This window comes from Chelon labrosus, assembly GCF_963514085.1.
Source record: "Chelon labrosus genome assembly, chromosome: 9".
In the NCBI taxonomy this organism is placed as follows: domain Eukaryota; kingdom Metazoa; phylum Chordata; class Actinopteri; order Mugiliformes; family Mugilidae; genus Chelon; species Chelon labrosus.
The window spans coordinates 11,782,791-12,007,905 of NC_140359.1; the positions used below are offsets into that span (position 1 = coordinate 11,782,791).

At 41.1% G+C, this 225,115-nt stretch overlaps 13 protein-coding genes across 18 annotated transcripts; 6 read left to right on the forward strand and 7 right to left on the reverse strand.

Moving 5' to 3' along the window:
• Positions 1-2,843: 2,843 nt before the first annotated feature.
• On the reverse strand, positions 2,844-50,496 carry pebp4 (phosphatidylethanolamine binding protein 4). Of its 2 annotated transcripts, XM_084551584.1 has the most exons (8): positions 50,370-50,496; positions 48,503-48,597; positions 48,170-48,296; positions 29,521-29,619; positions 9,534-9,579; positions 9,282-9,317; positions 8,903-9,019; positions 2,844-3,163 (listed from the first exon to the last, which is right to left on the reverse strand). In XM_084551584.1, the coding sequence occupies exons 1-8, from the start codon at positions 50,370-50,372 to the stop codon at positions 3,072-3,074; spliced, it is 615 nt and encodes a 204-aa protein (XP_084407710.1). In that variant the 5' UTR covers positions 50,373-50,496; the 3' UTR covers positions 2,844-3,071. The 2 variants fall into 2 exon arrangements, with proteins under 2 accessions (XP_084407710.1, XP_084407711.1); XM_084551585.1 differs by lacking the exon at positions 9,282-9,317.
• A 2,028-nt stretch (positions 50,497-52,524) lies between these two features.
• On the reverse strand, positions 52,525-60,998 carry rhobtb2a (Rho related BTB domain containing 2a). Its single transcript, XM_084552215.1, has 10 exons — positions 60,544-60,998; positions 58,764-58,965; positions 58,517-58,620; positions 58,242-58,427; positions 57,172-58,112; positions 56,953-57,071; positions 56,205-56,355; positions 56,014-56,102; positions 55,188-55,293; positions 52,525-54,420 (listed from the first exon to the last, which is right to left on the reverse strand). Exons 1-10 carry the CDS (start codon positions 60,603-60,605, stop codon positions 54,215-54,217), a joined length of 2,166 nt encoding a protein of 721 aa, XP_084408341.1. The 5' UTR covers positions 60,606-60,998; the 3' UTR covers positions 52,525-54,214.
• A 1,986-nt stretch (positions 60,999-62,984) lies between these two features.
• Positions 62,985-65,841, forward strand: ido1 (indoleamine 2,3-dioxygenase 1; the record flags this gene model as incomplete). The annotated part of the gene is made up of 10 exons (XM_084551822.1): positions 62,985-63,458; positions 63,920-64,015; positions 64,095-64,214; positions 64,328-64,446; positions 64,552-64,566; positions 64,663-64,762; positions 64,868-64,985; positions 65,064-65,115; positions 65,201-65,349; positions 65,444-65,841. The coding sequence occupies exons 1-10, from the start codon at positions 63,366-63,368 to the stop codon at positions 65,839-65,841; spliced, it is 1,260 nt and encodes a 419-aa protein (XP_084407948.1). The 5' UTR covers positions 62,985-63,365.
• A 34,411-nt stretch (positions 65,842-100,252) lies between these two features.
• On the forward strand, positions 100,253-108,491 carry stc1 (stanniocalcin 1). Its single transcript, XM_084551872.1, has 4 exons — positions 100,253-100,837; positions 102,583-102,725; positions 102,852-103,063; positions 103,625-108,491. The coding sequence occupies exons 1-4, from the start codon at positions 100,657-100,659 to the stop codon at positions 103,923-103,925; spliced, it is 837 nt and encodes a 278-aa protein (XP_084407998.1). The 5' UTR covers positions 100,253-100,656; the 3' UTR covers positions 103,926-108,491.
• Positions 108,492-117,305: 8,814 nt separating this feature from the next.
• nkx2.7 (NK2 transcription factor related 7) lies at positions 117,306-119,158 on the forward strand. The gene is made up of 2 exons (XM_084551745.1): positions 117,306-117,746; positions 118,333-119,158. Exons 1-2 carry the CDS (start codon positions 117,500-117,502, stop codon positions 118,887-118,889), a joined length of 804 nt encoding a protein of 267 aa, XP_084407871.1. The 5' UTR covers positions 117,306-117,499; the 3' UTR covers positions 118,890-119,158.
• A 4,403-nt stretch (positions 119,159-123,561) lies between these two features.
• Positions 123,562-124,577, forward strand: nkx3-1 (NK3 homeobox 1; the record flags this gene model as incomplete). The annotated part of the gene is made up of 2 exons (XM_084552332.1): positions 123,562-123,754; positions 123,982-124,577. The coding sequence occupies 2 exons, from the start codon at positions 123,562-123,564 to the stop codon at positions 124,380-124,382; spliced, it is 594 nt and encodes a 197-aa protein (XP_084408458.1). The 3' UTR covers positions 124,383-124,577.
• Positions 124,578-130,503: 5,926 nt separating this feature from the next.
• slc25a37 (solute carrier family 25 member 37) lies at positions 130,504-138,073 on the reverse strand. The gene is made up of 4 exons (XM_084552028.1): positions 137,630-138,073; positions 134,269-134,497; positions 133,942-133,998; positions 130,504-133,394 (listed from the first exon to the last, which is right to left on the reverse strand). Exons 1-4 carry the CDS (start codon positions 137,825-137,827, stop codon positions 132,865-132,867), a joined length of 1,014 nt encoding a protein of 337 aa, XP_084408154.1. The 5' UTR covers positions 137,828-138,073; the 3' UTR covers positions 130,504-132,864.
• Positions 138,074-140,117: 2,044 nt separating this feature from the next.
• On the reverse strand, positions 140,118-147,158 carry entpd4 (ectonucleoside triphosphate diphosphohydrolase 4). 2 transcript variants are annotated; one of them, XM_084550692.1, is made up of 13 exons: positions 146,871-147,158; positions 146,396-146,496; positions 146,108-146,305; positions 145,823-146,028; positions 145,490-145,640; positions 145,223-145,326; positions 144,302-144,361; positions 144,062-144,201; positions 143,318-143,484; positions 142,909-143,233; positions 142,165-142,250; positions 141,882-142,043; positions 140,118-141,286 (listed from the first exon to the last, which is right to left on the reverse strand). In XM_084550692.1, exons 2-13 carry the CDS (start codon positions 146,401-146,403, stop codon positions 141,052-141,054), a joined length of 1,842 nt encoding a protein of 613 aa, XP_084406818.1. In that variant the 5' UTR covers positions 146,404-146,496; positions 146,871-147,158; the 3' UTR covers positions 140,118-141,051. The 2 variants fall into 2 exon arrangements, with proteins under 2 accessions (XP_084406818.1, XP_084406817.1); XM_084550691.1 differs by having other exon boundaries at positions 144,038-144,201.
• Positions 147,159-147,341: 183 nt separating this feature from the next.
• Positions 147,342-152,802, reverse strand: LOC311493475 (uncharacterized protein). Of its 3 annotated transcripts, none has more exons than XM_084552160.1 (5): positions 152,777-152,802; positions 152,010-152,280; positions 150,908-151,074; positions 149,469-150,715; positions 147,342-148,507 (listed from the first exon to the last, which is right to left on the reverse strand). In XM_084552160.1, the coding sequence occupies exons 2-5, from the start codon at positions 152,257-152,259 to the stop codon at positions 148,099-148,101; spliced, it is 2,073 nt and encodes a 690-aa protein (XP_084408286.1). In that variant the 5' UTR covers positions 152,260-152,280; positions 152,777-152,802; the 3' UTR covers positions 147,342-148,098. The 3 variants fall into 3 exon arrangements, with proteins under 3 accessions (XP_084408286.1, XP_084408285.1, XP_084408287.1); XM_084552159.1 differs by having other exon boundaries at positions 152,690-152,780; XM_084552161.1 differs by lacking the exon at positions 152,777-152,802 and having other exon boundaries at positions 152,089-152,135.
• A 1,371-nt stretch (positions 152,803-154,173) lies between these two features.
• Positions 154,174-166,169, reverse strand: gda (guanine deaminase). 2 transcript variants are annotated; one of them, XM_084551188.1, is made up of 14 exons: positions 165,967-166,169; positions 165,254-165,342; positions 164,853-165,024; positions 164,601-164,688; positions 159,067-159,172; positions 158,538-158,565; positions 158,322-158,429; positions 157,983-158,090; positions 157,770-157,867; positions 157,398-157,465; positions 156,987-157,133; positions 156,629-156,747; positions 156,518-156,545; positions 156,204-156,420 (listed from the first exon to the last, which is right to left on the reverse strand). In XM_084551188.1, exons 1-14 carry the CDS (start codon positions 166,093-166,095, stop codon positions 156,344-156,346), a joined length of 1,365 nt encoding a protein of 454 aa, XP_084407314.1. In that variant the 5' UTR covers positions 166,096-166,169; the 3' UTR covers positions 156,204-156,343. The 2 variants fall into 2 exon arrangements, with proteins under 2 accessions (XP_084407313.1, XP_084407314.1); XM_084551187.1 differs by having other exon boundaries at positions 154,174-156,545.
• Positions 166,170-168,894: 2,725 nt separating this feature from the next.
• cUnh9orf85 (chromosome Un C9orf85 homolog) lies at positions 168,895-174,179 on the reverse strand. Its single transcript, XM_084550782.1, has 4 exons — positions 173,987-174,179; positions 173,543-173,649; positions 171,950-172,063; positions 168,895-171,178 (listed from the first exon to the last, which is right to left on the reverse strand). The coding sequence occupies exons 1-4, from the start codon at positions 174,086-174,088 to the stop codon at positions 170,911-170,913; spliced, it is 591 nt and encodes a 196-aa protein (XP_084406908.1). The 5' UTR covers positions 174,089-174,179; the 3' UTR covers positions 168,895-170,910.
• A 280-nt stretch (positions 174,180-174,459) lies between these two features.
• On the forward strand, positions 174,460-190,486 carry abhd17b (abhydrolase domain containing 17B, depalmitoylase). Its single transcript, XM_084551873.1, has 4 exons — positions 174,460-175,053; positions 177,135-177,611; positions 187,431-187,610; positions 187,926-190,486. Exons 2-4 carry the CDS (start codon positions 177,145-177,147, stop codon positions 188,143-188,145), a joined length of 867 nt encoding a protein of 288 aa, XP_084407999.1. The 5' UTR covers positions 174,460-175,053; positions 177,135-177,144; the 3' UTR covers positions 188,146-190,486.
• Positions 190,487-193,421: 2,935 nt separating this feature from the next.
• cemip2 (cell migration inducing hyaluronidase 2) lies at positions 193,422-216,860 on the forward strand. Its single transcript, XM_084551306.1, has 24 exons — positions 193,422-193,636; positions 197,369-197,708; positions 197,794-197,934; positions 198,074-198,641; positions 201,506-201,675; positions 201,967-202,158; positions 204,053-204,222; positions 205,163-205,375; positions 206,644-206,849; positions 207,492-207,561; positions 208,089-208,217; positions 208,994-209,082; positions 210,220-210,351; positions 210,806-210,841; positions 211,014-211,169; positions 211,990-212,167; positions 212,895-213,110; positions 213,205-213,416; positions 213,582-213,764; positions 213,914-214,133; positions 214,212-214,310; positions 214,398-214,543; positions 214,972-215,078; positions 215,175-216,860. Exons 2-24 carry the CDS (start codon positions 197,387-197,389, stop codon positions 215,372-215,374), a joined length of 4,155 nt encoding a protein of 1,384 aa, XP_084407432.1. The 5' UTR covers positions 193,422-193,636; positions 197,369-197,386; the 3' UTR covers positions 215,375-216,860.
• The last annotated feature ends 8,255 nt before the right edge of the window (positions 216,861-225,115 follow it).

Sequence of the window (225,115 nt, forward strand, 5' to 3'; positions counted from 1 at the left end):
GCTAAGGGAAACCCATGGAAAACACTGCCTAACTGTCACGCATTCTGGATGCAAACCAAAGAGAGAATCCCCTCAGGTGTGGTGGAGGACTTACTGTAGGACAGTGTCTTTCCTTGGGGGAAGTGTTTGTGTGGCTCTGTGGTTGGAAAGTTGGCCAGTCCAGCTGGAACACCTACCTGTCGCGGGCTTATTTCCTCGACTGTGAGCTGGGTCACGTGGTGGCAGGCCTGCAGTGTTTATCAATGGCTTGTGGCGTTAGCTCTCTTTGACTGCAGTGTCCTGGCTCTTTTGCATACAGGGATTCCATGGAAGCACAGGCTTGTTTTAAGGCACGATGGAAACTGTCCCAGGAGCTGTGGATGCATAGTCAAATTAGTTTAGTGTTTTTCCAAGCTTCATGGGGAAGGCTTAAATTTCTGTTCCTTGATGTTAGTGAGGACACCGGAAACACCAACAGTGCCTTTATTATACTTTTAAAGCAAATGTCTTCTCTGTTATGCTGACTACAGCCTGAATTACTAACAACACATGAAAATAAATGTGATTACCAGAACACTGGCCTGGTCCAACACTGGTGAAGACCTTATATCCCCAAAGCAGTCTATTTAAAACACTAACAGCCATATATTGAGGCGGACCAGAATTACATTTCACTTTATTTAGCGCATAGTATATGATTCAAATCATGTTTAAGTTAAAATGACTCACTTTCAACAGAACAAACTTATAAAAAATACACATTGTGAATTTTCTGAGAAGCCAATAATAGATTTTTATAACATCATCTGTAAGGGCATTTCATTTAGCTTACCATTAAGTCCAGTATTTTGCAGTATTTCCATCTGAAGACCATTAAGCTCGCACTCAGTCTGTATTTAGTTTAGTTTTACACAGTAAAGAGGAGGGATGTAAGAAAAAAAGGTCAGCGCATACTGTATACCTTAGCAAAAATCATTAGAGGTCAAAAGGTGCTTTTTAGAATTTGTTGTTGGCGAATGTAGACAAGGGCTTATAAGTGCCTGAAAACGTGGATATTCATGTGAATCTTAGGCATGAGGCAACGCTCAAACCTCCAGGTAGACTGAGCAGCACTGCAGATAGATTTTCAGGGCCGTACCAGTCTGTTGAGATCAACAGCAAAATAAATACACGCGCAAAGTGGTCAGCCGCCCATATTATCCACATGCAGTGAACAAATGTCACACTCAAATACGGTGTGCCACTGTTGGAAACAAATGATAAACTGCAGGAATTCTCCCGCACTTCTTCAGCAGCAAAGAGACAAGAAGCACAGAGACTCGAGTCATCATGCATATTAGATCACTTAGAGCCGGTTAGGCAATTGATTATACAAATTCCCTTTAATGAATGTAAGTTTGAATACATTAAGAAAGTATTAAATGCCTTTCCCATATCATCAGGGGACGTGAAGAGCTATTTTTTCAGAGAAAGCAATATGCAGTGCAGTGCTGAACTACAGCTGTCAGTTTTTCTTAATCATAATATTTCAACTCCCCTGACATTTGGAGTAAAAATAAACACATTCAAGGAAGCTGAGTGGCAAAGCCCAGCTGTTTTGGCAGGATATCTACAAGATATAAAGGAGGGGAAAAAAATGCACAGTGTATTTGGAAGTACAAATCTTGGCATTTCAGTGGTGTACCGATGGATTCAAGTAGGTGGTTTTTGGAAGAATGCTCTCCCACTTGGCATGCTTCACAATGAGTGTGGAATTATATTCCACTTGCCAATTGTTAAAAATGTGATTTCATAAGTCAAATAAGATGGATGAATCAAGGTCAAGTGCAATATTCCAACTGACGGATACTTAACATTTGTTCAAAAGCAATGGATTCTCTGAGTATAGCTGTGTGCTTATGTGCATTGTTTTGGTTGTTTTGTTTGTGGACCCGGCTGCTTTGACTGCTAAGTCGGGGAGGCAAACAAAGCAAATGCAGGACAATTTGATCAATGATCTCCCAGAGTTCATATAGGGGGCACATAGGGGTTTACCAAGGCTGGCTTAACCACCAAAGGAACAAAAACCTCCATTACCTACTCCTGCCTAGCCCACTGATGAGACACCAAATTAGGGTCAATGAAACCACCAAGTAAAGATTGATCATCAGAACATCAAAGTCATTCATGTAAATCCAGCCTTTTTCAGACATCTGGGGTATTGATACGAGCCACTCCCAGAGGGGAGTTGCTGGTTAGAAACCAATATTCCTCATGGGGGGTACTCTGACCCACCCTCTACAAAGACCAGTCAAGTCTGAAAAGTATCTCATCGTGAAAGGGTTGAAAAGTTTATCCACACCATCCTCTACAGACCTGCCAGGTGAGGCTCTTATGCAACTGTTCAAAAGTTCAAAATGGGTTCATTGTCTCAAAGTTACACGCAAGGACAAATTTAGACAGAGCCGTTTAACTTTAGAAAAATCTGTCAAGGACCTGAAAGTAACTCAATGTTTCCAGTTGGGGTGAGAGTGGTCAATGGAAATATGATAAACAATTACACAAACAGCAAGTTCCCTTCACTCAGTGCATGACAGGGCCTGCAGCCCCTCCCCCTGTCCTGTCACTCTGTGGAGTATTTTGGTTGAAGTTCCACTGTGGCATCCGGCTGTGTTGCGGTCTCAGTTTCACCTCCCACTTCCTTTTTTTTGGCCCTGACGTGTTTCCGCCCCTGAATTAGAATCAGCTCTTTCCACACTGAGCTGTGATATCAGGCCGTCTTCCTTCTCTTGTCGACAGTGTTCGGAAACTAATAAGAAATCCCCCAGCGAAGTCGAACTCTATCTCCCAAATCCTTCGCTTCGGACCACGTGACACAGATACAGGGCAACATCAAAACCTAGCGGCTGGTGTAACACAAAGAGGAAATCTTTCTCTAACCCAATGATAAGATAGAGGCAAAAAGGGGCAGACTTTTGCAAGCTTTGAAGAATTTGTGCTGTTTAATTCAGAGAAAGAAGGTAAACAGTAAAAGTGGTAAGACAACATTTTATATCTGATTACATATATTTTACAAACAGATCCTTCTTCCATTTCAGGCATATGAGCATCCCTCAGTCTTTGTAGTTTTGGGTAAGAAACTGCAGTTGGGCCACAGGCTCACCCAGAGCAAACCTTGTGATGAAAGCCTGAAGATCCCATTTACCTGTGGGAGCAGGAAGACACACAAACACAGATATTTATTACTTTTTACAGATTTATGCAGGGGAAGTGTGCTAAAAGTCAATGTTTGTTTTCAGTTGGATACAAGACTGTTTTTTTTTCAGATAGATTAAAATAACATAAATCCCACAAGTTTACCGGACATATTTTAGCACTGTCCTAAATAAATGTGGTAGATTCAGAGAGCAGTCTCTGGTGCATTACCAGAGCATTTCTTATGACCGCTCGGTCTGTGTTTAAGGGATCTGAGGCCTAACTGAGCAGCACATGGCTCTGGGATGTGAGTCACTGAGAACAGCACTGCTGAAAATAAAACATGTTGCTGTAATGATGGAGGTGGGAACGCAAGGACGTATTGGCAAGAAGATATGATTCAATCGCCTGGACTGTTTTTTCTTCCCTCCCCTTTTAAACAAACACCAGACGGCCATCCGGCTGGTATGACAATATCACTTCTTAGATTTTGACAACCGCTGAATCCCTGCAGCTTCCCCTCCCTTTACAAAAAAAAAAAGACAACTTCACCATTATCATTCCAAGGAAAGAAACCCTGCTTGCTTTAAACTTGCAAATTTCAACATATCCTAGAAAGAAAGAGTGTCTGTGTGCATCTTCATATGTTTGTAAGACAATGCTTTGCCGCTTTGCTGCTTTGCTCTGTAATCCAGGGAATCACTGACATTCTGGTATTTCCGTATGTGGAGTAATTACATTAACAGCTGCTTGAGAATCGCATTGGAAAGTCAATCTTTTGAAAAGAAAGCCAACTATTGAAATGGTCCAATTCTGTGGAGAGAATGGACTCGCTGTCAGGGGTCAAATCTGACAATGCCTGGCTAGGAAAATTACAGCTTCTGACCTCTTAATGCAGCTGCTTTACACTCTGGATGTTTTTGCCATCAGTAAGCCACATTTTGCATCCTCCGCAAAGATATGGGAGCAGAAACGCACTATGCAAGTGTCACGCACATCATCCACATTCACCTCCAATCAATGAAAAATGTAGAAGAAGCGTTCATTTACATTTTCAGACAAAACATCCTAATCACAATTGTAATTTTCAGGCTTTTTTCTTTAATATAATATTGAATTAATGCTATAAAATCTCAAAGGGCTTTAAAAATAAAAATGACGCCGCTCTCAAATTACTACTGAACTATTTCCTGATCCTCTCTACATGTTTAGTTTATGAGACTGATACAGCAATGTGTCTGGCTTTGCCTTGAGTTCAGGTCAAGTTCTGAGCTCAGCTGGGGAAGATGATGAATAATAACTGGGAGATGAGCAGATGAGTACCCGAATCTTGCCAGGTCCTATCTTTGCGAATGAAGATTGCCGGCAGAAAGGCTTCCAATAATCGAGTGAGGGCAATGGAGTCAAGTGACCTGTCTGTATGATAGGGCACGGCCTCAGTGGCCCCTCTGGCCCCTCTGGCCTGTGCTTCGGCGGCAAATAATGCACCGCCTCTGCAGATCTCCAAACTCCCCTCAATGTCCAGAACAAGGTCTTTCACCCCTTCGAGGTACCACTTTAAAGAAAGCTGAGGGGTGAGGCAGCAAGGGGACAAACTTTACTCTGAATATAAGGATATAGTTGACGAGTCATGTGGCAGATCTGACTCTTTTGACAGTCACGCAAAAACCCTCATGCTTTCTCTTTCCCTTTTTATGCAGAAACCATATCTAGTGTATCGGGCAACATTTCATCTTATGGGGAACGCCATACTGAAGATCATTCTATTGTAGAATAACGATCAAACAGAGTCAAAATCAGGCGCTGCTTGTAAGGCTTTGCACACATAATCCCGTCTAAAGCTGTGCAATAATTGGGCGCGATCCAAAATGAGGCAAATTCACAATATCTGGAGCTATCGGATTGGCTGGTACCCTGCAAATGCCTAGACTTACAAGTGACCTTAAAATAGGCTGGTGTCTGTTTGTAGTGCAGAGACATGTTTCCGCCTCTCCCATCTGCCTGCTCATGGAAAGGACAGATAGTGTGGAACCTGAGGGCGATGTTAAAGTCTTCCTGCCTCTCCTTTTGTTTCCACCTTGCTTCTCTGTCTGGGTATGGCAGGAAGATCAGGACCGCTGTGAGGTGACACAGAACTGCTACATTTAGGGGTGTGGGCGGCGTCCCTGTTAAACCTCTTAGAGCGCCTCAGAAAATACTCAAAACCAAGTGATCCTGTTCATTGCAGCAGAGTCAGAGGAGCCATATCAGGGTAGCTGCTCCACATTAGATTCAAAGTAATAATAATAATACCAAATGCAAACATGATATCATGAGGGGACAATTCTTTGTGCCTGTCGGAGGTCAAAGGTCAGCCACAGAACAGTGTTGTGTCTCGCTCAGAGATGCTCCAACAGGACAGATCCTGCTTTGGATAGATCAAGGCCGAGTGCCGAGGAACAGATAGTCCCCCTGCTGTTGATCTCGGCTCACAGGCCTCTGTCAACAAGCAACGTAGCATATTCAGTCCTAGAAGGATATGTCACGTGTTGAATCAATTTAGCTTGGTATGCTAATGTGTCAAACATGTAGCATCTCAAGGAGGACAAATACTCCAACAGTATACTACAAATATATAAAACAGAAAAAAAAAAACAGCATTTCATCAAACCAGAAACTGGCATTTGCTTGATAAATGATGCTAACAAGTGATCAGAATAGCTGGTTTCAGTTAATCGACCAGTAGCACAATTATTTCGATTATGAACTGCTGTGTGATATTCTTAAAGGGAAACAACAAATCATCACAACTGAGAAGGAACTACAGAATATTTATTATCTACATGGTATTTCTCACAATCAGCCTTGCTTCAAGTATTGATTTCAGCTGGATATAATTAATCCTTTAAAGCTATTTATGGATGAGGGAAGTTAAGGAAAAATCCAGAAACTTTTAGCCTGAACCTATCGAGTCTCTATAAAAACACAACAACACATGCATGCACACACAGGCACGCACACACATACACGCAGCCAGCCAAATTTCAAAACGTCAAAGTGTTCCTTTAAGGCAGCCGACTCCTGGCTGAAACTCAGGCCTGCTGTAGCAACCAAATCCTGGCTCTCTTGACTCCACGCAGCTCTGATTAATGGTAGAGGCTGTGGGTGGGTGGTAGACATGGATCTGCCCATTACCACACTGCAACATTGCAAATGGCTTCAATTACTGTGGAGTGTGCTGAGCTGGCAGTAGGGGCTCTAGGAGGCAAGATGAGCAACGTGCACGATCCAGCAGCTAACTCCGCTGTGATCCATTCATTCACACATGATCGCCACATACATCTTTTCCCTTGCAATGTAGCACAGGAAAGAAAAATTAACAGTATAATGGCCGAAAAATATGATTGTGATCGAGCTTCAGCCAATATTTCTGATCTTGTTCGTCTTGTGCTCATCACAGTTTGTGCTTCTGAGCAATCTACAGTAGCTGCTGAGGATCAAGGCAGGAGACAGAGGGTAGGATGTGTGAACAGTGTATGTGCAAACTAACGTGTAGGCTGAAACAACACTAGATGGCCTCTGTCAAGGCCTCAGGGTTTCCCTCCCGGCTTTGTAACACTGTTTCCCTTGACAAACTGACTCGTCGGCACTAAACAGTAGCAGGACATATTAGGGGCTTGCCAAGTGGCTGACAAGTATCACGAGGGCCTGAGCGCCCACGCCTGCCCCCCCACCCTGGCACAGGGGCAGCCTCCAGTCAGGGACAGCCTTCCTGAGCCAGAGCAATGGGGATTCCCTATGATCACGCCCCTGTGCCCGGTGCCAAGAGCGCAGCCCCCCTGTAGATCCTTGTGTAATAAACCAGCTGTCTCCATCAGTTCACTGACCCACATTCATAACCTTAACACAGGAGGCAAAGCAGACTCCCACAGTTCCTCACAACAGCCCTGCTCCACCTCTAATTGTTCACCCTCTTTATTACTTAAGTGATGGTCAGAGATGAAAAGAAAAAAGACAACAAATTTGCGATAAAATTGAGTCAATGACTGGGCTACTGGAAGTGGAAAACGATCATTAGGAGTCTCCCACCCACGACTAAATGCTCTCCCTTTGCAAATCACATCAATTAATGTCATGGGCTATGATAAATGCTCTCTGTGTCATACCACATGGAGGGAGGACAGACGCTAATAAGTGAACATACTTAACGGAGGAGGTGGGGAGACATGGGATTCCCTCTGTTCCTCTTGCCTGTGCAGGAATACCGTGCTCACGGCCAAGTGGAGGCCAACAATATTAATAATAGTGCAGCAGGTACAACACTAAATTCAGCCAAACCACAAACAACGATAAAATCAAACACCAGATTTTTACTCTTTGCCTGTTACGCAGCATCTATTTCCATCAAGACAGTTATTCTCCCCAGAACTGACCCATCAAGTGAAACATTTGATTATCCAAGAGCGATTTTTTTTAATTTCATTTCCCTTGAATAGAGAGAACAGTTTAAAGGAGAGAGGAAGTGATACAACCGGAGTTAAACTCATCCAGTTGATTAAGGATGGGTGGATCTACTCAGTTCAATTGCCTCATAATGTGGGGGCAACTACTGTTTTGGAGTGAGTCGCAGAAAATGAGTATGCTTCAGTTTATTTTGCACAAAAATGTATTAAAATATTCAAAATAGCAAGCTATTATTCATGCTATAGTTTCTTCAGCTTAACGAGCAGTGACATAGTGAATAACCTAACAGTGTGATAGGAGATCATCTGAGCATCCCCAAATGTGAGTTGGATACGTCAAATACCACATCTCTTCTGACATTTCTTTTCGAGAGGTTTCAACATCAAACAGAGCTCAGTCTAATGTGTCTGAGTTGTTTGCTGACAAAGCCGTCAAAACTCCAAACATCAGAGACTGGCAGCTCCACTCATTCAGGGCCGCAGCTCTTGAAGTCTAAGACCGCCCTGATCTCCCCTCAAATCACTTGCTGTGACCCAAGTAGAACCGACAGACAGACACGCCTCCTTTGAGGTGCTGTGCTCTGCACCCAAGCGCTGTTTTGCCCACCTTCCCACAGACTTCAGGGGATGGAAAAGTAAGAAAACCCAAAGTATAAACAAAACAAAAACTCTGCAAGACAAAGAAGATTGACTTCTGAGGCTGACACACACACACAAATATATGATAACAATAAATATCAACAGGAATCAACTAAACCGGCTTTAGTCGAGCACTGATATGGGCAACGAGACGTGGCCAGGCACACTTGTGCAGGTGTGCGTGGGAGCCAATAATACTTGTCTTGACCCTGCAGGCAGTAACACTGCAGCAGACTCACTCGCTAACCTCATTAACATTTTCCTTGTTAAGTTCAAGCACTTAGAGAAAATTATCTACCTAAAGCAAATGCTTCGAATAAAACATCATAATTATAAATTATGCAATATGACATGTATATCCACATGAAACAAAGACTCAAAGTCAAACCTTGATTTTAAAGATCATGGTGCTATCTATAATAATAAATCAGAGGGCGATACATTTGTTCAAATCTAACGTGGAAACACAAAATCTGAAACCACAAAATCCTATAAGGTGGTTCATTTGAGGGGAAACGTTGAGTTGCAGTGCCAGGCAGCACTCTTTGTGTTGCTGACTCAACGACTAACTGTTGGCAGTATCGTTGACCACAGTTAGTACGTGATAGATGACGCTGCAGTGACCAGCAGTGTTGCAAACCGAAGACGCTGTTGAGTGGAGTCATTACCGCGAGACGACTTCTCCTGCTGGCTGAGTGACACTGGGGCATCTGGGGGCTGCTCGAACAACATGAACTGGTAGCGGTGAAAACCTGACTTCTGTGGTGGAGTTGGTGGATGGTACTCTGTATGGATAAAAAAAAAAACAAAGCATCAGAACGAGGTGGGCTCAGCGTGCTGACTGATATTATGGCATACACTATACAACTGTCACTGTGATAAAACCAAAACAAAACATGAGATAAATCTTTTTATCTTTTTAGTTACATTACAATAAACCAGTGGTGGTCTCAGATCTGTAAAGTGTGTAATCATGAATTTCTTCAGTCACACTGGACTGGACATATCTCTAATCATCACCAACAATCCAAGACATACAAAACATACCCGACTTCACAGTGGACAGTATTAGTACTGTTGGACCTTAAAATGTACAATAGTGGGTAGAATTTAGTAGGGAAAAAAGTAATCAAGGTGCAAAATACAAAATAAGAATACAAACAGCAATAATAATGTGTGTTAATAAAAGAAACACTTACGAATCCTGCATCGTTCCAAACTAATATTATGTAATTCTTTATCACACGCTAAAGCTTACACAACAAATAAACTGATATGTAATTGAAAACTCATTCTCACCAGTGAGGGTCTTTCCTTGTATTTGTCCTTTCTTGAGTTGATTGCCCTGGAAATTCAGAAAGAGAGTACATCAGGAAAATCACAAAGGACAGTGAGTTAAGTTTTAGGCCAAATTCTGTGGCAATTGTTTAAAATGGCCACAAAACAATACAAGCAACAACAAAAACGACAAAGGATGACACAAAGAGGCCATTACATTGCTAGACCGACACCATGCTGCCACTGTCCTCTTAGTTTTGTGTTGCCTCTGCAAACGTTTAGTGGTCAGTGATCATAATCAAAGAGAGACGGGACAGTCGTCTATATTCTCAAGTACATTTTATCAGCTAATTGAGCAAGAGATATTACTGAGTATCAATTGAATAAACACTGGAATTTAGATGATTGGGGAAAAGAAAATGACATGTTTATTTTATTTGTCAAAGTCAAACATATATGAAAATCTTTTCATATTAATATCAGGAGACAAGAGACAATTCCCAGACAAAAGACAGTTCCCAGGCAAATTAAACTGCTGGGAGGATTTCCAGTTTCCCATATTATTAATTGTATATTAACTTCCTGTTGCCTAGAAACAGACATCATGTAACCCGACGGAAAGCGCAGATATTTTTCATAAGTATCGTCTGCTGTATATTTGTCAGGTTAAACTCCCTCATCCCCAGGAAGCACACAGCAAATTGCACACAGGCATGTTTGTTTAATACACTTGGCTATTTACGGCAAGGCGGCTGCGTCCTTGAGTGGGAGGAAAAAAGACTAAATATGTTGTCTGTGAAATGGCCCAAAACCCACTTGAGGTAAGCATGGAAGTCCCCATCACAGACATAGAGTATGTGCTCTCAGCACCTACGTGTTTCTGTCCTCCTTTCTCCACACACAGGCTCCCCCCACAGGGTGATAGAGGTACTGTGTTACTAGACAGCAAACGGGGGCAGAAGACAAGTGGAACGAGGGACTTTTTTCCTCCTCACCTCTGACCTTTAAGCAGAAATTACAGTTTGTTTAAAGATAGAAGCAAATGAAATGCAGGCTGAAAAGGACCAGAGACATTAGCTCTGTTTCCAAATCAGAGCATAGTACAAACAGCATATTTCTGATAATATATTGTATGATCTTTATTTTTTTATTTTTTTAAGTGAACAGACACATTGCACAGTTGGAAAGACATCTTGATCCCCCTAATTCAGTAACCCAATTAATATCTTTAAATACCTTATGTACAAGGAAAGATGTATTTTGATTTCCAGTGAATACAAATGTATTTTTTATTTTATTTTCTTTAATACTGCGACTGTACCCTGGCAGCTGATGAAATGTTGTTCTGGGATGATCATGGTACATACAGTGGTGCCAAGAATAATGATAAAATGCCAAAATGACTGAGATGCACCTATAACTATGTAATAATGCATTTATTAATATCAGTTTTATCCTTTAGTGAGCATAAAAGTAGTAAGTAAAACGTGTGTTCTTCACTGTGCTTCATCCTTTCTGTCTTGTAACTGCTCTTTAGGACGTTTAGCAGCAAGTATTAGACTGTTTACACCGACTGATAAAATTCAGAAGATTAGTTTCAGCTGTGGGTATCTTCATCCACAGATCAGTGAGAAAACATGCTTTATTTAGAAATAGCAAGAGTCCTGCAGCCTGCAGGATCCAAACCCATTGCCATAGCAACAGGTAGTCAACATTTGAGCGTGCAACATTTTCCCACATCTTAATGCGCGGTCCTCGCTCATTCTCCACGGCACCCCTTGCCCTTTTAATTTCATTATAATACATTGAGTACAAACAGCAGCAAAATGAATACAATATTGAAACCCAGCCAAATAATAACAGACAAGTCATTATAATGCAGAACTTACATACTGACGCATATTCACAAAAAACGTTTAGTGATTATGGTGGTTTATCCATTCCAGAGAAGAGCTGGTATCACAGTAGTGGTGACAGGGCAGCGCAGCGTTGAGGTCGGTGACTCTTAACGTTCACTGGGGACTGATGGACTCACTCACACTAATCTACAGGACATTCTCACATGGTGGGCGGCCTCCCTCTGGGACCTTGCCGTGGGGGTGTGACACAGAGTGTGAAGAGTTCTGACCACTAAATGATTGACAGCCACTTGCTGTGTTAATTGTGTTTATTAAGAAAGGTTCGGCTTAAAGTACAGTTATTAGTATGAGCAGCTTTGTATTTCTGCAGTATTTAGAAATAAACCACTTTTTTTTTTTGGGACTAACATAAAATTCCACAATTGCAAATAAGAAATAAGGAGAACTGAAACAATGATTCAAATGAGTTGTCATCATAGTTCGTCCTAATAAAAATAAGTTACTTCCTCTCAATCCAGAATGATTATCTTGTAAACTCACCCATAAAAATCTGGGACTAAAGATCTAATTGATCTTTTTTTTGTTTTGTTTGTTGGTCCCACCAATACGCTGGCAAACAAGCAATCCCAGATGACCTTCATCAGTCTGATACGTGGCTTTGGTTTCTCCTTAGTAAGCTGTAACACATTTAGTATTTTCTGAAGCACAAACAACCATAATTGTAGGTCATCCTTCCTTAAACAATTCTATATTACTAATGTTACACTGAGCTAGAATGATACTCTGATACCAATGAACAATAGAATACTAGGAAAAAATAATGAAAGTTAACCTGATGGATGTCATGAGAAAGGTATAAAATAGACTAATAATAAATAATATGTTACAGATATATGGAAGTTAAAATATAGTTAAATGGCTGAGGATTGAATGAAAGACTAATGTGAAACAAATGTGCTGTTTCCTTGGTACTTCTTATAAAGTTAATTTGCCTTTGTAATGTATATGAGTGTATTAATATTATATATGTAACATATACAAAGAGAACTGGCAATTTTTCCTTGCCATCGTCGCCTTCAGGCTTGCTCTTGGGGTTTCAGGCCGGGTTTCAGACCAGATATTGTAAAGCAATTAAGAGTGTAATGTTTTTGCCATCCAATATGCATATTATGTAGTTTTGGATTACATTTCTTGACCTTGAGGCTGAAGATAAAAGTTATGTTTGATGATGCAGGTTCCATAGAAAACAACACATTAACTCCCAGACGATAGATTGTTCTGCAACAAGTTAGTAGAGGAGCTGCAGGACATTAAAAAGAGTATCTTTAGTGGAAAGCTACAGTAGAAACAGAGTACTTGCAGTTGCTGTGTCAATGTTTCAACTGCTGTAAATCTGTTATGTCATTTGAGCAGCTGAAAGATAAAAAAGACCGAATGGTAGCAGCTACAGAGGAACACATGGCAACAGTTTCTCTGTAAATATTTTCTCACCTGGACATTACATATTAAGCATATATGTTCATAAGTGTCAAACCTACATCATATCATCATTCACTGAACTGAACTGGGTGTATAGTTAAAGTATTTTACATCCTAACTTTGTGACCATAATTCACATATTGGATTGTTGTGTACACAAGTTAAAGCATTTGATACAGCATTTATACTGCTACACATCTGCTTACAATACAGAAGTATTTATTTGGATAAATGCACTCCACATCACTATTATGAACATTTTCTGCCCGACATTTGATAAAGTGGTATGTTATTTCAGCACTACAAAGTCTGTCCGTGTATTAATGTAACAATATTAAATTTATTACGGGTCAAATCAAGCCATTTCTTTCACACGCTAATTAAATAAACACATCATGGCATAAATTACCTGGACTGGGTTAATGCAAGAGTTACTCGAGCGTTGTTTAGTGAAACTAAATGTAACTACGCCTTGCATCCTCATGCTAGGGGAATACCCATTCTTGTGGCTGTGATAGTGAATCACACACTGAACAGTGTGGGAGCAGCAGCAACTGACAGAGAGATAAAAAGTGGATGCGTCAACACAATTTAAGCTGAAGCATAAGTGTGTTTAAATCCTTCAACTGGAGAGAACACTGATACAATACATATACAATAAGAGACTAAGAATGACTTCAGAAAAAAACAACAGGAGGAATTAAGCCACTTAAACTGGGCAGACCTAGTCTTTGTATATCTCTGAGGCTGACCTCCTTCTTCTCAGTTCCCCCTTATGTATCAAAGATACATGTAATTTCAATTAGCATCCCCAAAAATGTGGATATGGCACATTTATTGGCTGTATTTCAAACTAACCTAGACAATAAGTTGCACAGAAAAATCTGGTAGATAGGAGGCTCATCAGTTCAGCTAAATATGGTAAACTGCCTTGATGTTTATCGATATATTCATGACAGCAAGGGCACCACCTTTCAGATCGAGAGCCTGAGTTCAAGACTCTTCAACAAGAAACATGCCCTCGGATTTTGCCTTGAAAAGACAGAGTCCGTGCAAGCTGTTGTATGGCTGACCCTGACCTCTGAGCTGCCTATGGAGGCCATTCGCAGAGAACAGTGCAGTAGATACAAACTGAATGCGGAAATGATCATTAAATACATCATCCATTACTTGTTTTCTTCATGAGTCTTTGGCTTTGTTCATTTTAGGAGCCAGTTAGATGCCACATTTAACTTAATGCGTGTCCAGCTGTGCTGTTCCTGTTGTTCATCGTGGCAAAGCTTGCCTTTACTGACTATTTCACGCTCTGACTCAAACAAAGGCAGAAAGGATCCCAAGCAACCTACACATCATGAGCAATGAACAATTCTGAAAATCTAGAAAAAGCTACGTGGCAGAGCATTTCTGCTGTGGGTCACGTATTATCCTGACACTCCAACCACCACTGTTCACTGCACAAAATCTGTCTCTCTCTTTCAAGTGACGCACAGCCATTGCTCACCTGGAACACAAATCGTAACCCATAAAATGACTCACAATAACTTCAGTAGTTGTTAGAGTATTATTACCATCATTCTTAATTCTTAAACAATTGTAGACAAAGCATCAGTTTATCAGTGGCTATGAACATCTTCATCAATCAATAATCAGTAACTTCCATTATTTGTTGTTGTGGTAATTGTATTATTCATCATTCTGGTACAGAGTTCAACCTCAGGTGTCATCGAAGTGAAATAGCTGGCCGAAAGAAATTAGGCTTCATATTATACATGAACTGCTAACACCTCTCAACATTGGGGCAGAAGATGAGCAATGTGTTTGTATAATGTAGCTACATAACTTCCACTAGGAATCCTCTGACAAGAGCCAAAAGGTAGGAGTCCGCAAAGAGGTGGTGGGTGGGTGCAGGGGTGCGGTTTCAGCAGGAATACCCACTTGCCCAACAACCCTTCTCCTTCTCTGTGTGGGTGAGTGCTTCCCTTTGTCAGCAAGAGTTACTCATGCACCTCCGTGTATATCCACCACTTCCCCCTCCCTTGCACACCCTGTAAACCCACACCTACGACAATCAGCACCCACGTCCTTCTAATGCAGTTCTGAGAGCATCATTCTCCCTTTTACTTGCAGTCAGGCTAACAGACGGGGAGAGAGAGCATGACAGATGGTGTTCACAGCTCTATTTCTGAGGCTGGACTTGTACCGCCACAGCCACCCCTCCCCCCTCGCCTATTCCACTCAAGCCAAGTGCTTATGACTACCTCCTCATCTTCGTCTCAGTAATCAACCCATTCATTTGCAGGGTTATTGTGAATTAGAAGTCTGTGTCTCATAAGGAACCTCACGTTTTACAGGTTAAATGCTGCTTGTTTTTTCCAAAGAGGAACAGAGGCTCGTATCACTGTTCAACTATGGGACTTTGTTATCTTGATAAAGCAAAAAGCACATGGTTTGATAGCTGTTGCTAATGAGTGAGTTTACTAGAACCACATGCAACAATATACAGACAAACAACTTAGCAACTTCCATACTAGGTGAGAATACTTTGTGTCTCACGGTTTTGTTATCGTTCTGTCATGTCCCAACTGTGGACACCCTGGACAGGTTTATCACAATCTATCACGTCATGTTGTCACGTCAAGCTACTCCTACGTACATAGTTGTCTTTCACAGTATGGTCGGTATCTGGTGCAGGTGTTGCTTCTGAGTGCAAGTCCAAACTTGAGCAGCCCGTTTGTGTCCAACTCTAGTTGTGAAAGATATGGCTAAAAATCTTCTTACTGGTAACTCTGAGGTTCTCTGCTCTATCTGTTTTACTTACATTGCTCTTTTACATCTCTGTCCTGAGCAGTGATGCTGGATGATTTAGTCATACATTCCTGCTCTTTCAAATAATGTCTCTCGATGACAAGATCCTCAACGAGTGCTCCATTTTGTCAGGGCACAAAGTGGGAAGGCATGGCTATAATTTCAGTTTTCTTGATCTGTGCAGGGCACCAATGCATAGCAAAAACTGACAGTCAGCCAGCAGCTTGTCAGTTTGCCAGAGGTTGTTACTGCGCAATCCTTGCTGAACCTGTCCAGAGGCAAGGCCCCACTCCCTGCCACCGCTATATTCACAGCATGGTTACAGCACAGGGGCCACTCTCAGCTTGCAGAAGGTGAGTGTAATTCACCCTTGCCCTGATGGCAACCAAATATTCTGCAGCCTAGCCATATGGAGTCAATCACAGGTCACTACTGTATCCTGAAGACTGTACAACCAAAGTGACTGCTTATGTATTTCATAAGAAACTGTAGGGGTGTTTTTTTGAGTTGTCCCAACTGTTTTTGTGTGTGTGTCCATGTCAGGCTGCATCCTACTGGGGATGGCTGCTGCCATCAAAGAGTGTCATTGTTATGGAGTGGGGGTGCCTGGTCTGGTCTAGGTGTGTGGTACATGTACAAATAACATCCACACGAATGCCAGGTCCAAACATTTCCCCGCAGAACACTGTGCTGTCACAAGATGGTCAGTGGTATTTACTTCTCCCGGCAGTGGTTTTAATGTTGTGGCTGATGCTTGCCCGTGGCTGTCAGTGAGGGTTTTTCCACTTTCCTGTTATCACTACTGCCTCACAGCTTGTTCCAGTGCATTATCTTTGCAATCTGTGCTGCTGTGGTCTTGCTTGGTAACAGCTGAATAGCTGGAGTTTAGTTTTTACGTATGTCTGCGTCTAGATGTCTATGTCTCTATTTGTATTTTCACATTTCAACCTTTACTCTTTACTGGTCATTAAAGCCGTATTGGAGCTGATACTAACTATTGCTATTTCCTATTAAAACAGTTTGGATGATTTCAGATTATGGATATGCAGCCTGGCTCCACTGTATGGCTCTAAGGTATTGCTGGATTCTGTTACCATAGACCCTGCTAAAGAGTATGCTTCTTCTTAGCAGTATGCTTCTTTTTCTAATATGCTTCTTTTCAACTTCACTGCAAACCATTCATTCATTTTCTGTAACTGCTTGTCCTCTGGGGCCCGTCATTGGGCAAGAGGCAGGGTACACCCTCACAGGGCTAACACAGACAGACAGACAACCATTCACACTCACACCAATTAACCTAACGAGCATGTCTTTGGGCGGTGGGAGGAAACTTAAGTACCCGGAGAGAACCCACAAAGACGCAGGGAGAACATGTAAACTCCACACAGAAAGGCCCCAGTTGGACGATGGATTCGATTTAATGGATTCGAACTCAAAACCTTCTTGCTGTGAGGCATCAGTGCTAACCACCACACCACTGTGGCGCCCACTGCAAATCAAGGTACACCATATTCATATTGTGACTCAAGAAGCTAAAAGCTAGTCAGTAACCTGTGCAGGTCTACTTCAGCTGGGACTGGCTACCTTTTGCATCTCTGACCTGTTAATTTAATAATAAACAACCTATATATACCAACTGAACATGTGGTAGATGTCCATGACTGATGATCATATTAACATATAAAGCATCTAGAAGGTATGTTTTATTGTTGTGGTGTAGTTGCAGATCACTCAACTCCTCAAAATAGACAAAATATAAAAATGCTAAACAAAACTTAATAAATGAGATTAGTTAACACGTAAAATAAAACATACTACTGTCGTAAAACAAAACAAAAAAAAACTTAAAGGTGATCAGCTGAGCAGGGTGAATTGGCCTCAGCAAGGAGGGTGAAAGCCAGTGGGGGAGTCACCTATGATCTGCTTCAGTGCATCAACAAATTAATCCACTTAACAGTAGCTGGACTAATAGCTTCAGTATAGAAACTCATTTGGGTTTATTAATGAACCTAAATCTGAGTTGGAAACATAAACAGTCCAGTTATTAAGTGAACTCCAGCCATCACTGAGATCACCTGACACACTCTTGACATACTAAACCTACACTCCTTTGGTCATGCTCATTAGCATTGAGGGATACTATTACTCAAATCACTGGCTTAAGAAGCTAGCCACCAAAACTCATTATCACATCCATCTATTCAGTCCAATTTGCATACATTACACATAAGCCTTAACAAAGTGGCCGTGCTGGGTCGGCCATCTCACGCTCAGAGAGCAGATTGGGCCTAACAGGGCAGCGTACAGGCCAAAGTGAGACTGTTTTAATAAGCTAATTTCATCCAACCTGCGTGCTGCTGCCCTTACAGTGTGTGTGTTAGTGAGTATGGGTGCTGATGAGTCTGTACTTTAGTAATGTTGAGGGAAGCCCAAGCCTGAGTTCCCAAGGTAACAGTCAGTTTGAGTGGGGGCTGGCTGACTCATTTGAAGGGAATCCTGGAACCTGAACAAGGCTGCCCACTCGCCCCACCCCCAGCTTCATCAGCACAACAAGCAAACAAGGCGCTGACATGTCCCCATGTAGGGCTTCCCACTGACGGGGGTGGCACTGGAAAATCCCAGCCTGAGCTTGCCTACAAGTAGCATCAGTAGGCACTCCGCACAAGCACGAGGCCTCACCGCTCTATGGCTACAGAGGTTTCTGTCGGCATGACTAGAAATCCGTGGAGATAGATTATAATAGAGATGCGTGCCTACAAATACACCCAGACACGTGTTGGATTTTGATTAATACATCAAGGGACGGGGGAGAAGCAAGGGGGCAGGAGAGGAACTTTAAGCTTATTAAACAGTCGGTGGCATAGAATTAAAACAGTTTTTGAGGTGCGAACGGTGACACAAAATAAATGAGTATCAAAACCTCGTGGGCCTGTGCACGAAGTAGGAGGCGAAAAGGCAGTGAGAGGAAGAGGAGGAGGAGGATGATGGAGGAGTAGACGTAGGTGGACAAGAGAACGAACTCTTTGCCCACACAATTAATCCAATTACTAAGAAATTAAAAGAGATCAACAGGCGTGTAATTGACCGCTTAATTAGTTCAAGGTCAGTCAGTTCTTTTGACTTTGGAAGGGCGATGGGCCAGGGGGCGTCTAGATTGGTAAGCTTTGGTGAAATATCCTTCAATCTGCAATAATTAATAAACAAACAGTATTTCCACACAGTAGTGGCATAGTTTCTCGAATAATAATAATAGCTATGTGTACCATTAATCCATGTTATGTACGTTATTCATAGAAAACAAAGGCAACTCACCATTAAGAATAATCATTTTAGGAGCAGCAAATTCTGGCCATTAAAAACCACAAAACTGTACATGTAGAGTCAGTCATCCCTGCCGTTAAGAGTAGCCATTTGATTTGATTTTGTCCACAGTTACATCTGTTGATAACTCTCCAGTTCATTCAGTGTCTTTAGTCATTAACAACTGAGAGCTGGTACAAAGGGATTTAAGAGGCAGCATTACTGTTTTGAATCGCTGGATGTTTAATTCTTCTATTATAATTGAGGCAGGAGCGAGACAGAGGTTATGGTAACTGCTGGAAACCTGTCCCACTTCACAGAAAGGTTAATGAACCTTACAAGTCCTATGGGAGATGGAGTATGCTGTTAATTTGACAAACGTGGGAAATAAATGCTTTTATGCTTTTATTGACGGTGACCAATAGCGGCCTTTGCTGGAATGAAAGGTTTTAGTCTTTTAGGTGCTTTGCTATGAGGCAAAACAATAATGTGGAATGCATTTGTTGGAAGAAACTAAGTACATAATTGTTTGAATAGCAATTTCAGGCCAAAAAGCATCTTCATTATTAATTCCTACTTTTGGGGAACATATACTGGGCAGAATGTACAGTAACCTAATTCATGTTATGAAACAACTGCCTTTATTCTGAATACATTTCTGGGAATGAGGGACTTTTAGAAAAAGCTGTTTTAAAATCTACATATTTCCACATTTCATTTTATGCACCATTGGTCTGGGATTCATTTTAAAAGGGCACCAAGGGTGTAATACACTGACAGCTGGAGAGGATACAACAGTGCATCAGTGTCGGCGCCAACCTGAATTAGTCTGTGGGTTTGATGGAATCATAGCAAAAGGTGGCTATGATGCATCTGATCAGGACAGAGGTTTTAGGCACAGGACCAACCATGTATACAGTGTGCATGATTAAGAGATTAAATGGATAATCTCCTTCCTATTCAAAGACACCAACGGAGGCAGAGATCTGGCTTCACAGACCTTCACTTTGGTTTACATCTAACCAGCAGTCAGTTGGCAGATAGAAAATCCAAGTTCAAACTTCCTCGATCTTCAGTAGAACAAATCTGATGTAAATGGAACAACTCTATTCAGTTAAAAGGATTTAAATCCACCTCAACAATTAGGACACCATTCTACAACCATACATACAATTTTCTATTTATTTATCTGTAACTACTCTCTTTTCCAGTCGGGGACATTGTTAATTGACTTCGAATACAAACATTTGGCAATGAATGAATGTGTTCTGCTCAGCTGACACTATGTTTTAGACATGGATATACTTTTGCAATCTCTGTGTTTTACTTGACGACTGTAATTTTGTGCTGTGTTGTTTTACTTAACTCAAGGAATATGATCAGATATTCTGTGCTGTTACACACACTTTTAAACTAACCCTTTATAAGCTGAATGCCTTTAAGTACAGTAGTAATATGCATTTAATCTAATATACAGATTAAATCAACTGGTATGACAATTTATCATTTTTATTTAGATTGGTTTAAAGAGTGTGGTTATAAAGGAAAACCTGGTTTGACTGTTTGTAGGAGCACAATTTCAAGCATTTTTGAACTCTTCCTTTTAGCTCTTCATAGAGGAAGATTACACAACCAGTGCTGTCATTTTTCTAGAGAAGGCAGTGCCCATTTTCCAGCAGATGCAATTGCTTCTTGCTAAGCTTAATATTAGTCTATGATTATGTGCAGCTGTCTATCTGGTACCACAGCATTGGGGTAAGAGTGTATCTCTCCTAACCTTATAAACCAGTCTAACGTATCTTTATGAAACCAGCCCTGGTCTCGTTCTTTTCGATACCCCGTTCCCTACCGAGCCAGCTCACCCTCTCTGTCTCTCACTTTCTCCCAGCTATACTTTGGGCACTGATTCCTGTGCCTGTATGCACAATGTTTGCCAGAGGAACGCACAAGAATCCGAGCTCCACTCTCAATCCCTCTTAACCTCTGACCTTGGCTTATTGTTACCTGTGAGCAGCACTGTGGCAAACATGTAGCACAAGTACTGCGCAGCCCTGCAAGCTGTTTGTGTTCTGCAAGTATGGAGGGCAGGGGAGGAGGGAAGGAAGAGAGGGAGCTATTTAATCCCCCCCAAAGGAACTCCCCTCTCAACCCGTATCGTGAACTCGCAGGCAAATCGCGTTGCTGGAAGGCACACCACACACACACTGCTGTCTTTTTAATTTCATCAGCTGAAAGAAATCTATACAGTGCTTTGGAATCTGACTGAGCTGCGGAGAGAAGTGAACTATACAGCACCCTGGAATGTAAACAGGTTTCTCACCAAGTGTAGCATAAAAATACCACATCGTAACAAACCTCTTGGCTATGATAATGGTCAATAGTACAGATCAGAGGTCTTAGTAGATTTTATGGTTGTTAGTCCCACAGCATATCAATAAGAACAAGTTAACAAATCCGGAGAACAATTCAGAGGAAATGCAGCAGTCGTGCTCAAATTATTCAAGTGTAACACGGATAAAATATTGGCTACTGCTGAATGTATTGTACTGATGGCGGCTTTCTGCTTGCCATTACAAAAAGCATTATCTCCTGAGAATATTAGGAACGCTGTCATTAATTCCCTTGTAGTCAGCTGCTTGGTTGGGAAAAGATATGGGCAGTAATCTGCAAAGAATGGACTCATCTACTGGTACAATGTTAGCAATTGTTAAGTACTGGTAGCATTCACAGAAACCGGCACAATATTTATTTAATATCAGTAAAGCAGAGCCAGACTCTGTTCTAGGATTTCAGTCAAACCTCCATCCTTGATTTGTATTGTGTAATATTCATGGCAGATTGCAGGTGAACTCTTTCTGATATACGAGTGCACTTCATTTAATTGTACACAATGTACGCTGTTGTACCAACTGAAGTTATTCATCTCCTATTGAATATAGATCTTTGCACTATACTGTGATTTTCTATTTTTACAGTTTGATATAAACTTTGGAATTCAAACAAACATAATCAGTACGTAGAGTTAGACAGGCCACTATAATATCTGCCAACTTTGCATTCATAGCTGTCACACTTAATTATCACGCCAAAATACAAGAAAATACATTGGCGGCAGGAGGTCTTTTGTGAAGTCTTTGTTTTTGTGTACAATTAACTGGCAAGCATGCTATATACTTAAGTAAGGGCTATTTTAGGTGAGCATAATTGTTAGTGAGTTGTTTTTATCAGCATGCCTCACTCCCCTTCACCCTACCCTATCAGGAGACACCCCTAAGAGGAAGCGTTTTCCACAGCAACCCCCCACTAGCCCTGACATTTGTTCATTTAACCGCCCCTCTGGTTTCCGTGGCTGCTTTATGCCCCCTCTCCGTGTCTGTCAAAAATGACCACTTTACTGGGGAACAGGTAGGCAGACTCCGTCAATCCCCCCCACCTGTACCCTGAAACACACAAATTTGCACGCGGGGCCGACTGCCAAAGATCCTGCTTTACTGACTGAAGTGGAGGGAGGTGGGGGGGGGGTATGACAAAGACGACAGCTTGTGTGGGGGAACATTGTCTGCGGCTGCGACTAGAAATCTTTTCAGGAAAAACAGGATTTTATACACAATGGTCGTGGGTGTGAAGAAAGGGGGCACATATTAAAAGAAGTGTCTTTATGCGCGCCGAGCTACTGGTTTTAAAACTGCGTTCACATGGATGAGGTCCAATCTGTTCTTATTTTCCGTACGAGGCTATAGTGTGACAGACTGGATCAAAGAGGGCTTTCCAGGTTGTCCTTGTTTTCTTGGAGAGTAATCGTGATATATCCAGGACAATGTTCTGGCTAAAAATTAATGCAGCACACTGACACACAGCAGATCTACTTCCTTAAATAAAATAAATGTGTAAGCGATGTAAGAGGATTTTTCTTTTTTTCCTCCCTGTGAAATTTCATTTCCTAGAAAACGCTACTAGGCAACATTTAAAACTCGTATTCATGACTGCATGAAACTATCAGGTTCTCAACGCTGTGAAACCTCCTCAATCATCTCTCGACCGCAACCACAGCAGGGAGGTCAGTTGTTACAGAGATGGCAAGAGGATTGGTGGTTTATCAGCTACAGTATTATGTGTGCATAAGTGCGCATGAACTTGTGCGTGCGTGTTTGTTGTATATGGACGGGGGATGGAGCTGACAACCGAGCGGAGGATTCTTATGTAATTTTCCCTTTAGGTGGCAGAGAATAGTGTGAGCAGCAGCCCACACTGAAGAAGAACCTGTTTGTTAATAAGCTGCATGTAAGATAAGATCGATATTTTCACCGGGTATTTGTGCACGAGGCCAGGGATGTCCAGATGTAAAAAAAAAAGCACTAGAGACAACAAGTGACACCAAGTCTAAGTAGGCAGGCCAGCCAACGAATCACAGATTCAGTTGTGTGAGCCTTTCTCCAACTCTGTCACACAAATAATGATGCAGACGGCAGATACAGGCATGAAGGTGTACTACCTTGAAAAAGGCCAAGCCAGAAGTAACAGCTAAAAAAAAAAGTGAGCTAATAAACACTAGCACACAAATATTACAGAGAGGCTGTGGGGGGAGTGTTAGAAGGGTTAGTGATGGAATGACTTCCAAAAGCTGAACTCCATGTAGTACCACCTCTGACATTTGTCTGGCTGTATTTGACAGGATGAGCACATGCTCTAAATGTTAAGCACCTCCAGCTGCGCTTCCATGTTAAGGACTATTGTTGACTTATACCAAGGGAGGTTTTGGATTGTTATGAAAAAATGACCCGCAAGTAAACTTTATCAGGGTCAAACTAATTCACGCTAGAATATGAAATACAGAGTCCAATATACTAGTTTCATGCTGATGGTGAGTCACTATTTCAGCTCGAACGTAAAGCAGTTCTTCAAGTTCTGCCATAGCTCTTAATCACTTAAAACAGGTGCTCAGTTTATTTACTTCTCACGTATATATTACTGACAACAATCTGTTCGTATTCTTTAAGACACTTAGCACAAAGAACATGTGTTTATCCTGTCAGTTTAAGTTTAAATAAAGGATGACAACAGGTGCACCAACTGGAGTTTAGAGTGGATAAAGTTGCTCCATATGACTCAAAGCCAGGAGGCACTTCTGTGTAAAAGTTTGTGAAACCATAAACAAGCAAACTGTTAACCTGGGTTATGAGCATGTTTAGCAACTTTGGAGGGAAAAAAAAAAATCACATTAAAAAGGAAAATTGTTCACTTCCTTTGCGCCCACCCCCTTGTCATAAGATATGGATGTCCCGTAAGGTTATTTGTGTTTGCTGGGAAATGAAGTGCTCAACTGGATTAAAAACATACTGCATATGTTTGGAAATCTGTTTCCCTGGGCGTATGAGTGGAGTAAGCGAGTGTGAAGCAGCAGCTTGCGTCTCCTCCAAGAGAGAGGGCAGACACTCTCATCATTAGCTGGGCTACAATGTGCTCCTCTACCTGCTCCAATCTGCACAGCCAGGCTCCACTCTGACGCCAGACAGATGTTCCCAGCACGAGGTGCAAAGTACCGAGAGGGGAAATGAGACTGAGCAGGAGAGAGGCAGAAGAATGGAAATATTCAGCAGAGTACACAATAAGAGTTTAATTATGAATAATACCAATGGTTCTTTGTTCTCGCAATGAAGCTAGCTATGGTTCGTCTGGCCTTTGGGAAATTGTTTTTTTGCTTCCATATGGGGGCAGCTGTCTGTCAAAAATAAACGCTTAAACCGTAACATACCACAATAGGGATAATTACAGGATAAAGTACAATGCAATTATATATGTTTATTTGCAGTATTGGATAGGTATTTTGCTAAAACAAACACTGACGCTATTGCAAAGGTTACAAATGCAATGCTGCCATTTAGTGCTGCCCAGATAGTAATGATCTGAAACTGTCTTTTGCAAATCTCGAAAGTGAACGTAACTTAGGATGAGTAAATTTAAGATAAGGAGAATGTGCCATACTTGACTAAAGGAGACTGACAAGATCTACTTTAAAGACTCAAACAAAACTAATTAATTCTAAGAGCATAGTACACAATGTCTCTGCAGCTGCAACTCATTGTTCCTAAACAATTTAATGCTACTATCGCCATATTACGACATTAGTTGTAACACAATATTTCTTTGTTATAATTAGCTACTCGGGCAGCACTTTCCTTCCTAAAAGCCCCGTGTTTTGGGGTTTTGGTCCATTAAAGTGAGTGGTCGATAATAAACAAACAAAGTAACAAAAGTGTTGTTCTCTTAAGAGCTAAACACTCAATGAAATGCTGTAAGGCGTTACACGTCTAATAGTTTTCAGCTAAAGGACATCTTGAGGTGTGGAGCAGATGATCTCTGCGGGCCACAGAATTCGCAAACACAAAGCCAGCTGGTCCGATACAGTCACAATACTTCACTGTTTGTATTTGCCTAAGCAGCAGCCGAACACAGGCTCTGTCCCCCTTTGAGAGCTGCTACAACAGAGAACGATGTTAAAGCATGCATATCCCTCATGCACAATAATAATGGGAACAGTGCACTGTGTGCTGAACTGTCCACCTGGCCCTCAATTAGTCAGGGAGAGGATGTTAAACGAGATATGATGACTTCCAATCCACATTATCTGTAGTCTGAACAGGTTATGATGGGTCATAAATCCTTTATATAAAAGCTTGAAAGAAAGCTGCGACTCAGTCCGATCGAAACTGACAAAGGGTGATAGCCTTAATGCTTTTGCTTCCGGTGGATATAAACAGACGCCAGATAATCCAGTAATTACCTTCATATTACCTTTGCACTTTAATGTAGAGAAAGTTGCACATGTAAGCCAATTAACACCTTTAACACGGTGGCAAACCCTCAGGAGAGAGACTTCATACATTATCAATTACATCCATAAAAACCTAGGGCTATACATCTCTGTTTAAATGGGATTTCACAGCAATGAGCACCTTGGCTTTTCTCTGAGTACTAACTGTAGGACTGCTTTGCAAGTTTAATATTGCATCATGTTGACTCACTAAGCACCCAAACTATAATGAGAAAATAAGTATTAACAAGTTAAAGTAACACCCGGTGCTGTATTTTTATAAGCTGACTCTATTCAGATACTAATGATTTGCTTGTTAGAGTAATTATTGCTGCAAGACCATACCGGAACATCTGTATTGATTTAGACTCTGGGAGAGCGGAGCGAGGGAGGGAGGGGCTCACAATCTGGATTTCGACTTCGAAAGCGAGACAACAATCTGTTGATGGTTATTTTGGTAATTGTCCATAATTGATGTAAAAACACAGCGTGTCTCACAGGAGATTCAAAATTACCGTTTCTTGTAGCTCAAGGGGTCAATGATAATGGGCAGTTGCAATAAAAATGAATATAAAACATCTAATAATGTGGGTTCCAAATTAAACTGGACAGCTGGTGAGAGAAGACGAGACACCCAGCCCCACACTTACACTTAATTGGTGGAATAAATTGTTCTCGGCAGTCAAGAGTAATGATAAGTGATACACACGGTTAAATAAAAGATTTGACACCTGACATAAACATAACAATAAGACTTAACTCACACTGCTATCTGTATGGTTATTCTGAATGTTTATGAACGCGTGTTGATACTCGGAAGACCTTTAGTACAAAGATTATGATTTACTGTGTTATTTGCAAACAAATGCACAGCTCAGTTATTACAGATCAAAATAAGACAAAGAAGCCAAAATGCAGTTTATCAGATTAGAAAAGATACAAACCGAGCCACGCTGGCAAGTGTATGCAATCCAGTTAAAGCTTGCTGGTGACAGAACAACTTCCTGTATCTGTTTCCTACAACAATTTGGATAAACTCACAAACATTTTGGTAATTGAGTCTGTTATGCCACAAATCCCATAATGGAGAATTTAAACCAGCTCATGTTTATTTATCTGGATTTGTAGCAGCTGCCCATTTTTAATGTGGATAATAATAATAATTTTAAATAATAATAATAATTCTTAATATTCAAATGTATTAAACTGTATAGAAATGTATAATATTTCTTTCAAGGTAAATTTTCCCAAAGAACATATTTTATTGGTTGATACCGTTTCCTCTTATATTCCCTAAAGGTTTTCTAGTTTATAGGTCTTAACCATGATCTGTAGATTTGTGATGATAACCAGTCTAAAGGGCATTAATATCTGTTTGTCCAGTCGGCAAAACATACGATATAAAACCACAGAAAGTGCTCCGCTCATAAAATCTGCACCATCAGGCTCCCTTCCTAAAACATAAATTACACACTTTATGATCATGCACCAAAAAAAAAAAAAGTCCAAACCTTTTCCGCTCAGATCACGTTCTTGTTTCTAGAGCGTGTTCTAAATTTTAGGCTCTACACTGTGATTGTGGATGAATACTGTGATTATTGTATGTGAGACGTGGTACAGTGCGGCAACAAACATCCAGTTCACAAATGCCTCAGTTGAGAGGGTTCTGGCATGGCTGTCTGATGATGAAGAGATCCTCAGCACACGTTTTGATAAATGAAGAGCTGGCCACATAACGAAGCACAAAGCAAGGTGAGTGATGCATCCGTAACACACGGGGCGCTCCACTGTGTCCTTGTTGCATTACCGTTGCTCCTCTAATGAGACCTGGCTGCAGAATCAGAGTAAATCTACGGTGTCTTGCTGCTCAGTCCATCCTGACCTCACTTCTCTCTCTCAGCTGAATTAAGGGAATCTTTTTCTTCATGAATGTGGATATGGATAAAGGATACACACTAATTACGGAAACATCTGCGAGCTGGGGCAGGACTGAATGACCTTCGACTAATGAATATAGTTGAAAAGAATATGGCCGCTGCGGCTCGCGCTATTTGACGAGTAAGGATCAAAACACTGATCCGTTTGACATTTGAAAGCTTGACCCCAGCTATGTGAATAGCAAACATATTACCGTATAGAACTCTTTAGCTAATATAGAAATGGAACTAAATTACAGAGAATAAATTAATACTTTGTCAGTCTTTTTTGCTGAATTACATATACAAATCCATTCATAAATTGACCCACATTGCTGTCGAAACCACTGCATCGAAACAAAACCCAACACATTCACACTGACACTTGAAAAAACAAAAAACAGGTTGTGTGATGCCACCTAGCCACCCTGGTCAATTAAACACCTCCCACTACAGTGGCATCACTCAAAAGGCTCATTAACCCTTCTGACCAACCACCAGTCACAATCACAAAAAACATCCCATCACATTGGCCAATCCCTACATGGGCAACGCAGGTCAACACCCACACAAGTGACAGGAAATTGAATTGCTAGAGAGAATGTGGTCTGTCTGAGCACTTGAAAGACATTTGTTTATTCACAGCTGGTCATGCAGCCAGACAGACTTTATGGGCTTAAAAATAAGAAGTAATACCTAACGCAGCTTTATAAAGCGGAAAATAGTGTTTTTTTTGGTTTATCATTGATGTAAGTGATATGAGGTAAATATTCAAAGATTCTTAACGGCAAGCTGCAGTGTGGTTGCATAAATTATCTCTTAAGCGGAGCACCAAGAAGCTGAATCACAGAATGCTGAATTTATACCTATTGTTGCTTTACTAAAATATATATCCCGAACACATCACATTAAGATCTCTGAATCAATGCGGCGTTTACTTCTGTACCACGCCTTATCAAATCAAACGGGAACAGCGATACATCGCCGAAGCGTCTTTGTGTGTTTGTTTTTCAGACCACTAGTCTTAATCTACTGGGTTGATCTCCCGGTTCCCGGGGGATTAAAAAATGTCTGCAAACCTCAAAATATTTGAGGCAATCAACAACTCAACATGCATTTGGCGTTAGAATGCAAGAATGTGAAAACACACAAACGAATGGATAAAAGGGAGTGAAATATGAAGAGAAATAAGGGGATCGGAGCCGTGCCCATTTCGGGGGTGTAAAATATGGAGAAGTGTGGATCATTGGGGGAGCTGCTCTGCCTGGGGGAACAGATGAAGGGAGGACACTCTGCCAAGATCTCTCCACTGAAGGGGGAGCTGAGGGACTGGAGCTCTATGGGAGAAAGAGTGTGCGCCTCGCATGCTGCTCTCCTCAATCTCAGTCTCACACGCCTGCATTGACACGTCCCAGGCTCTCTGCAGCAGAGGGAAATTGCTGCTGACAGGGCCTTGCAAACTTTCACAGCCATTTAGAAAGACTTACTCCCACACTTTTGTCACAGGCATTTATTGCACAAGATACATGATATGAAAAATTAACATTTTTCAAACTTGGCATCCTTTTTTTAACCAAGTTAGGCTTAAAAACCATTCATAATTTTTCAGCCTTACCGTCGGCCCCAGTGCAGATGTAAACACAAGACATGCCAAGTGAGACCCCAAGATTATGAAAATGCACAATTTTCAAGAAAAAAAAAAAAAAACAACAACCAAGGACTACTCCATAAATGTGTACCGTATGAGTCCCTAATCCAATGACAAATACTGCCTGTATCACTATCACCAAAACATGAGTGTTTTTTAAAGTGAGATCAGAGATTAATGCAGACTGTACCTGTATGCCCACGACTAACCAGTGCCTCCAGTAAGCAGATGTTTGTTCAGCACGCCTTGGAGCATCAGGATCAACCATCACAAGGACGTACGTCTTTTTCTGCAGATAGAACGAGATTCATATATTATTACATTTAACACAGAATGCATTTGCCATAGTACCACACACACTGTGATGAGCCCGCAGGCAGTTCCAGTAACAGCGGTACCTGATCGCTTTCGCTTTATGAATGCAGACATGTGCTGTTTGTACATCACGTTGCCCAAGGCTTGTCAGCCATCTCAGCAGTCAACAATACTTAGTTTAAATGCTTCAAAACAGATGCTTTACTTTCTTAGCTTTAAGTTCTTCTACCTTAAGCTGTGTGAATTTTCAACTGTGTACAGAAAGCTCACAAAGCCAGAAGACAGCTTTTTTTCTTTTTAGTTTTTTTTATTCGTCTGACACACGATCATAACACAGTCTTCAATTCGGTTGTCAAGGCTAAAATATTAAAGGCATGAAGAAAGCTACTAATAGGCAATAACACACATCATAATATGTTCTGCAGTAGTGCTAATCACAAGGCACAGCAAGCACTGTTCGTCTCCTCTTTTATTCCTTAAACTTAATACCATTACTGTGACATCAACAAAACGACAACGTTTTGGATCAGATACCAAATCCTCTCGTTAACATATTCACAGTAACTTTCTGCCACTTACCAAGTATCTTTATACCCCTCAATCTGTCAATGGATAAAGTGAGAGAAAAAGCATCTTAACTAACACTTGATCGCAGTTATTGGACGCTGACTTGGCGGCTTAATTGCCGGAAAATCTTCATTCTGTCTGTCCCTAAAAGTTAGAGAATTATGAGAGCAGATTGATTTATTGCGAGAGCACATTTGTCATCCCTGGTCTGGTGCCCAAAATCTGCCAGACCATATGATGGGCTTTTTTTATTTTGTTCGCTTCCTCTACAAACAGAGACATTAATCGAGGCTGTTTCAATCCACAACATCCTCTTACTGTATATGTACTTTCAACTGAGGCAAGACCATTATGATATTAGCTTTAATACATATAAAACAGACGCAGCGCATCTTACATTCTCACACCGACTGCCAAATAACACTGTCGGTGGTGTGGTAAAACATTTTCAAAGAATCAAATGCTTCCATGTAAACATAAACCTTACGTTTCTGTTTGTTGTCCTATCGAGACATTCTTATAGGCCCCCGAAAATTATCCTAAGCCGATGTACTTGAATGAGATAAAGAAGTAGTCATGTATTTTTCTGCAGATGCTCATTTTCAGAAGGATTCTCTGCCTACCTGACAAGCAGTAATAAGCGTAAACAACTAAGCCTAATAATAGGATAATACTGTAGTCTCAGTGATAGTGCCTGCAGGTAACATCCAGACACACCAGCAACAATAGAGCCTCCTCCACAGCCTGTCAAAAGTGACTCTATATCAGTGACCCCCCCGGGCAGCTTACCAACCATGACCTGTTGCCTTCTCAAGAGTTGTAATCCTCATTTGTACATGTTTGCTACCAGGCAAAGAAACTGTGATAATGTAGTTATACTAATATTTAAGTCAGACCCCGATGCATTCAGAAATAACATGGTTTGAAACAACAGCACGCACACAAACACACGAGCGCGCACACACACACACACACATGCACAGACTAAAAGGCAATTTAAGCATTTAAATTAAAATGACCTCCAGTCACAATTACCATTCAAAGGAATTGCACTTCATTGGATATTTCACGAAAGTTACCATGAATGGAGACACCCTGTATTGGACAGGTTTGGCTTTTCTAAAGCCAAATTTAGAACAAAATTAAGAACATTTCACATTAATTTCTAACTGTAACAACAAAAACACAATCTATTTATAGTGGGCTCTGGGTTTTTTAATGCTTTCTTTGCATATTTAGTGCTTGAATTTCTACCTGTAAGAATCTGGCGAGTCCAGCTGGCATGGGGAGCAAATAATACAAGAAGCTCCCACCATGCTTGCACTTCACACATTGTGGCATGTACCCTTCTCTCTTACGAGGACATTTTTTTTTTTTTCTCCATCTGTCAAAATCCACATTAATTACGCACAGATATGTGCGAAAGACTCCAGGGAAAAACAGATGCATATTCTGCCATCTGAAATAATTTATCTGGGCTCAAACAAACTAAATGTATATCAAAACCTGTTTTAACAGGGCTTTTTCTCATAGATGTACACTAGAAGGCACGATTTTTCACTAATACTAACTTTTGAGGGCTGGTGGTAATTTATACTGCAAATCACTGACACTCATTTTCTGTATTTTGGAGGGCACTATTCAAAACTTGGAGGATTATTAATGTTTCTGTGCCTAGTCTCGTTCATATACTTAATTTAGACTGTTGTAAAAGGTGAAAGGTCAGAAGCGCACTGTGTTATGGTATGTAAAAACATGCAGGACTTTAAAAATATAATAATAATCTGAAGCAGAAGTGAAATCTGGGTAGGTGTCGGGCCACAGGCAATGGAGCTCTATCGGGCCATTATACAGGAGGGGATGTGAAGGCCCTGGGTGAAAGCTGGAGGCGGGGGAAGATTGAGCCTGCATTCTCTTGGGATTAACCTCCCACTGCCTGCTGTGATCACAGCAAAACGGCCCATTGAGACCACACCTCAGACACCAGGCGGGTGGAATAAACCCTGTAGCCGACTGGGCATTTCTGTCACATCTACTGGTCAGTGGTACAAAGGAAAGGGAAGGTGCTCTCTTCAGGGACACTCAGTCTTTCAAAGAGGAATGTATGAACTCTATACATCTTCATGTTTATATATTGTGGAGCTGTAGGTGCAGTTTTTAGAAATGCATTTTTGTATTGTTTTATTTTCAAGAGATGACAGAGAAACTCCCACTCTATGCCAATAGCATCGAATGGATACAGTATTTGCAAAACTGAAGACTGCAGAGAACAAAGGCAGAGGCAAACCAGTGTCTCTGAGGATGTAAACTACTGTATTACCTTTGAGTGAACTCTGCTGGGGATGAGAATCAGAGAGATGGCTAATCACTGCTCTCGTAGAGCTGCCTGGGCAATCGAGCCCAGCTTTGCTAACTGATGACACCACGAAGGGCGAGAGTGAGTTAGTGAGAAGGAGGGAGGAAGGAGAGGCCCCTCTGTGAGTTTATAAGTTCATGCTTTATCCCTGACCCAATACCAAACTGTGTCATCCGCGCAGCTGCCTATTAATATACCCATTGCTTTATCCACCTTGCACTTCATCTCCTTTAGGCTGTACGCACAGAACCCACAACGTTTCATTAAATGGTCAGCCGTGCTCACTGCTCGACCTAGAGCAATGCAATGCATCGATCCCAAATCCCTGTTTAAGTAGCAAAAACACTTGAACTCGTTTGGTAATTAACAGGTATCTGTGTTGTGATTAAGAGACGGTGATGGCTTAACAACCATCGACTGCAGCTTAGAGTGAGGTTGAAAGATCGATCTGTAAATAGCGAAACATAAGAACCATAAAACACAGCTGGTGAAGTAAATTTGTCAGACGATGGAGCAAATTAGTCTCAGCTATCTTACCAGTTCTACTATTTTGTAGGCAGGAAATAAAAAGGACTTTAAAATAAACAAAACATACAATCTAAAATCAAAGTCATTCATAGAACAGAGTTGTGTGGACTTTTACACAAAAGTGACAAGGTCTCATTTTGGAGGCAGATAGCAGTTAGAGGGGCAGAAGAGCAAGTGACGGGGAAGGTTGACAGTAGTGAGACTGCCAGGGTCAGAAGATGAGGTTCACGCTGGTGTAGAGTAGGTCAGAGGTCAACCAGGCAGCAGTAATTGAATCCTGACCAGAAAGTGGGGAGCCGCACACCAAAAGATGAGATGGAGATAGAAAGGGGGGCTGTGGCTCTCACCTAGAGGTCAGCGACCTTACAGGTAAGGTCCTCAGTGTCATTAATAACAGCCCATCCCCCACTGCTCATCTGGAGAAGTCTGGAAACCTCATTGCTCCTCACTTGAACTCATGCCGTAAGACTCAACTTACTTGAGGCCTGAATGCCTGATGACTTGATTTAAAGGCAAATGCAAATGCAACTGGACTTGTTTGAGTTTTTTTTAAGCCATTTCACTACTCATGTAGGACTGCGGCAAGGCCTGTTGCCTTTGTTTTAAATATATTATGACCTGGATAACCAGGATCTCGTGCAACATCTTCATACCTTTACGTACACTTTCAGTTGCAGATGCTTTATTCTAATTAAGATGTCAATTAGCATTTCATTATAAAAGTAATTAGTTTATACACATAAATGAGGAGCCCCATAGAGGTGCTCATTATTCCTCTTCATATTCATTTTAGCTTTTGTCTGCCTGAGGTGTTGCAATCTTAAAGTGTAGACTTAAAAACATACCATTTTACCATGGCTTTGTTCATTTATTTTCCTGTGTTCATATTTCACAAGTGTTGTGTTTATATATATATATGTAATTGTCTGTTAATGTAGTTGGATTTTATTTCAAAATTAAAATGTATTTTTATTGGATTTATTACAACTTTTCACCATTTCTATTTCACATGTGCATTAGTTTCAAATTGTTCTAATATTAGTACATTAATAATATCGAGTACAAAATCTAGATGCTAATCAAATTAGCTACTTCATGCTATTAATTCCTAAAAGAGATCTCTCCTTTACTGCTGTATTATTATGAATATGTTTATTAAGTGAATTATACATTCTGCAGTCCAGTCTGTTTTAAACAAGTTATTTCTGCTATTTTCTAAATTTATCTCCTTCAGTCATTTCAGTGGATTAGTTCATATTCACCACCGCCATCATCACAGACTGCACTGGAAAAAATGTACAACAAAAAAATATAAGGTTCTTCCACACTGGAAACACTCAATGACCAAAACCTTAACTGAACACTGAATACGGAACAGTGTCTAAAAACGAGAATTACCAACCTCTGGTTCTATATCTCCACCAACTAGTGAAGTTTCATTTTACATCCATGTCTGTCCAGACTCATATATGTATTAACAAGCATTATGATGCCTTTTGGATACAAAATGTCATTGATTCATTATTCATCATATTAGTCACTTATGTGATATGTTGTCTAAGAATTCCTGAACACTGAACAAAAATGTGGTTTATTGAGCCACAACAACATTTGGCCTTTTGCCACTATAATCTGATCAGTTCACCCATGAATCAAAGTGAAAGTCTGATCAGAGGAGACAGATTCGTTTAATGATATATAATAATTCAAACTTGCAGTATGGACTGTCGCAGGGCCACTAAGGATGAACACATAACGCAAATGTGTAAGAGAAAGGAACCTTTCGCCAAAGTGCAACAACCTCAACATTGCACTTAAACCTTCAACACATCTACCAAATGAAGCATATTTGTTGAATGGTTGTCAAGAGGCATGCATACAGATATCTTCCTTTTATAGTTAGGTATATGTCTCAACTTCATCTAAAGCCTAACACTAAATCACCGGAATGCTCCTTTAACATGGTCTGTTCAGGGGATGACGATATTATGGACACACACAGCACATTAACACACACATAATATGAATAAGCTTATAAGTTTGTTTCGCAACTGAATCCACTTCATGGCTTAGATACTGTTACAACCTCACTGCTTTACCAGTATGTTGCTTCTGACACTCTTATACAATATGACACGGGTAATTTGACGACTACTACTGGTATACGATTCATATTGTTTATTGACACAAATAAAAGATATGCAAAGAGAATACCAATAGTTCTCCCATGTGCTCTTAAGTACTTCACACAGTGCAGGCTGCTCGCTACCTCCAAAACTGCCTATTTTTAACTCAGCCTCCTCCCACACAGGAATGGAGTGTGAAGTGGCTTATAAATCCACACTTGGAGGAGCCACATGGTCAAAAGAAAGTCACATGTGGATACGAGCGCATATTCACGAGACAACATAAAGACAACACCGCTACTACATCCAAATTATAGGTGGCCAAACTGAAGAGTGAGTGAGCTGTGAGGAGGCTGCAGTTCAAGAGGAATCAGAGTGGAATATGAACCATAAGTTTACATAATTGCATAATCACGTTTGAATATATAAATATGCAAATATGCTGCATTTTAATCAAATTAACACAAGACAGAAGGCAAGACGAGACAATGTAATATTTGTAAGCCTATATAGTATGCAGCGACTGATCTTTGTCACTAGAAACTACTGTACAATCCAGTTTATTTTAGCCTCTAAACCAAGACAAAAAAGTGCTCTTGGATAAACTTGGTAAATGTTTAAATTCAGCCTGTCCTGAACTTTGTTTATAAAGCCTTTCTACTTCTGGTGTGCACTTTGTGACTGCTACGGAGCCATAGCTAACAGTAAGATGGTTCACAGTCTGATTGAAGCTTGAGGGGGGTGAAGGAATTAGTAGCAGCCTAGGGAACCATTTCTGCATTTCTCTCAACATTGAAGACTTCTTTCACCGCACCATGCATGCGAACACAGCCGTGCTCATGTTAAGCTTATTAGTCACCCTGGATGCGATCTTGCTAGCTGAGGCTTTCAACACTTTCTAGTGGTGGCTTTACACACATACACCTACACACTGCCATGAAAGCACTTCTGCAAATGCACATGCTCAGACACAGTAACTACCGCTAACAGGTACTCTCATATCCCAGCACCTGGCTGTAACATGCAGCCAGGTGCTGGGATACGAGCCTCAGATCCAGCCTGTGCTAAATGAGGCGAGAGGGAAATATTTTTGTCATGTAGTTTGGCTGCTGAGAACACAACCCAGTCAAACAGGGCAAATTATAGCAATGGACTCATATCCATAATTAATCTGTCAAGCATGTCGCACACTAAGAGTCATAGATCTGCTATTTTACCACCGAGTGCAGCCTGAAAAAAGTTAAAGCACATTCTAATTACTTCACACGGATTTGGGAGTCTCAGTCAACTACTTTGACCCTGAGAACGTGAGAGGTACTTGGATAATAAAAAAGTAAACGCATAAAAGTCTGTTTCCGTTAGTGGATGTTTTGATTAGTGTGCAAGCGCAACTGAAAACAAGTTTACGCAGGGTATGAAAGGAGATTTTAAAACTGCAAACAAGCTCATATTTGGCTCTAAAATTAACTTCATATCAATTCATTTTGCTGAGCTGAAACTCTTGCATTTTTGTATTTGGGACGAGCGAGGAGAGTAAAATTAACAGTCTTGTTTACTTTCACAGAACAATTGCTTTAGTCTATCATCTTTTTTGACATTTAACACCACACGATTGCAGACTCAAGACTGTCTTTATTTGCACGCAGCGTAGATACAATATATTAAAGTGTTTGAGCTGCTACACGCCACCATGCAGCAGACACAATTCTGAAGTCGATGGGAAACAGGCTGCCATGGAGGGAGCTTAGTTGTAAGCACTCTGACACCCATTCCTATTTGGCCATCAGAGCTGTTAAAGGTGTCAGGGCTGTTCACAGGCACTGCGTGTTTCACCAGCCAAGATGGCTTCCACATTTTTTCTATCATGATTAATTATGGTTTCTGATGGTAGTACAGTGAGAAAGTGTAAATTATTCCCACATTTTCTTGTGCCCTCCGTTCAGTCACTGTTGTGTAGGAAGATGCTATTGACGCCATCCATGGATGGCGACCAAAAGGCATCTACATGGGGTGGCAAACTCTAGTGCCTATTAAGGGGTGGAAGCGGTGGTGGGGGGTGCTCGGCGTGTGGGCTGAACCTAGTCCAGACTGCCAGTTGACAGGGCCGGATTTTCCAGTATGGAAGAGTCTTGTTTCAGTGGGCGAAGCTGGGTGTTGGGAGACTGGGAGAGAGGACTGCCCAGGGCTTGGAAGCTTGAAACAGAATATTTCAAACAGACAAGCACCGTCTGTGTTCCAGTGTCACCAGCCCACCCGTCTGACAATCAGGGCCATGTCATCATGGGCTCTGAGTAATTCAGGGAGCACTCTTATCACCTTAGAAGATGTGGTGATTTCAGACGTCAGAGCAGTCAGAGGTCCCAAAAGCAGAAATAGCACTAAACGATATATAAACCATGAGGTGTGAAAGACACAATGTACAGTAAAAATGTTCACCGCAGGCAAAACATTAAGGACAGCAAAGCTTGGAGAAATGCAACCACAATACCGCGCTTCGCTTTGAATCCTTAACAAAATTCACAATACGGCTTCAAAGGCGCACACGGTACACGCAGCACCGAAAATCCTTAGTTTTAGAGAACTGGTTGAAATAAAATAATTCGTCTGACAGATCATTTTGTGCATGTTGATATATTTAGTCCTGTCAGAGAGGACATCGTAGAGAATGGCACTTACATCACAATGCAAAAACTGTTATCAGAGGAGGTACAGGTTTATGGTTCAAGGGCTCGTCCATTCATAGAGAACAAGCTCAGCCTCTCTGCCTGACACACTGATAAAGACAGCACAAATAAAACAGCTCCACAGCTCCATCTTTGCCTCTCCCCAAGGGAATAATATATCACCCATCTGAATGTGGCACATATTGAATCATTTCCAGCGTTGATGATTCATTTGAATAAATCAGCCTTTTTTATTTTGCCAACTTGAACTGATATTGAAATAAGGAAAACTGAAGTAACATTGTTAGATATGAGGAAAGACAGGTGTTAGAGTGTTCTATAGGACCGGTAATCCTAATCCCCTTTCAAGCAACAATTAATGACTACAGCAATAATCTCTGCATATATGTTGTTGCAATTCCTTTTCCACTGTCAACCACAACCTGCCTAACTCACATAGACCAAATCCAGGGGGATATGTCGCTGCAGGCAGATAGGATCTTATCCTGGATTTGCATAGATAAATGTACAGCAATAATTCAGGTAGTGCAAAGGACAGAGATCGTTTTGACCTGTGATGTATTCTCCATCTGACCGTCTACTATTGACAAAACCCGCTCTCAGGAGTTTAATTTTCAAATATGGCTCATCCGATAAAAAGAGATCCACATGTTATCTGCATTAGTTCTCAACAAATATAAAATATTTCAGTCTAAATACATATATATGGACGCCGCTTCCAAAACTTTCAGTGTCTTCCACAAAAAGCTACGGGTGTACAGGATGAGCCTATCGGCAAATATGAAAAATCAGCAGCTTGTGCAATGAAAGGGTTATATCCGTATTCAAGCTAAGAGACATACTCTAACATACACAGACACAAATCCTGTTGAGCTGAGCTGAGCACAGATACCCTACCAGCCCTCCAAGGCACAATTAGGATTTCACGGGGGGAAGAAATCTACATTCCTGCACACATGAAAAAAGTCTTTTCTCCCTCCCCACAACGATATCAACTTTTTACTCAAGGAAAAACCTGAAGCACCACTCGATAGGATTTGGACAAAGAAATAAAAAACAAAGCCAGAAAAAAATCTAAATTTAAGCTCCAGTTGTTAAAGAAAAAATATTATGGTTGAGGAAAATCCAGTCCTAAGCCTCCCAGTTCCAATCAATTTCTCCTATTCTGTGTGATATGAAAAGAAGGTACCACTCATATTTTGTTTGAAGAGCTCATCTGTGTGTAGCTGTGCTGCGTTCAACAACATTTTACATGGGCACCCTCTGTGTATGGTTTTAACACCTGTCAAACATTCAGTCCAAGTACAGGAGGTCAAGTACCTGCCAGTGTGAATTAGAGAAGAGATTGAATACAGCACTAGATTTCATCATATTAAGTGAACATGGCATAGTTAAATCATGATTATGGTACAGCGTATGTACACGTGTTCTTGGTGAGAGTATCACCAGTGGCCGTCTGCTTTCTTGTTAGCGGCAAATCTTGCTATGCAGTCAATGTTCTCGTTTTCCTTTGAGATGCATAGAGGAAAAATGTTTTACTCTAATCTAGATCGATAGTTTCATTTTAAATTGCTTTCATTATTTAGCCAGAATGACAGCGAACAGCACTACATTATTTTGAGCATAATCCAGAAGAAAATGTAGTACAGTAGTAGGTAATAATGTTTAATATTTCATCGATACACCAGTTAGTTCAAGAAAAATCCCACCACACTGGAAAGTTCCAGCTTCTCAGTTGAGAGTATTGTCTGCATTCTTTTTATCGGATTTTATAATCCAAATATTTCTGGGGTTTATAATATAATGTGTTCAGAAGCAATCAGGTGAAAAGGTAAGAAAGCTATGAAGACTAGACTGCTATAAATGGACAAGGGACCATACGCCACTGATTATATACACACAAAATGCAATAATCTTTCATCTTAACAATGCAGCCAATTTAACCATTTATTATTTAAAGAAAAAGTGCATTTATCCATGAAATAAAAAAAAAATTATTATGTTTATTTCAAGACAATTTTAAGGATGTCATTATATTTCAGTCAGCTTATCACAAAATCATATAAATTATGCCTAGGGTACGCCACATTTACTCTGACCCCATCGCTAAATACCATGGTGACAATAAATGGCACAAGACTTCAGCTACAATGAGTGTCTCCAAGTGTAAACGTGCAGTTCTACTGATGAGATCTGGCGAAATGAATGCCCTGAAGCACATCCATAGAGCATTGTGCCAAATAAGGACATTATCAGTACTTGAGTTTGACCAGGACATTTTAGCTGGACGGCCTGTGAAGTGGTGTTTTAAAGAAAAACACATTGTAACCGTCACAAGTGATTCTCAGATTTGTGTCGCGTCTGAAGAAAAGGTTAAGCACATCGTCTATCTGAAAATGCCTGAATCTGCAGGCATAAAGTTGGCACCCAGATAAATCATACCATCACTGTGCTTCAGTTTTTCTCATTATCCATACCTCTCATGACATTCACAGAAAGAAACAAAGCATCCTGCCAACACCTACTCCGTGAGAGAGCTCTTTCAGTTCAGCTCAAAAGCTGAGAGCTCCAAACCTCCACACCACAGTGTGGGCAGTGCTGGCAGAGCCATGTGCCTAAGAACACTGACTGAGTGCAACAGTTGGACTAATAACAGAACAAAAAAAGTAAAATGGACGCACAGCGGGGACAGCCACAGCTCCACAGCTGAGAAGCAGGTTGACTCCTGCCCACCTTCCTCTTATTCAAGAGCGTAAGGTGTCCACAATGCCTCCGAGGTCTTAGTGCCATGAGGGGCGGTGAGCTCGCAGCTTCAGCCACTTCAGGGTAAAGCAAATCACTTTAATATGTTAAGAAGATTAAGCTGGATAAATGTCTAGATACATTTTTTGAAAAGCCACGTAAATCTCTAGTGTTTTTATTTGGGGAGGGGCGGTATGTGAGTCAGTTGAGACGATCAACACAAACCCACCGAAATGCTACGCGATTGGCTGGGAAAAATTGGGCTTATTTAAGATTTTGCATTTTAAGCTTCTTGAATCTAAGACCATCCCACCTCTTTCTTATTATTTTTAACACCAACCTTTGGGACAACAAAACTAAGGGGGGGAAAAAAACACTGGTCACAGTTTCGTGTGCTCTCTCGGCTTATACTCAGCTGTCTTATCCTGCTTATGCTGATTTTATAGCTTTAATTGTGCAGGTCAATGTATTTTCTTGAGAGACTGTTAATCTGCTTGTGAAAGCATGTAGGAAAATGCACAAAAAAATAGAAGTAAAGGTGGAAGTTCAAGGTCTTTAAAGTGAAGTACTTGAAGAGCTTTAAAGGATCCATTTGTGCATTTTTCAGGTAAATCATTACAGTCAAATTAATTAATTGAAGCAAGTGTATTCTAGATGTGGGAAGGATGACTGACTTTTCTCTATATCTTAAGAATTAGTAATCTGAGGGTGTCCGCCTGTCAGCTCGCTGTGCTAGAAATTGAGTGTGAAAATGAAAGGGAGAAATGGAACAAATAATGTAAAGGGATTAACAAATCATTTGCATAACATTTTCTCTGCTTCCAAACTACAGGATCAGAAAACTGACAAAGAAGGCAGGTTTATCATTCGCTCAGATCAGTCAACACGTATAATGGACGTCTACCATTAGTAGACTTTTAAGGCCCAAAGAAAGATAAGTGAACTTCTCCATCTAATCAAATGAACATTAAATGTAGTAAAAACAGTTTGACGATGTAACTAAACAAGTTTTCTCAAAAGACAGAAGAGTCTGTCTCTGGAAAGACACTTTACTTTCACTGAGCCAAACATTAACCTGGTTTTTTTTCGTACACTCTGTCTCACCATGCAGAGTTAAGACAATAAAACCACTGGGGAGATGAAGGGGATGGCATTATGGAGAGTTAAGCATTATGAGCAGCCCTGAAGCTGTTCTCAAAGAAGGTGAATCAGAGGATTGGGACACAACTGTAACTAAACCCTGTGCCGGACCACAAATGAGAAGCACAAAACATTATGGGCAGAATGCCACTAAGCCAAGCATCTGGGTCTTAAGTAAACTTCACTTGATCACTTATAACTTTGCGATTACTTAGTTCTAAAAACAAATGAGGCTGTCAAAGGAATAAAAAAATAAATAAATTACTTCGGTTTCAGTCATAAGCATCACAGTAATCCTGGCTTTAAAGTTATGCACAAAGTCTATTTTCTCACTTTTTAAGTTTATACTTCTGCTCTCTCGCTCTTGCTGGACAGATCACATTGAGAAAACGTACAAGTTTCTCACTGTGCCAAGGTACAACCGAGTCATCTCCAGATCTTACAATGATTCTCTGGCAAATGTTAGGTTTCTGTGGCTCATATAAATAGAAATTTAATCTTGTATGTTTGTCTAAGTATCCACAGCAGCAGATGCACTTCCCATGCAGATTATGAATCTCTGTTTGAACAGATCTTGCAGTCAATGTATATGAACTGACAAGAGAGACTTTCTGAATAATAATCAGGAGGTGCAGGTTCAGGTGGTATTTTTATTAAAGACCTGCTGCATCTCTAAGTCTCTTCTACTCCCTCTGCGCTGAAGCAATTTGAATCCAATTAATGAATTTCATAATTGTCATGCATTGTCTGATATTTTTCTCCCTAAGAAATAACAGCTGCACTTTATTACATGGAAAGTTCACTATGTAAAAAAAAAAATATCTCAAAATAATGCCCAATCAATGCCAAAACCTTGCCATGTATTAAAGCAGGTAACATCATCTTAAACATATCGGGGTGTAGAGAGTCGGCTTTACATTTTGAACCGCCTCTTTTTCTCTGAGCTTTAGTCAAAGAGGGAAAATCTATAATTTTCTCCAATACTGCTGCTTGCATAGAAACCTGACCATTGTCATTTGTAAGAGCATCCCAGAGCTTCCTTAATCTGTTCTTATCCTCCCATTGATAATACAATGCATTTTCATGGTTATTGAAATCATATTTTACTCACAGCCACAGAGTAAAAGTACTGCTGCCTACGCTCTTACACCAAATGTAAGGTGAAGGAGTACCATGCAACTGCTACAACAGAGGACAAAAGAGTAGCTCGAAGAATAAAATATTTTGTCATTATATCCGTGAACGCATTGGTATGTGGAGGAAGTAAGAAAATAGGAAAAAAGGTAAGAGAAATAAGAACATACACAAATACTGGTTGTGGGATATAAAAGTGACAGGGACATTTTCACATATTTCTTTTTATCAGCCCAACTTGGAACGCAACAGCCTATATGAGTCCTTCTGTTTGTACCTGCAGTGGTCTGCATGCCGCACACATGCTTCAAAAGGTGCAAATTATTCTTCTTCGGTGTGAGAAGGTGGAGGAGGTTTATTGCTTCTCTTCATTGCAATGAATATGCATAATCAATCCAGTGCTCCTGGTAGCAGAAGGTTGTAATTCTTTCCTCCTCAGAATCTTGCATGAATCATATATGTTTTGTAGTAATGGGCACTGACTGAATGGAGCGGGATACGGGTCAGCTTAAAGGGGTGTTATAATGACAAAGGGGAACATTAGCTAAGGAAATAAACTCTCTGAATCTCGGCCAAACACGCTGATTTAATCCAGCAGAGCCAAAAACACCCACCTGATGACACTGAATATGCAATTAGATGGATATTGTGGTACATGGTTCAATTTTTGACCCTCGCTGTCATATAAAGACGCAAGGAAGTGCCTTGTTTGTTTCTCTAGATATATATCCTCCTCTCTGAATAAAGACCATCACCGACTGAGAATGAAATCCTTATCTCTGTGCTCTCACGCACCCAACAAGAAGACCTATCAGGGATCCTGCATGGGTGGACATGTAGGCTTTCCTAGGAATGACAGGGTCTGTTAGAGAGGAACCCCACCCTCGCTTTCTCCAGCATGCCAGCACAGAGGAGAGTGGGCAGCGCTGAGACGGCAGCCTGCCGTGGGCACTGCCAGGCTTAAAGCTGCCCTGTCGTCATCAGAGGCTTGCAGAAAAGAACACTGAGATTCACCAAAAAAAGAGGAGGGGGATCGTTGCATTTAAATCCTCTCTCAACGCCCCCACATGTTTTAGCAAAGCATAAAAATCATTCACGGCGAGAGAGAAAGCGAAAAAGAAAAAGATAGAGGGAAATAGAGAGGAAACAGCTATTAGCAGCAGTAAGCAAGCTCAAGAGATCATAGTGAGGCAGCTCTAATCGCAGTAATGGTTTAAACCCTCATTCCATCCACCAGATGCAAGAAATGTCTACCCAAAAACAAGGCTTTGAAATCCCCCATGTCTAAGAATGTGCCCTGTGGCAATGGTCCCTACTAAAAAAAAAATACCAACTCCAATTTTGGAGTAACTATGTTGTAACGATAGTGATGCTGTTGCTTGTGTGGTTTACACCAACTAGATCAATGAAACACAGAGTTAACAGATAACCAGCAATTAAAAACAATAAAAATAACAATAGGAATAATAAATGATAAACTAATAATAATAGTAACAATAACTAATGTACTCAGGCCTTTTATAACGTGCACAGAATATTCGGTTAATCATAAATTGATGGTATTTAAATGTTCTTTAGTTTAGCCAGATACACACCTGGATGACTTGCCATGAAGCCAAATATATACATTTATACTTTCCACAGAGCAATCTTTTTTTTTTTTTTTTAAATGTTCACTCTTTTTTCATTCTTCTCTGTAGATTAAGCTTTATTGCAAAGGTTATTCCTTTCCTAACTCTATTTCTACTTAAGATAATGATGCTGGCTGGAGCTCTAAAAGTCTAACAGGACATCTGGAAACTTTCTTTCAGCGCACAGTAAAAAATCTAGAAGGAATACTTAATTATTGCCTGAAATAAATGATTAAATAAATGCACACATGCATGCAAGGTTACATATGACAGATATTTCTTCTGACTTTTTATACACTAAGGTATCACTGTAAATAAGCGGTAATTTGAAAATCAGCGATACAGGGGAGAAAGTTACTTTCCTAATGAGTCTACGTGTCTCAGAGAGTCTGTATCAGTATCACTGAGATCATTGTTGTCATTCCCACACTATATACAGTATGTCAAATATGAGTTTTTAGCATCTTTTTTTTTGGCTGCCACCTCTGACACTCAACAGCAGTTTGTCATCAGGGTTATTTTTGACGGATGTAATGACCTTAATTCCCCCAAAGATCATAATCATAATGGCACTGACTGTACTATGACATCTGCTATGACTACTGACAAGAAAAATTATATATATCACTGTATCTAAATAAAACCTAGAAATGATTATTTGTGTTCTGTGTGAGTAATTCAAATAGTGTTTCAAAGAATGATATCATTTACTGTAAAAAGAAACAAAAAACAGCCATATTATTCACTGTCCTTAGAACACAGCATTTAAAACCTTCTTCAACAGGTTCTTAAGTATATATTCAAAACACTCTGTTAAGTAAAGGCTGTCAAAACTTGTCACCTCTGGTCCAGCGTTAATACTTTTTACTCCTTTTACTCAAAAGACAGTGATCAAGCCATGCTGCTATAGTTTAGTCCCGTTAGCCAATACATATCCCACTCACTCAAGCTGTAGATGGCTTTGAGTCTTCTGAGAGTGATTGCGATTTCTAAAAATGCTCCATAAACACACATGCCAGGTTTTTTGTAACACATAAGTTCAAGTGATGAACAGTAGCTCTGAAGTTTGGACACAGAAATCTGCAGTTTTTGTGGCCCTTTGCTTTTGTTTTTGGTCATGAGCACGTATTTAGAGGCAGGTTTATGGGACTACTGCCCATTGTGTTCCATTACAATTACTCAGCAGGGCATGCATCCCATCCCAGTAATGAAGTGGGTGTTACAGTGGGTGGATTTGAGCGGCCACTATTCTGTATTTCTGCTACTGGGTACAAGGACTGAGTGGCAGAGAATAGCAGCAGCGCTGGCAGCGTGGCACGGTGACAGAAAGCGTGGTGGACCAGCAGACCAACCACAGAACCACAGGCAACAATCTGAGTCTTCAAACGTGTGTTTATATAAGTGTCAGGAGGAATGGAGAATTACATTTCAAAGCCCAGTATATAAAGTTTGTATTGATTTAATCTAACATGTAATCTGTTTTGCTGTCTGACACTGATTCTGGCAATAAAAGAGAATCATGTAAGACAGCATTATAGATAATACGACCATAGATCAAATGGAGTTTGGGCAAGAGAAGGGCAATAGATCATGTTCAAGCTAGACTGCTTAGCTCTGGAATTCATAAACTAGCTCCTAAATCGAGGTGGCTTTCAATTTAAGTTTTCAATTTACAGATGTAGGATTTTAGAAGAGGGTTCCTGTGGACTGGGATCTGTATCTCTTTCAGTCGGTCGCTTAACAATACAACTGCAAAGAAAATGATCCACTGATAAATAAACAAATGCCTACAGACAGATCTTTTGAATGAATGTCTGTAAATAATACTACATGACATTCAAGTCTGAATATATGTACTGTCAAAGCATCTTCCATGACTGCACTGTTCTTCATACAAGCATTTCCTGTTATCTTTCTTATAATCTGCAAATAACACTCTGACACGGCAACGCTTTCATCTTCTGCGTGAAATAATCGAAAATTTAACACTTCGTTTTACAACACTTTTAGTTAGTCAGATTCATTCATCATCATTTTTGATAAAAGAATTACATTTAATAATTAATTGGTCTGATTTGTCTTTTTAAACTTGAATTAAAGTAGTTTTTCTGTTAATGTTTTGGAAGAATTAATAGATATCATTTCATACAATGATTCTCTAAATCTTTGTTCGCTGTCGACTGCAGTTTAATCTAATAACTGCAACTGACACCTAAATGAAGACTGAGATTTAATGTCTGTGGCTTTGCTTCTATGATAATGATATGTTTTTTGTTATTGCCATTGTTTTGGCCAATCCCAACTCTCTTGCTCCCTTATTTGTGAATTAAGTACATGGAGACATATTTACAACTCAACAATGTATGTTATCTGACATTATAGATAGTATAGTGAATACAACATAACCTTTGTTTAAGACAATTGTTCGCTGAGGAGACGACAACTATGAGCTACTAGCACCACCCTCTGGTAACCAATTACTACAGTGTGAATCTCTAATCGGCACAGGTTATAAAACTAATAGAAGGTGAAATAAATTGTCAGAACTGAAGAGTTGGTTGACATTTCAATATTAAAACAATGCTTATAATTTATCAGTGTTGTGAACATTTAGATTCTCATGATAGCAACGCAGGATCAGTTCAGCTGAGGTAGACACTCAGCTTATTTTATCCATTACTGCACTCTAGTGTTACAAATAAATATGTGCACTTGTGCATTTGCATCAAATGTGCATTTGTAAATCGACAGCGTGAACACAAAGACTAAATTTCACTGAAGGTATGACATTAAAATGTCTCCAAAATATTTTCTTTGTTTCTGAAGAGTGATAAATATGAGGGCGGCACAGTGGCGAGGTGGTTAGCACTGATGCCTCGCAGCGAGAAGGTCCGAATCCATGGGCCGACTGGGCCTTTCTGTGTGGAGTTTGCATGTTCTCCCTGTGTCTGCGTGGGTTCTCTCCGGGTACTCCGGCTTCCTCCCACCATCCAAAGACATGCTCATTAGGTTCATTGGTGATTCTAAACTGGCCGTAGGTGTGCATGTGAGTGTGAATGGTTGTCTGTCTCTCTGTGTGTTAGCCCTGCGATACACTGGCGACCTCTCCAGGGAGTACACCGCCTTTCACCCGATGAAAGCTGAGATAGGCTCCAGCAGACCCCGCGACCCTTCACAGGAATAAGTGGTTACAGAAGATGAATGAATGAATGTAATAAATATGCCAATCAGTAATAACATTATGACCACTGACCCAATATTGTATGGGTTCCCCTTGAGGCATGGACTCCACTACACCTCTGACCTCTGAAGGGGTGCTGATGTCAAAATGTTCACTTGCTGCCTAATAAATCCCACCCATTGACAGGTTCCATGACAAATACACAATCAGTGTTATTCACTTCAACTGTCACCTGGTCATTATGTTATGGCTGTGTATGCTTCTGTTTAATACACATGGAGGAGTGATGAGCAGACATAAAAGGATTACTTATCATCATTATTGATAGTGGTGGAATTAATAATCATTGCTCACATAATTACTTTACATTCTTGCTAGGACTACTCGATTACTTTGGCAACCTGCAAACAACATAAACACACATGCATCTCTTACCTTCTGTGCTCCAGTAAAGTAAATCTGTGGGGCTTCCCAAACTGTGCTGACTTTCTTCCTGAGGTTCTTGGGAATCATGAGGCATTTGTCGATGGCCAGCTCTGGATAGACCACTTCAAGTTCACCACTTTATTGAAGACAGGTGATTTTCATGTTACATTCTGCAGTATACTGAGGACAAACATCCTAATATGTTTACTAAGGCCGACTAAAAATGTTTCAAAGCTGCCATGAGCAAAAAGTGCTAAGTGCAACATTTAGTGAGAAAATTAAGCTGCAATCATTTTAATTATCCAGTGATCACAACTCTCTGAGATATTATAGGATACTTACTGACAGAAAGAAGCATCCAGAGAGGTCAGGGTCTCATGTGTTGCTTGCACATGGAAAAGGAAGGCGGATAACAACGCAAAAGGTACCAGTGTAGCCTGCAGAACAGAAGTGTTCAATTAGGGAATTATTTTAAACAAATAAGACTGCTCATGAATGAATTATGAATTCTTCTGTTTGATCCACAGCTATGCACTGTAGCGTAACTGAGAAACAGGTAACTGTACAGTGACAGTCGAGGTCATAGTACAGTATATCTCTAATAAGTGACTGTTCAGTATAAACATGTCGTTCTCCTGTAAAGTGGTATATTGGAGTTTGCTAGTCAAAGTTGAAAAGTGTCACAGTTAGTTTCAGTTTGCATTGTCTGTAAAAAAAGTATTATGCCAATGCCTCAGTGTTTGTTTAGTCTGAACACCAACTACTCATTTACCTATCTGAGTAAAAGAGAGAAAGAAAAACAAGAAACTTTAATATTTCAGAAGCCAAAAATAATATATCTTATGCTTAACCTTAGATTATAGATTATATAGCTATGGATTTATTGTATGACTGATTTTTACAATTTTACTTCAATTAATCTATGCATGTATGGTGTTTTATTTACCATTTAACTCAAGTAACTAAACGCAAGTCAGACAAGTCAAGTCTATGTTCAGTACATGCATTAATACGTTATACTGTATGATCTTGCTCACTGCCTGCAGTGCACAATATTAGGTAACATTGCATTAGAGTGATGTAACTTACTTGCAATTCATCTGGTATTTCATATAATTTACGATTCTACCCATCTTCACTGAGCACCAAGTCTACAAATCCAAATGATGCTGCAGTCCATCCTACAGTTAAGTACAACAGTGAGGTGTGAGGTGTGCAAAACAAACGCTCAACCAAATTAATCTAAATATCTCCACAGCTGTCTTATATACATATTATACTATTATATACATATATAGAAAAAGTTGGGCAATACGTGTTTTAAATTATTTATATATATAATTAAATGATCTACCAAGTACACCATTACTTGTACATACAGTATGTATTTAATATGTATATAGGTATGTGTATATGTATGCTCCAGTTTACGGGAATATATGTGGGTATATTTGTTTTTATATGTATATATACTTGTATACTGTTATTGTAAAAGACTTACTTGGCACTAGAGACAGTATGGTCTCTTGTAGCTTGACATGTATTATTTGACAGATTATTTCAGCTTCCATTTGATTCCTTTCTTTTTCCTTGACATAGTTTTTTATGTATGCATGGTGTTTTTTATTTTTATTTTTTATTATCATTATTGTTGTTGTTTTTTTTACCGTTTTCAGGAATTACTCTTATGGTCCGGACCAATCGCAGCTTGTTTAGACACCTCACATCACCTACACCTGTTGGACTAGATGGCACACTGTTTCTAGAAACACTCAACATTGACTGCAACACTTTCAGTGACAAATTTTAAATTTGTGTCTCGCGCGTTAATTCTCCTGCAACCGTCACGCGCAACACACACACACACAGACGCACGCAAACAAAAAGTGTTTCTATATTTAACCACATGAAAAGCATTAAGTTACAGTGTGTACGACACAAAACGACACTGTCATGCTTTCGGTTGTCTGTCTAGTCATGACAAACTTATTGCTTGATCAAAAGTGACTCTCAACCGGAAATGCAATTGAAGTTGATGCATAAATTTAGCCCTCACTTGTTTTAGCTTGTTTATATTTGTGTATCACGTCTTATAAATCGACACGGTATCAAGTGTCCACGGTGCAGACACACAGCTAAAAACAACAAACACAGTGCAGTTGTCTTGGTAAGCCTCATGGTTTTAAGGTATATTTGTTCTGAACGTTACCATCTTTTTAAAGCTGTCCACTTAGCTGCAGGTTTCTGCTTCTGCCTCGGGCGTTGTTGCTGCCGCCTCTGCGCAGTACAGGATCCTCCTGACGCACCAGGATGAAGTTTCTCATGACTATATACAACAGCTGTTAAGAGGAAATAAAAACAGGAGGCACCCAAACTGCACATGTCGCTCCTTTTTTATTTAGTAAATATTATTTACACATTTTCAAGAACACATGCTACAGAATTTTAGATTTACAGCTCCTAAACCATAAAAACAGCTCTTGAGAACAAAAATACCTGGTGACTAAGGAAAATGCCATCCAGGCATTGAACACTGAGAAAACATTCAAGTGTTTTTTTTAATGTTTTTTTTGTTTGTTTGTTTGTTTTTTTTTACTTATTGTTTTTTAATCTATTTAATTTTCAACCATTTCTAAACAAGGCCTCTTAAACTATGCAGTAGTGATTGTGCAGCATATATAATATATTCCTGGTGCTGCGAAAGCTCCCTTTGGTTTGTGCTTCTCTGCAGCTGTGATATTAGCACCCAAACATATGGAAAAGGGCCCCACTGACAACGTCTTGGTAATTTATGATCTAATCTTTTCTTTTTTTTATTTTATTATTTATTTTTTTACCTGATGTTGTCTACTACTCTCTAATGATGTTGCAGAACCCTCTAATGCAATTTGAATAGAACCTGGTGCTACGAAGCAGTGCAAGTTGGTAGTTTCAAAGTCAGACATTTTAATATGCATAGTACAAAACAGTGTCTATGTTAAACTATGCAGTAGCTTGTATTGATTGCTATTTGAATTGCAGAAGTCATCACACAATATTCACATGTTTGAGTAGCTATCTAACTTTCAGTGTCTACGCTGTCTGGAGCTCATTAGCATAAATGAAACTTTAAAATAGTGAAACTAATTTGAAATCCCTGTATGTTGTGGTATCTTGGGTGGCCTTGATGGTCAGAGTCTTTAATTATTTCTGTGAATCAGCTTTAAGGACATTAACCTTAAGCAGTGTTCAAGCTAAAGGACACTCCTCGGACTCCTCAGATTACACACCAACTGTTTGCTTTACATCCATATTGTGGATTATGTACATTTACAAATACGCACACAGCCTAGTGAGCACCATGGTAGCTTAAGATATAGCAAACAAATTAGTGACCACAGCAACACTACATTACATTCAATACCACAGTACACTGTACATTAAGGCATGAGGTGTTGTTGATGCAAAACATCAGCGGAAGATTCACTGAGAAATGCAATGCACTGAGGAATGAAATGCATGTTTATGAACTTCATCAGTCACACCACAAGGCAAGTTATGACAATACAGGCCCGCTTGTACTTAACCTGTTACACTACACTGCATTTGTGTGAACTGGACATTATTTCAATGGTTTAATAAAGTAAAGCCTTCAGAACAAGGATAAAGCTGGCTCTAGAAGAGTGTGCAATGAGAATAGGAGAGAGTACAATGTTTCTGGAGATGGACTTATCCATCTCCCAATGTCTGACCGTGTATTCCAAAATGATTTGAGCAATTAAACTATTTAATGACAGATCCTGTGTTTAATTAGCAATAGACAATTTAATGTAATTGAGAATAATTTAAAGCTACTGCTTGGAGCACCGGCACCACCGCTCATCTGAATTTTCCATTTTAAATGATGACAAATTACTTTATCTATTCTGGCGAGCCCTGTTTATGCAGTGTAGTTATTAGGTCAGGAGTTAATACATGTAAGGATTGTTTTTTGTTTCTTAATCAGTTCATCCAATGGATCATTCTGAGGCTCTTTGTTGGGCTCTAAAATATCTTTCTCGTCATAAAGAGTGTGGAAAAGAATCATATACAGGATTGATATAAGCTGCAAAAGCAAATGCTGCAATTAGAATTTACTCTTTTAATAACAATAGCATGTCATATGGATGTACCGTGAATCTTTAGAATGTAATTTATATGAGCATAACTCTACCTTTCTTTGCACTGTAATCCTTTTTTTTTTTTTTAACTATTAGTCAACTGTTTATCTGAAGTGTATGTAATATGCATGTATACTACAGTATATAGTAGATGTAACTTGAGGTCAGCACAATGAGTATTCAGGTGTTTTCAACAACAGTTTGTAGCTGCACAGTAACTAAACGCATGTCAGATAAGTCAGCATATGCATTACTCAGTAACACTGTATGATTCCGCTCACTGCCTGCAGTGCACAACATTAGGTAACAGCACATTTAGAGTGGTGCAAGCTACTTGCAGTCCATCCCTGTATTTTTTTTTATATAATTTACAATACTTCCCATCTTCACTGAGCACCAAGTCTACAAATCCAAATAATGCTGCAGCCCATCCTACAATCAAGTACAACAGTTAATGACAATCTTAAACATATACTGTAAGGTGTGCAAAATAAATCAACAAAAATGGTCTAAACCTCTTCTCAACTGTCCTTAGAAACCTTTTAATTGTCTTGTTTTAGTATCCTCGCCAGTTCCTTTTTAAAAATGCAGCACGTCACGACACCATACTGTCTCTAGTGCCATTTGCCACAATGCTTCCACTGGAGGTTCTTGTGTGTGTCTCTGTGGAGAGGAGTCAAGAAAGTGCCCGAGGTGCGTAGAAGAGCGTGGATGAGTTCACCCGAGCATGAGGAAGCCTCTTTCATGTACAAGTCTTACATAGCGTAGTGTAGACAGTCAGGGGGCATCCTCTGAGAAACAAAAGCAAATCTCTAAAGGCCAGATTGCCACCAGTGGTTGGTACGCCATAGTCAAGGAGGGATGGTAATGTCCACTTCAGATCTGGATGCACTGCTGTTGATTGTGAGATATATTATGTCTTGCTTTCCGGGATGACAGTGGTCAAGAAGAACCACTCAAACGTAAAACTGAATCAGAGTCGGGAAACGTGTGCTGACAAGCCTCATCAAGCATCTCATAGCAAAATATTATTGATCCAGTTTGGTTTTGCTGGCATTTTACAGAAAATACAGATATTTTCCTTGATTTGGGATCTCCTGTGTCTCAGGAAACTGAATGCATTCATGTAAACTTAAGCCCTTTTTTGACAAGAAGCCTCAAATCACAAGATCACAATATATAAATACTGAGTGTGTCCAATCACTTTTAGCTGTGCAAGCTGTACACAAACATTCAAACACAGAATGACTGTACAGAAATTAACAGGAGTAGAAGTTGCCAGTATTTTTAATTTATGCATACGTGGTCAGAGTAAGTATGGTTAGAATGTATGACTCCAGTAACTAATTCTGGGCAGGCCGTGCTAATGGTACATCCTGTTGTTGAGATCATACTGTACACATGGTTTAGTAGATTGTACAAACACTTAAGGGCAAAGTGTTATATCTCTGAGACTTAAGTTCTGTGTTTAATTGCTGGTTGTTGCAGCTGATAAGCAGCACTTGGTTATCAGTTCAAGTTGTTATGATAATTATGACCAGAGGTGGAAAGTTCTGTACCAGCAGAGTCCTATTTATTTTTTTTTCAACTTAAAACTCAGGTGGTGGAACATATAACAATCCATACGACTTCATGTTTGCGCCTGTGCCGTTTGTCAGCAAGTCACTGAGATCTGAGTCGTATGTATACAAAGCTGAAAATCTAAGGAACAAAACTCATTACTTTGAACAACAGACTGAGCCGACCAAGTAAACTCGGAAAGGTGTTTGACTGCAGAGGCAAACAGTCAGGAGAAGAAACTGTGTGCCTGAATAATTGGGGTGTACCTAGCCAGCAGTACTTATCTTCTATATTACCTTTTACAGCTTGCATCAACACTGACCCACTCTGGAGTGGACCTCCCCTTATCACTTGGTCAGATGACAGCAGATGAGCCAGAAGATGGAGAGTTCGAACTAGGGGAGGAAGGAAGGTTCCAGAAGAGCCACTTGCGTTTACATTGGCGTCTCTGGTACAGGTAGTCCTCCTTGTCCCGCTCTTTGCGTGCTCTTTGGTAGTGGTCATCCTCTTTTAGGTACCACACAGGTGGCCAGCGATGTTTCTCAAAGTATTCTTGGTTCTCTGTGAATAAACATTTTCATTAATTCAAAGATGCCATGTGAGTTTCAGATGATATTGATTGTCTTTTTGCATTATTGGTAAGACCAATACAGTTCAGGCATGAACCAATACTTGGGAGAGAATGGGTTTGCTGAGTTTAATCTCCTGCAAATGGTCACAAGAGACATAGTGTCATGGTTGAGTTTTGAATATTTCCTGTGAGCCTGTTCTTTGTGTTTCCTGTTTTATTTTGTAAAGTTCTTCTTTGTGTTTCCTGTCTTGTGTTACTTCCTGTGTTTCCCCCTTTTGATTGTTGGATTGTTTTCTCCGCCCTCCTTATTTCCACCTGTGTCTCGTCACCCCTCTGCCCACAGTCCTGCCATTCCCTTTGTTCTCTGTCGTGTTGTCTGCTGTCTCTCCCCTGTCCTGCGACGTTACCCTGTTTGTCTTGTACTCGTGCTTCTTCCTGTTCCTTAGTTTTCATCTTGGTTGCAGTTCTCACCTGTTTTTGAACTTGCGTTCTTAGATTACCCTGCCGCAAGTGCAGCACCTTTAGTTTCCTGTTTTTGCAAGTTTTCATTAAATACATTTTGTTGCCTCATCCCACTGTGTCTTGCATTTGGGTCCCACCTGACCAGGAATCGTGACACACAGGTTTCAAGCTTGTGTGACGCCAAAGCATTTTTGTTTTGTGTTGCTTTTGTTGTTTTGTTTTGTGTTTTTTGCACTGAGTACGAATAAGAGGATGTTAAAAGTTGTACTAGCATGTATCACATCATGTATGTTACCTGTGGACTTGGCCTTCATGTCTCGAGGAAACTTGCGACACACACTGTTGTAGTTAGTGCAGATGTGGTGAAGACACCAACCAGTGAGCTGCTGAGCACCGTGGAACTGTAAATACAAAAACCATACTGTCATTTTTGAGTGTGATCTCAGTATTTGAGCTACTATATGGGCAGGATTAAATGCAATTGGCATTAATCAGTGGATGAAAAAAATGACTTTCATTTATAGCAGACAACAGTACAGTGGACTCACATTCAGAAAGTCATGTTTGGTGTTTCATGTAAATTCTTTAGTTGCATTGAGGAGCTTTAGCACTGGCACGTTAGCACCAGAATACTAATTTTTACCACAGGCAATAGTATAGCAGCTGTGAAAACGAAAGTGAAAGTGTCAAAGTAGAGCTGAAATTGAGAAAGTAGCTACTGAATATATGACCAGGGTCAAGTTAACAATGATGCCACGACAACGAGCGCTCCACTGGTTTAGGATTTTTGCATCTTACTTAATAAATTAGATATTAATCAGATTGCTGCAACATGAACATGTGGTCTTTGCCTGGTTTGTAATCTGGCCTTGTACATGAGACTGATGAGATCGAGCTTGGGGGAAAATAACACATGAAGCACATCTGGGTCTGAGTAATTGGATAAACCTAAGTGCTGAAAGTGATGTAGCATATTGCAGCCTAAAAAATAAAAGTGTTTCTTTGGCCCCACCTACTGGGTGTAAAGATTATTTCAGCCTCCAAGTAACCCCTCATTATGCCAAAGCATTAAATAGGTACTTTTACGTGCCCTGTTGGAGATGTCTGACAGGTCAAATTACCTGGGCCATGTCCAAGTACACCAGCACATCTCCATCAATGTCAGTCCCCATCATCGCTGCCTCCGTGAATACTGTTACTGTGTAGAGCTCTGAAAGAAACACAAAAGCTCACTGATGTGGAAACACGCACAATGATTTTGTGTAATACAATCCTGTAGTTTACAGGGCAATAACTATACCGAATATAATACCTGTAAGTGCAACCAAGTGCGGGAGGCAAAGACGATTGGCAAGAACAATAAGCTCCATTGCATCCAGGTCAGGCCGAGAACAAAACCGCCCCGTGTAGAGATATTCTAGCACAGCCCTCATGCAGCTGCGAGTTGTGTTGGGAAACAGCACCTGAGAAACAGGAACATACGACACAGACATGACTTAGGAGCTCATGGCATTTGCTGGTTTGCATTTTAAAAACAATGATAATAAAAAAAGAGGCAGAATTAAAGTAAGTTAGTTCTATTCTTTTCTAATTTATTTTGTAATTTGAGTTCTTCTTTACCATCAATAGAAACAAAATATAAAAACACCTTTTGTCTCCAACTGTCTCTGAGCTGATAATACTTCTAAAAATAGCTTTGCAGAGCCACGTGATTTTTGACCTTACAGCTTTTAAATCCTCCATATATTAGCGGAAGCATTTCTTCTCGTACATGATATCCAGTAATATTTTCTTTCAGAGTACAAAATCAAGGTAACAGAGCCAAGAGAACTATATGTTTGGATCACAAAGCCACCTTAATTGTATTAGAACAGATTTGCAGTCCTCTAATTAAATTATACTTTGTAGGCAAACCAATAACCCACAGGCGCTCTGTTTTGGTCAGTACATACAGTACATTGATCTTTGTTACACTAGTGTGCTTTGTGTAATTGTATCTAAATTTTAAATGCTTTCTAGTCTCAGAAGGTACTGCTGATTTTAGCCTGTATTTGATTTACCTCTTTAGTGCAGCTCTCCACAAAAGGCCCACCAAACATAGCTGCCATCCAGTCACAACTAGAGATCAGCAGAGGCTTGTGCGCCATGATCGTCCCATCATCTAGCTTGAATACTACATCTGCAACGCATAGTAAGACGCTGACAACACCTCACGTGTACATCCATATATTTCAAGGAGGACACATGAACACGCATGGTTAGTTATTTTTTTTACTTACCAGAAAATGTGCCTTTGGCCAAGCACTCTTTGACTCGGTTTGTACGCCGTACATGGAAGGCTTTGGTGATTTCTTGGTTCATGAAGGCTTCATTGTTAAGTATGTTTGCCACCATCATGCGCAGGTCAAAGACCTCCAGCAGCTCAGCAATGTGTGCAATGTGCATTAGCTCTTTCTCATTCTCGTCTAACTGTCCGGTATACAAGTAGCGAAGTACTGCCCGAAATGGACCAAGCTGCATGGACTGGTCCATGTGCACTACAGTCATAGGCCTGGGGTTGTAAGTTAGAGGGTCGTCTACCAGCTCCTCCTGGATGCTGACAAAGGCTCGGCTCCACGAGGAGAGCAGCCTACCCCGCCGCGCCCCCTCAGAGTCTTTTAAGGTCCCATCACTTGTGCAGGCCCTCAGGTTGGCCCTGTCTCCATCATCGCTGCTCTCACAAACATCAAAGCTAGCAGCGCGCATCAGCAGTTCTCTGCCAGAGAGAGGACCACGAGGGGGCCTTTCAGTCTCCTCATGTTGTGTGTCCATGATGAAGAGGTCATAGAACTTTGAAGAAGAAGTCGCCAGGTATATCTTGTGTGCAAAGATTTTCTGTCGTTCCTGCAGGACCAGGATGACGTCAGCACAGTGTGGGTCCTCCAGCAGGCCGACTGGATGCTCCTCTGTGGTGGTTGGGGGAGGAGGCACAGTGATAATAGGTGGGGGAGGTTTCGGTGGCAGGAAGGGCGCCTGAAGGAGAGGCCGCTGAACATTTCTGAGGTGAGATTTCCAAAACTGCAGGTGGCGGCGGGAAATGAGTGCGGCTCGGATAGCATTATCAAAGACGTCCTTGACTCCAAACTGAGCAACAACACTGGTTTCATAATATGGCACTCCCAACTCTTTGGCCACCTCTCGGCCTCTCTCAGGAGGTAGAATCTCATTTGATTTGATGGGCCTGAAAAACAAGGAAATATATCAAAGGCAATTAGCAAAGAGTAAATCACAACAAAATTCTCTCACTTCTTCTCTAACATAAAACTTTGAATGCCTTGCGTTCATAGACATTAAATACAAGTGCCAGTACCTAGCTAAAGGCCTCCTTGCCCTGTTCACTGCCTCCAGGTCTGCATAGCGCAGGTCCAGCTGACATCCTACCAAGATGACAGGAGCACGGGGGCAGAAGTGCTTGATCTCAGGGTACCACATGGTCTTCACATGGTACAGAGAGTTGGGATTAGCGATTGAGAAGCATAGTACCACAACATCAGACCTGAAGGGAAGCCACAAGGGAAATTGTCTTTACTAAGACTGCAGCAAAGCAAGTACTAGACCTGCACTGAGCATTTGATGCTCTCTCACCTGCCATATGCAAAGCGCCGGTCCTTATGATGGTCTCCAAAAGTATCCCAGAGCCGAAGGGACACGCTGACGTCGTCCACTACATCTCTGGAGCGCTCTAATACCTAATAAGAGATGTTTAGGATATTTAACCACCAGTATCTGAAAATCAGCTGAATTATTGTAATTCTAAAGGTCAAAATTATACAATTTTGTTTTTAAAAAACTGCAGGTAAATGGGTGTATAGTTATGAGCTTGCATACTCACCTCTTGGCATACTCTGTATTGATCAATTGCCCAGACTGTGGGCACATGTGTAGCAAGTAACTGGTACTGAGTAAGGGTGGCATTGCAGGCCCGGGCGCAGATAAGGCGCGTCTTTCCAACTGCATTGTCTCCTACCACCACACACTTGATAGTTTCAACGTTTGGCCTCTCATAGTCCATATCAGCATCTGTCAGCGGGGACCTGTCGAAATATAAAGATGCACAGACAGCTGCATCAGCACTGGGAATCTTAAACTACGGTCCCGGATGCTACAGGAACACAGGTCAATACAGACACTGACTAGCCCCCCTCTGCACTGCTCATTCTGCCTGCAGAGCTATCAATGGATGGTCTCGTGACTTCCCTGTGCCCATTCACAACTTCCCCGTACTCGTTCCTGTGATAGAAAAAAAATTAAAGTGACAAGCAAACAAAAAAGGAACCTTAGACTTGACGTCAAACCAGCAGTGAAAATGTTTATCTGCTGTGTGTTCAAAAGGGCCCTTGTAATCCAAATGATATCTATCAGCTATTCAACCATCTGCAAGCCAAAATGCCCTTCATTGTTTCTTTACAGACCAGGCCCAGCAGCCTTTCTTTAAAGCTTACGTCATCTCAACCCTATTACACTGCAATCAATACAAGGTATGTGACATACATATGCATGCACCTTCATTAAAGGAAATGGAAGGAATGGGTTAAGAGGCTATTTCTGTATCTTGAAAGTGGTTGATGGCTAATGATGAATGTACCCAGACTGGTTTCCAAGGGAACTGTAGACTGTGCTTGTGTCAGGTAATCATCTGTATGTCATACTGATACAGATTTCTGTGCATCTAACGGACAGTAGCTACAATATAAAATAGCACAGTGGTCACATGTAAGACCAGCTCAACCTCATTTTAGTTCTAACCTCCGGACATCAAACTGGGTGCAGTGAATGTCCCAAACTTTGGTTTCACTTCTAGATCAAGACACCAGGCATCCATTCCAGTTTCGCCCCCTTCCTCCTTGAAATCATTCATATTTCGACTCTCAGACAAGCTGTGGCAATTTTCTTAAGAATGAGGTCAACTAGTATTTCTGCACACGATGAACCCCAAGTAGTTCAGTATCAAGAATAAATGCCACCTTTCTAAAGCAACTAACACTTCAACCAGAGGACAGAGATGGTATGATTAGAAAACAGATCTCTTACAGCCAGAATTGTACATTTAAGTACTACTATCACTATGATTTTTTTTTTCTTGCAGCGGTCACTTGCAGCCATTCATAAAATCAGCTTTTCATTGACTGCACGATCTGCATCCCTATAGGCTCCCCTCTCTTAAGCCATAAACAACAGTGACCTTAGACTGGGCCTGTATAAAAACTAAAGAGATACAACGCCTTTAATATTGCTCATTCATGTGCCCTTTCCTGTTACAGTCTACGCTGCGCAACTCCCGAAATAATTCATCAGATTTTTAAAATGGTCAGCTAGATTAAAAACCCATGCAGCGAGTCATCTTAAATACATGGGCGCTGAATAAGACTGCAGCCACATTTATCAGCCATAACAGAAATGATAAAATAGTGCATATCCTACCAGAAGGACCGAACAGTCCCTCCACCACCGAGACACTAGTCATGAGGCTCTGCTGCATTACGCGTTATGTAACGCCCCGTCACTGACTCCTGAGCCTGTTTATCCTGCTCCGACTGTAACGTGAAAAAACAGCGACAAGCTGTAATACCCGGGCCGATGCCTCTGTAATGAATGTAGCCAGCCCTCCTTACCGCAACATAAGGAAGTGCTGCATCGAGTTGGTCGATGAACGAGATACGAAGCAGGGCTCCATCGGATGCAGCTTGCACCTGTCGGCGGCTCGTGTTTAACTTCATCTTCAAGGCGAGGTGTGCGAGGCTTGAGAATAGCCGGCCGACCGCAGATGTTCCTGTTAGGAGTCCTCCGGATCAGTGCGACGACGAATCCGGTTGCATTGCCGGGAAAACGCTGATCTGAAGCCTGTCGGTGCTTTGCAGAGCTACAGCCCTGACCGTCATGGAGCCACCTCCACTTACTGTAAAGGCCTCCGTAGCTAATAATAGGCAGGCGCACAGTCGAAAAAAAAAAAAAACCCATTCATTACAAAACACTGATCCACTTTAAAGTCGCGCAAATCTCATTCCACAGCCCATAAGCGGCCTATGGAGTCTAGCACCAACATGCTTTGACCTCTCCCTTAAAATAAGTCTGCAGTGCACAGTTTAAAAACTATTGTGTGAATGTGACTAATATACACCCTTCTACCATTTAGAGCTGAACAAAGTGGGCACTTCTGCATGAAGAATTAGCTTCCTTTATAACTGATAGTGTAAGTGTAGTAGTGGCTTTACTAGACTTCAACTGGGACAGATGGGGCCCTCCAGGAGAAAATAGCAATTAACTTGTGCATATACACTGATCAGGCTTAACATTATGACTACAGACAGTAGGAGTACATAACATTGACTATCTTGTGAAAATACAATGATCGAAAACTTTTGGACAGATCCACAGAGGCCCCTCCCCTCAACCCATAGCACCCAAAGGCCCCCACTAACAACATTCTGTTGCCAGACACCACAGGGCACCCTCAGAAGGCCCATGTCCATTCTCTGATGAGTCACAACTGTTTTGGAGGCACAAGGGAGACCTACACAATATAAGGAAAGTGGTCATAATGTTATGCCTGATCGGTGTATAGTCCATATATAGCCTATAGAGAACAGGGCACTGGGTGACTGGCTCACGAACACCAAAACTGCCTGACTGGATACATGTCTCGCTGCATCATTTAAGAGCAGTGTAAAAGGTAAATACATGCAAATCATCTGATCACGGGACAATGCGCTTGTACAGGTCTCCTATTACATTATCTACTACATTTTATTCTACTACTGCATTAAACTGACAGATTGCAGTCAACTGGATCACTAACCTCATCAGCTGACAATGTCTCAAAGCAGTCATATGTCCTTTTTCTACACCCAGATATTGTTATTTGTGAATATTGATAACATCCCAGTGTAATTCAGACTATTTAAGTCACTATGAATCACTGGTTTTACAAAAGTAAATTCTCAACACTAAAAAGTGCATTCACTACAGCTGAAAAGAACATAGTTGGAGCCATGTTATAATTTTAGAGTTACAATTACTGCATTTATTTCACATTTATTAACACACATTTGCCATTATCCAAGACAAGTGAAACACGGCATTGATGACTTGTCTTTAACAACACAAACACCAACAGCTCTTGTTGTTAGCAGTAGCTATTGTTTAGTATTCTGAGGCAGTGTACTTTCTTGTGTGATAAATAAAAAGCTACTTACCACTCACAGGTGCTGACAGCCATCATGCACAGATGGTGGAAGGCCTACCCCAGAGGTAGTTTTCACTGACAGAGAAACAGCATTCGTTTCCTCTCCCTTTAGATGCACTGAGCCTGTTCTCAGACTCAGACGTAGAAAAGCCTAAAAATCTGCAGCGAACCACAATCTCAAGAGCTATTTTATCTTTTTCCTTCGTCAGTCCGTTCTGCCCTGTTCTAAGTCATTGAAACTGCCAACAATGCAGGGCAGTGTTTGTACGTCTTAACTCTGCTCCAGCACCAACAGGATCACATTACAGTTGACCTTTACACTTGCAAATTTTATAAACCTTTAAAGCCAAAGCCGAACTGCGACTGTTGTGAAAGAACTGCTGATCCGAACAAAGATCGTTTTGTGACGCTTGAACAGATTTATAACCTCATGCATTTCTGTTTTGTCCATTACAATTCCCAAATGACAACTGAAAAGTTGTCACCATGAAATGAACTTTTGGTGGTGTCCTGGAGCAGTAAAGGATTCTGAACTCAGGCAGTGATTTCTTTTTTGTATACAGTGTATATTACGTACAGTAAGCAAGTCTATTTTACTCCTGCAGTGTTCAGTCTGCTCCACCAGATAGCGCTGACAGCCTACATTTCCTCCTTTCCTTCCTTATGTTTAGGTCTGATACATTCAACTAAAAGAAGATTTGTATGGAAACACAAATCATATACAATTAGTATAACACATGTGCTTTTTTTAAAGAAACAAACAAAAAACAATTGTGTTTAAGCTAGCAGTCTGTCAATTAATATGAAGAAAAGAGAATAAGCTATTTGTGTTCTTAGACTTGTATACATATTTTTAGGTTTGATCATTAAAATGCTTTTCTTTGAATTAGTTGTGAAAAGTTTTATTAAGTGCGATTCCGCCTTCCTTAAAGAACATATTTTTACATATTTGCAAGAAAACCTGAAAAGGTGCAGTGTTACATATACACATGGGTGTCATCTTCCCATTACAACGAGTGTGGTAAATCTCATGCTTGTAGAACAGTAAAAATGATAATTGTGAATCACTTCTTCAGAATGATTTACAAAACAGAGCTCGATATTGATTTGCCATTCTTTACTTGGAATTGAGCAAGACAGGAAGTCAGGGTTAAATGTTGTGTAAGCAAGTTGACAACAGCTTAGAAGTGCCAGAGTCCAGTCAGGTTGTCTACGGATCATTGCTTTCTTTGGTTTTGTGTTATCTTCGCTATGGCTTCCGCTGAAAGAGATCCCAAAGCTCCTTTCTCACTGGACTCCTACCATGTCTCTGGAGAATTTGGCTTCATTATTCCTGAGCCGCTGGTAGGTGGGAACGCTCAAATGCAGTCTAGATTTTCTTTATCATTAATGCTGCAGTCGCAGTGAAATACCAGCTTCTAGGAAACTTTAACTTGTGGGTGATATTTAAATTGTTGAATTAGAAATTGCCAATGATACAGTTTATTACATAGAGACACACAAAAAAGTTTAGCAGTTATAAAACTGAATTCGTAGCTGGTGGTATTCACTGAGAGCAACTGAAATTTGGTGTTGTTTATGTTTGTTTTGTGTATTGAGCTATTATTCCTAAACTTGTGTGCATTCACAAAAGCACATTTTGTTTAAACCCTTTGCCAATTTTAAGGGCACTGTGCACAGAGTATAACAACATAAAGCACAGGCCTTACAATTCTAAATCAAAATGTGCTTGATTGTTGGATGCATCTTCACATCTGTGCACTGTTGGGCTTTATTTTATCTTTTTCCCCCACACATATTCAAAGGAAGAGCTTCCACCTTACTACCGGCCATGGATGGATATTGCCATGCGAGTCCCAGAGCTTGTGGACTCGCACGAGTTGCGGTCTCACATTAACAAGGTACAAGGGGGAGGGTGATAAATTGTCAGGAGTTCACTGTGTTTATGGAGCCATGGCTCAGAGCTGTCATTCTGTCCAGATGCCACCGCTGAGCAGCAAGTTTCTGCAGAAACATAGAGAGTTACGGTTGGCACACCTGGCCCTCAGCATGATGACAATGGGCTATGTCTGGCAGGAGGGAGAGAACGACACAGTTCAGGTAACTCTGTATCTGTCTGTCAGCTGTTCTTTTGGTCTGTCTTTCCGCTACCAGTTTCCCTACAATAAACATTTTCCATTCATGACTTTCTGTTTTTAAAATTTTCTCTTAAGAAACTGCCATGTAACCTGGCTGTCCCATACTGTGAGGTATCACAGCGCTTAGGACTTCCCCCAATTCTCACCCATGCAGATGCAGTTTTGGCAAACTGGAGAAAGAAAGATCCAGAGGGGTAAGGTATCTCCTACAAGTAGTCTGATTACATCCCATATTCACGTCAGGGTATAAATCTGACATATTTCTTTCTCCATGCTGATCTTTATATATGCTGTGCCAGGCCCTTCGACATGGAGTGAGTATATTTTTACTTCAAATCCGCTCGTCTCCTCACAATGCACCGGCACACTATAAAGTATGCAAAGTTTATTGGCTCATTTGGGTCAAACAGGAACCTGGAGTTGCTGGTCAGCCTCCCGGGTGGAGACAGCGTCCGAGGTTTCTTCATGGTCACTCTGCTGGTGGAGCTGGCAGCAGTTCCTGCACTGAGGGTGAAGATGTATCAAAATGTGGAAAAAAAAAAAAAAAAAAAAAAACACCTGAAGGAGATCATTTGAAGAAATTTCAGACAAAGCCATTGTGTACCTGTGTTGCAGAGCATTCCCGTTGTGATCAATGGTATCAGGTGTGGTGACACGGACGCTGTTACCAGAGCCCTCGAGGACATCAGCCAGTCTATGCAGGACATGACAGATGCACTCAAGTTAATGCATGGTATAGTGATTCAGAGATATAATGTCAATGCATTCAATTTCATCACGTGACAAGTATTTTGATGTTGTTTTGCTTAAGTTTACGTGGAGCCTTCAGTCTTCTACGGCATTATGAGGATCTACCTATCAGGGTACAAACATCTATTATTTGATATTACTGCATTATTATTTGCAATGTGTGTGTACCCATGCCCAAAATCATTGTATGTTGCATAGATGGAAAGACAATCCGTCTATGCCAAACGGGCTGGTTTATGAAGGGGTCCAGACCGAGCCCATGGAGTTTTCAGGAGGAAGTGCTGCACAAAGTAGTCTGCTGCACTGCTTTGATGAACTTCTGGGAGTTAAACATGAAGCCAAAAGTGGTGAGATGGCAGCTAATTTGCCCTTTACACAAGTTATTTATTTAAAAAGTGCTTGAGGTGAATGTGAAGGATTCTCTGTGGTGCCTCCTTTCAGGTTCCTTTCTCACCCGTATGAGGAACTACATGCCTCCTTCCCACAAGAAACTGATCCAGGACATTTCTTCGCAACCCTCCCTGAGGAGTTTTGTCCAGCAGCAGGCCAGTGAGCGACTAAACCAGGCCTTTCACCTCTGTGTCACAAAACTGTTGGCTTTACGCAGCTACCACATCAACGTCGTCAGCCGCTTCATCACCGTACCCGCTGCCCGTGCCCGGCAACTCCGTGACCAGAACCAAGACTCGAACGGGGAGATGATCAGCAGAGCACCAGCAGCACTGGAGGAGAGGGGCACCGGTGGCTCTGGCATCATGAGCTTCCTAAAAACTGTGAGGGACCAAACAAAAGAGGCCCTCTTGCCTGAGACGAGCAGAGACATAAAACATCACAGCTGATGTGAACTGTCATGCTTGAGGTTACGCAGCAAAGTACATCAAGTATCACACATAATACTGCCAGTAAATCAACTCTGATCTCTCTACACGCTGGTTTTTGTGTCCATTAAAATGATGACTTTTGGCAGAACGAGCGTGCAAGGCCTCTGTTGCTTGTCTTACATGTAGCTTTGTTGTGTCCATAAACAAACCTCAGTTTAAGACACGAGTGATACCCATATTTCAGCGCAAACCATAATGCAAACCAATGCTTTTACTTTCAGTTACATGCGACCACTAATTCCTCCTTTAATCTGAACTGGAATGCGAAAACTTCATCAGGCATCTGTTCCAAACCCACATATGGAGGGGACATTTGGACATTAGCTGAAATCATCACTAAACGGCCTTAGTTCTGGACAAAGTGATATATTTTAGAAATAAGAAATAAGGTTTGACTTCTACAGCTAATCCTCACTATTTAATCATAAAGGTTACGGGGTTGAAAGTATAGATAATAATACTGACAGACATTTTTAGATGTCAACTCAATAGGCTGATAGTACTGCAATACCTGGTGAAACCATGGAAGGGCACTAAAGGGCAGTAAGGACAGTATCATAATAGAGCTTCCTTTTAAAAGCTATTACAGTGAAGTATAGTTGAGTGCACCAAAGGCATGCAAGCCACTGATTTGGCCTTGTCAAACAAAACTGACTCAATACTAATAATAGCCCATGCTCATGATTAATTATAGTCATTTGAAGACATATTGAAATTCACACTCCTCGTACTGAAATATCAACAGGCTGGAACCTGACCTCAGAAAATAACCGTCCTTTGTTGTGCCTTAACTCCACAGTTCTGCTTCATGGGGGATTCAGTGGGGTTGTCATGTCGAAGCACAATGCACAATGCAGTGCAGAGATGCATCACTTATCAGGGTGGTTACCTCAGCTCTCCTGCCTTCCTTCTCCAGCCCTCATTCAGCCCTCACATGCCCCGCCACACTTCCTGGACTGGGTGCATGGGTGTATGTGGAAAACCCAGCGCAATGAAGGGATGGATTGTGCCGCGAATGGCTCATGCTGTGTAATCTTCACCTTTCCTGGCTCATCTCCACGGGTGTTTCATTACAATAACAGCCTTGCGACATCAGATAAGACGGACGATGTGGCCATTTGACATGACGATTTCCACCCAACTTTACTTTATCTTGCACTCTTTCTTTTCACATGCTGGCTATAACGCAATAGAGGGGCAAAAGAGAAGAGAGAAAGCGCTTACATAATGTTGGTGAAGGGGGATAAATGTCAAAGATTTTTGAAGTGTGTGTGAAGACAAAAGTTTTAAATTAAGCAGCTATTGGGTTGGAAGTCATTTGGGCTTTTGTTCATCTCAGATAACACAAGGAACAGTTCCTACAGAATGACAGAGGGGATCTGGGGTGAGGAGGTGAAAGGTGAACAGAAACTACACACTGATGGTGAGAACAAACACTGTGTTCACATTACAGTGATCTGATTAGAGCCTTCTTCCATAGCCAAAACAAATAACCCCTTTCCCTATTGCCATGTATGTGGAGGACTCCCTGACAACCCAGCAGTAAACATAGGCCATCTCTAAGGATGTCTTCATTGTGTAGTCGGGGCTGGGCCAGCACGGTCACCGAAGTTTCACGTGGCTGGTTTCACTGTAGGACATGACACATAGATATGCATGCACACACCTGCTTTAGGTATCATTTGTACTGTACTGACAAAAAGAGAGGTATGCAAAATGTCCATTTTTGCCATTATATAGTCATTTTTGAGTTCAGAGCTGCTGTTCCAACCGAGTGTGAATTCACAAGGAAAATGCTAACAAGAAATTAATACGTGATTTCCCTCATGGCAAAGGGCATCTGGAGTCATGCTTGTTTTCATGAAATCTACTAAAACATCCATGTTCCATCTATCAGAGCCGACAGGATTACAGACGAGGGCTGTCCTTTTGGTTAGACAATCGGATATCTGTGCCTTGGTGGTTAACCACAGGATATCCTGGATTCTGTTATTTCTGAATTTATGATGCTGCTGCGTACCTCAAGCCAAGCAAACCCAGGACCTTTTCTCACCCTGTGAGTGAGCAGCCTGCATGGCAGCAGGGAGGGACTGATTGTCTTTGGCGTGCACACGACGGGTGTAGCTGGGAATTATGAGCTGCATGTACGGCACAGTAGGTAACTGGGTGGGTGTTTCTTCCACTTTCCACTCATCTCGACTTCGCAGTCTTTGTCAAACATCTCCGTCTACACACCCAAACGTCAGACACATCTTCATTATTTACTGTTCGGACACACCCTGAGTTCAACTGATTTGAGATCTACTCAAGGCTGAATTATAAACCTGGCGAGGAAGCCCCAAAAAGCCCCAAGACAACTCAATCTCAGTTGAATCTGTATAATTTGGAGAAAATAAACATCTGTGAGAAATCTAATCCGCAGAAGTAGAATAGCAGCTGTGCCAGATCCTCCATCTGTGGCTCCGTCTAGTACGCGGAAACATTTTTCAAAATCTAGTTTTGAGTCTTCAAACCACTTCCATGTTTTCTGTGAGTCAAGTAATTAACACTCACCTCAGGCAAGGTGGTAGCAGTCATCAATTATTTTCATCATCAGTAGGCCTGATGACTACCATCTTGAATAACTGATTGATTTTTAGCTTATAAAATGTCAAAGCGTTCCGTGAATTATAGATTATTATTCCTGGAAGCAAGATATTCTCATTGCTTTTAATGTCTGATCAATAGCCCAATCCCTTCAGTTTAAACTATGAAAAATAGATTTTAAAAGCTTGTACTCTAGATATAGATTAAAAAGGACTGGCATTATCAATTAGTAAAATAAATAAATAAATATGTAATTTAATTTCATGTCACTTTAACTAATCATTTAAATGGTTAATAATTAAAGATCTGGAGCAGTAGTCGGTTTCAGGGCGCCTTCGGAAACAATGAAACTGACCAGTCGAGTAGAAGTCAAAAGACTCTTGTTTACACCTGGCACTAAAAGGCATCTCGTATCCCTATTGCACCTCAGTATGATTTTAAATGTATTACTCTTACAGCAGTTATTAATATTCATCTCCAATGACCAGCTCACATCATCTGTTCAGTCCATTCCAGGAAAAAGATAAAAATAAATAATCCGATAACGCCGTCTTGAAGTGTCTAGTGTCGTGTTAATATCTGAGAACGGTTTTGTGCGTTTCTAATGGTTGCTGTTACGTGGATTTAAAGTGCAATTACAATTAAACTCGTGTTCATTGTGGTCACAATACACCCCCGACTTCATTTGGAGGTAGTTAAGCCCATTTGATCATAATCTATCCTCACTGTGTCTTTGTGGCGCATTTGCATCTGTAATTTCATGTGGTCAAGAACGATTTGATTGCAATCTGATCACCCAAAACGCATTTTCACGTCAGGAGTAAATTCCTGGGCCCTATAGGATTTTATACCTTTGTCGACATATCCTCACAAGAGGCTGTCATCACCACATTATTCAAAATTGATATCCATAGCGTGGAGTTTACTTTTGTTTTGTTCTTTTATATTTGGTTCTATACATACCATACATGTACAGCAAGTACACCTCTTCAGTTTGAGGGCAGAAATAAGCACCGCTATCCCATATCAATTTAGTGGTCTGAGTGAAAGAAAGCTGGCAGTTTACCTCCAAGGTAAGGGGTTAGTCACCCATAGTGCTCCAAAGCGGTTTGTGACTCCTGTGATCCCCTCCAGACTGGTGAATCACCTTCCTATATTACTTCCATCAGAAGCGTTCCCATAGATTTCTCCTTCAACATAAGCAAATGCAGCTGACATGCACTCTGTTGTGGAGTTTCCAACATACTTTCCTGCCTACGAGTCAAACATCAAGACATCAAGCTCATGTTTCACCCACCCCGTCTTTCATATCACTTTAAGATCCCCCATCTCTCTTTGTACATCACTTGTGCGGTCCGTCAGAGCAGGTTAAAGGCGTTTGATGTAGTCATCTTCCAACGACTTTATCACTTCCTCCCCACTGACTAGACTGAAACAGCATGCCCACATGAAATAAGAACTTGTCATGTTCACAGCCAGCTTGAAAGGCTGCTTTTCAGGTGTAGAATTACTGTTGTTGCCAGTGTTGATGATTTGGCCCAGATCACGTCACTGACTTGACAGGAAAGCACACGTCACGCTGCAGCCATCGTGCTTCCAGGGCAGTAGATGCTCCTTCATGCTGTATTTATTTTTATTTTTTTCACAATGATGATCTCGGCTCAGCAACTGATGAATAATAGTGTTCTATTCTTATATGCTTGCGAGTTGTTTAGCTGGAGACTGTCTGTCCAAATCATTGTATGCTGTGCCAGCTTTGATGAGTCACCTGTGACTTTTTTAGACAGAGAGGCATTGTGACGTTTATCTGGACTGGAATAGGTTTTAGCAAGACTACATCCCTGTTCACACCTGGTACAAACCTGGGTGACCCGATCACAAGCGGGTAGCTCTACGTACAGGTGTGAACACACCCAAGACGCATTGAGAACAAACTGATATCCAATCGCTCAGGCCGCATTCTTTTGGCAGAGTGAACACACAATGCATTATGGCCAGACTGACAAACCGTGCACTCAACTCACATCCCTTCTCTAATCATAATCCCCCCCCCCCCCCCCCCCCCCCCCCTTCATTCATTTGCACTTTTATTTCACATTGTGCTTCGAAAGTATGGGAGCACTTCAAACTAACACAAAACAAAAAGATGAGCCTGCACCCGAAGAGAAAACACACAGGCTCTATTTTGAAAGAAGCACCACTAGAAAAGGCTGTTGTGTGGTTTATTCTTTAGTAGAGAGAGCCTATTAATATCCCTTTTCCTCGTAGCTATTAACTAACTTAAATAATCAGTGTATGATAAATTGAATATGGGTAGGCTATGTGTAATTCTGTTATGAAAGAAAGAGTATCAGCAATAAATGAAGCAATGGCACTGCGAGTGGTAGCAGTGACAACTTTGATGTTAAGCAGGGAAGACAAGGCAAAACTATTTATTTGGCACCTTCCATTCATAAACTCAACCGATCAGTGTACACAAGCAGGAGTGCAATTTTAACTATATCAACTATCTTAGTTTAGCATGCTAACATTCACTTATTGGGGCCAAACACACAGTAAAGCAGAAGTAAGGATACAAAAACCAAAGCACTGGACCAGTTAAAACAGTAGCCTTATGATAACAGCATGACATATCAGAGCTGCCAATGCATTTCAATAAAAACCACAAATGTGAGTCTGCAAGTGGAGCTAGTGGAAAAGTAATTAGGATGGACTGTCAAGAGCCAAAACGTAGGGGGTAACTGATCCTGTTTTTTGTTCAGAAACTTTGCAGGGTTTAAATACTGTCCCAATAAGACAGTTGCACTGTGGTCACTTCCATAGCTGGCTTCTTAGCATTGTACTCATGTTCTCCTGGCCTCCTTCAGATAAATGCACTAATGCAACAGAACTTTAAAAAGTACAAAAGTGCAAGACATTACAGGAAGACTCACACTGACCAAAATTCCCTTACAATTCAATTTGACTTGCTGAATGGTTTCCTGAGAGACCTCAACCACACGTTTTAAATCTGATTGTGATGGCTGCTAGAAGAATACATGACATTCAGATGGTTTTCCTCACCGGATTAGCAGAAGCCCACACACGTCACAGCCTTTTGTCTTAAAGGTTAACACAACTTTGGGCTGTGTGACAGGGAATATAGCTCAACCTCTCAGCACTGCTGACTCACTACTGGCCCGGCCAGGTGCGAAATAGACAACTGCGTGATCACACACACGTACTCCTACACGTGATCGCACACAGACTTACACACATGCAAATGCACTTAAATGAGCAGACACACGCCATGCCCAAGCGAGCGCACATGCATGCATGTGCAGACACATCGCTGACATACTGCCTCTGACCTGCAGACAGAGATACCCTGTGTGTGTGTGTGTGTTTACTCCCACTTTCCCCACTTGGCTTTCCTCTCATGCCACACTATTGTCCTCCTCTCTCTCTCTCTCTCTCTCTCTCTCTCTGCTGATTGACTTCCTCTTCCTCTGAGTTGTCGCTAATGTCACCTTCCCCGCTGGCGCCCACACAGTCATGTTATCAACAGCTTCTCATCCGGGTTACAAAAATACAGGAAGTTTCCCCGGGGATCTCCTGCATGGAAAAGAAATCTCTCCCTCTACCACTCGCATGTATTCCATGATACATACAGAAACACTCATCTGCATGATAAGAGTTGCATGAATAAGCTCAGGGGTAGATTACACAGTGGGTGTTCGAAGATAATACCAATAACCTCAGGAACTAGAGATAATGTCTGCACTGGGATGTTCACACCTCCGCACTCAAACCCAGCATAATACACCAGAGCCACAGGTTGAGTGACAAGCCAAATCTGTAGCAGAAATGAAACATGGATATACAGACAGTATACAAACACTGGCGGTTCATATTTCTAATAAAGGCTTCCAAGCAGTGAAAAGATAAATACTGTAATTCACCAAAAAATTGATTTACGGCAGTTAATCACCAGGCACTGAGAGAAGAGAGTCTTTCTTCCCAGAGCCTGCTGCCATTCAGTCAGGGACATTCTGTACTTCTTCTGTACTTTTGGACACAGAAACTAGTTTGCTTTTTCTGCTTGGGATAAAGCTCATTAATCCACAGTGGTGATGGCTTACTTATGTAAGAAAAAGGAAAAAAGTGGGGCTTCCTTCCCTGCAGCGACTGAAAATGGAATGAGAATCCTGCAATGGTTGTCTAATCCCAAACTTCCCAGTGAAAACATTTCCCTTCCTCCCAAGCGAGATCCGGACTTGTTCGCATGCGGAGCGGAGGCAGGCAGACGTTGGGCCGCTCCGATCAGGGAGACAAGCTGGAGACAGACGGGGTCATACAGGTGGGAGGAAGTGCAACTTACAGGGAAGGCCACTGACTTACTCTCACTGTGTCATAAGCCAATGATGATAATTGTACTTTGCAAAATAGTGACAAATCATCGGACTGTGGCTCTTTCTGCCACATTCACTTACTTGTTCTAGCTTGTTTTGGCAGGACGACACCTTCTTTCACCAGTTTTGCACTATTTATGTCTACAAAGAAGCCCAAAGGCAGCGCTAGCATCCCCGAAATCCTGCTTTGTTTGCCCAGACTTCATGATTGAAATAAATCATGCATGATCACCTAACAGGCAATAGAGGCAATAGAAGCGGCCTGACAAGCTGTAAGTCCGTTTAACGGTGTCCGGTGTCCTTGGCGACTGCTCGACTGGCTGTTCTCAATTATGATTCATCACATTACACTGATGCTTTTCACTGGCTGGTTTCAAATTAAGGTTGTTTTAGTCAGAGATGTCTGTATTATAATTGCTTTTGCCGTTTCATATCTTGAGAAGCTCTTCTGTGCAACTTTTAATACTGAAGTTTAAGGCAGCCAGTCTACTGCACTAAAGCGGCAGCATATCCGCACATGTTGACATTTAACAAGTTAATTTGGCAGGCAAATTTTTAGGACAATTTTTGATGACAAATTCAACAAAATTACTGGTTGACGTAAATATATAGCTGTTCATACACACAAAGCTTCACACACTGGTTTGACTGATCCAAATAAAGCACCTCTTGTCCTTTCCACCTTGAGGTCAGCCCTTCGCTGTCCACACAGCGAGCGTTTACTTTGCTCGTCTCTGTTCTCAAGGCACAGTGTCCTGAAAACCTGTATTCATAAAACAAACTATTACAATTTGTTCTGCCAAAACATGTACACTTAAGCCAAAAGCAACCAAATTTAGATTTAAGACTTTGTACTTTTCACCATGTAATTTACAAAATTGGTGAAGCCAATATTGTTAGTTTCCACGGTGGGCTTAATGCAAAACATATAAATAGATGCCTGCCAAATGTACTTGTTAGATATTTTCATGTACGGAATTAGGTTCTGAGAACTAAAATATTTTTCATTGCAAAAATCAGGGAACCACGGTAATATTGTTGCTGCTCTGGGAGGCTTAAATGTGGAGTCTTATGGCTTTTTAGCGTGGAGTACAAATATACGACAGTCAAGGAAAAGTTATTCCTTGTTTCAGTTGTGTAAGTATATCATTATGTAATTAAATAACTGAGCTTGTTTTAAGTACTGTGAGAGGGCCTCCGTGCTTGTATATTTATATTAACTATTACACCCAAGTGTGCAAAATGGTCTTCTGCTACCACAGATCCAACGATATAAAACTCAAATGTCTGACTGGTCGCTGATTCCAAGTGAAAAATAAGCTTAAATTAATTGGAGGGCAGTTATTCGGATATCAAGTCAGTTAAGTCCCAGAGTTTTGTTTTCCCAGTCCTTCCTCTCCTCGTGTGGAGCGACGCATGCTGATGGTTACTGCTTGCCAATAAATTAAACCTTTATCCAAAAACAATTCCATAAAGTGATCCTCTTCAATGTCAAGACAGTGAGTCTGGCCAGAGCTAATTCAATAACTTTAAACAGGCTTGATTGTAAAAATTAGATGTCAAATTTGCAGCGTTTGGCATTTTCTCATTTTCTTTTTCTGTGGAGCAGCAACAGTCACTAGACAGAAGAGTGTTATTTGGACACACAAACGCACACACACAGGAAGTAAATCCTCCGCTGCAGGGGCCCGAATCTTCACTTTTCAGCATCAGCCTCTAAGCAGGGGAGGTCTATAAAAAGTAATTACCCTGAACAGACTGTAGTAACACTGGAGCGCTGTGTGACTTCTTCAACACACAAAATTACCGTTATAAAGCAAAATGAATATGACGTGCCAGTGACAGCACAAAGGGTGAGGTAATTATGAACAGGACTGTCCAGGAACACGAGAAAATTTAGTTTCCTTCTTAGAACAGCTTAATGCTAATGCTGTAGCAGGACACTGTGTGTCAAGAGGAGTGAAATTTAAAAGAGAACAGGACATATTGTCCATGTGCTGCCCCATTGTTCACCAACAGTGTTAAGAGACAGATGTGCTTTTATTCAGCAGATTGTCCCTCAGCATATTGACCAGCTTCAAAGGATTCTTGTGCTTCATCTTCACCTAAAAACATCCAGATTGAACAGTGCTCCGAATAATTGTGTAGCTGCTAGTGAAGTGGTGAGTTTGATTTCCTTAAACATATGAAGAGATTCCAGGGATGTGATGAATAATAATAATAATAAAAAAAACAACTCAAAACCACAAGTAACCCTTTTAACTTGTGTTTCTAATCCCACAAGGTCTGCAAACCACTTAAAAATTCAGACTTAATGACCCCGTTCCTTAATAACTAGAAAATAGTCTGGAAAATGTAGCTGTGTCGACATACTGTATACCTGTGTGCATGTGTGTGTCAAGAAATGAGCCAAATTATTCAAAAAATGTGGGAGCCACAGTCAAGGTCTTGACTGGATAATGGGGTAGTGTGTTCTGGTTGTGTAGTCCTCACCTGCTGGCCTGGCACCAAGCAGACCCAGAAGAAATTATCATGCACCGGCTTGAATTAAACGGTCTCATGCAGACAAACTCGTTCCATAAACAGAGGACCGTGTAGACCGGCATGTTCCGCCGCGCTCCTGTTGTGTCTGAAGTTTCAGGGTGCAACGCTGGAAGCCAATTAGAGGCTTTGTAATGTGATTTAGGTGGAAAGGATGTAATGCTTGGTGCAGAGTGTGGGGCTGTGTAGAGGCACACAACATTTATCAAAACTATTGCAACCTACTTAGCCTTAATGAACATATTTGTTTTTTGCTTTTAGCACTCAAAACCAGTACCCAATAAGCATTTGGTGTGATCACAGGATCAAGTCGGCCAGGTATGCTCTTCTTGCAAAATAAAGGAAGACTTTATGATGTTGAGATCAGCACTCTGGGGGAGTCAGAACATCTGTTGCAGGACGTCTTGTTCTTCTTGTGGCAGAACATAATTATTTACGACCCTGGCTGATGTCTGGTGTTATTGTGTACTGCAGGATGAACCACAAATAAATCTAAAAAAGTGTCTGAAACCTTTGCACAGAACATCAACATGAACATGAACTTGTAATATTGTTGGATTTGATTTCAAGAAAAACGACTGAAAAAGACAGGTACAAAACAGCAGGGTAACCAATTCAAAAGCAGAAAATATGTTTATGTGTAAATGAATTCATTGTCTATTAGCAAGATAAAAATGCCATTAAAGTTTATTTAATAATATTAGGTTATAAATTCCATTTTTTCTTTTATATGTAAGCAGAGATTTTGTCTCCTCTCTCTGATAGTGAGAGTAAAAACACAAGCACTGATGAATTGTGCAATGTGTGTTGACAGTCACTTCTCTTCTATTCTAATGGTAATCTGTCCTCAATTTCTTTATTTTTTTAGACTGCAACCTATCCTCTGAACACAGAGTTTCATTTTTACTTGGAGCATAAGAAACATTTCTTGGACACCACCTAGGTTCTATTTCATTCTTCTCGACTGCCAGAGACAATGAATTGGTAAATGGCCTTGCTTTTATATAGCGCTTTTACAGTCACAGACACATCTAGGAGGTTCTGGGGGTTCAGTGTCTTGCTCAAGGACATTTTGGCATGTGGCACATTCCGGGGATCGAACCGCTAACCCTCTGGTTCGTGGACAACCCACTCTACCTACTGAGCCACAGCCGAATTCATAGAACCGTAGTTACATTAGTATCTCTTGTTTCTCCGCCATACTCCTGGCCATTGCTGGTTGATGTAAAGGCCAGGGCAAGCTAAGCCAGTGGTTGGCCATGTCTGACCATTGATGATCGAGCATGTTGAATCGGCAGCAGAATCGTTCTGATTTGCTGATCGGCTTAGAGAACCGGTGCAAGAGAAGGAAAGAGGAACTGATGAAATTAAACAAAACAACAAAGGTTGAAGAAGGCTTGCCGCCTTTTTTACATCTTCACCTTATCTCAACATACAAATACACAAATATGTTATGCATTTTTCAAAGACACGATTATCCAGAATGAATGTACTGTAAACCAATGGATCAGCTTTAATGTAACATATGTTAATTTAAATGTGACATCCCTGTACCATAGCTTTAATGCTAATACTGCTGAAATCCCCTTCTGTCTTCTCATATTATGGATAATTTTCACCATACTACCTTTCTGCCTAATGTGAGCCGTGAGAACATCAGATAATCCATGTATGAGATAAAACCCAGACCCCAAGGAGCCAGACCAGGTATATACAACTCAAGCAAGAGCCAACATGCACAACGTAGGAAGTCTGTAGCTACGATAAAGTTCATGTTGACATGATGAACCATGTTTGTTGTCTTTTCATGTAACTATACTCTATCCACATACAGTCAGATTACATTTGAAGATTGAGCTGAAGATATAAACTGATATCCCTGTGGGCTCTCGCCTCACCATATAGATGCTGAAAAACACTAACAAAGAGCGTGCTAAAACCTGAGACCTCGGAGATAATCTGCTTGATAAAACACCATTCTCATTTGTCACAGTCACTCTCAGCAGAACTGAGACATATGACTGGGTTTCTGTGTCCATGAAGAGTTAAGTTTGCTCTTGCCATTCTGCCGCTGAAGCAGTGAATGGACTCATATTGAAAATGGAGTCATCCCAGATAGCAATTACATTTGGCCCGGATCCGTTTTAAGCCCCTTGCCTCCGTTTCTAGCTTAGAGACGTTTTCTGATTGTGAACCAGATCCGTGCCAGATAGAGGTTTCAGCTTAAACATTCTAACTGCCATCAGTTCAGTATTTATATCATTTTACAGATCTGGCCCAGATCACTTTTCCCATAGGTTACCGAAAGACATTAGCTGTGTCTGACACTGATTTGGTCCAGATCTGCAATATGAATCTGAGCCGATACTGTTTTCACATAGGCCACACTGGTGTGGCCCGAATCTGTGATACATATCTGAGCCGATTGCATTTAAAAAAGGGCTAAAAACTGCTCTGGCCCATATCTGCAAAACGGATTTGAGCCAGCACTGTTTTGACAGAGACAGATAGCCACTGGACGCTGTAACGGAACAGGGCCGCAACCGCAAAACGATAGAGCCGGGTCTGGCCCGCATCCGCCTCACGGACTCGTTCCTGAGTCCAAATGCACATCGAGCCGAAGCCGTTTCTGGTCTGTTTTTAGGGGTTGTTGCGGATATGTGCCAGCGCCGATCCAGCACCGCCTGATCATCCCGTTACAGATGCGTAACGGGTGCGTGAAACGATTCCGCCTACCGGAGCTGTGCCGGATGTGTTACGATTCCGCTTAAATCACCACTGGATTGTCCTTTTGCCTTATTTTCGGCATTTTTGTCAGTTAGCATGAGATAAATGCATTGTCATTAAGCTGAGCAATATTATCAGTGTTTAAAAACAAAATAATACAGTACATTTTGTGATGCTATAAGGTCCGTTACAGCACAGGTCCGTTTGAGCTCCGTTTTAGGTCCGTTTTACGACAGCGCCCAAAGTGCCAAGTGAACGTTGGGTCTGGCTTGACTGTCGTCTTACAGATACGGCCCACATCCGTACTACGGACTTCAGCCAGAAGCGCCAAAAAATAATAAAAAAAATCATCAAACCAAGCTGTCAACGCAGATTTATCTGACCAGCTATGCACACGTAAGTTTTTATGTGTTTATTCTATGTGTTTATTATGTACATCTATTTGTATGTGTTTATTCTAATTTACTATTACTTAAACGTGCAAGTGAAATGCTGTTTGCTTTGTAGATAGCAGTTACAGGCTGTTATTTGCGCACCACGAGTCTGTGTTAGCCGTTTGATGTTAAAGCCGCATCTATAGCGCTACTGCGCTACACAAATAGGCTAGCATGAGTGTTGCACAGAATAGACCCAATTATAGGATAACCGAATCAACTTTTTAATATCATGACATATATTTGCGCTAATGTGCTGAATTTTAAAAGGTGGTCTTAGCTAGGATGACCAGACGTCCCCGGTTTCAGGGGACAGTCCCCGTTTTTGGTTGCCTCCGGGAAAATACAGAAAAAACTACCTATGTCCCTGTTTTTTGAAGATAAAACTTGTATGTATTTCAATCAGATTGACAGTCAAACTAAAAATGTCCCCGTTTTTTCCAAAATTTTGGGATTATGTCCCCGGTTTTGGTCTCGGACATCTGGTCGGCGGACAGGATCGAGGAGGGCGTCAGCAGCAGGAGCAACAGCAACAGCTGCCACAGCACCCACCGAGTGATTTTGTTTAAGTGCATGTTTTTTTTTTGTTTTTTTTTCACGTTGTGTTAATAGCCTGTGCGGTTTTTTTTTTATCCATTAATTCTGTGTTTGTTGTTCTCTGTGTTCTGTGTTAATTGTTGACTTTGTTCATGACTTTGTTGTTCGTTTTTTATAATTAAATCTATGAATTCGTGGTCATTAACTCTGTGTTTGTTAACTTTGTTCACGTTGTTTTAGTAGGCTATGCGTTTTAATCATTAAAACGATTTATTTCAGCTATAGCCTATACGCATTGCTCCAACTGAAACCTGCCGAAAATAAGGCAAAAGGACAATCCAGTGGTGATTTAAGCGGAATCGTAACACATCCGGCACAGCTCCGGTAGGCGGAATCGTTTCACGCACCCGTTACGCATCTGTAACGGGATAATCAGGCGGTGCTGGATCGGCGCTGGCACATATCCGCAACAACCCCTAAAAACAGACCAGAAACGGCTTCGGCCCGATGTGCGTTTGGACTCAGGAACGAGTCCGCGAGGCGGATGCGGGCCAGACCCGGCTCTATCGTTTTGCGGTTGCGGCCCTGTTCCGTTACAGCGTCCAGTGGCTATCTGGGATTGAATCTCACAGCTGATGTCAAGAGTAAGATAGAAGGCTATTAAATCTCTCAAGGGAAAATAATGCAAATAAAGAGTCTGCAGCACTGAGGGAGCTGATAGCATTTTTCCTGTGGATAGGAAAATGGAGCAGGCTCTGTCCTACACCGCTGGTGGGAACGTCTGTCAGCAAGCCACAGCCGGGTCACATTAACTACCAGTTTTCCCACAATCTGGCCTTTATTAAAAGAGCTAATAGCAACCCTAGAGTCAGGTAGATCTGAACTGCCCCACAGAGAGAACACTGAACACTGCCTAATTCATACAGGACGGTCTAAAAATATCTCCCTGTGTACGACACGATGCCAAGGAAAGCAGCCACAGCTATCACAAAGGATGTTGTCGTATCTTGGATATGCTGAAAGCGCCAGTGCAACAATCTCCATTTAATTTCTAACAGCAAAACAACAAATAGTAGTTAGCTTGAAATCTTTCCTCCAGCACTGTGGCGATACAGAGCTGGAAAGTGGGCCGGAGCAATGCTTTGAATCTCATTTGTACAGATGCATCTGGGCCCCAAGTCCAGTTTGGTTTGGAAAAGGGATCTGTGACTCAACAAGAACACACACCAAACTTTTGCACTCACAACCCAGGGGAAAGCACCGCTCCTCGTTTCCTTGTAACGCTTCCACCTTATTCATGTTGAGTCACAAAGCAGCATCAGGGAAGCATATTTCCTACTTTACAAATAACTCATTCAGCTTTTCTTGGAAGCAAAGTTAGACCAGGATGAAGTAAGGTCCAAACTTCCACTTATCACTTCCATGTTTTCTTTGTAAAAGGTGCCAGTCATAGAGTGTCGAAAGCTCAAATTAACAGCTCTGTGGTGCCACATTACCACACAACTTTTAAAGGGTGTTTCTGGAGCTGACATCCACCATCGTTTATAACCTTTAACTTTACCGTTGTTAAGTCAGAATTGTACTTTCTTCATCAGTGTGGCAGCAAGGGTTTGGGTGGCATAGATGTTGTCACCTGTCCAGCATGCAGGTGGTTTGTTTCATCCATTGTTTGAACCATAACAAGCCTAAAATCTATATTTATTATTGAAATGTAGGCATTTTTGATTGGATGTGTATATAATGTGTTTGGACTTTTGAAGGATTTATGGGCTGAAATTTAATATTAAGCTATTTTCCATTAAAATGTGATAACATTTCTGTTACCTTGACCATTGTAGCAGTAACACTTTAAAATAAGGTGCACGAAGTACTAAAGAAATAAGCATCAATGGGAAAACTGGCTTGACTTCAGAATAAAAATAAATCAATCAAAACCTGAAGTCCTTAGTCATTACAAAGCCTCAAATCAGTTATGAGGTTAGCTCTGTAAGAACTGTAAGTGTACGGAGCAGGAGCTGTTGGTTTTGATTTTTTCAGCGAACACCTATTTCTCACAGATCTCTTCCTTCCCTACAATCCTCCAGTCTCTCTGCAGGTAGGTCAGCGTTATTCTTCATCTTTGAGGGAATCCTACGCCCTTCGTGCTGTCAATAGCTGCAACCCTGAGCCACCAGGGACCCTGGCTGCTCCACATACAATGGTTCAGTTTTCAGCATTGAGTAAACAAGGGATGTAGCTAACATTATATGCACAAAGATAGACTTTCCAGCAAGCAGAGCACAGAAAAGCAGCTGTGCATCCTGGGAAGACTGGAGACAGTCTCTGGGATGCTGATGAGTCCCAGTATGAGCAAGTGGGGATTGAACTGCTCTCCAAACACATGGGAACCAACGTAAGAGTGAGGACTATTAAGTGAGGACTGAAGTGCAGGTCGTTTGAAGTGTTTGTGATGGATAGGCTCTATCCTGGAAAGGCATCTCAGATGCTTGTACGAATCTACGTGTGAACAGAATACGTAGAGGAAGAAACACAGGATAAACAATACAGTAACAGCAACCGGAGGAAATGAAGTCAAGTGAACAGGAAGCTGCCAGGCTTCCCGTTCAAGATGTAGATAATTGGTGTTAATGATTCTGGGTGTTGAGAGGGCAGTCATTCACAGCTCTTGGTATTCGAGCACATTTATCAGCTATGCTCTCAAATATAACAATGTGACACTTTGTCATTAAACTGACATGAGAAAGGTTGTGGTACTGCCACTTTTTTAAAGTGTGCTGTTATTTGTCCTTCTTCTGCAGTTGAACTTTTGCAAGAATCTTTATTCTCGGTCATAAAAGGCAGACTTTACGCAGAACACAAATAAAGTGCATGCGGAACACTAAAGTGAGTAACAGCAGGCTTCGTATGTAGCAGAATAACCAATATTTTCCAGGAAGGTTGACTTAAAAAACCTCTGGCACCACACAATGAAGAAGAAATGAATGCCAGACTTTTGCACCCAATTAAAAGAATATAAAAAGAAGAAAAGAAAAGAAGTAAAATAACCACTAGAATAAGAGATTGCTCTGTAATACAGACTTGTTTTGAATCCAGACAATGACCTTGTGTGATCATTCTTCATAGAGACACATTGTGACCAATACGCCAGTGTTTTGATGGAAAATTTAATCTGTGTGAATAGTTTTAAAATGCATAAAACTCATTTAGTGTGGGTTTCCTCTTAGTTACATTGTTGACAAAGCTACATATTACTGAACAATTACGACCCAGATAAAATGTCAAAGTACACTTTCAACAGTGCAAACCATTTCAGTCTTGTAGCACAGTAGTATGACAGAGGAAACATCTTTTCAAGATGTGACCATATGTAAAATATAGACTTTAATTTAGAACATCACATTATTCTGCATGCTTAATTTTCATTTGTTATTTTTCCCCATTTCATCCTGTTTTTGTTTGTCTACGCACATTCAGACTTTTCAGTTCCTGTTCTGTACCAGACTCTACACGTACAGCTTTGTGTAGAATAAATATACAACAGGTTGAAGTGAACATGATCATGTCTGTTATAACCAGTTATGTAGTATTATGTCACTGTCTGAATTTATTTGGCACATTTGACACAGACAAGTGTTAGAACAGTGTTTATTCTCCTCGTTAAAATTGGCAACAAAATAATAATAAAAAAGTTCAATTGCATCTCCTTTTTCAGCCATCTTGACTGGAAAGAACACACAAGGAAACCAGTTGTTATGTGTAGGTGTTTACATTGAACACAATAGCGGCTGTAGGGCTACAGAGCTGTTTGACTTGAGAACAAAAAGTACTGTGTCAAAAACTGGTTATTTCAGACAGCGGTGAGAGTGAGGTGAGAATTATTACTATGTACTGGACTTAGTACATACAGGAGAAGCCCATGGTCTGTGAGTGGCTTAAGCCCTGTCCACGTTGAAAGGGATCTACTCATTGTCCATCGCTTTATAGCACATACATATACATATACAGACAGTTGGTCACTAGTGAATATTTTATGCTGTGGCTGCCAAGGTGCCGAGGAACCTGCTCACTTTTCTATGAGCTGCCGAACCATGTATAAGTCTAGTGTTGAGTTATTCACTGGAAAGATGGGCAAACTGGTGGAGCCTTAACAGTCACTAAAGCCGTGTTTGTTTTCCTCTTTGATATAGGTCACAGTTCTGTAAAATTACCAAACCTTCAAATTCAGGCACATAAACTGTTTCTGTTTGGAGTTTGCATGTTCTCCCTGTGTCTGCGTGGGTTCTCTCCAGGTACTCCGGCATCCTCCCACCGGAGACATGCTTGTTAGGTTAACTGGTGATTCTAAAGTGGCCGTAGGTGTGAGTGTGAATGGTTGTCTGTCTCTCTGTGTTAGTCCTGTGATAGATCGGCAACCTGTCCAGGGTGTACCCTGCCTCTTGCCCAATGACAGCTGGGATAGGCTCCTCCCTCCCCCACGACCCTCCAGAGGACAAGTGGTTACAGAAAATTAATGAATGAATGAATGAATGAATGTTGTTCTCCAGTCCTACTTGGATGTGGAGAAACGTCCCCACACATTTATGTCACGACAGAAGGCGTGCGCAGAAAGAGCACAGCAAAAATGAGTCTGATTAAACAATTTTCATGATTTTTCATGATTGAGCATTTGTCTTCTATGTGGACTTTAAACGGATTATAATCAGAATATTAGGCTCCAAGGAAATGCTCCTTACATCACCTTCAGCATCAGCACCAAGCTGCATCATGGAACTGCGCACATTATCACTTGCGGCACATTTTGTGTATATTGGCCATGCATTTAAAGCCATTCAATTTGATGGAGTGAAACCAGAAAATAGTCAGAATTAGGCCTGAGTACGGGGATAGGCTGTCCTTCATCAAGATTACACGCCTTAGAATAACACGCCAAAACCACAGCATATGCACTGATACTACAGTATCAGCAACATGACCTAGCATGTTTGATGAACCCTTGGCTGTTAAGACAATGGTAAGGGCTGTTTAGGTTTTTTATTATTGTTTTACTTTAGTTTCTTCCTTTGCTTTAATATTAGCGCCGACTCTGTCAATTATTTTGTACCTGAATCCGTCTTATTTTCATGCATCAAAATCTACATCTTTTGCGTGCTAAGCTGAGAATACAACCTCCTCAGAGGAGGGGATTTCTCAGCGTGACGCTGGCATCAATCACAGCTAGCCATGTCACCTCAAAGGGCCCGAGCCAGAGAAGAAGTGGATGAAAAATGCAAGCAGAGCGTAGCAAAACGACGTGACTCAGCTCTCGTAAGGCTGGCACAATGGCAGCTTTATGACTGCTCACAGGTGGCCCTTTAAAGTTTACAAACATCCTCTATAAAACTGCTAAGTGACTCTGCATTGACTCATCTTCACCAGCTCATGGCTCTGTGTGCACCTGCATGCTTACACGCAGGCCGAGGTTGCTAAGCGTTCAAAGAGAGCCAGTGGTGAACATGAACACAGTATCAATTACGCAGTATCACTCACTTGATCTACGACCTACCAGAACGTTTTAAAAGATAAAAAGCAGTTCAACACTAAGGGATCAGGCCTGCAGAGGAGGCTATGTCAGAGTGATAATTCTCCAAATGGGCTCATTATCATCACAGAGGTAACTGCTTCCCAGGACAGGAGCTGTTTACAAGCTCAGGAATTTCTTAATGGAAAATATTTGCCCCCAACAAGGTCACCGCCAGTGTTGTTGGACTTGTTACTAAGCGCACGGCTCTCCATTTCCACATAAAACTGCTCACTCCAAATTGTGCACTTTTCAGCTAAAGCTCCTCTGAGCTATCTCCTCCTCATCAGTGTGTGTGGTATATGCAGAGGAGAAACGGAGGAGTGAATAAAAAGGGGTAAATAAGCTAGTTCTCGTTGACTTTTGAAATAGAACGAAGTTAACCTGTGGTGATCATCAATGGGGCAAATCCCGTTTGGCATGAGCACAAGAATAGCAACCACCAAAGAGGATGCTGATCTCAAACAACAGTAAAGCTCATAACATGGAAATACTTTCACAAGAGTTTCTTCTGTGGCGCTTTTTCAGTCCAATGCACAAGTATTTCAGAAGAGAGTTTTGTGCCACATATGTTACAAGCAAAAGAAACCTAAATGTTTTCATTTCTGCCCTCGTCTCCCTGACATACTGTAACGCATACTCTGTCAATAATAACGTGACAGCTCTGAGTTTGTTATCATAATGCTTGAAAAACCAAAGCCTCCTACCCAGCAGAGCCGTACATAAATAACGTGAAGAAAATCCACTTGCCTCAAATCAAATATAACCAAGAGTGATGGCCTGCCGTGCTGCCAGCTGTGTATGTAAACCATTACATCTTGAAGCTGCAGGGACCCGAAAGACCTCACTGAGGTCCAGGGAGGACATTTGCAGACACTGTGGTTTACACATTCCCCACTGTGCACAGCCATTCTTCAATTCTGTGTTCCATGCAAGCAAAGACGGTTTATCTGTCATCCTAGACAAGAATGCAAACACATGCACTAACAAATACCAGAAAAGTACACCATGAACATTACTGATGGAGTCTGTTGGACTCTAATAATTAACTAAGGCTTCTAAATGCACTGAGAGTTCAGTCAGTGTTAAGATCATCAGTTTCCTTGTGGGTTAACTCACATTTCACTCGAAGGAGCAAAGAAAGGACACACTTGACTATTGCTGGTTCAGAAACACACCTACCAAACCTACGATTATGACTATGCCAATTAATACATCATAGCCCCAGGCCTTTCATGAGCTCTCCAACTGGGCAGCTGAAATTTAAAATGTCTCAGGGAAGTGAACATGGATTTGCCAAGAATGCTCACATGAAAGGTTACAAGGATCCCTTTTGTTTTCGTTATTCATCCCACTCACTGTGAGTGTTCGATGTGGTTTACGCTGCAAAGTTATATAAACCCATGGGACCAAAGTGCTGCAGAAAAGGAGTCATAAAACAGCACTCATTTACTTTCCCTTTGACTCACACATATACACCAGCCATGCAAAAAAAAAAAAGAAAGAAAAAAACACTTTCTTGTCCCCTTTCTTCTAAATCTAATGGTTGTGGACAGTGAGGAGTAAACTGGCCTCAAACTTTCCAAAACAGGTCTAATGAAAAGACTCAAAGATGTCGGGAATTTGTGCCAAAGGTTGTAGGTCCCTGATCAAGCACGCGCCTTGGACATGTACGTCCCACTGAAAGATGATAAATGTCTAAACAATTCACTAATTATAACTGCATGTGCGTTATTTCCTTCCACAATCTTCACTCTCACCCTTGACCACTCAACATAACATCCTGAATGTTGTCTAAATACCAACTCTTGCACTTTGACGCCGCTCTTTTTCACCAAGGAGGTCAATATCAGACAGTTGGTCCTACTGTTTGGTCCAGGCTGAATTATCTCAACAAAGTTAATATTTCATTTTGCAGTTTATGACCATATACCTACAAAGCTAATAACATTCACATCGCCCTGAGTTGCAGGTAATTACATCAAATATCAGCATGTTAGCATGATTTGGCGCAAAGCATAGCTGTGCCATCAGCCTCACAAACCCAATCTCTGATTAATCCATGTTACACTTCATTTCCAACACAAACACCAGACAGACAAAGTTAGGCGACTAGCTGATGAATGAGTGGAACATTTAGAAAACACAGATGTTTTCCTCAGCATGTAAACAAAATGGAGTATAAAGTGAAAGAATGCGACTGTTCCCCTGCATCTGCTGCAAGCTTATACGGGCAACATGTTCTCTACATCAGCTTAATAATGTGTTTATAAAGAGAGATATCTGGATATGAATGCAGAAAGCTAAATCATCATCAGAGGATAGCCGAAGGGTCGAGAGATTTCTGCAAATGCAAACCAAACATTTCCTACTATTGTGAAGTAGTCAGAGGAAATGTAACTTGTTTTGTCAGCACTTACTGCGGCTATTTATCAAAAATGTACAAACAATCAGGGAGTAATGGAACAAGAAACAACAGTCACAGTGAGCTCTTAGATGAAGGACTGCAAGCAACACCTCCAACTTCTGAATGAGGTAACCAACTCTTCTTCTCTGTTGCCTGCTGTCCTCACACTCATGCCACGTGTAGCGAAGAATTAGATTATGGTTTCTCACAGAATGGTGGAAAAGAACATATTATTGCCTGACTTCTTTATTAAAATTCCAAGTGCCACCAAAACCACCAGGACTGAAACCTTTGTGTTTAAGGCCAACTTTAAATTGCCCCTAAAAGTACTAGCAATGTGTGCTTTCATGCTTGGAGATCACTTTTGAGACGATGCAAAAAATTTTCCGCCCTTATGCCGCGAGAGGGTGTTTTGGTGGAACTGAGTGACAAGAGAAAAAAATAACTCAGCGCGTCTTACCTGAATGTACCCTTTCTCTTTTGTGTCACCTTTTAATTTGCCCGTTAATATCCGTCCTGCTGCAAACAGAGACAAAGAGGAGAGGCTGTGACCCAGCCTTGCCTTGTTTGCACTTCCGTGGCTCGCACAGTTTGATTCAGTTCTTGATGGATCGGTGGAAAATTCATGGCAATTTCACCGTCTTAGCCGGTTGCAGAGAGATGCAGGAAGATATATTTGGAAACTGTGAATGGCCTTCTGTCAGTATAGTTGTCACTGAGCAGACTGAAAGAGAAAACTCCCCGTAGTGTCAAAAGACATCAACTGTTACATTTTAAGCTTTTAGACTTAGCTTATACAGAGTGAAAAAGCACCATCTGGCTCTAAAAGACAGTTTGACTGGACACGTGGAAGTTCATGGACGCAGAGTTGGCTCTTGCAGGGATTCAGCCTGCACCTTAATAGTCTCTCATCACCCATTCCCCTGTTTATTGTGTATGGAGACAATCTTCAGTATCTTCTCCCTGTGACTTTAACAATTAACAGATGTTTTGCTACACAGTGCTTACACAGAATAAGAATCAGTCTGTACCTCCTGCTGCTGTAAAGATGTCAAATACATACTGTATGTATTTTATATTTAAAGAAAAATGGCAGCGCGAGGAATGTTAACATTTTATATTGGAAACACAGCTTCATACTTTGTGTAGATATGGCGTCTACACATCCCAGATTCAAGTTCAAGTTACACAATGCAGTCATGCACTTTCTGGAAAAATCAAACAAAGAGATGTAAATGGACAATGACGTTAGCTGAAGAGTTAAAAGTCTGTCGACGTGACACAGCAGGAAATAGTGAATAGGCGGCATTGTGCAACAAGGTCTTGGAGAAGATAGCTTCATCGGGAATGTTGCACTCACCCTGTAGAGAGAGAGAAATGGCCCCTATCGACAGACTTTATTTATAGTGGCTGGAATGAAAGTCGAAAGTCGAAAAAAATAATGTTTTAGGACTGTGAATAAAAACTCCTGCACCAGTGTTTGTGCACTGGCTTATTTTGTCATTATTACCCCAGGCAAAATAAGAGCGAGATTAAAAGATTTTATATATGACAGTGGGGCGTAGCTGCAAATATATGGGTTTCTTAGTGGAGGAATTTAAATCAAGGTTTCCTTCATGATGCAAGACAAGAGACGACACAACAGAAGGAAAGCAAAAAAACATTCAACCAGTCAAACTGGAGGAACCGCATTATCTCATAAAGTTATGTTAGATATTCTCAACATGTTGGCGTACTGGTTGCACATCGAGAACACATGTAGCAACATTAGCATTCATTTGAGATGGGGTTTCCTCATAAATGGAAGTGGAGTAACTCCACTTTAACTATGTCAAAATGTTGCTGCTCTTTAGGTGCTGCAGTTAATGTTGATAAACCACTTGTGGCATTGCCAGTCTCAGTAAGCGTCCATCTAATTTACATAATATGCAACCAGGGTCTGACCAGTAACGTGGCGTATCGGATTTCTGGCAGCTCCCAGGAGGGTCTGTATAGTGAGGGAGCGGACTGTCATTAGGCCACAAAGGACCAACAGGCTCCTGGATCCAGGCAAGCTTCCAGCCCCCAGCACGCACACCAGCCCATCTTCCTACCCCCAGGGCATTCTCACTGATGGCTTAGACTGGATTTTCACTGTGCCATGATGCTTTCATTAAGCTAGTTTATTCCCTGTTTTCCACTGCTGGGCACCTCTCCCATCTGCGTTCACTCACAGCAATCGGCCAGGCTCTGGAGGACACGGAGGCTGTATTTTTCAGTGAGGATGTACAGCACTTTTATTACAAATCCCATTGCTTTCACCATCATCCATTGCAGTGGTAGCGCGGTTAGGGCGTCTGCCATGAAACCAGTGGGCTGTGGCTTGGTGAGACGCTTCTTTCCTTTTTCATGCTCGAGCTTCGACTGTGCAAAGGCAGGTCAAGGCTGCGTCATACAGAGCGACATCGCTGAGGCAGAGGAGAAAAGAGGCTTATGTTGCCAACAAGTGAACAATTGTTCTTTAGTAATTGCCAGCAGTGTTACTATTAAATTCTCCCCTCATGGGCACTTTGCATATTCCAAAACAAGTTATGTAATCAGTCTTAATTGAGCATTGGGAAAGTGAAACCCACACATTTAGCTCAAGCAACTCAGATATGTAAACAGAACAATGAAAAAGAATAGACAAACCGCTGGGTGCAGAGGTGGCTGCAAAGTCAGTGAGCGCAGTAATGGTAGATGCAGATTTTGAAACTGCATCCTTCTTGTGTTCTGTGTCCAGCTCATCTGTGCCTCACAGTGTTGGTGATTCTGTTATTTTTTTGTCTTATCGATCTCCACAGCCTCCCTCACTTGTTACAGTCTAATTATATGTAATGCCTGTAATTACGTTGGTTTGATTTGTGGTTGTCGTGGTTGCACCTCAGGGGGCATTATACCCATCTCTGAAATTGTGCTTTGGTTATTTTTATCAGCATCATAGTATGTTTTATTCATTGCATGTTGCTCCATTCATTGTGATCAGTAATCACGGCGAGCAGGACGTGAGCAGGGAAGATGGCTTTGCTACATGTGGGACTAGACTCAAGCTCTTGTCAAATGAGTTCACACAATGCCAATCAAGCCTGTTAGCTGCAGACAACTCTCACTGTCTGCACTGTACCAGACTTTTGAAGCTGCCGCCTGTGGTGACCTTCCCACACTGGAGCACCGGTAGTGATGAGTTGTGCATCAAATTACAACGATCGGTTGGGCGGTGTTGAAGCGAAGAGCAATCCTAGCAACAGAGACGCCTACAGCGGTTAGGAGTGCAGTCAAAGTTAACTTCATTGTCAATTCTGCTATGTACAGGAAACACAGAGGACTAAAATAGTGTTTGTCTAGACCCACGGTGGGAGACACAACAAGGAACACATGAAAATATACACCTATCAGGCATAACATTATGACATCTTCCTAATATTGTCTAGGTCTCCTTTGGGCCTCCAAAACAGCTTCTGAGGGTGTCCTGTGGTGTCCGGCAACAGGATGTTGTTAGTGGGGGCCTTTAGGTCGTATAGGTTGAGGGGAGGGGCCTCTGTGGATCATCCCATAGATACTACTACCAAGTGGGCCAATCGCAGCTCTTGCGGTCTGCATCACCATGATGTGTAGTTACATTTCTGGGGAGGGGCACATCAGGCTACGGTGTTACGGTCTGTGTATAGGGTCTAGGTTAACGTCAAATTGACACAGAAGGATAATGAAGTGTGTGAATGAAGTTGTTCTTGAGTCTGCTGGTGCGGGCCTGAAGGCTCAGGAACCTCCTCCCAAATGTCAGGAGACTCAGAAAGCTAACCTGAGCTACTGTTGTTTTATTTGTACCTTGTACCTTGCATGTTCTTAGTAGAGCTGACGCGGAGTTATAAACCAAGCGTTAGTCGGAGCCTACAGCAAAAAAACACATGGGTGACATTTGATGTGACATTTTCCTGCAGTTGGGGTCTTTGGAGCAGCTTCAGCTGTCTGTGGCATAGATTGTGTGTGTCTTCATACTGTACCTCCGCTGGAAGGATAAACAGTAATATTCCCACCTGTGGTGTTTTGATGACTGTGGTAGAAAGACTGACTCACTTTAAAATGAGACCCGATCATTTCAAACACCAGTGTGTGATTTAGATAAATTTCATACTCATCAAACCCTTCGATGTCCCTCATTTGAGCAAATAAATAGTTGTTGTTTTGCTGTGGCAGGATCTGACAGAGTGCTGTAATTAGTGTACATGATGCATATCACAGTTAACAACTATTTCATTACTATAAATTACTTGAGATGTTTTTGACCATAAAGATGTGATGGGCATGGAAAATGTGGCCGCAGAGGGGGAGGGGGGAGACTTGTGTACACTGGTGTCCACAGTGCAACAGCGCCATAAACATCCTGGCATCTGGCTCATATTCCCATCATAAGCTATGCTCAAATTCAATTAAAGAGTCAATATTCTCAAAGCAGTGTTGAAGAGCTCTTGATGGAGTGCTATGTACATGGGCCTGATTAGAGATTATGCATAGATGATGAATACCGCAAGCCCATTGAGAAATAGTCCAGCATCATAAATCTAAACCACAGCTATCCTCCACATTTCAAGCTCTGCTCAGCTCTGGCCATTAGAAAAAAGCTGTATATAAAATACATTTAACAACATGGGAATTAGTGTAAGGGTGAACATAATGGCTTGTTGGTGTATGAGGAAGTGTCTAAGACTTTGTTCACTTCTTCAGAATCACACATCAAATACAAGCAGACAACAAGAGCTCCATAAAGATTTTATGTGACTTCCAAAGGCATGTACTGACTTTACTTTTTATTTTTTGTCATTAAACAATATATAAATTTTCATTTTTGCTCACATCATAAAAGATTTGCACACATGTCATTTTCAGCCACCAGCAAATGTAGCTGCAATGTGTTACAAATCTTTTAAACGCTTCTAACCTTTGATTCTTTTTTCTTTTTCTTTTTTTTTTGAATAGTTAAAAAAAAAAAAATCAGTCCTGAAGAGTCTTTATTACTCTTAAAATCCTTTAAGAACAACATTAAATGTTTTTGAACAGCCTATGTACACAGTCTTGTGTCTAGCAGAAAGCTTTTACAGATGGCAGCGATGGGTTTTGGGACCGAGTGGATGTATTTTAATTCATTCTTTTCCTGATGAACCGGCAGCAGCAGGTCAAAACTTTTTGTCAAGTACATGTACTTCTACTTTACAAAATGCTAATTAAATAAAACATCTCGTTTCAATTTAGATGAATCAGTCAATGAAGTTGACTTAACAGCTGCAACAACAGTCACCTATCACCTATCATTTATTTCTGCTGCAAAGTTGGCTACTTTAAAAAGGATTGACTCGCTTTTGGAGCCAGCCTCAAGTGGCTCCAAAAGAACTGCAGTTTTAGACACTTTCAGTCCCAGAGGTTGCAGCTTGAGCTGTATTAAAAGAGTAGAGAGGGCTAAGGGAGGGCAACAACATCACAACAAATAGGATTTTCCATGTATCCAAAATGTGCAACATCTCTATCTTGTCTGCTCATCGATAGAAACCAACGAGGGGACTACATTTTAGATGCAGCGCTGTTGTCAGGCTGAGGGAGGACTCTGAATTGCTGCAGGGCTAACACGAGATAGATGGGAGCGATGGGGACTGTACGCCTGATGGAGAACTTATATGAGGACTGCCACTGTGCTGCTCATAACAGATTAAATCAGCAATGGTATTAACATGCAAATTGAAAAAAGGGGAAGTATTTCCTTTGGATGAACTGCCACTGCTCGTGACAATGCACGAATGCTACTGTACAGCAATATGAATGCTACCACTGGTTTAGTTGTAGAAATCTTTTAAATGGCCGGTTTAAAATAGATTCGGGTATGAGCATGACTCTGGCCCAGCAGAATTTCTCAGAATGCATTAATGTGCGAAGGTGTGTTTTCACATGTACACACTCATAAACACAGCTGAAAAGTTCTTTGTCCGTGATGGAGATCTAAGGCACATACAACCTGACCTTCGGTTTTGTTTGTTACCATTATTTTGTGTGTTTCCTGCTGTCAGTCAATATAAAGGCATGAGGCAAAATAGGAGGCAACAGAAAAATGGGGCAAAGTACAGTCCTGAACATCCTTTATCAGTTTTCTGATATGCATTCATTTTATTGAGAAACTGGTAGCTGATGTTGCAGTGACCAGAGATGAACCAGCGAATGTGAGCCCAACGCCCAAATAAATTTGCCGAACTGCTATAAACCCAAATTGTCTTCTGTTTTTCGTGAAACAATCCTCCACAACACATAAAGCTAACTCATTCCTTTTGGTGTGGGTGCTTGAGGAATCATCATGTCAGTTTTAATAAGAGATGAGCTCTTTGTCTGGTTTTCATCACCACTCTGCACTTCAGTTTCTTTATGTATTCTCAAGAGATATTTGTGATAAAACCGAAATCACCAAACAAGTATGTGCTGCGACCCCGGGGTGTGCGAGCCGCGGTTGTGTTCCCACTTGAAGAGCAAAGCTACAGCGTGCTCCTGCCAGCCATCAAGGTGCATCTCATCCCTGTGTACTGGGCAGCCGTCTCGCTTTGAAGAAGGTTTTTTTTTTTTCCAAAGCAGTGTTTACCACCAGTGCTGCCTTAAAAAAGAACTTAAAAAAGAACTCAATCACTTGGGTTTGAGAGACATTTAAAATTGAGTAATTGAAAACACTTGTCTGTGTGAACGGATGTGGGCACCCCTCCAAAATGTATTCCTGAGATGCCTGGGCTGGAGTCAGATCCAGATGGGTCTGAACTGAAACCAGATGGCTGGGTGCAGGGAACATAGCCTAGGTACAACTGCATGCTGCATATAGACAGACTCCTTCTACGGTACAGGCTCTGCACTTTTGGTTCGCCTGTCTGTGTGTGTGTTTGAAGTTCATGTTATTGGGTGCACGGGGATTGTTAAAAAAGAATAACACAAATTATTTAAAATTCACAAGGGGAAAAACATGTTTTAAACCGTTTTGTTGTGGTAATGCGGAGCCTATACTGCACATTACTTCAAAAGTTTTAAACGTTGCATCGACGCTAACATATAATTCTAGTGCTTACTGAATATATTCTGCCGTTTTTAAACTGGACATATGATGTAAAATTATTGTTTTCATTGCTTTTGAACATATTTATGTGGCCCCATCTAAAGTTAATGCAGAAGTTCACATCAATTAGTATTAACTACACACTATCTAGAAAAGCAACACTCATCAACTAACCGTATGAAATTGTCACCTAACCATTAAGAAACGTCCTGTTGCATTCATAATGCTGCGACTTGCAGCGGCCTCTCCTTCTTCAGGGTCTGATTATGGTTCAAACTGGACCTGCCATGTTTTTTGTTACCAGCTTTATTTGTTCTCTTGCCTTCTTGTTTACCAGGTAACCATAGCACTCACATAAAAGGCTCCACCCGCTTCGGGTAAGGGGTGTGGCCAAAACAGCTCATCTGCATTTAAAGCTATAGGAATTAACACAGCCCATTTGGAAAAGGACTCAAACCAGACGTAAACACGCATGGTCAGAATAAATAATCTGATCAATTTTGAGCTGGATCTTGGAAGACACATTCTTGTGACATATGAATCTTACATTCATTTAAAAGTGGACAATATGAGATGATTAATTTTGGCTGAAACCAGCAACTATGGCAATGAAACATTGAACTGACTGACATTTCCAGTTAAAACAACATTTGATGTTAAACTGAGTAGTAGTGACCCTGGATTTTAGAGGTCTGATACAAAGAATAAACTAATGACATAGTTGCAAATGCTTTTTATATTTCATTATGTCCCTAGCAGATATGTGCACCACAAAAAAGTTTATCAGTGGACAAGTGTCTCAGACAGTAAATGCTAAAAGTTTCCCACAGAGAGGAGGGCTGGGGACTGATATAGAGATTCACTGAGGTCTGTGAGTGGCTTTGGCCTTTGGGAAATAGTGTGGGTCTGATAAATCAATGCATGTCAAATGTATCTTTTCACAAAAGCACTGCCCACACAAGTTTTTTCCCCCCTACATATTGCTTCAAAAGCGTTCCCATTAAAAATGTCTTCAATCAAACTTGGCAGCTTGAAACAGAAAACTGGAACAGACACACACACACACACACACACGGTGGATCGAAGACACACACGGTGTGTGTTTGGTTCAGCAGACACAATGTTTGTTTGTTTTTTTCTATGGGTTCCTGATCTGGGTGAGCAGCATCCTTTTATTTCCCTAAGGAGAAATTAGTTTCTCTTGTCTTACAGGGAAGTTAAAGTGAATAGTCAGCTACAAAACCACATCAGAACTGGGAGAACTTGCTACAGTAGGATGAATGCAGCTTTTATATCAGTATTTATAACCGCCAATATAACAAATAATGGACTGGGCATGTTAAAACCATGCAGGACCAAAAATCTAGATAACCCATATCAGGAGTGTCATAAAAATCACAATATTTCCCTCCCTGCTGTAATCTGAATCATGTACAATATAGTTTTTAATTAGTGTTTGTTCTTTGTTTTAATGATATTGAATGCAAATATCTTTTACTAAGGAACAGTGCAATGGAAAGACAAACCAGTATCACATAACCTGGTAAACAGTCATAACATGATGAATTGACAACATCCTCCCTTAAGTCAGTGAAGCATCAGCTTCGATTTGAAGGCCATAGGCTGAGGTTGTGCTACCCAAGTACTTTACATCTTTTCATGAAAAACTACACACTACATATCATGTATATAGTGAATGCTGAGTAACCATTACACGCATCAACATTTTCCTGTCGCCTGTTTCCTTTCCAAAGCAGTGAAGCACTAGTGCTCAAAAAAATACATGAAATCATGTATAGCAGTTAACTTTATCTGCAATGTTCTGGCCGTAACATTTCATGCAACAGAGCTCCAGTGTGGTTTCATTCCAGCCACCAGATGTATAGCCCTGCTATGCTACTCATATCGGATACAATTTCAGGAATGCAGATCCTCTGAGCTTTTGCATAGCGTTGAAGTCATACAGTACATCTGTCTGAGGACACTCTTAAGAAAACAAAAACTGCAAGTTTTATTCAGAATCCTACTTCTTCTAAGAATTGTAAATTCCACAAACTCACAACAAACTGAGAGTTCAATACACAGCAGTGCCTGCTAATTTCAGCCCCTCTGAGTGTTGAATACCACTCACAATGGTAAATGGGTTTAGCTGTTGAGTGTGCCCACAGAAACCAAATCTCAGTTTGTTCTTCTGGAGTTTCAATAGCCTTTAACAATACATGTGGTTTCACTAACATTGGACAAAAAACTTGATTTATGAAAGTTGTTTTTTTTAAACATCTTTTAATCACAATTCTCAGCGCTGTGAGAGCTTTATAGATGGATGTGTATTTATTTGAAGTATTTTCTCGAGATTTAGAAGTGACAGTGTCTTTTACCACTGGGCGTCTCTTGGCGGATGGCTGATGGCACCACAGGGTGCTATGTCTAATGGACAGATCCTAATTCCTTCTGTTACCACTTTGCAGAGCGGCTGCCCACAGCCCACCTCCTGTTCAAAATATTTTCCCAAAAATTAAGTGTTATTCTCATGTGAACACCACAAGCATCTGCTGCTAGAGAGAAAAACACATTATCCCCCCAGCCAAACATCACACATCAAAAACACACACACGCAATTCTGAAAGAAGGTGCAAAAACATCGTCACTGACCGGTTTTACATGTGGGTAACTGGTGTTACAGCATCTGCACTTATCTCAAACCTCAAGAATCCTGTGCTCTCCATCCCTCTAATATACCCAAAAAGCCAGAGTATATTTAGGTGTTACATTAGTTACAGCTCATATAAGTCAGTAACAGCTGACCAAACCCCCTCTTGTGGACACAAGAAGACCAGCACTGTCCTTGAGGTGACATCTTACTTTTGCTACAAATCGCCACACAAACTCGTTAAAAAGCCTCGGCGTAAACATTAGTAATACTTGTGATTCATTCGCTTGTCCTTGATAAAAGATCGAACTCCCATTTTAATACACTAATTTCAAATCTCATAATTAGCAATCTCTTAATCTCATAATTACAGAGGAAGTTGCTATCAGGCAAACAGCAATAAGCTTCGGGCAAAATTCAACTTAGATGCAAAGTGACCTCCAATCAGAGAATCAGTTCATCCACCTCAATGGAAATGAATGCAAAACTCTCACAGTGCAGCAGGCGATTTTCACTGAGTGTTTATTCTCTGTAATAGATTTGTCCTTTCAGTGAACTCTGCCCTCCATCTCCAGCGTCAGGCCAATGTTGCCTGTTACATTTCTGCAAACAAGGTGAATCACCTTCTCCTACCTGACAAAGGAATTCATTATCCTTTCTCCCCAGAGGACGGAGAAGTCGTCTTCTCAAATGTGTTTGTGGTATGGCTGTGCGCCAAAAAAGAAGACAGCGCAGTGATGTGTTAACAAGGAGGAGACGGACTTCCAGACTCATGAATAAACTCTCGGTTCACGTCTTCGGTTTCAGCTGAGGCACACCAAACCCGCGCCCCACACCCGACTTGAGTGGACAAAAAAATAAAAAAGGGGGAAGCAATAAATGCAAGAGCAGCAACATATTCGTGGAAAGCATGAATATGAGCTCAACATCTGACTCAAATCTTACATTGTTCGCACTGCTGTTGTCTTCTGTTTTTTTAGGAGTGCTGACATGACCAGGAAGCTAGCGGGCTGGTTTTTGACATACTGTTTTTTTTACACATAATTTGTAGCATGGAAAATCAGTCATTGCTCAGGAAACTTCACTTTATTGCAGCAGAATAAGACGCTAAAAGTAAAAAGAAAGGACTGCCTAAACAGGGCCATCAGAAAGGACAAATCTAAAAGGATTTAAAGTATTCAGATGATCAAAAATCACATGTCCAACATGTAACTTATGTCCTTCAGAGACTACGAAGCTGATAATGATTGACTGTGACAGTTGATAATGGCTCACTCATTAAGCTGTTATATTCATTTAATCTTCCCATTACTACGACTATTGGTGCAGCTGGCAGGAGCCCATGTTTGGATTCCCCGGCAGATATAAGATGCCAGCAGCTTGACATCATGCCAAGCTCCTGACAATGCTCTGGGAGAAATTATGGTGATGGTATAACGACTGCCAAAGACAACCACAATACAGCAGACAGACATGAATGGGCGTGCTCCACTCTATGAATTGCCAAAGAAAAGTTATTTGACAGAAGGTGCAGAAAAATATTTGAAGACTCTTTCTTAATGTGACAGCTTCGGCGCACGGAGACGTCTGGTAATGAACTTCAAGCATTTTCAGGAATGAGTTAGGGAAGCGGGTTTCTGCTCTAAATCTGCATCTGAATCCTCGACAGGACATTTCTGTTTCCCAGTGTCTGATTCTGTCTGAAATGTAAGAGCGCTGCAGTGGGTGAAGAGGCGTGAGGCCTCCTTGATAAATGATAGCTCAGAGTCCCACACACCATCCTCTCCACGTCGGCACGTGCTACTGCAAGTTAGCGGACTCTAAGCCAACACTTTGCAGTTTTAGGAAGAGGGAAATAGTCAACAGCAGTCATCCACACTTTATATCAACAACCTGGGTAGTCTATTTCCATGTTGAGTAGATTCCCTAAGCTAAAGCAACAATGGTGTCATCGTTGAGCATGGTGCAGGAAAATGTTGGAGTGATAAAGAAGACCTGCCATTTGAATGTTCGCAGTTGATATTTGGACAAAGCTGTTTGGGTATGGCAAAGTACGCACAACATTTGACTAAACAATTGATTGGTGAAATTTGTCTGGTCAAGCTCTTTGCATCTGATGATGTAAGGGACTGTAGAAAATTATTTGTTGTGGAGAAGAAGGCTGAATTTCCTGCTTCCCTTTTAAGGAAAGTGAAATCGGACTCAGTGGTAGAAATATTTTCCCTATGATTCATTCATTCACTCATTATCTATTACCACTTGTCCTCTAGAGGGTCATGGGGGTGCTGGAGCCTATCCCAGCTATAAGTGGGCACGAGGTCTGATTTTAGGAAATAAAGACCATCCACATATAACATGATTTGTTTGTCGCTTTGTAGCTGACAGTTGGTCTGTGGTGGACGTTCCAGTCCCTGCTTGCCTAGGTAACTCTTGTATATTTCCCACCTCAGAATGTTTCCATGTGAAACAAACACAAAAATATTGCTAGCATGCCAGTTCTTCTTGCCGTCACAGCTCTCTGTTTGAAATACAGTCAAGGACTAAGCTGCTCTATCTGGGTTCACCCCATGCTCCAAAGCCCCTATCAGGTTAAGTCTGTGGCAGATGCCAAAGTAAAGGATGGAGTTTCCTTGCAGTAAATGTTACCTCGTCGGTTACCTCGTCTCAAAGTTGAGATTAGTCTGACTTGGTACCCACCCACTCTGCAATGCCAAAGGTTTTTTACACCTTTCATGGGTGCAGCTCGCTAGCTTTCCACTGCCACTCGGTTGCATTGTCAAAAAATATGCGGGATCAGCCAGAAGTGTAGGCTCCTCTAGCTCGTGTTTACGCCGTTGTTGGTTCATGTCACTGCAAAGACAGTGTTGTTTATGTGCTTCTCCCTCTTCATGTTGCCCTCTTCTGCGGTTATTTCCTTTCTGGTTTAAATCCAACCTTTCCACTAATCAGCCTTCGACTGCACGCAGAGCAAACGCACCCAAATTTCACCTTGCTAGTAAAACAAGTTACCAGTGTGTGATACAGAGTTTAGGAGGTAACAGGTTAGTTACAGTTAAAAAAGGCTTAATATATTCATTATATATATTAGACTGTGTGTGTGTGTGTGTTTTTTTTTTTATCAGAGTTAAATGTTTGGTCAATATACACATATCATTTAGTAAATTAAAATTGTGTCAGTGTTAAAAATATTGTTTTGAGCATTAACTCCCCATGTCCTTCCAAAATGAATGTTCTTACAGCCCCTTACTTTTACCTTTATGTTATGTGGTTTTATGTCAGTATGCATACATGTATATGGACCTTCAAATGTGTATATATGTTCAGTTCTTATTCTGTTTAAATTTAAATTATTTGTAGAATAAGACAACTCATTATTCCTGGGACTGATCTGAAATCGCGTATTTAAGTCAGGGAACACCTCATATTTGTTGGATATTACAGTGATGCAGCTGAAGCAGAAAATACATGGAGAGCTATATAAATGGAAATAGGCACTTAAGTAGAACTTGTAGTATTTATTTAATGGCTTAATAACATTTTGTGTCATTACCCGAAATAATGGTCAAAGCCTGGATGTCCAGCTATATGACCGGCCGCTGTTAAATCATTTTATCAATTAGTAGTGGAGAGACCCGGACCACGGTCCTGAATACTGCGTTCTGATTGGTCCAACCGCAGAACTCATTCAGCGCTCCCATATAAACCCGTGCAGACTTGACATCGGTGCTATCTGTCATGCAAGTCCAAAGGATAGTGAGGAGTCCAGTGTAGAGAAACTGCTTGCAGAAATTGCTTGAGATAGCCCACGTTTGTTCTGTTTTTGCGCAGCAGAAGCTTTTGGAGCGTTATTCTTATGATTTACACACAAAGCAGGAGGCGTCTTTTTACATTTAGTTGTATCATCTGTATTGAGAGGACGATGCGTTTGAGGACCGGACTTTTTCTCCTGATGGTGCTGAATGCATCTGCATATGAACTGGATCAAAACGAGTCCTATTCGCCCAGGAGAGCACGCTTTTCTGCCAATAGCCCTGGTAAGTAACACGCTGTTTCCATATGCATATCTCAGAGTGCACTGCTTGCTCTTTTTTCTTTACACACCATTTATAGAATGTACAGCCTTACATTTGCTCGCATACTATGTGGATGTTGTTATTTTTTTTTTAATCACATTTTTTATTTGGCCTATGCAGCCTTTTCTGTCTAAACGAGCGCGTTGATTCTCGGAGAAGGCTGCGGGATTAACGCTGTGGTTTTTGCCGGTGTCCTGCCGGCAACAGATGAGCATGGAGCTTGGTGCTGACACCTGAGAGTGCAGGCTGTGTCATGCTGTTAGTCTCTTTCTCTTGGCTTTGGCTGCTGCATTATAGTGGACTTTAGGGGGTTTCAGTCCATAAAACATAACGTTTCCTGTGTGGGCTTCCTGTGGAGCCTTGAAGTCAGAAAAAGAAGTAGGTTACACCATTGTACCTTTTCCCTCAGCAATCCTCAGAAGAAGAAAAAGCTAACCTGCTTGTCACTGGGGCTGTGCCTTTTGGAAAAAAAAAAAATGCAATCCTATTAGTTGTCATTTTTATCTTTTCAAAAGAACAAAATCTGTCACGAAATCGTACTGCAAAGTACAGACCTGTACGGCTTCATTCAAATGTTGACTTTTCCTTTTAATACAATGGTACAGCTCAGGGATAAAAGGCAGTGGGTAACAGGGATGCTCATTCCATTCTGCAAGAATTGCTTCATCATCATAAGATTTGCAGCTCACTCTCTGTATTTTGAGAGCAATCTCTGGTCCCCAATGGCAGGCAGACCTTATCTGACTGTGCAGGTCAACATGGGGCCCCAGATTCAAAGGTTGCCAAGTAGGCTTAGGCTCCTCAGTGACATTTCTTAATGGTTATTACAAAGGATTTGAATCGGGCTGCTTGCCATCTCAGTGGATTCTCAGATGAAGAATAAGTAAGGCCAACTATCTGGATACACTGATTTACAGATTATGTTTTACAGCTCTGCCTCAGTGTATAATTTCAGCTGCATGGACTTTGAGCCGTGTCCCTTATGGACAAGATCAGTTTTTGGCACATAAATCAAAAGACTGAATACTGCTGCAGGGTGGCTGTTGGAAAGGTTTTGCAAAGATGGAGAACGGTGTTGCTGGTGGGTTAGTCGGCATACTACAGTAACTATTCAAATCACGTGACACGCTAAAATAAGTACGGCAGCGTTTTCTAAATGTATTTCGTTATGTATGTATGTGAACGGGAGCAAATCTGGATATTTAACTAGAATTAGGTCATATGGTTTGGAGTCCTGAAATTCAGTTTGACAGTTAAAGCTCATGTAAATAACCGGTGGCGGTGTGCTCCAGTGTGTGTGCAAAGGATACAAGTGGACGTCTATGTGTGTCTACAGGCACGCCAACAATTTTCAGGAAACTCTTTGGTATTTCTGTTCATCCAAGTGCTGCTGAAAAGAACCAAACAGTGGAATACAAGTCGCTGCCAAGAGAAAAGTGCAACAGTGCCAAATAGTGTCTGAGCCTCTTAGAGTTGTAAGGTGTCCAATCTCTAGTCAAGTCACTGTTTGCCCCGGGTGACTGTGTGTCTTTTGTGAACCACTAAAATATGAAAATACTCCTTTGTCCGCTGCATTTTTTTTTTTTTTTTTTTTTTAGCGCTGAAACCCTGGCAACCCTTGTGTAATGAGCTCAATGAGTGTGCAGTGATTCCCAGTGAAGCCACTGTTGGCTCCCCTGCTGATGGTTCATTCTCTGTGCCCACAGCAGATGTGGCACGCTGTCTCAACAGTGCCCTCCAAGTTGGCTGCGGAGCCTTCGCCTGCCTGGAAAACTCAACTTGTGACACAGATGGCATGCATGACATTTGCAAGTCCTTCCTATACAGTGCTGCTAAATTTGACACTCAGGTACACACTTTATTTCTCACTTTCTTCCTGCACTTCGTGAGCTGCGTAGGATTACATGGGTGTGACTATCAGGGCAAGAATGTGTAAGCACCCCTGTTTTTTTCCTTTGTTTTTGTTTTCCTACAGGGTAAAGCATTTGTGAAGGACAGCCTTAAGTGCATTGCTAATGGCATCACCTCGAAGGCATTCCCCACCATCCGCCGCTGCTCCACCTTCCAAAGAATGATATCTGAAGTCCAAGAGGAGTGTTACAGCAAGCTGGATATCTGCACTGTTGCCCGATCTAACCCAGATGCTATTGGTGAAGTGGCACAGCTACCGAGTCACTTCCCCAATAGGTGAGCTCTTACTCTACCGTATGCACTCCACAAGTTATCGTCAGGACAAAATAGCAGTCACTGCAGAATTGCAGCCCCTCTTTAGACTGAAAAGCTCCCGTAATGATCAATAAGACAGTGACATTTAACTGTAGTTAGTTTTGAATGAATGAGAGACACATTTAAGTGCGTTTTACAAATATACAAATACATGCCCCTTCAGCCTGGATTTACTGAAGTCATCTGTTGTGCTGACAACATTTGTATTGATTTCCATGTTTTGGTTACCATCTGCTTCATACATTCTTTCATACAATGAAAGAAAATCAAACAGGAATATCAAGTTTGGATGTTTTGGTTCCTATTGTTGCTGTAATACATGAAGGATTGCATTTTGGGTGGTGGATACAAAATAATAGGAGGGTGGAGCACAAAGCTTTGCTGTGACTGGAGCCGGGATGGCTACTCCCATATAGATGACATGAGACCATACAGCATGTGTGAAAATACAGAGAAATCCTATACTACTATAGTATTTCACTACTACTTAAAAATTAATTCTGCAGTGATTCGTTGTCCTAGGTTTTATGGTAAGCTGCTACAGAGCCTGATGGACTGTGATGAGGACACGGTGGATCGCGTTAGGACCAGCATGGTGTCGCGGCTGGGCCCAGAGATGACCATGCTTATTCAGCTGCTGCAGAACAAGCCCTGCCCATCCACTGCTGCGGCTGCAGCTGCCGCCATCCCAACTGGAGCGGAGGGCCGTGGGAGCTGGCGCTGGTCCATGGGTCCCCATATGTACAAGATCCAGCCTAATCTGCGAAACAGAGACTCTGCCAGTCATTTTGGCAAAAAACGCTCTGCTAGTGACAGCTCCTAACTTCCACTCATATTCAGAAAACTCCACACACTCCTCAAAACATCACAAAAGCTCCTCTATTCCCTAAAGGTGATAAACTCCATTCCTCTGCTAGACTGGAAGTTACCGAAATATGCACCTCTAGGGAATGTCGGACCTCCCATAGAGTTGATATCAGTTTGATTGTTGTTATATTGTATATCCTACACTTTAGGCTTGAGAGAACCCCTCTTCCATGGACTGTTCTCAAACGTGTCCGCTCACAGTTAGTGTTGAACATGTGGCTGTTGCATTTGTGCAACATGGTCCTGTTCACTCCTCTTCACATCCTCCAGCAGAGATGAATCCTAAAGAAGTCTTTTGATGCCAAGCCAAAAAAAATGAGAAAAAAAAAAAAATAGCCATAGTGGTTCACGCCTCTAGAGCACAAGCCAGTACTTTAAAAGACAAAAACACTATTTCATAATTCTGACATTTGTACATGGATAGAAATCAGTCGTTGGAATATTATTGATTCGTTTTTAGAGATGGGAAATTATTGGTAGATGTATCTAATATTTCAGCAACGAAATAGGTCAAATTGTGAGCATGAGATGTGGAGTGAGTTTCATAGCGTTTTTGTTTTTTTCTGACATAACACTTAAATGTACTGTATACTAAGTTATCAGAGACAGCCATAGCTAGCCCTCTAAAAGAGAGTGCTCATACGGAGTGAGGTCTGCAGAGGTTTCATGATAACCTTTGAGAGGTTACCTTAAACTGACCAAAAAACTTCAAACTGCCCTGAATGCTATTCATGAAAATACCAAAATTCTGTATAGCTATAGCACTTATAATTATTATTTTTTTTCTGATGGCATATGTAGCCTTGGTCATGTGTTTCGAATCATTAATCCTGCACACACTGTAAGGATTGTCCAGGTCATGGCCAAGTCTATCAGAGAAAGTCCTTTTTGCATCTTTTATCCAGACACTTGCAATGCATAAGACTGTTGAGCTCTATGCGAGTCGTGTTTAGTTGGATCTGTGTCCATGGTCTTAACTCAGTGTGAAGCAGTCGTGTATGTGCAGTAGCTGATTAGCACGTTCACCAATGAGACTGAGAGCAGCCATCTTCTTGGACTGATGATCATCATTCTCTGAGGTGAATCACGTGACATACACACTGGCTTCCAATGTCAAGATGGAGAATGACTATTTAAAATAAGCCTTGTTGGAATGATATTTATTTTCCTACTATATTATTTAATGTTTTTTATTTTTTATTTTAATGCATTATTGTAGTTTTAATTAGTTTACAGATGTTAACAAAAAGCAGTTCAGTCATGGCTCCTATTTAAACATGAGCTCTATGCCAAAAAACAGAGTGAGGTGACACTCACCGAGTGACTGAATGGGACCCATGTCATGACTCTGTGCTGGCCATAGGGGAACAAGGTTGGTCATTCAGGTAAGGTGAATCTACTTCATGGGTGTTACAAGGGACCACAACAAAACATTAGCTTAGTTTTGACACACTTTCTGGTTTTAAAAAAAAGGTTGTCGCTGCAGCTGCTAGTTGCGCATGTTCAGTGCCGAGGGTTTGTGTACATTATTGATGATTGAACAGGTATAATGACAGTTAAACAAACACCAGCATTAAGTGCCCTGTTCGGAACAGCGTTGTACATGATCGCTTCTCCTACGTGAAACATAAATACAAGCAATGTAAGAAATACGACCATAAAATTAACTAAAATGTTAGGAAACTGATGAAGTTGCATTCCCATCCAAAGTACCCTAAACTATTTGCCCCAGTAACCTTTCGTCAAGGGTTGTATGTATTTCTAAAAACCTGTAATTTTTCATGCAGCTATACAGCGTGTTCCACTCCAGTCCAGTAGGTGGCAGTACTGCAAAATACCATACAACAACAATTACACTATATAAAGTGATTGACAGGCGTCAGTGAGACTCAACAACAATGCAACAACAGTAACCATGACAGAGAGTAAACTGTGTTTGTGTTGCTCTTAATTCACTGCTTTGTTAGCAGTCAGAGTCACTGCTGTAGTTAAATTCAATATACATGAAATGCTACACTTGAAGAAAGCATACAAATTTTACAAGCTACTGCAGAGATTAAATGTTGGGAGTACTCAACCAATCAGAAATGCTCAACATTATAAGTCCAAAAGTTCCTGCTCATTTGAAAAGTGCTACCAACTGAGGGGAGACTTTTAATGTCATTGTAACTTAATGCAGACCCTGGTAACTGCAGTGGAAACAAGTCCATAGGTTCCTAGGCCCTGGGTCAAGCCTGCAGTGGAAACGGTAACAAATCATCATTCAGAATCAGTAGATTGATGTAGAAGCATAGTGACTATGAAGGGTCTTAATGCTGGTGTATGCTTTGATCTGTATGCAGTGGATAGATGGTGGTTTGGCACCATAACGTCAGTAAGATAATCAGTGACTTAGAGTACATTACAGATATTTGTTCACATTGAAAATGCAATATAGAAGTTAACTTTGAAGCAGGGTCGGGTTCAGTTCACTAGCAAACAAAAATAATTCTGAAAACACCTTTGATTAAAAATTCTAACTGCGCGATTGGTCATCTTCAACAAATTAATTTATAAGTCAGTTAGATTTGATTTTCTTTCTTTGACTTCTTGAAATGAACGGAACCCACTCCTGTCTGAGAAAAGGTGAATTTGTATATTGAAGCACAGAGCAGATGTTTTATTTTTCAGTGTCTATTTAATAGCTATGTTAAGAATTCCAAACTATGCAATAATCCCACACAAAGGATTCACAGCAACACAGAAATTGACCTTTATTTCATTCAGTGCCAGCCAATGCTGTGTGATTGAAGCAGCAGCATGTGTGAACTCATACTACACTCACGGTGTGAAGGCATTGCTCCGCTACGATGCTTTCTGTTTCTGTGTTTTTTTGTAAACTAGCACTCCTTTTAGTCTGTGTTTCTTTTGCGTCATGCGATGCGAAACAACAGCTGAAGGAATCACTTGGGAAGTTAAGAGCTATAGTCACACTGTAGTATATCCTAGCTTATATTTTATGTTAAATATGCACTTTGCATCTTAACCACTATAAAGGGCATTGAAACATTCAGTACATGTGCAACTGAGGCATATTTTATTCACCTGGTGAATGGAGATGAGTTTGAATATTTCGCATCCTGAAGGGTCGGGGCTTCTTCATGTACTATTGATACATATGTCTGTATCTCTGTTGTCCATGGGTAAATCCAAAACCCAACAGCTGCTGCTAAGCTATTACTACCCTGTATGATGCTGTGCGGATGCCTCTCTACTGTGGTCGCTCTGATCTGTCTACACACAGTGAGCTCAGCATCGGCCCACATTTACATTTTAAAACACCCAGCCATGTTTCATATTTATTTTCTACAAACATTCCTTGTGTCAAAAGATATTTGGCAAGGGCAAATTGACTGTTTCCTCACCAAGTCTCATGTAATGGAATTTATGGAGAATGTACCTGTATACTGAATGTCTCTTTCGACAAGGACATGCCCACGTTAGATGACCGATGAAGGCTATTAGGGGGAAAAGGGAAAAAAATTACTTTGATTTCTTTCTGTTTTAGATTTTAATTCAAGTGTAGGGGGCTTACGGTGGTACTGGAATATTGTTAAATGGACCCATGGTGAGTTTTGTGAAACTGTTCCTGTCAATACTAGAGACAAAAAATCTCCCTCTCTTCTGGCACTTCATGGTACTCTTTCCTCTCAAGACTTGAAATAGATTGATAAATGTTGTTGTGCTTAAACAAAATCAAAAAGCTTCGGTGACTAGTAAAGTTTATTTTGTATTCATATATATAAGTGACAGTTATTTTACTATCAGATTCAAAAAGATTACTGAAGATCCTGATACAGATGCTACGTATGTAACGCATGATTGACCCTTGTGAATCACTTGCACTTTAAAATATACCCATATACATATATGCCCATACTGTGTATATGTTTGGGTTTTTTCTCTGTACTGAAAAGTCATGAAAGATACAGATGCATCAATTGTGTGTCTTTTGCTGAACAGAAATAAAATATTTATCATATCTGGCATATGGTATGAAATTTGTTGCTTTGCTCTCGTTTTGGATCCGTTCAAATTTGAAGATTTGTGTTTTACAGTACGTTCTTCTCCATCAGAAAAGTGTCAAGGACTCATTGACTTTAAAAAAGGTTTCTAACTCTGAAGATGCATTTATGCCCTGACTGTAAAAGCTGTTTGGGAACGTGTTCATAGGTGGAAAGGTCAAGACTCCAGCAGCACTTGTAAACCAATAATGTACATGCACGTATACAGTGCATATAAGCCGGGGCTTGGGCTTGGTCATGTGGCATCAGGCCAGCCAATCACATACCTCCACATACATATACTGTACACCAACCAGGGAACAGCTAATAGCGTAGGCTGGGCATATAGAGTGGATTGGGTATATTAACATGTGGTTTCCCGCCTATCATTGAACCAGACAGCCAAAAGAGAGGAATGCCCTGTGGAGGTTAATAAAAATCATGAAAAACGATAAAAACCGTATAAACGGGCCACATAAAGGATACAAAAGTGTGTACAGTATATGCAAAAGAGTTAAAAAAATTAAAATCAAATAAATAAAAATTATACAAAAAGACATAAGATATACACAGATTAAAACAAAACCAACTAAAACACTATAAAACCACTCAGTAAAAGAAGATTTTTAAAGAGAAAATCCAAAATCCTTCCCTCTTTTTTCAGATAAAATTGACATTACCTCTTTGACTGGGCTTAATAGTTTCTGTGCCTGAAAAAAAAAAAAAAAAAGAACAAACATCTCTTCTGTGGCCTGATACCACATGACCAAGCCCACCTTGCAGATGCCCTATTGGCTTATATGTATATGTGCATGTACATGATTGGTTGTTCCCATTTAAAATGAGACATTCTTCACTTCGTACATTATTTAAATTGTCCTTCGCAGTGTGTTTCTTGATGACCATGATGAAGGCCACGAGCTGAAAAGCATCAGTCTAATTAATTTTAGTCTAGAAAAATGCTGTAAAGTGGAGTCTTGACCTTTCCACAATTTCTTCAATTTCTTTTCATAGACATACAACTTTTTCTGCATGTTCATAGGTGCCATAAAAAAAAACTCAATACACATGAAGGCGGAAGTACCAAACCCTAAAATTATTTGTCAAAGTGACAGTGCACTGCTGTGTGACGAAGACTTGTGTGTTTTCTGAAACACTTGGTGAATTGCTAAGTCCCTCCATCGCCTCCCCTTCCACCGCACCACAAAATCTACAATAAATGTGTCACCCGTGACACCACAATAATATCCGGGGCTATTAACGTTCCTAATTTCCTCAGCTACATGAAAAAATGAAAAGAGGTCAGTCCTCGGGTTGCAATCATCTAAAACATTTGGTGCCACCTTCCAAAGAGCTGCATCTGTGAAGCTTAAACTCTAGAAAAAGCTGGTGATCATTGAACCTTGACCCGAGGTAGTCATTCAGCTGGTGCGTTGTAGCACATATGAACCAGTGAATTTGGGGAACAGACTCAGACGTCCTGAAATTTAAAAATCAAGCCTACCACACTGGGGATTGGGTATATGATAAAAAATGTACATTGGGAATGTGGAGCCTACTTGTGAATACTGGAGTCGAGATTTGGATTAAACTGCACATAAAATGCTACTGTAGTGACAATGGCAGTTGCAGCAAGTGAACAGGGCTTTAGTCCGTATACTCTTCTTGTGGCTCTGTTTTGGTCTCCTCCAGCTCCAGAGGAAAACGTTTAGATCTTCAGCTGCTCCATGCTCGACTGCTTTCCACAATCTTTCCTCTGTGGTGTATGATTCTGAATGTGCATTTGGCTTTTAGAGATGTTCTGAAACCGAAAACATTTAAGGTTGCAGAGGAAGTCCTATATTTCTACAGCTGTAGGCAACTGCAGGGTCAGATTGACGATTATCTGTAGGTACATCAGCACAAGCCACCTCTTTCACATCATGCATCGTCACTCGATACACTGTTAATATAAAAACATTGATTAGAGCCACCTAAAATATGCTGCCATAAAGAGAAAAGTGCATTGGATATGTGTCATGTGAGAGCAGCAGAGGAATCAAGTAGACCGCCTGGCTTTATTTCATTTCTGCTCACGATATGCTTGTCCTAGAGGTGGTGAGCCAATATGGCACCACCTTCCTCTTACAGCCTGAGCTCCTTTAGCCATCAAGTGCTTTCATGACACGGACCCTGCCTAGCTAGGATTCATCTAGAAAGGTGCCAGTTTTCCTATAATAAGAATCAAGATTCCCCTTCTGATGTACGTTCTGTGAAATTGCTGCAAACTGACCTATACTGCCTCTGTAGGGGTATGGCAGATCCTGATCATATAGCTCTCAGCTCTGCTTCCATGTCAAAGAATATACATTATACAGAGATCTCTCATTTAGGGCTCCGTCTTTATAGCACTCAGTAGATTGTGTTATTTCTTGTCACAAGTTTGAGTTCAAACCTACAGCTTTACTCTTTCTACACATTGTTTTTTAAAGGAATGATTCCAAAAAATGAGTATTGTATCAGTACTGTGTTGCTTATTCTGAAACGAACAGGATACCACATCCTTTGCAGTGCGTGACGAGATAGATTCTCGATTAAGTGCAAATCATTGTAACGTAACATTGCTACGGTTTAGCACATAGAGCCCCAGTACGTGTGACAAATCTTGCAGGAGCCATGAAGGAAGCTGAAGGACACCTCCTGATGAAAATGAACTTTCTTAAACTTCCGCACAAACGAGCTGAAACTGCAAAGTGACTGTTTGGCTCGAGAGCCCGAGGAAAAGAGGGGGCAGAACGCAAGAGGCTCCGTGGACGCTAATCTCAGTCAGAGGGAGATATAATTTCATGCCTATTTAGAGAAGAGTCCTGAAGGGCTTTCTCATCAGCCGCTCTCCAGTCTCATGGATAGGTGATGCAGCAGCTCTGCACACAGATTCTATCATCTCCTTCTTTAAAGAGACATTCACTCTCAACTCATCAGGCAGGACGGACAGAGCACAACACTGTTGAATTTTTTTCCCATTATGGTCCATTTGAAAAATCTGCCTCTCACTCTTTCTTCCCAGTTGCATAGCTGCAATTATGTAGTGGGCAACTTTTAAAAGCAATTGGGATGGAATTACTGCTTTCAACACACAGAAAAAAAAAAAAAATCTCGTTGCCAGGAAACATTTGAACAGATTTTTGACCCTGCCTATTCACTTTGTTGCCTGTTGCTTGGACTGCTGCCGAGTGTATCACCACCCTGACAATCACAACCACAGTAATAATGAATAATGGCGAAATTAGAATATCATTATGCAGATGCAATTCATACCATCTGCTTGTGTTTTTTTATGCAACGTTGCTGCTTTTTAAATCTGGTAGTGAAGCAGTGCTAGCAGATACAGTGTTATAGGACCTTCTGCTTTGAATTGTATGAACCTCCTGCACCTGCACGTCTGTAAAATACATCTGCCTGCAATGCTTATAGTGTTGCACAAATACGAGCAATAAATGCATGCATTTCTTCCAGGCAGATCCATGGGAGTGCACTCATTTGCACAGCATTATAGGGTGCTGCATGGCCTCCTTGGGCAAACAAAGTGACCCTGAGGTCAGTGATTACAAACGGCGGCAGAGTTTCCAATCTGGAGATAAGCAACAAAACCGCCATTGTTTTAACCTCTTGATCAAATTCTGGGGGAGGAAAGCAATGTATCCATAGTGCATGCATAGAGCGAGCAATTTGATGGGACAAATGAACAATGCACTGTGGTTAGTGCGGTACGGCAATTACTTCTCCCCTCTCCCAGTGTGTTTTATATTCATTATGTCCTTCTCTTTCCCATGAAACTTGTGGCATATTCATCAGCAGTGTGACAAATTAGATGTGCAGTGAAATGGAGTATGACTGAGAGCAGTGGAAGATTAGATCCACTCCAATCTTACCCAGCAATCACTATCCCTTCATTTCTGTGGGGAAATACCCAAGGACGGGAAAGAAAATTAGATCAAATTTGACTGAAGAAAGAGCTGGAGTGGTGGGGGGAAGAGATGAAACAGAGCTTTTTCCATTTCTGCCAAAGCATCTCTCTCAAAGCATTGGTCTTGGAAATGCGATGCAGTTTAAGGTTCAGAACATGCCCAGTATGTAAAACGTAACCTTTATTCAGTTGCACAGAAAATATAGATGTGTTCAGCGCATTCTGTCCTCATCCGTTTTTTTCCCCTCCATTTGCACACTTTATGCACCGAACGTCTGCCAACTGAGGCTCAGATTCTGCCCCTTCACGAGTGCAGCTGAAATGCTCTTGACCACTCTCAAATGTTGCTTCCTCTTGCCGAAACTGACTATTTTAACAGCTCTTCAACCGAACGCTGGAAACCATACGCAGGTTTAACTAATATGGGTGAAACCGCGTTCCACACAGTTTTTTGGGGTTTTTTTAGAAGAGAATATGTGGCTTTACTTGCAAGAAAGTTGCACGCTTCTTGCCTTTCTGCGAAAACGGGTGGAAACTTTTAGACTGCACAAGGAAACATGCCCGCACAAGACTGACCTACAGATAAGAAACTCACATGCACGACTGTCCAAAGAAAACTTCCCAAGAAGATCTCAAGAAAAAGACAATGGACACGATGATATTAAGATACTGTACACACACTAGAAGGAACTCCCAGTCATACAGAAACACTGAATTTGATGCAAAAGTGGATTTGCACTAACATGTTCTATAATATAAGTGTGAATTCGACAATAGTACAATAAATATTACATTAAATAAATGATATTCTCTCACTGGTCATCAAGTGTGGAGAAATGCATTTGGAATTAATAAAGTATAACAGAGACATCTAGTGGCCGAAAAACAGACTACACCGATTTCTTCATCCAGGAAATAAAGCTTCTGCCAACAAATGTTAATTTCATGTGAAAAGACAAAACCACAAGCACTCCTCACTTTAGCCAAAGTCTGCACAGTGATGCAGCAGTCTGTCATGTCAGGTTTAAATGGCTGTTTCAAAACAGCTATTGTGCTTTTTGTTCCGCTATTTCAGAGATCTGTTACTATTCCTCATTCATCATTTTGTTTATATCAGTTTTTTTTTTTTAAAGAACGATCTAAATTTGCCGTTAGAAAACACAAACATACTAAAGACTTGCAGATGGTGCTCTGTTACATCAATGTCTCTTTACTAGGATTCATAAACCAATCCATAATAATGATGGTTTGAGGTAAAATGTTATCTGAAACACTGACTGAAATATGCAGTGATGGAAATAATGATCAGTTGTAAACAATTTTGACAGGATGAAGCTGATGACCCTTGAACTTCCTACAGTTTTGTGCAAAATATGTCCACACGTGTACATCAATATCTTCCTATTTAACTTTGGATCAGAGATACTACAAACAAAGGCAATGAAGCATTTTAATGGTGCACGTAACAGTAGCTGTGATAATTAGGTACATAATGGGATTTTTCAGGGACAAAGTTTGGGATTCCTTTCAAGGGGTGTAAACATAACTGGTAATTTTCTTCTCTAGTTGAAGATTAAATGTCCAAAAACTATTACTAGAAAAATTGCTCCGTTATATTTATTTTAAGGTCACATGCAGTCCAAACATTTCAAAATGAATGTACAGTACCAATCAGTCATCCTCCAGATCAGTTACTTTCCGAAGTAACGGCCATTTTTTCCCTCATTATTAAGTTTTCTGAGCCATCTGCATGATACTTTCCAAACATATACTGTGTGCACTGTGATTCAAGATTCGAGCCACATTAATCACTTTTGCAGTATGTTAGTGTCTGGTGCTGTTAAACTGCACTGAAATAAACACAGAAGGAAGTGTTTCAGTTATTTTGCCTACTACTTTGGGGTTGTCAAAATAACAGAAACAATCTGTCAGTACAATTCAATAGTACTACAAACTTCAATCTCCTAAATGAAAACACAATTGAATTGAAAGCTCTCTCTGTTATTTAAAAGAAAAAAGCTGAATACCGTGACTGTTGTGAGGCTAAGACTGAGTGCAGGACTGTTATATTAGAAAGCATTTGTTTTCAGTAGTGTATCTAATAAACTGGAAAGTGACTGTATATGCAGACATGACACAAACAATAACTACTTTTACTGTGATAACTACACCTACTGTAAAACCACACTAGAATACGGACATGTAAAAACCTACTTCCACAGCATCAAGTGTGATAATAACAATGGTCAGAGTTTTAAACTCAATTTTAATCTGGTATTTCTCCGCCACAAATTTCAGTCTTGATTTCCTGGACATTTTTGTGTCAGGAACAGGAACAGATAGACCTCTCTGAAGCCACTAATGTCCTGGGTACATTTTTAACATGCTGATACTTCGGTGGTGGCGGAGACCATTTCTAACCACTGGCGCACCCTGCTGCCTAGAGTAGCATCCTTCAGCTTCAGTGAGCTTCTTTATAACCCGCAGTGCATATGTTGGAGAATGTAAGAAAACGCTCCCATATCTAATGTCTAGAAGAGTCTCTTTCCTGAAAGGAAATGTCAGTGTCACATAACATTTTGATGAGCATCTTTAGTTGCATATAGGCCATAGGAAGACTGGGTTCAGTTTCAGTCAGCGTAAGCCAACGCTATCTCGTCTTTCAGCTGCTATCAGCCACCTATTTTGCTGTATGATGAATTAGGGGTAGTTGTGGTAAACTGTACTTAGCTAGCTTCTTGTGTTACAGCGAGGACACATATGGTGGAATCAATGGGAAAGGCTTTGATTTTAAAGCAACAGTGGACACAGAAACTCAGAGAGAGCATTGCTCCGAGCCTTCGGAGAAAACTGCTGCAGCAATTAAGTAATTTACTCATCAAACCGGACACCCTGAAATCCCCAATGTGTCAAACAATTGACAGTTGGGTTTTTTTCACCATCTGCTTTTGAAGTTCAGGTTTCTTGGTTTGTCAGTTTGTTTCACTGAATGTGGACGGTTACGAATCCGGGCATTGCACCGGGTTTTGAGGTCTTTTTAAACTGTAAAAGAACAGATCCAGGGAGCAGCTAAAGCACATGTAATAATACACCAAATAAAACAATATGACATAAATAAAGCAATCAAAGACATCAGTCCCAGCAGAAGGTCTTAACGCATGTTTTACCACCATATTTTATACTTTACAGTACGAGAGCAGACTGCTATTGCCATTAACTTTTGAACTTTATATCTGAAAACATTTCCCTCCTGGGGGTCTCTCCTCTGAGGTTTACTGGCTACTACCAACTGAGAGGAGACTCTGGGAGGCCAAGAAGTAGTTTTGTTTGTTTTGTTGAATTATTTCAGCTTTGATGTAGACTGGTTTTCATAATGTCCTGAACTGAAGAAGCCCCTGTAGCAAATTACCAGCCAGCTGCAGTCAGACTTGTCAACTACTTAGGTTTTCACTTGCTGTATTAGTAACCTACTCCTGTACTCGCTGGCTTTCATTATTCACTAAAAACATGCAGCTAATATCAATAACTTCAGTACAGTAAAACTGTTCCAGGTGCGCACTGTGATATTTGTTTTTTCAAATTTCTCGAATTCTCTTAACTTAGTGATCCAAAAACAAGAAAGAAAGATTCCACTTTAGCTAGCTCTTCATCGTGTGGCAATTTGTGGCAATAAAATTAATTGAAAATGTGTTTTCATTCCCAATTCACCATTAAAACCCCATTATAAATTTTCGGGAATAAGGCTGTAATGAGGAAACAGCAGATTAATTGCACTGAGGGTCAGATGTGCAATTTGAAGATGTTACTTTTGAGTGGTTGTAAGGCAAGCTGTAGAAAATAGTGAGGAACAAAATGACACTAGTTAATGATGAATATAGTTGGGACACAAAGAGAAATTACAATTTGCCAATTTAATAGTTTTCCATCAAAACCTAAAAGTCACATCAAGTGTTTTATAAAAAAGCAACATGACACACAGCGGCCCTCATCATAACTGCTCACTGGAGGTGACGAACCTCTATTACACACCAGCTCCAAGCTCCCCTTAGCCAAACATTAAATGTTGAGCCAAACTGAACGTTTATATTCTCAGTTGTGTTTTTGTGAGCTTAGCCTTTCATACAGGTCCTCCTCCACAGAGCCCACCATTCTGAGGCAGTTTCTACAACAGACAAACTAAACACTCTACAGAGGGCTTCTCACTTTTAAATGCAGTGACCGTATCTTATACATTTGTAAAAGAGGAGTGAGGAAGCGGTTTACACTTGGTTACAATCTCCAAAGACAGGGCTAGGTGACACTAAATGCTTTACACTGGACCTTTAAGTTAAATCTCAGAAACAGTGATCTCTAATAAAATGAGCTGATTTCCACAGGACACAGCATGTCACTACCAGCTGTACATATTAAACTGGAGTAGTCAAAATGATTTCTTCATATCAAAGCAAACTGCCATCATAGCTCCTCTCTTAGTTCCATGTGAAATAATGAAGTTTCTTTCTTTTCTTTTTTTTCTTTTTTTTGTAGATTTGAGAGTGGTGCACAGGGCCAAAGTTACTCTAAGATAACTTTGAGATTAAGATTCATTAACTGGTTAATCTTTCACTCTTCCTTACCATAATGAAGGATCGTTTAAACTGATTCAATAACAGCTTTAAAAGCCGCCCAGACCAGTAAGTGCCCTCCATATATCTCCTGCAGTAGGACAGGTCGCGTCTGTCCGTGTTCCTGTCTGTGTGGAAGCGCGTCTCGGCCTCAGTCAAGCATTGCAGGCTGGCGCCGCTGCCTCTCCACTTCCACAACATCAGGTGTAATGTTACTGTTTGTTGTGGCCTGAGAACACTAATAACGGCTGGAAAACAATGTTGATGGTAAAGCTGTTCAACATCAGCCGAGATCACTCAGCCCCCCCCCCCGAGGACCTGCGCGCTGGTTAAGTGGCGTGGCTCAGGAGAAGCGTGGTTTGGGTAGACACTGAATAAACTGCCCCCTTTTTAAACAGCTTAATTAGTCTGGGATAGTTTCACTTGTTTAATGCAACATGTCGATCATAATGTTCCATTTTCAATAATTACTCTTTAACTATGCAGAAAGTTTTTCGTTATGTCTTAAGAGCAACTTAAATAACAAATACAAGTTTCTGCAATGGATACAAATAAAACGACATTAATTAAATGGTTTGGCTTTAGCTTCTGTTTTGATAGGCCACACAGAAATTAAAGGTCATCAGTGTTTTTATTTCTTAATTAACCTCCTCAATCCCACCTTCCCACTCCGACAGAAGGGTGGATATGATGAGAGGTGTTCCTGTAAGGTGAGAAGAAAAGGAGCTGTGCGCGCAGCCTGCATGGGTGTTGGTCAGTAGAGAGAGGGGAAGATATATCTCAACATTGCTCATTAGCTGGACCCTTGACTGATTTCAATCTTCTTAGGCTTTCACTCATCAGCCAGTTAAGAGGTCCATCCGGCAGCATCATCAGCAGCTGCTCCAGCACAGTGCGTAAAAAGGATCCAAACTCGCAGGCAACTAAAACCGTGGGGATGCATCCCAGTTCAGCGACCTCGACGCCTTTTTCAGTGAAGGATATTTTGAGAATCGAGCACCAGCACGACTATGAAAATGATTTTTTGATGACTGACCAGGTTGTCCCGATGCACTATCAACAAGTGCACGCTGCGCCCCGAAACTGTGACTTCTATGACTGCCATCCTGAGCCGTGCGTCTCTGAAGTACAGGGGAAGCTGGATAGTCACAACTTAGAAGGAGAAGGGGAGATACACGAGCAGGGTGAGATGATGCAGTGATGCACATCACAGTCAGATTAGCTTCTTTTTATACACAGATGGTTGTTTACGTGGGTTGAGGCCTCTCCACAGAGTGGAACTTGGACGCATGTTGGATGATACGCGGCCTTCGAGCTGCCACTATTTCATTTTCTTTTACATCTCTCTGTTTGAAAAAACAAACAAATAGTACAAACAAGCTAAAGCAGGATTTAATTTAGCTAACGTAGCTAAAATTTATAATGTTTAGCTACCAAAACATCTACATTTAGTCGCCTATATTTAATGCGAGAAAGAAAAGGGTCTGACTTCTGCATGATAGAAAAAGAGATTGGCCCTGTTTCGGCGCATTAACTACAAGATAAAACTGTAAGTCTGGTTAAGTGTTTTGGATTTATGTAAACTGTAATAATATTAATAATAATCAACTTTACTTCTTCCATCTCAAACAAATTTATCCAAAGCAAGTATTTCGTTCCTCATTTTCAAACACTGTCATCCAAAAAAATGTTGACTTTAAGATCTAAGTAAGTGTAAAGCTTTTTCAAAGAATAACTTTCTATGCATTTCACTTTTTCTCTAACGTGCAGAGACGAGCGGTCCTGACAGTTCACCAGACCGCGACATAAACGCGAAGAGCAGACCCAGGGTGCGCAGGAAGCCCCGGGTCCTCTTCTCTCAGTCGCAGGTGTCCGAGTTGGAGAGACGCTTCAGACAGCAGCGCTACCTGTCCGCCCTGGAGAGAGAGCACCTGGCCCACATGCTCAAACTCTCCTCCACCCAGGTCAAAATCTGGTTTCAGAACAGGAGGTACAAATGCAAGCGTCAAAGGCAGGACAAGACTCTGGAGCTGGCGGGCTATCCACCTGCGCCCAGGAGGGTGGCGGTGCCGGTGCTGGTGAGGGACGGGAAGCTGTGCGGCGCAGGTTCCCATTCAGCTCCTTATAATGTGACGCTCGGACATTATAATACCGTATTTGGTTATGGAAACAGCAGCGTGTACGGATGCAGTTATGTCTCACATTCAGCGAGTGTGACTTCCTCACAGATGTCCAGTAACCAGTTGGTTGATTTAACGGGGAACACTGAGGGGCCCTTCAGCCACGGACAGTTCCAGGCTTCTTTACAGGGAGTAAGAGGCTGGTGATTAAAAGGAAGAAAAACAGGCTGTGTGCTAGAAGGCTGTTATTGTTAACTTTGTATGGGACTGTATCTGGTGCCAATTTTCTCTTGTCGAAAAAGACAAATTGATGATCGGTTAATGGGCTAAAACTCTTAAAGCATTTTGGATAGCTTTCAGTTAATATTAAAGAAATGTAATAAGCTAAAAATACAAATTGATCTCCAAAAAATACTGTCACTCCTTTTCTTTCTAAAAATCCAATAAATCTTTTGTCTAATTTCTCTTTGTGACAGTTATATTTTTTATTTTATTTTTTAGCCTTAAAGGTAAAAAAAACAAAAAAAATGATATAATGACAAAACTCTTCTTTACCTTATTAAATAATATTAAATCTGACACAATCTGAAATGTGCAGTGCTCCACTTAATTAAAAAAACAAAACATACCTGATTAGAAACCCTCGACTAGCTGGTTATGGAGCTGTTTATCAAAGGGAGCCATCAAAAGGCTAATGGATGAAGTGACATCTGACCTGACAGCGCTGCTCTATCAAACTCAGCTCATTATTGTCCCATTGACAAATCCGCTGATAAGGCCGGAGAGCTTGTCCTGTCCCCGAGCTTTGCTTGGTAAACAAACCTGCAGACAGAGTGGCTCTTTAACTTTTTTTTTTTTTTTCGCTCTAAACTTTCAATCAAACGGGAAACGGTTCCAGTCCGACCTGTCACTCAGTGATGAGGCGCACACGGGACTGAACTGAAAAAACTCTAATACGGCAAAAGTATTAAATGATTACATCAGTTTGAAAAAGAAATAAATAAAAATACAGAGCCGGTATACATCATGTTCTGAGAAGGGTTATCATAATTACACAGCTGAATCTATTATATTGATCGATAAATGAATCAGTTAGACAGAACACAGAGTTTTTGTCCAAGTGTTTTAATGCACTTTGTGGCCCGAGGAGAAGGAACACCTCCTGGAGGAGAGAGAGGCGCTGAATGAGCATCTCTGCACAGATAAGGTGGAATCTAGACTGAGAGGAGACCAGGAGATCAGATAATGTGTGTGTGTGGTTGTGTGTGTGTGTGTGGGTGTGTGTGTGCGTGGGTGTGTGTGTCAGAGGAAAGGGGGTTGAAGGAAGCAGCAGTTATGTTAATGGTGAGTGGTTTTACAAAGTGATTGATTTTATCTGACACTTCCAGCCCAAATCAATCATTTGGAGCATAAATGCACTAGACTCACTTCTTTTACTTAGTCTTTTAGTTTAGTCTTTCTCTTAATCTACTTTGTTTGGTTTTCACTTACTGTAATTTAGCTACAGCTTGGTACAGTGGTTTTAAATATTTGCTGTACCTTTAATATTTTTCCATTTCAAATTGTTATTTTTTCCTATCTTATTTCTATTTTTTATCTAATTTAGGCTGTCATTATAGCATCTTAATTTCCCATTGGGGATCAATAAACTGTATATCCATTTAATCTATTTGAACTATTACATTTAGTAGTAGTTTAATAGAAGAAATAATGATATAATCTTTTTTTTAGCCCCTCCACCTCATCTACTCTAATAACTTTGATAGGATTATAAATGATTTAAATTTACAATATTAGAATTAGACAAGTTGATAAACCTAATTTGTTTCACTCAGTATACACTCAGAGAAAGCTGTGCCAAAAATAATAATAATTTTAAAAAATGATCTAACTGGTTTATGCCAAGTCTGTATTTTTAGAAGCAAAATGTGTGCTTTTGTGTAGCAGCTATGTTTTGTCTTCTTTGTTTAAGAGAGGGAGAGAGAGATGATGTATGAATGAAAGAATCTTTTTCAAAATAAAGGTGCTTGATTACACTATGAGGGTCAGTTTAAAAAGGAGCATGACGTGAGTCTGGCCACCAGTGAAAGACCCATGATGGCTTACTGAAGTTTTTAAGTCATGCTGTGCAAGCTTTAGAAAAGACTGATCTCTGGCTTTGTAATAGCCTACGCCGATAATCTGGTGTTTATGATTGCAGCTGAGATGATTCATAAGTCCAGGAGTCTCACTGTCTAACCGTCCACACTACAAATAAAACAGCTTAAGGAGAGGTTGGTTACGTAGCTGTGTGCTGAGGGAAGACGAAACACAGCAATCAATGGTGCGTGATGTGACTCTATTTAAGATAATCTGTTGGTATAAATAGATCACTGAGCTGTTGGAAGTGGCTGCTCTTTTATATACAGCCTATGGAAGGGAGGTGATGTGTGACTTTAAAACTCCCTCTAGTGGAAATCTACCATCACTTTCACATGCCAAAATACTTCTATAATAAGGTATACTGTGTGCAGTTGAACATTTGAAAAACAACAGGTATCATTCATTCCTGCAACTCTACCCACAGAGCATTTGTTCAAAATCACAAAAATCCAAGTTCTGCTGAGATGATGAACGCTCAAATACATGGACTTGTGTTGGTGGATATTTGTGTGTCAACCTCAAATTGACCCCTCCATGACATATTTGTTATGTCATAAAATTCACAATGGGGCATGTCCTTATGCAATTGCCAGGTGCGGCTACAAAATAAAACAACTCTGATGGTGAGCAGATAACAGGACTCGCGTCTGACAAAACTACAGTAGCAACAAACACTCACTACTCGTCATCTCGCACAATGAAACCGCAGGAAAACAACAGAAGAACGTCAGCACAACAACTTTCAGCAGCTCAAAGAAAAACACTGTCACCGCGTAGTTTGTGGTGTGAAAGACAAATGCCTTCCCGGGGTAAAAGGTCAGAGCTACCATGTCGCCTCTGATGCATAGCTATACGAATGCGTATGACCCAACAAACATAGAGGAAATGTCACAGTTTTCAACCAAGAGCAATCACGTGGATTGTCACGGAACAAGAGCAGGAGATGACAGCATTGGTGAGGTCTTAAAACATCCATTTAAATGCGTGATTTGCTCACAGGGCAACAGAGGCAAACATGCTCACTGCTGACTTTGTTTATGCTCATGCCGTCAAACGGAGTATACGAGGAGGTTTGTGTTTCATGGGAGTAAAAAGCATGTTTTTGAAGTGAGGCAAGCATTTTCGGTGGAAAAAAATTGTGTTTGGTCTAGACGCAGACATGAAGTCTTTCTGTGCTTACAGTTCAACATACTTAAGAAGCCAGACAGTCGCAGACTAAGAACTCAAGGTATCAAACTGATGATCTTAATACTGTGTTGACAAGACAGCATGTAATGCTAAAGAGAGATCTCAGTGGATTTAAAACAGATGGCTTTTATAAATGATGGTCCACCACACAGGACAGAACATGCGGCTCAAACAAAACACATATATATATATATATATATATGTGTGTGTAAAAAAGTAGTGTATAAAAGTACAAAGATCTTCCTGTTATGAAGCAGGAAAACAGGAAGCTGCAATTGTTACAGTTTCATCGCATTACGGCAGCCACCATATAAGCGCCAACGACTGAGACACGGGTGTGCGGTTGTTGTGCGCGGGGAAAAGCCGGAGGAGTCAGCGGGATCAGGGGGCACGGAGAGGGTCGTGTTTATCATACCTACATTCATGCATTTCCAAATGAAGCATGAAATCCCAGAGCAGCGAAGACACCGCTAGTAAACATCTCAGTCAGTGGAGAAAGGTCAGGCCGAACCGCAGAGAACAACAAATAAACAGCCACACAGAACAATGACTGTGTCCATTCAGGAGCCGGCCTAAATGTGTCCAACTCATTAGTGCTCCAGGAGGTATGACCACCCACTCTGACCCCCCCTTCTCCCTCCCTACTACTGCAGACAGAGCTGTCTCCCTGCACTGAGCTGATGGAGGCATGAAGATTAAGACACAAATCCATTTAACTGCTATGACACCATATACACCAAGAAGATTTCTGTCTGGACTTGTCTGGAGATTCAGATTTTCTCTGGGCATGTATTGATTCACTATAGGAAATGTTATTACCTATATGAATATACACTGCTTGTCTATATAATACTACTTCATTACCTACTTTTTCTGCCCTACATCTTCTAGGAATATAACTATGAGATTAAGCTCTATTATATAAAACATATAGTCTGAATAAACCCAATATATTTTCTTATACAGAAAAACTAATTTAATTTGGTATATAGGATAGCTCACATGTTTGACACCTCTCTGTATAATGCATATTTAAACACTGTATAAACAATGTAATTCAGTAGCACCACTGATGTGGTAAAATTCATCTATTAAACTGCATCCATTTTACATAGGTGTGTTTTATGGACTGACCATATTCAAATAAAGAAATAAAAGGCCCAAAAGAATTTGTTAAAAAAAAAAAAATAATCTGTATATAGCAGCCAGGTAATCTGTACTATTTTGCACTGCAAGATTTAAAAAGAAAAACGTGCAACATTAAAAGTAGTATGCTCATTTTTGATTCAGTACTATTGTTTGATCTCAAAGATTCCCATCTGGTTGATCTGACTAGACAAACAAATGAAAGTGACTGAAGTCAGAAGTAGATAATAGTTTACCAAAGTCAGGCCGCCTCCTCCCACTTGTCAGGGCCGTCTGGATGAACCCGCCCCGTCTCTTGTATAAATTCAGACAGCGTGAGAGTGAGAGGAGACACACCGCTTCAACAACGTCACCCAGTGCAGCTCTCCGGCTCTGAGAGGCCTGAGATTTGGGGATTTACCGGATGGACATGTCTGGTGCAGTCAAACCTGTGACTTCCTTCCTCATTGAGGACATCCTGTCCATTAAGGACAGCACAGGATTTAATGGAAAGTGCTGCTCGCAGAAGATGGAGAGATGTTCACAGTGGAAAGAAGAATCTGAAGAGTTGTCAGCACAACTCTGCCCTCAGGAGACGACGTTTGGGGTGCAGACAGGTGAGCTGCTGCAGGTTTCAACTACAGGAACAACTCATATTTCACATTTTGGAAGATATAATTTCTCTCACATTTAGTGAAAAGTGTAAAACAAAATTTGGAGACTATTATTCATTCATAGTTGTGACTTATGTTGATGAAACCTCATGAACCACCAGACTTACATGCAGGCTTCGTCACATTATACCTGTTTACTGACTTGATCACATCTGCATTGTCCTTCACAGAGCCTCTGGACACATCCTGTCCCAGCTCCTCAGAGTCCAGAAGTTTTTCCTCCTCGGGGAAGCAGAAGCGCTCGAGGGCGGCTTTTACCCATCTGCAAGTGCTTGAACTGGAGAAGAAATTTAATCACCAGAAATACCTATCTGCCCCCGAGAGGGCTCACCTGGCCAGCACCTTAAGACTAACCGAGACCCAGGTGAAAATCTGGTTTCAGAACAGGAGGTACAAAACGAAACGAAAGCAGCAGACATCTGAGTTCTGCAAGGATGCGTACAAAGCAGATGGACTGAGCCTGAGAGAGGATTTGATAAGATCGTCACTAATTACTTCATTCTGCAAAGCCTACCGATACAGACCCTACCCGTGGGACTACAGCGGCCCCTGGGGCCCTGTGTTTTGGTGAAACTGAGTTATGACTTATAATAAATAAAGCAGTCTGAAAATTAGGTTTCTGTGTTCACTGTCAAAGCTGATCTGTTGTTGTTTGAATCCAGTGTATGCTCGTCTGTTAGCAGTCTGCCTTTTAAACATGATGTGTGGACATGACCTGGGTTTGCACAGCAACACATATGACTGCATTAAGTTGTAGCATTGTTGATTCATTCATTAATAAATTAATGTTGTTGCATTTTATTTTTATTTAAAGCTATGGGTTGTTTTTTGTAATACCTTAGATCAAAGTTTAATTGTATGTACATTTGTATGTCTCTCACAGTTTGCTGTACTTTATTACAGAAAACGGGTAAAAAAAGGGACATTTCTCAGATTGTAAATTATAACATATCCAGTTAAACTTGGATTGAATTAATCTGAATACAAATAGCCGTCATTCAATTTGAAACAGAAACTGTGGTACAAACTGTGTGGTAAGTGTGCCGACCATTTAAGTGGACGGGAAATATTTAAAGTATTTGCATGAAGTTAAACTCTGAGACGATAAGACTGTGCCGAGATTGAGATGAGGTTGTCAGTGAGGGCTGAAGAATGAGACCTAATTCCTTTAAAGAGGCACTGAGCTGATCACACATGGAGATAAACTGCTCTTTAGCTTTCTTCATATGACGTCATAAAGAAAGAAACTGTATGAAGCAATTGAAGTCGCAATTTCTAATGTGAGACTGATAGGGAATTAAAGCATAATGTGGAAATTATGAATAAATAAGCTCTATAAACAGGATGACTGAAGTAGTAAAAGCAGCAAGATATAGGAGTCAAAAGGCAAACAAGTTTTAAGGCTAGTTAACATGCATCTCTGTTTAAATTAAAGACAAACAGTGTGGTATCAAACATCAAGTTCAACCAGAAGATATCAGTTTTGCTAGGGCCACTGGTGCATGAAGCTCACATGGTTCACCTGATGAATGCGGTGGAGATACTATAGTATGGCAGACAAATGTAACAGAACCTGTTTGTTAAGACGATATCTATAGATGGACATACAGGGGATAAGATAATACATAGTATAAGGTAACGGAGGCAGTTAAGACGCGAAGTATTTAAAGCCATTTTTTGGTTCATCCAGTTCAGTGATTCAGCAAATTCAGTCTTTAACTAATGGGTCTCAGCTTTAATTCAAGGGGGTTTGTGACTGTCAGTGTGTGACATATAATCATTTTGACACACATTTATTTAAGGGAGTTCTCTGTGGTGGGTTTAGTTTTTAATGTGGGACTTACACTCATTATACAATAAATCCGTTCATTGCAGGGCTTTACTGTACATACATAAGAAGATGAATTTAATCTTAAGGTTAAAATACACAGACAGACATTCGGCAGATACGGGGCCAGTGTTGACCTTTATTTATCCTTTCAGTCGTCCGATGTCCTCAAGCCACCTTGAGACCATACAATAGATATATATGGAATGCAATTTCTTGTCCCTACTGATATTATCCATGGTTTCAGTATAGAAAGTCGTCTGCTTTTGTTTTCACGTGGCCTCCCATCTGTATGTTGCCCTCACCAGGTGAGCTCACAGATGCCTTCTTACTTTGCTTAACATTGAGCCGCACTCTAACCTGACCTTAAAATCCAAATTGAAGAGTATTTAAAGAGTATTTATTAATGGTCATTTTTCATTAAGTTCCAGTCATTTTTATCACTTTGTTTTCATCTAAAGGGAATTATGGTTGCAGCACATACCGTTGTCAACAGTAGTCCAATGTGACGTAAAGATATGACTACACGTGACTACATAAGTACATATTCTGTTTTTTTGTTTGTTTGTTTTGTTTTGATCTACTCCACTACATACAGAGGGAAATATTTCACTTTAGTACAGAGTACGAATGTGACAGTCAGTCGGTTTCTCTGTCTCCATACTACTTTCTTCTCCCAAAATGTAAGATATAAGTGCATATAAAGATAGACGAATCCTCCGTGAGACCACCCACAGGACTCATGAAGAGCTTTTTTGAAGCTCAGTTTGGCAGCTTAAGCTGTCGCCATCTTGGAAATGCGTGATTTTCCTAATTCCTAACTAATCCAAACATGGAAAAACTGGTGTGGGGCTGATATAATTTAGATTGGTGTAAGTGTTATCTTTTTGTACCAGATTGCAAACATGTTCATTTTTGCTGTAGAGTTGAACACAAGCTTTACTTAACTGAACTTGTATTCTGAAATTAATTTTCAATCTCTTAAAACAATTCAACCAAACCAAACTAAGACACATTTTCAGCAGAGGAGCTTACATTTCTAATTTGAAAAAATGTTTAATTTACTGTGTAGGCATAGCAAATAATAACTAAAATAGACCAGATCCTGAACTTGTCCATGATTACACATGAACTGCATCAGCATGTCATTGGCTGACCCAAACATGGTTACATCCTGTTTCCTTGTGAATATTTTTGCATTAAAATGTATTAATATCACTGTGTAGAATCAAGTTTATGAAAGAGACCTGGAACATCTGAATCCTGTTGAAATGTTCAATATATTCTTGAATCATCTATCTTTTTAAACTTTACTTAATTTAGTAATACTAACTTCACAACAGCCAAGAGCCAACCTCTTTGAACAAGCATAAGGTCATAAGAGTGTAAAATAACTTAAATATTTGAATAAGATGAGTACCAGCAGTGCGGCCCAAGTAGTGAGTGTAAAGTTGCTTCATGCAGGCTGGTGAGCTGGGCGGACTCAACACGGTGGCTGACAGCGCTGATAAGATGGCACGCAGGATTTAGAACTTCACGTATTTAAGAAGGGCATGTTTGTAACACAACCAAAGTGTGAGCAGAGGACTGATGGACATGATAAGGGGAGATTTGAGCGCTCTCATGCCACCAACCTGTTTGACTTTGTGAAGTACCCTCACATGAACCTGAGCAACAAGTGGCAAAACACCTATTTTTTTATTTTATTTTATATATATATATATATATATATATATATATTTTTTTTTTTATTCCTGTGTTTAAGTGTTGATTATTCATCTGGTTGTCTTCTTTAAATCCGTATGTGGGGAGATTTCATCACTTCTATCGCAGTACGTGAAGCTAAATGACATCATCTCATTTGCAATGTCAGCTTATAAAACACACAGAAGGCTGCACACATACACATGTAGAAGCTTGAGAAGCGACATCAGACACAAATCTGGATTCTTAATGATTTCCTCAAACTAAAGTGAGTTCTTATCAACAGTGCCGGTGACTGTACCGTTCACTATTCACCAGGCCCTCAGAGTAAACAGGTAATTAGACATGAAGAGGGCAGATAAAATCTGTTTTGACGGCATTGAAAATCTGACTGTATCTCTCAGCGTCTCAGGCTGTCTATGAACACGCTCATCAGATAAAGGGGCTTGTTGAAGGGTGAAGCTGAAGGTTAGGAGAACTCTTATTATTGTGCTCGCCATTGTGATGCCTGCACTTCCGCAGACTCAAAGAGACATGGTACATTGATTTGCAAAAACCCAGAAGACAACATCCTCTTGTCTTGTGTCCTTCTGTTTCGTTTTTCAGGTTTGGGGAGTGCCTGTAAAAGTGTCTGTTGGCCACCTGGATGAACTGGATTTGACAAGTAACCGATGAAAAGCATTGAAGTGGTGTTCATAAATTTACTGCCTCATTCTTTTCTCCACATTTGCTGAATGTTATGTTATATCTGAACCCACCTATGCTGAAAAATACAAACTTTTGACAGTTTATCTTATTTGTTTTACCGGTGCGATCTTAACATGCCGTGAAAAACGTGGCAGGGGAGCCGTCGTCGTTCTCTTCATGGTGGCCAACAATGCTTTGGAAAACAAGCAGATCTCCTTAACAGATGAGGAGAAAACCAACCCTGACCACAAAGACAGCCTTTGTCAGTGTTCCAATATGCCATGACTGTCTGACAAATTTGTTGGAGTTGATAAGGAGGCTTAAAAGAGCCCTGATCTTCTCATGGGAACACTCATAAACTTCCTTGGATAGTGTAACTGGATCCCTCATGTTACGGACTCGCCAGAGCAGCTGCCTTTCTTCTCCCATCAGCAGATACACTACAGCATCCAACTCATCCGATGGTTAACGTTGATTACACGGCCGTGTGTACGTACGTGTGAGAGACGTGGAGGGAATGAAATGGAGAGAGGAGTAATTTTCCAGCATTTTTATCTTTGAGTTAAAGATATAAAGTAGTGGGGCAGTTTACTGCAGATTAAAGTGATTAGAGAAAAATATGACAAGGACAAGACATGGGTGAGGGGGGCGTTCATTGTGTGCTTCAGATAAACAACCTGCTCCTGGACGAGGGCGAAAACTAAACACTTCAGGGTTACAGCATCAGTGTACGTGTCCTGAGGCATGTTGGTTTGGAATAAAGCTCTGCACTGTCTGTATCTCGGGAGAAAAAAAATCAAATCAGTTGTCAGGTTTTTTTCCTATCATTGGATACTTGTATTACGTGCAGGATACAAATGTGAAATACGCCGTTTAACTTCACAGAAACAAAGGAGAAAATAAAATTACACTGACTATATGTTAAATTATCAACAATATGAGGTTAAAAAACTGTACTTTTCATGCTATTTGATGTAAATTTCACAATATATTGACAGTATTACATCACTTTTAGCTCATTAAACAATCCTTTCTATTCAACCTCCTTCTGCTCTTACTGTTCTCTTCACAAGGCAGCTTTGGATTTTCAATTTTGCTTATGTTTGTTACTCTGGATTCTTTGTGGTAGAACGGGCTGGTTGTGGCTGTGTTTTTTTTTTTTTTTTTAATCTTGTTTCGCCATCGTGGTCCTGTTCAGACCTGGCAGTAACATGTGTCCTAAGCGGTCTGATTGCAAGTGACCAGAACAGCAAGTACAGGTGTGAACACATCCAAGATAGACTGAGGACCCATCTGAGAACGGTTCATTTAAGACCACATCTGGAGGTGGTCGGGGCTGCTTGTGACCACAATCCTTTACTGGTGTGAACACTCAGTCTGTCCTGGCATTGACGGACTGCCAACTCAGCTGGCATGCTCTTGCGTAAGCGGAGTTTTGTCTCATTCATTTAGAAAAGGCTTGGCTAGACTATTGCCGGCCCTTCTCCATTTTGGAGGCAGACAATTAGTCATGAATCAAACGTCCTTTTTTTCTAGTCTATTTGACCAGTGACTTCCCGCATGCTCCCAGTACACGGGAGCACGTAACGAATGACATTTAACTTCTATCAATTTGTCTTGCATTGGCTTAAGTGCCTTAACCAGCCACACCTGTGAGGGTGTGGATAAACGCACGTCTGAAGAGGCCTGCAACAGTCACCGCTCTTTGTATATTGACACTCATTGTCATTTTGCTGCCTACATCTGCCATTTTATTGAATTTATATTTAATTAATATAAATAATTTAACTTCTAGAACAGTTGGATGTTGTAACAAAGTATCAATCTTTTTGCTGAAGTAAAGAAAAGGGGCTTTGCATCCAGTTACTGAGAGCTGATCAAGGTGTGTTGTAATTTTAGGCATTTCTATCATTTGTGCAGCATAAAGGAAGAAAGTGGGAAAACCTGGGGGAATTATGAGTCCTTGAAAAAAATGAATGAAAGCTCAAGAGTGGAGAAGACATTGCCTGAAATATTTTCTTTCTGGAAATAAAAAATAGGAAGTGCTGCACTGATTATAGGATCATACTGTATCCATTAGAAACGATTCAAACACACTGACAAGTCAAGGATCATTTCTGCTTCTTGGAATTGTTCAGAATGCATCTGTCGAGCTGTATCTAATACTCTACCGCCTCCTAGTGGAGATATGCATCTCGTGCAAAACGTGGGCAGTGTTAAGAGTTTATTCACACACATTTTAATTATTTTCTCAGTCGTGTTTAGTTATCTTGTATGTTTTGGTTTGGGAAATACTCACCTGACTCACTCATCCTTCCTGTTAAGACTTTCACTCTTTGGCGAATTGGTAGGACTGATCCCAGCTACAACATCTTCATAATAAACCAGGCATAGTACTGACAGAATTAAATAGTGTTTTCTTGTTTTTGTTGTTCAAGCATGGAGTTGTAGCACTGAAAAGAAAAACTTGGTGGTCTTATTGTAAACCTTGAAAAAAAGACATATGATACACGATGATTTAGTTCAGAAGCAAAACACACAGCATTCCGCATTTGCATGTTTATTTCAGCTCCAGTGTTACATACTGTAGCAGCATTATGACAATCATTAAATATTTGCATTGTCAAATTTCCAAGTATTCCTGTTCTGGAGATGGCGTTGAGCAAAAATCACCCCAACTTCCATTTTAATAATTTGTGCGTAAATAGCATGAAAATATTTACACCATGAAAAGCACACCAAGTCTGTCCATTTTAAAATGCAAGCGTCTATCTGAAGTTATGATTACGACACCACTACAATGACACGCGTTTATGAATCAATACCTCAAAGTAACTGTGGAGGAGGCTTGCAGTGCAGACAGCGAGTGTAATGCAATTATTCAAAATCCTATTATGACGGGCTTCATTTTAATCTTGTTCATCATGATTAACTTAAAAGTCAGAAGGTCTACAATAAAATAACAAACACAATGTGTGCAGCAGTCTAACTGAACTGTGGCTACACATAAATAAAGCTGAATATATCTATGCTAATGAAGCCACTCTTATATTCAAGATGACAAAGCATCTAAATATGAAATCCATATTGCATGTGCAACTACTATTCAGTATAAACAGCAAGCTAAGAATTAGGCCACGATGCAAATTTCCAAACTTACAAAAAAACAGTTAATGTACAATTTCCACATGTGACTGTTTTTACCCAGGACACTATTGAGCTCCAAACAAATGCAGAAAACCTCTAACTTCCAAGAGATTCTGAAGGTTTCAAGTGATTAGGCAGTTAAATAAAACTAAAAAAGGTGGAATGATAATTCACAGCAGGCAGGCACGGAGCATCATATAGATTAAAAGCAAGTATGCATAGACTATAATGCATGTCTTTGGTTTATTAGTATGGACCCAACTGTACGAGCACGAGGAATCTCTTACTAAATGGTTAATGAGAGAATCAGGCTCTGAAAAACTTTTCCAAAGTAAGAAAAAAAACTCTTCCTAAAAACAAATAAATCGTCTGCTTTCTGGATTACATCAATATCTGGCAAAACGTCTGGATGGACAAAACAGACAATAGGCTGGAGAGAGCAGTGAGCACACAGGAAGTGTCTAACTTCAACAGGATGAGTGGAAAGACAAGAATTAGCATTGCCTGCCCACCAGCTGATTTGGTTTTTACTGGCCTTATGGTAACAAAGTGTGCCCAACGTCAATGCTCAGTTTCAAAATAAAAAGAGAGTTGGGAGTGTTACATTTTGGATGAATGTTTCGTAACTTTCAGCCAAACATATATTTTGTACTTTACATACAACCAACCTTTATTTTGAAGGTCAGTTTGCCACACATGAACAAAGCAAACATCACACAAGTACAAATGCACACGAAGTAACAGCCTTATCTGATCCACGTATGGACCTGCTTCAAGAGGTTCCTCAGAAATAGCCACTGTCAAAATATGTATTCGGGTTTGAATACACACAAACAAGCTGCCTGACTTCTGCAACAGCTATGGTTCTTTATATTAGACTATTATTGTGCGTGATTCAGGAGCATTGTAGTACTGCGCTTTTAACAAGGCAAATTACTGGACCGTTACGGCCGACACACTTTGATACTGAGAGAGACAAGGGGTCTCTCAGATGGGAGGAAAACTTCAAAAGCATTTACAAAATGTTTAGGCAGACTGACACTTAATAATAATTAATGAGAATGTTCAGATATGAAAGACAGAAACTGCAACAAAATTGTGGAAATATGTCCTATGTCAAGAGCAGAAGAAAACAAGATAAAGAAGTGTTTAGTATTGTCGAGGCACTTGGAGAATGCAACGGACTGGTCCGCAGGAGTGGAAATAAAGAATGTGTTGCAATGGTTCTTTATAAACACTCAATGTAATAAAACAAACAGCCGTGTGTTTTTTCCGCATTCATACAATGCAAGCTTCGGAAAGCTAAGAAAATAAATAAAAAAAAGCTCCAATATTAAGAAACATAAACAAGTTAATCATGTGGTCACCACATGTACTGAACAAGCAAGAGAGTTTGGAGAGTTGCGGTTGGTGCGTTTGTGGAGTGTAGGAAGAATAAGATAAAACTCTTACAAGAATCTGTCATCTCTGTTGCTGTTGATCAACATCACCTTAACTCAAACACACCCAGACTTACTGAAAAGAATGATGACGAGTGGCAGTCTTTGCCACACCCCCACTACAGTTACTTCCTTGTGAGGGAAAAACTTTTTATTTCCTCGAACAGCTCACGGGAAAACACATTGCGCTCACACACCTTCAAGGTGGAGGATTCTTCCATCAGTCTGTCACTTTAACAAACTTTCCATTAAAGCGGCCGAGGTCCCGCCTCTTGTTCCAGCTGCTGTTTTGTCAGGAAGTACTTGAAGAACTCATACACTGACCAGGCAATGGCAGTGGAGGGCATCTGGTATATAATCCGAGCTTGGACCCCTTTGAAGAAGGCTGCCGGACCACCAAGCCGGTACACAGTCCTGAAGGCATTGGCCATTCCTGATAAGTGACCGCTGACGTTCACCGAGCTGAGCGCTACATTCTCTTGTGTGTTGAGCAGCGTTTTACAAACGTCAAGTGGAGTAGTTACCGCAGCGGAAACAGCTCCCGCTATTGCTCCCGACACAATGTGGCTACCGGGATGGTAGTGTCTGTGGGGGTTTAACTGCTCCTGCATCAGTTCGTAGGTGATGAAGTGAACGGCCTGGAAGGGGATGTTCATGGTCAGTTGTGTGCTGTAGCTGCGGTAGAAGGCTCCAATACCTTCAGTGTGTGTTACCGTTCGAACACAGTCCCAAAGTCCTCGATATGGAGAGTTATACATTTGCATCCTCTGCTTTACCACTGAGCGGTGGAAGGAAACCAGGCACCGTGTTAGCATGTTGTATTACATATGTTCAGTACAAGTTTATGGTTTGAACTAAAGACAAAAATATATCAAATAGTAACGTGAGAGGCAGGCTTTCAAAGGACAATTATATTATTATCGTAACGTTTTAATGAGGGTTTAAATGAAAGCCAGAGCATTATTAATAATACCTGATGATATGTGACATAAGAAGAGATAAAAATACCAGAAAACTGGAGTCAGAAGCATATAACTTAGTAGCTGCAGACTATTTTCAGCTGTGGATTAATATCCATTTGATGCATATGTGAGCATTTACTCTAGGAGGACAGTGTATAAAAACTAAAGCACACAGTGGCACACTAATGTTTTTTGACAACAAAACAAAGAAATAAAAGTGTCGTCGAACCTATTTGAACCTCTTTGTTGCTTGTCGAACCCATTTATTTGTTGCTTCTTTTTTTTATTTTTATTTTTGTGGATAGGAAACGTATAAAATATAATTGATGATATCCTTTACGGATATGGATACGTTTTTCTTACCTTCAGCCGGGTTCATGACTGCATCGTGAAGAACGGTGGCCACGCTCCCTGCCACACCTGTCAAAAACAAATAGCTCTAAAATCTGTGCTGACAATCATTTTTACAGATGTGAGTCATAAAACAGGCTATGCTAAAAACCTCTGGTTCACAAAGACACCATGTTTGGAACATTCATTTTTGGGATACATATTTGTCCGTGCCATTGTAAACAGGATATGGCTCCAACATGACTTGTGCTAACTCCACTCCCTCTGGCCATGCTGCTAAGCCTACTGGATAATCAGCTGATATTCAAGTGATTTGCTCTGAAACATGTACACTCATACCATTGGCTACATGGCTGTTGCCTCCGCTCTGAATGACGTCACTTAGTGAGCGCTTCAGCCGTTCGTAGCAGGCAAAGTAGAGCGCATGAGCCGGCCCTGCTCCCATCATGGTGATGTTGAGGCCCCTAAGTGGTCTGAAGAACCCCTCTGTCTGGATGATCCTTTTCAGAGCCTCATACACGCCCCTGTACTGAGCATTTGGGTCCGGCTGCAGGCTCTGCATCCTTGTCTGAAAGAAATAAGGCATCATTCATTACTTGTTTAGTTTGATATACAGCATCCTAGTGAGGGCTCCACATTAATGCAGGATTGTGACTGCGCAGGCTTAAAGTGGGCACCTGGCATGGGCCAAATCATCATTTCTTGATGTACCCTGTTGTTCCCTGTAATGCTGTCACATTGTTCTGACATTAAGTGCTCTTGGCAGTATTGAGGTCTTGCCTGAGTGATGTGTGTCTCTCCCAGGCTGGTGTGGGAGGCTGTGGCAGCTCTTTGTTTTACTCGGGACAACACAAAGCATGTTTTTATTTGGAGATCTGGGGCTGGCTCAGGAGATAGGCCAAAGCTATCTTCCTCAGCATGTTCCCCTGGGTTTCCTTCCTTTGGTTCGACAATAAAATATCAATTACATTTCCGTTGGATAAAGATTTGGGAACATGGGGCATACAAAACCTGGCAGCACAGTTTACGTTTGTGTGACTGGATTTATGCACTGCAAATGCCTCGGTTTGAGACAGAGGGATTAATATGAATTTTACAACCACATCTAATGGAATGAAGATCAGGATGAAGAAAGAAAAGTTGTTATAATTCAAACTGCTATACAGATCCTTTGATGCTTTAATTATGTTCGGTAAAAATGGCCGACAGAGAGTTCTAACTGCACAACTCATTTCGTGACGATGAGGCCTGACTATGAAAGACATCTCCCTCACAAAACTTAGTACCTAAATCCAGAGATAACTTATGGAAAGGAACACATGTTTAAGGTTAGATGATAAAACATTATATATGTGTCGGTCTAAGATTGGAAAGCAGAATGTGTTGGTCAAACCTCATGACAACAATCACCAAATAAAAGTTAATCTTTTATTTATATCTCTTTTTTTTATAGATTAATTGACTTAAAATTCAAAAACTCAATGTACATGGCATACACTAAAGTGACAAAAAAAAGTACAAAACACCAGGGCAGCCATTTACACATGCTGAAAAGAAAACAGTCTTGTCAATTACATTACACTTTGTCCTGTCTTTTTTAACTTAGCTTTGTCAGCTCAGTTTCTATGGCCGTTTACTAATCTGCATTACAGAAGAGCAATTGCATATGCACACCCTCTACTGCCTGAGGACGATTCCAAATGTGTGCAAAGCTGATAAGATACCCCTCCTAGCACTGACACAGGCTACTCCCTAAGTCTTAGATCAGTACATAAGAGGACTGTCACAGTCTCAGTGAAATTTCAGAAAGATTCAAAACAAAAAATTCTGCTAAACACATGTTGAGACTGATGGGAAATGTATGAATTACTGATGAAACACACCTTAATGTTTTAGTATCTTAAACTGGATATGAATGCATTGTGTTTGATGTACACAAGTCGTCAAAGTAAATGGGAATAAACGGGAACATGATTTATTCTGCCATCAGTTTAGATGTAGTAAAATTTCAAAATTGTGTAAGCAGGAGTGCACTGGTCAAATCAAATAGACACCACATCTCCAGCTGGAAGGTGCTTGTGAAAACTTAGAAACATTAAGAGGAAATGGCAACAGCGGTTTGGTAACAGAGGCCCACGGGTCAGTGTGGAAATATCTCAAGGCCATGACACTGAACCAAAGAGGATCTAATCACTTTTTCTGGTTAATGAAGTCATCTGTGCCACATCAAGATTACTGTCGCATGCCAAATTATCTAGACAACGCCACATTGTTAGAAAACAATGGCAGAGCAGAATAGAGAGGAGATTGAAGGGGCAAAGTTCACACTCATGCCAAGAGTGTGACATTTATTTTACAGGCACAAGCCAAATTTAAGAAGCTCAAGACTAGCTAATAATATATTTTTAATGTGTTCATTTTGCCGGTCATCGTTGGTTTGATTTTGCACAAAGCTAAACAAAAAATGCTCTTTGGTATTAATGATGTCCAGACACTTTTAATATATCGAAAAGACTTATTGATATACTTTGCATTAGTAGTAAAATAAATACTTGGTTCATCAATAAAATGTTGACAAATTGTGAGATCACACTGTGTTCAAATGTCTCAAATACCATCTTCAGATTCCAATGATACCAAGCACACACATCAAAACCACCACATATACAACACTTGCTTTAAAAAAATACTTAAGTGGAAATTAATTTTCCTTTGGCTGATTAATCAGTAGATCTTACTGTAAAGAGTCTATTTATTTACTGATTTTATACACCTCTACATCACTGTTTATCATCACAATATCATCTGTTTTATCTGAGGTTTTTTAAAAGCAAGTGTAAATGCACTGCTCCTATTTATAGTATTAGATTATTAGATGCTTAACTCTGTTTGTTGTACTGGTACTTACAGTGAGCAATGGTAATACCTGGTATATCTGGTACATATATCACATTACCAATGAGATGATGTCATTTTAGACAAATAGTATTGATTTGATCAATTATCGTGGATTTTTTTTAAGTAACAATATGCTAGTACTCCCAACAGGAATATATTTAACCTTTGAATTAGTCAAAGTATGTATTGATGGCTACAGAAGTGTACAGTAAAGAGTTCTTATACACTCTTTAATAATAAAGTTTGACATCTATTAACAGCCAAGCCATGTACTTGACCTTTACTTACAGAAACACACTGAAACACTAAATGAGTCATCCACTTTTTTTACTAGTCCTGACAAAGCCTGGTATAAAGGCATGTTTCAGTGGAGAAAAAGTCCCGGAACCGCATGGAAACATGTTTACACAGGGGGGAAACTGCCGTAACCTTGGTAATGTGTGCCTTTGGTAAATTAAGGTTACACTGGGAGTTAAGTACGGTTGCTATGTTAGCAAAGTTGACACCGAGGAAGAAGTGGCGAAAAAATACTAAAACCGTTTCTGCTTGCTCGCTTCACGTCAAATGTGGTATTTTACAGGGACTCGTTTCATGCTGGTCGCTTTAACCACTTAGTTGAGTCTACTTGTAGCAGCGAGCTGCGGCTAACTCAGAGGCTAACTAAGGATGGGCAGAGTGGAGATGTTACAGCTAACCTTCGTTAGCAAGCGGCAGCACGCCGTGTGTACAGCTAGCTTTGCAGCTAGTGAATGAGCTGTAGCGGCAAAACAAGTGTGGAGAGCCGCTAAGCTGCCCGTGTTACCTTGACAGAGTCCACGGGGTACATCACCGTGTGCTCCAGTATGCCAGCCACGGCTCCTGCTGTCATGTGGGTCGTCACAGAGACATGAGGTGGCAAGCTCTCGTAGTCCTCGTCACTGCTTGACGGCTCGTCGTCGTCTTTGCTTTTGATCTGCGACATCTCCAGCGTTGCCACCGCACGGTCCGAGCTCAACTCCATGCGTGGCGAGCTCTCCCCCGCGGTCTTCCGTACAAGATATCACTCAGAGGGGCATCGGCGGCATGGATAACCACAACATCATCACTACTTTAGTGAGTTGCAGCGCCCGTGTGTGACGTCTGCAGCTGGAGGTGTGGGCACGTCGAAAATTGACCAATCGCGTCGCAACATTCAACAATGGGGCGGGCTCTTGGTTTGAGGCAGCCAATGAAAAGTTCCCATGATACATTCTCTGACAGTCCAGTGTATCGTCTCTCCCAGAGTTTTTGAATGGGTTTGACAAAACTGTAATCGCGTCGCCCTGCTTTAGTAGATAAGCAGGTGTGGTCGCCCTATCAGGCAACATATGCCCATTAATACGGTTGATCTGTACTTTGTATTAAGGATGTGGTTTCTTCACATTGATTATGGCTGTATTAGGTAGTAGAAAAACTATTTAGGCTTAAGCAAAAGCAAAAATGGTAAAACCTACAGTATACAAAACATAATTCACACAAATAGTGAACATTTCTCATCCTGAGTGGCCTTTTACAGGTTCGTATTAATTAATTATAATGTTTACATATTGTATTTAAAGTAGCATTATAGTGGATTTAAGGCTCATGTTTAATAAAGGGACCTCACACAAACCCCTCACCTGCAGCTCTGTTTAATTTGAAACCTAGTGATCCGCACACAACATCCCTAATTCACGTCATTTAAAAAGTCCTGGAGAGCAAAGGGAAGCACCTCTGACCAGAGAGTTTTATTGTTTTATATGTATAATGACAGTAAAGTTCATTCATTCAGTTATTCATTTGTTAATGATTCAGTTCCGGCTCTTGAAGTGACGTCGTTGTTAAGCTTTCAGCTTGTACTGTAGCTGATGCTCTCTTGTAAATCATAGGCCATTAACATGCGACTGTAACATACAGAAAATTCACAAATTCCCTGTTAGTCTTAGTTGTTTCTTTTTTTTTTTTTTTCTTACCAATTTGTGAAATCTTTGTTGGCACTACTTTTTTTTAAAAGATATTTTTTCTCTTTTAGCAAACTCCTTATATTATTTATAGTATACTAACAGCGATGGCTCAAGTAAGCTATCCCTTACTACCCACCACTGGCTGAAACATAAGCTATACACAGAGGCCACACTGCAGTGTCCCTGTGGGCGTGTCGGTAAAGCCCTCTTATATATAAATGACTCAGCATTATATTAACATCTTAAAGAACCACTTGTTCAAGCACTGTTGTTCCTGGTGGCATTTGCATGCTCAGTAGGGAAGTACAGTTTGAGCTGTAAGACTGGCTCGGCACTGTCTGTGACTCCATATCTGACACGCCGCAAGACTAGAGATATAATCCTGTTCTTTCTGTGGACAAATTATCTCAAACACATAAACACACATAAAGCCCCAGTGTTAACAAGCTCCTTGTTGTTTATTGCTGCCACAAGAAAGCTCAGGATCACTTCGACATGTTTGTTTTTGCCTTAAAAGGATTACCATCGTGTGTGGTGATTATATGCCTGCTCCTCCAATGATAAACTCTCAGCTTCCTACTTCCTACTGCAAGACGTTCCTGAGTTGAAGCCGAGAGTCAAATTTAAGTAATGATTTTAGACTGTTAGACGGTTTTACAGCAAAAATAACAGGCTGATAGCAGAATAGTTCAACGTAAAGGCCGCAATAGATTTCCGAAAATAGAGTGAACACGAGGACATGAATATCTCTTCCTATCAAAGTGCCAACTGCAATGACTCAAGGCTACAAATACCACCTAGTGGAGATCAAGTATCACCACTTCTCTCTGACAGCTCTGAACCCGTGGCTGTTTGTGTTTTTTGACTGGAGTGATTCAATGGTCATTTTACATATTCTCTCAGCAAAAAATAAATTTTAGATGAAGCCTTATTGAAGACATTTAGTCTAAATTTAAGCATTTTTTGCCACAGCTGATGATTCTCACATGCTAATTCAGTTGTTCCATATCTATTACCAGCGGCTTTGCCTTGGATAAGATCCACAAGTAAAACAAAGACAGGCAGTGCTCAAGACACACTTCCCTCCTGATGCTGACCTGTGCACAACCCCTGTGCTCAAGTCATGTGGTCATTAGCAGCTACATGCATTTTATTTCAATTAATTGATGCTTTGATGCTGCAGTTAAACTGAAATCCAAACTAGTACAATATTTGGACAGAGGTGTTGTGTTCACATTATAGAAACAAATCAGTTTTCAGAGTGACTCAGTTGGAATACTGACGATTTATTTAGTCTAATGTCTTTCTCATGAAATAAACCAACAAGTATACAATAAAACCTTTATTACTGAATTGCAACGTCACATTTATTTCACATTAATCTGTGAAAACATTCCATTAGACCATTTTCATATAAATAATGGGGCTCTTCCTAGCAATTCACTCACAGCAGTGATATGACAGCTTCTGAAAATGAAGCCCTACGTAAATGTATGCCATGGTATCCAACTTTGTAGTCAGATAAGTCAACACAAGAATTTCAGCAGGGCCTGAAGAGAGATGGAGGAAAAATAAAAAAGGCAGACAGGTTTTGGAGATTTTCCCAACAGTGAAAAGACACGTATTGCACTAATATAGCTGTAAAAGGCTACTTGTCTTGCAACATAAATATGAAGCATAACAGTTCGGGAAAAAAAACTAACACACACGCACACAAAAGTCCATTCCAGCTGGAACATGCTTCTCAACTGCATTGCAAAGTGCTCTTTCCACTGATCAACTCATATTTCATTCGAGGTTTCTGTAGAACTAGTGAGTGCTCATTCCATCACACAACAACAAAACGAAATGTGATCATGCACTTATAAAAAGGCATAAAGAAAGGCAAACATCCACACATAAATATAAAATAAAATAAAAAGCCATCATAGTGTATTTGTCGAATGTGTGGAATACATTACGTAAAGAGAAAAGTACCATAATGTTTGTCTTTTTTCAGAGAAAAAGAAAAAGACACTTTAAGACAGCTGCCATTTGAATTCGACAGGAGTATGTGGCAGAGAAGAACATGAAAAAACAAAACAACTTAAAACCAAATGTTGTCTCAGGTAAGTCTGGAGATTTTTCCAAATCTCAGTACCATCTCTCAACACTCAGCAGGGATCAGCCTTTGCTGAAAAAGCGGATAGCCTCAGAGCGAAAAGGAGTAAAGATTGGCTTTGGAAAATCAGACATGCTGTCCAGACTTTACGCTCTACAAAGTTTAGAGGTTGATGGGGAGTGCTGGTGAGCCAAGGCCCTCTTCCAGCCATGGCACAGAGGAGGGGCTGCAGCGCTGTGCTGCACGCCGATGAATGCGGCGGAGTCGCAGTAAGTACAGCATAATGGACAACAGCACAATGAAGAAACAAGCCAGGAATAAGTAGTGGTTGTTGACAAAGGAGAAGCTGTGCCGCCAGTGAGAGTGAGCTCCTTTCAGACTTTCCTGTTGGATGTCCCTGAAAGAGGCAAAAACAAAACCAAACCACACGTATCAGACCAGCTCTGAACAATAAGATAATGGGTATTAAAAAAATGCAGCGCCGAGGAATCTCTGTGTAGCTGACATTTGAGCAGCATCTCATTAGGCTCAAACCTGCCAAACTGCAATCTTATCCCAAGTAAGGCCTGCCTACTCTTTCTTAAAGTGACCACAGTTGCTTTCAGTTGTAAATTCAACCTGTTAGGAGTACTAAACTAGGAAATTACAAAGATTGCGAGGTTGAATAGTTACTTACTCTCTCTACCTATTCTTTTATTGTCACTTATTAGAGGCTTTGATAGATTTTTATTTCACAGTTGGGTTATGATCAAGACCAGTGACATTCCTCAGGTTTAATTTACCTCCTGCTGCCAAATATGGAGTAAAGGGGCACTGTCTCTGTAAGTACCAGCCATTGTTCTTTCTCCCAATATGCAAAATACAAGTGCAAAACAAAAATGTTCTCTTATTTTAGAAGGTTATTCTTCACTGGGTAACATTACCCAAGGCTTGATTAATGAATTATTTAAGAATTAACGAGGAAGGGAGAACATGTAGGAGAAATCTCTCACCTCAAAGGCAGAAACCGTGTTCTGTAAAGTATAGCTCCAAGAGTCCACTGGACCTCCTTATCATAGACCAACAGGGCAGTCTTTAGATTTTTATAATTGGTTGGGAAAGAGAAGCCTGAGTGCAATACTTCATACATCCACGCCGATTTAAAACACTGATACCTGCAGACATAAAAATGAAGACACTGGTAAACAATTCATGTAGCGACAGGTATCTTTGGAATGTGACCGAATGGTTAGTTGAACTTCCCTATATACTGTTTGATAATCGTGTATGACTCACTTCAGTCTGTGAAGGTCTGCATGGGAGGCGTAGAGGCCAGAGTCAAAGCGTTCCCTCAGAGTCTTCCACTGGGTGGCACAGTAGCTCTGTAAACGTTAAATGACAGGATCAGGAAAGTTTCAAGAGATAATATACCAATAAAGAGCACATTAACATCACTGTGGCTCCTCGTTCTAATACCACGGAGTACACTTGTTTTTTTTAGCTTAGTGGTTTACAAAGCAGTCTACACATTTTGCCTCTCATTCAAACGCACCAACAGCGATGGAGTTGCCACGTGTTACTAACAGCCACACCTTCAGTAGCAGCATGCTAACGTAACTCAAAAGGCTAACTGTGGACAAATTTTTCTAGTTTAAAATTTCTGGTATATTAATATATTAGTATCATCAATTAAATAATATTTTAGACTTCAAAGCAAATAAACCAACAACCTTAAAGCTATTAGGTTTAAAAATAAAAAAATAAAAAATATATATATATATATATATATATATTGATGTATATTTCCTGCAATCCTACGTCAACCAGCAATTATCATTTGTCCGAGCTGAAGAATACAGAATAGGGGTATTGTAGAAAAACTTGGTGATGATACAAATGTAAATAAGGTTTGATGGATTCACAATTTCAAAGTCAGGAAAAATGAAATAGAATCTAGAAGGCATCTTGAATGGCTCCAGACGACCTAAAGAAACTCAGTGTTTCATGAAAGTAGATGTCATCATTACATGTAGCATTTACCTTGGCAGCCTGGGCGTATTTCGAAGCATTATAATCCCCACCCATGCGCAACACATCCTCCGTGCAGTAGTAGAACTCGGAGAAGCCATAGAACTGACTGTTGCTATAGTCGATTGCCGGCTGGTAGATGCCGCTGAGAGAGGTCTGGGTCTCATTGGTGCGGTTGAGGAATGGCTGGAGAATTTGTCTGCACTGGTCAAAGTCTCCTGTGCCTCGCAGATAAAGTTTCTGCGTCGGCGTACCGATCTCATCCTGCAGGTCGCTGGGTAGACAAGGGTCCAGGAGGGGAGACTCTGCTGTCTCACCAACGTGATGACCCAAGAGCCTGAATAAATCAGTAATGCAGGTCAGTGTTCAGAAACACTTACTTTTACAAGAAAAGCAGTTAACAACAGTCTGTTGATCTCACTTGTTTCGTGCGGCAGTGTTTCTGATGAGGCTTTCCTCGTATCTTTGGCGCGCTGCATTACCTCCAAAACCCAGGAATGTGGACACGTAAACACGATAAACGTGCTCTGTGCGATGTGCATCACACCCTAAGTTAAATTCCGCCAGTAAGTTCTTGGCGACTTCCTCCTAGAGAGCAAACACAAATCAGTCTGAGAAATGATGACACCTCATACATTTACACATTTGCTATATTAATAATTACAGCAGGTCACTAATGTTTGAGGCCAAATAGGATAAAAAGCTAAATATTATACACATCTCTAAAGTATCTAAGAACATCAAAGAAACTATCTAACAAGACAACTTTTAAAATGTAACATCGTGTGGTGTGAAGTGAATGGAATGAGAGCAAAAAGACAAGCAGTGTAAGTCCACCAATGTAGATAAATAACTACAGCACAATCAAATATTCATGACATGGACAACTACCACTGCGTTTAATGGACTCTATTTAAATGATTTAATGTTCCCAGTCCTGAATCCTACTATGGAGTCATGCGGAAGGCTTACAGTATGCCTTCAATAGTGATGCATGGAGAGCAGATCATCTCCACGGGACAAAAATGGTGCATACAGGTTTAACCAGGGAATGACAGAGTTTGGAAGGAGGGAGAAGAGCAAAGGGTGAGTGACAAAAACCAAGGACAGCACAAAAACAGAATTGGTTGTGGATAATAACCTGCTGTGGAGAAGCAAAGCTTACAGTTTTGGGCACTTCGTACGCAATCTGTGTGGAGACACCGCCCATGTCCAGGACGCCAGCCGTCCTTTTCCTCATCAGTGCCTCCTGCTGATCGCTGCCTGGAACATGAACCTCCACTACAGCTTCCCCATCTTCTTTGACTGACGGCAGAGAGGTGGGGCAGTTAGGCAGTGAAGGTGCATCGTGTGATTACAGAATTACTAGAAAAGTGTGATTAGTTAACATGCAACATGTCCTTACCGTTGTGCACATGGTTAAACCTTCCAAGGACGAAGTTTATTCCAATCCATGCATAGACACCTAAAACCAATGAAAACAACATTATTTAAATCCTTTAAAGCTATACTGGGTTTCTGTTAATGTTTTGAGAATCGTACACCTCTTAAAGGAACGTGAATACAAGAAATGATGTAACTCAGTGGGTTTCAGAGATGGTAGGCAAAAAACTATGGGTTACATTACATAATTCCTGGTTCTTTGATAACAGAGTGAGGCGATGCGAAGTGGGCGGAATGAATAAATCTCAACTTTTAGGCAAAGACTAATTGCACTGACAGATGCAGTGGACTGACATAAGTTTATTTACAAATACAATGCAGTGACAGCAAAAAGAACTACGACCATCCATAGACTAGAAATACTATTATGTTCTGCTTATTTCGCTCAAAAACATTAGGGGAGGGAAATATACAAGAGGGTTACCTAGGCAATGAGAGATGATTATTAATGTTTCAGTACACCTCTCCTGCTCAGAGAGAGGTCTTCTATTTTGACAAAGATGGCTTCCTTTACTCCTCTTTCAAACCATTTGCCATCACTGGTTAAAAATTGTGCATTGTTTTCCTCGAAAGTGTGTGCCCTGTTCTTCAGGCGCAAGAGTTCATGCATTTGCAAAGTTTCCCCAATGTACAAGTTGGTACATTCCCCACTGCATAACTGTAAACGTGCGTAAACTACATTGTTCTGCTTTTGTCTAGGTGTTTTGCCTTTGGGGTGAACAAGCCTTGCTGGCAATGACGAAAGTTTCTGGTGAGTTAAAGCTGTTGCATTGTAATAAATGCTTTACAACACAGTCACACTCATTACTATAGCTATGATACATATTTCAGATGAGAATAGTGGTCATCATCAGTTTCTATTCTTATTCGTTCAATTAATTACCTTCTTGTTTACCAGAAATCACTTCCACATGGGAGTCAGAAAAGAGAAAGTTGAAGTGGACTGGGATGTCCGTGCGCAAGTCCTCAAGAATTGCTTCTTGCTGACTGAGATTAAACAAACACACACACAAAAAAAAAATGTAACCGTTTGCATAGTTTTCTTTTTTAAGAGCAGCTTCATTCAGTGCTGTTTACATCTGAGGTCTGAACATCGCTTGCGGTCACGCTTACATGTTACGAGATTATTTTTCATCAGGCCAAAGTTTACCTTTCTGGTAGGATCCTCATTCCAGCTGTGCACAGAATATACAAGGGTGTTTCTTGGTGCTTATATTTGGGAATGTGTTGGGCAGCAAAGCTCAGCAGTGGGTATATATAATCACTGGCTTTCTCAGGTGTCTTCGCCAGTTCAGAGATACCTAACACATGAAGACCAAAGATATTATTTTGCAGTTCGCAAGTAAAGCGAGCAAACAATAGGCAGAAAGCTAGCAAGAGTCATTTAAGAGTCTTTAACTAAACAGTAGAAACTGGTGAAATGCTGCGTCCTCATCTTTAAATGAGGTTTTGATTATTGAGATGTCAAGTATGGGAAACATACCTGGCTTAATTTTCATAACCACTGGCTTGCGGTGCAGATCTCTCATTTGCCGGATGTCCAGCAGTTCATGGGGATTACCATTGTGCCGGGGCCAGCAGTACACAAATACCCTGGAGCCGCTGCTGCCACAGTCCACCACCAGGCCATAGTTCAGGTTGGGATTGCTTGTGTCTGTCACATCGACGTCAGTGACTCTCGCCAAGTGCCTTGAGAACAACAAAGAATTGTTGACGTTGCCTGTGATCAAAGAGCGGTACTTGAACAGCGGCTCTCAGTTTACAGTACCTGTGGAAGTGATTTTCCTTTCTGATCCAGCTGGCGTGCCCCTTTCCAGCGACAAGCAGCAGGTAGAGAAGTCCTATGAAGCAGACCACCAGACTGATGAAGAGCAGCTGTCTGGGAGAAGGTACTAGCAGCCGTGGAAGGAGTTGGGGTGACAGGCTGAAATGCCACGAGGCTGGGAAAAGGCATGAAAAGCTAATCCTGTCGACAAAAGAGAGGAGAACCTCAGAAAACTGTCTCAAATCCCACAAATGTACAAGAGGTATGGGAACCCAGCTACATCTAACCAACCTTCCCATGGTGCAGATTGTCTTTTACTTGTCAGCGTGCGTAAAAGGGAGGTTTGGCTTGTTCCATTGCTCCCTCATGTCATCCTCAATTATTATCATGACCTTTTGGGAGGAAATACAGTCAGATTGAAGGTTATTCACTTGACATTTGCTCTTGTATCAGAAAGGCCCATCGTTACACCAGTCAACTGACTGCTCACTGCAATGACATATGTCGATGCTAATGTGCAGTTTTAAAGTATTTAAAACATTACACACAGATAAGCCAAACTACAAGAGCTGAAGAGAAGCACTGTTGTTAAAAAATAATGCAGGCAGCAGTAAACATTTAACGTTTTCAGATGTCAGAGGAGAGAGGCTATCACATTTGGTTGGCTGACCGAGCTAAAAGATACAATTTTACATATTCTTACACATCGTCAGTGTCAACACAGCAATGTCACGTGTTATTGACATGTAACTGATTCAGTACTTACCAACAAAGAAGGAAAAAGCCCTCTTGTATTGGAAGAAATTACATTTCTGGGTAGCCATATGCTAACCGCTGGCTAACTGACGTTAACGTTAGTAGCAGGGTTCCGGTGTGTGACGTGGTGTGTTTGATTTTAGACTCCGCCTACCCCGGATGTAGTCGGCTGCCCCAAAAGCACTTCTTCTATTACATTTAATTTGGTATTGTAACCGCGTTTAGGTTGCACTACTGCCACCCAGCTCATGGAAAGTGGATCAGTGGAAGTAAAAGCGGTCAACACCTACTCGGAGGGCAAAAGAATACCGTCCTGCTGCCCCTTATTCTGATGGCTACTGTCCCTGGTCTAAAATGTGTACTTTAATAACACAGACCTAAATCAGCTTCAGGAGTAGCAAATGTTGCAGTTCTGATAGTAATTTAACATTTTCTAACTTTTTGCCCTCTTCATTTGCTACTGGAGGGGCATTCTGATCCTTTTTATGGACAGTTTTGTTAATAAAGTTAATTTGCGTGTTTCACTCACTTTGTTAACTTATGCATTTGGACTTCTTTAGGCACATTTTGCTCCTGAGTGACAGTTTGGTTAATACATTTGCATTGCACGCTCGCAAATAAACACTGAATTCCTGTCGTAATATTTGTTTATTGTGGAGAAACATGGAAACAGGCCTTTCGGAAATACAGGGTGCTGTGAATTGCCACTTTTTTCCATACAAAAGGTTTATATAAACAACATTATTTTTTCAGTCTGGGTAGATAAAACATACACATTTCACTTGGGGATATACATGGGTTTCACATGGATTTTATACATAATCTCATCAGTCTTGCACTTGTATTTGTTTCAAATGGGAATAAATAAGGTTTCCACATCTTATTTTTTTTTTTTTTTTGCCCTTTGTCATTGCAAATTAGTTAAATATCAATTAGTAATACAAATAGATGTATATGCTCACAATTAATAATGAATTAAATCTTTTCTGCTTACAGTGCACCAAAAAAGACGCACTTAAATTACATGTTTCAAAAGATTTTAATACAGATTATTTCATTGGATATGCATTTTATGCATAACTGAAATAACTCCTACATGTTTTGAACTTGGACAAATACGAAAAAACATATTGTATTTTGCCAGTGCAAAAAATAAATCTCAAATATCAGTGTATGTCTGTACAAAACAAATACACAGTTAACAGGAGTTACTGTTTCAGGAGGTGGCCGTCTCTTCACTACACCCAGACAATGTGGACGTTACTGGAAGCCTTGATGCGGTGCCACTGAATCTCCTTGATATCCCAGCAGTGACTCAAATCTACATGCGTGAGTTTCTTGCACCACCGAAGGATACGTTGCACAGTTATCATACCCACGTCAGTACGCGACAGATTGACATGCTGTAGCCGCCTGAGAGCAACAGGATTTAGGCACTGGGGACGGGGACGTGCACGTGCAAAACGATGGAACCTCGCTGTCCTCGCTATGGGCAGCACATCTTGTAGAACTCTGTCCAGGGGGCACGGCAGGGAGATGAGTGAGAGCTTCTCCAGTAAAGGGGAACCGGTCAGGAGACACTTGAGCACCCCCTTCAGGGACATCCAGGACATGGCAGGCATAATTTCACTAGGCTCATAGGAGAACCTTTAGACAGAAAAAATAAAATGGTTCAGTGCTGAGCAGATTGTTTTGACGATATTCAACAAGATTGTTAGAACACAAACTAAAACAAGGCACTCCCTGATGATGTGGTGTCATTTTATATCCAAGCAACACTGTAGCCTTAAAGGTGCATGTCTCAATTTTGATCACTGCCACCAAACAGAACGAAACGCAGCACTTTAAGATTTCCACTTTAAAAAGGTTATTGTATTGCCAATAGACTGACAGATGAGCTTGATACACACTATATGCTACCCTAATGTAGTCTCCAAAATCTGCCTTAATGAATCACACTGGGGAACATATTTCTGGACTATCTGTGTGAAAATGTTGTTCCGGTTAACACTGTGAATAATGAACATTCAGTGGCTCATACTGTGTACATTCCTGAAAAAACTGTATAGCTACCAGATATTTTTCCACAATTGTTACATAGTTCATTTATTCTTTTGCAATAGTTGCTTGTACTATCTTCTTATTTTCTCTTTCTGTGTTTACTGTTGATGTTATGCGACAAACACCAAGATGAACTGACACTGACATAGTATTGACTTTCAGTGATTCTGCTAAAAAGAAGAAATGTCAAATATTAGACCAGTTTGGATATCACAGCAGTCAACAATGAAAAACAAATGTCTGAATAGTACAATGAAATCACTACAATGGAGATTATTAACATAATGTTACGGAAGATAAATTCCTGATAAAAGTGTACATTTGACTCATCGTCCTTACTTGCATCTAGTTCAGCTCACTCTTAACAACTAATTTTCTACTGTAATAAGCTCGGAGAACTTTTATTCCCCAGAATCCCTTTAATCTAGTATTAACAATACTACATATCACTGATTTCTGTTTTCTATAACCTCCAGGTGAAAGCATGCTTAATTCCAGACTGTACATATCTTATTCTCATGAATGAAACTTGTAACAGTAGTCTTACTTGAGTGTGAGAGAGCTGAGTTTTGGCAGCTGTGGAAGGTCCAAGATGTCCCTGCGTTCCTCAAAATCTTCTTCTTCCAGCATAAAGGGATGCTCAGCAGAGATGAGCAGGACTCTGAGTCCGGGACAGGCCCTGATCACCTCCAGTAGCGGGGTGTAGGGATTGGTTTTCACCCCTTCCAGGGTGAGAGAGGTCAGGGAGGAGCCTGCAACTGGCAAAGCAGGAAGGAGAGCCTCCAGAGGGCCTGGGTAGTGCACCGTGAGGCTCCGTAGCTGGCCTGACCAGGTCCTGAGGGCTTCAGCAAATGAAGGCATCGGGTGGCTTTCTCCATCATCTTCATAAAAGTTCACAGATATGGAGTGGATGTCTGGACATAAACGACCTAAACTCCTCAGAGACTCACAAGTTACTCCTTCAACATCCCTCAGCCTCAGGGTCAGGTCAGACTGTGAAGCGCCTCTCTTACTTTCATCTGATTGGTTCTGAGAGCAAGATGGCTGTTCATCTCTACTAGCATTTCCCTCACTCTCACTATCATACCCATCCCAGAGCATCCTCTCCTGCTCCTCCTCTTCCTCGTCCTCCTCCTCCTCGTCTTCATCCACATCTTCTTTACCTGTTGCTGCTGTTTCAGTCTTCCTCCAGGTATCTCTGCAATGCTCATGCCTCCTCTCTCTCCATATGTCCTCCAGGCTGGGAACACCTTCCCTTTTAGTAAACTTATCTGCTCGGCTGAACTCTCTGTGCTCAATAAGAGAGAAGGCCTGTGCAAGGCCCTCAATGGCCACCCTTTCAAGATGAGGCAGGGAGAGAAGGAGGTAGGCTGCTACCACCCCAGGTTCTCCTTCCTCTTCCCCGAACCCAATATCCAAAGCCAGCAGACTACTGAGGGGAAGGGGGGGAAGGGTTGGAGAAAAGGAGGAGGACGACATGTCAGAGCAGGATGGAGAAGCAGAAGACTGGAGAGCAGAGGTGCAGTGAGAAGATGAGGTAGAGGGACCGGCAGAGGATGAGAAGAAAGCCCCACCTCCAAGAGGAAGCAGTGTGGCTGGGGAAAGCAAATGGCAGCGGGATACGTCTAGATGTCGCAACAAAGGGCAGCAGCGGACGATTGTTCTGACTGTATCTCTGTCACAAGACATGCCAGCCAAAGAGAGCGAGCGCAGAGCCGGCAGACTGTGGAGAGTTTCAGAAAGGACCTTTGAAGATAGTTGCTGGGCTCCGGACAGGTCCAGACTCCACAGACCCTGAGATAAAAATAAAAAATAAAATAAAAACATGAAATGTACTGAGGATGTCAATCCAAGTAAGACCACTCATATTTATAACTCTAAATATCTCTAACACAGAAAGGGATATGGGGATAAACAAAAGAAAAAATATGTGAATATGGTACTGAGACATGAAGAGAACAGAGCCATTGTGGCTCTTGGTCAAACCTGGCAACGTGCAGCAATGTGGAAACAGAGGGCAGAGGTGACCAAACCAGGACACATTTCCAGAGACAGACTTCGGAGCTGAGGGACCAGCAGGAGGTGGAGGGCCGCCCGGGTTAACTGCTTTCTGGTGGACAGCAGCCTCGTCAGCTCCTCGACAAGATCTCCCGCTACAAGCAGATAATGAAACAGTCGGGGAGATATTGGAACAAGATTAGAAGTGATCGACAGAAAAGTGTCAGAACCCACAGTGCATTGCAGTTTGTTGCATTATGTGGGTGCATCACTGCAGACCAGTCCATGATAACCCCTGTCTACTGCTGAAAGTGTCTATTATGGGCGGGTGAGCATCAGAACTGGACCATGGGGTAATGGAAGGAGGGGGCCTGGTCTGAAGGACCACGTTTTCACATGGATGGCTGGGTGTGTGTGCATCTCTTATCTGGGGAACACGTCACCAGGATGCACTATAGGAAGAAGGCAAGCCGACGGAGGCAGTCTGACGCTTTGGACAATGTATTATTGGGAGACCTTGGGTCCTGCCATCTATGTGGATGTTAACTGACATGTAGCACCCCTTTGTTTTCATATTACGAATGGCTTTGGCCTCTTTCAGCATGATAATGCACTCTGGCCCCAAACAAGAATGGTTCAGGACTAATTTCAGCAATACAACAACAAGCTCACAGAGTTGACGTGACTTCCAAATTCCCCACAACTCAATCCAGTCAAGCAACTGTGGGATGTGTTGGACAACAATTACATCCACGGATGCCCCACTTTGCAACTTGCCGGACGTGAAGCATTTGTTGCTAACATCTCGTTGGCAGATACCAGTGGACCCCATGCTTCGACAGGTCAGAGCTGTTTTGGCAGCAAAACGGGGACCTACATAATATTAGGCAAGTGGGCATAATGTTATGACTGATCGGTTCACATCTCACGTTCACATGACAGGGACAAAAGATGACTACTGACTACTAACAATCAGAACCCTATGCTGCTGGTTGAAAATGAAAAAAGCAAAGTGGAAGTTTGTATTGTTCTGTGGTGTGTGTGCGCGTGTGTGTGTGTGTGTGTGTTTACTAATCCCTCACAAACTCACGCAGCAAGGTGAAAGGCCCCATGATGTGTCTGAATATGTAATGATCCAGGTATTTGTCAGCATAATCTTTCACCCACACCTCCTTCATGTTGTCAGCAAGGCTTAGGATACACAGCCGGGTCAACGGAAGGACTGAGCCGTCTTCATCTGTCTTGTGGCGGTTCCTCTTCAACTCCCTACTCCCCAAGCCCCTGTGGCTGGGTCGAACCTTCACCCCACCACTTTTAGGCACAGCCCGAAACAGAGGCATGTCAGCTGGGGACTTTCAGTGCTGAAATAAATAAATAAACAAAGAAAAAATAACTCTTTTTGCAGCTAGTAATAACGTGCAAGTGATGAAGGATCAAAATTTGTTACTTTGTTTTACAGGGTCAGGGTACTGAGATTAAACAAACGGCATCCTTTAGTGTATATCAGTTGTGTGATGTTATTTGGGCCTAGGTCTAAATAAAACTACACTGCGCACACTTTTACACTTGTAACCGGAGAAGTAAATGTATCTGACTTCACACAATCAGAATCTTTGTCTCACACAGAGAATCACTCAAGTTTGATTTGATTTGATGTGTACTTTTGTGTTAAGGTGAGACACAATAAAGTTACCCTCGGTTATACATAAAAGAATACAGAAGTTTACCAACATCTAAACAACGACAGAGAGAAGAAGGTGTTAATAATACCTGCCTGCCAGATCCGTTAAAAGTTGTCTGGTACGTAAAAAGAAACAATTTGCGGAAAATGAAAGTGCGTACAACGAGCGTACAAACCTTTTCTCAAACTTAGGAGATCTGCAGCAACACTTCCTGATCGCAGCCTTACCAGCCTGAGGGAAATGTATTTCCCGAGTTCGGGCTTTAAGGAGTACTTCCTCTCAATGGCGCCGCAAACGCACCAAGGGATACACACAACCTGTGATTTTCAGCCTCACTCGAGCGAAATCTGTCGGTACATAGGGATAAAGTTTCAATAAAGAAGAGGCGGTTCACAGCCTAAGTTAGTCATCTCTTCCTGCAAGACTAAACTCAGGGAAAAACAATTCTAAAACTTTTATTCAGGCTGCGTTCAGGGGTGATTTGCAGTATTAATAAATCTGGTTTCACATTGAGGTTTGAATAAATAAAACGAATACAAATAAAATTAAAACAAATAAATTACCAAAGAACAAGCAAGAAAAAGGTGGAAGGCACTCTGAAGGGTAAGTGTTTTTATCTTTCAGAGAAGAATAATTAACTAATAATCACTATCCGACTAGTAATAGATGTAACCCTGAAAGATAACATTAAGAAATCTGTCAAGTGTGCATAAATTGAATCATGATCAATGTTTAAATTAAAATAAAATACAACAGACTCAGAGGGGTACACAATAAGGAGAATGAACTGATTATGGATTACTTTCCCATCTACAGAGAAATTTATTAAGGCATCTGAGTGAACACTTAAACACAAATGTCCTTTTCTTGTTTAAAAAACACCTGAAAATTCCAACAGTAGAACTGTATTAGTAAATGAACAGTAGAAAAATATAGAAATACTGAGAAAAAAAAAGTTATTAAAAGTCACTTTTACAGGTTCTGCTAAAACATGAGATATGAAACACTATTTCTGAAGTATTTACACTTTTAAAAAAAAGTTATGCATATGAATTAATTTAATTTAGGACAAACCAAATCTTAATATAGATACTAACCTCGTGTCTCTTTCCTGTTAAATACACAAGAACAAGAAGGACCAAAAACTCGTTTCAAAATAAAAGCCATTACAACAAAACAGGAAGTTAAACAAGATAAACTTAAACCCGAGCAACACAAGTTATAAAGGGAACAAAATAACTATTAAACAAGCTAATTCGAGTTTCAAACTTCAAATGGGCTGAATTCGTATAGTGTGGGGTACCTGCTTAACCAGCTGAGCTATTGGGGTGCAACTGAGGGTGCAGTCCTCACCTCAGTGGTGCAGTTCAAATTTCAGCCTGCATCCTTTGGCTGTACATCATTCCCCACTCTCTCTCTTCATCCCACTGGTTCCTGTCTCTCTCTACTTATACATCTATTCAATAAAGGCATAAACAGCCAGAAATAACTTGTGCAGTGTGTGCATTCAGTTCAACACATCACCCCATGCGTATGAAAGGCTCCTTCTAAGCCATTATACACTTAGAATTATACACTAATGAAGACATAATTATGACTACTGTATTCCATTTATTCTATTTCTGCTGATAGACACCACACACTGGACCTTTAACAGAGATGTGTTTATATCGTCCTCTAGTGGCTCTGTCAGTGTCTCGGCGCACCTGCTGTAATGGTCTATTTAAAGTGTTGTCAGTAACATATGACATGGCCTGTCTCTGTTCAGCCATCTGAGCTGTCCAGTCCAGGAGGTGTCCATTACAGGAGGTGTAAACTAAGGAAACCAAGAACTGGTGGAGGAGGACCCAAATGCACGATTCAAGACGCAGGTGGTGGATTGAAACCGTCAAAGACAAAGTCCATAAAATCACAAGGAATAGAAAAAAAGCACCAAATACACTTGGAACAGGGTGGAACTTTTCTGACACAAACTACAAAGACAAACTGGCTGAGTAGAAAGGAAACACAGAGCTAAATACAAGGCAAACAATGAAGACAGGTGAGACAGGCGGGACACAAGAAGGTATGGCTAGCAGTCAAAGGCAGCAACCACAAGGGGGAGGTGAACACATCTGTAATGACAGAGAGTAAGTAACCTTCAAAGTATAAGAGGAAATGCTCAAAAACAGAGGTAGAATTAACCATGATCAGGTGCTGCAGAGCTGGATGTGACACCTGGGATATTATCATTGATAGATGAGAAGAAAAAAAAATCATTGTTTCACAACAGACTCTGTGGTATTCTTTATTTCAGTGTCCCATGAGGTAACATTTCAAAGTGTACAAAGAGCACAATATTAACATATAATAGTTATAATTTGATTTGTTGTAAATTACGATTAGCTGTGAATACATTCAATAATTAGTGTGATTTTCCTTCTTATTTTAACAATTAAAGTTTGTAATGCCAACATAAACACTTCATTCATTTGTACATTCCCTAAAATCAAACATCTCAGTAGTAAAACCATCTAAATTGCAACTAAAATTTAAATCTCACATTAAGGCACACAAGCTACTTTTCCCTGAGTCAAATCAGGATGTGGAATTTGAGGTAAATCAGAAAGTGTTTTTTTTTGTGTGTGTGTGTGTGTGTGTGTCGTGAATCCCCAGTTTCACCACACTGAAAAGAAAACTACTACAATCAGCAGCAGGTTGTATCGTACAACTTAAAATTACTTGCACAGTTGATTGACTGCATTTGTATGGAGTGTGTACAGTGAGAAGCTGAATGAGCTACGATTAAACCTCAAGTCAGCCTTGAAGCATTTTGTAGCTACACGAGAAAAAGAAAACGGATCCATCAAACAACTGTAGATTATCAAGCATGGCTTGGCACTGAGGCATTTGAGTCTTGACTGAGCAGCATCATGTCACCAGCATCTGGTAATACTATATGTTAATATGTTTATGGACATTAGTCACGTTAAAATATCAATAGCAATGAAAACAATATTAACACACATTTAACGCATTTAACACACTACAACGTCTGTAACACCAGTATTTAAATCTTTGTAAGTTCAATTAAGAAATTTAAATTCCCTTGGCTCTGTATTTGTCTAATGCTTTCCTACGTAACAATGCTCAACAACTTCGTGGGGTTCAGTGTCTTGCACAAGGACACTTCGGCATGAGGTCCATGTGCCAGTGATTGAGCTGCTAACTCTGGCTCATGGACAACCTGCTTTACCTTCTGAGCCACAGCCAAAATCCTGCTTTATTAAACAAACAAAAAACAAAAACAACAAAATAAACTTGAAGAAAAGATAAAATATTACTTGTTAATCAGTAAAAGCTGGCGCGTGACTAGAAGGCAAAAACAAAAAGCTACTGGCTAACCATTGGCTACACATATCTGGAAAAAAAAGTGGTTCACAGCATTTAATAAGCCCTTTATTCCCTGTTTAAAAGTCCCCTGATTATCTTGCAACAGACTAAACTCAAGCTCAGCTGACCTCAGTCTTGTCTGACCCTCACTGTTGCATCTTCCAGATTTAAAATGCTTCTAATGATGACTGGTTTCTTTCTTATTCATCCACAGCTCCGCAGTTAACCAGGTCACACAGCCATAAGGCATTTTTAGCTGAAAAAAACATAAAAAAAACCAAACAAAACTGTGCTGCGTTTGTTCTATTTTTCAGAAATGCATGCCTTTTGGGTTGCAAGAGTTTCGGAGATGTGCGGAAGGCAAAGGGGTTTACTCTGCTGTTGGCTCTGGGAATGGCACCACCCTCCTCCCAGCTACAAACACATCTACTATGTTGCGGTCGTCCCCTGAGAAAGGACAAGTAAGAGAATAAAATAAAGTAATTGGCTACGTTAGAGTCTGAAATGCTTTGATAAAATAAAAAGACAAAAAACTGACACTCACCCAAATTCAAGAACTTCTCCAAAAGAGCCTGAAATTCAAGAGATGAGAACTTTGAGTGACACTGAAATCGGAGCTCCTTACTAATTTTTGTCTAAGTGCACCACTACCAACCTTTGGTCCCTCATTTTGAATCAGGTCAATGGGTCCGTCAGGAGCAGCTACATTCACCCTCAGAGCATCAAAGTCTTTGCCCACTTCAAAATTGCCTATTTGGTCATCCAGGGACAAGGCTGCAGGACAAAAGATGTCATAAAAGAGACTGTTGTATTCTCCACCCTGCTTTGAAATTGCAATTAGTCATCACTGAAAATATCTCATAGCCACAGTTTGTGTATTGAATCAGGCATTTTCGCTGCAGCACTCTAAAACAGAGCGACTTGGAGGAGGCCAAGACAGCTGAAGACTAACAAAGGGACTGAGCACTTTTTCTTTCCACTTCAGCGTCTACACAATGATTTTTGTGTCTTACCTTGGCTGCCTCCCAGTGTGGCCAATCTGAACACCTCCTCAAAGGTTAGTGCTTTGTTTTTTGGGTTCTGGATCTGCAAGACTTTGGACGCGTCCAGAGCTCTCCTCACAGCATCAAGCATAGATGCAGAATAGCCCCCTGCCACGTCTGTTGGAGCACCACAAACACAGAGTCAAATAAAAACACGGACGCACAAGAGTGCACTAAGTAAAACTCTCAGATTCTGCAAAACTTAATTAAACTAAAACAGCATCTCAGTAACCGTCTCTTTGCTGCAGAAGGCTTAAATGCTAGTGCATATAATGCAAGGAGGTTCTAGAGCAAAGACAAATATGCAAACATGATTTTACGACTTCTTTGTGGAGTACAAACTTTGGCAAAACTGGTGTGGCAGCACTTAAAATTGCTCACCTGTTCCCAGACCCAACTTTACTTTGTGCTTCATTACATTGCGGACATTTAAAACTCCACTGCACAACCTGGGCAAACGAAGGGAAGGATGATTAATACAATAACAGACGATGAAAACAGTATAAAAAGTTACTGCACTACTTCAGGACAGTTTAAGATGTCTTCTTATCTGGTCTAAATTCAAAAGCCTTTTGTGCTGCTACAACATCAGGCCATGAACCAATGGAACAAAGACTACAGTGTTACACATCTTTGCAATCAGCCATTTAAACTGATACGTTATACTGTGTTTTATCCTTATGGACATTTGCTGATGGCATTTGGTCACGGATAATTCTGAGAAACTATTCTGAAACTAATTCTGAGACATACGAAAAGTTGGAATTGGGACAGTGGGACACAGAGGCTCCGGTCTCTCTGAACAGATCCAGCTCCTCATCAGTGAGGTGGCAGCCATGGGCCATGACTGTCTGTGAATCAACCCCATAAGAGATAAAATGTCACCATTTGTATCAACTCATTTTCTTTGCTTTTATTTTGTTGTACTGCCTGGCTTGCTTGCCGGGGAGGTGTCTATGTACTCACCTTGTCAGTGAGCAGGTTGTTTTTGTGATAGACATCAGCGTAAGACTTTGATTCAGGAAACAGCTTCTTCACGAGCTTCACTTCCTCAGTGTTTTCACTGATATGACTCTGGATAAATGAATAAAAAACACATGTCAGACATTAAATTACTTCAAGAGCACTTAGGCTGATCAGTAGATAGTGGGAGTGCAGCTCCTCGATAAGCGATGCCACAGGATGGCACTTGCATGTGTGTATTCATTCCATTGTTCAAAACACCCACAGGTCCAACATTAAGCGGTCTCTATGGAAACAGTCTCCTGTGGGCACAGACTGGTTTTGTTGCCACGGTGAACTCACCTGAATATGCAGGTTGTTATTCTTTGCAATAGCTCCTAGGTGTCTAAGCAGGGCTTCTGTGCAGGATGGAGCAAAGCGGGGAGTCACCACTGGCTTCACCAGTGGGTACTGACATAACCACCGCAAACAAACAAACACAAACAAAATGACAATCAACAAATAGACCACATATTTTTTTCTTACATCTTTGAATTGTTCTGTTTGATAGAATCTTACCTTTTTGCTCAAGAGCTCTTTAATGAACCTTGAGGGAACAGAAGAACGATTGTTAAATTAGGATGGCCACATTTGCAAATTGAAAAATACCCCAAAGCTTTACAACTGAAATTTTTATTAAGGCTACATCTACAGATGTAGGTATACAAATATTTCAAATTATGTTATTTTGTTACTTCAGAATCAGGTACGATGCGGAATCTAAAAGACCCCGAGCATGCTAATACAATAATTGACACCCTGGAGAGTTGCTGTTCATCACTGGGACATCAAATTCCCTTAAGAGTATCTCACACATACATCCTTTTGTTTACATCCTAACTGTCTGTGATACGTTTGGTCCAAAAGTTTCCCAGCAGAACATTGCATTGTAACATGATGGTCAATGTTATATGTTGTTGTATATATATCTGGAAATTTCTCCACACTGAAAATGTTTTCAATTGGCCTCAAGTAAAATCCCCAGCTCTCAGCTTCCGAGAAAGAAGGCCTTTCAACACATTAGATCTCTCATACAGTTCATACTCACCGACATGTTTCATCCTGGGACTCCTCAATGTGCTCTTTGTAATGGTCCACAGCATCATTCCTGTCCATACACACCTTGCCCACCATGGCACGCTGTCCAAAGTCGTCTGCAAGAAAAATAAGGATGACTGAGCAACAGGTATAAACACAAATCCATGTAAAACTCTTATTATAAAGTGCATTTGCTTAATACGTCTGCTATAAAGGAGAGTTGGTTGACATCACATCTGTAGTTACCTATAAGGTGTGTCGGTTTTCGCAATGACAGTCTGTTGCAGCACCCCAAAGAATTACAAGTCTTACAACATATGTCAGAGTCTAATCCTGCTGTCACTCTTAAACCGTAGCCCTAGGCATGCCCACATTGCATACTACCTGCTTATAATAGAGGGTGAATGGGAAGGTTTGAGCAGCTTAAGCAGGAACTAGAGAAGGTTTTCTAGTGAACAGGAAATAAGCCCTTGTTTTTTTTAACTTATGTAACGTCATATTGTATCCAAAAGCAAAACTAAAACTAATGCAAGTGTAGTGAGGTACACTTTGAGGTTTCTTGAAGATGTCTCGACACTCATCCAAGCGGCCTCTTCAGTTCGTAACGATTGGTGGGAAGATTAGGTTTTTATTAGGAATGTTTGTGTGTGTTGTCCACTCAAATCTCTCCTGACTAGGATCCGTTAACAACCACCTGTAACTTGAGACATTTGTTCATATTAACCTGGACGGTGTCCCTGTTTTTCACACAATTAGTGGTACTCTAACAAACAGCCAGAAATGCCAGACACGACATCTGAATGGCTTTTTCAGTACTAGTCACACCTGTAGTTTTGCTGTTTTGAGGGTGTAGCCAGAGCAAAGATGTGGTGTTTGCGACAACAAGAACTTCTTGTTAAAAGGGAAAATGTCACTCAATTCACTTAATATGAGCTTTATTTTATTTTTCTCTTTAAATCTTGTGTGTGTTTAGTCTGTGCTAGTTTATTAAGTTAAATAAGTTAAATATATAAATAAGTCTGGGTCTGTGCAGTCAGTGAATTCAGTTTACCCAATCAGTGTTTTTGACAAACAACACCAGCCTGTTACTTCTGCTGACCACATTCAAGCTGAAACAGCCTGTGAAAGTTCATGGCATGAACAATGGGACCCCCCCTGTGGATTTAAGTCACTTAAATGAACAGCAAAGGCAGACAGTCAGTCAAATGCTGAGGGACGGAGTCTTTTTTTTCTAGCTGTGTACCCGGCTTGCAAATGAACATTTCATTGAAAGATAATGAGTCAGTGTCCAAGACACACCTCCCATGCCAAAGCCTTTGTATAAGGAAATGAAAGACTACGTATAGGACTTGACTGCACAAGGATGGGTTGAAAAGTCCACGTCATCCTACACTTCCCCAGTCGTTTGTGTGAGAAAAAAAGATGGAATCCAAAGCTTGTGTATTGATTACAGAGAGCTCAGCAGAAAGACACATCCAGACCGTCATCCCATACCCAGAGTACAGGACATTATGGATAATCTTGGGGGGGACACCTTCTTCTCGCTGCTCGACCAAGGCAAGGCATACCACCAGGGCTTCATGGCCAAGGACTGCAGACACCTAACAGCGTTCGTGACCCCCTGGGGCCTTTATGAGTGGGTGCGAATTCCATTTGGACTCATGAGTGCACTTGCAGCCTTTCAACGCTGTATGGAAGAGTGCCCAGTGCCTGAGAGAGCATGGGATAAAATTGAAGCCCAAGAAATGTGAACTATTCAAAGCCGAAGTGTGACATCTGGGGCGGATCGTGTCAGCATATGCTACGACTTCTAAATCAGGCAAAACAGCTGCAGACAAAATCTTTAATGATTATGCATTGAGATATGGATTGCCCTCAAGAATACACCACGATCAGGGTGGTGAGTTTGAGAATGAGTTGTTTGCACAGCTAGAGAAGTACTGTGAAGTCGCAGGGTCCAGAAACACTCCCTACCATCCTCAGGGCAACGGACAGGTTGAGCGGTTTAACAGGGCTTTGCTCCAGATGCTCAGAACATTCAGAGATAGACAAAGGAGTAATTGGGAAGACTCACCAAACAAACTGATTTATGCATACAACTGCACCCGCAGCGACGTAACTTGCTTTTCACCTTTTTACTTGTTGTTTGGACGCTCCCCACGACTGCCAGTGGACATGTTGTTTGGTTTGAACACGAGAGCAGGGGGATGTTAATCACCATGGCTATGGGGAAACAGGGCATGGAAGAAGCATACAAGATTGCAAGGGAAAATCCCCAAAAAGCTGGATTAAGGAGTAGGTGCCAGTACAATAGTAACATCAAAAACTCAGCTACAGGCTACAGCCTGGCAATCATGTTCTGATCAGGAATATGACCCCTTGAGGTGGCCTGGGAAAACTTAGTAATCATGGGGAAGACGTTGCTCACACAGTGGTACGTCAAGTGAATGAGGACATCCCTGTTTATGAGCTCAGACCTGAAAAAGGGAAAGAGATCCAGGATCCTACATCGCAGTCTTCTCCTCCCATGTGACTTTCTACCAGTGCATGACCGAGCATTGCCACAGAAAAGGAAAAGCAGTGTGGGAAAAAATGAGGAAGTAGAGGAGCTGGAGGAAGAGGATGATGACGAGGATGAGTATGACTTTGTGTCATCCTCACAGCAAACCACCCGAGGCTGAGGACCCTGTATATGCACTGACACACCACTAGTGGTGGAATGCACACAGCTAGTAGAAGATGCAGCGTCTGAGCTAGAGGATGAACCAGGAGCAACGGGTGAGATGGAGTTCTGCTGTGAGTTGCCCTGTGGAAAATGTGCACTCACCTGCTCAAAGTGACCCAAGCAGAGAAGGAAATCGGCATCCTCAAAGACCACACAGGCGTCTCAAAATGTTCACATATGACAGACCTGGCACACCCACATGTTACAAACTGAGAACTGTCTCATCTCATACAAACCTTAATGTGCCATGGACACACGCTCTGCATTCATACCCTTTTCCTCATCACTATGCATCATGAACTGAGTAAATGCATGTGTATTACACTCCACAATGGTGATGAACAACGGACAATTAAGACTTTGTGATAACAATGCACACCCTGTGTATATTATTAAGCTGCTGCTCTATTTTTGTGACATAAATATGTATGCATTTACAACTTTTAGGATGAGTTACATGTAGTTTAATGTGTGTATTTTTCACGTCCGCGTACACCTGAATTGCAGATAAACACCTGATGAGGAAACACCATAAATCACCACTGTGGTTATTTCTTCCTGTGGTCAGGGCTGCAACATCTGCTGGCTCACTTTTATGGCCTACTTAAAGTATAGCTCAGAGAACCCGTTCAGTCTGGGCTCCAGTTCCATTCGGGAACCAAACAACAAGTCATCCTCCATACGTTTTGACCACAGCACTCAGCCTGGAAGCTTCTGCTGCCGGTCAACAAATGTCCACATTGACGTTAGTTTTTGGGTTTCGTTCACACTATTTTATTCTTTATCACGTGTTCTTTGACTTTTTTGTAAGTATGCATCAGCAACATGAATGTGCTGTTCTAAATCTTTCCACGTTAGCCACGTTAACTTCTTAGGTTCTGTAGATATAAGTGTTGAAAGTACCTTTGAAATTAATCATAGTTTAATAACATAGTGTGATGATTCCTGTTACAAAATGTATAGTAGTTAAGAGTGTGTTCTGCTTAATGTATCTGACTAACCACAGAATATTCCAGGCCGTGCAGGAATAGAAGAATGTCAGTAACAGATGAAGGAAGGGGATGTAGCAGGTCGAGACGACCCAATGCTAGATTAACCGGACGTCCATATCAGGCACTCACTCGAGGAGATGGAGCGAGGATGGAGTCAGATGTTATGGGTGTGAGCGGCAGGTGAAGAGGAGAGACGGATTACGAGCCAACCAGAAGACGAGACACCCAAGTTCGCCTGCATCCTTCACAACTTTTTGTAGTAGTATATTAGAACTGGGTCAGGGAAATATAGGTAGTCAGACTTCATGAACTGACACGACTTTGTTGTTTGTCAGGGACAGGAAGATTGGACCCAGAGCTCTGTAAGCTTATTTCTTTGTGTTGCTTTTAATAAATTACTCAAACTGAGAAATAGAAGCGTGCAGTGTCGTCCATTAAACAAACGCGCGGAGAAGAGGAACAAGGTCAAAAAGGGATTGTAAACAGTCTTCTCCAACAGTTCTTAGGTCAAAGGAGATAACTAGAGAATGAGTAGTTCATCTTTTCCTTGACCTCACAACAGCCAGTATGTATACGACACTTCTAAACAACTAAAAGACATTTTTTCCACCACACTTTCCCTTGACAACCGGGCAACAAACAACTTCTCCATTTGGCATGTTTTGCCTTCACAGTTTTTGATCTCCACTCATGACGCCAGTGGTGTCATGCTTCCTGTTCGTCTCTAACTGGCATATTTTTCGGTTCTGAACCAAATTTTGAGCAATTTTGAGCAAACTGAAAAGACATTTTCAGTTTGCTTGACTTTTTCAACATCTACGGTGAAGAACGTGATTTAGCCAAAGTGACTACAGTTGGTCATATTGGCTGGTCGTGTTTAAAGAAATTCCAGATGTTGACTTTGAAGGAGAGGGGGACAGGGGGCGAGCTCATGCCATGTATAAAAGTGAGGATCTGCTCTAGTCTGTCGGTGTCTGTGTTTGAGCAAGCTCCTCCCCTGATCAAATACAGAGTCAACATCATCAGATTCATATTTATTTCACTTATCCAGCACTAACTAAACTAATCAATTCACGAAGCATGAAGTTAAATATATGTGTTGTATATATGTGCACATAGAGTATATATGCCTTTGTTAAACACGTGCCTCTGCGAAAAGAACTCCTCTGATGCTCAGAACAGGACAAAGTTGAGAGTTCAGTGACACTGATTACACAAAACAACTGCAGAGCTGCTGAAGCCAGTCGCTTGATTCAGTATCCGTGTATCATTATACATTTATGAGTGTGTGCTCGGCGTTACGTAACGTGACACCAGGATGATAAGGACAAGGAATAAAGGTGAAGGGCTATTCTGTTTTTACAGAGTTTAGGAAAAACGCCTCGACTGAGTAGAGAGATTAATGAATAACTGGGCTTAATCTGATGGACTTCATTGTGTTGTTCACCACAGTTAGTCACAACAGACTGAATATGTCAGTTAAGACAGAAGTGAATATGGGGATGGCTTTTTTATGCGTTGTATCACTGTGAACTTCTGATGTGGTTGTGTAAAACAAACTTAAATTATCATTCCTTATTGACTTATAGTTTGTCACAAGAAACACAGCCTTCAGTTACATCAACCTCCCACATTTCAGCAGCTACAAATACTGCAAATACTGCTCAGGTGATTATTTTACACTATGGGTTGTATTTTACAATAAGACAGCCTATACTGATAGAGGAGCTTGTAATAATGTAAGCCTCTGTCCTCTACGAAAAAAGCGTGGGAATGCTTCAAAATAATCCTTTAGGTCTAAGTGTGTGTGTGTTTGCATGTACTTACTTGCAATCTTGCCCAACAGCAGAGAGGCATCTGTGTGTATGGTAGCGAAGTAACATGCAGTGGTTGTTCCGTTTCTCAGCGTCCTTTTCTGTCAATCACAGGATTAAGAGCACATTCAAACATTTTTTCTATTCTATAGGCTGTTAAACCACACCCTTTTAATTATAGGACCGCATCACTGGATTTTCCAGATTCTCAGTTGGTCCCAATGCAGATTGTTTAATCTTTGTTTCTCGATGCCAGCGAACTCACCACCACGTGACTGTAGACATTTTGGGCAAACTTCAAGTCCCTGAAGCGTGACTCCACAGGAAAGGTGTAGGTATCGAGCCACTGCAGTAAAGGCATGTCTAGAGCTGTGCCAGAGTAGCTGTACTGGGCTGCGTGGATGTGGGTGTCAACCATTCCTGGCATGAAGAACTCACTATAGTGCAGTAAACAATGAAAGTCACTTATAACATATGAATTTTATGGCAAGAAGTTACTTTTTTACAATGAAATAGTGCACGTTTATGTTTTACAAATATCACCTGAAGGCTAAGTTACTGATCGGCATTACTCTCTGACTTATTGAAACCATTCCACACCAAGTTCCTGTAACTGATATTGAGAAATTCCACATCTTAAGTAATTAATTTATATATCCTACTTACTGTTGTTTCAGTTGAGTCACGTCAGATGGATTGAATCCATAGGTCTGTGCCAGTTTTTCTAAGTGCTTGCCGTCCTCACGGAAAGCAATCTGATGGAAAGCAATAAGAACAGAAATCAGCCGAGAGATACTTCAATAAAAATGTGATGACAGTTTAAGTGTTTGCATGGGCCATAAAGTTAGCAGTGAGAGCTGAACACATAATTTATACACTCAGTTAGGTATTTTAACGTTTTCAGTTTCTGTTCTGTAACAAGGCAAACACATTTTAAGATTCTGTGTGCTGCACCACTACTGTGCAATAACACAATAGCTGACTGTTGGATGCTTTCAAAGCACTGGCAGGCACTGCAGCGTGTTTTTCTTCTTCTTCTTCTTCTTTTTTTTTTTTTTTTTTTTTTTTTTGGATTGGCAGTATACTTATTTATCTTCTTTGCTGAAAGCGGTGACATTCCAAGATGCTACTTGAGACAATTAAGGTGTCATGCTAAAGCAGATTCGCGCAATAGTTTCGTTGGAAATCATGCGCTTCTTTCGCTCCAAACTGTGGCACATTTTGCCTTCTTTTGCGCAAACCTAAGGTGGAGATACAATCAGCAAGACATCTATAATAAACAATATATAGGGTAGCATATAGGATTGAGCTCATGGATTTTTCGAAATTGTAAATAAGGGTTTTAAAAATAGTTAAAATGGTACTACAATCTGACCAACCTTTCCTTGTGCGTCCACTCCAAGGAGCTCATCTTCCAGTATCTCCAGCGCTGTTTGTTGGGTCGAGTGGACAAAGGTCCCCCTATAGACGTGCGCAATTGCGGCGCTGGCCATGTCAGAGTTTGCCATTGCGTCAAGATCAGCCCCAGTCGAGCAGTCGGAGACCCGAAGCGGCAAGAGCGCACAGGGCTTTTGTCCTGAGCTGACTCAGGACACCACCCACCAGGGCGCACTTGTCTGCAAGTCCTCAGCCAATGAGAGGAGAATGCAGTTCGTCCGGTCGGATCTGATTTCCTAGCAATCAACTCACTGGGTGTAGACTATTTAAGTGTGCATTCTCCAGCTATGTGTCGGATTAATTACACTGCAACTGTGTCGTAATTCACCATAGTGATCATATTTGTCTTCTATAGAATAGGTTAACCATCAGCCGCTACGAATATGCGCTGCTTTCCTGGTTTGTACCTGTTGCTGTGGGCTTCATGGGTAATTATAACACCATGCCATTGCAAGGAACTGGACCAAGTAATTTTGACGCGCAAATTCAAAGATCCTGTTTATTTGAATGCATTGGTAAATCTTTGGTCACCAACAAATCATTGCTGGCGTCTCATTTATAACCAAACCAAAACGTAATCCTCATAAATATTTATATTTTTGTCAATAAAATTTAGTTCACTTTGGGAAATAAGCGCTTAGGGGTGGAAAAGTGAGTGCAATCAGGCAACTGAGAAGAATGTGAACGCACATTCATTTCAATTCATTGGTATTTCATTCTTAATATTCAATTATTTTATTATTCTTGGAAATATCGTGTATATAGATTTTTAGTTTTCCTATTTTATTTTTGTCGTTTATTTTAGTTTTTGTGCCATTATTACATTACCATACATTGCTGCTACAACAGTGTAATTTTCCCACTATGGGATTAATAAAGTATCTGTCCATCTATCAATTGATCGTCACAACCTGGCTAAAACAGCAGTGACAAAAAAGGGAAGCCACACAAAGTCTACTAATAATATGAATTTAATAAAGCAAAACAGGTAGATAGTGGTGTGTCTGTCTGCATATCAGTGTGCATGCTATGTTGGAGAGTGTGAGTGAATGGAGCAGTGTATGAGAATGCAACCCCAAATACACACAAGAGAGCAGTCAGGTGAGAGAGAGAGAGAAGTGAGCCCAGGCCTGCTTTATGGCCTCCCACTGCAGCTTCCTCAGGTGCGCTGCATCTGTGATGAGACTGTAGCTCCACCTCCCAGGCTCCTGCAACACAGAATAACAGCCTCCCAACCCACAACCTAAGGCAAGCCCTGGAGGCCGTCATGGTCAGTATACTACAATTGGCATTCCAGAGTTAAGATAGACATGAAAATGCTGTAAGGCCAGGATTAATGCCAGTGCTTCTTTCTCTACCACCGAATAATTCAGCTGATAAGAACTGAACTTCTTAGAAAAGAGGCTAACAGGATGTTCAACACCTTGTTGGTCAGCTTGAAGGAGCTCCTGCTCCAATATGACTTGCATCCACATGCAGCTTGAAAGGCTTATCCAAGCGGGGAGCTAACAGGACAGGAGCAGAGCACAACAAAGCTTTAACACTGCAAAAAGCTTGTTGACATGAGACTGACCAAATGAACTTTGACTTCAACTTCAACAAGTCTGTTAGAGGAGCCACTATAGTTGAAAAATTCTGGCAAAAGCAGCGATAATAACCGACCAACCCCAGAAACCTCATGAGTTCCTTTTTGGTAGTGGGAACAGGAAAATCATCAATAGTCGATACCTTGGCAAGAACAGGGCCGCACATGACCCTGACCTACAACCTTACCAAGATAGGTGACAGTAGCTTTTGCAAATTCACATTTCGCCAAATTTACAGTCAAATTTCCATCTGCTAGTCGTTCAAACAAAGCACCAATATGACTCAGATGATCCTCCCAGGTATGACTGTATATCACCACATCATCTAAATATACAGCACAACATTCAAGTCCATTAACAACCATGTTCAGTAGTCGTTGAAATGTAGCTGGAGCATTACGCAAGCCAAACCCCATGACTGTATATGAAAACAGACCGGATGGTGTTATGAAAGCAGATATTTCTTGAGCTCTTTGGGTTAACGACACCTGCCAGTACCCTTTTAACAGATCGAACTTGCTTGGTCAATACAGTCTTCCACACGAGGCAATGATAGGAATTGGCTTTGTCACAGCATTTACTTTTTGAAAATCTGTACAACACCGTGGTGACTTATCAGATTTTTCAACGAGCAAACATGGAGAAGACCGGCTGGAAGAAGAGTGTACAGCAATGTGGTTATCCAGCATGTATTTAACTTCCCCATCAATGATCTTTCGCTTTTCTTCAGACACTCTATAGAACCTCTGGCGAATTGGTTTTGCATCGCCCACATAGATATTATGTTCAATCAAATTAGTTTTGGAAGGCGTGTCCCCAAATAAGGATGGATAGTTCTTAATTCATTTTGCCAACTCAGTACGCTGTTCAACTGTCAAATGAGCCAACACCACATCTAAATTCTGGAGAAATAAAAATCTGGAGAAACTGCGTGCATCATCAGGCACTGCCACGTTCTCCCCTACCTCTACTCAAGAGGAACCTGCACAGTCAGACTTCTCTTTAGATGAATCACGCACATAATATGGTTTTAACAAATTTATGTGGCAAAGCTGGTTTCTTTTCCTGCGGTCTGGAGTAGCAATGAGATAGTTTTGTTCAGAGAGTTGACACACAACAGTATATGGACCAACAAACTAAGGCAAGCCCTGGAGGCTGTCACACAAACAATCAATCAATCAATCAATCAATCAATCAATCAACCATTCATTCATTCATTCATTCAGTGGGAAATTGGCGTTCTTAAACCGTTTTTGTGTGTCATTGGTGTCTGGTCTGGTCTAGGTGCCTGCTGGTACATGTCTAAGTAACATCCACACAAATGCCAGGTCCAAAAGTTTCCCAGCAGAACATTGTATTGTCACAAGATGATCAATGTTATTCACTTTGCCTGCCAGTGGTCATAATGTTATGCCTGATTGGTGTGTTATAACCAAAGAAAAACCTCTGTTAATGACTCTTATCAATCCGATACATGGTTTAAAAATCCCATGACTCAGAGACCATCAGGTTTTAAGAGTGAACCCTGTTATTATGCTGACGTGCTTTACATTCCTAGGCAGCCTTATACAACCCTTAAAATGACATAGGGAGAACTATATACATAAATATAGATTCACTGAAAACAGGACATTCTGTACAGTCCCTCATAACTAACAGCAGCACATCTGTGTCTATATATGCATGAGGGCAACACTCTGGGTGACCTGTTCCTCTTTTTCATCGTAGTTCATTAAAGTTTGGTTTAGGTTGTGGGCGAGAAGCTGACAACAAGCATCTTAATGGCATGGTAATTAGTAATTACAGGGCACTAATGGGGAAAAGGGAAAAAAAAATATCATGATAATTTAGATACTGGGTTTAATATGTCTAACTTGGAAGCAATGGAGCAAAAATGTAAAATGAAAATGGTAACAGCAGAACGAGGGGGCAAGTTACAGAATAACGGTTAATAATTAAAGAATGGAGTTACCTTCACAAATATAAATCAAACTTATCGGTATTTCAACCATTGTTCCTTTGATTCGTTTTTGTGTACTTAACATGAATCACAGCTGGAAACGGAAAACACTTATTTACATACGGAGATAATATTGTTCCAGATGGATATGCATGTACAACCAACTCACAGACCCAGCAATTAATAGTACAAGATCAATTTGACACTGCATTACTGCAGACAAGAAGCATCTAGACAAGCAATATGTGGTATCTGATTTTGCAATATGGTAATATTGCAAAACAATGGGCAAACACTAGTGTGTAATATATGATCATTTATCAGTACATTAATCAGGGTATACGAAAAATTAGAAACACCTCCAACATTACAACTCTTGTGATTTTGCAGCCATGTTGTATTAGACTGGAAAAGCTCGGAAAAGACTCGACCGTCAAAGTAAGGTAAGGACATTTAGCTTTCAGTCACGAGTTTATAAGAACATGTGAGGATGTCAAACGGACACTATATAAAAAGTGACCTTATGAGCTCATCGACCAATCCACTCGTTTTTCGCAATGTGTTGCCACATTCTTAGAAATGCATCAACCCCGCATGATAAATGACAGCACATTTATTTTTGAAGACACTGGCATGGGACTACGGCATTACGTCTGGGTGACTTTAGGTCAGTTAGGAGAGGTATTTAAGAAAAACAGGAACAATATTTAACGCAGAACGGTTTGCCTTAAGATTTCTGATAACCATCTGTACAGCGGTGAACTATGTGTGACAAATGATGTGCAGAAACCTTTCTAAAATATTACGCAGTTATAGCTACTGTACACCGAGACAAAATGTGTTTAGGAAGATGTTTTAAATGTCTCTAAAGTTAGTGTGAGGAAGAGCTTTTAAATATTTTGTTATATCTGCTGATGAATTTAGTATTCCAACACATATCAAATGTTTGAAAATGTCACCAAGCACCATAAACGTTTTTTTTTCTTTAAATACTGAGATGCATTTCTAATATTCAGCCAACACTCAACATAAATTGATAAAACAGTACAAACATATCTCAGTAAATTAAATACAGTTCACCACCACAAACTACAGGTTCCATTAGGACCATTATGTTAAATCAATACTTTTCTAAAACTGATTTATTGCTGTTGTATTTGTGAAACATGGAAGTTCATGATAGACTAAATCATTTTTTTCTCCCCAAGTCATTCATGGCATTGTTTAATAGATATACAGTTATTCAGGTAAAGACAACTCGAACAACTCAAATAAAAAAATTTAAAAAAGTACAAAGAATCACAAATCATCTTGGAGCCTTCGTCCAACTCTCACCGTCTTTAATCTTTAATATTAACTAAGGACACATCTGGGAGAGCAGCAGATTTTTTCTGTGTCCTTTTCAGTCTCGAGTCATTGTCCGAGTCTTCATCTTCTTTGTCTTCAAGGCCATTAAAGTCATCATCACTGTCGTCGTCATAATCATCGTCACTGTCCAAGTCACCCGCGTCTTTCTTCCCCCGTCTACGGCCTTTTTTTCTCTGTCCTTCTTCTTCTTCTTCTTCTTCTTCTTCCTCTTCTGCTTTATTGTCTAGATGTGAGTTTACTCTGCACAGTAGGAGGCAATAAAAAATATATATATTTATAACATTTTAACATTTAAATGCAAAAAAATAAATAAATAAATCACCGGGGTTTGTTTTGAGTGCCATAATTTACATGAAGAAAAAAAACAATACGTACAGACTGGAGCTAAAATGCAGTCAGTTGCTACATTAACACAGGAGCCTAGTATGTCAGTAATAAACGAAATATGAAAATAAATAACGCCTCGATGGTTGAGAGTGTCCAAGAAGATGTACGATCAATATGGGCTGCACCGTGGAAAAAAGGGTTCTTTCTATTAGAAGAATTCAATGAAGTTTGGAAAAAATAAGTTCTATTTCTACCTTATTTAATATTTCAGGCAGATTAAATGCTACACGGTTGGCAGAACCCCTTTGCTCAAGTCAAAAAAAGTACTTTTAGTTGATGTTTTGCATCGTGTAAACACACACCTCATCAGATTATTTAATTTAGTGTAAACAGTTAAGGTTAAATCTCTAAACAGTATTATTTCATTGAAAACCCGGCCATTGAGTAATTTCCAAGAATCCATTGTAATACATCGTATAGTCCACAAGATGGCAGACTTGCAGTAGAAGTTTGTGGCATGTCAACGTGAGGGATGATAAATCTGAAGATCACACTCACTTGTCAGTTCTTTAGGTAGACTAGTAAAAACAAATGCATTCCACTAAAACAGGTTTTGGTATTTAGCATTTGTTTGATAAAATATTACAAACATACGAACGGACAGAACACGAGTACTCTACTCACGGAATAACTATGTCCTCTTTCTTCCCACACTTGCAGCAAAGCTCTAGCTGAAGGGCACAGGGCTTACAGATGATGTGATACGCATCTTTCACTGTCTTCTGAGAACACTTGACACTGTAAAAAACAAAAAGCCCATTTGGTCAAATTTGTCAACAACAAGGACGAAGAGGTGCATGCTTATTGATAATGGGACAGTGGGACAGCGATGCCTAAAACCAATACAAAATTAAATAAGCGAAACACCCGAACTAAAAACATAAAAACTAAATATAAACGATTCAATTAAATTTTATTTATATAGTGTCAATGACAATACAAATTGTCTCAAGAGGCTTTACAACATGCGGCCTGAAACCCGGCTTGAAACCTCCAGAGCAAGCGGTGGCAAGGAAAAACTCCCTTTTAACAGGAAGAAACCTTGAGCAGAACCCAGTTCATATGGGGGACACATCTGCCTAAGGCCAGGCCGGGTAGAGACAGAAAAGAGAACAGAGAACAGCAGGAGGAACGAGATAAACTGTCGTAGATACATACACTGCTGACCAAAAAAAAAAAGTCGCCACCTGGATTTAACTAAGCAAATAGGTACGAGCATGGGTGATTATCTTTCAGCTGGCGACAAGTTACTTAAACCCAACTGATGCAATGAGTAGCTTCTCATTTCTTAAACAACCATGTCTAAAGACACATCCCGTGGTCGTGGAAAAGATGTTAGTCTGTTTGAGAAGGGTCAAATCATTGGCATGCATCAAGCAGAGAAAATATCTAAGGAGATTGAAGACACTACTAAAATTGGGTTAAGAACTGTCCAACTCATTATTAAAAACTGGAAGGATAGTGGAGAACCATCGCATCAGGGTAAGAAGACAGGCAGATGAAGTGATGCACCCATCATGCCTAGAGTCTACTGTACAAGCCTGTGGGGGCAGTGCTATGATCTGGGGTTGCTGCAGTTGCTCAGGTCTAGGTTCAGCAACATTATGTGACCAATGAATGAGGTCAGCTGACTACCTGAATATACTGAATGACCAGGTTATTCCACCAATGGGTGATGGCACGAGCATATTCCAAGATGACAATGCCGGGATTCATGGGGCTCAGATTGTGAAAGAGTGGTTCAGGGAGCATGAGACATCATTTTCACACATGGATTGGCCACCACAGAGTCCAGACCTTAACCCCATTGAGAATCTTTGGGATGTGCGGGAGAAGGCTTTGTGCAGTGGTCAGACTCTCCCATCATCAGTACAAGATCTTGGTAAAAAATGAATGCAGCACTGGACGGAAATAAATCTGGTGACACTGCAGAAGCTTATGGAAACAATGCAACAGCGAATGTGTGCTGTAAAAAAAGCTAAAGGCGGTCCAATGAAATATTAGAGTGTGTGACCTTTTTTTTGGTGGCGACTTTTTTTTTGACCAGGCAGTGTACTGTGTCTGTCATAGATACATACATCTGACTAAAGCGTACACGTAGAATCTGATGATGAAACAAATACAACATACAGCTGATGATGTTACGTGACATGACGAATGAAAAATATAAAACTATAATTATGATAATAATGGTCGGCAGAGCCCAAGTGTACTCACCATTTTTTGGGCTGTGTTAGAGACTTGTATTTATTGTACTTGACTTTCCACTCAAGTACACCTTTACAGTGTTGACAGAGGCCATCGTGGACCTTTGAATTTGCCTTCTACAAATTAAGATGACATAAGCACAGGCATGGAAGAAATGTTATAATGTTTTAATGACGAGGTAATGACATGGCTTTCACGAAATAAAAGAATATAAAGGCAACAAGAATTGCAAGAAATACAAACGCAAAAGTAGTTAAATGCGTCCTTTTTTTATATTTCCATACACAATTTTATACATCGCAACATTTATACAATTCCTTCCCTTTACTTGTTAACTATAACAGTTTTTCTACACAGAAACACATACTGACTTTATAAGAATATACAAACAACCAACAACTTTTAAGTGCCTTTAGTTGGTGTCGGCTCAGCTATATATGTAACTAAACACACCTTCACTTGTGCAGTCGCTCCGTATTTGTCGTTTTTGAAGGCAACGGTGTTTTTATGCTTCTGGGGTCTCGATCGAGATGCATTACCTTTCTGAGAACTCATTTTATTTAGCTGTTTTAGCCACACACGTTGTGTGGATATACAAACCCAGGAAGCATGCCACGGACGGTAAGAGCGTTAACCCGGAAGTTGTAGGAGCACGTCGAGAAACGTCACTGAGGTCAAAACACGAGCCATTCACTTTTCTTAAAGGTGGTTAAAATCTGTCAAGAATGAATGAAGCGTGTTTTAGAATAAAATTATAGTTTTAAAATGGTCAAAACTATATGGTTCTCCTTTAATTCACAAGTACGATAGGATTGTGCCTTTCCATAGTAATCTTTGATTGGTTGTATTAGACGTCAATCAAAACCTCAGCCCGCCACTCCGCACCGTCGTCAGGGACCGCCCACAACCAACCACGCCTTGCGCCATTGGTGGACTCGTTTCATGAACCTCTTCGCCATTGGTTCACAAAGCTGTCAATCAACGCCTCTCCTTCCTTAACAAGCCCAGATAACAAGCAAAGTGAACGAAAGCGGGGATGTTTCGGAGGCAAGTGACACTGCTGTGAACTGTTAAGCGAATCACTACTACGAACAAGACCTTAGCTAATTTGAGACCCTTGTCGCATCTACAAATGTCGCAGTTGAGCTGTATGGGCTTGAATGTTTTGAAAGAGTCGATCTCGTTATCATTCAGGACCATATGCTGAGAAAACCGAGGGGACTAAAAAAAAAAAAGAAAAAAGGGAAACGACAGTTGAAGAGGCTGCCTGGACCCGGAGGACGAAGCTGCTAGCTAATAGAAACTCAAAGCTGTGGTGCCTGGGAGGATATACACACTTGCTGTGACAAACAAGACACGGAGCAGAGGATAATCTCGGCCAAGGATAACCTCGTCCACCTCCTGGTGTCAAGAAGAAGATAAGTTAGTTGGCTCGGTGAGAAGACAACACCGGACTAGGGCGACTTGGTCCACTACTGTCACCTCGAAATCAGAAAAACAAAACAAGCGCCGCCTTACAGGTAACGTTGGGATCATTTGTCTACTTAGATTTATTAAGAAATGCACGTGTTTTGTTGGGGATTTGACCACATCCCTTGGCATAAATCCACACAAACCAGCATTTCACCACCATCTTTACAGTAAATAGCTACAGAGCTCTATTGTGCCTCTATGCCTGGGGGACTGTGAACTATTATGGGGAAAATGGCAATCAAATGGGCTAACATGCTCCTCTGGCATGTCACTACCTCTCACAGAAGTAGCATTCATTAATTACAAGTGGTTTTGAAAATGTGTTCACCCTGAATCACTCTGGTAATGATCGTTTTAAAAATAAGTGGAACACAAGTGGAGTTAAAATCCCACCTAATCCACTGCAAGATTGCCTCAGAGTAAAGTATAGACAAATGCAAACGACTGAAACCGGCTTTAAATCTGCTAAATGTAGCTTAGAAAAGAAGTGTTCAAGAAGAGTACCGTCAAGGGTTGCAACCAAGAAGCAAGTGGCAAGTCTGCAGTTTTGTGGATGACACGGCTGAAAGGCATTTGTTGCCTAGGTGCATAAGTGTTCGTACATGAGTCCTGTTTTTTCTTTTTTCTTTTCTGCAAGTAACAATGGCTGCAGGCATGTAATCAAGTTTGTGGTTTTGAAGTTTCCAGTGTTGCTGTCACCTTTCGAAACACTCGCATTGCTTAATTGCATTTTGTGCTTGTGCTTTTTTTTTTTTCATCTTCACACGGATGACATGAAGACAGGTTGCTGACAGGTTTCACTCTTGTTCTGGCTACTGTCCTTCTCAACAGCATCCTAAGACAATTTTAGTATTGTCTTAAGCCAGACGATTAGTTGGCGCGTGTCGGACCCCTGATTCAGCAAGTGGAATCGGTGGCAGATTGAGTTGGTGAGAGAGATCTCTCCGATTGGCAAAGACAAAGTTCAAACAACGCACAGAAGACTTTTCACAATTTGCATCTTTATCTAATCTAAACATTTAAATACACAAATATTTTAAGATAAGAGCGTCTGCAATGATCTAAGGAAGAGTCCTTTCCATTCACGCATGTGCGGGATGTATATGCTATTGACTGCGTCTTTGTAGCGTGTTCAAGTGCTAATTTTGGCCCAGACACATGTGATGTCACAGTCGACCTTAGTTGCAGATCATAGTTCGATGTCTGTTTGATCTTTCCCATGACACATCTCTCCTTTACTTGAGCCGCCCAGCTTCCTATCCAGTGATTTTTGTCCAGACTTTGATGAATAGTGAGTAGTGGATTGGCATAGGCTGAAATTAAAGTTGCCATCATGCCAGTGTATCCTGATAAAAAAAGGTTGTTTACAAGGACAGAGAACTGTGGCTTTTGGAGAAAGTATGTGAGAAACTATGGTAATGCCTAGGAGTGACATCCAGACCTTGATCTCACCAAGAATCCGTGCCAGGGCTTGAGCTGTAGCGTTTGGAGTGTATAAAAAGAAATAAAGTAATGTTTCCTTATGTGCAGTTGTGATACGAGAATGTAATTGCAACATTGAAATAGCACGTGTTTTATTGGAAATACAGTTCACAACACGTTGTCGTAAACTCGCATTTGAGTTATTTCTTCCTGTTCAAAAGGCATGTGCTGTTATAAGGAGTGACAGATTTGAGAATGACTTCAAAAATGAGGCATTTTCACCGACCAGCTTATGTGTCACTACAATAAGCCTTGCTGACATCTCTACTGCTGGCTGCTGGCCCTTAAAAGCACCTGAACTATCCGAGAGGTAGCCTTAGGCAGGGTCCAGGTGCAAGGTGAAACGGGAAAGCCTTTTAGGTCGATGCTGAGTGATTGTGGAGCCTCAAGGCAGACAGAGAACAACTACTCAACCAGGGTCAGTTTTCTTTTTAAAAGTGACAGCAGCCTGGCTTTACCTCCTTCTTTCCCACTTAAAGTCAGCTGTTTATAGAGAGAGAACGTCAGCCAGGGGCTCTGTTGCATAAATTTGCTGTAAGAACACAGATGCTTTTCTTTGATAAATAACTATCTGTCAATTCTTACATTTAATTTGCTGCTGAAATGTATGGCTCTGTTTTAACTGTTCTCATCCTCTTGGTTGCAGCGTTTTGAGGATGAACCACTTGTCCCTCAGTGAGCTATGTTGCCTGTTCTGCTGTCCACCATGCCCCAGCAAGATCGCCTCTAAGCTGGCCTTCCTGCCCCCAGAGCCGACCTACAGCCTCATGTGTGACGAGAGTGGCAGCCGATGGACGCTGCATCTCTCTGAGCGCTCTGACTGGCAGTACTCGGCCCGCGAGAAGGACGCCATCGAGTGTTTCATGACACGCACCACGAGAGGGAACCGCATCGCCTGCATGTTCGTCCGCTGCTCACCCAACGCCCGGTACACTCTACTATTTTCCCACGGGAACGCGGTGGACCTGGGCCAGATGAGCAGCTTCTACATCGGCCTGGGCTCACGGATCAACTGCAATGTTTTCTCGTACGACTACTCGGGTTACGGGGCCAGTTCGGGGAAACCCTCGGAGAAGAACCTGTATGCTGATGTAGATGCTGCCTGGCATGCGCTGCGATCACGGTAAGGAGAGATGACGATAATGGATGGAGGGAGTGTATGAGAGGAAGGATAAAGTAATCAGTTAGAATCGATCAATACAGTGATATTTGAATAGGGTGTAGATCCTGTAATTGGTCTGTTTAAAGTTGAAACTGTGAAAGATACAGCATATATACTGTGAAACATACGAGTTCACCCTAATGAGCCACTAGGTAGTGAATCAACATGTAGCGGAACAGATGAAAAGGCTGCAGTAAACTGTGTCACAAACCAGATCTCAAGGGGAAGTGACAAAGTGATATGAATATGTAGGCAAAAAATAATTAAACCCTCGCCGTGCAGTGCAGGATACTAACTCTAGCCTCAATACTCCTTGCAATTTTTCCTCTACATATTGCAAGTCGTAAATTAAACTGTCGGCTGTGTAAACAGTGAGGAAATGGCCATATTAATAGCAACTGCCTCCGCATGTTTTGGCTTACAGTCTCTTTGTTGCGGGTGAGAAACGATACCGTCAATGACAACGGTGTCAAAATGTCTTGGCTTTGTTATGCTGTGAATGTCAAATATGCAGATTGTGTTAAGTGGAGTAGGCATCGGTGTGATAAAAGCAGAAGATGGTGTAGATCAAAATGGGAAATCGGCGATATGCGGGGCATCACAAAGACTGATCAAGAATAGCACTGAAGGAGCTGGGTGGACGGGTGATTACTGAATTTTGATAAAACCATGGGTGGAGATGACGAGGAATGGTTTGGTCGGGATGACAAGATGTTCCTGTGGGCGATAATAAAGAGCGTGATTTGTATGATTAGGTCTGTCTTATGTAGGTGTGAGCAGGAGCTCTGCTGCTTCTTCTTTTTGCTCTGCAGGCTATGAATAGACTTATTTATTATTGTATTTGTTTATTAAGCCTCTATTGATTGGAAAGCGGTATATGATTTTAAAAAAAATACTTAACTCCTCTCGATGATGACGCTGATGACGATAAGTAACAGTAACAGGAGGGACTGGTTGTGGTTTTACAATGGTTTCTATTACAATGGTTTAATTCTTATACTAACAAATATAAGCAAACAAATTCCTTTAAAAGTTTCACAGCATCTCCTCTTTTAATATGTTCTCTCTGTGGTGTACCAAACATAAAATGAATGATGTCTACTGATGGTCAGAATCGTTGTAGACCGTACAGAGCTGTATCTGTTCTATATGGTCTGTGCTCGGCTTCAGTCTCCTTCACAACAATAAGGCCTTTTCTACATGTACGCAGGGTCTATTAGTAAATTTATCTAACCTCACGTCCCCCACTTCCTTCCATCCATGTTAAGGCCGTCTGCTTATTGTCTTCAACCCTCTCGTCATCTCCTCCCTTTGTCCTTTGTAACGCCATAGATGCCAGGCTACACGTCTGTTGGAGATGGTTTGTGAGGAGAGCGTCTGTGTTTCACTCCCATGCTGATTACTCAACAAATAACTTATTGAGTAACCAGTTTTCCAATGGACAGACAATTAATTGGCAACTCCTCCCTCAGATTAATTAAAAAGGAAAATAATGCATGGTTGCATCCCTGTGTGTGTACACACAGTAGCAAGATAAATGCGCTTGGTGCATAAACAATAAAGCCCACATTCGCAGACACCTGTTCTGGAAGAACAGGATATGGAGGAGGAGTGGTGTACAATGTTAGTGGGCGTGTGTGTGTATGCTCTTGCTTTTACTAAGTTGTGTGGGTAAATTCGAATTAAATACTAATGTTGTCCCCAACCTCAACCTTTTGAGGGTTTAACATTTTTAAGGCTTGGTTTTAGGTTAAAGGTTACGATTAGAATAGAGTATGAGGCTAAAAAATAGAAACTCAAGTTTGTGTGTGTAAATAATTCATCCATCATATTTGGGGGGGGGGGGGGGGGGGGTAAAAGTTCGTCCAGTAGGCCTGCTTGTACTTGTATACTTCCTGCTGGAGGACAAACAAATTATTAAGGGAGCAGATGGGAACTGGAAGGCAAGAGCCACAACAAAGTACATCGGCTCAAAGAGAAAAACCTCCTGCGTCCCTGCTGATGTGGGTGTCTGTCCTCAAGTTAAAGGGTTGGCCCCGCAGAGATTTCAGTGCTCATGAATAACTGTTAGAGCCACTTTTTAAACTAAATGTTATCTTTTATGAGCCGCTGACTTCAGCTGTGAATCTCTCTCAGCACTTTCGCAGAATAAAACGACTGGGCTTCTGTAAATAAGAAGCATGACACAAGGAAGCTGGCAAGTTAAACAGGAAGCTTGATCGTAAATGTTCTTCACACGCCGCTGTGAAGAAGAACCTGCTATTCTGGTGGTCTGTGTGTGGGATCGTTTTGAAACCTTTTGAAACTTGTGCTTCTGATTAAGAAAGCTACTGTAACAATGTCGGTATGATCTTTCTTTGGTTCTTTTTACCGCACAAAAGAAACAAGGCTGCTTTTGTCCTCCTTGTTTTTGTGTTGTTTTTTTTTTTCCAGCTTTTAGGAATCTCCTGCTCCGACACATAGTCGTGACCACTTCAGAAATTTGCCTTGAAATTTTCTTTCATGTGAGCAAAAAAATGAAAATGACTTGTGGTACTGTAGTGGCAACGGCAAACGTGACGATAAATGCAAATCCTTTCTGTGGCCTATTCTTTTCATGTAAGCTCTGTTATAAGGTTAAGATGAAAATTTGCATGTTGTGACCTACCGTCTGTGTTGTACACATGCAGGTCACCGATTTGTTTTTACCAGTAACTGTAATAATATGTCCACGAACTCAGCAAAATACAAGCTGATTCACTTTCAGGAACAAGGAAATAATCTGTTATTCAAGAAGCCTCAACTTGCATGTTTACTCCACGGTGTGTCTCATGCTTTATAGTCCCATGGTTGCTAGTCCCGTAGCACAGTTAGATGACTGAATGCTTGTTCTTTCTTTCTGCGTTCACGCAATTGTAATTACCCCGTCTTGGTGACCTACAGATTTGCACACTTGGTAATAAATGGTCTCTGTACATTACACGCCAGTGTAAAAACGGCTCATGAGATTAGCATACAGCATTTCGTGGTCAGATGTCAGTTTTTTTTTTTTCTGCTAGAGGGGAACAAGATGTGGTGAAGGCGATGTAGACAACTAAACATTGTCTTGACTGTGTTACTGTAAATACATAAATGACATGACATCACGGGAACCAGTTAAGCTGTTCCTTCACATGAACATTAGTAATAAAGCCTGAACAAGGCTTGATTTTAGCACGTTATGCTAATCTCAAAAGTCAAGCTGAAAGTCTAATGCCCCATTTACCCCCGTTATTCACCTCCACCTGGACATGTTATCTGGTTTTTACATTTACACCAGGTAATAAAATGCATGCTTGTTATCTCAGGTGTGCAATTAAATCCGATCTCAATATGGCAGTCAGTGAGGAGGGACCGGGTGACTTGTCAACAAACATGTTGTATCCTAGGTTACAGGAAGTAACGCTCTTGGATGGCTTGTTTGTTCTATTTTTTTATTTTCCATTGCAGAATGGAAATTTAACGAATAATAATTTAACGTTATTGCTACTACCAGTAGCTCTAGCAAGGCTTTCTTGAGTGAGGAAGAAGAGGCAAAGTTAGTTGGCTGACATTTCTAATTGTGACTTTGGGCCTCTTGTTAATTGTTTGTTTGTGGTCATGCTGTACAGATTGCAGTACCTGGCTGAGAACCAGTGACGGTGTGACAACTCCCAAATGTCGCCTGGCGTATCTTATCATATTCTTGATAATGCTGCGCATTAACGTGGATTCTCTAAACCAGATAACCTATGGATCACGGATTCTGCTCGGATCATGGATCACGTGTTAATATCTAGTGTTATGGCTGTGATGCATCGAGCCTGTTGGTGTGTCAGCATGTTGAATTGGTGGCGGAATGAGTCAGTGAGAGATCTCCCCAATTGTTTGTCTGACAAAAGTTGACAAAACAATAAACTTTAAAGGGCACACAATTGGCTTGTCTTGTTTGTATTGTCGAACAACAAGATCATTTCGAATGAATAAACCTGTAGATTGACTGAGCAGCATGATTCAGTAGAGGCGGGCTCTGTAAGATCGTCTGTAGTTCTTTCTAGATTCCTAGCCTCCCAGCTAATGGTAGTTCTTCTGCTTTCCAGGAAGAACTATGTCCTTTCATGCCGCCCAAGGATGTATGTGCCAGCTGACCATAGGCCGTAGTCTTTTTTTGATCCAGATGTAGGCGACGTGGGGTGACGTCGCAGTCTAGTTCTTTGATGTCACTTTGGTGTGTCCATAGGTTTTTAAAAGTAAAGAGTATAAACGTAAATTTGTCAAAATATTTATTTTGAAGATCCCCTTTCCATTTGACAAGTGTCTGAATAATGTAGAGCTTCATGGGTGACGACAATTTTGTCACAAAAGGAACAGTATTGATTTTAGATAATGTACTCTATTTATTCAAAACAAAACCAAAAAATAATAATAATTAGACCATAGATTTACTTCCCAAGAAAATTTTTGCATGACCTTTTTGGCTTAAACAAATAACAAGCATCAATGTAAAATTTGTGGTTGGCATACCTCGAACACTGGCAAAGCTGTCTTCCTGCTTTATTGCCACGTCAGGCGTCATTCTTTGATAGCGCTGCTGTGTTTCCAGTTAATATTCCTACCAGAGGAAGTGTAAGAACACGAATTGGAGATACTTTGCCAATGTCTGCAAATTCTCTGGGTTATATGAACTTGATAAAAACGCTTCTTCTTTCAGTCCTTCACTGCAACTCTGACATTTCCTCACTCTGAGAGAATAAAACGATTATGTCTTCTAAGCAATCAGGTGGTACAACATTACGAGTTCATTATTAACTTAAGATTAACTTAAGGATTTCCTAACAAAAACATTGAGGAAATCTTGTGAGCGAATGATTTGGACCTCTCGTGTGTCCACTTTTGTATGCAGATGACTTTTTTTTTAATGTAGAATTTTAAAAGCTTTGCGTGAATAACACCTCTAGTATCTTCTATAGTTTATCCTTTAGACTGTGTTTGTGTCTGATTGTTTGAGGGCTGTGCCAGATTCATAATTGACTGCCTATGTGATTGAAAGAGAGTACAACTCGGCCTTTTGACCCCGCTGAACATGAATCAACTAGATCGTGTTTATCACATCAAAAGGCCTCTCTCCATGGCCTCACATTAGTCGGCTGCCTACATCCCTCGTGCATGTCTCTCATGTTGGATCAGATACTCAGCCTGGAGAAGAAAGCGGCGCTCGTATCACTCTCACTCACTCAGCTTGTTGTCGGTGTCTTTATTTGGCATTTTGAGCGCACCACATCCTGAGTTTTTCTGCTTTTATTCAGCTTTTCTGTGGCATCCTGTCTCCTGCAAATTCCTCTTGCTAGTATTAACAGGCTTGTGTAGGCTGCTTTCACTTTTACTCCAGTCATATGACCGAGAGCAGCCACCTGTCACTCTGCTGACGGTTTAAACGCAGTCATGGACACTAGCGCACACTGTGTCCTTTTGTTCAGCCACTGTGGGTGAGGCACTCCCTTCACCTGAGCAGGGAGTGGATCGGATGATGTGGCGATTGTGTGAGTCAGCAGTACTGCGCACTCCCACTGCCTCCATTATCATACGAAGGATTGCACATAGTAGAAGAATGTGCCAAGTTTACTATTAGTTGTAACACTTTAGAAGAAATCAAGCTTGAGTAAAAACAGTACAGTTTATTGCCTAAAGAGCGGTCAAGCTGACGAAAGCCATCAGACCACTTCTTCTCTTTGACCCTGTATGTGTGTGTGCGTGTGTGTGTGTGTGTGTGCGCTTTCCAATACAAAATGGCACTGTATCGCTTTCTTTTTCCCTCAGAGGTGGAGGCGGGCCAGCAGTCAATCCTGCTAGTCTAATATTGAGTGGTAGCCTAGCAACCGATCTGCAATGAGCTTTCAGACTGAGGTCTTCCCACACTGTGACCAATAAACGGGAAAAACTCACTTCCTGGTCAATTGCCTTAATGATCCAAATCAAGATGCTATCCATCTTCTCTAACACAGAATAGTGGGGGAGAAACACTCAAACATGGAAATACAGGCAGGCGACCCTATTGAATATGTTTACGTTTCTTGACTTTTCAGCGGTGGCTTGGCTGGTAAATCCTTAAAACTACGCTTTAACACGTCTTTAACACCAAAGAAAACAACTAAAGCTTAGTCATCCTTACATCCTGATATTTAATTTTCCGAGTACATATCTCAACATGTAGTAGGTATGAGGGAACTATTCGGTGGATTAGTTCCAAGGAAAATAACGGATCATTGAACATTTTAGTAAGGGATCCTCCCGCTGTAGTGCAGATGGCACTCTAATCTGTTAAAAACGCCTGTACATATGTTCAGGAAGCCCTGAGCATATTTAATAGTCATAGCGACTGCTATGGTATGAGAGTATTTTTGGTCTTCAGGGAGCAAGAGGTGGGCAGTCGAGAGGGAGCGTCGGACACAATAGGGGAACGAAGGAGGATGTGATGCATAATAGATCAGATTTGTGTCGGGAGACTAAATTGATGAAGGTCTGGGGGAGGGGTGTAACGGCGGAGCAAGGCTGTTGAGGTCTATTCAAGCTGAAATGCAATGGAGTAAATTGCAGACTAGTGTTGACTGGCCCGAGGGGGGTGCATCTTATGTGGAGCTGGGTTGGTCGGAGCCTGACATGGTGACGTTTTAACACAAACGCAGCTGCAGCTCTGTGCCGAGATATTTCTCTGCTTTCCTCGACACAGCAGTCCATCTAACGGTGCCAGCGTAGCACGGCGGGTGAACGTTTAACGTGACCTTGCTGTAAGTGGAAGGTCACAGATTCAAACCTTGAATTATTCATTGTGTTTATGTGCGTGTGTCCTCGAGTGAAGCACTCCTGAGCACTTACTCCTGATATAATGACATTGATTTTTAATGTGAAGTGTGAAGATATAAGTAAAGCGCGCTGTGTTGAGAGTTTGTAGACGGCTCTGCTTTATAACGGTCATCAGTCTTTTCCCTGGGAAAAGGTCTCAGGTTACCCTCCTTATTGACATTGTAGAAGCTTTACATTGTTGTGACGTTTTTTTTATTGGCCTGGTGTTCGTGGCCTGATATGGCAAAGAACACAGATATGTGTAAATACAAGGAGATAAGCATAGATAAACTATATCAGCAGATAAGGTTTTATTTGACGGCTGTACTGATTAAAAAATGTTCATGGTAAACAAACAATGACCTACAATTAAAGTTTGAAAAATGTGTGTCAGCCAGTTGACTTAAAAGTGCACTGCTCAGCAAATACTGGAGTCAACAATGTTAAAGAACTACAGGCAAAGAAGGTTGACTGTGACATCACCTCACGTCGCCTATGTCTGGACACACCACAAAAGCTGCAGCCAGCTGGCACATACGTCCTTCCCCCGCGTGAAAGGAAATGGCTTGTTTAGGAAACCAGAAAATTTAGGAAGAGCTACAAACTGTGGTTGAGAGCTGGCCTCTCCTGAATAATGATGATCAGTCGGTCTATAGTTTATTCATTCGAGATGAACAAGTGTATTTCAGTGTTCAAATAAGAGAAAGATGTAAAATGAGAAAAGGCTTCTGTGCGCCCTTTGAACTTCATCATTTTTCTCCTTGTGCGCTGGTTCTCTAAGCTGAACGGCCAAGATTTCTCTCACTGACTTGTTTCGCCGTCGATTTAACATGCCGAATGCTGAACAGCCTCCATTTCTCTCCTGGAAGAAGCTAATATTGAATATATTTTCTTAGTTTTATCCATCAAGAGCCATCACCTCCAACTCTCTCATCTGGGAAGAAAGGCAAATAGCAGAAGATCTGAGAGATAGATGCCACTCATATTGAGTCTGACTTCACTGAAAGTTCCTTGAACTCAAGCTCACAGCACGATATTATTGTAGCTGAGCTAAAAGAAACTCGCTTTACTGAACAATGCTATGCTACAAAGGGTCAGTTTCCTTCTAAATATTACTATTAGTTCACACCAAATCGCATAAAAGTTAGAATCTAAAGTTTATTCTCACCATCAAGTTTCTGAGAAACAACCTTTCTTCAAGCTTTTTCTGCTTTTACATCTTTTTATTCAGATGAAATTCATTAAATGGCACCAAACACGATGGGTAATGGAAGCGTGATGGCATTTACTTGCAAATAGGGAGGCGGTTTTTTAGAAGCGGTTGAACCAGAAGGGCAGAGTCATTTTTGTAGCATTTGTGAAAAACCTTGATGTGGGTTCTCCTCCTCAGCATGCTTCCTTAAATGGTTATTGCACTGTGTAACAGATATACACTGATCAGCCACAACATTAGAACCACAGACAGTAGAAGTAAATAACATTGACCATCTTGTGACAACACAATGTTCTGCTGGGAAACTTTTGGACCTGGCATTCGTGTGGCAAAAACGGTTTAGGAACAACCCCAAACTGATCAAGTATCTGTGAGATGCACTGGAACAAGCCTGATCCACAGAGGCCCCTCCCCTCAACCCATAGGACCCAAAGGCCCCCACTAACAACACTCTGTTGCCAGACAACACAGGACACCCTCAGAAGGCCCATGTCCATTCTCTGATGAGTCACAACTGTTTTGGAGGTACAAGGGAGACCTACACAATATTAGTCATAATATTATGCCTGATTGGTGTATACTTTCATTGTATGAATTGTGTACATTATATCATCATTATGCCATTAGTTAAAAGTTCTGTAGTGTCCATCAGTCTGCGGTAACGTCTTCTGCCAGTATTTTCACCCGTGTTTATACCGTGTGAAGACCGGCTGACACACCAACTGTAAACAGTTTCTGTATTCCTGATAATGAATGTCTGGGAGCGAGACTGTGTATATGTTTGTACAGTTTCATGTTTCGTCTGAAGTGCCTGCACTTAAGTCTTTAGCCAACGAGGCTACGTTGCAGGTTGTTTCTTAGCAAAGGTTGTAAATACACAGCAGCACGTTAAAGGTGCCAGACTTTGGTGATCTGGTACGGTCCAGTGGTAGAGGCTCTAATGTTAAGCCTGTAATGTTAGAGTTGCTAATTTTAATAATGGAGTAGAGCGGAGATTTTGTCAGACTGGTCGGGCCTGTTAACTCTGCTTTATCCAGCAGTGCAGCAGTAGAGACAGTGATGCAGTGTTCTCACAGTTGGTTTCAGGTCGTCAGCTGACTACTTGCTAGAGTGGGTCACGTTCTCCATAATCAGCTGTGGAATGTCTTCTTTTTCTCTCTCGGTCTGTTTCACCCTCACCCTCAAACCAGTATCAGTGTCTCTTTTGCTCTATTTCCTGCTTCTCTTGCTCTTATTCCCCCTCCCCTGTGAGTCACAGGACTACAGTGGTGTTCGTCGCTGTTCAGCTGCCTCCGAAAGCAGCAGAAAGCCGGACTCACTGAACTACGGCTGTGTCACATCTCTGAGTGCCTGTTTTAGGGGGGCCCTGTAATCACTGAGTCACTGTGTCTTGACGTGTCTGCTGATAATAGAGTATGAGTACGTCTCAGTTAGCATACACAGGTGCGTGTTTGCCTATGGAGCAGCATGAGGAGGGGAAAGGAAAGAGCGATGGGAGACTAATTGGCAGCGTGAGTTTAAAAAGCACTTGAAGAAAATTAGCTTTAATGCTAACTAGTGGATTCCAAAATTAAACATTTTCTATTTTGCCAGCAAAGCTGCTTTTCATAATTAGCTAAAGGCCTAACTGGAGGCCTGCCAGTGTTTGGTTGACCATGCAAAATTTATTTACACATGTCCAGCTGCTTGGAGTAACAATATCCTTTTCCTATATTCTGTCCTTTTCATAGGTATGGCATTCGTCCGGAGAACGTGATCGTGTATGGACAGAGCATTGGCACCGTGCCCTCTGTGGACCTGGCTTCTCGCTACGAGAGCGCTGCAGTCGTCCTCCATTCCCCACTCACCTCTGGCATGAGAGTGGCCTTCCCCGACACCAAGAAGACCTACTGCTTTGATGCTTTCCCAAAGTGAGTGGACTGTGGAGACAGATAGAAGGCTGAATGTATCAGAAACTGAAAAGTACATAGCTGTAGTACATAGAGTGCATACAATGTATGACTTGAGTACACATCTGGGAAAACGCAAATAAAGCCTCACAAATGTGGACTAGCTGTGTCACATGTTTTAGGAGTGTATGAAAAGATTTCAAATGGCGCCCTCTGGTGGTCAGTCTTAAAACTCGCTCTGCTCCATTTTTCTTGCTAAATTTAAAGTTAAAATGTTTAGTAGTAGTTTTTATAAGTCAAGCAAATGAACCCTTATCTTTGTTTTTCACTCCGTAGCATTGACAAGATTTCCAAGGTGACGTCACCAGTACTTGTGATCCATGGCACCGAGGATGAGGTCATCGACTTCTCCCACGGCCTTGCACTGTACGAACGCTGCCAGCGTCCCGTGGAGCCGCTCTGGGTGGAGGGGGCCGGACACAACGACGTAGAGCTCTATGGACAGTACCTGGAAAGGCTCAAACAGTTTGTTGCACATGAGCTGGTCAACTTGTAGAGCAGCTGGAAATAAGGGCGGAAGAGGGAAGAAGAGAAGAAACCAGGAAAGGCTGAATGATGGACACAACCTTACCTTCTTTTTTTTGTGTGTGAAGTAACGCAGGTAGAAGTGGTGTCGGTCTGTGTAGTACTGACTTTATAGTGGCTGACTTCTCACGGTGGAGCACCTCTCTCCCTTGGCGCTCCAGTTTGCCCAGGGCCCGCCCTTACCGTCCACTCCACATGCTGCAGCTGTGAACTTAGAAGTACCCATTGTTTATTTTCTTTTGTTTTTGTTTTGTTTCTTTTACATTTCTTTTATCATGTTGAAAATTGCACATTGTGTGTGAATGAAAGAGGACGTGGACATGTCAACAGACAACATACCATGTGTACGTGCGGTGTGAATGTACTGTATGCGTGTGTCACATTTTTGCTGCCTTTTTGAGAATGACACGGTTCTTTTTTGGAGACCTCAAGTTCAGCTCTTGAGCACTTTGAGGTTTTGACAAACAGCCTTTCTATAAACTAGTCTGGACCAGTTGAACGCTGTCTGACTCTGAGGTCAGGTTTGGTCCTACACACTGCTGTCACCATGATTATTATTCCTTTTTTTTTTTTTTTTTTTTTTTTTTTTTTTGAGTACTGTTTATTGTTAGATTTTTTTATATATTCTATATAACATTTGCACGTATCATCTGTCAATGAAGAACTGTACAAGACAAACTGACATATTACCTAGCTGTGCCAGTGTTGCCAAACATTTAGTAGAGAAATATTTAGTACAGAGACTGTAAAAGTGTACTTTTACAAATCTACAAACGTCTCCAAAGCTCTGCTAGCTGTGTTAAGTCTCCACCTCTCTGTAATGTGGTACAGTTTGAAGTTACAGTCTGAATGGGGCTTGGTTTGCAGCTTTGTGTGTGTAGGCACCGAAAAGGCTCAGGCTCTAGATTGTTGACCAGTAAAATGTGAGTTATTTCCTCACGCCGTCTTCTGAAAACGTTTCCACGGTTCGAACTTGAAGTATTGTTGTTGTAAGACCAGTGTCGCTCCGCTGTAGTTGCAGAACTTGATGTTTTCAGAAAGATTAAATGCTGGGCGCTTCTGTCAACAAAACATCTGACCCCTTCTGAAGTATTTACGTAGATGTACTAAAGATTATGACGCAAAGTGGGTCTGAAGATATCAAGTTAAATAATGTAAGTAGTAGTTATAACAGATGTACCTTGATCAGATTATTATTATTTGTATCTTTTTTTTTTTGTTTATATGCTAAAAATGGTCAACGCTCTGATCAGTTATTAAACCACTAATGCCAAACAGGATGAGCGATGAACTTGATGACCACAGCCAGTGTCCATTCATTTTCAGCTCAGCAAATTTAGTTTTTAAAATAAGTCATTTAAGCATTTATACAGCTATGTTTTAGTTTAAAAATAAATGGATTCCATACTCTGTTTGTAACTCTCAACATCCGTACTGGGTCAGTGTGTGAGCAGCTCAGCATTAAAGGCCTTCATCGTGGGCATAATGTTTTATGTCTTTGCTCTATCTTCCTGTCTGCATGACATTTCCGAACCCACTGCTCTATTTTAATTTGCCCTTTAATGCTGAGTGAGGCACAACAAAGCATTAGCTCACTGATGACTCCATTAGCTGTCGTCACTGCCCTGAAACGCAAATGTCAAAGTGCTACTGCATGGCTGTTTTCTCTGTCTGTCTCTGGCCTGTACAACAAACACAGAACTACAGAAGGAATCTCAATAAATAGTTATTTTTTTCCTTATGGGTATTTTCTTTTTAATATATATACATGTACTACTCTTTAGACTGTGTTCACAAAAAGAAAATGTCACAATTAACCAATAAACCAATGGGTGCTACTGTAAACCTTCAGGTGTGGTTAGTTACAGGTTGAGAGGAAGCAAAGATGGTTGGATTTTTGACCAAGATTTACGTCAGGATAAACAACTGTTGTTATTTTTCACAACTCATTTGTCTCATTCTTCGTTTTTACTTTGTAAATAATATTTGTACTGCACATGTTTATACTTTTCTTTCACAAGCTTTTATCATCTATTGACTGTATTCCTTCTCCTCTGACTCTTGATGTGACAACGATTCAGCCACGTTAGGCCATCATTCTGACTTGACAGACTTCCTTTGTCCTGGTCACCTTTGACTAGTGTCATCTCTGATTTGACTAGATTCATTTTGTATAGCTTATTTCAGAACAGAAGGAACTTCTGTGTGTTAACATTATTATAGTAATTCTAACATGGATAGAGAAAATAAAATGGTATTTGAGAAACAATCTTTGTGACTGGGATTTTGACTTTAGAAGGAAACCTTTTTATATACACTACTCACAATAAGTTAGGGATATTGTTAGTGCTTTTCCTATTTGGTCTGAATTTTAATGAAATAAGTAAAAGTTCCCTTTGATATTACTAATAATGATTGAGAAGAAACACCATTTTCATTAGTTTAATATTTATTACCCCAAAAATTTAGACAATAACAAGGATAGCCCCAAATAACAAAAATTGACAATGTCAGTAGCGGGTGTTTCCACCATTTGCCGCAATGACAGCTTGACAGCGACGTCTCATGCTCCTCACTAGCCTCATGATGTTGTTCTGAGGCAATGCGTTCCGCTCTTCCACAAGTGCTACACGCAGTTTTGCCAGGTCACGTGGGGGGTGGGGTACGATCATCCAGTCTCTGCTTCAGCTGGTCCCAGACGTGCTCTATGGGGTTCAGGTCAGGGGACATTGCTGGCCATACCATATGAGGCACTCCGACTTCCTGAAGTCGAGCTGTGACAATTCTGGCACGATGTGGTGGAGCATTATCATCCATGAACAGAAAGTTGGGGGTGTGCTGGTGGAATTGGGGGATGATGATGGGTTCTGTGATGTCTCTGAGGTAAGAATGTGCAGTGACTGAGCCATCTACAATAACCAAATCTGTTTTGCGCTGACTGGTGATGCCTGCCCAGACTGTTGCACCTCCTCCACCAAAGCGAACCCTGGGGACCATGTTGACCTCGGCGTATCGCTCACCTCGCCTTCTCCAGCAACGCTGACGACCATCATTTCTGTGCAAGGTGACCCGACACTCATCAGTGAACAGGACGGTAGACCACTGCTGCATTGTCCAGGTCACATGATCTTGTGCCCACTGCAAACGTTCACGGCGGTGTCTTGGTGTCAGTGGAATCACCTGCAACGGTCGTCTGGCATTCAAGCCAAAGCGGTGGAGTCGGTTGCGAATGGTTTATCTGGAAACCCTAGTACCCCTCACATCTCGTAAACGGGCCTGCAGCTGTGTGGCAGTTGCATAACGATGTCTGAGTGCATAGGTCCTTAGGTACTGGTCATCGTCGCGGTCTGTCACTCGTGGGGCTCCACTCCTGGGTCTGTCACAAACTCTGCCAATAGTTCTGTGTCTTGATGCAAGTCTGCTGATGAAACTTTGAGGCACACCAAGTTCACGAGCAACATCTGACTGCCTGCCACCGACCCGAAGGCGCGCTATGGCCAGGTGGCGCTGCTCGTCCGTTAAGTGACGTCATGTGTTCATGGCTGTTTGAATGATGAACTTGGAATGACTTACTGACAGTACCAGCTTTTTATACCCACAGAATGTTGAAATTGATGCCACATTGAAAAGGGTTGTCTTTTAGTATTTTTTGGTATTGGCCCCAATATGTACGGCACACTGTACACAGTGAGACCATTAAGTGGAAAACACAAAATGAGGTGTGTCTATCACCCCAATACAATTGCCTCCCTATCCCAAAAATCTCTGAAGTGAAACAAACACTGTATGTATGACATCCACTGAGTCTCTCACAATATCCCTAACTTATTGTGAGTAGTGTAACTTGAAATTATAAGATGCCACCGGGGATGGACATGTAATCAAACCTCTGTACAATTTAATGAAATTCAACTGAAAGTCTTTCATCAAATATTATCTTTGTTGGTCAGAAGTGGGTAATATTTAAAGGGTTTATCTGGTATCAATATACAACATTGTCCATTATTAAAAGATATAGTAGAGATTACTTTGTTTTGCACAGTTTGTTCCTAAGTCCCTAAGGCAAACAGTTAGGTACTTTCCCCAGGTCGAATTGAGGATAAAATATTTCAAAGCAGACTTTACTGAAAGGAAAACATGTAAACTTGATACAGGTAGAGGTCAAGATGTCAACCCTGCTCAAGGAGAGTACCGGTACAGGATGGCTGGAAGATTAGAGGGAAGGGGAATATCATTGCAGTAAGGCTGCAGGATATCCCCGTACTCCTCCTATAAAGTAGCTCGTTTGTTATTTTATCAAAGTTTTAATATTGCACCATTGATCATTTTGAAACCTCAATCTAATCTAGTTCCCTTTGTCTTCGAGCCAGCAGGCGGCAGTGTGTCTCAGGTTTAAGCCCCTCCTCTCAATATTGTAGTGCTCCTGGGGACCCCTTTAGGGACTCCTCGGAGACACAATAACTTCTGTAAGTCTGCAGGAAGAAATTTGTATCACATTCAAGTGCTTTAGGTTGGATATGCAGTCACAATCTCAGCGGTAGCTTGATTGTATACAGTATTTAAGCAATGCTATTTCCATCTGCCTCTGCAGCAGGCCAAAACAAATATAATTAAATACAATTTTTGCATGACTATACTGTTTTTCCTGAGATGCTATCAGCTGTGTAGTCTTTTCAGTTTGTTTTGATTAAGTCATGTGTGGGACAGGACTGACTCCTTGTACTCTGGGAACTGTAACACATTATCAAAATACTAACAAACGCCTGCACCAGAGTCCATCCAACCATGGGAAGCTTTTTGATAATGATTCGATTGATGCTGATCAATTTCAATTAATCCATGTATAATGACATACTGTAGAATATAATACCTTACCAACTTCATACAGATCATTAGGTTGATAAATAACGTTTACAGAAAATAGTGTTACAAAGCAATTGTGTCTGATAAAAATGATGATAATAGTAAAGGGAAAACACTGATTTATAAGTTTATTCTGAGTTCCTCACATTTAAGATGGTCCACTTGGAGGAGTGATACAAAGCTATACAAAGAGAGCAGTTTAGGGGTTAGGCATCTTGCTCAAGGTCACTTCAGCAGTGGATATAAAACGAATTTGATCCAGTCACATTCTCAAATCTCCAGCCTGGAAGGTTCTCATCATAACCTCTGTTTCCGACAGTACCTGAACGCATCAGCACTTCCTCTCTTTCAAGCCGCCCCTGCTCAGCTCTCGGTAGGACTGGAGGGGCTGCCCGCTGGACGAACGACAGCCTACCAGGGGGAGAAAAAAAAAAAAACACCATGTGAAGAAAAGGTGTATAAAAAGGGACACGGATAACGTAAACTACCCTTGTTGAGGACGTATTGACTCGTCTCTCCGCTGCTGGGTCAGCGTTTTTATCGGCTCGGCAGAGAGCGGATGGATAGAGCGGGCGAGGAGCAGGACAGTCTCACCCACGGTAAGACCTCACCGTCCGCCCCGTTCACATTGTGTCCGTGTCCGTCAACCGCTGGCTCGGGGGTGAGGAAGAGGATTCACCGGGTGAACCTCCGAGCCCCTCTTATCATCACAATTTAGCCAGTTAGCTAGGTGGTGAAAGTTGACAACTATTGACCAAGCCATCGTTTAAAAGTTGTACACGCCGAGCTGCTACGTGTCCCAACCATAACTTAATTTAAGAGTGAAAAAAAAAGAAAGACTGTAACAAAAAGCTGTTGTAATATGTCTAATTTTATCCGTCACTCGCTTCCTCTGTTGGTTCCTGTTTTGCGGTGATTAAAGTCTTGAAAAGTCTTTAAGAAATGTGGTGGGGACAGTGGCCAATGCAAACCCATAAATAATCATCTCCTTGCATTTGACACACATTCTTTAACCTCAGCATTACTTAATGTGCACCGACTACTCACACTTCATGTTAGTGTGGTGGTTTAGTTTGTATTAAGGTTGCCATGTGTCAAGTACTCATATATTTTATTCTGTTACAAGTAAAAATCCTATATGACAAACATTACCTAAGTAAAAATGATTAATTCTACCTCAAAATAGAGTCTGAGTTCTGAGTTTTAGTATTGGATTACTAATGTATGCAAACAATAGCTGACTGAAGTAGATGTGCTAGTTTTAAACAACTATCAGTCCTAACATTAAGACATAAAAGTGATTGTGATGAATGATTCATGACCTTTATCGTCATTATACATAGCACTGTGAAATTCAGTTTGGCTACTCTATTACAAGACAACTAGACAGATAACATAAAAGTGCATAATGTCTTCATTATTAAATGTGTCGGAAGCAGAAGAAATGGGCAAGTGCAAGAATGTGATCGACTTTTACGAGGGCCGTATTGTGATGGCTACACAACTGGGTCAGAGCATCTCTAAAACTGCAGCTCTTCTGACGCGTTCCTGGTCTGCAGTGTGCAGTATCAGCATCAGGGTCACGGACGGCCAAGGCTCCTTGTTGCAAGTGGGGGAGTGAACGCTGCCTCATGTGGTCCGAATCCAACAGACGAGCTACTAAAACTTAAATTGCTGAACAGATTAATGCTGGTTCAGAAAGAAAGGTTTCAGAACCCACAGTGCATCACAGTTTGCGTCACAGTTTGTTTTGTACGCAGACCAGTCAGGGTGGTGATCCTGGCGCACTGCCGAAAGCGCCTACAATGCCTACATGAGCATCAAAACCCAAGCATTGTTGCAGACCATGTACACATTCCCATGGTAACGGTATTATCTGATGGCTGTGGCCTCTTTCAGCTGGATAATGCTCCCTGCCTCAAAGAAAAAATGTTTCAGCAATGGCTGGAGGAACACATCAAGTTTAAGGCGTGGTGTGTTTAAAGTTTAAACTCCCCAAATTTAATCGAGCATCTGTGGGACGTGCTGGACAAAGCAGTTGGGACCTCCATGGAGGAGGTCCCACATCGCTCTCAAAGGATCTGCTTCTAACGTCTTGGTGCTAGATACCACAGCACACCTTCAGAGGTCTAGTGGAATCCATGCTTTGACACGTCAAGCCTTTTTTGGTGGAAAATGTGGAGACCTACACAACAGGTGGACATAATGTTATGGTTGATAGGTGTATACTGGACAGCACATTGTATCTTATATCAGGATATAATCTGCAGTAAAGTAATGTAGAGGAGTCCAACTTTCTATGATCCACGTTGTGGAAGAAGATGAAGATAAGAATTAAAATATTAAAGTATTAAAGTAAAGATTAAAATAATCAATAGCAAAGATTTATGCCACAGAAGAGTTGTGACTACAATAGGTCGGTTCCGAGTTAGCTAATAAAGGGAACACATGGCTTACTGTTTGTTACACTGCCAAAGTAAAGGGTGATTTTACAGCCGAGGAATGTGTGATGGTCTGTCCCGCTTTGACTCCAGGGTTTCCTTCACATCTGTTTGATATACAGAAGCTCTGAAATCAGGAAAATATGAGAGCGAGGGAAGGAGTCCCTGGTTAATCGGAAATATATCAAGTCCGCAAGGAGTGGCGCAGCCTTGTGATCGGTGCAATTTCCAGAGGTTGAGTGCAGCCCGAAGGTGTCCACAACATTTTATGTCCTTATGACATGTTAGTTAGTAGCAGTTTGACCCTTTTAATGGTCGAGGAATGTGAATAAAAACATAGCCTGAGGTGGGGTTATAATAAAGACTGATGGATCGTCCCATCACAGGGCATCTATAACACAGTATAATCGGCAAGCCTTGCGTGATGGAAGTCTACTTAAAGTTTTGATGGAGATTTATCAGCTGAGCACTTGAGAACGTAGTGGCACAATTCAAGCTGAAGTGGGTGAACCAGCTGATGTTACGCCACAGTGTATTTTGTGGCCTATAGAAATGACCAAATCCTTGTCTGGTGATTGTACGCTGCTTTGTTTATGAGCTGAAGAGGTTTGTTGTTGTCCTTGGCTAAAATGGTGACTAATTGTCTTGTCAAGACAATGGTTGTTATGTGTGTGTGGTTTCGTTGGTTTCCACTACAGTCCGGAGATTTGTGCATGAAGCAGTGATTAAAAAAAAAAAATCTACATTCTCAGGGCCTGACTGAGCCTGACATGGACATTTACAGCAACTGTTGTTTAAAAATAGACATTCTTTGGGTCATATGGTCAGACTTCATTGAGTGAAATCTTGTCTGCAAAGGACAAGGAGAAAGCTGTGGTGCTGCGAGTGTTTGTGTCCAACAAATGTGCAATTGAAGCCTTTTTTTTTTTTTCTGCACTGTCATTTCCTACACCACTGTGAGCTTGTGTGTGCAGGTGTGTCCATTTGACCTTTCTGTGTGTTTGTGTGTCTTTCTTACGTTGTGGAACATAATTCAGCTAACACAACTGCACTGTGACACACCTCTTTAGAACTTATATCATTTTAGTGATGAATGCAAGTCAGTGTAAAAGTGACACACAGCTGTGTGTGAGTGTCCGTGGCTTCAGTTCACATTGTGCTACTCTTCTCCGTCTGTGTGAAATAAAAGGAGTTAAAGCTCGAGTTAGACTCCTCTCCTTCTTCCCTACTGTAATTGGTGCCATCTGTTTTGGCTGTGGCAGGAGAGTCTGAGGAATGTTGTGATCCATTATTCACGACCTCTTTCGTTAACTTGGACTAGGGCAACCAGTGTCACTCGGCGCCATTCATCACCACGGTCCAGACCAAACCAGCCAGGGGATATGTTTGGAGTAATAGATTAATAGTATTTTTTTTTTCCAGACCCTCTCCCAGGATTTTTAGCTGGAGATCCAGGAGTTAAGATGTTTGCCTGTTTCCCAAGAATTAGCGACATGGCTTCCTTTGCCTCCTACTGTTTTTACTTGTAGTTTTATGTGCTCTTTTTAGCGTCTCCTTCTTCCTCCTCTTTGACCTCTTCTGTCTGAAGTCTTTTTCAATCACTCCCACGTTTCATCCCTTCAACACTTTATTATGCCTATGCGTTATGGGGCCGTTGTACCTCCAGCTGAGTTTCTCTGTGTGAGAAAATGCAAATATTTAAACTGTGTGTGGTTCAAACGTTTTTACTGACTAGAAATTCATAATAGACAAACATGAGTCCGACACCACTGCTGTGAAGTGGTCAGTTTTACAGACTAAGACAGTCGTTGTCTGAGGTCCACACGCAAACATCCTAAGTGTCTGAATCCACTTTATTCTTACTCTCTGTCTGCCCTCTTTCTCCTTCAGGTAGCAGACGCATATACCATGCCGACGAGCGATGGCCCCAGCCACTTCCCTGTCTTTGCGGCTCCGCCCCACAGCAACCATCCGAGGTGTCCGGGCTATGTTCCCGGGCGGGTGGCTCCAGTCCGCTCACCGCCACCTGCCAAAGCTCCGCCACCTCCGCCAATCAAACCTCACGGCCCGCGGCTGGAGCAGCAAACCACGTTCATCTCCTCAGAGGAGAACCAGCGTAGGGGACGTGCTCAGAGAAAGAACACCCTGATCTGCTTTGGGGTGTCTGTGGTTGCTTTCTTACTCACGCTGATCCTTGTACTTAGTCTCAAAAGTGGGCATGAACTAGATGGTGGGTATTACAGATGATGCTACTTTTTATGATTTGTTTGTGTGATTCCTGTGCATTTGTATGTAATTTTGGGTCATGTTTACAGAGAATTGTCCAGACCACGACCTATCTCTAAGTAGCTGGAATCCAGGTCACCAACCAGATAAGGCTGTTGTTGTCAGGAGGGGTAGTTTGTTTAAATTGGATGCTTCTGCTACCTTCCAATCACTTACCATTCAGTCAGGAGGTAAGAACATTCTGAGTTATATCTGTCATAGATTCACACTTAATGTTAAATAGCAGATCAAGTTCAGTTTTTGAACTTCATGAAGGACACAACATACAGCAAGCAAAAACTCAGGTTTGTTTCCTCTGACTTCTCACAGGTCGGGTAGTTTTTGCAGACAATGCTGAAGGCACCAAAAACATAACCTTGAGAACTCATCACATCCTCATAGAAGATGGTGGAGCCCTTCATATCGGCTCACCCAAATGTCGCTACCGCTCTCGTGCCACAATTGCCCTTATTGGCCGCTCTGACAGTAAGGTTGTCCCTGAGGTCCCTGGCCTGGGTCGCAAGTTCATCGGCGTTAGAAGTGGTGGAACTCTGGAGCTCCATGGCACTGAGAGAGTTTCCTGGTCTTTTCTGACCCGAAGCATCCCGGCCACCGGGCTGGCCGCAGGGGATCACGTCTTCCAGAAGAACTTCAGCCGAGGCATCAACCTGCGTGTGGTGGATCAGGACACCGCTGCTGTGCTGCTCTCCGAACGCTACGACACACATGAGTCCCGTAATGACAGTCAGCGGCTCACCCAGCTGCTTCTTTCCCTGCCGGCTGGGCGCATCGTCACGCTGGCTGTAGGAGACTCGGCCGTCAAAAGTCTTTTGGAGGAAACCAAGAAGGCCATTCAAGAGAAACTCGGCAGCAGCTTTGTTTATGATCTCAAATACAGGTAAACACTGCTGCTATAAGATGTCTTGAAAACCTGTTAATTATGTACTTTTTAAATGCTAATACACAGGAATTGTTTCTTGTTGACCTGGTCGGTGTGTCTTTTGTCAGACTGTGCGAACATAGGTGTGACGTGTATAGTGTGTACTTGTGGCTCAGTTTGTGTCAGCTCTCAGAGAGTTTGTGTTGCGTTTCCATGGTGTGATGTTAAGTGCAGGGGTTTGGAATTACCTTGTTTACTCTTGGTCTCCTGGGACTGATTAGGAAGGTTAATGTGTTTTTGTTAAAGTGTACTCACTCACCGTTGAAGCCTCAATACTTGGACTGACAATATCGTCATTTGTTCCAGCCTCCCTTGTAAAAATTTCCCAATCCTTTTTCATTTGGGATGTCCTCTTGAATCATTTCTAGTAATTTGTCTTCCTGTTTCCCTTGTGTTTTCCGCTGTATCCGCACTCCGGCAGAAAAGGAAACGCGCACAGGATAACGGGGTTACGGTCACAGTTTCCAGGATTTGTGTAAAATGTGGTGTTGAGGACAGTTTTTACGTCCCTCAAGCTTATTCCCTTATAATGACAGATACTAGAAATGGGTGCATTCTTGCTCACATGGACTAGTGCTAGAACTGAAGCACACAAAATGAGAGAAGTGGGTTTTAATTTTACACTATGTCTTTTCTTAGTGTCACTCTTATGTCTAAGTTTAGTCTTTCAGATCACTTTGTTATTTGCAGCTTGGCCTGGCTGGGTCCTAAAGTAGACTGAAAAGCCAAGTGCTGAGCCAGATTCCCCAGTGTCATGTTTCATCTCTGGAGATGGATGCCAAGGCCGCACAGATGTTTTGAAACAAATCCCCTCAAATCCTCAGCAGTGCCGCACAAATGGATCAGACGATCGTCTTCTGTGCACGCACAGAGGTGCTCGTGTGTGTGTACCTCAAAGTTAAGGTTGTGCTGATCCTTTTACCATTTATTTCTATATTAGCTTCGTGTGGATTGGCTTGCACTAGGAGGAATTTATGAGACAGTTTAATATCGTATTAAAGTCACACTACGGCAGGCCGAGGGGTTTTAGGCTGAAATAGCTGGGTGGCAAAGACATGTGACATACATGACTGAGCGTAATGGTGAAGTTTCGATTAGTTTGCGTTGTGATATATGTTCTGGAGAAACGCCAGATACTTGAGTATGAATTGTGGTGCTTGTTTTTTCAGAATTTTTCATTATTGTGTCAGAACATGCACCCCTTGTGACCTCAAGCATGACCCACATACGTCCGAGTTTCCACAGTTTTATATCATTGTCGTCAACCAGCCTTCCTGTCATACACACACAAATGTGTCCTGGCTCGTGCCTGTTGACCCCTCTGTCTTTAATCTTCGTCTCTCAGGAGAGCATTCACACAAGAGTAAACACACGTCCCGCAGTGAATTCACTTTCAACCTCAACACATTTTCTGTTCCGGTCAAACAATGAGGTTGTTAAAGTGTTATTGAAACAAGGACGTGGCAAAAAGAAAAAGTGAACAACTGCTCACTCCTTTTTCCTTTGTGTGACACTCACTTTTGGACTCTGTTTGAGTCATAAAGTGCACACTCACACAGGCTGCACATTGTCAGCCTGGAGAGCTTTATTTTGTTCCACAGCAGGACAAACACTGAAAGCTACATACTGGTGTTGTAATGACCCTGCACAGTGTATCCCCAGATGGATACTGTTTGTGTATCAGTGGGGTGCACTCTTAGATCGCACATGGTCTCTCTCATCAGCAAAAAGATGTGTTTAGATTATTATTATGTCAGCAAAAGGAGACAGATTGTACACATGCTGGAGTTGACACCATCACAAACTGTTGCTAACGTTCAAGAGGATTTTATAGGTAAACACTGGATTTTGGAAAATATTTTTGTTGTGGTTTATTTTATTTTTTTTGCGATTTGGTCATTTCCAAGTTGGTTCTCTGTTGATGTTTGGACTCATACAGTTAATACAAATTTTTCTAAAAAGCAAGAAGTCATTCTTAAGAACCAAAGGGCGTGACATTTGAAAAATCTACGACCGACATTCACAGTACACTGTCTTGTTTTAAATCATACGTCCTCAATAGCGCGTCCACTCCCATTCGCCGTCCACACCCTTGAGTTCCTCGGCTGAAATGATTTCAGTCTCTATTTATTTAAACGTTGCAAACTCGTTTAAAAAACATGTTCTTGACGTTTCTATTTTATAAGATAGTGTGCAATGGAGAAGGGAGGACATGGAATAAAAGATGAAAATGTTTTTGGGATGTGTCAGGTACACCCATTATTCCTCTGAGCCGTATGAACACCCCTCCTGGAATCTCCAGTATGTCCTTCAGTTTTCTACCTTTCATTGATTTACTTGACATTCACTTGATATTCATTTACCTTCTCCTCTTTCAAATCTATCCTGCTTGGGGCTTACCTCATTCATTTCTTTTAGGCGCTTTATAAACCGTGATGCCTGATACAAGGAGACCCTCCAGCACTACAATGCTTAATTCATTTACAAGATGTTATGTAAACTTGCTAGAAATATTTTTCAGTTCGCTTGTTATGTTGTTATGGTCATAAGTCAGAAATAATTAGTTATGTTTGATAAAGAGTTATAATCTCATTGATAGCATGACTGTGGGTAAAGTAAGTTTGTAGGTCTGTGATTGAATGTGAGCCAAGTAAAAGTTATGTAATAAAGAAACTGGAGATGAGTTTTAGCTTTGGTCCATTTCATTATCAGAAAACATCATGGAAAATGGAGGCCCAGAACGTTTGTTGTTCTTTAATATGGATGCATGAAACTCACGACTCCATCTCCTATCTTTCTTTCCATCCCTTTGGTCTCTACAGACAGGCGTGGGCTTTGGTGTCCGTGGTAGGCGGCGGTAACGCTTCATGCTCAGAGGATGTGAGAGAACATGAAAACCACGACACGGGAGGGAGGGCTGTGGCAAGACGCAACTTCACTACTGTGGACGGAGTGGGCTTCTCGGTGACCGCCTACAGCGAGTGGACAACCGGTGAGAAACACCTCATGATGGAATCAGTTTGTAACCATTAAGACATGTATGATTAACAATTAAAAATTATATAAGAGATATGGATACTGGAGAGTTAATATCCTCTCAAAGACAAATTTATATAGGTTGCACATATGGAGAATGAAGTTCATTAAATGGGATCATTTTTGCATTTATTTATTTATTCCTAACAAAAGGGTGCAGTATACATTTTATAGACAATAATTAAACATTTTGTTCGGTCGTCTTAAACTCTGCCTCATGTTAAATACTAAATGCTTTACCTCCTAGGCTTCCCCGTCTCTGGCTTCCAGGTGGATGCCGTGGATCAGGTGGTGCTAAACCTGCAGGACGAAGTGCAGAAAACCTGGAAACCAGGGGATGAAATCGTAGTTGCCAGTACGGATTACTCCATGCACCAGGCTGAAGAGTTTACCCTGCTGCCCTGCTCTCACTGTACCAGCAGACAAGTCAGGATACAAGGTGAGAGAGAGAAGGCAGTATTGTACATATAGAGATTATAGGTTTGGTTTCTTCAGCTGCATAAAAGTTCCTTTGGCTGCATCATTGTCCTATGAACGTCTACTCTACTTGTGTGGGTTTGTGGGGATGAGCATCCTGAACTGGTCTTAAATTGGCAACACGTTCACTGTCCTCATTTCCTTTTATCGATTCTAGAAGATAATAGAAGTTGTTCATTCATTAAAAATTATGTCACTCATGTTTACACTGCTGGAAATGAGCAAAAACTGTTTCACATTGTGGCTTCATTTCATGAATAGAGATGACAACAGAGTTGCAATGCTTGTAAAATGCTCGTTTTAAGAAAGGGTGGAAGCATCTTGCGCAACAGTTGTTGAAATTCCAGCAATAGCATGTATTTGACACAGCACAAGTGCCTCCACAAGTACAAATATTCTCTCATTTCATCCATTTTAGATCATGGCAAATAGATAGTTGCTGTAGCTAGCTCTTAGGCTGTAGCCAGCTAGATTCTTTCTTCAGCTTCAAGCCTTTTACACATGCTACAGAGGGAAGGAAAGTAACTTGTGATGCTGAGAGTCCCCTCCAAATTTGCAGACCTGAATCACTTGGTGAATCAAGTTTGCAAAATGCAGAAAATGTTTCTTCATTTTCTTTACTCTGCGTTCACACTGTGTTCTGAGATAATAAAATGGCTGCAGTGACACTGAAAACCTGCATTGCAAATTTTCCCACTGTGGGATGAATGAAGGATGGGATGATCTTAAATCATCTTATCTTTAAAGGATTACCTTATTTTCCACACACAGCATATTGATCAGGAATCAAAAGGTAATAAGTCAAAAAATCCATAAGGGGATTGTTCTAAATTACTCATTATTTCTATATTTGAGGTACAACCACCAACAGTTCTCAGATACTGTTAAGTAGGATAAAAATAAGTATTAAAGGAGGAAATGTGGGAAGTGAAGTGCACACGTCTATTTTGAGAAAACTAGTGAGTCATGTTGTACCAAGAAAAGCAGAAGATGACAAAGAAGATCTTACACTTATACACTTACACTTGTAGTCGATAAATATAATTAGCAGATGTAATGCTATTAATCCGTATGTCTGGAGGGATCTCATTTCCCTTTTAAGCTGTTCTAGTGATGTAAGATTGTTGATGGAGGCTTAGAAGAAATTGCCAGCCCATGTTTTATGATTAACTTCTTTTTACAATAACCACACGTCTTGTGTGGTTTTGGTTATCTTTGCTTCACGTCCCCCGACCTTAATTTTTCCAGATTTTTTTCCTGACCTCATCCTCCTATTATTAACAAATAACAACTCCCTTCCTGGAGGGAAGGGTGTGTTTTTTTTTTTTTTTTTTTTTTTTTTTATCAGTTTTTGTTTTCTGCTTTAGGAAAGGCTGAGCAGCTGGAGTACTGCTAAACATTTTCACTGGCAGCTGCACCCAGTGGGCAAGGGTACTTTCCGCATCATTGAAGAACTGATTATTTAGTTTCTTATGCATTTGAGTTATTTTGCGTTAACATGTCTGTCTCTTTGGCTGGTTGGTACAAGGGAATGGTTGGTTGTCAATGTTTGTGTATGTGCTGCTAAGCATACTTCCTGTGGTTAACAGTTGCATGCATGCTACCATATCTTCAGAAACAAACTCTCTCAGTTTATCTCACAACCTGATTTTCCTGTGTTTTATTTTTAAGCTGCTATTTCATTGTATTTCAATATGACATTTGCCACCTCAGAAGAAGTTTCCTTCACACAAAATAATATCTTACACCATTTCCTGGTTTTGTCCATTCATTCAGCTGATTTATCTTTAATAATGTCAGTCTATTAAAGCATTTGACCAATAATCTACCTGTGTGTGTGTGTGTGCGTTTCTCAGGGAAGCCTCAGTATAACCATGTTGGAGAAATCGTAGATGGAGTGGACATGCGTGCTGAAGTGGGTCTGCTCTCCAGAAACATACTCATCTATGGGGAAATGGAAAATTCCTGCTATGGAAACAACATGTGCCAGTTCTACAGCCACGACACCTATGGAGGCCACATCAAGGTGTGTCTTGTTCAGACTGCACTTAATGACTGTATTTGCATGTTTCTATATGACTTTAATCTCACTGTGTGCGGTAATCAGTTTGATAGTTTCCATACTGCAAAGTGTAAAGCATAGTGTTGCTGCTGTCCTAAATGAGAGTCATTATTCATGTTATTTAGTTTATATAAAGCTCTCCCTCCCCCTTTTTCTTTCAGTCTCTCTTTTTCTTTCAAGTTTTAATTTTGATGCTTGACATGACTGATTATAGTCATGTTCAGCAATAAGTGGAGCATCATGTCCTTCCTGACCTACACTGGTCTCTATATAGTCAACGAGTTCACTGTCATTTTGTAAATGATGGTTGAATACCATTCAGTGGTGGCAAATACACATTCCTAGGTCTCTATGTAATTTGTCCCCCTTGTGCTAAACAACATTTTTTTTTACATGTTTTTCACCATTATCAACTTAAGCATGTCTCCAACAAAAACACTTCCACTTATATTACACAGTGTGCCTTTTAACACATTGCCCCATCTAGATACGAAGCTTTTCCCATGCTACTTACTGTGGAAACAATGCGTGTGCATGTCCAAGTCAGAAAGAGAGCAAGGCAGCTGGTCAGTGTGTACAGCGTGTGTTTGAGTGTGTTTGAGTTCACTGAAAGGATTGGCCAATACCTCCTTAACAGGAACCAGACCCTGTAGATTATGCCATACCCACAAAAAGACCTCCTAGAGAGCATTGTACAGCATATTTGTGTTGAGTTATTTGTTGCCATTCGTGTTTGACTGTTTTCTGTGTGCATTTCTAAGATTTGTGTGTTTAATTTGTAACGCGTGCTTCTATATCTAACATCTCTTCTTCATCAACATCGGTGGTAGTGGTGGAACACTTAAACTAGAAAATACAGAGAATCATTTTTGAATTTTGAATTCATGTCTTCCAACATTTTCAGATCTTTGGCAACTTCTCGTCTGTGCATCTGTCCCACGTTGAGCTGAAGAACATGGGTCAGCAGGGCGTACTAGGCAGCTACCCTGTCCACTTTCACATGTGCGGGGACGTTGATCAGAAGGGAGGTTACCGGGAGCCCACCTATGTGGACGGACTCTCCATACACCACTCCTTCTCCCGCTGTCTCACCGTTCATGCCACCGATGGTCTGCTGGTTAGTAAAGTGTGTGTGCGGTGTGTGTGTGTGTAGAATAAGTAAGTAGGAACAGCAGATGTGGACACTAATGAGTACCATGTGATACTGGCTGTTTGTCTGAGCACTCATCATTTGCAGCTCCTATCACCAGATTACTGTAATTGTTTGTTTCCCTCTTTCTGTTTCTTCCTCCCATTTTTCCTTAAATCTTGTTTGTCAGTGTTTCCTGTCTTTCTCAATTACATAACGTTTTGAAGTGCTAAACAACAGTTTGTGTTCTCTATATTTATTGGTCAAACAAAAAAAAAACAAGATTAGTTCATTTTAAGTGTGTTTGCTAAACTGTGTCTGTGTGGGGCATGGGTATTTGTGTCACTGAGATTCTCTGTGATTTAAACTCCTTCTTGACGTCAAACTGTAGTACGTTTGTTCCTGTGGCCATAGGACCAAAGCATTCTTCCTAACTGCACAGAGGAAATTTAATTCAAAGTTCCTGATATCATTGTTTGCTGTTTTTCCTTTTTCCTACAGGCTCTGTGACCCTATGGGTATTTTTTTGATGTATCTTTTCGATGGCCCTCTTTAGACCATCTTTCTGTCATGATAAAAATGTTCTTAGTGGGGGATTCATTCAGGAATTTTAAGTACTTATAAGGACAGGCACATCTAGCTGTTGGAACGTACTGTATTTTCCTGTGGGAACTTAAGCTGCCAAGATGGACTAAAAAAATGCTCTAGCCCTTTTGTTTACCAAGATTATTTGCATATTTGGGCGAAAACTACATTTTCCATTGATAGGGGTGGGCTGTAAAAGGACACAGTACTGATTTTATTTTTCTTTCCTGCGAAGAACTCATGCCAAGCTGCAGTCCCTTTGTGCTCTTCATAGCTCTTCTTTTTATGCCTCCGCGTTGGCAACGGCTGAGTCGGGCGTCATTTATGTTTCTGGTTGTCCGTATGGATGTACGCACATCCCATTCTTGTGAAGGACAAATCTCAGCAACGCCTTCAGGGAATTTCCCGCAGATTTTGCAATGTTCCCTTGGACTCAAGGATGAACTCATTATAACTTGGTGGTCAAAAGTCACTGCGACCTCACAAAACATGTTTTTGGCCATAACTAAGGAATTTATGTTTATTATGAAAACATTTCACACTAATGTCTAATGGCATGTTGGTCTACTGCATCACTCTGGACAAACATAGATGTGAACTGCAGACTGGTTGGGAGAGGCATCCATCTGTGAGGCACTAACGTCTTTTGTGCTCTTCTTTCTTTGACTCAGGTGAAGAACACTATAGGCTATGACACACTGGGCCACTGTTTTTTCCTCGAGGATGGTATCGAGCAGCGCAACACTTTCTACCACAACCTCGGCCTGATGACCCGACCTGGGACTCTGTTACCCACTGATCGCAATGAGACCATGTGCACCAGTCTCAAGGACAAAGTTTACAAGGGCTACACTCCCTCACCCAGTACAGAGTGCAAGTAAGAGATGAGGATGATGACTTTGTATGTTTCTGTTTAGTTTTAAGGTTGGAAAAAGCGTCTATTTCGACTGAAAAATCCTGAGTTGTAGTTAATCGCTATTAAGTGCGTGGCTTTTATCCTGAGATTTAAGAAGGGAAATGATTTTTTTCACTTCTAAACGTATCCATGTCAGTGTCACAGTAAATCGCTGACTCTGGAGTCAGCGTGAGAAACGTTGAGATAACGCAGACATCGCTTGAGAGAGAACAGATGGTCTGCGTCTGTGTGTGTGTGAGAGATATTGGCAGACTGGTTTTATCCGTGAAATAACAACCTCTCCTCTTTCTATGGGATGTTTTTATGTCATACCAGGAGAGAGAAAAGTGCCTCTGTAAGTGAAGCAGCAAGGCACGTTTCCAGGAGTTTGTGTGTGTGTGCCTTGTGAGTGTTGGCAGAACTGTGTTAGGCCAGTGTTTATGTTAGGAAAGTGGATTATTGTAGGAATTTAGGAAGATCCCAATGTTCTTTGGTCTCTGTCCCTTCTTTATTAATCAAAGTTCCTGATGTGCCGATATGCACTGCCTTTTTAATATATTTTTGTGTGTGTGTGTCTTTTTGTTTCTGTGTGTGTGTGTGTGCTGTGGTGGGGTTGTTTTGCAGGGCAGTCTCAACCTTCTGGATTGCCAATCCCAACAACAACTTCATCAGCAATGCAGCTGCTGGTTCTCAGGTAATAACACTGGAATTTTGTAGGAAAACACAAATGATTAAGAAAAAAAAAGTGACACCACAAACAAGAGCCTCTTATTGATATATTAACTCTTGTGTATGTGAAGCTTCACTGGCTTCACTGTTGTCTGAACATAACATAATAAAGAAAGATTTCCAGCCTCATAATAAAGTGATCCGCCAATAAAATGTGAATTAACCGACTTTAGTTTTTGATAGAGGGACGCAATAACAACAAGATCCCTTGTTTTTTATTTCAGCACAAACATTGTGGAGGTCCCCAGAGGAGGGTTATGTAGCATAATGGGTATCTGTGTGATCTAGGTTGTCTGATCTGGTGCAATCTTCATTAAACCACCAAGCTCAAGTAAACTCCTGCATCGGGTTTATTCTTGTTACAAGACCAGCATAAGAATAGTATGACCTACTACTAGTATGGCCTACTACCACCTCTATATTGACCCCATAAAAGCCTAGATGATATACTATTTGTCTTGTTTATTTCTCTACTCTTCTTTCCTATTCCAGGATGCTGGCATATGGTTTGTGTTCCACAGCTCTTCCACTGGAGACTCTCACGGGTTGGTACCAGAAACCAAGGCAGAGCTCACTCCTCTGGGGATTTTTTACAATAACCGTGTTCACTCCAACTTTAAGGTATCATCAGTATTGATTTTTTTATTTATTGTGCTTTCTTCCCCATTTACATTATGTTATACCTTGCGGTGCCAGAGCACTCTGTGTGGTCTCCTTCGGCCTCTGTGTTACATAGAAACGTGGGAATCAAGTATAACTTGTAAATAAATATTGTAATTCTCTTCTTATTCACTTGTTTTCCTCCAAAAAAGGCTTAGATAGACACACATGCAGACACTCTCACCCAGACGTGTGAGTTGGCCCTACAATGGTGCTCTGTTATGTAATGACAGAAGCCGGGCAGGTGAACTGTAAGTTCTTTGTCCAGTCTGACCACAGCAGCCTCTCTTATGGTGGAAGGAGCCCCGGGGTTTAAGACTATACCTCGCTTATACCACAAGACCAACTCAGAGCACAGGTTTCCATATACCTAAGACACATAAACAAACACAGAGAGACATATAACATTTTCCTTTTATTTGTTTTACAGTTCCGATTTTAAATATACAAACTAAATAATATATTATAATGTATAGGAAGGTGTAATGTATATATGCAGACTCCATAAATTAGTCACATGAATTTGTTTCTTTTTCCAACATTACCCAGAACAGCACTGAGTCCATAAATTTAAATTTGGTGCATTTATGACTGCCTCAGCTACCACACTATAAAATATACAAGTAGACTTGTTTATATGAGTCCAGCAGACGTAGACTTGTGCCCCTTTGTCCATCTTTTACTATAGTTTTACAGAAAACTCTGAATTTATTTTGGTTTTACATTCATATTCCTAGGCAGGGCTGTTCATTGATAAAGGTGTGAAGACGACTAATGCCAGCACTGCTGACCCTCGGGAATACCTTTGTCTAGACAACAGTGCCAGGTGCGTATGTGTGGATCATTTTACATTTTTATTAGTATACAGTCTGTCATTTGGGCTGTGCAAAGAGATTATAGTTTATTACCAATCAGGGACATCTTGATTAGTTAGCTGTGACTGTTTATTAATTAATAATGAACTAAACATATAAACCTGTAAAGCTTAAAACTGTTAAAGGGCCTATGGTTGGTTATCATATACATTGTGCTACACAGCTACATGTGTAAATATGAAGGTATTCGTGGTTTACTAATGTATTTGTTTAATGCCACTGCCAATAACTGGGTATGAATGAAGTTATTTATAGCTCTGTGTTGCATATCTACTAGGATATGGCCATTGACAGGGATAGATAGATGGCTTTAGAGTGTGTTGCTGCGTTTTTGTGGAGGGTCTGTCAAGTTTGTGTTGACAGAGAAAACAAGGCTTCGCAGATAGAGTTTCCAGTCCGCAGCTCCCAACCCAAATAGAGCCCTCAACTAGATGGAAAAAATCCTATGTGTCCACTGAGACTGCTGGCTGCACTCTGTGTATATCTGTGGGTGTGTGTGTGTGTGCAGAGGTATGAGGAGAATGATTTTAAATGTTAAAATGTGTGGAGTTGAGAGAGAGAGAGTGTTGTGTCATAGATATTGGACAGTAACGATTCACAGAGGTTTTGTCAAGCTCCACATTTGTGAAGCACTTTGGTCCCTAACAAGGTATTTTCAGAACTAATAGGCCAAAGTGTCACCTTTAACCTAAAAAGAAATGTTTTTTAGTTGCTTTCAAGACGCACTATCAACGTTGGGCAAGTTGTGTTCCATAATATAAAGGGTGGTTGGACAAAAGCTTTTCTTAGAACACTCATGTTCCCAAGAGGCATAAAACCGTTTGTATTTTCAGTAATGATGTTGTATCTTTTCCCGTAATGCTACTCTCAGGATGCAGCGTGGGAGGCAACGAGCATAGAGCTTTAAACTTTTAGTCCTGTTGTCAATTATGCTATTTGCAGATTTATAGCATAATGATTTAATAACTATAAAATAATCAGTGCGCTTGTGTTATGTTGTGCATGAGACCTACACGAGGAACACATGAATGGAAAGTCACAAGGGCAAAAGTAGAAAAGTGTGTGTATTTACATGTGTGTGCTTTCAGATTCCGACCACACCAAAATGCTGACCCGAGTCGTCCTCGGGTGGCGGCAGTTATCGACACCCTGATCTCCTTCAAGAACAACGACTTAGGAGCTTGGATCCGAGGTGGAGACATAGTCATCCAGAACTCTGGGTGAGTCGGCTCGTAGACTATGATTCAGTTCACGTCACCCTGGCAGCCGGCTCGTAGTCTCCAACAGAACGGAGGGCCAGAGGTTTCTGATTAAAAGTCAAAGAATGGTGTCATCGAAGCATAAACTGGGATGATCGTTTGTGCTGAAAATATGATTTAACTCCGATGCAAATCTTTGTGGTGACAGCATCTGCTGTTTGTAATGAATTTATGGTTTAATGTTTTGTGAATTAGCTGATGTAATACTTAATTATCACATGTTTTCACTCTGTTAAATAGGCATCGAGGTCATTTCTTGTCTTTACTATATTATTTCCTAAATCCTGGCTCAGTCATAGAATCCGCTCTGTGTTTGAGTATATTGAGTGAATAAGATTGACTCTCTGTACAGAACCGTTCATTAACGGACATTTAATAAGATTTACATATGATTCTTTTATTTCTTTCTGAACAGATTTGCCGATAATGGAGTTGGATTGTCCTTTGCCAGGTATGTACATATTTGCTTTTCTCCTCTTGCAAGAGTGATTTGCCAGAAACCAGACTTTAAATTTGCTTTGTGCTGGCTTCATCCCTAAAAAAGCAGATATTGTCATACACATGTTTACATACTGTATGTGTGTGGTATAATGCTATACACTCATATACTTTTTATTCTCCAGTGATGGCAGCTACCCTAAGGATGAAGGATCCAGTCAGGAGGTGACACAGTCCCTGTTTGTGGGTGAGAGCCGGAACAGAGGAACTAACGGAGGACAGAATAAATACTGGGGAGTCGGAGGGGTTGATGGAAAGTCGAGGACCTTGCCTAGAAACAGGTGAGAGGGAGCAAATGTGAGGCATTGAGGGGAAAAGTCTAAATCCAACTGAGTTTTCTCTGGATTTGTAGTGGAACGAGTTGGAGGAGATGCCAAAAAGAAAATATGCTGGGAAAAACAAATAAGGAACATGGTTGAACAGATGGACAGATGAGGCAGCTACAGCTGCTTATAGCTGTAGGAGAACTTCTCTAAGTCTGAAAGGAAGTTCTGTTTTCACTGACTTCCTTCTAGTGATATTTTAGGCAATTTACAAAATACTGTGGTGGTATCACTTACAAGGTTTCTTAGGAAAGCAGAATTTGGTTACATTCGGACGGAGCTCCCTGCTGTTTCGTCTAGATGTCACACTTTCCGTACTTTGGTGTCCCCTTTAACAGGTAGACCAGACAAAGTCTTTAATTGGACTTTTTTACATTGCAAGTTTATAGACTAACCCCAGAAGTTTCTCTCTTAAATAATCCTGAGGGATAGTCTGAGTTTTGCATCCTCAGGTTCTCCAGGCAGCTTTCTCTGTTTCTTTCAGTCTTTTTCTGCTGTTTAGATATTGTTATACAAGAGTAAACTGGCGTATTGCTGCCTTTTTTTAGTTTGTGACCACTGCGTTGCAACTTTACAGCCATTTTACGGGCTTTCTGACCGCACGGTGACATCTGGCACGTTCGGCTTGTCTGTCGTCATTGTGGTTACCGCCAAAGCTGCTGACACTTGTTGTTTCTTGCCAGGGAATGGTTCTTTTACTCAGTTTACATTTAATCACGCTGTCAGTTGTCTTGCTTAGATGTTTTGCTTAGATGTCCCTTCTCTAAATCTACCGTAGGACATTCCCAATCCGAGGTTTCCAGATCTATGATGGTCCAGTGCGGCTCACACAGATTACATTTCGTGGATTCATCCCTACTCCAGAGCGTTATACCAGTGCTGTGGGATTCAGCTTGAAGAACACCTGGCAGCTCACCCCACGAAACAACCTGTCCCAGCTCAGCTTCCACTCTAATGTGAGTAAACATCTAGATTTGCTACGACTTCACTTGACGGACCATTGGCTCATTTGATAGTTGAGGGTTTTATAAATATATGTGTAATTTAAGCTCTACCTTGACCCAGTGTTCCATTCTTTTGGTTTGCTAGTGGTCATAGATCAGATTAAAGACCTCTCTGAAGGAGAAGAGGGAGTTGTTTGAGAAAGACAGAAGTCAGGAAAAGAAAAGGAAAGGGAACCCTCTTCAGAGACAGTCTGGTGGAGATATTTTGTAAATCACTGGTGCCCTCTGGTGGTGGCACAGAACAGTGCACTGGCTTTGTCTAAATGCAACTCTATTCAGCTCTTTAATCTCTTGAACCTTAATATCACTATTATACTCATCTATCTCAATAAGGCAGCTCCCCTGTTCCTCCAAATGAAGTCCCTACCTGACAAACATTCATAATGACTGGGAAATGACCAGCCATTAGAGACGAAACGCCAGGCTGTATTATATTTCCATCTCACATACACCGACCGAGATTATCACGCTGGAAATCAGGCAGAGCAAATAGCTACCTCACACTGATCAAAAATAATTACTGAGCATTAGCAGGTGAATTTCACAGTGCAACCCAAACAGACATTTACTGGCGGTTCAACTGAAGCGTGCATTGGAATTTATAAATCATGATAACATTTCTAAAATGCATATATGGTGTCATTTACATCTATATCCTAACTATAAACTATATCCTCAGATGAGTCTGCGAGCATTCTTTGGTCGCCCTGGACAGTGGTTTGAAGAAAACGACCTGGACGGCGACAAAAACTCCATCTTTCACGATGTGGACGGGTCAGTGACGGGTTATAGAGACACCTACGTTGTCCGAGCAGACAATTACCTGATCCAGCACCCTGGCTGTGTGAAAATGTCCGAGTGGAATGGAGTGACCTGCAGCGGCCGCTACTCTCAGGTACCGGACATGAGGGTCAGCACCTCATTGTCGCGCTGTGCTTCTGTACACTCCCCCTGACCCTTCCACTCCATGACTTCCTATTTCCACTCAGGTTTACGTGCAAACTCAGGGAGCTCCCAGCCTCAGTTTATCCATCAGCAGAGATGAATACCCCGACGCTCCTCTGGTACTGAGGGGGATTAACAGCCAGGGGGCGCCGTCTCAACAGTACCAGCCCATCCTGATGATGAGCAAGAGCTACACTCTGCACTGGAGTGGACCAGCGCCCAAAGAAGTCGTCCTCTCGCTCATTAACTTTGACAAGTGAGTAACAAGTATCAGCAGCATGCGTGTCATGGGATAATTTTAATTGAATTTAATCCGTTTAAGCACTTTTTGTTTGTTATATTTTAACAAACCAGAATATAGCAATGTGTTTTTATAGTCCCCAATGAAGTAGTTTAACGTCCTTCATTTTCTCTCACTCAGAGATGACTGGGTGCTGGTGGGACTCTGTTACCCATCGGACACTACATTTCAGATCATGGCCGACATCAACAACAGGCAAAGCAACACCTTCGATGACATCACAGACTACGGCACTGTGTCGTCTCTCGCACAGCTGGAGAAGAAACCGATGGACAGGAAGTACTTCTTTGATCAAACTTCTGGGTGAGAGATCAAAAATCCAATATTCAGTTTACACTTGTTTCTCTTTTGACCCTCTGACACACTCTTGGACTTGAATGCACCATCTCAGTCTGAAACATGATTTAAGATTTAAGTTCTCCCAAGTGCCTGAAAGTTTATTTTTCTCTCAGCTTACTGTGGCTCTACCTTCGGGCCCGGCATGGCCGTGACGGTCATAGCTACTGTTCAGTGAAAGGCTGCGAAAGAGTGAAGGTCATGGCCACTACATCCTCCAAACAGACCTGTAACTGTACAGCCAAAGCCTACCCGAAATACTCCAAGACTCCTTCTGCAGTGGTGCCTATGCCGGCTTTGAACACACAGCCCTGCAAAGGCTGTGGTGCTAAACAGGTTCGTCTTGCTACGTTTAAAACTACTAATCAGATTTAATCACAAGCCGCCATTGTTGATCAGCGTGTTCTGTCTCAGCTTGTTTTTTCTAGTGAGCCGTGGACCTCCTATCTTCGGACACAAGTCAAGTCTCTCAGCGTCAAAGAGCCGAAAAGAGATACTGTGTCCTTTATCACTGTGAGCATATTAGGCCGCAGAAAAGAAATACAAACGATGGGTGTATAATTAGAGCTTCAACCTAATTTTTTTCCTGCCATCCACCAGGTGAATAAGGTGACCATGCCCTTCTCACAACCTGGGTTTTTCCTGGTCTCTGTGGACGCCTGTTCTGGAAAAGTCTCCAAGAACACCTCATTTGCCGAGATGGACGCCAAGATGGAACAGTACCTCAAGAGTGGAATACCAAAGAGGTGAGTCAGGGAAAACAAGATACAGAATTTCCTCAAACTGTGTCCGGAGCTTTAATCCTACAGGCCTTAATTTGAGGCAGGCTTGTATTTGAGGCAGGTATTTATTTATAGTTGTCTCTTTATCAGTATAATAATAATCATGATCTTTGGTTCAAAGCCTCACTTTGATTTGTTGCTGTTACTGTAACAATTTCAAATAAATGCATTTTTATTAGCTGAAACCAAGCATTTTGTAGCAGTGCTTTTATTGTGAAACATTTACAAGCATAGCATATTTAGCAAAAAACATCAATATCTTGAATAAAAGTGGTAGAAGTATACATTATTCTCGACTAGCATGCACGTTTTATGAGAGACACCAGGAGTTCACCCTCAGCCATTTCTCATAGACATTCACGCTTAATTTACAGACCTGTTTGTTCCTCCAGGTCAATCGTGCTCTTGGCAACACGAGGTCAGCCAAAAGGCCTGGTTGGTCTGGCACCATATCTGGTCTCCTTGGGTATAGCTAAAGCTGCTGATCTGCACAATAAAGGTTAGTGACGTGTTTCCCTTTTCTTTCTTTGTCTAATAACTGTACGTTAAGTTTCTTCTTTTTCTCATGCACTCTTATTACTGCATCTCACCACAGAGAGTCTGGCACTTTGGGGGTTCCACGGTGGTTCTTCACCTCCTTCGTGGGTTTCACTACAAACCGGGCAAGGGGATGACTTCCTGGGGCTGCAGGAGCGTTACTTGCCCCTGGGTTTGGAGGTGTACGGCTGTTTGCCACCTGCAGCTCAAACACGCAAAGACCTGGAGCTTCTCAAAAAAGCCACAGGACAACAATAACAACCAATGTGAACTTGTATAACTTATCTACCCAGAACTCTCTTGCACACAGATACACAAACACACAGTCAGCTGATGAATGTGAACTGCTGAACCTTTAATTTATTACCAAAGACAAGGATGTTTACCGATGGTATTTTATTATGAGCGGGGTGGATATTTTTGTGATTTTGTTTGTGTGTGTGTGTGCGCGTGTGTATGCGTCAGTTTGCCTTACGGGCCGCAAAATCAATGCACTTTCCTTTTAGAGACACAACCTGCCTTATCCGCCAAAGTTAACAAATGGAGCTTTACAGAAAAAGACGAACCCAAAACATCAACCAACCGAGCTTATTGTTTAGTATGTAGTAAATTAAAGTGGTTGACTCTGAAAACAAAGCATTAGATACACACAGGCCTGAAGGAAATTACTGAAATAAAATACATTGTTCCTGAAATTAGACCATGTTTGGCTGGAATAAAGTGGATTAGAAGCGAATGGCATTTCATCTGAAAATGAATTGAAGCCAAACATTAAAATCTAGTCCAATAAATCAACACCAATACGTTAGGTGTCACAGAATATCTTTATTTTAAACCAAATCATAACAAGCCATATTCATATTAGTATTTACCTAGACTCATTTGATCTAGCCGTTCTAACATACAAGACTCCATTACATAGAGTAGTTACTGCGTTGTATTCTTTACTAAAATCTTTAACTGGAAAACCTCCTCTGACCATCGTGCAGCTGTTCAACTAAAGACTTTAAGCACCTTTTTATGGATTCCTTCATGGACTTACTGGATCTTTATTTATCTTTTCAGCGTGATGATCTCTCCACTGCTGGCCACATGTGCAGCACAAATATATATATTACTTCTTTTGTTTGTTTTCTCAAACAGTTGAATGTTTTACCTTTCGTCTGCCTCATTCCTGATTTTTTATTTTTTTTTGTAATTCTATGTGCATTATTGCCAAAATAGTATGCTGGTATAATTACAGGATGCCTTTTTAGTGTTTGTATCCGGACTGTATATTAGTGAGCCGCAAGTGCATACGGATCATACACCAGCTGTAAGGTGTGCCCAGCTCTGTGTTGACACTATATAATCTTTTACTGGGTGTATGGATGTGAGCAGGGCTCCCCCACTGAGCAGTATGCGTACCTATTTGTGACTGTGTGAGCTTATGACCGAACACATGAGATGGAGGGACGAAATGACCTTGTTGCCTTTTAACCACTCTACTGTTAAAAAGAGCAAAAGAAAGAGAAATATATAGCAATCCCTTTGCCTTTTGTTCAATAGATACTTTGAATGCGCAGGGAGTTCCTAACGTGTTTTTATTAGAAGTGTAAATAACTTAAACTGTACATGCAATGGAAGACAGGTTGTCAATAATGTATGTATTTTGCTGTGTTTTCTTAACTGATAAATCATTAGAAAAATGCAGCATTTGTCATGAAATTGCCAATTAAATAAACACCTATGCTTTGTGGTAACATCCCTTTTCAGCGTTTGCTTGCAGCGGCTGCTCGAGGACGTCTTCTCCTGTTGTTACAAGTTTAAAAATTACGAAAACGGCTCTTCTTATTCGATGTTTTGTTATCTGCATCAATTAGACTATTTCACCACTTGGGGGTAGCCTAGTATTTTTGAGCAATTCTCTCTTCCTACTCTGAAATTAATTTTAGCAAAAATACATTTTTTCTATCTGACATGCTTAAATTAAGGCAGTGCAGTAAATTTTGTGTGTGTGTGTGTGTGTATTTCAGGAATATTCAGAGCATCTCTTTTTCAGCTCTGGTAGCTCTTAATACTACCATCAGTAGCTTTGGCCTAAAAAATACCAAATTGAGTTTTAATTAAGCTCTGGAGATCACAGCTCCATCTTCTATTAAATATTTTTAGGTGCATGGTGAAAATTCATAAAACCGTGTAGTTGGCATTATGGATGAGTTAGGGAGGAAAATTATGAATCCTTTATCCACAAGAGGAAACAAAATGATATGCAAGGTCAATGGTCAAATAAAAGTTTATAAATTCAGCACTCATATTGAGACTACAGTGATTGTTTCTGCATGTGCTCATCTGCATTGTTGGCATTGAGGAATAAGGTTATCAAAACTCACAGCCTAAAGAAATACAGTGCAGTCCTAACAGAGCACTTAGCCCACCATATGGCTCGGAGAGTGAATTTACTTGTCCATAAGAAGACTGACTGCTCCCACACACTTCACACCATTCCAGAAATTAGAAAGGACAGATTGGAGTGACACAGTTTGCAGGCAAAACGATGCACATGAGGACAGCAGCTCGCTCTGACACCCAGGCATCTGCCATAAGGACATTAAAACATACACGCACGCACATTTGTGGGTTTACACTGCGTCTTCTGTCTTCACTGCAGAACCCTGCTTTTTTTTTTTTTTTAGGTTGATTTAGACTAATGTAAACTTTTACACTGAGACACTGTCATCCGGGAGGACAGCGAGGATGTTTCCGTCAGATCTGACATTGCTGCAACATATTTCAAAAGCTTTGTATGGGGTGACATTTGTGTCTTTTTTTTTTTTTTTAATCCTTTGATGACTGTGTTCCCATGTCATGTGGACGGACTGAGCATTCTGAGTTTTAATTATGCAATACTCAGTCTTTTGAACTGTGCAAATACATTTAGAGAAATGCCACGGCTAAAAATATGACACTAGAGACTCGAGTCTGCTGAAGTGTGGGCGCTTGCCTTTAGTGTTGTACTGTATATTGTTTTCAAGAGGAGAGTATAGCAACGGCAACTCGTGCTCTTCTACACGGTGACACATCAGTTATTGTTATCTTTGTTATTTGTTGTAGTTTTAACACAACTCTTATTATTGGATTTTTTTCTATGAGAAAATGGTAAATGTGAAGGAGAGGAAAAAAGAATGATAAATAAATTAAAATATAATTGCGAACAAAATAGAAGCAGAGACAAATCTGCCCTGTGAGGCAGTACGCGTACGTGATTAAAGAGAGAAAGAAAAATAGTTTTTAGGTTGACTGGGTTATCTGTATCCCTTACACTGTGTAATTTAGAACAAAAGTCATCTAGGTAGAAGGTGGATAATACTTAAACTCAAAATGTGAGTGGCTCTTTGCATTTCATCTCGTCAAGCACTAGTTAATAATCACTATAAAATCAGTTTACAAAGTGACTGATTTGCAGTTTAATGCTTCAGTGATTAATAATGGATGGATGGCATATTCTTTATAATGCTCGGGGTTACGTGTTTATCGTGTTCACGTGCAGGCTCTTCTTGTGGCATTCACAGCGTTGTAAAATTTTAGCAGAGGTCCGACTTCACGGGTTGTGACGTGTTTGCTGATGCTTAAAGAAATTGACAAAGTGGATGGAAGCCAGCCGGACTTGCCCCTCCCCATAAAGTTTCTGAGACGGAGAGTTAGTCTGGAGTTGCTCTGTTGGGAACTGATTATGCCCTGGCAAAAATCTGCTTAGCCGTTCAAATTGTTTGGGGGGGAGGGGCTTCATGCGGTGATGGACAGAAACCGCATGAACAGCGACGTCGTCATGTACGTCATGTAAACACCGTGGAGTTTAATTTGTTTACAACAAAATGGCTCTGATTGGTTGTAAGACCATCCAGTTGTGTGCAGCTGTATTTTTTTTCAGTGTATCGTTTAAATCCTGAAACACGCCCCATTATAAAATCCAAACCACTGTAATTTAGTCATATAGAGTTTTCTCCATAATTTTTTTATATGTGAGGACAGTTTTAATATTCCCAATGGCCTCATTATTTCATTATGCTCATTATGCTCTTGCATCTCCTACATTAAGTTAGCTGCTCATTAGCTTGCTAAACCTTTAGCCTCAGCGCTTTCAATGTAACCATAGTTGCCTGACAGTAGTGTTCTCACAACTTAAGGCTGATTTTACCACTTGAACACAGTTTTGTGTTAGTTTATTATCATAATATATTTAAACTACAAAACAGCTTGGGAGAAAGGGACAGTACATTTAGCTTTAGGAAAAGCTACCTGTTGCTTTCACACCAGCTAGCTAGCTGAGTTTTCCTTGCTTTGACTGTTTGTGTGCTGTTCTGTAGAAATATTGGTTTCTTGGTTATTAGTATGGGATAAAATGTGAATTTAAACAAATATCACATACAGGCATATGAAGTTGAAGTATATGAAGTTAGCGCATTTTAGCATGAGCTTCAAATGGTAGTGTAGAGACACCACGGCCACCTGCTCAGTATCTACATCTCATGTCCTTTTAAAATTCCTCAGCAAAGCTATATTCACATCAGCATTCACCTGTAAAGAAAACCAACACGACATCTGATATTAGAAAGAATTGCTCCCTGCCTGCTTATTGGATTAGTGCGCGCGTGTTTGCATGGAAATGAATTGACGGTGGAGAGCAGTGAATACTTATTGCCAGAGTCCACCTGGGAGCCTTTTAGCCCGACAGTATAGTATATTCAAGGTAACTTTATCTCGATTCCCCCAACTTGCCACACCGTATAATTTTTTAATCTCACCATTCAATCGGTTCAGCGGTTCCAGTTGATTCCCCGCTGATGCTCAGTGATGGTGGTCCTGAATAATTAAACAATTCTGACAGCCATGTAGGGGTCCGTTGCCATGACAACCCCTCTCCCGGTGTCCTCGCAGCCCTGAGGAGTAATGTAAATCTCCTGTCTGCTTAATGTCACAGTAACACCAGCAAAGTGCCACACAAAGGCACGCAGGCCGGGGTCAGTGGGAGCTTTTGATTACACATCCGGCCTCGGCTTCTTCCGTGCTCGCTGCCGTCACGCGGGGGAGGTGCGGAGGACAGGTTGTGACAAACATGTTAAAGAAATTCATCCACTGTCACACAAATAATAGTGATTTTCCTGGTGGCCCGATGAGACGAGATGCGAGGAATTCAAATGTATAGCAATTCAGACAGAACGGAAATTGACCACCAAGAGGTCAGTATGTACTGTACAGTTCATTCAGGGTAGAGGTGGGAGGGATCGCTTTAAGGTCAGAGAGGGAATATTTTAATGATGTCCGTAATCATCTCTGACAGTATGTTGACACATCCATGCTTCCGAGGTTGATACTCCCTCCACCGCACACACACAGCACTTCTCAGACATACGCAATTACCCTTTAACATCAAATGATTCATCAGTTCCCCGGCCCATTAGACAGTGAATTAACCTTATCTACCTCTAGATGAAGAGGTATGGCTAAGACGGTTTTAGTTCTGTCCCAGGCAGAGCAATTGCTAGCAAATATGCCATGTACTTTCCACGCAGCATGACACTGGGGCTAATCGAGCCCCGAGAAATGCAATAAAAAAAGGATTATGGCGCGGTTGTTTTGTTGTCAAAAGTGCTTATTCTGTGTTTTAAGCGTTCACTCATTTAATATGTGGCTGTGTGTTGGGAATTCAAATGGGGCTGGGAGACAAAGAAATAAAATGCTTAAACCCAGCATGGGATTTTTAAAGCTAGACGTCGAAAATGGATGTTCAGGAGAAAATGGAATCGCAGCAAAGATTAAAAGCCATTGTAATTTTCTTTTGCTGCGTTGTGGATCCCATAAAGGCTCAGATGTGATTCTTTCAAGAGAATTGCACTTTGTGCCACTGCTGAGGACTTCTGAAAGCTTTTGTAGCTGATGTTCAATGGTAAAATATGCTGTTATGCAGCCATCGAAATGTTAATGAAAATATGAGGGCATTAGTGTTCGGATGATGGCTATGAAAATGATGATTATGATGGCAGCAATCACGCCTGTCGGCTCCAATCTCCAAATAATTCCCTCTGTGAATTGCCTGTTAAGACAAATCAAGTTCAGGCACAAAGTGTGGTTACCAAACCAAGATAATCACTGCTCCCCGGGGAGATGCTACCAGATTAATGTCTGTTCTCACTGCCCAAAACAGTAGCCCTCCTGCTCCAGGCTGTTGCTGATAGATCTTGTAACTGAGCTCCTGTAAAAGCAACTTCTGTTAACCCCTAGGGGCCCAAGTTCAAATGTAGAGAGATGACAGGGTAAATCCTCTGAGACGCTCCCTCGTGGCTTAGTTGTTAGAAAGATAGTTAGTTACCAGAAACCTATTTACTGGTGTAACCTTTTCATCTGACCAGCTCAGTATGTGTCGTACAGTAATTGAGTGCATTTTGGATTGTGTGGCTGCTGCACTGTGCCGAGGGGGTCGCTGCCATCAGCCGGTCTTAAAAGCATCAACACACTTATGATTGGAAATAGATATTTTGTGTCTTTGGCTGAGACTGTTTTCTGCTTTTGCACGGTGTTGGTTGATAATCCCTTTCTTGCCCTGAAGTCATATATTAAACCCCCACAATAAGACTATCTGCTAAAACCACACTGATATCGAAGCCTTATTGCAGTAGCTATCTGTGTGTCAGCTTTGTCCCCCATCTGGCTTTGTTTGAGTTGTTTGTGTGCAAGACACTGAGCACAGATAAAGCTGCACATATAAGTGAACAGGTTTCTACTTCTCTGGGTTAAGACAACCATGATCGCCACAAGTTTACCGAGGCGAAGGAATGTTGTCTTTTGCTGAGGCTTTAGTTTCTACTTATAAAGAAAACTTTAACGACTTAAGTTAACAGTGGCTCTTCCTTCCTCCACAAAACTCCTCTTCATCGTCATCATCCGAGAGCTCCTTTTTCTACAATTATCCCTCTTTATTTGCGCCCTGCATGAAGCATTTTGTAATGACAAGCTAGTTGAAGAGAACCACCCACTCACAGTTGCTCACCGTCAGGTAATTGATTACTAATTGTTCACTCTTATCTACGCCCATTGTCTAGATGCTGTGCTTCTCCTTCATTGCTTGAGACTTTTCATGTACTTATTTCTTGGTGCTGCTCCTCTTGGTGTTGAGGTATGTGTGTATGCAGCAGGTGTGCACGGTCCCATGATAGAGCGGCGTGGAAATGAATGAGGCCCTGATCGGTACTGGTTTGTACCTGATGTGACAGACCACAATTGGATGAGCCATTTTACCACCTCGCCGCTGCATCCGTGCAGACAGGCCACGATAGGATAGAAGGAACAAAGTGGACGGAGGAGGAGGGGCGGGCGAGTATGAAACTGAGATTTTAAGAGAGCAAATCAAAGGAGGAAAGATATTGAAGAGTGAAAATAAAAGGAGAAGAGTATCTTTTTGTTTTTATAGGGCGCATGAACCGAGTGAGGAGCTTCGTCATGCTCATGTTTCCAGACAACAGAGAGGCATCTCAGGGCCCTAAAATGATCATTGACTGGGGCCCCTCGCTGTTGTCTCACAACTCCTCCCCTCTGTTGCTGTGGCGTCCAAGTGATCTCATCATTAATTCAAAGTGGAGCGCAGGACTAAATTAGCACTCGTTAGCCTCCCGCTGTTTACTTTTCTTTATTTGCTATCATTAACCGCGCTCCCTTCGAACTTTGTATGTGTGTGTGTAGCGTAAGGGATTTGGGGTGGGCATCATAACATGCTCACCTAGCAACCTGCCCCAGTGAGATGCTCAAAGGGTCTGGATCGCCAGGGGTGACACACACACTGAGTCTCCCACCCTGCAGCCCCTCAGAGTATCTGTGACTCAGGTGCCTTTTTTTTTTTTTTTTTTTTTTTTTGATGACGTTCCCTGCGCCAGATGCTCACCAGGCCCAGACAGCAGCCAGTCCTGCAGGAACAGGTCTTCCTCGACACCCCCGATGATTCTCATTCCCCTTCACCTTATTACAGGAAGCAGTGCGCATATTGACAAGCCAGTGACAAAGAGCAGAGGGGACCGGCCACTGGAGGAAAAGGGACGCCACCGCTTCTTCTTCATGGCCTTGAACTTTATTTAAACTTTGCGGCTGCAGATTAGAGATGTTTTTTTTTGCGTAAAGGTGTCACACAAGAAGATGACCTTGTTTCCTCCTTTTTGACTTTTAAGGCTCAAATTGAGACTTGACAGAAATATTAAACCAATCAGCAAATCCAACTAGATTGTCAGAGCACCTGGAGTGAGAACAATTTGAGGAAAAGTTTGACGGGTTTTCGTGTTGAAGTTTTGACAAGATGGTTGCGGAATACCTCGACTCTCAATCCAGCGTTCCTCGTGGACCTGCAGATATGTTTTAATTGAGACTGACAGTGTCACACACACATACACACACACACACACACGGGCTGCGTCATGCCCTATCCTCCAACACGCCTCCTCTAGCAGAGGGACGTCTTGCCCACCTGTGGCTTCTGACTCCTGGAGCCAACCATCTTATCACAGCCACCATTTCTCTCTTCCACCATTCATCTGGCTTTTTCCCCCCCTCATCTCTTCGTGAAATTGCACTTTGATGAAGAAAGAAGGACCTTTTGCTCAGAAGAGAATTCACAAGTTAAAGACTCAACTGAAGTGAAGGCGAGAGGAGAGCGAACCCCAAAGGAGCTTCAGGGACTCTCAGAGTGGTAAGACACATCGGCCATTTTGATTTTGAACGCTCTCTTTTGGAGATGAAGCTTGGGGTGCGGGTATTTAAAAAAAAATGGCAGCCAATGACAGGATTTTTATACATAGACAGGAAGTTTGATGAAATCTTAGCGGGGGAGGGGGGCAGAATGAGGACACTGATTTATTTGGCAGTGAATTAGGATCACTGATGTCTGGGCTTTAGTCATGTGCTCATGTTTTTTACTACATAAGCCAACATAACATGTCAATGCTGAGAGGTATTTGGCTGTTACAGAGCTACGTAAATGGTTGTCTCCCCATGTCCCCCCTTATTCTTACTTTCCTCACTCCATCTGTTGGCTGTTGGACAGTGAAGCAACCATATGCTCTCTATGTATAAATCATCCACTATAGCAGCCTGCTCCCTATTAGTCCACGTCGTACCAACATGGAGCACATTTCTCCAGAACAAGCCTTTGAGGTATTCTCTGTCCTCTAAAAAGAGCGATAGTCTTTTCATTGCTTCTTCTTCTCTTTCTTGAAATTTTTTTATTTATTTTTTTAGCTGCTGACAGGTTAATGACTCCGTCCCATGTGAGGTTTAGCTTCCTCCTTCACACATTTTAAAGACTTCCTTTTTCCGTTAGCGTAGAATAGTCATACTGCTAATTTCTGTAGACAGGTGTGTGTTTTATCTGTGAGCGTGCACAGGCTCTGGTGTCCTCTCGGTTATTGGATGATTTGTCTCCAAGCCGGTCTGTGGTTGACCTCAGATGAGCTGTCCCTTATTAGTGTGTTTGTGTGTGTGCGTGTGTGGATTCGATGGAAAGCCAGCGTTAGTGAGTCATTCAAACCCACACAGACATGTACAAATACACTTGCAAAACTGCGGATGCATCATTTTCGAGCATATTGAGAGAATCGTGGGGTTGGCTGGCCCTCATTTAGACTGTTGTCAAACAGCCTGTGAGATGTGTAGGAGTTTCAGCAGCAGTTTTGGTGACACTTCTCTACAGGAGGCTGCGTTTGCTTTTGGCTCATCTCCTTGAGCGACATGACAGCTTGTTGAGTCTTTCCCAACTGGATCACAGGCGGCAGAAGAAAGGCCAAAACAACAGAGCCACAGGGTTTATTGATTTTTATAGCTACGTCTGTGCTGCAGGATGACCACAAGTGTCCCTCTCTATTTGGGCCAGTAGCACTCCACCAAAGAACGATCTGTAAATACCTACCTGGTGCGCGACACAAATAAATACACTTCAGAGAAATACAGAAATTCTGTCAAACAGTAATGCATGTATTGTGT

Excerpts from the sequence above, each read along its gene's own strand:
- gda (XM_084551187.1), bottom strand. The coding sequence starts at position 166,095 with ATGGCAAACTCTGACATGGCCAGCGCCGCAATTGCGCACGTCTATAGG. Across the intron at positions 164,689-164,852 it reads ATGTCTACAGTCACGTGGTG|AAAAGGACGCTGAGAAACGG; the intron begins GTGAGTTCGCTG and ends TGTGATTGACAG. Across the intron at positions 156,546-156,628 it reads TTCAAAATGAGGGACCAAAG|GCTCTTTTGGAGAAGTTCTT; the intron begins GTTGGTAGTGGT and ends CTTGAATTTCAG.
- stc1 (XM_084551872.1), top strand. The coding sequence starts at position 100,657 with ATGATTTACACACAAAGCAGGAGGCGTCTTTTTACATTTAGTTGTATC. Across the intron at positions 100,838-102,582 it reads CTTTTCTGCCAATAGCCCTG|CAGATGTGGCACGCTGTCTC; the intron begins GTAAGTAACACG and ends CTGTGCCCACAG. Across the intron at positions 103,064-103,624 it reads CCGAGTCACTTCCCCAATAG|GTTTTATGGTAAGCTGCTAC; the intron begins GTGAGCTCTTAC and ends TCGTTGTCCTAG.
- abhd17b (XM_084551873.1), top strand. The coding sequence starts at position 177,145 with ATGAACCACTTGTCCCTCAGTGAGCTATGTTGCCTGTTCTGCTGTCCA. Across the intron at positions 177,612-187,430 it reads TGGCATGCGCTGCGATCACG|GTATGGCATTCGTCCGGAGA; the intron begins GTAAGGAGAGAT and ends TCCTTTTCATAG. Across the intron at positions 187,611-187,925 it reads TGCTTTGATGCTTTCCCAAA|CATTGACAAGATTTCCAAGG; the intron begins GTGAGTGGACTG and ends TTCACTCCGTAG.
- cemip2 (XM_084551306.1), top strand. The coding sequence starts at position 197,387 with ATGCCGACGAGCGATGGCCCCAGCCACTTCCCTGTCTTTGCGGCTCCG. Across the intron at positions 213,111-213,204 it reads GCAGCGGCCGCTACTCTCAG|GTTTACGTGCAAACTCAGGG; the intron begins GTACCGGACATG and ends ATTTCCACTCAG. Across the intron at positions 213,417-213,581 it reads TCGCTCATTAACTTTGACAA|AGATGACTGGGTGCTGGTGG; the intron begins GTGAGTAACAAG and ends TCTCTCACTCAG.
- nkx2.7 (XM_084551745.1), top strand. The coding sequence starts at position 117,500 with ATGCATCCCAGTTCAGCGACCTCGACGCCTTTTTCAGTGAAGGATATT. Across the intron at positions 117,747-118,332 it reads AGGGGAGATACACGAGCAGG|AGACGAGCGGTCCTGACAGT; the intron begins GTGAGATGATGC and ends TCTAACGTGCAG.
- pebp4 (XM_084551584.1), bottom strand. Across the intron at positions 9,580-29,520 it reads GGTTAGTCGTGGGCATACAG|GGCAATCAACTCAAGAAAGG; the intron begins GTACAGTCTGCA and ends CTGAATTTCCAG. Across the intron at positions 9,318-9,533 it reads ACAAGGAAAGACCCTCACTG|GTCCAACAGTACTAATACTG; the intron begins GTGAGAATGAGT and ends GTACATTTTAAG.
- LOC311493475 (XM_084552160.1), bottom strand. The coding sequence starts at position 152,259 with ATGCCTCTGTTTCGGGCTGTGCCTAAAAGTGGTGGGGTGAAGGTTCGA. Across the intron at positions 150,716-150,907 it reads ACATTGCTGCACGTTGCCAG|GGTCTGTGGAGTCTGGACCT; the intron begins GTTTGACCAAGA and ends TTTTTATCTCAG. Across the intron at positions 148,508-149,468 it reads CTCAGCTCTCTCACACTCAA|GTTCTCCTATGAGCCTAGTG; the intron begins GTAAGACTACTG and ends TTCTGTCTAAAG.
- cUnh9orf85 (XM_084550782.1), bottom strand. The coding sequence starts at position 174,088 with ATGAGTTCTCAGAAAGGTAATGCATCTCGATCGAGACCCCAGAAGCAT. Across the intron at positions 173,650-173,986 it reads GAGCGACTGCACAAGTGAAG|AAGGCAAATTCAAAGGTCCA; the intron begins GTGTGTTTAGTT and ends CTTAATTTGTAG. Across the intron at positions 171,179-171,949 it reads AAAGAGGACATAGTTATTCC|AGTAAACTCACATCTAGACA; the intron begins GTGAGTAGAGTA and ends CCTACTGTGCAG.
- slc25a37 (XM_084552028.1), bottom strand. The coding sequence starts at position 137,827 with ATGGAGTTGAGCTCGGACCGTGCGGTGGCAACGCTGGAGATGTCGCAG. Across the intron at positions 134,498-137,629 it reads ACCCCGTGGACTCTGTCAAG|ACAAGGATGCAGAGCCTGCA; the intron begins GTAACACGGGCA and ends TATTTCTTTCAG. Across the intron at positions 133,999-134,268 it reads CAACAGCCATGTAGCCAATG|GTGTGGCAGGGAGCGTGGCC; the intron begins GTATGAGTGTAC and ends TGTTTTTGACAG.
- entpd4 (XM_084550691.1), bottom strand. Across the intron at positions 144,202-144,301 it reads GTTTAACCATGTGCACAACG|TCAAAGAAGATGGGGAAGCT; the intron begins GTAAGGACATGT and ends CTCTGCCGTCAG. Across the intron at positions 141,287-141,881 it reads ACACGGTTTCTGCCTTTGAG|GGACATCCAACAGGAAAGTC; the intron begins GTGAGAGATTTC and ends TGCCTCTTTCAG.
- rhobtb2a (XM_084552215.1), bottom strand. The coding sequence starts at position 60,605 with ATGGAGCCCTGCTTCGTATCTCGTTCATCGACCAACTCGATGCAGCAC. Across the intron at positions 58,966-60,543 it reads CAGCACTTCCTTATGTTGCG|GTCCCCGCTGACAGATGCTG; the intron begins GTAAGGAGGGCT and ends ATATTTCGACAG. Across the intron at positions 58,621-58,763 it reads AATACAGAGTATGCCAAGAG|GTATTAGAGCGCTCCAGAGA; the intron begins GTGAGTATGCAA and ends ATCTCTTATTAG.